We start from the raw sequence: 205,118 nt of genomic DNA, 5'->3' as shown, positions 1-205,118 counted from the left end.
TAATATTTTATGTAAAGAAAACATGCATTTTGTGCATAAACTCCTGACTACAGATCCTGGTACTGGAACTCCGGCTTCTGCCTATGGACTGGCACTAGCACCGGGAACTTTACTCCACCTCAGACCGGGAGTAACATTTCCAGCGCACCCTTCTGCCTGGGCGAAAGGGGTAATTGTTAATGTCTTCATTTGCATGGGATTTCCATGCGTGGGTGCTAAGCAGTGTGCACGGTTCTACGCACACATTTTTTTCTGCACAAAACTCTTTCCTTCACCGGAAGTAAAATAAGTGCACAGGAAATGCAGCAAAACTGTGCCCCTGATTCCATTGGGCCCTTAGACTGGACTCTAAAAATGCTGCAAGCCATCTCGAGCATTATTTGGAAAGGCAGGCTATTTGCTGTGTGCATTTTGTCTGCAGTACAAAGACCTGTTTAATACAGAGGGATCAATGCATGCAATAGGTGTTGCTGGCATCTATGTCCTTACTACAAAGGATATGGATTAGCCATATTTCCCTGCACTTACGGCCATCTCTGGGATGACTAACTGTCACACATCCACGTCAACTAGTCGTGGCTGAGCCAGCCAGATCCAAACAGCAGTGGCCATTGGCTTCCAAGAAGGCACTGGGGTAACTGCATAGAGTGACCATGGTTAAAATTAAAATTTCAATATGCATGGGGAGGCCAGATGTTTTGGACAATGGCTCTGGCTAGTTTTGGCGGCTGTGGGGATTATTAGAAAACTTGGCAATAAAACCTGGAAGGGGAATGTGGTGTTGGATTTAATGTTGACCTTGTCAAAGTCATAGATCACTGCTACCCAGCCCTCTCCTGGCGGCACACCCAACCAGCTGGGTTTTCAGGATTGTCACAATGAATATGCATGAGGTGGATTTGCATATCCTGGGTCTCCAGGGTATGCAAATCTCATGCATGTTCATTATGGATATCCTGAAAACCCGAATGGTTAGGTGTGCCTGCAGGAGAGGGCTGGGAAATGCTGACCTAGAGGAAGAGGTCAAGGCCTGAAACAATCTGCTGGTCGAGGTGGTGGAGGCCATCACTGTGACAGATCCTGGGCACGGAGGTCAGTGATGAGAAAAGGTTGGCGAGGGCAGGTAAGAGACGTGGGGGTGGAGAATGTCACGGGAATTTCTGTGTTCAGCTGCCACTTTGGTCTTTTTCTGCCGCCATCAGCATTTACTGTGTAACTTTTATGCCACCGCAAGCTTGGCCTTTCATTTCTGCTTCAAAGAGTTAAAACCTCTGTCCTAGCTAAGAGGCAGCTTCTACAGGAAAGCAGTGACAATAGTAATGCGGAAGAAAAGCTGGGTGAACTGAACCCCTTGGAGATAAAGTCACCACTAAGACTGAGTGGCAAAACCTGGGCTAAAACTCAAAAGTCCTGAATGGTTATGTGCTCCTCCGGCAGCAAAGATCACAACCAGTACAAACAGTCATTGTCTAGGAAGAAAGCCCAGCAAAGACCTAAAATAACAATTTTCTGGTCTCGGCTCACTCTCATTACAGGGGCCTAAAAATCATTTTAATCAGAGCCAGCATCAGAGGGCCACACTCTCTACAAAGCTACAGCTTACCGTCATTGTGGGTTTGTGGTCTTGCATGGGTGGCACGGAGCCTGCACTGAGGGGTCTCCCAGCACAGCAGCAGCAGTGGGTGGTAGGAGGTGGGACTGGGATGAGGATTCCTGGAGAGCTCAGACCATGGTGGCTGTTTCTGCTGCCCCTGCACTGCTGCTGGTTAGTTGCCCTTCTGCTGGCTGTTTTTGCTTTTGAGGCATTGGAAGGTCCGTGTCCTGGATGTATCAGAGTGGCTAATTTTCTGTTTGCCTCCTCCAGCTCCCTTTTAGCACTGTTTTCTTTGGTTGTGGACTTCTTCTTCAGGCTACAGCTCTCCCACTGGCTGCAGCAGTACCGTGAAGGTAGGTCCAGCATGGTAGGAGAGGTCCTGGGTCGGCTGCTGGGGCTTCTAGGATACTGGAAGTTGCTTCTTAGGTTGGACCTACTACTGCTGCTCTTCTCTCCTGCTCCTTTGCCACTCTCGGAGGAGGAGGAGTACTCATCATCTTCAAAATACCCATCATCCTCAAAGTACCCTTCCTCGTTGCCAATATCAGGCAGCCCCCAGGTGCCCTGGAGATGCCTGTGGCGGAAGTCTGTTACACTGAGGCTCCTGTGTCTCCAAATGGGCAAAGACTGCGGGTGCCTTTGCAGCGGGTCATCGCTTGGACAGTCAGCACCCATGATGAGCCAGGAGGGAGGAGCTGTGGGGAGAACGGCATCTCCAAGACCCTTCCTCCTGTAAAACCCATCCACCCAGTCCAGTACCTTCCGTTCAAATGAGAAATCGTGCTGCAAAATGACAGGCAACAGTGTTTGAAGGCAGATTCTAAATTTTAAGAAAGAAGCATGTAATAATAATAACTTACCAGTAATTATAACAATAATATAGAGAGTACTGTTTAATAAGAAACAAACTGGGCAATAACTACGTGCTTTGTTACACAAACGGATTTGTTATATCGGTATTAAGCCGCTGTAATAAATTCATTAGGTAACAAGACTTCCCCAGCCTTGGGTGAGCCTGAACTACTCAGATCCTGGAAGTTAAGCAGGGCCAGGCCTGCCTAGTCAGGAGCCCACCGAGGACGAGCGAGAGCTATAGGCTGCAGCGTACTGCGCATGGTGGGCCACGATCACCCAAGGCTGCGAAAAGCAGACAAGGCACTTCTCAGCACAATTTGTTATACTCAGGTAAGCAATAAAGGACTAGTATGAAGGTGCAAGGATGAAGACCATCTTGTAGATGTTATCTAAGAATACCAAAACGTGTTCTGTTAATTGAGTGGTGACCCGGCTGGGCTGACCCGAGGTCCACCCTGAGCATTCTGCAGCACAAAGCCAGCGGCGCGGGCTCCTTCCCTGGCTCGTTGGGGAGGGAAACTTTTATTATTATTTATTTCACAGAGGCCTTCACCTAAAGTTCCTATGCTAAAATAAAGTCCTATGCTACCTTAATTGTACCATACTTATTTATTGTTCTCCATGGATAATACTTCAATGTACCACATACTCAATGTATACCCTGTTTGTTGCTTGCTCACAGTTTATTGATTATTATTTTATCATTAATATTATTATTATCATTAATATTACTATTATTATATAATTTATAATTGTATTATTTGTTTAATGTTAATTGTTCCATGTACACCATGCCCATGGTATTTCTAATTCTGGTTATCTGTAAACCGAAGCGATATGTACTTGTACATGATCTTCGGTATATAAAAGCTTTAAATAAATAAATAAATAAATAAATAAATAAATTAGGTGCATGATGTGGGGCATTTTGTGCCAGCGTGCGGAGTCCATCGGTAGGAGTAGATGGGGGCCATCAGGCACAGGGGGGCTCTCAGAAGCTTGTTAGAACTATTTTATGAACCTAACGAGTGCTTCGCTGCTGAAGCACTGGTGCTGCTGGAGCTGGGCAGAGCAGGTGAGAGCCCCTGCTGAAGGACTTGGTATTACCGTCCTGGGAATATGGGTCATAAAGCTCTATTGATATAAAGTGCCAGCACTTTCAAAGGCAGGACTCCTGGCCACTCTCACTCAGACCTGGAGAACTGCCTCCAGTACCAAATTTTCATAGGCACTGGAGGGCCAGTGCTGCTGTGCCATTATCTGGGCCTGTTCCCAACCCCACAACTCCAGCAAAAGTCAGCATGAGGCCTGCGAGCCCTTGCTTCCTGAAAGGTCCCGCGTGGGCCCACGCTTCCTCCACATGGGCTTCTAATTGCCATGGAAACCCTGCAAGGAGTGGGGCCACTGTAGGGTCTGTCAGCATTGCAAAGGAGTTGATGCTGCTGAGGTCAACGCTGCTGTAACTAAAGTGAGACTGGGAGAGGGACGGATCTGGCTGGGGTAGAGGGTGTCCTGGGTCTCTGGGCCCTCTCTTTGCCCATGAGCACTCCGATTTTAAATCCAGCCCTAGTCTTGCTCCTTGGGCGGGCAGATGTACAAAAGCCGTCCTAGTTCCTGGCAAGTGGAGGGCTGCTCCAACAGTGACATCTAGTGGCGAAACATAGAATACGACAGCAGATCTGCTCTGCCCAATTCTCTTCCTGGAGCAGCTCCATGGACCCCGGCTGATTTATGGCTTTCTCTTCACGCTTTCTCAACTAAAGATCCTCTGTGCTTATCCCAAGCTTTCTTGAATTTTGTTACTGTTTCTGTCCCCTCCCCCCACCTCTACTTCCATGCATCCACTAAGAAATATTTTCCAGCGTTACTCCTAAGTTGACCCTCTCTGAGCCTTACATCATGACTTCTTGTTCTAGAACTTCCTTTCCCCTGAAACATGTGCATTATTTATACCTCTGAGGTACTGAATGTCTAACTTATCCCTCATCCCTCTTTCTTTGGACCTCCTCTGTCTATATCCTGTGCTATTACAGCCTCCAGAACTGGACATAGGACTCCAGCGCAGAACTACAAGTACCTTTTACACTACAAGCCACGGCCCTATTTGACTTCTATGCAGGAGATGATACACAAAAATAAAATGCTGCAGGTTGCATAGAATGGATTTCTGATCACCTCTGGGTGGGAAGGCATGAAGCACTGTATGAGCATATGAACAGGAAAATATAATTTAGGGGGGAGATGATGCAAAATCATTGCAATTTTTTATTTTATCACCAAAGTGAATTTTGTGTTTACAGTTTTTGATGGTATCTCCCACAGTGATGGATCTAAGGGTGCTGCTGTGCTGCTCATCACTAGAACACCTGGATATCTCCAGTGAATGCACTGATATTGTCCCAGATTAATTATTATAATTCTATACCAAGGTTTTTCATGTATTTTGATTAAACAACTTCAGGTATTACAATATACTGCAGCACAGCTTATTATAGGGTTAAAGAAATAAGGCCATGTCTGTTTTGCTTCAGAAAAAGTACACTGGCTTCTGATTTTATACAGATTTAAGTTCAAAATTTTATGTCTAGTTTTTAAAATGCTCCAAACCGGTCAACTGCAATATCTTTCTAATTTACTGATCTTTTATTATCCGTCATGGACATTACGGTCCTCCAAAAATGATTTTCTTGTGATACCTTCAAAGTAATAGAGTCTGCCTTTGCATATCAAAGTCAGTTATTGTGGAATGCCTTGCCATATGATATTCAAATTGAGGCCAATAACTCCAAATTTAGGAAAGCTGTTAAAGGTTGGCTCTTTAAGCAGGCATTCAATTAATTTGATCTATTTTATAAAGTGGTAGCGTTGATGACTGGTGATTTTTTTGACATCATACAATTGATGATATATGTTGAATGTTATTATTTATTGTAGGTTTTGTTTATTCTTTACGTTGATTATTGCATCTTCTCATTTTATTGTATTTTATGTACTTAGATTTTACTTATTATTTATTATAATGTGCAGTAGATTTTATTTTGAAGTTAATTTAATTTTATTGCTAACCTCTGTGACTGATATAGAATAGCGGTATATCAAATGAATTAAACAAAGCATGAATCCAGCATACACTGTGACATATTGACCTCAGAAGGGGAGAATTACAACAAACATGCTTCCCTAACAATGTAAAAATACAAGAAATATTACAAATAATTGTTAGGACACCCATGAATAAAGTGCTGAAATCTGCAGACCTGAGGCTTAGGGTGGCCTCTGTGCTCATCCACAGAGATCAAGTGCACTATATTAAGGTAAGGCAATAAAAAGGTCTCGTCTGGAACTTTCCTCTTGCTCTTTATGTCAGCTTATCCTTCCAAAGTAAATACAGTGAAAGCCCTCTGCACACCATCCGTGATCATCGGTGAATTTATTTGGAACACGGTTCATATGGAGTCATGACTTAAGAAAATGAACAATAGTCAGGAGGGAGTGAAATGAACTGCAACAGCATAGCACAGGCACTGCTGTACACCCAGCCAGATGTGCACCTGCCACAAGGATAATTAGGCTTTGCACGTGACCGGGTTAGATCCAGCTTGCACTACCATGAAATAAATAATGTTAGATGTTATGGTCTAAAGCTCAAACTCGAATAATAAACCTCACATGTTTACAGCAACGGTTCCTGCAAGCAGGCCTGAGCTCATTTCAGAGGCTTATAGGGCGCGTAGGCACCGCCAGGCTCTGTGGCTAAGTAGATGGTGTGATAGCTTCGAAGAGAGCAGGGGAAGGGAGGAAAGTCATTATTAAAACCTGAACAGCAGTTGGTAAACTGGGGCACAGAGAATCTAAAGGCAGTCAGAAAACGGATTCCAGATTGTGAGCTCTTAACATTACACCTCCTCCTCAGTGTTTTACACTATGTTTCCAAAGTCAACGTTTTTCTTTTTTTCCTTCAGGAAAATGTTGAATTTATTGTCAGCTAATCATGTAAGATGTAGGAAACATTAGGATGTTTCTAAAGTCTGATGAGAGAACAAATCCCAGCCCTGTTCCTGACTCCTGGTACAACCGCGGGCAATCACCGTACATCCCTGAACCTGAATACATTAAGATTAAGTTGTACACCTCTCTCGCTGCTTACCTCTGTCCTTTTACAATCTGCCAGGGAGTGAATGAGCTTCCACCCCAGATGTGGCTGCTGTTGCAATCACAAAATGTGCATTAAGGCAGAGGTTTCTTATTCTTATTAAGCCCGTGCAGCCCAAACTCACCAGGGTGCGCGCTAGCAGCTCGTTGCAGTCAGGAATGCTGATGCCTGAAGCCCTCTGGGATTTAGGATCCTCTGGGATTTGAGTGAAGAAGCTGTCGGGGATCTTAAAAGGTATCTCGTGCAGGTAACTCATGCTCTCTCTCGGCAGCGTGCACTCTGGGTAGAGGAAGTTATTGGGGCTGGAGGTATAACCCGCAGTACTTTGGCTAAGATCCAGGTGCAAGGTCTGAGCCTCGAGCTGAGGACTAGCCCTGTTTGGTCTTTTGGCTGAAGTTGAGAACTTGTACGATACGAGGGTTAGCGCCCTGCCACCTGAATCCGCTGGGAACGAGCGGACGTAATGAGCATTGCCAAAGCAAAAGGATGAAACCACCTACAAAAAAACAAAAATAAATAAAGGAGCAACCTTAATCTCACCATGCGGACACACAGTACCAATGACACCGGAGGTCAGCTGAGGTCAGCCGACCGTCCAAGTCCCTTTAGTCCATCAGGGACCAGGGCAGGGCCATCCCTAGGGGAAGGCAAATCAAAGCACATTGCAAGCTCCATTGCTGCGGTTTTCCTCCAATGTGGTGCAGTCCTCACGCCCTCCTGCCCCTTAGCTGTGTCTGCCTCCTCCTCTAGTGGCCGCGATGTGAAGTTTGAATGGGTGGTGCCAGCGGGTACCACAAGACCACGGGGCTCTGTGCAGTTCAGACTAAAGCCAGAAGGAGGCAGACGTGAATTAGGATGTGCGCTACTCTCCTCCTGTCAGTGGGAGGGAGGCACAGGGGAAAGGGGCATCGGGGGGCAGGGGTTAGGGGTAAGATCGTACCCAGATGGGTGATGGCAGGGGAGGCTCACAAGCACACATCATAGTGGAGGAAGGAGAGGAAGACCCGAGTATGAGTAGAGCAAGGAACCCATGAGGTGGGAAGGGGAAGCTGGTGAAAGAAGGGGCTCCACACCCTAGGGTCAGCCCTTTTGTGCCGGGAAAGCAGGACGGCACTACCAGAACCAGCCGGGATGAAGATGAGAAAGGAGGAGTGAGGTCAGGAAGCAGACAGGCCGGTGCACGCATGGAACAGAGCGACAAAATCACTATTGCACTTTAAGAAAGGAAACCAAGCAAGAAAGGGACTTCGGGAAGTTTAGGAAATCTCTCTGCGGCCTGTGCTCCCGCAGTGATGGGAGATGTTCTCCAGAGAACGAGGAGCATTGAAATAATGTGGAAAAAAAGTTCCACGCACTACCCCCTGCCAGCAGGAGATGGACAAGAAGCTTCCTTCCTCAGCTAATTCTCCTGCACATCCTGGCAGGCAGGCGGCAGAGATTGGATCATCACATCCCAGCGGGATCTGATTGCTCCGCTCCGTGTGATGCCATCAGCGCTACTGGTGGGAGCTGGGGGGGGCGCCCAGATAGGAGCCCGCTCTCTCCCACCTATTAGAGCTCTCGCCCTCCAGGGAGCTTACCTCTCAGCCTCCTTTCTCTTCGCTTCAAATAGTTCCTTCAACATTTCAGGTGGGAGACGGGCACCTTTCACGATGGCCAAGCCCCCCCGTTTTCACCTTTCCAGGTCATTAGTGGACGGTTACTTTATTTAAACAGCAATCTGTAAGAAAAGGGAAGCAGGAGGGATTTGGTTTCTTCTAACTTCCAACTGAAATAGATTAAAATACTTCCTACCCACGTAGGACTGCAGGAGCAGCCAGGGATGCACAAGGCAGGATGAATAAAACTTCCTTCCACAGATTTGTTCTGTTGCTTTATCTCTCAGACCCGGGCCAGGCTTTATCCCCAGGCTGGAGATTCGCTGGAGCCGACGTTGCTGCTGCAGACGGACTGAGCCCAGCTGCGAGACACAGCCAGAGCTCTTACCGCCTCTCTCGCCTACCTCCGCCGTGCGGGCAGGAGCCCGGAGAAACGCACGCAGGCCTAGGAAAACCCCCGCTGCGCCCACGCTGGGGAACCGCTACCGAAATGGCAGTCGTGCCCTTGATCTGCCCTCTGTGGCTTAGCCCCTATGGGAGTGTACCAAGAAGACAGAGTACCTGGAGGCAGGTGTGCAAGGGGGAGGGGGTGGAGAGGTACAGGGAGGAAGTGAAAAGAGGCGAGGGCAGGAGAGAGTTCCGGGCAGAAATGGGGCAAAGTGGAGACATTACTCCGAGAGGGAGGGGGGGCAAGAAGGACAGAGGACTAGGAGGGAAAGATTGGGGCAAGAGAGAGACGGTAAATGGAGGGAGGGGCTGGAAGTGGAGAGAGGTGGGAATATGAAAGGGAAGAAGAGCAGAAAAATAAACAAAGTAAAAGAAGCAAAATGAAAAAAACTAAAGTAACAAATGGACAAAAAAATACAGAAAACATACAGCAAAATAACTTGCCCTGCAGCACTAACCCTGCCCCAGACACAGGTTCCACAAGCAAGGCATCTGGCACTGCTGCTTACAGTGGGAGGCATCTGGCACTGCTGCTTACAATGGGAGGCATCTGGCACTGCTACAGTGTGAGGCATCTGGCACTGCTGCTTACAGTGGGAGGCATCTGGCACTGCTACAGTGTGAGGCACCTGGCACTGCTGCTTACAGTGGGAGGCATCTGGCACTGCTGCTTACAATGGGAGGCATCTGGCACTGCTACAGTGTGAGGCATCTGGCACTGCTGCTTACAGTGAGAGGCATCTGGCACTGCTACAGTGTGAGGCACCTGGCACTGCTGCTTACAGTGTGAGGCATCTGGCACTGCTGCTTACAGTGTGAGGCAGTCTTATTCCGTGGCAGCCACAAATGCTCGTAAAAATGTCCTTCTATTGAGGAACGGTACCTTCACCTTGCTTGATTTTCTGAATGTGAATGGAGGCTGCCTCAGAAGATGCTGCTTCCTCTCCTTCCAATTCCCACTGTGCGGATTAGAGTTAAATCTGTTCTGCCAAATCCTGTGCTAAAATAAGAGTCCTTACGTCTTAAGCTGAGACTTTTCAGGCTTTAATTTAATTCCTCTAGTCGCCACCTACAGATCACTACTGTAGTCATGCAGCACTGTCAAGTTTTATTTCACGTCCTCCCAAAATTATCCCCGATTCTAAATCGTTCAGGAAAACCCCATTGGGTTCAGCCAGTGCCTTACACAGGTCCCTCTAGCACAAGCTCAGCAGGTGTTCAGTTCCAGAAGAGGACCCAGCGAGACCCAAATGGATCCTATAATTCTAGAGAGAGGGGGTATCCCAAAAGACCCTATTGGGTCCAGGCCATTGTCCAATATTAAGAAGAACCTGTGTGTGAAAGGAGGCTGCGGTGGGTCTAGGCTTCCCTGTTCCTGTGCTTCTCAAGGCATTGCCCCCCCCAGGGGAGACCCCCAGCAGGTCCTACAACTGAAAGGAAGGGGTTATCCATTGCCCTAAATGAAGGAGCTATGTCAAGGAGTGACTCCAGTGGCTTCACACTTCCCTAGTCTTATGCTTCTCGGGTAGGAAAACCCCCAGCCCTTACCCAGGGGTGGCCCCTTCAGTCCTCACCTGCAACCTTTCCTTAGTATCTGGAGTTGCAGGATCTGCTGCCTCCTATTAAAACCACAAGTCACATCCCAAGGGTAGATTGGGTAAAATGTGGGTTTGTTGATAGCCTCGATTCCATAAGGAAGAGGCTTATCAGCCACTCAAATGTGTGCACGTGTGTGTGTGCATATGTGTGTGCGTGCATATGTGTGTGCGTGCATATGTGTGTGCGTGTGCGTGTCCTCCCCTTTCGGTTTCTAGACAGCTACACCGAAGTGAATCCAGCTGTGTATGGGGACAGGTCCTGGAGAAGTAGTGGACTTTTGTGCCATTCAAAACTGGTGAGTGATTTGGGAAGTGCACAAAAGGGCAAAGGGGAGGAGAAGCTTAGTGGTTAGCGGACAGTGAAAGAGTGAGGCCACTGGTGACCTTGTGATGTTCTAAGGCTTTTCTCCCCTTGTGTCTATGGGAAAAATGCTTAGATTGTGAGCCTCTGGGGACAGGCAAATACCTGCAGTACCCGAATGCAATCCACTTTGGCTGATCAGCTAAGGAAGGTGGAATATAAATGAAGTCAATCATTTCTCCAGAGGCAATGCATGGGGCAGGGGCAAATTCAACTCCTCAGATCTTAAGAAGCACTGGGTTCTTTCTAACAAAACGTGGTAGCTGGACCCATGGCACAAGCTGCTCTAGGCAGATGAAATGGATTTTTGGTTGCTCCTTGAAACAGCAAAGTGAAAATCCCTCTCACGCTACTTCCTAGTGGGGGAGAGGGAGAGGACAGCTGGGTTTTGTAAAGCAGTTGGAGGGCAGTAAAATAGGCCATTTCCCTGTGAGAAATGCATTGGCGACTTCCTGAGTCGCTGGCTGACAGTTTAGAGCTGGACACTGGGCACAACAGTGCTTAACTGGGATGACTGGAATGTCGGTAGCGCCTTGGTTTACGACTGTTCACATTGCAACACAAACGACTGCTTATAAAATGGTTCTTCTTATCGTTCCTCGTGCTTCAGGTTGTAATTATCGCCAGCCTAAGCCTGATTAGTACTGAGCATGCACAGGAGAACTCGGGCGCAATGCAAGCGTCCGCCAAAGACTGGAAGTAGGACGGGAATGATCAACTCTGCTGTCTTGCATTCCAGAGTATATTTGGAAATTGCCTGCATGTGAAAAGCTGCGAATACGTCGCGATAGTCAAATCAGTTTTTACATCAGTCGGTTAATGGTGCACACAAATGCTATCGCGGCTATCCAGACGTGACACCTTGTACTGGTTACACAGAGAGAGGGAGCTCCTCGGGTTTAGGTGGCTCCTGAAGGCACATCTGTTTACAAAGGCCTTTCCTTGAATCTCATCCAAGGTGCTAGCTGCAGTCAGAATTTCTGAAATGTAGTTCTTGGGGGAGTGCTCATTATGTCAGTGGTTCTCAACCTTTTTTCTGTCGGGACACACCTGACAGATGGTTCTGACATGCGTGACACACTGACCCATGATTGTCACAGGGCTAGATGTAAAAGTACAGTTTGCATCCACGGGAACCCCCCTGACCCACAATAATGGATGTAAAGCAGAATTATGACATTCCCCATACAACTCACCCTACAAAAAAGATATTCTGGTTCTGGTGTCATCTCAGTAACAGCAACTCAAACTCCTTCTATTTCCAGGCTCAATAGCCCTACTTATGAAAAGACAGCAGTTTACCACCAATGCATGTCCTCTTGAGAAAACACAACAAATAAGACTGATACAAATGCTTACATGCTAGCAAAATATCTCATCTCGGTAACAGACACAGAACCGACCTAACATACTCCCAGGATCTGTAGTAATGCACATAAACTAATCCACACACAGTTACACCTGTATTATGGAATACACTCAAACAGGAGCAACACTATCTATGAAAAGGCAACACTACAAATATTAAATCAGGCCCTAAAACCAATACACCTCTTATTAGGAAAACAGAACTAGCAAGCAGCTATAGATCCCCACACAGAAATAATTGTAAAACTATACTAATAAGCAGAATAAATGTTTCACAACAACTATGAACAGAATAACATCCAACAATTAAAAACTCATAAAAACTATTAAAAATTCTCCAAACACCAATAAAATATTTCAAAAAAAGCAGACACATCACATAATATTAAATAATTAAAATGGCAGTCAATCAAGAAAAATAAACTTAAAAAGCCACCTTTACTTACCCCCTCCAGCAGCTCTCCTACTCTTCTTCCATGCAGGCGGTAGCACACAGCAGAAGCAGCAGAAGAGGCTAAGCTCTATACTCATGGTCCTCTTCCTTAGTGCCCATGTCTCTCACACACACACACCATACCAGTCATGTCCCCATGACCAGTTTCTGTCTCTCACACACTAATCATCTCCCAGTCTTTGACACACACACCAGTCACCTTCCTGAACAGTTTCTCTCACACACACAGGCTTCCCACTCTCATGTTCTCTTTCAGATATACAGGCTTCTCACTCCCATGCTGTGTCTCACACACACACAGGTTTCTCACTCCCATGCTCACTCTTCACATGCACAGGCTTCTCATTCCCATAATCACTTTCTCTCTCTCACACACACACACACACACACACCAGTCACCTGAGCTCTCTCATGCATACACACACACACAGGCTTCCCACTTCCATGTTCTGTCTTACATACACAGGCTTCTCCCTCCCATGCTGTCTCCACACACCCAGGTTTCTCACTCCCATGCTCACTCTCTTCACATGCACAGGCTTCTCATTCCCATAATCACTTTCTCTGTTACACACACACACACCCCTCAGTCTTTCTCTCATTTCCATGCTCGCTCTCCACTGCACAGGCTTCTCATTCCCTGAATCACATTCTCCCTCTCTCACATTCACATACACACCAGTCACACCGTCACCTTACCAACCAGTCTCTCTCTCATGCATGCACACACACACAGGCTTCCCACTCCCATGCTCTCTCTCACATAATCAGGCTTCTCACTCCCATGCTTTCTTTCACACACACCCCCACAACACCAGGCTTCTCACGCCCATGCTTTCTCACATACCCAGATTTCTCACTTCCATGCTTTTTTTCTCTCACACACACACATATCAGTCACCTCCCTGACTAATGTCTCACACTCTCCCACACACATCCGTCATCTCCCTGAGCAGTCACTTTCATTGTCTCTCACATTCACACACACATCAGCTCTCTGACCAGTTTCTCTCACTCACACACAGGCTGTCTGCTTCTCTCTCTTTCTCTCACTCACTTCCTCCCCCCCCCCCGGAGCACAAATGGGAGCTGCTCCTCCTCCTCCTCCAGCCCCCGCAGGCCAAGAAAGAAGCCTCCCATCGGCCGCGGGAGGCTCCTGCTGCTCTCTCCTTTCCGGCTGCTGCAATAGCTCGGGGGCCGACGCTGCAGCCGCCGCTTCTACTTCATCACGCGGCGCGGGCTTTCTCCTTCCCGCGCACCGCGTATCACTTCCTGTTCCGGGTCACGGGGGGCGGGCGCGGGAAGAAGAAAAGTCCCAGCCGCGGGTGCCACTGCTGCCGTTCCCGCTGGGCTTGAACGTGCTGACAGCCCGGCGGCAGCGGCAGCGGGAGGGACCGGGAGCGCGCGACCGCTGCATTATGCGGTGCACCTTCTATTTTATATTTTCAGAGTTCTCAGCAGCTGGATTTGTTTTTATTACTTCCGTTTACTATGTTCAGGCTCTTTTCATTTATTTTATATTTCCTCTGTTTCCGTGGTCGCCTGATTCAGGTCCCTCTTGGAACCTTTGGATCCTAGATTCCGGGAAAAGCAAGGTGATGTGCATTCATTTTACTGCCCCCGATAGTGTTAAGAAGTTTGGTTTTTGCACCCTTGTTGTAGAGTATTTCTGACTTGTTCTTTTTCTGTCCTTGGCTCAAGCATTACGGTTTTAATTGTACTGAATTAGTTTGTATTTTATTGTTGCTCTCTGCTTCTGCCTTTCTGGGACCAATGGGTGGAAGGATCTGTTGCAAAGTCTCTTTTTCCGATCTCTGATATAAAAGTCTTTTTGACACTGTTTTGTTCTTGTTGGAGTAGCAATACTGATTGGTCTGTGTTTTGTCACCTTTTTCATGCTATGCTTAGGACTACTGCATATTTTATTATGTTCGCCCATTATGTATTCTGCTGTTGTACATTACTTTTACTCGGCACCGGCTTCCTGTCCAATCCAGAATTCAATATAAAGTATTAGCTCTAATTTTTATCATCAACAACATTAACCCATGTATTAATAGGAGTGACTCTTCAACCACACACCCTGCAGACAGGCCTAACATCGCAAAACAAAGGACTCCTAAAGGTGCCTACAAGATTGAGCACACACCTACCACAAATAAAAGACCAAATGTTTTCCATAAGAAACATAAGAAATTGCCATACTGGGTCAGTCTAAGGGTTCATCAAGCCCAGCATCCTATTTCCAACAGAGGCCAATCCAAGTCACAAGTACCTGGGACAAGTACCCAAACACCCAAAGCTATGGAACTCTCTTCCAGGGTCTCTATGCCAGATAACAGAAAGAAAGTTTCAAACGAGATTATAAATGCATACGAAGTAACGTAAAACTCCAATATGCTAATAACATAGCTGTTGGAACATTAGACTATGCTAACAAACGGAGCAATCAGTATTGAGTGCTGCATACTGAATATAACATGAAGGATAATGTAATGGAAAACTTAGGTTATAATTCTCCTTCAAAGCACCCCAACTAATGTGGATGTATCGACCCAGAATACCCATGCACCGTTGAGATGAAACAAATTATGTATAAAATCGACCTAGAACATATATGTGCAAGAAAATGTCTATGCAGTTGTATCAACCTTGAATATGAGATTTGAAACAGAATGGGAACGTTGGCTGATATTATAAAGCGCTGTGATCCGATTTTGGAATGACGGGATATAAAACGCCTAGATAAATAAATAAATATATAGCTTCGAGCCTGTGGGATAGGTAATAAACTGAGCTGAAGTACATTGTGTGTGTGCGTTTGTGAATATATTTACAGCAAAGGTGATAAAGAATAATGCAATTCACAAGTGTGTGTGAATAATCAGGGCATATTTGGAGCAAAGGCTTGGTTCTGTCCTGCAGCCTTGCTCACACGCACTTAGCAGAGATGACATTTATTGCTGTGAAATTAGCAAGGAAGCAGGAGCAGGGAATGCTCCCTGGATCAGTGATCACCTGAGGCAATGCAGCCTTGCAATCCCATTTTCTCTCACGCTGCACGGCACTGCCGCTCGGCGAGGGGTCCCTGCATCCTCCTTCAGAAGGGAAAATGTCAGGAGGTGTTGGGACTGAGGGAAAGGCTCTGGCGGACATCTGACCTTTCCACTTCTCAAAGCCGATGGACAACAAAGGTAACAGTTCTGTCAGAAGACGCCCACCCTCCCCCTCCCCCTTAAGACTCTGAAACTGATGGACTTAGCTCTACCGCCTTTGGTGTGGAGGCAGCTCCTGGGGGGACATTTGGGAGGGGGGCGGGGGCTGGGCTGAACTGAGGCTCCCTGCTCGTTGCTAGGCTGGAGCCTAACCCTGGCGATGCAGGGGCCCTCGAGCAGACCCTAATTTAAAGGGAAACGTGTTTAGATCGCCTTGGACCTGCGCCTCAATCCACTGCACTTTCATCCGGGGAGACTTAACTACAGCAGCTTTACCGATGTGCTGACAGAACGTCTTGTACAAAACGGCCACTGCTCTGGCAGTCTTAGGTTTGCTGCTGTTTGATTCCTTGGGGGCTCCTCTTTGTCCAGGCCCACACGTCAGGAGTATTCAATGAGAAATCCTCTCACTACATCCAGGCGATTCTGTGTCTATTTCTACTGAAAGGCTCTTCTTCCCCGTTCCCCTTACTGCCGGCTCCCCTCCTAGACTCCGTCCCAGAAGAGGCAGGAAGGATCTCACCGGATCCATCAGCGGCTGCCAGGGGGCAGGTGCGGCGTGGCCTGAGAGACCCGAGTTTGGGTCACAGCAAAAGCTGGAATTGTTCAATATTCACTGCTAGCTGGGGACAGAACTTCACGGGGTGTCCTGGAAGAAAGACGACCCCCTCCCCCCCCTCACTATCTCAGCATCTACAGCAAATCTGAAGCCTAAACAGGGGCCGGGGCTTTTATTCCATCAGCTCCAGGGCATTCTCCTGACCCAGACAGAAGTGATCGATAGAAAATGCAGAGCAGAGAAACGCGTTACTTAATGACTGCAACTTTATTCTCCTAAACAGTGATAGCAATCATTTATGTTTCAAGAAACAGATATAAAATTACACTTCTACAAACAACCTCATTTTATATTAAAGCTTCTCTGTGTAACACTGCAGCACTAAATAATATACAAACCGAAATACAGCCTGGAAGGTTGCTAACCTCTGCCAGGTGCCGAGGATCCTCCTTCGCGCGCGCTCTCTCTTCAGTGAACCCAGAAAACCCCCCGAGCCATTCGCCTGATGGGGCCAGGAGCACCGACGCTGTGAATGAACACGATCACTGTCCAAAGAACTAACATCCAGGCATTATAAAACCCGTGCAAGCCCAGCTGGGGGGATCCGCTTCATATGACAGCACTAGCCCAGGTGTCGCTGCTGGGGAGGCTCGGAAGGACCCAGCCCTGGGGGATGCAGCTTCCCTCCGGACAGTCTGACGGAACCAGATACTGGTCCCAGGCATGCCTGAAACAGAGAAGGTTCCCATCAGCTCCATCCTCTTCTCATTAACTATCGTGTTAGACAGTCAGAGAGGGGCACACATCAAGAAGCTCTAACTTTAATAGCAATACATTAGATTTCTACAGCAAAGAGGGACCCCAACAGGATTTATCATTTAAATCCGTAGCTCTCAAATTCAGTCCTTGGGAACTTCCAACTATTCTGTTTTTCCCCTGAAATATTCTGCAAATATTCATGAGATACATTTGCTCTGATAAAACAGGTCATTTTATATATATTAGAAAGCATATCAGGTTAGACAAAGATCTAAACATGCACACCCTGGAGGAAAGGTGAGATAGGGGAGATATCAGAGAGACATTCAAAGGTTTCCATGCACAGGGGGTGAGCTCCTTCACTGGAAAGAAGGCTCTAGAACGAGGGGTCATGAGATGAGGGTGCAAGGGGGTAGACTCAGGAGTGATCTTAGGAAATATTTCTTTACAGAGAGGGTGGAGGTGGTGGAGACAAAAACAGAATCTGAATTCCAGAAAGCCTGGGATAGGCACAGGGGATCTCTGAGGGAGTGCTGGGAATTGTAACGCTAATTTAGTTGGGTGGATGGACAGACTAGAGGAGCCATATGATCTTTTTCTGCCGTCCTGTTTCCATGCTTCTTAGCCTGAAAGTTGGATCTGTTGAGGGTTCCCAAGGACTGGAGTTGACAAGCTCAGTCAAACATGCAGCTACCTCTGGGGAAGACAGCCTGACAGCACATGATTGAGAGCTTGCAAAGGGATTAGTGCTCATATTCCTCAGAGTTGCTAAACTGAGGCACAGGGATATAACATGACTTGCCGAGGGTCACAGGGAGGACACGTGCCAGGCATGGCATGAGATTTGAGATACAAGGAAGGGCAGGTAATACATGTTTTTAAATAAATAAACACATTGTTCATGCTGAAAATAGTGAAAGAAGATGATACGCATATGTATCCCATGGGTTTTCACCACTAGACCATAGCTTGTTTGCTCTAACGCCATCAAGGCAAACAGTGTGATGTGTGCGCTGCTAATCCAAGTCCCTATCACTGCCTCGGACCCAGTACAGAATGGGGAGCCGAGCAGCCCACCAACCCGGATCTTCTACACATACTGTGAACCTGCCAGCAAAAAGGAAGTCATTTCAAAGCCAAGAAAATGCCAAAAGTGACATTCCTGGCAAGAAGGGGTGCCTGCAACAAAGTCCTGATTAGGACGGTTATCATCATCACCCTGTTTCCTCTCTCTGGTCAGAGACTGCTCTGTGATCCAAAGTCCATTTCTCTACCATGTGCTGCTCCCTATACCAGGCCTGACCCCTTCCCCCCACTACCCAAACTAAGCTTCAGAGAAATGAGAACAAGGAAAGAGGCAGCAATGACCTGAAAAGCCCAGGCAACCGTGGCTTTGTGCAGGAGTGGAGGAAGCTGCAGAGGGGCCTTACCTGATCTGGAGCAGGGATGGCACCGAATGCTGGGCCTGCAGATAGTACTGTCTGAACGGCAGAAGCGGGTGGTGGAGGGGTAACTCACCTGGCACAAAGAAAAATGAAAACCGGTAAACTCTCGGCAACCAAGCTTGAAGCGCTGGGGAGAGGATGACGCTACCATCCCACGGTTCTGCTTTTCAAATTCGTATTAAGCACAGCACATCAGCCCAGGCCTAGCCCGAAAAGTAATCTGGAGCCAAATGCTTTGGACCTGTCTGTTGCGCTAGCAATGTCAACCCCCCTAGCCCTGGGTCATCTCTTGCTAGGAGGCACCCGCCACCAACTACTCTATTACAGCGCCCAGCAGGGATCAGAGAGAACTCAGCACTAGCTCCAAAATCAGGTTGGGTTTTATTTTACTGATTTTGTTATAGAAATACTCTTTTTCCTACTCCTGGCTGTACAGCGCTACACGACTGCTTTGCTACACTCACTTCCCAGGCCAATTCTCATTTAACAAACGAACATATTTCCGAAATCTTAGATCCGGAAGAAGGCATCTAAGTGCTTCATTTCAAGAGCAGAATTCCTTCACCTCTACAGGTGATGCCACCTTCAGTGGCTCGGACAGAAGAGCAGCGCCAGGGCGCCACTGAGCCCGAAGCAGGGCACTTACCAGGATCCCCAAACAAGATGGCGTTGAGTTCCCGCTGCTGCTGCACTACTTTCTCCCTCTCTTTCTTCAGCTTCTTTTCTTGTTCTCGTTTGCGTTCCTCTTCCTGCTCTCCCTCCAGCATGACCCTCAGGGCCCTCTCCTCTGCATCGTACAGCTCTGTGCGCTTCCGGATCAGCTCTCGCAGCCTCGCCACGTGCTGCTCAAAGGTCTGGTCAGCCGACGGAGGTGGAGAGATACCTGCGGGTAAGAGGAATTTGTCATCCAGACTGGTGAGACACTGCTGCGGCCACCTCTGGGGTGAATATAGTGCTCCTGAGGCCCAGACTGCAGGAAAACGCCCAACGAGAGAGGCAGACTTGTCAGTGGCAGGGCTGGGATTAGAGTTCCTCCTGACACAATGAGCAGGATATGCAAAAGCTCTATGCCTCCAGCTTTAAGAATTAGACACCTAGATCTGCCTTAATAAAAATCCCGCTAGTCCCTGCCTTAAGAGTAGGCAAGGCCAAAGGCAATTGTATTGAGAAGATCTGTTTCCTTCCACTTTCGTTTCCAATTAATCAAAAAAGCATTTAAGAACCTGAAGTCATCTGTAATGGGGCACAGCCAGCAACCTGGAAAGGAGAAAGGTAGCCAGGCAAAGAGAAAACAACTCACTAGGCTCCCCGTGCTGTACTGGGTGGCAGTGCTACCTCGTGGGCTAAAAGAATCAAGTCAAGCTGGTAGATAACATCCATTTCTTTACGATTAGCTGTCCTAAACTAGTATCGCGAAGCACGTGGGGACAGCCGCCAAAAGGCAAAACTCCTGCCGATATCCTAAACAAGGCTTCCACTCTGCTTAAAACGGTTGGGAAAATGTCGCACCATTGCATTTTAACGCAGGCGAATCATCAAAGCAGGCTTCTTCAGCAAGCAAAATCACAGCCCTGGCGCCCTGCTGCTATGATTTACCTTTCTTTCCTGCAGCTTCTTTTCGGAGCTTCCTGAGCTTCTCCAAGGCCCTCAGAACATCCACCATTCTCTTGGTGTCAGCCTGTTTCTTCCTTACTTCAGACAGGACACTGTCTGCCGCAGCTTTCAGCTCACGCTCCTAAAACAGATGAGCAAATAGTAAGCTAGCAACTGCAACCGCTTTCTTTTATCCATGCTTTGTCGGATAACTTGTTCATTATCCACATCTCAGTCACAAAGTGAGACCATTAAAGGTGCACGTCTGCATCAGCAACCCACAGGTTTCTAACGCTAAAGCAGGAGGAAATTACTTTCACCATAACTCTAGGGTTTTCTTGGCTGCCCTCTGCTGAGATGTATCTGGTGGCTTCTGCTGGAGCACAGGCTCCACAGGGCTCTCTAGCACCACATGAACACACAAATGTTCCGGTGGTGAGCACTGATCCTGGATCCTCACAGGCTATGTAGGCAGCTCAATTGCTGGGCTCTCCTTCTGTATCTGATCCCTGTCTCGAGCATCCACAACATGCACGGATTAAAAGCCTTAACACAAATTGTGCTTCTTTCCACTTTGTGCAAAAGAAAATTCTAGAGTGAAATCAGATTAGCAGAAAGAACTTGGCGTTAAGACAAAACCTTCAGGTTTGTTTTTACTGTGGGTCAACCTGGAAGTGCTGGACAGCTGGACTGTGCTGAGACCAAGCATCGTTTAAGATGCCTCAGTCTTGAGTTAGACCCTCATATATAATCATTATTCAGGCCCCTTAAGTTTTCAGCCATGCTACTAGTAAGCATGGACCACTGAATTAATACAGGCAGGTTAAGAGAGTGGGCTTTTATGAGGGCTCTGCTTTTCATAAGAGGTCCAGCAAAGTCTTGTTACATTCCCTGCATGAGTAAGAGAAGGATTTTCACTATCTGGATGTGCCACAAGGCTGCCAGAGAATGGCAGTTTTAGCAGATTTCCGTCCGTGCTCACTGAGGCCTGCACAGTCAGCTGCCGGTATGGGCTCAGGTACCTTTCTATGACACACACCCTGTTTTTTTCTTCCACTTCTTGGATACATTTCGTTCTCCACTTGTCAATCTTGGCTTCCCTTTCTGCTGCTCTAGCTGCAGCTTCTTCTTCTTCAGGGTTTTCCTGCTTTTTCACCTGCAGCCGAAACCTTCTCTTTTTCAGCTTCTCCAGTTTTTTTTTAACCTCATCAATGTAGCCAGGCTCACTGAGAATTTTCATTTTCTCCTCTAAGTCCTTATGAATGCTGGTAGCTTTTTGATAGGTCTCAGACCAAGCTGTCCCATCCTCTGTCATTTCCTCTAATTCCTGACATGCCAAAGTGAGCTCTGAAACCAGTCTAAAGGCCCCATACACGAGCTTGCGGGCTTCACTCACAGAAGGAGAACTCACAGCCTTTGCAATGGGGTGGGCTTTCTGTCTTCTGTTTGCCAAAAAGTTAGAAAGCCATTGCATATCTTGCTCATGCTGTACAGTATTTTCATCTTGCAGAGGACTCTTCTCATTTCTGCCCTCTTTTGAAAGGAAGTTCAGCCTTTCTTCATTAATCCAAGCTTTCTGACTAGTGACAAGCTCAGGATTTTCTTGCCACTGTAAATGAAGTCTGTCTGGGTGAGAGAATGGATGGCCACTTTGCACTGGTAGTCTGTCTGAGGGAGGGAATGGATGAACACTTTGCACTGGTGGTCTGTCCGAGTGAGGGAATGGATGGCCACTCTGCACTGGTGGTCTGTCTGAGGGAGGGAATGGATGAACACTTTGCACAGGTGGTCTGTCTGGGTGAGAGAATGGATGGCCACTTTGCACTGGTGATTTGTCCAAGTGAGGGAATGGATGGCCACTCTGCACTGGTGGTCTGTCTGAGTGAAGAAATGGATGGCCACTTTGCACAGGTGGTCTGTCTGAGTGAGGGAATGGATGACCACTTTGCACTGGTAACTTTTCTGAGTGGGAAAATGGATGATTGGTTTGCACTGGAGGTCTCTCTGGGTGAGAGAATGGATGATCACCTAGCATTGATGACCTGTCTGGTTGGGAAAATGGATGATTGGTTTGCACCGGTGGTCTATCTGGGTGATGAAATGGCAAATCACTTTCTAAACTCCTCTGGAAATCCTGCTGCTTATAGTCATTCATCATTGTTGCAGGAGAAAGTGAAGGTGAAAGACAATCACCACTATCCACTTCAGCATGTCTATATAAGGAGTTGCCTGAACAGTCAGGTCCTCTGAAGCCAGAGATTAATTCAGTTGTTCCCGATATATGCAAAGCCGAGAAAGCTTCATGTCCAGATGGAGGAGGTTGCCCTTGTTGGCCAGAGAAAGAACTGACCCCAGGGGTTGGGAAAAAGGTCTGGCTTTCATTCTGTCCGAGGAACTCTGGAATATGTGATGCAAAAGGTGGCGGCTGGCCATGGTGGCGGGAGTATTCCTGTTCACGATGTAAAGGATTATGCAAAGGCTGTTGCTTAGAAGGTGGAAACTGAAGCTGAGCTGAATGAGGCAGATGCTGAGGGTACATAAGCTGAGGTGGTTGCTGCTGCTGCGGGGGCAGACGCTGAGATTGTTGCTGTTGTGGGTGCAGAAGCTGAGGTTGCAGTTGCATCTGCCCCGGGTACAGCTGCTGCTGCTGTGGATGCAGGTGTTGGAGTCGGTGCTGCTGGTGTGGGTGCAGATGCTGAGGATGTTGCTGCCGTGTTTTCCCTACTCCGGGCGTCGGAAAGAGCGGCTGCCGTTCCATAGCTCCCCCTCTGCACGCAGCTGCAGCGAGACACTGTCCTCGCTCTCTCTCCGGTTAAGGGACGGGGACGGGCCGATACTTCCGCTGACGTCACGGCCTGGGGGACTCCGCCGGAGGAGCTGGGGAGCAAGCGCCCTCTGCAGGCTGGGAGGACACATAGCAGCGTCTCGCCCCCCAAGTCTTAGGATTGTTCAATGTATCCAGCCCCTTCCTAAGGATTTCTTCTTATACTTTCGGTTTTAAGTAGTGTTAGCTGTTTTGGGCTATCGCTTTGCGAGAATGATCTCATATTTACTTGTTTTTGATGGTTTGTCCATTTTTCTTTCTTTGTGAATCACACGGATGATATATCGAATGCAGTCAATAATAGTGCCAGAGCCTGAAAATGAGACCCTGTGGAATAGACTAAGCAGGAAGGATTAGCTCCTGTTTAAAAACACACACACAAGAGTACGGTTAAAATAGTATCAGAAACCAGCACTGATTGAGGGACTTCTGGAACTTTTTCGAAAGGAAGAGGTGGTGGTTGAACAAACCCAACATTATTCAGACAGCACAGGTCAAGCCAAAACTTATCATAATGTGCATTGAAACTGAGCGCCCGTTTTCCTAACAGGCTCACAGGCACATGCCTGGGTGCCCCGATGCAATATGTAAATGCCATGTTGCTGAGGCCATTACCTGGTACCTTCGATGTAAACAATCCTGCGCCCAATGTGCACATTTTAACCTTCAAAACTTAACGCCAGCCCAGAAGGTGGCATTAAGGGTTAAGGTGCCCCAAAACCTGCACAGAAAAACAGAAAAGAATACTGCTTTTCTGTGGTTCCTCTGACTTAATACCATCATGAGATTAAGTTAGAGGAACCACAGAAAGCACCAAAAGGGAGGGGGGGGAGTTGATGGTGCTCAGGTTCAGAAAATGGACGCTCAATTTATGCACACAGCCTCCTTTTTAGCCTGGCAGCTCATTTGCCTATTGCATTCACCAGGAGAGGTGAATGTGCCTGCAGTGAAAAAAAACACACAGGCACCCAGTTTATTGCATCAGCCTCCTAGTTGGGGATAGCAGGCAGAGAGCTAAAGTTCCCATCTTACAGGCCGATACAGTACAGTGCGCTCCGGTGGAGCACTGTTAACCTGCATTTGGATGCGCGTTTTGGACGCACTAGCTTTACCCCTTATTCAGTAAAGGGTAATAGCGAGTCCAAAATGCGTGTTCAATCCCCCGAGACTAATAGCGCCCGCAACATGCAAATGCATGTTGCGGGCGCTATTAGTCATTCCCACACGATACAGAAAGTAAAATGTGCAGCCAAGCCGCACATTTTACTTTCAGAAATTAGCACCTACCCAAAGATAGGCATTAATTTCTCTTGGCACCGGGAAAGTGCTCAGAAAAGCAATAAAAACTGCTTTTCTGTGCACCCTCCGACTTAATATCATGGCGATATTAAGTCGGAAGTCCCGAAAGTTAAAAAAGTTTAAAAAAAAAAACCCCCAAAAAAAAACTGAAATCAGCCCGCGGCTCATGGGTTGAAAACCAAACGCTCAATTTTGCCAGCGTCCGGCTTCCAAACCCGTGGCTGTCAGCGGGCTCGAGAACAGACGCCGGCAAAATTGAGCGTTGGCTGTCAAACCCGCTGACAGCCGCCACTCCTGTCTGAAAAGAGGCGCTAGGAATGCGCTAGTATCCCTAGCACCTCTTTTTACCACCAGCCCTAATTTAAATATTTTAGTTTACTGAATCGCACACACAGGACACTGACCTGTGTGCTCGCCCGTGAACTTTACTGTATCAGCCCGTTACTGCATCAGCCACATAATCTGTAAAGTCATAGGTAGTGGCTTTATACCCGTGTCTGTATTTCTGCAATAGCCTCCTCTAATCCCTTCTGTTACTGAGCTCTTGGACATGGTCTAAACTTATAGGCATCCTTACCCATATCATAACAGTCTCCATAATCACACCACAAAACCTAAACCAGCCTTCTTGCCATACTTGAAATCCTATTTCTTACCTACAGCACTACAGAATAATAGGGTACTAGTAAATCTGCAATAACCCAGGCTGTTGCTAGTACCCGTTTATTAAAATCCTGTTGTACAGTTATCCTCTACACTGCCCAATAAAAGTCAGATAAGGGAGCACACTACAGCCCCTGCTCTGCCTTTACAGCACTGCTTCTGTTGCTTTCCAGTTATTATCAGGACATGGTGGAGGGAGTTGCTACTGTGATTTTATGCTCATCCATGAATTTTTGTGTAACTCCTACCCCACTCTCTCGTCAGCTTCAGAAACTCTTGGAAGTTCAGGGGCCACTTTGCTACCCATGCTCCCAGCATCCTTTCCTGGCAGGAGGAAAGAACATTTATGGCTGCATGGGTAAATGGAGGGAGGCATTTTTCAGCTCTCTGCTTCAGCCACTGCCTGTGCTATATCCCCTGTCTCAGTGGAGTGTGCTGCAGGCAGGTCTGTGTATGTGTTTACGAGGTGGCTTTGAAGGTGCCTTTTTGGCAGAGCTGTGGTCAGACGATTTTGGCCCTTATGGCCACCATTGCAATGTGCACCATCATCTCTATTGTTACAGCCCAACACACTGCCACAGTCTTCAGACTGCCATATCCTGATCAGAGAGGAATCCCACCAGATTCTTCCTGTGGCTCCCAATCCTGCCATCCTTCTTCCATGCCAACTCTTCCTTGATCCTGGATCTCCCCTCCCACTTAGCCCCCTGCTCTCTGATCCTTCCCCCACCAATCACAAAGATCCCTTTTTCCCCCGGCCAGAAAACTAAAGAACTCAATTATTCCACATAAAGGTTGGAAGAGACTTTAGTTTTATAAAGTAAAATATAATTAGGTATTACTGGCATTAGTAGCATGGGCTCTAATTAATATTTTAGGTTCTTGTATCCTGGATTGGCCACTGTTGGAAAAGGAGGGTGGGCTTGAAGGACCCTTGGTCTGAGCCACTCTGGCAACTTTGGTTCTTTGATGTGCAATTTTCTAACTTGAGGCAGAATCTACCCTGAGCTGCCCTAGGAAACACCTGTGCTCCCTTGGGTTAAGTGATTTTTACATATGTAAGGGGGTCTCCACAGACAGCGGAGTGTAGTGGATATTGGTTACCCTGGTGGGGGATGTTCATCTCTGATGCTAGGAAGCTGGTGGGGACTCCACAAGCACAGAGAGATCTCGATTTCCAAGGGCATCCTGAGAGCAAGAGGAGCAGAGGTAAAAGGTGCCAGAAGGAAGTTCAGTCCCATACTTCTCAGCTTTTGCCTGCTGGAGTCATAGTAATATAGAAATGATGGCGGAAAGATCCAAGTGGTCCATCCAGTTAGCCTAGAGTAGTAAGTGCCGCTCCGTGCAGGTTTACCTCCCCTTGCCTATGGTTAAGGGTAGTAAGTGCCGCTCCGTGCAGGTTTACCCCTCCCCCTTGCCTATGGTTAAGGGTAGTAAGTGCCGCTCCGTGCAGGTTTACCCCTCCCCCTTGCCTATGGTTAAGGGTAGTAAGTGCCGCTCCGTGCAGGTTTACCCCTCCCCCTTGCCTATGGTTAAGGGTAGTAAGTGCCATGCATGCCCTAACATGCAGCGAGAAAAGACGACTGAGAAACAGTGACACAGTTTTGTTTCACTTTAATTTGTTTTAAATGAACCCAAGATGTACAAGTCCTTTAGTGTTTTACAAGTCTACCTTCTAAAGGATCAAAATTAACTCAAGCGGATGATAAAAGGGAGTAACTCCCTCCCCACCCTTCTTGAGTCTTAAAATTAAAGACCAAAACACAAGAAGCAGGACAACCATATAACTTAAAACAATGGGCACCTAAAAAAAAAAAAAATAATAATCTGCTGCAAGATAGTGCTAACATTTTGAAAATATCATTAAATTAGGTGTAAAATCTCAAAGCAATTTTAAAATCCTAGGCTTCACTACATTTTTGTTTTATGGAAGGAGTTTGGTTTTTTTTTTATTCACATCCACTTTTTAAACCAAACTCCCCAAAACAAACAGTGTAGTGAATGAAGATCGAGCTCCCATATTCATATTACTCTGCTGTGACAGGTGGAGCTTGGGACTTATTCAATTCAAAACTTTTTTTTTTTCTTTTTAAAGTGAGCCAATCAGAAAATGAAAGGAAAAAAAAAAAAAAAAAGGAAACCATTTCCATAAAAAATACTGAATTGATGATGCAGTTGTCCTCTCTGGTTTCACAATGAAATTTCATCTCTATTTGCAACTGTAACATTATTGTAAAACTGGCAACAACCACATATTTGTAATGAAATTCTAAGAACCTTGTTAAGAAACCAATTTTTTTCTTTTAAAAAAAGCCCCAAAGATAAAGTACATTTCTGTATTTAAACGTTGTATTATTAAAGTTTGCATAATGTCCCATGTATAAATCAACGTCATTACCATAAAATACATGATCGGCTCGATTTGAGTTTGTTCGCCTCAGTTTTTTTGACCAAGCTGGGTTAAGAGAGAGCGCTCCAATGCTTTATTGGCAGACTGCAAAGCCGGGAACAAGCAAAGTTTTACAAAAGGAGAAGAACATCCTCTGTTGGATATTAATGGTTTGCAGCATCTGCTTGACGAGGCCAGCCATCCTCTTCAACTCCCGAGTCGTATTCTTCCTCCGCCACATCTTTAGACGGGGTCCTGAAAATAAACAGCTGCAGTCAGAGACACAACTTTAAAAAAACCAAAAACCTTCCATCTGCGCTCTCCCCACCAGGCAAAGATTTCTCCAAAAGGGGTAGGACCCCCTTGGGGAGGTAAAGTCGAGTAAGCAATGGGATATCCTGGTCCCTCTGCTGGCCTGGGACAGAGGGCATGGGACACACTAAGGGAAGACTTTGTTCTTTCCTGGCACTAGAGTCCATTCAAGACAAAGCCATCCTCGCCTCTTCACAAATCAGTTTTGGCAAGCGTAGTGGGGGGGGGTTGCTGTTTTAACAAATTCAGAGAGTGTGGAGAAAGCAAATAAGGAACTCTCTCAAAATAAGAGGCAGCAGGTTTAACAAGCAGCATGCATTACTTCTCAATACTTACAAACAATAATGAATATGCATGAAACAGATTTGTGCACAACGGAGGCAGTGCATGCAAATCTATCTCATGCATATTCGTTGTGGACATCCTGAAAACCCGCCCTGTTTGAGGCACTTAAGGACAGAGGTGCCCACCCTTGATATAATGGATCTATTTCAGTTGATGTAGATGCTTAACCACAGGTCTAGGAACTTGGCATAGATGCTGTGTGCTGATATACGCAAGACCAAGGTCCAGACGTAACCCTGAGACTATCAAAGGCTGGCTGTAGCAGGCAGAAAATGCCAGGCCAAGAGAAGAAGCTTTGATCATGTGGATGTGACATTCTGCTGCCTGTTCAGTCTGGCAGAGCAGCTCTGCTAGGGCTGTAGAAAGAGCAGACAGGTCAGTGCCATGCACTTAAATGGGAACGCATGAGGTGAAATACAGAATACTAACACGAAGGGTAGCAGAGCAGCGGGTGCTGTTTCCCACTGTGGTCCCATGTACTTGACAATCAGTGCTGTGACTGTACAATATTTCAAATGTAGTGCTAAGCACCTTCTACCAACATATTCATAGGAATAAATTGTTAGTATGCTCCTCTATGCTGTTTTAGTTTGTGCTTCTTATATAAAATTTAGTCCTAAAGTGCACCTGTCTCTTGTGATCCTCATGGCATGTGTTTTACATGGGGTTAATCTTATAAAATGGTGCATGTGTGTGCCAAGCTCAAAACTTCCTCACCTTCCCACAGAGCGTGTCCATCATATACTCTGGACTAGTTAACACTCGCGCAGTGCGACCCTTAGCAAGAACTTACCGCACGTATCTTGGATCCTGCTTGCCCTCCACAACTTCTCTGTTAATCTCCACACACACTATGTCAGAATTGGGAACCTCAAACATTGGTTCCAGCAGCAGAGTTTCCTGGAGAAAAAAAAAGCCAATAAAACACGAAACGGGGGAAGCATGAGAGCCGTTAAGTTTTAATCCGTATATACAACTGAGTTCTCATGATGCCTGCCAGTGCAGTGTTTACTCACCAACAGCAGTGACCATAAGTAGGGCCCTTTGTTTGGGTACTTGCCAGGTTCTTGTGGCCTGGTTTGGCCTCTGTTGGAAACAGGATGCTGGGCTTAATGGACCCTTGGTCTGACCCAGTATGGCAGATATGTTCTTCTGTATTTTATTTTTCCTAGGAATTTCAATGCTAACAAAAATAAATAAATAAGAGGAAAAATAACTTTTCCACCAATTTTCTCCTATTTGTTATAACTGAATTTTCCGATTTATAACTTTATTCCCAGGAAAAATAAAATAAAAACTGAAAATGAAGGTCACTAACAAGAGTAGCAAAACAATGAGGAAAAACTCCCACTGTCCTTCACTGCTACTGTAATGTCTATTAATTTGCTGAAAACAAAGACATACAGTGCATAGATGTACAATAAAACATGAACGTTTTGTTTTTTTTAAAGCCAATTCAAAGAAAAATCTGTTAGTAGTGTTTCCTGGCTGCAGTAAAATGGAGAAATTACTTTACTGATAATTTTGTTTTCCTTAGTGTACACAGATGGACTCAGGACCAATGGGTTATGCTCCCCTGCCAACAGATGGAGACTGAGTCAGATTTCAAAGCAGACATCACCCTAGATACATCCCTGCAGTGACCTCAGCCCTCCAGTATTCTCTTCAAAAGCCATTGTGGACATACTATTGAAAAAACTTGATCTAAAATATGATTAAAAATGGATAACCGTAACTATACTCAACCAATCATAAACACTGAACCTCAGTAATTATACAGATGCCCTGATCTAGGGACTGGATGACAGCTTACCCATAATCACCTGGAATCGATATCCACGCCACGGGCAAATCCTTGGCATCGTTTTTGGGCAGCCGTGGGCGGGTTGCTGAGTCCATCTGTCTACACTAAGGAAAACAAAATTATCAGGTAAATAACTTCTCCATTACCTAGCATGTAGCCAGATGGACACAGGCCCAATGGGATATACAAAAGCTACTCCCGATCGGGGTGGGAGGCTGCCCGCAGTCCAGTTAACACCGCCCTTGCAAAGGCTGAATCCTCTCGGGCCTGTACGTCCAGGCTCAGAATCTGGGGAAGGTCTGCGAGCAGGACCACGTTGCCACTCGGCCGATACTGACGGGAGACAGCAGTCTAGCTTCTGCCCGTGAGACTGCCTGAGCCCTACTGAAAGGTAATGGCTTTCCTGCCTCCACATAAGCTCCTGTGACCACCTCCTTAATCTGAGCGAGCTATGGTAGCCCACGAAGCTGGTTCTCCCCCCTTCCTTCCACCATGAAGGACAAACAGGTGGTCCGTCTTTCGGACCGGTTCTGAAACTTCCAGATACCGCACCAAAAGTCTGACATTCAAATGACGGAGGCGGCGGTATTCTTCTGCATCCTAGTACTTATCTAGGGGTGGCAACAAAATGGACTGATTCAAATGAATCTCCGAGACTACCTTGGGCAAGAAGGATGGAACGGAATGAAGCTGTAACGCTTCTGGAGTCATCCGGAGGAACGGTTCAGAAAGGAGACGTGCTGCCAAAACTTCTAATACTAGATTAAGATTCCACAAGGGAACCGGCCACCATAGGGGTGGTTGGAGGTGCTTCACCCCTGTCAGAAAACGGGCCACGTCCAGATGAGCTGACAGGCGGATTCCATTCACACCTCATCCCAAAACAGGAGAGAGCCGCTACTTGGACCTTCAAGGAGTTAAGGGGCAACTATTTAAGCTGTCCTGCAAAAATTCCAGAATGAGTGGGATTTTGACTGCCCGTGGAGGGACACCTTGTTCCTCGCACCAGGCCTCAAATACCCTCCAAACCCACACTAGGGACATAGAGAACTTCCGCATGCAGAGAAAGGTGACAATTACTGCCGCAGAATATCCCTCGAAGGCCAGACCGTAAGACAGAATAGAGATGGATCCTCGTGAAGGATCGGTCCCTGTTTAGTGGGAGACGCAGGGGGGGGTCTCTACCAGGTCTGCAGACCACAGACGCCTGGGCCAATCTGGAGATACTGGTAGGACTAATCTCCTCCTGTGGTGCTCGATTCTGCAAAGGACCCTGCCCAGCAGGGAGCACAGAGGAAGGGTGGACTGGAATATGTAGGTAGGCCTCGGATAGGTCCAGGGAGGTTAAGAACTCTCCCGATTTCATGGCCATTATCACTGAGTGTGGGGTTTCCATGCGGAAATGATTCACTCGTAGATGTCAGCTGACACTCGAGGTCCAGGATGGGGCAAAAGAAACCTTCCTCCTTTGGTACGATGAAATAGACGGAACACCATCTGTATTTCTCCTGGGGCACAGGTGCTGGGATTATAGCCCTCATCCTGAGGAGCCTTAAAAGTCGTCTCTACTGCCTGCTTCATGTGCTGGGAGTAGCAAGGAATCATGAATCTGTCCCGAGGAGAGCTGTGAAATCCCAGCGTATATCCTTTTCGTATGACCTCCAGTATCCATTTGTCCGAAGTGATCTCAACCCACTTCTGGTAGAAGAGGGACAGTTGACCCCTTATCTCCTCGTTCTGAGGGTGGGTCAGCAAGATTTTTTTTTTTTTTTTTCCAGTTTTCCAAAATACATCAAGAAAAACATTCTTGTGTAGATAGCAGTTTTAAACAATAAACATTACAACTTAACACAATATCCCTTTTTCCGTAAAGAATTCAAGAAAATGCTAAAAACACATTTATTCAATGATGCATACAATATAACTTAACTACAATAATACGATATACTGTTAGACCTTTATTCTGTTTAAATCTATATTGTGTTTGATTATTTTAACTTATGTATGTATATTTGTAAACCGCCTAGACGGACATGTAAATGTCTTATTGTTTGCGGTATATAAAAATTTTTAAATAAATAAAAATAAACAAACATTCTGCTTTAAAGTCCTCGTTTCGGGGAGAGATCCATTACTCTACCTCAGGAATAAACATAATACAATACTGAAATTGCCAAGATCCTATACGGGAGAATTCCTTATTACGGATCCAACTGTGGGTTAATAGTACTTAGCCTTTCATTACAGGAGAGGAAGTTGTTGTCTCTAACGAATACTTTTTTAGGGTCAGCAAAATTTCATTGGAAGGTTCGGGATGAACCTGAAGCAGAGCCTGCCCCTCTCTTGGGCTGTCGACTACAAAAGGACTGAGAACTTCCAAAGAGCTGAGACCGTTACTGCTGCGCTCGGCTTCCTGCACCCATTACCTTTCAGCTGCTTAAGCAGCGAAGACCATACCGGGAAACGGACCAAGGCACACATCTGAGGGATCTCGGAAAAATCGCCTCAGGAATTCTCAACTGGGGGAAGGACCTTTAGGAAGCAGGGCTCAATTTTTTTCTCCAATTTAAAGGTAGAATTTCCTCATAGGGAGAGGTACATCCACCATCTGCTGGAGACTGAGAAATATTGAAGAGCCGAGGTCACTGCAGGGGGTGTAACTAGGGCGACGTCTGCTTTGAAATCTGACTCTGTCTCCATCTGCTGGCAGGGGAACATAACCCATTGGTGCTGAATCCATCTGGCTACATGCTAGGAGATTCACTTTGCACTTATGAGAAGAGAGATTCCTATAGTAAGGGTGAAGATGCGTCAGGGCGGTTTTCCAGGCCAGACTTGTTCAAGCCTCCTGCAACAGGAAGGAAGGGAGAGAAGGCAAGTGGATTTGTGCTGCCTGGGCATGCAGTCTGGGCTGTGTGTGAAGAGACATACAAGTCCAGGAAAAACCCTGGCAAATAAGATTGCGGCTGCCAAGCCCTCTGCCTTTCCATTCTTCTGCCGCCAAAAGCACCGGATCTGTGGCCGGGAGAAGAGCAAGGGGACCAAAATCCCATTGATCATTTTAGTTGTTGTTAAATTTTCTCCTGATGATTTAACTCTTATTAGATAACCTCCTCACGGTTCGTTTGCATTTTCTCCCAAAGAAGCGAGCCCTGCTGCTTACAAGTCAAAATCGAAATACTAGGATTGCACTTATGTGTAAGTACCCTGAAAAGAAATGTTCACACTAACCATGATGGAACGAAGACCTCGTGCACCTGTCTTTCTGTCCAGAGCCAGTCTGGCAATAGCTGTCAGGGCATCCTTCGTGACAGTCAGCTCACACTGCACACAGAGAAACAAGACACGTATGCATCTTTCCAAGATTTTATGTCAAATAACTCGCTTAACCAATCACTCTAGAAACCTTAGCTATTCACAAGCAACCATCATTTGACTTTCCATAGTGAATATGTATAAGCTAAGGTAAAATAAAACTGAACATTTATTTTATTGATTTTTAGATTTAACTCCTCATATAGCCACGGTATACTATAAAAAGCTTCTAACCTCTTCTGAAAAAAAAAAAAAAAAAAAAAAGGCCTGGTGATCTCAGGACTATGCATTTATACTGCCAGAGAGGTCCATGTCTACACTCTAAAGAGATGAACTTCATGAGAAAACTAAGGCAGAGTAGATGGTAGCCTGAGTAACAGTCACTTGTTATTTTTATGTTGTCCACTTATTATTTATGTATGTTAAATTGTGAGCTGCCTAGAGCCTTTGGCAGCATACTTAAGTAGAAATAAATAAATAGATGGTCGGTGTGACTGCTGTACCTTGTCCATGCTGAATAAGGCCTGGTACTGGGGTACAACAGCGTTGCGTGGCTCGGTCAGGATTTGCACCAGTGTTTTCTCATCTAGGCTGTGCAGAGGCACCACTACGGGCAGGCGTCCAACGAACTCCGGAATCATGCCAAACTCGATGAGATCTCGGGCTTCCACGTGTCGCAGCAAGCGATCCTTCTCTTCAAAGTCTTGTGCGGTATTAGAGTCTGAGCTTGTGTTGGCCAGGTCTGCTGCCGCTGCGGCTCTCCGACCTTTCCCCAAGTTAGCTGGTGTCCCGAACCCAAGATACTGCAGACAAAAGGTACGGGGGGAGCAAATTTGATGTTACTTACATTACACTTGCAAAGCTTTAAGAAACATGGTCTGATCTGTATGCAGAAACTCAAACTGGGACCTGACCCAAGACTGTGCTTCAAAAACCTGCATGTATCATGCCATCAGCAGGCTTGAGTCTACGGGGAGGGAGAGAAGACAACCAGAGACCCTGCCAGCCAAAGAGCAGTGCTGGGTGTTTGTTTCAAAAACGGAGACTTCCCTCCAGCCCAGAAAGCATTCCTGTGCTACCTGAGGTGGCAGAATATAGAGCAGAGTGACTTTCAATACATATTACTGGTCAGAAGAGATGTGGCTTTGATATGAAACGAAACGGAGCAACATTGGGGAAGCATACACCAGCATAACAAGTATGAGCCAACAAGAGAGGTTTATTAGGGATTGGTCTCAGACCAGTTAGTTAAACACAACTCTGGCACAAAGATCATCCACCACAGGAAGGAGCGGGTCTGCTATGAAGTTATCAACCTGTCAGATTTGTCTGTCTCAATTATTCTGAAGTAATTGTTATTAAAAGTCTGCAGATGAATGAGGTTGTTGAAGGGTGTCAGCCTCCTCACAGAAGTATGCAGGAGCTCGGCTTTCCTGGGAGAAACCACCACAAATGACTGTTCCCTCTCAATGAGCTCTGACTTTATCATCAACCCCCGAGAACGCAAGCTGATGGAAACGAAGCGTAAAGCTTTTTAAATGTTAGGCCCCAGCAGTATGGAATAAGATTCCAGCTGGACAGAATCCAGTCTGTTTTTAGGAAGACTGCAACTCAGCTTGTTGTGTTGCTTTCTTTTTAAATCTGACATATTTAAGTTGCTGACAATTTTATTAAACTGAAATTCTACTGTAATGTAGTAATATTTGGGTGATATATATTATTGTAAATGCCCATTGCTTATATTTATTGTATTTGTAATAATTTTATTTTGCAATCTGCCATGAGCACCTAATTGGAAAGGGTGGATTATTAAATATGAACAAATAAATCAGTTAAAAGCTTCAGCCCAACTGCTCTTACTAAAATCTGGCCTTGTCTGTTTTACTGTGCACAAGTTGGGCCATGGTAGGGGAACTGCCGCAGGGAACGCTAAGATCCCAAAATAAAGGACTACTGACTGTTCCAACAATACGGAGCACACACCTGACGCATGTAAGATCGTGTGTTTTCCATAGAGGGTCCAAAACTTTGGAATTCCTTACCTGAAATGCTACATATGATAACAGACAGAAAGATTTAAAAGTGAACTAAAGACATGGTTATTTAAAAATGCACACAACCTAATTTAAAACATCAGAATGTAGAAAACTAGAACAAGGCAATGATAAGGGGAATGGAACAACTCCCCTATGAGGAAAGACTAAAGAGGTTAGGACTTTTCAGCTTGGAGAAGAGACGACTGAGGGGGGATATGATAGAGGTGTTTAAAATCATGAGAGGTCTAGAACGGGTAGATGTGAATCGGTTATTTACTCTTTCGGATAACAGAAAGACTAGGGGACACTCCATGAAGTTAGCATGGGGCGCATTTAAAACTAATTGGAGAAAGTTCTTTTTTACTCAACGCACAATTAAACTCTGGAATTTGTTGCCAGAGGATGTGGTTCGTGCAGTTAGTATAGCTGTGTTTAAAAAAGGATTGGATAAGTTCTTGGAGGAGAAGTCCATTACCTGCTATTAAGTTCACTTAGAGAATAGCCACTGCCATTAGCAATGGTTACATGGAATAGACTTAGTTTTTGGGTACTTGCCAGGTTCTTATGGCCTGGATTGGCCACTGTTGGAAACAAGATGCTGGGCTTGATGGACCCTTGGTCTGACCCAGTATGGCATTTTCTTATGTTCTTATGTTCTTATAAGGCAAGAGATATAATTGATACATGATAGTACAATCTCTCGTTAATTTGTTTAAGTACAAAATATGTGAAATTTGTTACTTATTTTATTTTTGTACTTTACTTCTCATGCCTTGATCTTTAATTAATATGTATTTGAGAATTCAGTTGCTAGATGTTACAACTGGTGCTCATGAAACGTATCATTTGCACAGCCCCGAGGAGCTTCACGCAAGCTCGCGAACCTCCCCAAACTTCACGCACCACTAAGTAGTTGTAGAGCTGTAAACTGGCCACCTTCACCCACACCACACACCTTTTCGTTTTTCCTTCGGCTGATGATTCGGTCCAGACCATTGAAAGCACCAGATGCTACAAACAGTATATTCGTCGTATCCACCTGCACAGTCTCCCCACGTAGTTTACGAGAGTTCTTTTCAGGAACATTTACTATGGTACCTTCAAGGAGCTTTAACAAGCCCTAAACAAAAGGAATGGATAACAGCTTTAAAAGAAACCCCCTTAACCCAAGGCCTGCCCCCATAGCTCAGAAACCCTGCAGGCTGTAATAGGGTTACAAGGTAAACCGATACTTCTTGAACCATAGGCGTGAGTTGTGAAGTACCCAATAAAAAAAAGTTACATACAGGTATAAGAAGCCCTTCCCCACAGAGTTTACAAAAGAAAACTGATTCTTACCTGCTAATTTTCATTCTTGTAATACCACAGATCAGTCCAGACCAGTGGGTTTTGCATCCCTACCAGCAGATGGAGGCAGAGAAACAAAACTTTGTTGCGCTGCTACATAACAGAGCGCCACTTGCATTCCCTCAGTATTGACCTGTACCCAAGACAAGATTAAACTAAACACCCCTCGAACGGCAAAATCAAAGGATTGGAAACACCTAACAAGCAAAACTTTGCGCGTCCGCAACGAAAGAAGACAAGAACTGAAAAACACTGCATATCCTGCCCAACAAAAATATTCCTCCTTTTCTTCTTTTTTTTTTGGAACACGGCAGGAAAAAATCCAGTCTATCGGAGTCAAATGGGCGGGCCTCTGGAATTACAGGAACAAATATTAGCAGGTAAGAACCAAAATGTTCCTTTCCTGAACATACCCAGATCAGACCAGACCAGTGGGATGTACCCAAGCACCCCTGAACTGGGCGGGAAACTGAAAGACCTGCGCGCAGAGCACTCTCAAAGGACGCCTCGTCTTGCGCCCTCACATCTAGCAGATAATGCCTGCTGAACGTATGAATCAAGGACCACACCGCAACCCTACAAAAATCTCTTGTGGTGACAGAAGCAGACACTCAGCCAAGGACGCAGCCTGCGCTCTCAAGCCCACAGGGATCTGCCACCTTTACAAATGTACCTCCCTAAGCCAACGAGAGATGGTAGCCTTAGAGGCTTTGTCCCCCTTTTTCACTCCACTGTACAAGACAAAGATGATCATAATGGTGAAAAGCATTCGTGACTTCTAAATAGCGTACAAGGATCCGCCGCACATCCAAAAGATGCAACTCCCTATCCTGAGGGGAATCTCTCGACCACTCCAGAAACCCCAGTAGCTCCACCATCTGACGTGGAAGGACGAGACCACTTTTGGCACAAAGGAAGGCACTGTTTGCAACGACACCCTGTCGCTGTAAATCCGCAAAAACTGGTGTCTGAAGCTCCGAAATCCTTCTAGCAGAGCAAATAGCCATCAAAAACACAGTCTTCAGCGTCAAATCCTTCAGGGTCACTCTCCATAAAGGCTGAAATGGGGATCCGCACAGGACGTGGAGAACCAGGTTTAGACTCCAATCCAGACAAGTTTTACGCACTGGAGAACACAAATGCTTTACCCCCTTAAGGAACCTGATAACATTCAGATGAGCGGCAAGAGTTTGCCCATGACCCTTGCCCTTTAGCGCTCCCAAGGCTGCCACCTGTACACGAAGCGAGTTGTAAGCTAAACCCTTGGACAAACCGGGCTGCAGAAAGTCTAAAATATGCAAGATATCCATCTCCAGGGGATACAGCAGACGCTGAAGACACCACCCCTCAAAAACCTTCCAGACCCTAACATTTGCCATGGACGTAGCCGATCTTCTAGCCTGCAGAAGCATGGAAATGACTTGTTCAGAACAACCCTTCAAATGCAGCCTCCGCCGCGAGACAGAAGTGATCCTCCCATTCCAATAACATGGGCCCCTGCCTGAGTGGACCTTCTTCCGTGAGCTGCACCAGATATGCGAACAACGGTCTATGAGGCCACTCTGGTGCCACCAGCCTCGGAGTGTCGAGGGAGCCAGATCCCCTGGCTATCGGATCTTCCGGTACATTGAGGATGAAGCCCAGTCAGGGGTATCCAACCCCCTCAATCGCCCACGCCTAACACCTCAGGGAGCTTCTGTTGCCTCTATACCTTTAAAAAAAAAAAAAAAAAGGAGAAATGATTCTAACTAACATCTAGACTGCAGGTTTGCACCTCTACCATCTGCTGGTGTCATAGAAATACTGAGGGACTGCAGGTGGCACTCTCTGTTATGTAGCAGTGCATCAAAGTTTTGTTTCTCTGACTCCATCTGCTGGTAGGGATACAAAACCCACTGGTCTGGACCGATCTGGGTATGTTCAGGAACATAGGATTTGCCCTAAGTCAAATGTATCAGTGGGGAAAAAAAAATGATTTAAATCAGTGTTGGAGAAACTATGGCATGTGGGCCAAATCTGAGCTATCAAGACCTTTCTTCTGGTCCACCTATTCCTTGCAAACGCTGCATTATGTGCAGCCCAGTGATGCTCTGACTTGCCTGCCCGTGTCTCAGATGACAAAGAGCCAAGCTGTCGCCCATCAGGCACATCAGCAGGCTGGTCAGAGCATTGGCATAATGGACTTCAGGCAACATATTTCAAACATACAATCATGCTGTCTAACATGCTGGCAGGGTTCACCCCCCCCGCCCGTGCCAGCAAGGAGAGGCCTTGCTGGGTCCAGTGGTAACCAGCTGGCAAGTAGATGACAACATCCTGGGGAGAAGGGGTGAGTAATATGGATTCTAACTAAAAGGAAAGGGGTACGAGCAAGAGACTGAAAGAGGGTGAGAGGTGCGTGAAGCGGAAGAGAGAGAAGGAAGGGAAGGAGCTGAGGGTGGTAAGTGACAAATAGAGGGAGAGGGTGAGTGACAGAGGAGGAAGGCAGTGAGTGGAAAGGGGTGAGAATGAAGAAACAAGAGGGTGAAAAAGAAAAAGGTGAGTGAAAGTGAGGGGGAGAATGACTGAAGGGGAAAATAAGGGATAGCGGGGAGGGGGTGAGTGACAAAGATGAGTAAGGGAAAGGAAGTAGAAAAAGGGTATGAGAAGAAAGGAGGGTGAGTGAGTACAAGAGAGAAGGTGGAAGTTTGTGTGTCCCCCATTAATCCACTACAATCTAAGGGTGAATGGAAATGGAATTTTTTAAAAATCCTTATTAGTTTTAATTACTGGGTGTTGAGATGTTCTAATTGATTTTTGGGAAATGTTTAAATCTTTATCCTTATTCTTCATTTTTAGATATTGTTCTACTTATCTGTTTTGAAATATTCATTTTTATTAGTATGTTTCCGATTATGATTGATGATTTATGAGGCATGGTGATGTCTCTGTTTTTGCACTGTTGTACTGCTTAGGAGTCTGGCTTGCAGTGGTTTCCAGTGCAGTGCTTTGTCTGCACCTTACTATTTGTGCTTTATGGTCTTTATATTCTAATTTGGCGAGGGTCTGTGTGTTCTGCATATGTGACGGAGGTGAGGTCTGCTAGCCGGGAAATCGCTTTGTACCTCTTGCCCTTAAAATGTATCTCTGGGTTGAAGGTTTTGCTGATTTTGGTAGAGGCTGGGATCCATGAACACAGGGGATCCTCAGGTGCTTAAGCCTGTTGGATATTGAAATGCCTGCAGAAAGTGCTGGGGGTTTGACTGCATTGTCAAAAAGCTCCAAGGGGAGATCCCTTCCCCCCCCCCCCCCCCCCCCACTGCCCCCTGGTCTTCTGGCTCACAGCTCACTACTTTAACTACTATGCCACTCCCTCTTCCTTTATGAAACAGGCAGTAAAAGTTTAAAAACTAACCCAAATTGTTAAGATTAATCTTGCTTTTCATCATAACATTGTCCTCTTATAGACGCCCAACAGAGGCCTGAGGCAGTTGTTCTTTAAAGTTATTCCTATGGGCTGGCCCCATGGCTCATGCTGCCATGTGGAGGATCTGGGTTTGATGCTCCAGGCCAGGCCTCTGCTTTCTGGGCTAGCTGAACTAGGAATGCTGGCAGGAGAGGAGAGGAGTGGCCAGATTTAGAGCTCATGATTGCCCTATTCCAGAAAGAACTCTGGTGTGTGAGTCCCAGCCAAGGACTGGACGAGGCAAGTTGGGAAGGGATACACAATAGGGAGCAGGAGGAAACACAATCGTTGCTATACATGGTTTCACTCAGTACAAGAGAAGAAGGATTTCCCCGGGCTTATTCTTACTGACCCAATGTAGTACGGAAAACATTCATGATCAGCAGGCCTAGACATTTGTGATGGGCATTGCAGAATTCCATACACAGTCAAAAGTTAAAAAGCAATAATCAGTTTCCTACTCACCTGCTGAACTCCTTCACCGCCTACATCCCGTAACTGGTGAATGCCTGGAACACTGCCAATCTTATCCACTTCATCCAGAAATACAATCCCTAGAAGCAACCAGGAGTGACAACAGGCTACCTTCTGTATTACAAAATGGACTTTATTCATTAACACCATGCTTTGTACATGTATTCTTCTACATTGTTGTTGTTCAGCCCTTGTTATATGTTATGTCATCCCCATTGTTGTATTTTATTCTCTCATCTATATCTTATATTTGATTTGAAGATACTTGTTATTTGTAACTTTTTCCCCAATTTTGGTTCGATGTAAACCGGCGTGATAAGATTCTTAGTCTTGAACGTCGGTATAGTAAAAAAAAAAAAAAAAAAAAAAAAAAGATGTAAATAAATCTGATCACCTCACTTGTTCCATTTTCCAGATCATTTATGAATATATTAAATAATTCAGGTCCCAGCACAGATCCCTGTGGTACTCCACTGACTTTTCTCCCTTTGGAAAACTGACCACTTAGTCCTATTCTCTGTCTTAACTAGTTACTAATCTACAATAGGATACTGCCTCCAACCCCATGGCTTTTTACTTTTCCTAAGATGTATTTATTTTTAATTTTTATATACCGACATTCTTGCATACAATGCAAATCAGGCCGGTTTACAGTGAAACTGAATAAGCAGGAAATATAATTCCTTAGTCTAATACATTGAACATCTAAAACGAAACAAATGTTAACAAAACAAAAACCTAAACAACTTTAATAAAGGTGTCTTGAAGGATTTTGCCAAATGTCTTCCGAAAAACCAAATACTTCAACCTGACTATCCTCATGTCGTGACCAGCTGTCAGTTTTCTGGAGCATATTTTTGGGTCAGGACTGCAGGCCGCATTACAATACAGAAGCTACTGTGCTGCAGGTAATCACTAATTTTACCATAGAACACGGTGTGCTCGGTTTGAAAACAGCAGCCCTTTATGCTTTTTTATGGTGTGGAAAGTACAGAATTTGTATAAGGTTAACAGCCAGCTTTACTTAAAACTGTGACGTCCATAACCAGGGAAATACATCTGCCAAAGCAGGTCAGTCAGCTGCTATTAAGCGACACTGGACCTTATTCTATAAAGGCTGTTTCCATGGGCACAAAAAAAGAAAAACGTCAAAATCTCTGAAGACAGCTTTCACTTTTGAAGGTGCATGCACAGGATGAACAGAGGTTTGTGGCATATGGGTCACTCACATTTCTTCCAAAAGTACAATGCAACTAGGTATTAATAGTGTTGGGTAAATTGGAATTAAGGCGATAACGTCCCTGGCACAGGCAGCACCAAATCTCAGAAGCCTTTACTTGTTAGCTATGCTTTTATCCCTCCTACCTTTACCAGTTTATTTGTTCAGCTTAGTCCCTCACATACGGCTATTCAGGGATCCGACTGCAGCTATTCTACTCCCCAGAATACAAGCGTTTATTTGAACTGTAAGAGTGTCTGAATATGGCCCTTTGATACTTGGCTGGCTACTGGCATGACTGTCACAGTACAGTTACCCTGCTCACTTCAAGGCTGAGGGGCACCAATACTGGCAGTGCCCATGACACTGCATGAAGGCGGAAGGGCATCTGCCTTAGAACGCACCTTGCTGTGCTTTGTCCACACTGTAATTGGCATCCTGCAGCAATTTGGCAACAACAGATTCAATGTCTTCTCCCACGTAGCCAGCCTGGGTCAGAGTAGTACAGTCACAGATTGCAAAGGGAACATCCAGACATTTAGCTAGAGTCTGAGCCAGCAGAGTTTTGCCTAAAACAAAAAATGTAACTGTTTCAAATGGATGACATCTTCTTTAAACCGCTGCATCAAAATGTCAGTCCATGTCCGATGTACTTATTTTAAAGACTCATACACAGTAGGAACAACGAATCGGGGCCCAGGCATCACAGTACTGCGGGAATAATGATAAATGCTACTAAATACATGATCAGAGGTGGTGCTGCTTGCCAACCAGCTCCCAGCTGTGCATTCTTCTATACCCTTTGGTGATATCACATTCTGAAGAAGACATTACGTCATCATGAGATGGAATGATTAACAAGGAGCCTAGTCTCAGTCCTCGCAATAGTGAGATTGCCCAGAAAATGCATTCAGGCAGTAATTTACAGCCATGTCAGGCTGAGCAGCCACACTCATGGGCCATGGTTCTGAGCAGGCTCCTTTGTTGTTGGCTCTGATCTTAACCCACAGGTACTAGTTTGGACTGGGACATGCATAGAGAGGCTGCTGTGCCAGCAAATCCCCTGTAAGCTGGGCTGGGAAACACCAGTACAGATGAAGTGTTGGAAGAGGGACCTTACAGTGCTTCTCAGAATGGCCACCTGTCTGTGAACATTTCCTGCAGCTGGACTCTTGGCACACAACTCTCAAGTCTGATAGTATAGTTACCCCTCATCAAATTTTTCTGGGCTCAGTTTGATAGCTGGAAAGGTCTCATCTTGATAAAAGATACTCAATTTCAGACCACCATAAATACAAAAAAGTAAACATTATGTTCTCTGAAATCAAAAGATGAAGCCCCACAAACTGCAAATGAGAACAAGATCTCAGAGACTGGAAAGCTTCCTAACACTTTCAACAGATCTCAAAATGCTGTGCAATATCAAAATACTTTCTGAAGCCACCACCAATAGCGACAGCAGCTCTCAGTCATTTACATTTTACTATTTACCTGATCCAGTAGGTCCAAGGAGCAAAATATTGCTTTTTTCAAGTTTTATATCATCATGGGTTGAGTCTAGTACTTCACCTCCTCTTCTTTCCTGAGGTATAGGGTGGTTTGCTTGTTGCTGCATGGATGCGCCTAATGCATTACCATGGGGACTAATTCCAGCAATCTGCAACAACTCTGAAAAACAGAGTAACATGGAAAATGATAAGCCCCAAATGAAGGAAAATTGGTTCTTACCTGCTAATTTTCCTTCCTGTAATACCACAGATCAGTCCAGGCAAGCGGGTTTTATTCAATCCCTACTTGAAAGTCACTAATGCTTTTCGTCATCCTGATCTTTTGTTCATCTTGTTAGGAGGGAGCAAAAAAGGGCGAAAAGGTGTCTAAGGCTTCTTTGTCTCGTTGGTTGAAAGAGACTATTTCTGCAGCTTATGTATCAAAAGGGTTCCAGTGTCTTAGAGCACATTCGACTCGAGCTCAGGCAACGTCCTGGGCTGAGTGTCAGCTGGTGTCTCCCCAAGAGATCTGTACAGCCGCGGTGTGGTCTTCATTGCATAATTTACCACGCATTACCATTTGGATGTGCGGGCCCCGGAGACGGCCCCCGGAGACGGCCCCTTTTGGAGAGAGTGTTCTTCGAGCGGGTCTTTCGGGTTCCCGCCCAGTGTAAGAGGGCTTTGGTACATCCCGCTTGTCTGGACTGATCTGGGTATGTTCAGGAAAGGAAAATTGGTTCTTACCTACTAATATTTTGTTCCTGTAATACCACAGATCAGTCCAGAGGCCCACCCTGAGGAACTCTGCCGAAAGACTCCTTGGTCTACTGCTGTATTTATTTGCAAAGCAGATTTGCCATTTTTTTTGGCTTCAATTTCTAGGTTTAGCGGTTTCTGCATGATTATCTAGTTGTTGGGAGCCTCGTTCGCTCTTTATTTTTTTATTATCTTGGCTTGGCTATCGATTAATACTGAGGGACTGCAGGTGGTGCACTCGTATTTGTGGCAGTGCCCAAAGTTTTGTTCTCTACCTCCATCTGCTGGTAGGGATGAATAAAACCCGTTTGTCTGGACTGATCTGGGTATGTTCAGGAAACTGTCATTTAGGGCCCCCCCCCCCCAAAAAAAGAAAAAACCGCACACTCTACATGGTTTGCTAACTCTTTGTTTCTTGCAATTTTAGATCTATTTTGCAATAATAAATATCAGAACAAAATGCAAGCTGTTCAGCCACATTCTTAGGTATTGGAGAGCATAATGAATGGCCAACTCATTTGGGCAGATCCATTATTTCATTGATCAATAGAAAGGCAGTGAAGAAATGTCTTTATTATGGTATAAAGCATTTACATGGCATTCATATCACAAACATTACAAGAAACTAGACTTATTGAAGTAAAACCCTTCTGAAATTCATCAGAGGGGCTTAACAATGGTTCCTCATACATACACATGCATACACGCTTGGTGCTGGTAGCATCTGTTGGGACCAACAGTGGCAGTCACCATGCACCCAACAGGGCAAGACATGGACTGAAAGGAAGTTGCCAGAACAAAGAGGGAAGTGTCTTGGGCCAAGTAATGCTTAGGACAACACAACTGCGTGGCTGGGAGGTAGCAAGACAAACAGGACGTACAGCTTCACAAAGCACAGCCATGAGGACATCATTGCAAAGCCAGGTGGTAGGAAAAAGGGCTCAGGCTGGTGGAGGGTAAGGAGTCAGGGTCCTGCCACCAGAGGCACGAGTCCTCTGATGAATTCTCAATGGGTGTCAGCTAGTATGTATGCAGTTTTAGCAAGGTGCTTTGGCTATGGTGGGAACCCAATTATGTACCCAATAAGGTGGAGTGCCTGGGTGCTAACCCTCCAGGCTACACAGGTCCTCAGCCTGAGTCACATAAGGCCAAGAAAGGATAGTCTTCAGCTTATGGCTCAGATCTCAATTTAAACCAAAAAGCAGAGATCTAAAAACGAAAAACTAATCTTCAAGGAGCAAAAACCCTCAGTCAGAATGACAACTAGACAAAGGACAGATTGCACTAAACTGCAGAGAGCATGCATGGGTTCTCAAGACCACAGCTCAAGGAAATGAAAGTCAATAGCAAAAACCTCAAAAGTGTAAAATCCCCACCAGTTCCCTGTATACTCATGTATGAATGCTGGGACCAACCCCTAGGCCACACCTCTTCTGCTTAAACTGTCACAATTCGAAAGGATGTGCCAAATTTGCTACTACTTTCTCTGTACTGTTTTACATCACTGCCCCCAACCCTTCAGCTAGTGCTGGCTTTTCCATGACCTCCCCCACTGCTAACATGGAAGGGTAGTTGCTGGAGACCTGGACATGAGTTGAGGGCACTTACTTGTAAATCTGTACTCATCCTCCCGTCTTCTGATTTCTAATTCTATAGAGAGAGGATGGAAACAGTAGTGTCAAGATTACATTGCTTCTGAAATTACAACATACCCTCAGCTCTTGCCCTCTCCCTACAAAAGTTCCTTACTACAATCAGTAGAGTCACATGCAAGCAGCATATGCTGAATACACAAGTTCCTGCATGGCCAGTCTCAATAAAAACATTATTAGGCAAATTAAACATAATGGACCTCTCTCTAGTATTCACAGCTTGCTCTCGCTCTATAAAAATGCACTTTAGCTTCACTTGCTTCAGACTGCAAGAGGAAGGAACCTTACTAGTCTCAAACCTGCTACTTTACTCATGTTAACCTACCAACTGCCTGATTAGATCTTTTAGTCATGTTAACAGTACCAACTCCAGTCCTCAATTACAAAATGCAACACAAATTTTCAATATTAGCAACTAAAAGGCAAGTCTGTGGAAATGGTGGGGCAGAGATGGATAGCAGTATTAGATGGTGCTGTATATCCTTTGCAGAGAAATACTTTGAAAATATTTTCCTCTTAGACCACCTGCTGGATCTTACTGTGAATGATGCCCAACAGAATTACAGAGCTATCAAGGATGAGATGGTGAGCACTACCATGACAGCCAACACATTACAGAAATACATTTCCTGAAAAAAAAATTTTTTTACTTTTATAGGCTGCAAAGTGCTACATAATAGTGCTACACATTTGCAAAACATTTCAATGTAGTTGCCTTTTGCTGTTTTAGATGAGTCACCTATGTTACAGTGCTATGAGTGTGCAGTCGGGGTTCTCTTCATGCACCAATTTAAGATTCTTTATGCAAACCACTCACGTGCCCTTTGGGACATGCTCTTTTACAAATAGCTAACAGAGGGCTCAAAAAACTCAAGGTCAAATGCCAAAAATATGGCTCTTTGTGTCTAAAAGTCAGAAAAGCAAAAAAAAAAAAAAAGAGACAAAGGGAAAAAAAAGAAAAACAAACACAAAACCTAAAAAAGAGCAAAAGAAAAGGTGAAATGACTTACCTGATAATTTCCTTTCTTCTAAGGAAGGCAGGCCAGTCCACCCCAGTGGGTTATGCACTCCTACCAGCAAATGGAGATGGAGAAAACTGACTCGCTTCCATCACTGACCTATAGCCCTGCCCTGACATCAGCCTACCAGTATCTCTAGAAAAGCCAAACTGTGGACGAACTATGATTATTAAAGCCAACAACTCATTACTTCCAGCCAACTCAGAAGTACTAAGCTCAGTAAAAACTTTAACATCTTAGGAGGCTGGCTCTTCACTTACCAGTCCTTCAAATGACTCAGAACAAAGAACATTCTGCATCGCAGAAATTCTAGAGCATAGCAATCTCTTATTACATCCAAGACCCACTGGTCCGTCATGTTTTGAGCCTACCTGTGATCAATGCAAGGTAGACATCTGCCATCTCTGGAAATGGTAGGTGGGCCCCTGCACCTTCATTGCGAAAATAGAGATTCTCCAGTCCCAGAGCTCACGTTCTTATTTGGCTTCTTAGGCCAAATGTACTGGGACCTTCTGATGGCATGCAACGTCTGATTCACCGTACCTCAGAAAAGGACAAAAAACGACATGTGTCCCTGGAACGGTCTCTCACCCAAAAAACAACATGACGCTGCTTTCTTGTCCTCCAGCAACCATGGAATCTTGGATTCATCCATCTATTCGCCATCTTCTCCAACTCACTCCTGAACAAGAACGAACCCTTAAAGTAACCTTATCAAATTCAACTTACAAATTGTATGCACAATCACAGCAGGCATCTTGCTTCTATCACGGAAGCACCCAAGAAACAAATCGGAAGCCGATCAATAATGCTGGAAAGCAGGACAAACTGTAGTGATCGGTATAATCAGGGATTCTTTATTGGTGTTAGCCCGACTCTGGTCGAATTTCGCTCTCGCAGGAGCTGCCTCAGGGGCTACTGTACCAATGGTTGCGTGTATTATCTTATATGAATAATATGAGATCTTCATATCATATCAATTGGAATTATGGTAAGTTGACTCAACATAGAGACAGTAACAGATATATACCGCATTAAGAGTGGTGTTCGTTTTTTCAAAACATCAATTACACTCTGATTTGCAAAGTTACTGTCTCTATGTTGAGTCAACTTACCATAATTCCAATTGATATGATATGAAGTTCTCATATTATTCATATAAGATAATACACGCAACCATTGGTACAGTAGCCCCTGAGGCAGCTCCTGCGAGAGCGAAATTAGACCAGAGTCGGGCTAACACCAATAAAGAATCCCTGATTATACCGATCACTACAGTTTGTCCTGCTCTATCACGGAAGCTACACCTCTAGTTGCTGTACACACCAAGTCACAGCCTGCATCCACTACAAATACAGCTCCTAGCTCCATCATCTGCCCACTATTAGCTTCCACTCCTTGAGCCTCCTTAGAGAGACACAAACTTGCTCGGCCACCAAACTGCAAAATCATAGCCATCGCTTCAAACACCTCGAGGATAGCCTCAATCTTCCTATCTCTGGCATTTTTCAGAGCTGCTCCCACTTCGACTGGGATGGTGGTTCACTCACTGACAGCGCATACCAGGGCATCAGCCTTCAGGAATCACAACTGTTCCCTTGCCTTCAGATCCAAGGGGTAAGGGCCTGCCAAGGAACCACTACCTTTAAAACTCTCTTCTGGAATGTTCCATTCTTCCATAGCATCACCCCTGTCTACTCCCAGCATTTTCAGGGTCCAAGTCAAAAGACCTGGCAAATCTTGTGAGAAAAAAAACAAAACAAAAAACAGAGTCCTGTGTGGCTCCAAGTCATGCAGAATTTCCCCTTTTTCCAGAAGTATGGAATCTGAGTTGCCCCCAGAATCATCGACAGCTCACAATCCTCATCCTCCTCTACCTCACCAGGGACAGCCTCTTTACAGCACTTACCCAACTTGGGCACCAAGCGGAAAGACCTATGATGCATCCCCTCCTTATAGGCCTGCTTAGCCTTCGCTGGATGCCCTTTCAGAAAGGCCTGTAACCCCTGGAAAAACTCCACCCAGTGGGCGGTGGCTGAATCCATACCAGGACCCATAGGACTGAACATGGCACTCTGCAAGCCCTTCCCCGGGGATATCCCTCCTATCACCTCCACAGAGTCCTCCATCGATTGGGAGGGGAGGAAATGCCTCAACAGCGGCAAAATCCTTGGGGAGGCAAATCACCTAGAGCCTCCAGACAGCATTGACAGAGGCAAAGAGAGAGCAATGGTTGGATTGTCCTTGTATGGCAAGCTGTACAAATAGACAGATGCTTAGACTTTCGCTCCCAGTGCCATTATCCTTCACCAAAAGGTCACTCTCCTGCCCATGCGGTTTCCTACATGCGCTCAAAAGTCACAGGCTTGTGCGCATGTATGCATACATATGTACACGCCGACTCTAGGCTGGTGATGCCAGGCTTCTCTGCAACACTGCACTTCTGCTTTTGTGCAGGGTCACTGCTTCTGGGCTTGCCTGAAACGCATTCATAGCACCAGACCGTAGGGACTTTGACTGCTTGGGGGGGAACTCTAAACATGGTATGGATGGCACTAATAAGGTGAACGCTTCCACTAGTGGGGAGTGGAATCTGAAACACACCATGCGCTTTAGCCCATGCTGGCTTCCAGCAGTGGCCTTGAAACGCTGCATCTTTAGCTCTGGAGTAGCTTTTTAATCAGCCTAGATTTAAACAGATTGTCGCCTTTGGAAAAAACTCAGGGAATTTATGGGTGAAAACCAGTTTAAACTGAAAAGGAAGGACCCTTCACAATGTCTGTGGTTAACTGTAAGCATTCAGTTTAAACATTTGCTCCAAACATGTAAATTCTGTATTTAGAATGAATGTGCAACTATAGCCGAAACGTCCCATCAAGTCAGTGCTGCGGAGGGAACATATTACGATTCAGCATCTCTTCAATACAGCTTCGCCTTGGTTCTAACGTGAAGCTTCAGTTCCACTGGGTTTCTCTTTACTACCGAAGATGCCAGAGATTGGTCAGGCTCAAAGAAATTTGGGAAGTTTTTCTCCCCACTGAGAAATATTTTTTCCCCTTGCCACTGCACACCCATAGTGGCAGTTTTCCAAGCCCCTAAACATAACCAAAAGTATTTCTGTACAATGCATATCAACTTCCGGACTGAAAGGCAACAGAAATATGGGCCAGATTTAGGCCTACATGAAAAAAGGAGCTCCAGTCCTACACCGCAGAATTCACCTCAGCAGGGAGTGGAAAGTGAACAAACCTAGTCACCAATCTTCAAGAAACCTGAGAAATGGCGGCTATGTGAGTGATAATAAATTAATTTAAAAGGAATAATTTCAGAAGTTAGAATAGTGAGCGAGGCAGGATCTTTTCTAGTCAACAAAAGGAGTATCACAACATAAAACAGCCATGAGAGGTGACCTGCATTCAGATAAAATAAATATTCCCAGGAACCCAAAGAAGCTGGCCACTGACCTCGTGGAGTTAATGAAGCTTGCTTCTCCACATCTGCTTGTTGCCTCGTGTTTGCCGGGATATTATTGTATATTCTTTTATAATGATTGTACACAGCAACTGAAAGCACTTTCTTAGCAAAAGACTGGCCAACGACATACTTGTCAAGGTAGTTATAGATCTAAAAAAGAATTGCAGCAGGATTACAGATAGTACAGCAAATCTTAAACTTGTAAAACTGAAACCAGATTTGGTTTTTTTAAACTGACTCCCTCTCTAATTTAAATATGGGCACCTCCCCATTAATACTGAAAAAATTGAAGACTTATGAGGATGTGATTCCATTTACTTGTTTTTTTTTTTATTTATATGTGCTTATACTCCACTAACTTCCAATATATACTGATCACAGTGGATTACGTATAAAATGCATACTTAGGTAAGTAGTAGGCATCCTATGGTAGGGATGTGCATTTGTTTCATACGTTTCCCATTACATGTCAATTAGATGTGAGTTTCATACGTTTCATATTACATGCTTGTATAGGAAACATATGAAACGGATGAAACGAATGCACATCCTTGACAAGGATTCCATGGGATAGGGAATAGCCAGAGGACAAAAAAAAAAAAAAAAAATCATGATTCAAAGTGCTTCATGTATTCTCAGTGGGTGGAGTTACACATCAGGAACCTGCTATCCCTCCACCCTTATCCCTGATAGAATCAGGAACATGATCCTCCCCCCACTCCAATTTCCTGGGTCTTACTGTGATCTGAAACAGCTCACTCACTAGCAAATATAGGAAAATTGGTTCTTACTTGCTAATTTTCATTCCAGGAATACCCCAGATCAATCCAGATAAGTGGGTTTTGCATCCCTACCAGCAGATGAAGTCAGAGAACAAGCTTTTCTGAAACTGCTACATAAGCTAGAGTGCCTCCTGCAGTCCCCTCCGTATTGATCTGTGCCCAAGCCAAGATGTAGACAAACTGAAAAGCTAACCTAATTCCCTCCTCTACGTGAGCAGGGGAATAAATGTAGAGCCCTTCAACAAGAGCCTTTATGTCCACAGCAGGGATTGAAACCCCTGAAAGTTAAACAATGACAAGACTTTTCAGTCTTCTGATACACATAGCTGAGATATCGGTCTTTCAATAGGGTGGGGCTCTGAGCTGATCTATGGAATTCCAGGAACGAAAATTAGCAGATAAGAACCAGTTTTCCTTTCCTATTCATACCCCAGAACAGTCCAGACAAGTGGGATGTACCCAAACTCCCCTAAAATGGGCGGGAATCTGGAAGACCAATTTTCAACACACACTCCCCACGGCACCTCAACAGGGCAGCCTAACATCTATTTGGTAATGTCTGGTGAAAGTGTGAAGCAACAATGAAGTCGCCGCACGGCAGATCTCCACCCAGAAAGCTGCCTACGCTCTGGCCCCTTCAGGAAGCGCCCTTCCCTTTCAAATATAATCTGAAATTAGGGCCTATTTCAGCCACCAAGCAATCGTAACTTTCAAACCCCTTCTTTGCTCCACTGAACAGCACAAAAAGGTGATCAGACCTTCAAAATCCATTGGTAACCTTCAGACACCGAAGTAACCACCGACTGACATCCAACAAACTTAACACTCTGGGTCTGCTGCTTTCAGATGCCAGAATGCAGTAAGTTCAACCAGATGACTCAGAACGACAAAAAACGATCTTCATAAAAAATGATGGAACCATCTGCCACAAAATCCCATTCACTGAAATTTGAAGAAAGGGGTCCCTATATGACAAGGCTTGAAGTTCTGAAATTCACCTGGCTGAACAGATAGCCACTACTAGAAACACCACATTCAGAGAAAGATCTTTCAGGGAACATCCCTCATAACAGCTCAAAAGGTGAACTACAAAGAACCTTAAGTAACAAATAGAGGGTTCAAGAGGCGTACACCCAACTAAAAGGAGGTCATAAACACTTAGTGCCCATCAGAAAACCACATCCGGATGGACTGCCAAAGAAACTCCATCCACCTTACCTTGACAAAAAACAGCCTAAGACTACCATCTGAATAGGAAGAGAGAGTTATATGCCAACCCCTTTCTGCAGAAAGGGCCAATTTTGAGGACTGGCACTCACATCGGGTCAAGCCCTTCAACACACCAGACCTCAAACACCTTCCACACCCTGACATAAGCCCAGGAAGTGAACGGTCATCTGGCCTGAAGTAAGGCAGTGATAATTGCTTCCGAGTACCCCTGCAATCGCAGCCACCTCTTGTCAAAGGTCAGGCCACGAGACAAAAAGTAATCTGTTCAATCTGAAAGGACTGGACCCTGCTGGATCATCCCTTGAAGATGACCTAACTTCAGAGGACCGCAGACTGTAAGATTTACCAAGTCTGCAAACCAATGTCAAAGCGGTCCCTCTGGCACCACTAGTATATAACAGAACTCATCTGCCACGGAAGAACCAACAAATTGATGCCTTCCAAGCTGCACTCTTGACTGCTCACCTTGGCATTCTTCTTTGTCACTATGAGATCCCACTGAGGAACTCCCCACCTCACCTGAATTAGCTCCACTGCTTCTGGCAATAATTCCTATTTTCACAAGTTCAACTGCTGCCAGCTGAGATAGCCCACTTGCACATTATCCATCCTGACTACATGGGACGCAGTCAGTGCCACCATGTACGTTTCTACTCAAGCAGTCACTGAGCCCACTGTTGCCCGCATTGTCTGACAAAAACCGAACTGCACGAATGACAAACCATAATGCTTGTATGGATAACCACTGACCCTGAGCTGTTTGTCCTTCTCAGGCTGGCATCGGTGGTCACCACTTCCCTATCCGGGATCCCCAACTCCATTTCCTCATTCTAAATTGGACCAAGAAAGCCAGCATCCCTGAAGCGGTGTCAGGAGCTGAAATTTCTTAGAGGGCGAATTCGGGAGAAACTATGTGCGAATGCCCACAGAACTAAATCAAGCGCAGAAGCCATAGCACCCAGGACTTGCAAATAACCCCACACTTTGGGTACCAAAGTCACAATAGATGATGGACTGAGCCTGCAACTTCGTAACCCTCTTTGCTGTGAGGAACACTCTTCCCAACTTGGGATCAAATTTTTCCTCCCAAATACGCCAGGGATTGGAAGGGAATAAGGCTGCTCTGTGCTAGGTTCACCACCCAGCCCAGAGACTGCAACCTGCGGCACAGAATGTCATCTTGACTTTGCCTCGAGGAGCTATATCAAGAGCCCTTCTCTTCGCAGAGCCGCAGCTACCACCAGGGCTTCACCGCTCTCACCTTGGTGAATGTCCAAGGAGCAGTTGCCAATCCTAACTGTAGAGCTCCTGGAATTAAAAATGCTCACCTAGGGCTAACCGCAGAAGCTTCCAATGTCCTGAGAAGCCTCTGTCAGTCCGATGCCAGAAACTCCCCATTGCAAACCACTGCTCTTACTGATTTCAATGTTTCCATGCAATAACAAGGTAGCCAGAACACCACAATGATCTTCTTCAGATCCAGAATACGCTATAAAGTGTCTTCTTTCTTTGACACTCCGAAATTGAATACCTGCCTTTCTCCCATTCCTCTGGAGATGCAGTCACCATCAGCTCCAGATGCCATAAACACTTCTAGCGTGGTGTGCACCGCGTCTCTTTACTTGCACCATGCAAGGGGAACTCATGAGTCTTCTCGGACCAGATGAGCAAAATCTTAGAAAAAGCCGCCTCTTATCACATCCAGTGCCCATCGGTCCAAAGACCTTGGTCCATTCCTCGTAACAAAAGGGCCAATCTTCCTCCAACCACCCTTTTTTTTTTTTTTGTTTTGAGAAGAGTGGACCCGCCTCCCTTCATTGTGCGGCCTTGCTGCCCCCAGCCCCTTGACCGGAGTTATCCCGGGTGGAATTACACAGACCCCAAAAGGACTGCTGCTGCCCTGATCCTTGCTTCTGAGATGAGAAAGCCTCCCTGTTGGAGAGATACCCTCTCTTCGGCTTATCTTCAAGCAACTTTAGCCCTTTGGACTCCCCCAAAAGATTTAGTAGTTGCTCCAGATCCTAGTGGCACATTAACCTCCCCTTAAAAAGAAGATCACTGAGCTGGGACCTGGACCAGACGTCTGTTGATGAACTGTGTAACCAAAGAAACTTCTAGCCGATACCGCAGACACCATAATCCTAGCTGACGTCCAAAACAGATCATAAGGTGCATCCACCACATAAGCCACGGCTGCCTCCAGATATGCTGCTTGCCTAGTGGAAGCAGAGGCAACCTGTCCTTTTGCCTGCAAGCTCTGCACCCACTACAGCCAGTCCCATATGCCCAAGGTGAGGATTTGGGTTAATTACTGCTTTAAGAAAACTGCCCCATGTTGACTAGTAACTGGAATAAAAAGGCCCGAAGAGAAAAAAATGTAATTGCAGCTCAGAGACAGAACAACTGAGGCTGAGAATGGCATGAGAGTGCAGAGTGAATTCCTGATAAGAAAGGTGCTAAGAAAGCTACAAGAACAAAAGAAGTACTGAGTAAGCATAATATGATGTCAGAGGCACATGAAGGAAAAGTACCAACAAATGTAGGGGAGAAGGGGCAAATTGTGCGAGCCATGTTTAACAGTGTATAAAAGACTAATGCAAATTTAAAACTATGAGCAGATTGGCACTGCCTGGTGAGCAGTTAATTCTGTGATACCTGGCTCCGTTTACTCCCTTAAGGAAACACAACCTTGTTTCCTTTGGCTTCCGCTATCAAGGTTTTTATGCATAAAAAACAAACCTGCTGGTGATTATAGATCTCTAAGCTACTTAATAAATGTTATGTTTTGAAACTGAAAGGCTGTTTCATCACTGGCTTTGTGTCCTCTCTGGGGAGGAAACCAGGCAGGGTAAGTTTCAAGGTTTCAACAAAGGTTGAAACCTCATTTTTAGGTGCATCAGCATCTTCTGATCCCAAGCAACCTTCAGCGTGGCGGAATGCTCCGCCCAGGTGGTTTTCTTCATAACCGTGCAGACCGAAGTATCAGCCTCCAGCAATGGACAGAACTTAGCCATAGCTCTCATTCCCACTTGTGGAGTATCCCATTCCCGGAGAACCAATTTCTTTACTATTCTATGGAATGGAAAGGCTTTGGTGGCCTCTGCAAGCCTTCCCTGATGGGAACCCCCACTTCATGGTTGGACCCCAGCTGAGAAATTTCAACGCCCAACTGTTCTAGCATATGCGAGATCAAAAGCCCCCAAAGGGCTCCCTCCAGGACCATCATCTTGACTGCTGAACCCATCTGAGGGAGCCACGTCATCAGCATCACTGCTCCGATTACCTTGCAGGTCTAGCAGATGGAATAAAGCACTCTACCCTCCCCGAGAGTCTCACCTATCCACCTTAGCCTGTTGCTGGGGTCCCAGTGGAGAAGTTCACTTGCCTGCCTCTCCCCTTTATGCCTTAAGAAGACAAAGTCTGAGGAAATTCCTGTCAAACCACTGGAATCGTCCCTCATCCCAGCCTCATCACCGCTTCTTTGGGTCCACAGGGAAGTTACACTCGACCGGCCATAAAGGGGAGGGGGAATTCCTCCCTCTCCCCGATTCTGCCTGTTGATTGCCACGCAATGACAAAATAGCCACCGTTTTGCGATTGTCAGCTGAGCTCTCTTGCCTGCTGCAGCCAGTCGGGTGACAGGTTTTATCCCACACTGTCTCAGTGGCTGCCCCACAAGTCTCTTTCCTCCTGAGGAACACTTTAGGCACATACACCTGTCTCCACAGGCCTTGCAGCCCTTGCTGCATCCTGCGGCCACCGCCATTATGCGCGCGCTTTGCACTCGTCTGAGCCAGATGTGCCTCACGCTAGACAGGAAGCTGTCTGCCAACAGGCCACACCGAGGCCCTCCCCGACCCGGGTGCCCAGTGAGCCTTGACTGCTCGCTCTCTCTTCTGTCTCATGACCAATGACCAGCTGGTCAGCTTCTGCTCCTGCACTGGCTCTTAAAAAAAAAACAAAAAACAAAAAAAAAAAACAGGCCTGCGAAAATACCCTCCAGAAAAAAAGAAAGGGAATAATTTCCTGATGGTAATTCAGACGCCAGGGGAGCAGTCCAAGGGGAAGGAGGGAGCCAGAACCACTGGCTTTCAGTCCCCTCAATGACTTCAGGCTGAGCTAAACCAGGGATACCAACCGTCTGCTTGCCCTGCTCCATCTGAGGGTTGGCCCTCAAAGCTGCCTTCACCTCAAGGAGCCCACACGAATCCTGTTCTGTCTTCTTTTTTTTTTTTAATCTAACTCTCCAGACTAGGATTTTCACCTCTACCATCTGTTGGAGTCGGAGAAATACTAAGGGATCACAGGTGACACTCTAGCTTATGTAGCAGTTTCAGAAAAGTTTTTGTTCTCAGACTCCATCTGCTGGTAGGGATCTTGTCTGGATTGATCTGGGGTATGAACAGGATTACAGACAGCATTTCTATATAAATAAGTGGAGCTCCTTTCAGAAGACCAAAACTCCACAAGGGCCAATAGGCAGGTGCTTGTCCCTGGCCAGCAATTCCTGCCAAAAGTGAAATCAGAGGGTGCCTGGGTACGGGCAGGAGTTCTGAGCTCCGCACAGTTTGTTGTGCAGAATCCTGACTTGGGATGTAAATCTGGGAGTCCCTCACAGCAGTACAAAGCGTTGCACTAGGCCAGCCTTACACATGAGATTATACTGAAGGCACATTGCCAGTGCTGTTAACTGAAAATAAAGGAGTCCAAGTGCAACATTTAACACAATTTGATAACAATCTGAGCAGCTGAGTAGACACTCCCAGTTACTCAAACTACACATTACAATCATAAATTCCCACCATAATCTAGGTCAGTTGTAAATTTAGACATAAATCCATCCAATTTAACCTCCTCCGTTGCCTATGTGGGTTATTTATGTTGCTCCAAAGGGAAAGTGGAAACCCCGAGACAATGAAGCAGCTTTATTCCAAGGTCTCGTTATGGAGTTTTGCTTTGATTCTCTGTCCAAGCACAGCTCTGATATATTTGCTCCTTGTGATGGTAGAGGAAAGCCCTTCAAGGGGTACCATGCAGTTTATTTAGGGTTTCTAATTTTAGATGTTTAAAAATTATAAATTTAGCTGTTTATTCTGCAGGCAATTAGATGTTTTTGACAGATACTGAAAATTGGTGCGTATCCGTGTTTTCGCATTGCAAAACACTTATAATTCAAAATGCTGCTGACCAGATCCTTACAGGGACCCGAATATGTGATCATATTATTCCAGCTCTCTTCACTTCATTGGCTTCCTGTTTACTTGAGGGTTCATTGTTAAATGTTTCAACTCCTTGCATTAATGCTAGCCTGCGTATCTATAATAATTCGGCACATGCGTGGAGATCTACTCAACAGAACTTACTAGGAAATACCCTCTCTCGGCTGGTTCATTTGGATGAAATTTGGGGACCAGGCTTTAATTGTCACAGGTCCTTTATAAAGAAATTGAATTCCAATACATATCTAGGTTCTATAACCACAGCAATAATTTAAACAGGCCTTACAAACTTGTTTAAACAGGCATTTGAGCTTGAGTAATGGAATTGTTGTGAAAAATTAGTGCAGGAGTGGCCAATTTCGATTCTCAAGAGCCACACACAAGCCTGGTTTTCTTGATATCCATAATGAATATGCATGAAATGTATCTGCACACAATGGAGACAAAGGATGCAAATCTCTCACGCATATCCTGAAAGCCAGGCTCATCTGTGGCTCCTGAGGACCAGAGTTGGCCACCCCTGGACTAGTGACAGGTATCTGACTTTTTGGGTTTATGGCAATGGTGTTGGGATGCATTGCTTTTAGTTGTCACATTGTCTTGTTGATTTAAATTGTAAATATTTTTTTAAACTGTACCCGCTGCAAATGCAATTGAAGGCAAGTGGTTTATACATTTTTTTTTTTAATAAGTGCTTCTCCCCCAGTGGATTCAATTTTTATCCATTTCTTTTTAGAGCTTTTCAAATACTTTATATCAAAATTAATTTCAAAATTTATAAAACATTGCTATAACAAACTTAAAAAAAAAGTCACAATTCATTACACATTAAAAAAAAAAAAGCATACAGAACCTATTAAGGAGCATGGATAGAGCTCTTGTTCTGATTTCCCTTATAGAATCAGCACTACAATCCCATGTATGCACCTGGGCTACGCTAGCAACCCTAAAGGCTAGTATGAAGTACAAAACACACATCCAAAGACATACACAGAATTGAGGGGGACCCCAAACTCCTGGCCTATGCCTGGTGAAGCTGGATTTTTTGTCTGAATCTTTCATCCCTGCTCTTGCAACTTTCCCTAAAAGTTCTACACTTAAGATGAAGGGAGGTCCTTCGATGTGGAAGGCACTGCCTGCTCTGCTGGAGGGCCAAGTCAGACCTGAAACGTTTTTAGAAAGAATTTTAAATTGGTTCTCTTCGTTAAGGTGTTTGGCGGGTGATCGGACTGCAATATGAGCAGATGTCAGGACCAGTTTGTTTAGCAGGCTCTGGAATCTATTATGGTTTCTCTCCAAAGATAAGCAAGTAAGACTTGCAGACATCTATTTTCTCAAGCTTACTGCTGAAATCCAACTTGGCAGCGCTTCTAATTAGCCTACAGACCCATGAAGATAAGTTCCATGGTATCTCTAGTAAGCAGTATCTGTGGCAGTATCGGTAATGTTTGAAGGTTTTATTTGCTTTCTTTTGTCAGTTTGTTGATGACTGTTTTAAACGTTGTTTTATAATTGTGTATGTTAGCAATGTAAACTGCCCAGAGCAAAGGATGGTGTGGCATTGCAATTATTTAAAATAAATAAACAAAAAAGCTTGGTTACAGTGGTTTTAGGTTAAAGTATTTGATTATTTGTTTTGTATGAATGGTTTGCCTAGGATTTCAGCTAGAACGAGTAATAAATATTTAAAGAAAATTAAATCATGTTTTGTTTTAAAGCTGGAGGGCAAGCCATACAGGAAATGTTGCCCTTTTAAAGGGCAAGCAGCAAGCATCCCAGCCTTACTAATGCGTGCCCATTCCTGCCTCGGGCTATGAGCACGGCACTTTTTTCTTTTCTCCCACAGGCGGCACAGTGGACAGAGGCTCCAGTAGAAGGGAAGCTCTTCACTCGGCAGTCAGTTACTGCCGATCCCTCTCCTTCATGCTTGTGCTCACGCCTGCCAACAGCTGCCATGGGGAGGGGTGAACTCCAGTAGCCACCAATGCTCCCCTGAGAGACTCAGACACTCGGGGGTCCTGCTCATCTCTTGCAGGAAGTGCCTAGACAACGTTTTAGCTCCACTTCTTTACAAAAGCAAGAGGAGTCTGTTTCCAGGGCTTTTTGGTTCTAATAAAAAAAAATAAATCAGAAGCCATAACTATGTACCATTGTAGAAAAGTGATTAGCACTGTGTACATCGAGAAGCACTACAAGCAGAAGTATTGGTAATGGGGTCTCAGCGGTCCAAGGGAGACATTGACAGATCAACAGCTACCTTCTTACTATATCATTTTTGGGTGCTACAAGCCCCGTTACTTGCTTACTAACTGTAGTCCTCAGCATGAGTTTAGGAAAGTCTGTACCTTTTTGGGGGGTGGAGGTGGTTTCTGCTGGAATGCCAATTTTACAGCTTCTGCTGCTGTTTCAGGCTCTCTGTTGATGCTTTTCTTTGAGTCAGCTTCGGACAGCACAACAAAGAAATGATGACACTTCTCACATTTCACAAAGCGGGTGGAGGCTATAAAGGAAAACACATTTCAGCAACTAGGTCAAGAAGAGTTTAGACAATGCTCATTTGGCTAAAAGAATTCAAGCTTTAGAAGAACAGAGGAAGAAAGAGACTGAGTGATAGACAGTTTTCCTACTTGTAAAGAGTTCTCCATAAACAGCAGGATGAGTTAACCATAACAAGTGGATGGCGTATTCCAACAGCGCCGGCTCAGACCCAGCTCTCAAACCTCAGTAAAGACTTTACTATGTGCAGGAGTCACTGCCTTGTGAGTCCCGCAGTCTTTTCAAAGCTTATACGTTAGTGAGGCAGCAACTCTCCATGGAGGGGAGCAGATATTAAGCATGGCCACTTCATGCTATTCACAGCTAAGAAAACTTGCTTTCTCCATCAACAAGCAGGCATGAATTAGCCATTGCACCTAGGAAGTCCCAAGCTGAGGATTGCAGTGCAGAGCAACTACTGAAATAAGCAACCTGGACCCACCAGTTGAGAATGAAATAGTGGATGAAGAGTGCTTGTCCAAAGTTCTTGATTCTTCAAGACATGTAATCAAGACCGTAATGGGACATGAAGGTGTAAAGAGACAACCAAGTAACTGAAAGCATCTTGCAAAGCAAAGGAAGCAGCCCTTAGATGAGCCACTGAAGCTGCCAGGGCTCTCACATGATGAGTCTTGAGAGTCTAGTCTGCAAACCAAACCGTGCATAAGTGCACAATACAGTCTGCTAGCCAATTAGGCAGGGTTCTCTTGGCAACTGCCTGTGTCAGTTTGTTGGGATCAAAGGAAAGAAACAGCTGAGAAGCTTAACTATGAGAATGAGTCCTTCTCAAACAATATTCCAGGGCTCTCTTGCAGTTCAAGGAATGAAGAGCCTTTTCTCCCCTGTATGCATACGGTCTTTGAAAGAAAGTGGACAGCAAAATAGTTTGGATGATGTGAAATGCAGACACCACTCTTGGAAAGAACTTAGGGCGAGTGCATAGAAACATCCTGTTGTGGAAAATAAAATGCTGATATGATTGAGTACGACACCCATGCCTGCTATTCACTTCTTCTTCAAGCTGAAGTGACAGCTACAAGGAACACACTTTCCAGATAAGAAATTTCAAGTTCACTGACAAGAGATTCAAAGGAAGCTTCATGAATTGAGCATGGACTATTTTGAGGTCCCAAGGCACTGGAGATTTACTAACCAGAGGCTTGGAATATCATAACCTCTCATGACGTTTGATATGGGTGGAGGGAGATCAAACTTTCTACCTGCTGGGGAAGAGGTGTGTAGATCTGAGGATGAGAGTAGGAATAGATACTGAATCAAGTCCCTCAAGCCACAGGAGAAGATACAGTAGGTTTATCCCACAAAAAGTCAAAAACATCTTCCACATGAAGTTGTAGAAGGCTTTCTAACCTAAATCAGTCCTGAACCTCCTTAGAAAGGAGTAGGGAGATGGCAATTGCAAGCTCAACATTCAAACCATGAAAGGCCTGGACCTTGATGTCGAAAGCTTTCTACTAGGAGTGGATCACGTTTTTCACATTCTATATCAAATGCTACCATCAAATGCAGCATTACTGATCATTTCCTATTAAACTGAAACAGTCTCTATCTACCAATCATTACAATGTTTTACTTCTCGTTAAACTGTTTATCTTTCCTCTAACTCTAATCCCAGTTAGAATGACCCCGTTTTATTGTAACTTTTTTCTTCCATGCACTTGTTTTACTTTTTAATGTATACTCTTATGTTATTAGTTATTTACGTTATAATGTATGTTTAATGTATAATATGTTATTAGTTATTTACGTTATAATGTATTTCTCACCCCTTGTTTTATGTAAACCGACATGATACGAACTCCGTGAATGCCGGTATAGAAAAATACAAATAAATAAATAAAATAAAAAAAATATATCCTCTACAGCTTGGCGAGATTCCGTCTGTTCTGGGTCAGACGATTCCATCAAAAGTATCAGCTTCTGCACACATTCATTCAAATACTGCACCATGTATAGCTGATAAGCCACAATGCTGGTACTATGCATGAATCCCTGGAAGATCATCTTCCCAAATGTATCTAAATTCTTTGGGTCCTTTCCAGGAGGCATGTTAGAGTGATCATGAGTGTACAGCATCATCAATGAATGGTGCCGCAGCTGAACCACCCCAAAACCTGGGGAGGCCTGAACCCTATACTTTGGATATAGATTTCAGGCCACTGGAAGGCGAGATATCTATAGATATTTGAGGAGTCTATGTACCAGAATAGTTGCAGCGTCCACAGAAGGTTGAAGAAACAGAAATAGCCTGAAGACATCCGCTCTCAGGGCTTCCTCCTTTCAGACATTGATGGACAGCATCTTTGACAGCTTACCTAAGAACTAGATCTTCTGGAGGATGTGTGTTGGGGAAAGTCCAGTAAAGGGTTGGAAAGAATTCCCATGGAACCCTCCTCTCCCCAAGGCAGTGCATTGAGCCACAACCCCAGCTGCAGCTGACAATGCTAGTACAGTTACAGATTCTTTCTAATTTAGATTACATGGTGTTTCATCATTGGATTTCAGAGCCCATGCATAAGGCAGAGAATATGCTGGAAACCCTGCATGTGCAGGACAGATTGAGATTACTGCTAATTCAATATCTTTTTCCTTGGTCTGATTTATTGTCTGATATTTGAAATTAAATGCATGCTTAAAACTCGGAGTTTTCCCAACTAGAAACTGAAAGAGTAATTCAGAAGAAGTGTTTAAAAATCTTCAAAATTTTCTTGATGATTTTGAGCAGAGTTCCTTAGGCACAGAAGTGGCATATTACATGACAGAAAAAACCCCCTAATGGTCCATCCAGTCTGCCCAATAAGCTTTTTTTTAGGGTAGTCACTGTCACTGCAGGCTCTTCTGGAACCCAACAGGTGACTCTATGGGGTGGCCAGTAAAATAACCTGGCAGGACCTTGGGGGTGCAAGAAATTGACCAAGACATCACATATAAGGCCAATCCACTAGGAATTATAGATGCAAGCTAAATACTGACCAGGTTGGAAGCTGGATACTTGAAGGGCAAGAAAATGTTCATGCTCTAAAACACTTGCAATGAATGAGGTGACATCATTCGAAATTTTGCTAATGCAAATTTTAGTTGCATCAGTGGGCCTGAATTTATGATCTTCCCTTGTGCCAGCAGCTGCATGACCTTTGCTAAACCTCCCTTTCTGAAGAGGTCCGACTGCTTCACTGTCCTCCTTTGGGACAAAGGAAAATTTGATACCACAAAAGAGCACAACGGTGTCGCAGGCCTGTTCCCAAAATCTCTGCCACAACACACTGCTAACATGACATTACCATAGTTCCTTGTGAAGGTGATACTTTTGCATGTTCAGGCTTGTATGCAGTAATTAACATAGCACAATAAAATGTCCATTTTGAGGGGGTCATTTTATAAAAGAGTATGTCAAAGCAAGATGTGTCATAAGCTACAAGCATGGTAAGCACAACAAACTTCACTGCACTGTAAACTTTCACATCTTTAGCTCATTTGCCTGGTACACAGCAAGGCACCAAAGATGGCTCTTTTCAACATAGTGCATTCATGCATGCAAATGATGCTTGGTCTTTGGGACTATAATTCTGACCAAAGCAAGGCTGGGTCCAAGACAAAACAGGGTGATTTTTGTAGCAAAAGAGTGCTCTTTCAAATGACATTTGAAAGAAAAAGAAACTAACTACATAGAGTATTTGCACCCAAAAATTGGCATAAAAAGGTGACATGTCTTTATGTAACTATATCTTTGCTTCCAGTTGGCTGCAAAGCCTCCCAGTGAAGATCCTAGATATATGTTATGGGCCATGACTACTGATCCAGTTATGGCCTGAATCAATGTGGCGTCAAAGTAAGCCTTACATTTCTTTTATAAAATTTTTCATGTACTTTGCTGTCTCATAAAAAGGATGGCAAACTCATATTAGGTTCCAAACTCTGCACAGGAACTTAGCACCAGAAGTTGTAATAATCCATATAATTTCAGGCCCCTTTGGCGGCAGTGCCCAGACAAAGCGGCCATTTTGTGTTGCGTAGAGCACAGTTCTCTAAGAGTGACCTTTATTCAGCAGACTCTAGCTCTTGAACCAATCCAGACAAAAATATTTGTATAGTTTTGTTTGAGGCCCTAGCGACATTCACATAAGAACATAAGAAAATGCCATACTGGGTCAGACCAAGAGTCCATCAAGCCCAGCATCCTGTTTCCAACAGTGGCCAATCCAGGCCATAAGAACCTGGCAAGTACCCAAAAACTAAGTCTATTCCATGTAACCATTGCTAATGACAGTGGCTATTCTCTAAGTGAACTTAATAGCAGGTAATGGGCTTCTCCTCCAAGAACTTATCCAATCCTTTTTTAAACACAGCTATACTAACTGCACTAACCACATTCTCTGGCAACAAATTCCAGAGTTTAATTGTGCGTTGAGTAAAAAAGAACTTTCTCCGATTAGTTTTAAATGTGCCCCATGCTAACTTCATGGAGTGTCCCCTAGTCCTTCTACTATCCGAAAGAGTAAATAACCGATTCACATCTACCCGTTCTAGACCTCTCATGATTTTAAACACCTCTATCATATCCCCCCTCAGTCGTCTCTTCTCCAAGCTGAAAAGTCCTAACCTCTTTAGTTTTTCCTCATAGGGGAGTTGTTCCATTCCCCTTATCATTTTGGTAGCCCTTCTCTGTACCTTCTCCATCGCAATTATATCTTTTTTGAGATGCAGCGACCAGAATTGTACACAGTATTCAAGGTGCGGTCTCACCATGGAGCGATACAGAGGCATTATGACATTTTCCGTTTTATTCATCATTCCTTTTCTAATAATTCCCAACATTCTGTTTGCTTTTTTGACTGCCGCAGCACACTGAACCGACGATTTCAATGTGTTATCCACTATGACACCTAGATCTCTTTCTTGGGTTGTAGCACCTAATATGGAACCCAACATCGTGTAATTATAGCATGGGTTATTTTTCCCTATATGCATCACCTTGCACTTATCCACATTAAATTTCATCTGCCATTTGGATGCCCAATTTTCCAGTCTCACAAGGTCTTCCTGCAATTTATCACAATCTGCTTGTGATTTAACTACTCTGCACAATTTTGTGTCATCTGCAAATTTGATTATCTCACTCGTCGTATTTCTTTCCAGATCATTTATAAATATATTGAACAGTAAGGGTCCCAATACAGATCCCTGAGGCACTCCACTGTCCACTCCCTTCCACTGAGAAAATTGCCCATTTAATCCTACTCTCTGTTTCCTGTCTTTTACACAACATTTTATTCAGTTTGAAGGAGGGTCGAGCGTGGATGATTTTCTAAATTGGTCCACTTGACATGAAACGTCCCTTCAGGCTTAGAGAAGAATGGCACAAAAAGAGCAGGATGAAAAGAAAGGAGAAGAGTTGCATTACAAACAAACATTCTGTGGTATATTCAAGCATTTTCCTATTTTTTTTGTCAGCACAAAGTCCTCATCACTTAGCCAGAGTCTTGGGGGCTGATGCAATACAGTGCGCTCAGCCAAGCACGCTATTTAACCCGCAGTTGGACACGGCTGTGTAGGCGCGTGCACAGCCCCTTATGCTATAAGAGGATTAGCGCCTCCACAACGTGCATCCAATGGGCTGGGAAACAAATAGCGCTCATCACATGCAAATGCATGTGAATGAGGCTATTATTCACTCCCAAAAAAAAAAAGTGCGTCCAATATGCATATTTTTGCACTCAGAAATTAACACTTGCCTGGAGCAGGTATTAATTCCTGAGCACCCCAAACAGTTGTACAGAAGAACAGAAAATACTGCTTTTCTGTAATTCTGACTTAACATCCCTAACCCATTATTGTGGCCTTAAGTCAGAGGAACAAAAAAGAATTAGGTAAAAAAAAAAAAAAAAGATTTTGTAAAAAATAGTCTGACCACTTGGGCCAAGTGGTCCGTAGCAGATCCGGGGGAGTTCCAGTACCTGAATGGAGGTCCTTAGGAAAGCCCTTTGAAAACTTCAAATCTTCTCTCTGGCGGCCGGAAACCCCTGCTGGAGAACCTCCTCTGGCAGGGCTGTTCCTGATTGGTCCTTTTCACTGACATTTGTTAATGGAAAGGATCAATCCCCTTTCAGGACAGCCTTCTGAAAGGGGATTGGTCCTTTCGCTGACATGTGACAGTGAAGGGACCAATCGGCAATAAGTGTCAGTAAAAGGACCAATCCTTCTAAAAGGTGATTTGTCACACAATTTTCCCTAGTGCGTCCTTTTTAGCGCAGCAGGTCATTTAAATATGACATCGGGTCCCCGGGAGAGGTGGTTGGGAGCGCATTAAGAAAGTGGGCACTAAGCGTTGAGCACCTGCAGGTATTGCATCGGCCCTACGATCTTTTACTTCACAATTACATTTGTCTTTCTATGAAAATCCCATCTCTACTGCATGGCTTCTTTACCCAGGAAGAAATGTTTCTAGTAATGGATACTTACAAACAAACGTCTCCACATGGGTGCACAGATCTCCACATTTTGGACAGCGCAACTGATTTCCTCCTTTACCAGAACTTCCTGAAGTCAATTTCTTCCCACCGCTGCTTCCGTCTCCCAGAGTCTTCTAATGTAACACATGTCCCAAACGTTACTTTAAAATGCATTTACTGTTAGACCTAAAAATTTCAGACCTCACTCATTTTATTCCTGCAGTGACTATTTACAGAGGACTAATAATTCTGTAGCCTACCTGTGGTACCAATGATTTATTTTATTTATTTATTTTAAGTTTTTCTATACCGGCATTCGCAATAGATATCGCATCATGTCGGTTTACAATTAACAAATAGATAGGTAACAAAAAAGGTAAGAAACATTTATCTTAATAATAATAATAATCGTTGTAGTAATAATAATAATAAAACATTAAACAAGAGAAGGTTAAGGTATGCAGTTACAATAAAACAAGGGAGTGATACAACTTGGAGCATAGAAAAGAAGCTGGGGATTAAATAGAACGTAAATGCCAGTCAATGTGCTTAAAGCATTAATGAATTGTCCTTGTGAGGTAGGGATATTAATTATGCGGTAGGGATATTAATTACCATGAATGAGGCAATGTCTGGGCGCCTAGTTAATAATGGGATAGATTCAGTTTAGTTCAGGAAAGGCTTTCATGAATAGCCACGTTTTGAGTCTTTTCCTGAATGTGGGCAGGCAGGGTTCCAGTCGCAAATCTGGTGGGATTGAGTTCCACAGTGTTGGTCCTGCAGTGGAGAAAGCCCTGTCTCTGGTGGTTATGTGCCTCATGGATTTGGAGTGTGGTACTTGTAGTGTTTCTCTATAGGACTCTCTGATTGGTCTGTTGGATGTAAATTTTTTGAGAGGAATTTGAAGGTTGAGTTGAGAGTGTTGATGTATAGCTTTGAAAATAGTGGTTATGGACTTATAAATGATTCTGTAGTGAATTGGCAGCCAGTGCAGGTCTTTCAGGATTGGTGATATGTGGTCTCTTCTCCATGTGTTAGTTAATATTCTCGCAGCCGTGTTTTGAACCATCTGAAGGGGTTTCGTGTGAGATGAAGGGAGACCTAATAGCAAAGAGTTGCAGTAATCTAGTTTAGAAAATACTATTGATTGCAGAATAGTTCTGTAGTCATGAAAGTGGAAGAGAGGTCTTATTCTTTTTAAGACTTGGAGGAGTTTATAGAAGCAGTCCTTAGTAGTTTGATTTATGAATGCTTTTAGGTTTAACCTGTTATCAATGATAGCTCCCAGGTTTTCTTACTTGAGGAGTTTGTAAATTGGGTGGAGGATTTGAGTCGGTGTTACTGTTTTCAGAAGAAATTAGGAGGAGTTCGCTTTTTGAAGAGTTTAGTATTAGATTAAGGATGGAGAGGAGTCCATCAATTTTTTTCAGACAAGTTTCCCAGAATTCTAGGGTTTTGCTGTAGGATTCTTTGACAGGGATGACTATCTGGACGTCATCTGCATAAAGAAAGTGTTTAAGGTTTAAATTAGTTAGCAGTTGGCAAAGAGGGAGCAAGTAGATATTAAAGAGTGTTGGTGCAAGGGAGGAGCCCTGTGGAACTCCCGTAGATGAAGGGTAGTGTTGAGATTCTTTGTTGTGAATTTTGACTTTGTATTTTCTGTTCCCTAAGAACGATTTGAACCACGATAGTGCTGTTCCTGTTATTCCGATGTTTGCTAATTGAGTTAGTAGGGAGGAATGGTTAACCGTATCAAAGGCAGCTGAGAGGTCCAGGAGGCTCAGTAAATAAGTGTGACCTTTATCCAGGCCCATGATGAGGTAGTCGGTCAGGGAAATTAGTAGTGATTCAGTATTTAAAGCTTTTCTGAAGCCATATTGGGATGGGAACAGAATGTTATGTTCCTCGAGGTAGTCTGAGAGTCTGGAGTTGACTAATTTTTCCGTTACCTTAGCTATGAATGGGAGATTGGATATAGATTGGATATTATGGAAAGGGATCTAGGAGGCTCCTAGAAGCAGGTTATGAAATTGTTTTACGAAAACAAAATATGAGTGGAGCGGAGCCGGTAGCCCATCACTGTTTGGCATTTATTTGTCCACCCAGGAAGGATGAAAGTCTGAAGTGAATGATGTGAACCTGAAGCCCAGGTTTACAAAGATGACAGGAATGGATTCTTTAAGGATTTTTCCCCCGAGTGCAGTCTGTTTTACAGTTTAGTTTCATATTACTGTACAAAAATATGAACTGGCAAATCTCAGCCACCCCACCCACACTCTTGAAGGGACAGCACAGTGGCTGAGTGGTAGTTCTGCATACTTCCATGCGAAGACCTGGGTTAGATTCACAGCCCTTGGGGAAGGGACATTCAGACAGCATCACAGAGGCCAGAAATCATGTCCATATTAGCAAGGTTCCAGGGGAGCCTCAGGAACTAGGACTGATCACTGCAATTGCTAAGGGGGACATAAAAATACCCAGGCTCATGCTACCATAGCCCAATAAAGGCCAGACCCACATGACTCAGAAGCCCATAGGAAGAGAAAAGCATTGGGCCAAAAAAACAAACCACCACCCAAAACACATCTCTCTGGCACGTACCACAAATCATTTCTTCCTTTCCCAGTGGCTCCCCAACTCCTTTTGGGCCTGTGCTCTATATGCCAGGAGTCAGCATGGGGTTAATGACTGGTATGAAACTCAGGAAGCATTAAAAAAACAAACAAACAAAAAACACAACCCCACACACACTACAGATGACCCATGGCTGGGCAGATCACGAGTTGACTTTTATCAGCCTATACTGAAAAGCTATTTTAAAAATAAGTTAACGTTCCATTAAATGAACTTCCCACAGAGAAAGATTGATTAGCAATAGGTTATTTAAACTGGGATATACTAGTGTACATAATCTCTATTAAATCTACCTCTTGGCTTCCCTAACACTGAAAAGAAAAAAACAGTGCTGTAATAGAGAATAGAAAGGTCAGGAGGAAGTTCTAAAACGTCCCAGCAGCTTCCATGCCATGCCTCTCTACCAGTGGACTAGGACCCATAAAGACAGCAAACAGAAGATTAACTAACATGAGCCATGTGGCTGACTATCAGCGAGGTTGTATGATTTTATTCTTATACATGTAAGAGACTCCATGAAGTTAACCAAATACATAGCAATGCCGCCTACTTACAAGGAACAGTGAGCTCTGCTGCTAGTAGGAGACTGTGATGGGAAAGGAGAGAAGATGAAGATATAAGGAGTGCCATTCTAGGTTAGAGCAATGGTCCATCAAGCCCAGCATTCTGTCTCGGACAGTGACCAATCCAGATCATGTGGAGGTGACCACAGATCCCAATAAGGAGATTTATTCTCTCTCACTCCCAGAAGCAGGAAGTGATCACCAAATCTACCTGGGTAATAGTTGGACCTGTCCTCCAGAAATACATCCAAAACCTTTTTAAATACAGAATATCATTGTGACCATGGATTGCAGGGATTCCAAAACCACCCACTGTAAAAAGGCCTAATACAGAGCTGGCACAGTCTCTACTGATCAGAGACAGATTTATGGCCAGTGCTCTGCAGTATCACAGGTCAAGCTTGAAAGCTAGCAGATTAGAGCACAGAGCCGTAAGGATCTTGTTAGTACCAGATAAAGTCAGTGAGTTGTGAACAATGATGCTTTTCTGAAAGAGCAGTGGAGAGGATGGTGTACAGACATTTGGGGTCATAAAACAATTCCCTATGCCACGTTTATAAGGTGATTAAATACTCTTATAGGCTGAAAATGTATTCTGGTCTCCCCATCTCAAGAAAAATGTAGCTGAACTAGAAAAAAAGTACAGAGAAGGGGACCAAAAACAATAAAATGAATGGAACAGCTCCCTTATGAAGAGACAGAGGAGATATGATAGAGGTTTATGAAATCATGACTGGGGTAGAACAGGTAAAAAGAGTAAAGACATTTACCTTTTCAAACAGTACTAGGAATAGGGCGACTCCATGAAACCAGCAGGCAGCAGATTAAAAAAAATAAATAAATAAAAATATTGGAGAGAGTATTTTTTTCACTCAGCACAGTTAAGCTGTTGAATTTGTTGCCAGAGGATGTATCAAAGCACCTGGTTTAAAAGGTGTTTGGACAAGCTCCTGGAGGAAACGTCCGTAAACAATTATTAGCCAGGCTGACATGCAAAACCCCAAAAGTTATTCCTGGATGCCAGCACCAAGGAATCACTGATAGATCTACCTGGTGCGGCCACTGTTGAAGACAGGATGCTGGGCTTGATGGACCCTCGGACTGATCCAGCAGGGCATGTCTTACTTTCTTATGAAAGTTGTTTATTTCTGCTGTACAACCTTCATTCACTTCAAAGTGTACTGCAGTGTGGTTAAAATTAGATCACATTATAGGGGTTTAAATTACAGCGGAGTGTGTTGCTGTGATGTATGTTACAGTGAGGCAGAGCAGCATTATAGTGAAGTTACAGCAAGGTAGATTATGTTAAGGTCGGGAGTATTACATTAGAGACGTTAAATGAAGGCAATTACATAGTCTCTTTGCTTCCAAGTTTTTGATTGCAACAGTTTCTTAGCGGTTAGGCATTGTCAATCAGGGGGATATGTTACAGATAGTGTCAATTTGCTGAGTAAACAGACAGGTTTTTAACTGGTCGTAAATCCTTGCAGGTAAAAGAAAAGTAAGGCACCACAAGCCAAGAAATTCTGAAATGATTATGCCTATATCAAAGAGCAGGTTTGCTTACCATAAATGGTGTTTTCCGTAGATAGCAGATGAATTAGCCATGCTATCTGGGTACGTCTTCCGTGCCACTAGGTGGCAGAACTCTAAGTCTAGCAAAGTCTTTCAGTTAGGTGCTCCCTCATATCTTCTCTGATCCACCTCAGGCTCCTCAGTAATAAAGCAAGTGCAGGTGTTGCTGGAACTGTCTGGGGAGGTGGGCGGGTCAGCATGACTAATTCATCTATCTACGGAAAACACCATTTACAGTAAGCAAACCTGCTCTTTTCATGTAGATAAGCAGCTGAATTAGCCATGCTGTCTGGGAGTCCCCAGCTGATGTATTGAGCATGGAAGAGTTAAAGTGTAGCTCAATACCAAGTTCATGGCGGACAGGTCCTATGAAGGCCGTATGTGAGAGGAACGTGTGCTCTTCTGTAGGATAGTCCGGCCCATTATTGCTTCATCCTTTGCCTGTTTATCCAAGCAGTAATGGGATGTGAAAGTGTGTAGCGACAACCATGTTGCCGCTTTACAAATATGTCTATGATGGGAACATCATGTAGATGAGCCATTCAAGCTGTGAGGGCAAGTGCTTGGTGCGCTTTCGGAGTTGAGGTTAGAGTCTGTGAGCGTTGTTGGTAGCAGAAGCGAATGCAATTGGAAATCCAGATGTATAGAGCTCTTTTCATTACTGGACGTCCTTGTGCGCTCGGATTGAAGGAAAGAAAAAGTTGAGATGGTCTGCTTATAGTAGGCAAGCACACGCTTGCAGTCCAAAGTGTGGAGTTTTTTCTCATTATCATTCGCATGAGGTTTTGGTTGAAAAATGGGTAAAGTTATGGTCTGGTTGATATGGAAACTTGAAATCACCTTTGGTAGGAATTTGGGGTGAGTTCGCAAAGTCACCTTGTCATGGTAAAATTGAAGATAAGGGGGGTAGTTGACTAAGTCCTGTAGTTCACTAACCCGTCGTACAGAAGTTAAAGCTACTAGAGAGTACTTTCCATGATAAGTATCGGAGATGACAAGTGTCTAATGGTTCAAAGGGTGGAAGCACTAGCTGTTCAATGACAATATTAATGTCCCATGGTACCGGTGATTTCTGTAAAGGTGGATGTAGGCGTAAGACACCCTTCATGAATCTGGATACTAGTTCATGCCATGAGATGGGGTTTCCGTTGAGAGGTTTGTGGTAAGCTGCTATAGTGCTTAAATGGACTCGAAGTGATGATGTCGCAAGGCCTCGTGTAGAGCAAGTGGAGGTAGGATAGAAGTTGCTCAGGCGAACAAGACAGAGGATCAAGCTTCCGGGTGGAACACCAGGTAGCGTAGCTGTTCCATTTCCTATTGTAATTAAGTCTTGTGGACAGTTTCCTAGAAGACAGCAAGATATCCTCAAGATCAGATGAAATGTCTAGGTGTTGGTATGCGACCCGTTCAATCTCCACACCGTGAGGTGTAGGGATGAGTGAAGTGGGTGAAGAAGAGATTCCTTGTCCTGGATGAGTAGTTGGGGTCTGCTGCCCAGGGGTATGGGGTCACAAGTCGATAGGTGCAATAGGTAGCTGTACCAGGGTTGTCTGGGCCACGCTGGTGCTATTAGAATTAGATCCTCTTGGTCTTCTATGCTTCTCTGGATCGTACGGGATATGAGCGGAATCGGAGGGAACGCATAAAGGAGGCCATGAGACCAATTCACTATAAAGGTGTCTGGAGCGAGTCGATGAGGGCTCGAGTAAACTGAACAAAAGGCCTTGAGTTTCCTGTTGCAAAGAGGTCTATAGAAGGGAGACCCTATACAGAGAAGATTTGTTGAACTACTGTCTGGTCTAGTTCCCATTGGTGGGGATGAAAATTTCTGCTGAGCTTGTCCACTCTGGAGTTTTGGATGCCGGGCAGATAAGTTGCTTGAAGAGAGATCGATCTCTGGTCAGCCCATTCCAGGATCAGGCCAGTTTCTTTGCAAAGGTTCCAAGAACCGAACCCTCCTTCCTTGTTTATGTAGAACATTGTTACTTGGCTGTCTGTGTGAATCATTACTATCTTCCCTTGTAAAGATTCTTCGAAGGCTCGAAGGGCATTTCTCACCACTTTGAGTTCTAGGAGGTTTATGTGCTGTGTCCTTTCGTACGCAGTCCATAGACCCTGGGTCATTAGATGATCCAGATGAGCTCCCCAGCCCTTGGGGGATGCATCTGTGGTAAGGATTATCTGATGACTGAGGGGTCGTAAAGGTGAGCCCATCTGTAGCACTGACTGAGAAAGCCACTATTGGAGGTCATTCCTCATACTGTCTGTCAATGTAATTGGGGTAGACAGTGGATGAAGGAATTGGATCCATTGTAACTTCAGGCCCCACTGCAGACGACGAATGTGTAGGCGTGTGCGAGGGACCACATATATGGTTGCTGCCATGTGTCCTAGAACAGTTAGTATCGGTGAGCTGTAGCGGTTGTGTTGTGTAGTAGATCTGTAGTCAGCGAGGAGAGGGCTAGAGCTCTTGGAGGAGGGAGGAAAGCCTTGTCCTGAAATGTGTCTATGAAGGCACCTATGAATTGCAAAGTCTGAGTAGGCTCTAGGTTCGACTTTTCGTAACTGATGAGAAGACAGAGGTTGTCAAGACAAGAAATTGTGAGGAGGAGATTGGATTGTAGTAGGTCTCGATTGGGTGCTACTAGAAGCCAATCATCCAGATAAGGGAATATCTGCACCCCCTGACGACGAAGGTGCGCCACCACGAGACATTTGGTAAAAACTCTGGGGGCAGAAGAGAGGCCAAAGGGAAGGACTTTGTATTGAAAGTGCTGGTTGTCCACTTGGAAGCATAGGTACTGCCAGGAACTGGGGTGCATCGAAATATGTGCATACGCATCCTTCAGATCAAGTGAGCACATCCAATCCCGACTGAAGATAGGGAAGGATGGATTTGAGTGAAGTCATTTTGAATTTCTCCTTGTAGAGGTGCTTGTTGAGAGATCGTAGATCCAAGATTGGATGCAGACCTCCCAATTTCTTGGGAATTAGGAAATATTGGGAATAGAAACCCTGACGGAATCCTTCGGAAGTTAACTTCTGAATGCAATTTTGTGCAGAAGCATTTGAATTTCTTTCAAAAGAGGTTCTTTGTGAGATGTTAACTGCTTCTGTGGAACCCAATGAGGAAGGGTCGGGAAGGAGGAAAAGTGAAGAGTGTAACCCTGGAGTATAATTGTAAGGACCCATTGATCCGTGGTTATTTGATTCCAGGCTAGTAGATATTTGGTTAATCTGCCTCCCACAGGAGAGGATTGTGACGGTGGCAAAAGTAGGTTCAAAAACTGGATTGAGGCTTTGCAGGTGGAGGATCCGCAGCTCTTGCACGTTGACGTGGTGCTTGAACCTGATAGGGAGGTTGGCGAGGCTGCTGGTAGGTTTGAGGCTTAAAGTATGAAAAGGGCTTAAAAGATTTAAATGGGGCCCTTCTGTAGGTTGTCGAGGACGTATAAGGACGTCTTGATGTAGATGGACTATGAGGAGTGGTCAAGGAAATGACGGATGTCTTTTGTTCCTTGAGCTTAGCTACCGTTTCGGTAAATTTGTCTCCAACCAAATTTTCGGGACGACAGGGTAGATTTGCCAATTTTCCATGGACATCGTCCCGTATGGCGCTGGATCACAATCATGCCAAGCGCCTCTTTGCAAAGGCAGTCGCTGAAGATTTTGAGGAAATATCAAATCCCTCAGATAGATCGTAAGAAGTGACGAAGCCCTTCTTCGATGTTATGATATTGAGGAGGAAGGGTGATATCCGGTGAAGCTTGTTGCATGGACAATTTAAATGCCTGGAGATTCTCAAACAGGTATTGGGTTATGTAGAATTGGTGATTCTGGATGCATGCATTTAACATTGAGGACTGGAAGGATTTCTTTGCAAAAATCGCCCAGCGACTTTTGGTCCCAGTGTGGCGGGGTATTAGCATGGATTCTTGATTTTCTGGCTATTTGCATTGCAGATTCAACTACGACAGAATTATGAGGTAGTTGAACAGATGCATGAAAAGAGAAATCTCATTCGATATTTTAAATCTATTTTCCTTGATGTAGGAGGACTGGTCAGTGGTGTGTCTCAGGATTTTTCCATCAGAGCTGTTAATACCGGTGCTGCGGGAGAGCTACAGGCTCTGTAGGAGAGTCAAAGATCTTCAGTATGCCAAGCATTTCTTGGCGGGGATCAGGAAGACGACGCGTCTCTATGTTCAGTAGTTGACCTACTTTTTCAATAAACTGCGAATACATCAGGTCTTCTGAAGGTGAAGATGGTTCTGAGGGAACCTCTGCCAGGTCAGAGGGGTAACCCGTGGATGAAGTATCCGTATCTGTTAAGTCGTGTGTCGGAGATGGTGTTTGAGTGGAAGGGAACTTTGGTGCTGGTCCTGGAATGACTGGCTCCACTGCAGGTTGTGGTGTGTCCACAGGTACTGATGATGGAAGCTGGGATTGTTCTACTGACTGTAAGAACTGAGTCAGTATGGTTGTGATTTGACTTATGGCCGGCGTAGCCAAGCCTGAAGTGGATAGGTATCTGCGTTGGTTGTGCACCAACGCGCTTCGTCTGCATCAGTGAGTCGAGGGTGCGTTGCAGTGTTGCTCCTGCGTCGATGCGCCGGTATGAGAAAGCTTCAGCACAGAATCCCGTTTGCGTCAGTGCGCCGATGTGTTGGTGCGTCGATCGCTTGACTTCGCTTCGATGGATCGACGCTTCAAAGCAATTTCAACGTGTCTGTCCTCTGTAAGTGGATGCGGTGAGGCATGCAACCGCGATGCCGACGCATCACCAGCTCCAAGCTCAGATCCCAGCCAGGAGAGCAACTGCGGATGTCCTGATGAAGGAGGGTCGACAGAGGAAGCCCTCCTCAATGAGGGGGTGACCCTCTTTCTCTTTGGGCCTGGGGAGGATCGCACCAAGGCCTCAGAAGGGGCATAAGAACCCGTAGCAGTCAGTTGTAGCTCCTGCATTTTTGCAGCCCGTTGACGCTGGGCGCGTGGGGACATGCGACCACAGTCCACATAGTTTAATTGGTCATGGGATGGCCCCAGACAAATATAACAGACCTTGTGGCCATTGGTGGCCGACAATTTTGCCGCAGAAGCAAAATTTAAAGCTAGGACTTGGCATTCTCTGACTGAGAACAGTTTTCTGACCAAACCTTGATGTTTAAATGCTGATTTTCTTTCTTTTCCCAAAGTTAAGAACAAATTGCCATGCTGGATCAGACCAAGGGTCCATCAAGCCCAGCATCCTGTTTCCAACAGAGGCCAAACCAGGCCACAAGAACCTGGCAATTACCCAAACACCAAGAAGATCCCATGCTACTGATGCAATTAATAGCAGTGGCTATTCCCCAAGTTCTCTCACAGGAGAGCAGAGCTCTGTGTGCCAACTGCCGTGCGGAAAAAAACTGACTGAGGAGCCTGAGGAGGATCAGAAAAGATAGAGGGAGCACCTAGCTGAAAGACTTTGCTAGACTAGAGAGCTCCGCCACCTAGTGGCACGGAAGACGTACCCAGACAGCATGGCTAATTCAGCTGCTTATCTACGAGAAAAATCAATATTATACCAATGTAGCAATATTACAGAAAACAGAAGGGCTAATCTGCTAGCTTGTTACCATATAGGAATAGCTTTTGCTATCTCGGCTTTTGTTATACCTGTCAAGTTCTTAATAGTATTAATAAAGAAAACCAGTTAGTCTCCTAGCGATTTCGAAGTAAAAGACCTCAGACAGGTTCACAAATTCACTTGACCACATCTTCTAGCAACAAATTTCAATTTAATTTAACACCTTCTTAAAATTTGTTTTAAATCTGCAACCAGTTAATTTAATTAAATATCCCTTAATCCTAGTACTATTTGAAAAAAATAAATAATTGTCCACATTAACTTACTCCACATCACTTATTTATACAAATCACTTAGGCATAGGGTTTTTTCAAATTATTTTAAAAAAACTTGTATTCTGCTTCATCCAATAAGATTGTTGCATGCGGATTACATATTTCCATCTTTCAGTGATCAGCAGGGCACACATGTGCACCCCACTAAGGTGTGAACCACTATGGCTCTGATGGCCATGAAGATTGATAGGTGGCTCTGGCTTTGGCCTCCAGCCTGAGTGGCCAGAAGATTCTGTATAATCATGAACATAGCCAGAGAATGGTAGGCCACATGGGAGGCAACAGACCTGGCAGCCCAGACAGGAGGAGACTCCTGAAGGCTGGAAGGGGGCCACATGGACGGGTGCACTGGCTGCATTCTGCACTGCCAAGAGGGAAGAGGAAGCATCTACGTGAGTGGCATATGCTCTCTCACTCATTCTGCTTCCATCGGTGGGTGGGGGTATCCCTTTCTCTTGGGCTCCATCGGCAACCTCCCTCTCTCATCAGAGGCATGACAATGGGCCTGCAAGGATTATGCTGATTTCTGGCACTGGTGGGCTGGATAGAATAGGATAAGGTAAACAAACGCATTAGTTTGCCCATCCTGATTTACTGCTGCTCTCCATTTCCTACCTTTAGACCAGTAACTTCTGGAACAATATATAAGAAGCATAAATAAATAACCAATACACAACAGGATCCCGCCTCCCCTGCCATGATTTTGTAATTTCTTGAAGAATATCTCACAGGGGACTTTATCAAATACCTTCTGAAAATCCAGGAATGCTACAACGTGTGTGTGTATTTGCAGCATAAGTTTTGTGCACTATTTCAAAATTACCTTCTTAAGCAGGCAGAACTGTGCAATAAAGCAGTATCAGCTCATTAGATAAAATTTGCATTGAGTAGGGAATTATGTTAAAGATCTGCCCACCTTATTCCCATCACCAGAGCCATCCTTGCCAGCATTATCTTTTGAAGCAAAATAAGTCTGTGTTTCTGAGAAAGTTCTAGTAGGAATTCTTCTTAAAGGCGTTTCAAATGTCCCAGGTCTTCCCAAAACAGAAAGGTGACCACGACTGCATGCGATACCTAGTGGGAGTTTAAAAAAAAAAAATTAGTGACAATTAACCTAGATATCAGGATCGGTAACGTTAATATTTGTATCAAGTGTAAAATAAAACCATATCATTCAGAGATAACGTGCGACTTCAAGCTGTCTTTTCCTTTTTTTTAGCTTTCCCTCCACATTCTTGTTAGTTATACTGTCTGGAAGATTACGTGCTTGTGTATACATGTCCCCACTGAATGCAGGCCCCTCAAACTCACTATCTGTTCCATCTAAAACTGGAGAACTGGTGATGACTGAGGAGGGCGCATGGGGTTGGTGCTGGGTAGCCTAGTTCCTAGGTTCTGCCTCTAACCAGTGAGCTGAAGGCTTAAGCTGCTGATACAGAGCGAGCAGGGGCTGGGTAAATGTACCGCGCACATCTTTTTGGTTGCAGCTATGTTTGCTGTGCCTTGCAGCATATGTCAGTTCTCATTTCTGGACCATTTCAGTTTAGATTTGATTTTGCTACTTTTTAGTAGAAGTCCTTTCAGAGCACAACCCAGAGCAGGGTGGGAAGCATCCAGAACCATTTTGCGTCTGGGTATTAATGAGTTATGCAACAGGATTTGATACAGACAACCCTCCAGTCAAACCATAAATCAGAAAATGCCTTATCCAGTTGTGATTTCTAAGTAAAACTGAGCTAGCAACCATTAAAACTTGCCTAAATTTCCTAAAAAACAGCATATTCAAGCTGAGCAAAAATCAAGTGAAATATGAACAAATAAACTTTTCCCCATAGTAATAATATGTTCAAACTCACCAACTGTTCCTTTTAGGTGAAGCTATATTCCCTGTAATTAAAATGTCACACAGCTTCCATACTAAAAAGGAACACAAAAATCAGGGATCCCATCTACAAAAAAAATTAAAAAAAAAAAAAAACCCACCCAAAAGGTCTCCATAGTTACACTTTCTTGTTTAAGCCAGGTCAGGTTAGGTTATGTACGTCTGGAACCAATGAATGGATGCCAATGAGCTGTTGTATATAGTTCGACAGCAGCACTAAATGACCTGAATCAGTCATGCTACTTTACATCTGTGTGGTAAAGGTGGTTTCCACAAAGCAAAGATTTATGCAGCTGAGCAAAAATCTGCAATGTTGCAACAGCCTTTGTGCACTTCTACAGTAAACTGCACATTTTCTATTTCAATAAACTTCTTATTTTGGGACTATCTTCCAGGCCATACTCTTAAATGACCTTTAATTCCCTGCCAGAGGGATTAAAGAAAGCAGATCATTGATTAGAGATGTCACAACTGAGCAGGGAACAAAGATTTTTCTGGAACACATTAACCAGAAAGTTGCTAAGCAAAGTACCATGTCCAACTACTGTTTTAGAAAGGCCATTCAACCTTTATTCTAAGAAAGATAGCAGTGACCATCCCCAGATCACGCTGTCATCTTTAAAAACCTTCAGCAGAACTACTGATCAAACAAGCAAATCACACTTATACTGACTCTTGCTTCCTTGGATCAGGTGTACAATTAAAGTATTTCTTCCTTCGTTTGGAGTCTGATTTACTAAGCATCGTGCTCATGCACACAGAATGGGAGTAAAGCAGGCCCTGTATGTCTATGGCAGTGATGGCGAACCTATGACAGGCGGGTCAAAGAGGACATGCCAACACCTGACAAAGTTCTAGGACCCCTTGTAATTAGACCAATAATTTGAATTTTTTATATAATACACAGCACCAGACATGATGGGACTTTTTTTTTTTTGGTAAATAAATGAATATGTAAAGAATTGTCTCTGCTTTGTTCGGGGGGGATGATACACACCAGCAGAGTCAAGTTAGGAATTTATGACACACCGAGCCTAAAAGTTTTGCCATCACTGGTCCATGGAAAAATGCTTAGTACATCTGACCCGTGGAGAAGGAAGCAGCCTAACAATCTGGGACATGACCCAGAAAAAGATGAACGGGACTGTCCTATGTACCCTAGCTTCCTGATTCTTAGCAAGTTTTTTTTTTGTTTTTTATCACCTCGCACACTGCAATGGTTTTATATGGGGCCAGGTCTCTAAAGCAGCTTTACCCAATTACACTTATAGATCAGGTAAGTGGAGAAAGTCTAAGAAGAAAAACAACTGTGCTTTTTTTTTCAAACAAAAATACTAAATGAACAATGCCAAAGTCAGTATTAAAAATTTGGGACATAATTCAAAGTAAACGACATAGCAGCAGCAGATTATATGCAGGTAAATCCTTGAGTTGATTAACCTAACAAGCAAAACCGGAGTTTAAATCTATTTTTCTTCAATAAAGCAATATACATAGTCTCATTCTTAAGTTTTAACGGAGCACTATAGCATTCTGAACAGCCATTAATAAATTTAAATGTATATATGACAAAAGCACTCAAAACAGACATTTGTGTTCCAGCCCTATTTTTCAGTCTTTTTATTTTATTTTGGTGGTGGGGAGGGAGAGGGATTTGAGGCTCAGGTACCTCTCTCCTGCTCCTTTAACCCAACTCAGTTGGAACTGGGCTGAGATATGATTCCATGAGCCTTCTTTTGGCCTGCACATGCACACCGTTTGATAATCGCTACATCAGGGACTCCCTGTCAGGACAGTGTAGACCATGGCTCCTCTCCTACCTCCCCTAGCAGGTCTGGAATGCTATTTGCAGCACTCCAGCAGAGTCGAAGGTCCCAGAATTGAACCCCCGGTGCTTTCAGTGGCAGTACACAATGATGCTTCCAAGCCTTTGCGGCAGTTTTCTAAATAGCTCATTTTTAATTTTTGTTTTAGCAAATTTAAAGCTCTTCTAAAACGTGCTTGATAAGTTGTGCCAAATACTTCAATGTTGTACTGACCAACTGTAAACAAAATAAGTTTGTGGGTGAAACTTTCTTTTTTTTTTTACATGGTAAAGACACAAAAATGGTAATATCCTGTATTTCTTTCAGCTTAAAATACCAATTTTGTCACTGGCTTATATAACTGGTGTCGGATAAGAGCAAACCTGTTTCAGAAAATGAATGTCTGGGAGTCCATGTGATATATAGTTATTTTCATTAGATGTTATGAAATATTTTGATTACTCAATTTGCATATGCAACTCACCTACAGCTGTAATGCAAGGATGAGAAATTTTACCATAAAAGAAAATTAACAGATTACAACACATCTGGCAAGTTGCACTCGTCACTTTACTTGAAGCAAAGTTGTGGAAACCAACAAGCAAGCTGCGGGTAGCACCACCTTTTTATGTAGCTCTTAATAAAATGGCCAGAAGAAAGAACTTGCCTCTGCCTAAACATGGAGAGCTTGGAGTGATTATAGTCTGACCCTCCCTAAACATGGCAGACAGCCCAATAGAAAGGTATCGCCTGACATTTTTGTGCTGCTGCTATTTTTTCAGTAAATTTATGAACAGGTGCGACAATTAATGTTCCAGAAAACAAGACGCTATAAACTAACTACAGTTTTGATTGGTCACTTAACTCAAAATAAAAATTAATACAAATCTCCCGACCTCAGTTCACATTAAACAAAACATTATATTACCGAACTAGAGAAGAGGAACATAAGGAGGATCCACCAACCATGAGAGGCTTCTAAGAAAACTAAAAAGTCATGGGATAGGAGGTGGTGTCCTTTCGTGGATTACAAACTGGTTAAAAGACAGGAAACAGAGAGTAGGATTGAATGGACAATTTTCTCAGTGGAAAATGGTAAACAGTGGAGTGCCTCAGGGATCTGTACTTGGACCAGTGCTTTTATATATATATATATATATATATATATATGATCTGGAAAGGAATACGACGAGTGAGGTTATCAAATTTGCGGATGATACAAAATTATGCAGAGTAGTTAAATCTCAAGCGGATTGTGATGAATTGAATTGCGAGGCTGGAAGACTGATTGTCCAAATGGCAGATGAAGTTTAATGTGGACAAGTGCAAGGTGTTGCATATAGGGAAAAATAACCCATGCTGTAGTTACATAATGTTAGATTCCATATTATGAGTTATCACCCAGGAAAAAGATCTAGGCGGCTCGGTGTGCTGCAGCAGTCAAAAAGAGAAAGAATGCTAAGAATTATTAGGAGGGAAATGCCTCAGATTCGCTCCATGGTGAGACCGCACCTTGAGTACTATGTACAATTCTGGTTGCCACATCTCAAAAAAGATACAGTTGCACTGGAGCATGTACAGAGAAAGGTGACCAAAATAATAAAGGGGATGGAATAAAGGCTAAAGATGTTAGGGCTGTTCAGCTTGGAGAAGAGACAGCTGAGGAGAATGCGATAGACGTCTATAAAATCATGAGAGGTCTAGAATGGGTAAATATAAATCGGATAATAGAAGGACTAGGGGGCACTCCATGAAGTTAGCAAGTAGCACGTTTAAAGCAAATCTGAGAAAATTCTGTCACTCAATGCACAATTAAGCTCTAGAATTTATCAGAGGATGTCGTTAGGGCAGTTAGTGTAACTGGGTTTAAAAAAGGTTTGCATAAGTTCTTGGAGAAGCCCATTAACTGCTATTAATCAAGTTAGCCTGGGGAATAGTCACTGATATTACTGGCATAAGTAGCATGGGATCTACTTAATGTTTTGGGTACTTGCCAGGTACTTGAAACCTGGATTGGCCTCTTTTGGAAACAGGATGCTGGGCTTGATGGACCCTTGGTCTGACCCAGTATGGCAACTTCTTATGTTCTTGTGAAAGCTACACAATAAACTTTTTACAAAATGTATGGTTGTATCAGATTTTCCTTTCTGGTCTCATCTCTTTCGTGGATTACAAACTGGTTGACAGATAGAAGACAGCGTGTGATGGTAAATGGAACCTACTCTGAAGAGAGAACAGTATTAAGAGGAGTGCCACAAGGATCGGTGTTGGGACCAATCCTGTTCAATATCTTTGTGAGCGACACTGCGGAAGGGATAGAAGGTAAAGTTTGTCTATTTGCTGATGATACTAAGATCTGCAACATAGTGGACATGCCGGAAGGAGTAGAGACAATGAGAGGTGATTTAAGGAAGCTTGAACACTGCTCGAAGATATGGCAGCTGGGATTCAATGACAAGAAGTGCAGAGTCATGCATCTGGGGTGTGGTAATCTAAAAGAGCTGTATGTGATGAGGGGTGAAGGGCTGTTGTGCAAGGAGCAAGAGAGGGACCTTGGGGTGATCGCTTCTAGCGATATGTGACAAGGTGATAGATAAAGCCAGAAGAATGCTGGGCTGCATAGAGAGAGGAATAACCAGTAAGAAAAGGGAGGTAATAATCTCCTTGTATAGGTCCTTGGTGAGGCCTCACCTGGAGTATTGTGTTCACTTCCTGAGACCATATCTCAAAAGGGACAGAGACAGGATGGAGGCGGTCCAGAGAAGGGCAACAAAAATGGTAGTGGGGTTTCACCATCTAATGACTTATGAGAAGAGGTTGAAGGAGCTAAATATGTACACCCTGGAGGAAAGGAGAAGCAGGTGAGCTATGATACAGACCTTCAGATACCTGAAAGGTTTTAATGATGCACAATCAACAAACCTTCTCTATTGCAAAATCAGTACAAATAGGGGTCACGAAATGAAACTCCAGGGAGGATGACTCAGAACCAACATCAGGAAATATTTCTTCATGGAAAGGGTGGTGGATACCTGGAATGCCCTTCCAGAGGAGGAAGTGAAGATGAAAACAGTGAAAGAATTCAAAGGGGCATAGGATAAACACTGTGGATCCCTAAAGGCTAGAAGTGGAAATGAGGAAAAGAGTGCATGGGGGAAACTTGCTGGTGTGGCAGATACTCTTAATTTGTTTGTGGTTTTGACTATTGTATGTTACCTTATAGTAAAGTGGGAACATTATGCAGATTAGTAATAGTGTATGTAGGGATTATTAGATACAGTGAGTTATTGACAATATGGAATTTTCTCATTGATTAATTTGAAATATCCTTAACCAATAAGCTTTCATACTGTTGATGCCACTTCATTATTGCTCTCTGCTTTAACAGCAAGGGGAAGAGAGGAAAAGGGGAATAGTTTCAGAGAGCAGCCAACAAGGACATTGAATTTTACAGTCTGGGAATACAAATAAGCATGGTAGAAACTTGCTGATGCAACTGTTACTACCCTTAACCAATAAGCCTGATACTTGTGATACAAATCTAACATTGCTCTCTACTTCAATGGCAAGAGGTAACAGGGAATTGGACTCAGACAGCAACCAACAAGGTCCCTGACTTTGACAGTTTGGGAAACTAAGTATGGGGGTGACTTGTATTGCAGGGCAAATACTACCATTATGGGGGGAGACCTGTATGGCACAGCTGATGGTACCATAAGCTTGCTAGGCAGACTGAATGGCCCGTTTGGTTCTTTTCTGCCGTCATTTCTATGTACATATATGTTTGTTTAATTGAATTGTTACTTCCAATGAAAAAATGAACAATATCAGAGAGCAGAGCTGTAAGTTTTTTTTTTTTAATTATTTTTCATATAATGAATTTAAGCTGGTGAGCATAATAGTGACAGCCTTTTAACTGGGTTCAAAACAAGGGTTTTTCCTGCCTGATTTCCCTTTGGATATGGACTCCCTCCTGTGTCAGGATCTGTGTATATGACAGATAAAAACAAATAGCCATGAAAGCACAAATCCAACATAAAGAAGTGCTTGAATTCAATATAATAAGAAATGAGAAAAAAATGAAACCACCACACGTATCCGATATTGGAAAGCAATAAAAGTTACTCCATGGACACGAGCAATGCAGCAAGTATGAACTAGAAATATACACAATAGAAGCGGCATATAAATATTCTGAATTACTTCAGCAAAACCTCTGATTTTTTTTTTGTATACTATTGGGGAAACTAGATCGAAGCGAGGAGGCAAAAAGGCAACTCTGTGGGATTGCTGGAGCTGGTTTCTTTTTATCCAGTTAACCAAAATATGCAATAAATAAATTTTATGTCAACCGTTTTGACAAGCGGCAATAGAGACGTTTGATTCCCCTTAATAAAAGTCAAGTCATAGCTATTGCGTGAGGCATGTACATATTGCATAGATAGAGGCTCACCAGCATGCAAGGCAATGATATGTTAGAATTACCTCTATGAGCACAGTTGAGAGAGGATGTAATGATCCTGGCGGCACAGGAGCAGGAGGAACAGGCCATGGCTGCCCCGGCGGCACTCAGGGTCCTGTGATGCCAAGGCTCGGTAGGCCCAGCCTGGGGACTCTGGTGACAGAAGCGCTCGGAAGGCCCGGCCGTCTCCCCACTGCCCGCTCTCGCCTCTTCGCCGCCCCACAGGCCGAGGTGCAGCCGGCCGAGCACCGTCCGGCTCCGCTCACGGGCAGCGGTGACAATAAGACGGAGACGCGCGACTACCCATTGACACGGCCCAGAGCTGAGCCGTCAGCGGCAGCCTCCGCACCGCTAACGCCTCGTCAGGAGGTCGTGCGTCACAGCGGCGAGGCGTATGTGACGTAACACGCCGCAAACGACACCGGCAAGCGGCACCTACATTAGAACACCGCGAGGAGGCGGGGCCTGCGTGCGTTTCAAGCCTCGAGTCGACTCGCTTCTCAGAGCCGCCGATCAGCACGTGTTTCAAGCCTCGCTTTGGATAACGTCGCCTAGCAACTTAAACCTTTTCTTGCATCTCCCCCCCCCCTCCCAAAAGAGCGTGAATCTCGAGTAAAACACAGAATCGCGCGCGCAGCTTTTCCTTGTCGGTTGACCAAAAATCTGTTATCCTTTCACGCTCCAGCCGCTGTCACGTGATCGCGTGCTCTCCGTCCCTGTGTGTGCAAATTGGGTTTTTTGAGTGCGTGACCTGACGACGCCCCGACGCAACGCTATCCGGAAGTGGAGAGCCCAGGGCTGACGGTTGGCTGGAACTGGGAGTAAACGGTAGTGACAGATTGAGACCTGGTAGTGAGCGCGGAGAAGGGGACGGCCGCCCGTGTCCGGCGGTAAGTGCTTGTTGCCTTATCTTTTGAAATCAAGAATAAATCTACTGATAGCTGAAGAACTAGGGGCGGGCTGCCCAAATATCCCTTGCATAGTACATAAGCATTGCGATACTGGGGCAGACCAAGGGTCCATCAAGCCCAGCATCCTGTGTCCAACAGTGGCCAATCCAAGTCACAAGTGCCCAAACATTAAATAGATCACAAGCTACTTTTGTTTATTAATTAATAGCAATTTATGGATTTTTCCTCTAGGAACTTATCCAAACCTTTTTTAAACCCAGTTACACAAACTTCTGTAACCACATCCTCTGGCAATGAATTCCAGAGCTTAGCTATGCGCTGAGTGAAAAACAATTTACTCCGGTTTCATGCCCCCTAGTCCTTTTATTGTCTGAGAGAGTAAGTAACTGATTTACATTTACCCTTTCAAGCCCTTTCATGATTTTGTAGACATCTAGGCTCTATTATATCCCCCTTTTATAGCCTGTGCTGTTGAAGGGGGGTGGGGTGTCTTTATGTCCTTTGTATTTTATTTTATGTTCTGCTTTTCAACACTGGAAGAAGGGGTTCCTAAACATCTTCTGCGCTTTAGGGAGCGGTGCCTTTAATTTCCTTGTACTGGGGCAGAGGGGAAGTAGTGCTTAAATATTTTCTGCATAGGGCAGGAGATGGATCCTCCCCTTGCACATGACAAGATTTCAAAGCTGTGCACAGATTTTAGGAGGACGACAATGGGAACTAATCCATCTGGTTATCCAGTAACTGGGGTTTTTCATCCTAAAGAAGTCAGAACAAGGGATTATAACTTTACACCTAATGGGCATAAGAAAAAGGTATTTTGGAGTCACAAGTGAAAAACCTGCATAATAATTTTTTCATTCCTAATAAGGATCTAGCTGCCTTAAAACGGACCATGTGAACTCTCTTGCCTGAAGGAATCTTAGTCTTGCAAATTCCTTTCTGCCCTGTGTGCTGTGTTCTGCTGCATCTATCAGCACTTTAGAAATGATAGCAGCTGATCCTCTTTAGGAGGAGCATGGCTTTATGTAAAACAAAAGCAAATATGTTTTTGTTTTGTACTCTAAAAGTTCTGTTAGTGCTATAGCTATATAGAGGTTTCAAAAGTAGTTAGATCTGATAATTATTTTGTGTAAATAAGAAACTGGAGGACATATTATTAGTGATATCTGCAAATGCATTTATGAATGGTAAAGACTTATTTAGGATGTATGTGAGCTATTTGTGTATACCTTTTTAAAAGTTTTTCCTTCTTTTAAATCATGTGCATGTGTATTTGGTATGATGGCATCATTGTAGGGTTTAAGAGCTACATTTGTTGCTGTTCATTTATTTTAATTTCGGTATTCATATTCTGTTTTCTAAAAGATAATGGGCGTTACTACTCAAGCAAATTTAAATGTAGTAGTAGTGTTAGCAAAAGGCAATTTTGATCATCTCAAAAGAGAAATTATATTTAGTCAACATTATTTGTCATTGTCTAGTTGTACTTTACATTTCATTAGTCCTCTGGGATTTTTAGAGTTTTTAAAATGTAAATTTTAAAGTTTTAATGCCACACCCCAATGGCTGCCTTTGTGTACTACTATGGGATAGCAGAAACCAATATGTGGCTATGGAAAATCTACATCCCCTCAACCATTTTTCACATTTTATGTCAGTACATCAGACTTGCACTCATTTTAAATTAGGAGGTTTGGGTTTTTTTCCATTCAACATACTATATTCCACACCTTTCAAGGTCCGAAAATGTTTTATTGTGAGGCAAAATATATATGTATCCAAAAAAACAAAAATGCAATCAATTGGATCAATACTTGGTGGAAGCACCTTTGCTAGCAGTTGTAGCTGTGAGTTTGTTGGGATAGGGCTCTGCTGATTTTTGTGCATCTAGATTTATCAGTATTAGACCACTCTTCTTTATAAAACTGTTCAAGCTCCTTTAGAAGGAATGCTGATGGACAGCAATCCAAGTCATGTCACAAATTTTCAGTTGGATTGAGGTTGAAGCTCTTGATTGGGCCACTCCATTGTACCTTTGGCCTCTTGTCATGCTCCCATTCCAATTTTTTGTACTTTTCTCCATTCATTGTCCCTTCGCTCCTGATAAGTACCCCAGCTCCTGTCAATGAGACACATCCTATTACATGATGGTGTCATTGATACTTATTACATTTAAATTACTCAGTTAGAATTTAAATGTATGTTACAAGTAAAACTGTGAAAATATGACCCAGGGCGAATCTTAAGATCAGATGGAACAGTAAAGTTAGAACTGCTGTCAAGTTTGCTGCAAACACGCAGTAGAGCATTTTCTTTGATTTCTCCTATTTAAAGGATTTTAGAGCTTCTCTGCTCTTGTCTCTTACCACAAAATTTGCTCCTTATGTTATGTTACGTTATACTGATCTACCCCTGTTCGATGTAAACCGACCTGATATGGTATTCAACCTTGAAGGTCGGTATAGAAAAATGTTAAATAAATAAATAAATAAATAAAAATATATATTTATTGCAGGTTTCCCTACCACCGGCTTCGTCTTGGCATCATGGGAGAGATTAAAGTCTCTCCCGATTACAACTGGTTCAGGAGCACAGTTCCTCTGAAAAGGGTAAGTGGGAGCTTGCAAGTGTTCTTAGCTTTCCAAGCCAGTGGATGTTGCAGTATCTCTTTTGGAATCACTTGAGCAGTTTTAGAGGCATATCGAAATATCCTCTTCTTTTAACCTTAGAAACAAATTGTCACTGCAAGCTTCTGAGCTCATTTAAAAATCCTAGTATATAAAAGGGCCATTGCAAATTCGTATGTGGCTATTGGGCTTTGTCTGAGTGATGTGGATATAGCAGAAGAGTCTTGGGGTAGCAAGAGAGTGATTGGATTTTGTTGTGAATTGTTATATTGAAATAGGACTTAAACAATTTATAAGATGTGCATTTAATTTTTTTGGCAGAATTAAAATGTGTCAAGAAAACTGTAGTTATTGCAAAACATTTGAGCTGTATTAAACATTGACAGTATCAATGAATAATTTTTAAATGCAGACATATATGGGGGGGTCGCTGTTTTACCAATGTAATTAGTGAACGAACACACACTGAAAGTTTTTGTATGGGAATAAGTTTTCTCCCATTTCGCCTTTTGGAGAAAAGGACAGCAATCTTCAATTTTTTTTTTTTTTTTAAATTTTTATAGTCCACCTTTTGTGATGCTTCAGAGCTGGTTACATTCAGGTACTGTACGATTTCCCTAGTGGGCCTGATTTATTTCAGGTTTTCTTCCATTTTGGGTCTATGGGGAAAACTGCTTAAAGGTGAATTTTAAGAGATATGCACATCTAGCACATTATTATTTTATTATTTTAATTTTTTATATACCGGCATTCGCGATGGGAGTCGCATCATGTCGGTTTACAATTAACAGGGTGTGACAAGAGGAATCATGTCGCATCATGTCGGTTTACAATTAACAGGGTGTGACGAGTAAAATTGGTCGGACACACATGCGTGTGTCCGACCAATTTTAAACCTGCCATATACGTGCACAAGTGCTGATGCGCAGATATCTCGCATTCTAGGGCAGGGCCTAGAGTTAAGCCTGCATGTAAGACTGCGAATGCAGTGCACGTCCAGTTCATTTCTGTGCAGATTTACTTCTGAATAAAACCTTTTATCCATGTATGAATTACTTGAAAGATCTCTGTAAACTGGGGGAAGTGAAAGCTAAAGAATCACGGGGGGTCTTGATTGCCTAGATATATCGACCGGGCAAACTGGTGGACGAACTGGTTAAACTAGTCATTTCCTTCATGCTTGCATGTTCTAAATTGTCCTCACTTGTATGTGTACATGCTAACTATGCCCAGCTCTTCGTGTCCATGCTTGCAATTAGGCCTAGTTTATAACATATCCACATATTTTATTTAGGTGTTTTTATATACCATCGTTCCAAGGTAAGATCACAATGGTTTATAAAGTCATTGTTTGGTTTCAGGTTCAACATTCCCATTCTAGGTCATCATTCGTATTCTGGGTTAATACAAACAGCTAATACATGGTCTAGGTTATATTCATGCATTATTTGGTTTCTTACAATTATAAATACCTATTCTAGGTCAACACGATAGCATCAAGTATGAGTTAAGGTGCTATTTCGTTCCATTATCCTATGCCATACTCTGAATGTAGTCTTTTTTTTTTTACTTCACATCATTCAGATCTTTTTGCTCAATTTAATACAATTGTCTAAAGCAGTGGTTCTCAACCTTTTTTCTGTCGGGACACACCTGACAGATGGTTCTCACATGCATGACACACTGAACACATGACCATCATAGGGCTAAATGTAAAAGTACAATTTGCATCCACAGGAACCTCCCTGACTCACAATTATGGATGTAAAGCAGAATTATGACATTCCCTGTACAACTCACCTTACAAAAAATATATTCTGGTTCTAGTGTCATCTCGGTAATAGCAATCCAAACTCCAACTACCAGGCTCAATAGCCCTACTTATGAAAAGACAGCAGTTTATCACTAATGCATGTCCTCTGAGAAAACACAACAAATAAGACTGATACAGTAAAATACCTCACCTCTGTCGCATACACAGAACCAACCTAACATACTCCCAGGATCTGTAGTAATGCACATAAACTAATCCGCACACAGTTACACCTGTATTATGGAATGCACTCAAACAGTAACAACCCTACCTATGAAAAGGCAACATTACAAATATTAAATCAGGCCCTAAACACCAATACACCTCCTATTAGAAAAACAGAACTAGCCAAGCAGCTATAGATCCCAACACAGAAATAATTGTATAACTATACTAATAAACAGAATAACAGTTTCACAACAACTGTGAACAGAATAATATCCAACAATTAAAAACTTATAAAAATTATTTAAAATTCTCCAAACACCAATAAAATATTTCAAAACAGCAGACAAATCACATAATATTCAGTAATGAAAATGGCAGTCAATAAAGAAAACTAAACTTTAAAAGCCACCTTTACTAACCCCCTCCAGCAGCTCTCCTACTCCTTTTCCATGCAGGCCAGTAGCACACACCAGAAGCAGTAGTGGCTGAAGCCCTGTACTCATGGTCTTCTTCCTTAGGGCCCACGACCAGTCTCTCTGTCTCTCAGACACACACATTCCAGTTACACCCCCATGACCAATTTCTGTCTTTCTCAAACCAATCCTCTCCCGACCAGTCTTTCTCTTACATACACAGCAGTCAACTTCCTGATCAGTCTCTCTCTTTCATGCACACACATAGGCTTCTCACTCCCATGACATGTCTCACACGCACCCATTTCTCACTCCTATGCTAGCTCTCTTCACGTGCACAGGCTTCTCATTCCCAAAAAAAAAGTATAACCCGCATACATCCAAGGTTCAAAGTGGGCCCATACATAGAAACCCAAACAATAAAATATGATACACAGATAATAAGCTAAAATAACAGCAAGACTTTTTATGCAGGTTATTACAAAATTACTTTCTTAATGGAGAGACTGAAAAGGGGACGGGACAAAGAAACAAGCACAGAGGCATTGCTAGGGCAGGGCACATGGGACCTGGGCCCCAAGTCTCAGCTGCACACCACACAACAGCAGGAGAGGCGTGAACACCAAGCGGAGCGTACGCAGATTTACAGGGCATTTTTTCTTCCTGGTTCCGCACTGTCGCATAGCCAATAGGAAGGCCGAAAGCTACAGGCATGGGCAGTGGGCAATGGGCAGACTCATCTGAGAGCCAGAGGGGGTCGAGAAGCTTTGGGCTAGAGGAAGCAGGAGGCCAGGTTGACCTGCACAGAGCTGGAAGCTGATGAAGGCAGAAGCAGCCACTTTCGGCCTGTGGAGCCTGAAAAGAAAGCACAGCTGTGTAGCTTAGAAGCAGACGACAGCTGTTTCTTGCTGAGTTCTTTTCCTGTGCAGGTCAGAGCAGAGGGAGAAGGGTATCACGTCTCGGTAGGGATGGAAGACCTTTTTCTCTCTCTCTTTCATCACCACTGAGGCTTTACCCCACCCTCAGAAATGAGCTGGGGAGGGAAGAACAAATTGGGAGGCAAGGGGTGCTGTATCTAGGATGAGGAGGTAAATGAGGGATAAGAGTGAATTGAAGGTAGAAACCCATCCAGCCGGCAACCAGCAAGAGAGAAGCCCAGCATTTGTGAGAGAGAGAGAGAGGGAAGCATCTGTGTGTGTGCTGTATGCCTGTGATAGACCAGAGGGAGCGCAGGTTTGTGTGTTTAGTGTATATGTGTGTGTGAGAGAGAGAGAAGTGCATCAGTGAAATACTTTAAATTATTTTAAGCATTTATTGTATAATGTCTAATGTATTTTTACGAGATGGCTCTTAGAGGGGGAGGTAACTGTGATTCTTCAATGTATTTATTGATGTTTTGGTGGGGGAGAGGGAAGGAAGGACCTATGAGCTCATGCCCCAGATCTTTTAAGAACCTAGAAATGCTTCTGAACAAGCACGTTGTGGCTTTATAAGTTTGTGGAACAAGAAGTGCAATACAGGCAAGGTGTCATCTGAGGAATAAATCCCAGCATGCAGTGCAGGGAAGAGGCCCAAGATGGTACTCACGTGTACTTTAGTGCTATCAGTGTACACAGTGCTGTATAAAATATGTCCTTACTCCAAAGAGTATACAGTCTAAATTTTAGTATACAGAGGTAGCTAAACAACTTGGGCAAGAGACTGAAACTGAGGTCTTATCTCCCACAGCTCTGTGCACCAATCGCTGTATTACAGAAAGCTCCATCAGGGACACGGCCAGTTTTGGTTTTCAGTTCTCAGCTGGAGTCTGTTTTATGTGGGCAGGACAGGAAAGATAAATTCCAGATTGGCACTGGATGGGACAACGTCTGCTGGGCAGTTTTCAAGGATAGAAATTGGTTCCTTGTAGTTCATCCCCCAAAGCAAAGGGCCCTCAGTTAACAGCAGTGTTTGGAATCGCCCGTCACTATGGACAAGTTTACAGTGCGTCCTCAGTCAATCAATCCTTTTTCGCCTTTCTATTACTGTGCCCAATGTGAATTACAACAGAATACAAACACATAACAAAGATTTGCCTACAGATGTGTAGGAGCTCAAGCATTCATTTATTTCTGGCTGAAATGTGTGTTAACATGATTAAGAAGCAGGATTGAAAAAGAAAGCTACTATAATGAAGACGTCGCACAGTCAAACTCCTTTAATGGCTTTCCACATAAGTTGCAGAAGGGTACAGGGGATGTAATAGAAATATTCAGATATTTAGCTGCTCTCAGTAAAGGACAAGGGCTGATAAGATGAAGCTGGAGGGAGGGAGGCTCAGAGAAAAGATGAAGCCCTGCTGCTTACTGAGACGTCTGGAATGGCCTCCGGCAGAGTTAGTAGCAACCAGAACTGGGACCTGGGGAAGAGTAGAGACTGCTGAGCAGTAGGGTAAAAGTAGCAGGGAACCTGGAATGATAAAGGGGGGCTGATGTAGCCCTGGTAATTCTCTACAAGAAGGAAAGGTACCCCAGCAGGGCAAGAGGCAAGTTTCCCAATATGGGCCCCGGTGCTTTTCTTGTTAGAACTGAACTCCCAATGTAGCAAGCAGGTTTGCATTTAAGATGTGCGCTCAACTCAGGACCCCCAGTGCTTACATAGGCTTATTTCCTGTTTCTGCACCATTCCTGTATTACAAGCAATAAACCTAATTCATGCGTGCTGTTCATCGTTTTCCCACACGTTAACTTCCGGTGTGCATGCATACTGCATCGGTAGTTCTTTTTTAGTATGAATAAATAGAAAATGTGCTCTGAAATTCATCACACTTCTTTTTTTTTTACTTGCGTCTTATTACGTCTGCACATGGGCAGCAGACTTGGCTAATCTTCCCAGAGGAGGGGATAATCTCTTGTTGTCTCGTAGGCTAATACAGCCAAGATCTGGACGATGTCCTTAGCTAGAGCAAGATAGAGAGGAGGCATAAAACAGCCTGGTCACCATCCTTTCCTTTCCTTTCCCACATGCCTTGTACTTTTTCACATATGGCCGGACCATTCTGTCTGCTTTTACTTAGAAGAGGAAGCAGAAGTTGACTTGCGAAACCTTGCTAAAGTTCTTAATGCTCTGAGAATGTGGCAGAACTCCTGCTGTCTTGTGATTTTTGTGAACCTTCTGCGCAGTGAGTGAGGTTCACACCAGAATAGTAATCACCTATTCCTTTGCTTTCTGCTGCACAGTTCAGAACGATTGGGCTTAGTCCCTCCTCAGTTGATGGAGGCAGAGAACGTTCTTTTTCCTCTTAATCCCGTGACATCACTACTATGTACGTGTGGTGCAGTGATAGTTAAAGCCCGCATTCCCTGTACATACCCGGATCAGTCCAGATTGTGGATTGAGCCTGCTGACCAGCAGGTGGAGACAGACTAAAACTGAAAGGGTATCCTATACGAGGACAGAGCCTACCCTGTAACCCTTCAGTATTTCTCTGTCTCCAGCAGGTGCAGCATGTCTCCCTTCGGGCTCCTGATCTAGGCTAGTCAGCCTTCTTTTTCTTCCTTTCTTCTGGGATCAAGCAAGTACTTATTCCTTAGGGATTTTGCAGTTTTTTTCTTCCTGTTAAAATGAAAAGGATAGTCAGGAAGTTGTAGAATTTTTCTTCAGGAGACGGCTCAGTCTCCTGGCTCTTGCTGGACTCAGGGGGGCTTTGCCCCTTGTGCAGTGCATAGCCTGTGTCTGTTACCGCTTCCAGGTGTGGGGACCGAGTCTGGTAGTCCAGTGCTCGTCTCTTCTCCCCCCCCCCCCCCCCCCCAGCTTCCAAAGGGTCTTAAATTTATGCTGCTGTGCTCAGTCTATTTAAAAAAACAAAAACAAAAAACAGAGGCACAGAAACGGGTGTAAGTTTAAAAGTATTTCCAGTACTTTTATTACTTACCTACAGTAGCAGATGTGTCTTTGTTTCCCACCTGGGCTTGAACCGGCAGCCAGACAGGCAGGAGTCAGCAGGGTTCCCCCCTGCTTCTGTCCGGGCCTCCAGGCTGTCAATAAAACTTTTTTCTCTGCAGCTTTTTTTCTTCAGAGTGGCTCTCTTTGCCGTGGCAGGCAGCCTGCCTCTTCTCTGCCAGCCTCCTTCGTGTTTTTTGCAAGGGGGGCCTCTCCTCTGCCTCCCTGCTGGGTGGGGGAGGTCTCTCCTCAGCAGGGCAGGCAAATTTAGCCCGGGGATCGACTCCCAGAGCTTGGCCAGGCCGTTCCCGGGGCGGGAAAGCCCGGGAACGGTGGCCATTTTGGATTTTTTATTGGCTCCGTTTTCGGAGCTCCCTGGGGCTGGGGGGGGCGATTTATTTTAGCAGCTACCCCCCCCCGATTTCAGCCCCGTGGCCCCCCAGGATGGGTTTTCTGGCACCCCCCACCCGGGACTTCCAGGGCTCGTTTTTTATCTGAATTTGCCCTCCTCCTGCATAGATCTTATTTAGCTAGCCTGCAGGAGGAGGAAGGGCCCCCCCCGGCGAACATTTCCCCGTGCCGTTGACAGTTAGACCGGCTGCGGAATCCCCGGGGCGCGGTGACCTCCAGGTGGATCCAGTACCCCCGGATCCTGCCGCCAATCCGGATGCGGCAGGATCCGGGGGAACCCATCCCACTAGTAAGAATCCTCATCCAGACCCATGTAAAGCATCAGCACAGCCAATCGGAGGCACCACTAGGCAGATGTGTCACTCATAAATCATGGATATAGCACAGGGAGCTAAAGATTTTGGCTCAAAGCAGAATTACTTTTAATGCAGTTGCTTCTAGTAAATGTTACACACTTTTCATTACAGAAATGTGCAAAAATAAGAAACGCAATACAGAATGGAAAAGGAAACTTAGGAATGAGACCAAAAGAGGAAGCAGTATAATAGACACAGGGCTTCCCAAACCTGTCCTAGAGACCTCACAGCAGCTGGATTTCAAGATATACACGAAACACATGTATGAGAGAGATGTTATTATTTATTGGACTTGATATACCGCATGTAAAAACAGATTATCCCAGTGGTATTCATTAAAATAGATTTAACAAACTGCTGAGTATCCAGTGATTAAGAGATGTACACTTTATATTAAAATAAACATATTTAGAGGGAGTTCTCCCCTCCACCAATTCAGTATGGGGTCATTTTAGGTGCCTAACACACAATTGCTGCAATAACCTGTTTGCTGAATTTCAGCACATGTTCTTAACACAGGTTACGTTTTGGTTTTTTTTAACTCCCAATGCAGTAAGCTTCTGCTGTGCTAATGCATTGGGAATTGATGTGTACATACTCAGAGTCAAAATGCGTGATCAGCACAGGCTGAACAGGAGAGAGCGTATAGAAGCGTCTCTTCTCGTGCTCCAATTCAGAAGAACATCTTATGTTGTGCTCCCGACTAAGGAGTGTCTTTTGCTCTTGTGCTCCTAGCTGGCTATGCCGCTGCTGCTTGTCGTTGCTGGTAGTGGGGGAGCCCTGGCAGTGCATACAGAAACTTTACTCCACTTCTAACAAGGAGCAAAGTTTCTAGCGCTAAGAAATTGTCATTCAGCCAGCTCGCGCCTCTGCATTAGGAGGGAATGCTTAATGCCCTCACTTGCATGGACTTTCCATGGAGGTGCAGGTAAAAGTCCTTCCAGGGACAGGATGACATGCTGATTTTTATTTCCAAGGCTGTATCCGAGTAGTATCTGGAGGATTTTCTGTGCTTGTAGTTTACTGAGCCTGATCATCTAACAGTGCCGGCAATCGGTCCCCCGACATGCTGCTAGTCATGTGAATGGGATTCGTGCTTTTTAGGAAGAGATCATATGAAACAAGACCGCAAATGCTATGCTTTCCCCATATGTGTGCAGTTCTGTAAAAGAAATAAAGCTGTCTTTCTACACTTACTATCTGATTAAGCAGTGCATTTGCTTGCAGCAGTTGTGAGTGTGGACTGTTTTTTCTTACCCGTCCTCATGCTGAGGATGGCTTTCAAAGCCATGCATGTGTAAAGAGCAATTCGCATCTGAAAATCTGCCATCCTTCAGTGCAGCTACATCTAAGCATGTTGGGGAACACCACCGGCGCTTTAACCTGCATTTTAGAGGCAGCATTTCCAGGGGAGGAAAAGAACATAAGAACATAAGAAATTGCCATGCTGGGTCAGACCAAGGGTCCATCAAGCCCAGCATCCTGTTTCCAACAGTGGCCAAACCAGGCCGCAAGAACCTGGCAAGTACCCAAACACTAAGAAGATCCCATGCTACTGATGCAATTAATAGCAGTGGCTATTCCCTAAGTAAATTTCATTAATAGCCGTTAATGGACTTCTCCAAGAACTTGCCCTGGTTGTGCACTATGGATCGGGGACAGCTTGTCGGTCTTCCTGGGATTTAAATCTGATGCCTTTCACATCGGAGTTCTATTGAATCTTTGTACTCTTACAATTTGCTAATTTCTTTTGTTTTGGTTACTCTTTAAAATGTTGCATTAAGAAAATATTTTGATTAAAAGGCTACAATGTAAATTGTTTTTTAAAAGTCAAGAAGACTATTGAGTTTTTTGTTCATCACACACACACTTACACAGACCTGATTTGCAAAACACTTGCAGCCTGATGCCGTCTCTGTTCTCCACCTTTCTCACACCACGTCCTCCCAATCCATCACTAATTATTCTGGTGGTTTGGTCCCTAGTTAAGTGGTAAGGAAGCTCTCTGGCTTGACTGTGTGGGATTTGTTGACTCTGCTCTTGTGAGGCCTGTTTGCATTCTTTACTCATCTTCTTGGCTGCTCGTGTTTCCACAAATTTTTCTTGCAGATCATCGTGGACGATGATGACAGTAAGGTGTGGTCCTTGTATGACGCAGGGCCCAAGAGTGTGCGCTGCCCCATCATATTCCTCCCGCCTGTCAGTGGAACTGCAGACGTCTTCTTCCAACAGATCCTGGCGCTGACGGGCTGGGGATACAGAGTCATTGCAGTGAGTAGTGTCAGTCCAAAGACTGAGTTCATGATCTCTTTCTATGCAGTCAACTATTCCTCTGTTAAATATCTTGTCCACTGTGTTTGTGGACAAACCCATGGCAGACAAACTACAGGCTGTCAGATTCTTCCAACAAGAGCAGAGCAGCCATGACTGACCCCTCCCTGACCAGAAAAGAAAACAAAATTGGAAGTGAGAGAGAGAGAGCAGAAGTGGAAATGAGACTGAGAGAAGAGAAGCAGTAGAGACCTGCCGGAGGAGCCATGCAGCCAGTAGTGAAAGCTGCATTCCCGCATGTTTTTCAGTGTAGGAGGACAATTCTGAGTACTGGTTTATAAGTCTTTCGTCTTTCTCCTTTTGTATTTTCTAGTTGCAATATCCGGTTTACTGGGATCACGTTGAGTTTTGTGATGGATTCAGAAAACTGCTGGATGGTTTGCAGCTGGATAAAGTTAGTACCTTGAAGACTGACAAATGACATTTTGTGCATTAATCCTGGGGAATTGGTGGGTGTGAAGACTTTTCTGAACAGCAGTAGGAAGGCCTCTTTTAGAGTTGAGAAAATGGGGCTGAGAATTGATGCAGAATTAGAAAGATATAACTAAAAGCTAATAACCCTGGGCTTTCTTCGATTGGAAAACCTAATAGGTGAATTTTAAAAATTGCCTACAAGCGCATGCATCTCCCAATATGTGAATACCTGGAACGAGCAAAGGCCGTGGTGCAGGCAGGGCCAGGCCAAGTGCCCAGGTCCAGTGTCGCATAACGTTACTTCTGTAAGGTTGAAAACAAAAAGGGATCTGGGGAGCAGAGGGTTTCAAGGCTGGGTGAACTGGTGATGGCGAGGACGTGCGCCTGCTCTAAAATGTCCCCGCTTCCGCGACTCGTAGCCGGATACCTGCACCCAGTTGCAATACGACTATTTTATAACGCATCCTTGGGCTCATTCCAATGTGCTCCTGCGCACCCCTTTGCAAGTTACTGTTGAAGGATTGACGTCGGTAAATGGGCTTTTGAAAATTGCTGCAATGTATGCTACTTATACAGGCATATATCATACATTTATGACTATGCATTGTAAATATTTTTTTTCTCTGTTCAGTTAAATTTTAAATTTTAACTGTGTTTGCCCTGTTTACAATGTATGTTCTTAGTTCTATGTATCGCCTTACAGGCAGTTTTCTTGTTCCTTGTAAACCGGTTTGATTTGTATTTAATGCAGGAAGATCGGTATATAAAAACCATAAATAAATAAATAAATATATCCTTTTGAAAATGACCTCCTAAAAGGTGAATTTTCAAAGAGTTGCACATGTACAACTTACGACATGTGTGCGCAGCTTGCATGTTTCGCATAAGTGCTCTTTTATAAACCTCAAACATACACGCGCAGATAAAGGGGTGTGAATAAATCTGCTCGAATAAAAAGGGGGAGGGCATTCCGGAATGGGACCAGCATTTATGCATATAAGTTGCTATTTTCAATCCTTCGAAAGTGACGTGCATACACCTGTTACCTGCGCATATTTACACTTTGTAATTATCTCGTGTAAGTGAGAATAACCTTCTTTATAGCCCAATGCTGACTAGCTGAGGGGTCAGGGTAAGCTGGAGGCTGTTCAGGCTGAAGTGCCAGGAGGGTCTTGATGACCTAGAGAGAGACTGGGCAAACTGGTGGCCTAATTGGTAAAACTGATAACTTCCTTCACCTGCGCATATTACAAAATGGGATGATTTACACACATTAAAACTGACAAGTGCAAGTTAAATTTCCTCAAATTAGGAACACAAATACACACGTATAGTAAATTTGCACCACTTATCTAGGTAAATTTTGACTTCTCTGGGTAAATTGCGGCTTTGCTGCCACTTAGCCAGATAAGTCTCAAGAACAGCTACATATCCAGCTAATTAAGAGAGCCTGGCACTTATCTGGCTATGTTGAAAATACATGTCGCCTATCTTTTAGATGCGTGAATGTTTGGGTAGATTTAAGTGTATTTTATATAGTGTGCACATTTGCATGCACGCATCCATAGAGCTGCATATATGGGCGTGTGCGCACTGGTTTTAAAGTTGTCCTCTAAGTATTAAATTTCTTTAATTGTGATTAGCAAGGGAAAGTATTTTTAAAAAAGAAATTCCTTTAAAGCAGATGGGACGAGTTACTCTCCCTTCTGAGGTATTTTCTATAAGCAAGTTTGGTTTTTGGGTGCGTCCGCTCAATCAGGAACCAGGGCTGAGATCTTGGAACCATGAACCTTCATTTGCAACCACCTAGACATTTGGTTTTCCTCCCAGCATCGTAGGGACTCCTCACCCATACACCATGCACTCTTCTGGAACGCTGCAATCATAGACCTTGAATCTAGCCAGAAGGTGTGTCGTTCCAAAATGACAAATGCTCCCATCACCCAGAGGCTGTGAATACTGCCATAGCATCCCCAGACCCGACCTGAACCGGGGATCAAACTGGAGACCACCTGTATAGCGGTGCACAGCATTTACCACCTGAGCCTCTGGGCTGGCCAAGTCTCTAGCTTTTAGTATTCCATGAGACCTGTGATAAAAACACTACTAAGCCATACACTTTATCCATCAATGACAAGTTGTCTTCTGGTTTCTTAAAGAATATATATGTATAAGACACTGTTCATAGAGACCGTAATGGAGAAGATGAATGAGATGGCTCTAGGTCCCTTCCTTTAAGATCTTGGTTTATATGTGAGCACAGGGAGGGCGAGTAACATCTGAACCGTCAGGATTTGCAGTGCTCTCCCGCTGGAGCACTGTACATGTTTGGGTGCATGGAAATACCCCCAGTGAAGTGTTTGGCTGACTCGATGTCTGATTACGTCCAGGTTCATCTTTTTGGAGCATCTTTGGGAGGGTTTTTGGCTCAGAAATTTGCAGAATATACGCACAAGTCCCCTCGAGTGCAGTCTCTCATCCTGTGCAACTCATTCAGTGACACCTCCATCTTCAATCAGACCTGGACCGCAAACAGGTAAGAAGTAAAGGCACTACAGAGGAATACTTTTCAATATATGGAAGAGCATATGAAACTTTCATCAGAAACATGTATTTTTTTATTTGATTTATATTCCGCCTTTCAAGCACTTCAAAGCAGACTACATCCAGGTACTGTAGGTATTTCCCAGTCCCCATAGGTTTTACAATCTAAGGGCCAAATTTACTGAGCATTTTTCCCATAGAGACAGAATGGGAGAAAAGCCTTAGGAAATCGGACCCTAAGTTTGTATCTGAGGCAATGGAAGGTAAAGTGAGCTGCCCAAGGTCACAAGGAGTGGCAGTGGGATTTGAGCTCTGCCTTCCCTGATTCACAGTCTGCTGCTGTAATTACTCATGGCTACTCCACTCCTAGTCCTGGGCGACATGGGATATAGTACACTGCAAGCAGAGAGCATATTCACTATCTCGTTGCTCTGGTATTTTATATATTTTACCTTGGAACTTTCAGAAGTGAAAGCTTTTGATCATTGGCCTGTGCTGGTCATAGTGCAAGCAGGTACTGAACAAACTCCCTACACACAGCTCTGGCAGCCCCTCTGCTATCCCTGTACTGATCTGCCAGTGCACCTCACTGCTGCCCTGCAGCATCCCTGACTATTCCAGTACCAAGACCCTTCCTCAAAACACAGCTCTACCCTGTTCGATCCCTGAGACTCACATGTTCCTATCTTGAGTGTCTCAGATCCATGGCTAACATCTGTGAGCTATCTAAGAAATAAAGAAGTGCAATCTCTGCTGATTCCATGAGATCTTCAAGCATTTCAAAATGGTCCAAGTCTGTAAAGGCTGAAATGCTTTAATGTTAGAAAACCTTTATTCCATCTGGAAAAGTAATGTAGTGGGAGACTGCCTTGAAATACTTAAAGGCAGAAATAGTTCTTGTGATAAGTCAGAACAAACACACAGAAAGCTAGGATCCAGCAGCAGATCAAGCCCTCCAGGCCCATTTCTCTGCCCACTGCTATCCCTTTTTGCTTTCCCACCAAACCATTTTTAAAGCAAGTCCTTCTTGCTATGGAGCCCCCTTTTGTTTAGGGAGGATGAGGGGAAGGTGACTGCTTTTCTAAATTTAGTCTTATCTTGCCATTCTCTTCCTGTGTGTCTTCTGACTGCAGATTATAATAAGTGCCCCTTGTTCTCTGATTGTGCAGCCCTGGGAAAAGCTGCAAAATCTCACGGGAGTCCATCTTCCCAGTGGAATTGCTTTAGGAGCCTGATGGGACAGTGCGCTGTGTTTCAAAGCCTGGCACTAGGGCTCTGGGCTGCCCAGGTAGAAGAAGCAGTCCAAGGCACCTCTAACCAGGCCAGGATTGGAGTTGGGGGAGGATAGAATGGGTAAGGAGTGGGGTTTAATGTGGGTGCGAGTGAGAGGATCGGAAGGACTGGGAGTTGGATTGGTTGTGAGTGAGAGGTGCATAGTAAGAGAGAGAGAGAGAAGAGTGTGTGTGTGTCTGTGTGTGTGTGTGAGAGAGAGAGACAGGGGATGTGAAAGGATCCATCTTCCATCCCTCTGTAATATGCAAATGTGCTGCAGAATTTTCTAACTTTTGCTACAGATTTTATCCTTGAACTGCTGCAGGAAACTGGGGGCTGTGATTATAACCAAGCTTGCCAACAGCGGTTGCAGAAGACGTGAAAAACGAAAGTACAAGTTTCTGGAGTTTTCTTTATTTAAAAAAGACTCCTATAGCCACCTCTTCCTTATTTCTTTAAAAGGGAAAAGAGACCTCTAAGCACTAGAACCAATTTTAAGTTTTAGATTTTTTTAAGTTTTGGGGTTTTTTTTAAATAAGTTTTAGATTTAGATCTAGTTTATTCACTAAACTATAACTTTTTTTTCTTTCAGTTTCTGGTTGATGCCTGCATTTATGCTGAAAAAAATCGTTCTGGGTAATTTTGCTTCGGGGCCTGTGGATCCTGTGATGGCGGACGGGATTGATTTCATGGTAGACCGGGTAAGGGTCTTTGTATTTGAGAACATAAAATTTATATAAAACACAACAAGTGCAGGAAATATTTCCTAGTCTGTTCAGTTTCCAAATGTATTTTAATTTGTTATTTACATCCAAGCGGCAACTCCACTGCTTTAATATTTTTGGTTTAATCGGACATGGACCCGTGTTTCGCCGAGGCTGCGTCGGGAGGGACATAGAATTCAGAGCAAATCGTAATGCTTCAAGAACATGTTTGACAGGGAGCGCCATGTGGGGTCAGACCAAAGTCCATCCAGCCCGCATCCTGTCTCTGGCAGTGGCCAGCCTGGATCACAAGTGCCTGACCGATCCCAGAGAACTGATCCATTCCTTGCTGTTCACTCTGAGGGATAAGCGCTGGCTTTCCCAAATCTACCTGGCTAATAAGTGTTTATGGACATTAACTCCAGGAGCTTGTCCAAATCCCTTTTAGACCCAGCTTGATTGTGCGTTGAGTGAGAAAATATATTTTTTTGTAGGAAAATTGAATTTCTCTTCAGTCTCCCCGCTTAAGGATTATCAAGTACTGTATATGCAATCTTTACTCTTTTTTTTTGAGAAAATGTATTTTCATAAACTGATTACATGTGGTACTCGTTACCTGAACAAGATGACAACTTGCTTTATAATTCATATTGAAGGAACAGGAGTGTAATATAATCTTACAGATTTACACCCAAAAGCCTCGGTTCTGTTCCATAGCTTCATGAGTGATATTGTGGAGGATTTAGTGGGAATAGTTTGCAGAGGACTATAAGGGGCTTGTATACTAAACATTTTCCCTAGTGTCTAGTCCTCTAAGATCTGCAGTGCTGAGGTAGAAAGAAGGGTGCATGCTTGACAACTAAATGTCAGTGCAAAAAAGTACAGGGTCATGCATTTGGGGTACAGAAATCCAAGGGATCAATACATAATGAGGGGGATGAGCGAGTTTATTAAACAGCAAAGAGGCCAAAGGGGTATCTTGTCTTTCGAAGTCTTTGCTGCATTACTATGGATCCGCCGCGACTTGAGCCGTTTGATTTTACTGTCATCAAGATATCTTGGCACTGGTCCCCCTGAAGCAGCCTGACGTGAAACACTGCCGTGTCGGGGCTTGTTTGATGATTAATTTTACCCTATAGTTGACTTATTGTGCACAATTGTTGTGTGCACATTGAGCATTAAAATTTTTTTCTAAAACAGTATTGTCCAGCATAATTAATCGCCGCACATTACTTTGTTGCTGCTTATCTAAATGTGTGTGCTCTTTACTCTGCTCTCTCTGTATGATATAATATTGACCTGCTTAATAAATATTAAATTACAAAAAAAAAAAAGAAATCAGTTACTGTGAGATCCATGATCATACGCACCTAGGAGTGCCTCCCACTAAGCCAGCAGAGGTGTTTGAGGCACCCTGTAGACAAACATTGTCTTGGAAATGCAATGTAAATGACAGTACTAAAATAACTTTTTTTTTTTTCTTTCTATTTCTCAAAAGTTGGAAAGTCTGTGCCAAAGCGAGCTTGCTTCCCGGCTTACCTTGAACTGCCAGAACTCTTATGTGGAACCTCACAAGATTAGAGACCTTCCTGTTACCATTATGGATGTAAGTTTGTGTCATAGCTGAACATTCACCTTGGTTCGTTGTGTGTTCTTGGTCTGTAAAACCCTATTTTGCACAGCAAAAATAGCAATAGTTCTTAGTTTATTTTTTTCGGTTTGACTTGTTTACAAATCTGGGTGCCCTTTTTACTAGAGAGATCATCAGTAATCATGTAGCAGAGCTCTTGAGTCACATGATGGAAGCGTTCCTTTCTGTTTGGTAATTTCAGTTCGAGCCAATAAAGGGGGAATTTGCTGCATACAGTGTCCCCGCACAGGGAGGGTAATTTTATAACTGCGTGGGTAGCGAGGGAACGTCTGCCCGTACCTTTTATGCACTTTACCCCAAATTTTCTAAGCCATCTTATGCACATGAGTTCACTGAAAATTTAGGCGTAAATGTCTGAGTACTGGTATAAAATTACACCAGCTCTTCGGCGGGCAGAACTTATGCAGGTTAACTTGCACACATGCGCCTTAAAATCAAAATAAATGCATAAGCTCCAAATCTGCTCTCCCCAAGGTTATACGTATACTTTTACACTCACTGAGCATAGAAATGGCTTTGAAAACCAGGCTCTAAGTGTGTGTTTTCAACACTATACATTTAGTTTATTAAAATGAATCTGACTCTAAAGTGAAACATCTTTTACCATCCACTAGACCTTGGCTTTTTATTTCAATAAAACTGCAGACAACCTCCCCACCCATCGTCCATATAACTTGTGTTGGTCCCATTCCACTTTCGTACATAATACTCCCAAGGTATTTAGTCATTCATTCCTCTAAATCTGCTTCACTTTTTTGAAGAGGTTAATAAAACATGTAGATAAAGGTGAACAGGTAGATGTAGTGTATTTGGATTTTCAGAAGGCATTTGACAATGTTCCTAGTGAGAGGCTTTTAGGAAAGTAAAAAGTCATGGGATGGGTGGCGATGTCCTTTTGTGGATTACAATCTGGTTAAAAGACAAGAAACAGAGTAGGATTAAATGGTCAATTTTCTCAGTGGAAGGGAGTGGACAGTGGAGTGCCTCCAGGGAATCTGTACTGGGACCCGTGCTTTTCAATATATTTATAAATGATCTGGAAAGTAATAAGACGAGTGAGGCAATCAAACTTGCAGATGATACAAAATTATTCAGAGTAGTTAAATCTCAAGCAGATTGTGATAAATTGCAGGAGGACCTTGTGAGACTAGAAAATTGGGCATCCAAATGGTAGATGAAATTTAATGTGGATAAGTGCAAGGTGATGCATTTAGGGAAAAATAACCCATGCTATAGCTACACGATGTTAGGTTCCATATTATGAGCTACCGCCCAGGAAAGAGATCTAGGCATCATAGTGGATAATACTTTGAAAATGTCGTCTCAGTGTGCTGCGGCAGTCAAAAAAGCACAGAGAATGTTAGGAATTATTAGGAAGGGCATGGTGAATAAAATGGAAAATGTCATAATGCCTCTATCACTCCATGGTGACACCACACCTTGAATACTGTGTACAATTCTGGTTGCTGCATCTCAAAAAATATATAGTTGCGATGGAGAAGGTACAGAGAAGGGCAACCAAAATGATAAAGGGGATGGAACAGCTCCCCTATGAGGAAAGACTAAAGAGGTTAGGACTTTTCAGCTTGGAGAAGAGACGACTGAGGGGGGATATGATAGAGGTGTTTAAAATCATGAGAGGTCTAGAACAGGTAAATGTGAATCGGTTATTTACTCTTTCGGATAATAGAAGGACTAGGGGGCACTCCATGAAGTTAGCAAGTAGCACATTTAAAACTAATCGGAGAAAATTCTTTTTCACTCAACTCTGGAATTTGTTGCCAGAGGATGTGGTTAGTGCAGTTAGTGTAGCTGGGTTCAAAAAAGGATTGGATAAGTTCTTGGAGGAGAAGTCCATTACCTGCTATTAATCAAGTTGACTTAGAAATTAGCCACTGCTATTACTAGCAACAGTAGCGTGGCATAGACTTAGTTTTTGGGTACTTGCCAGGTTCTTATGGCCTGGATTGGCCACTGTTGGAAACAGGATGCTGGGCTTGATGGACCCTTGGTCTGACCCAGTATGGCATGTTCTTATATTCTTTTCAGTGCCTATGGAAATCCTCAGTTACTTTGCTTCATCTTTCCAAATCGGGCTTAGCTACTTCATCAGTGAGAGTACACCTCAGCGCCATAGCAGCTTATCATGAAAGACTAAATAGTGTCTCCATAGCCTCACATCCTTTAATATCTCATTTCATAAAAGGACTTTTTAATCTTCATCCTCCGGACTGAAAACCTCCAGTCCCTTAGGATCCCAACCTAGTCTTATCAAGCTTAATGAAACCTCCATTCAAACCACTGCAGTCTTCTCATTTGAAATATCTGGCTTGGAAAGTGTTTTTTCTAGTGGCAATAACTTCAGCCCGAAGAGTAAGTGAACGTCAAGTCCTATTTCATTTCTCTCCTTACCTGCAGTTTTACCATGACAAAGTAGTTCTCCGAACTCATCCTAAATTCCTTCCCAAGGCAATGTCAACTTTTCATATCAATCAAAGCATCACACTTCCAATTTTCTTTCCCAAGCCTCATGCCAACAAGAGAGAATCTATGCTCCATACATTAGATTGCAAAAGAGCATTGGCCTACTATAAACAAAGAACTCAGCCTTACTGCAAGTCTTCCCAACTACTCGTATCATTCAACCCAAACTCACAAGGAGCGGCAGTTTCCAAAAGAACCATATTAAACGGGACCATAGACTGCATTCAGTTCAGTCATCCTTCTTCACAAACTCCCTTATCAGGAGCAGTTTCAGCGCATCAACTACGAGCAAAAGCGTCTTCCATTGCACATCTAAGGGATGTTCCCAAAGAGGACAGTTTTGTAGAGCTGCTACTTGGTCCTTAGTTCACATCTTTACTGCTCACTTCTGCTTAGACCATTTAACAGCTACAGATACCATACTGGGACAAGCAGTTTTATCTTGTGTGCTAGACCAGAAAACCATGTCCACTAAGGAGTCAGAAAAACAGAAGTCAACTAGGGTATGGAATAGTAGGTAAGATAAGCCACAACCTTTACCTATACCCTTGATTTATTTATATGCTCGGGACTCCCAAATAGGGCTAATTCAGCCTGCTTATTGACAGGGGGGAAAAAAGCAAGTTTGCTTATCGTAAATTGTTTTCTGTAGATAGCAGGATGAATTACCCATGCTTCCCACCTCCTCCCTGGACATGTTCTTTCTGCTTCTATACTCTAAGGCTGATGCCTTCTCAGTTTTTTATTAACTGAAGAGTGGCCCTGAGCTGTGCACGGGAAGTGCTGTGCTTGCGCAGCACGAAAGACTTTGAATCTTGAAGAAAAGTGTCTGCTCGACACCTCCAAATAGCAGGGCTAATTCATCCTTGCTTTTTATCAGTCTTACTTTAACTGTCCCTCGAACATCATGTTAGGTCTCTTAAGACACATAACTGGTTTTATCACTGGCTGAGTTGGACCTAATATTGTTTTCAAGGTATTTGATCAGAGCGCACTATCAACTGAAGCTAAAGAAGAAATGTACAAATTATACCCCAGTGCCAGAAGAGCTCACCTTAAAACAGGAGGCAACTTTCCTTACCTGTGCAGAAGTGCTGAAGTTAACTTATACATCCAGGTAAGTCTATTGCAGAAGCTGCAGGGCTTGCACACCTCCTATGAGAACGTGACCCTAAAAGATTTTATGAGGCTGAGTGTTGTCTGATTCTCCCAGGACAAACAGGATGGTAGTCCTCACATGTGAGTGACGTCACTGGACGGAGCCCTATCACGGAAAACTTTTCTGTCAAAGTTTCTAGAACTTTTGACTGGTATACTGAGCATGCCTAGCGTGCCATAATCCCTGTAGCCACAGGGGTCTCCCTTCAGTCTCTTTTTACGTGCTGCAGTTTGCTTCACGGTTAGGAGCTCTGTGAGATTTTCTCACAAAATTTTCCTCATGGAATACTTGAAGTTTACTGCTCCAAAAAACTTCCCTCGCATGGGTCTCCCATCGCGACTTCAATTTTCGTCACTCGGTGAGTGAATTCTCCCGTCTTCGGTCGATTCCTGCCTCCCCCTTTTTTCGATGTCCGCAGGCCATCAATCGTTTTTGGGCCTCCCCTTTTTTCTATCATGGCAACAGGTTTTAAAAAATGCCCAGAGGGTCCCCGTACCATGTCTATTACCGACCCACATGATGTCTGTGTGCTGTGCCTCTGCTCATCACACAACATTTCTCACTGCCCAAGTTGTGCCCAGATGACCCTGAAGGGTAGGCAGGTTCGCCTCGACAAGATGGAGTCCCTTTTTAAAATCAGGTTGACTCCATCAATGTCCACCCAGTCATCACCGGCAGGAGCATCAAAGAAACTTGTCGTCAAACCTCGCCAGGAGCACCAGGGCAGCGGTGACCATCTGCTCCATACAAAGCATCCGCATCGTTTTCCTCGGTGTCGGAGAAAGACCGGACCGAGCACCGAGGGAAGCACCGACGCGAGTCTACTCCCGGTGCCGACACCGCATCGGCCTCGATGGCTATCGAGCCAATTTCGAAGAGGACATGGGTAGAGGAACCTCCAACCTCCTCTTTACCTGAGATACCGAGGCGATCCCCACCAACATCGGTGCCGGGTACTGAGCCCCCACAAATTCCTGTGGAGGTGCCAGTAGCACCTAGCCTGCCTCTCCCTGTTGCTGCGATATCTACAGCAGCTTTCAGGGAGGAACTGGATGGTCTCATCCGCCAGGCAGTGCTCGATGCTCTCCAAGACCTACAGACATCGGAGCCAACAATGTTTACACCGCTGCTAAACCGACTGAATACGCTCATCGGTGCCCTTCCAACACAACCTAGGCCACCGATGCCAAAGCAACCCGAAAAGTCTCTGAAAGCCCTGATACCCATTCCAGGGTCCTCAGAAGACGAAGACACAGACTCCAGTCCTCTTTCAACACCGATTACACCAATGCCGGATCCGATGCCTGGTCCATCAGGGCTCTCGGGACCGAGATGCCCACGTTTCCCTTTGGTGCCACTGAAATCCACATTGGTGCCACCGCATCTTCCATCCAGACCATCGAAGGATCCATCGGTGCCAACACATCCTACAGTACCAACCTTCTTTCCGCCTTCAGGACCTTTTCTGACACATGGGAAGATGTTGACACCGACACATCCACGGAGGACATCTTATCAGAACCATCTCCTCCGGAAGAAAGGAGAAAATCTCCCCCAGAAGACCTCTCCTTTGCAAATTTTGTAAAGGAAATGTCAGAGACAATCCCCTTTGACCTGATTACAGAGGAGGACACACGCCATAAAACATTGGAAGTTCTCCAATTTTTTGATGCTCCAAAGGAAGTTATGGCTATCCCTGTCCACGAGGTGCTTGTGGATCTCCAACATAGTCTCTGGGAGCATCCTTGTACTGTCCAACCAGTGAATAGGAGGACAGATGCAACTTATCTGGTCCAACATATATTCCTGGATTCCAAAAGCCACAACTATCCCATCAGTCAGTGGTAGTTGAATCCGCACAGAAAAAGGCCAGGCGTCTGCGCCCTCACTCTTCAACACCTCCTGGCAAAGACCAAAAATTCTTGGATATTTTGGGTCACAAGATGTTTCAGGGCTCTATGCTAGTGTCAAGCATAGCTGCATATCAACTTTACATGACACAATATCAAAGAAATCTCTGGAAGCAGGTTCAGGGAATATCTGACTCTCTCCCCCAACAAGAAGAAGATAGCCTCAAAGCCATACTACAGAAAGGCCTTGAGACTGGGAAACATGAGGTTTGGGCTGCTTACGACTCCTTTGAAACTGCTTCTCACTTGGCAATGGGAATCAGCACCAGGAGGTGGACTTGGCTGAAAGCATCTGACTTGAGACCTGAAGTACAACTCGCTGATTTGCCATGTACTGGTGACAACCTATTCGGCGACAAGATACAGGATGCAGTGGCTTAACTAAAAGACCATAACGAGACCCTGCGTCAATTGTCTACAGTTACTACCGAGGGCCCTTCCTTTGCGAGAAGGGACCCTAGAAAACCATTTTATCGCCCACGCAGATATTACCCACCTACATCTCGCGTGAGGCCAACAAAGCCGTCTTAGGACATCCTCGACAGCCCAAGCCATCCAGGCCTCAGCCACCACTGCAAACAGGCCAAGCCTCTGGATTTTGAAATCTATCCAGAGAACAGCAGCCACTCCACAAATCCAAAACCAGATTTGCCAGTAGGAGGTAGACTTCACCATTTCATAACCAACTGGCTCAGCATTACCACAGACCAATGGGTTATATCCATCATAACCCAGGGATACCATCTAAACTTCCTCATGGTACCCCCCAGATTCACCATCCAATCCACTGTGGATGCAAAAAGATCACACAATCCTTCTAGAGTCAGAACTCTCCACCTTTCTGGGCACCAGGGCTGTGGAACCCATTCCCCGGGCACAGCAGGGCAGAAGATTCTACTCTCGCTACTTTCTCATTCCAAAGAAATCAGGTGGCCTCTGCCCCATTCTAGACCTCCGCAATCTCAACAAATTTCTATGAAAAGAAAAATTCAGGATGGTGTCCCTCGGCAGCATGCTTCCCCTTCTGCAAAAAGGAGATTGGCTCTGTTCTCTGGATCTTCAGGACACTTATGCTCACATTCCAATATTCCCACATCACCGCAAATACCTGCGTTTCCTAGTGAGACATCAACGTTATCAGTACCGGGTTCTGCCTTTCGGACTTACCTCAGCACCCCATGTATTTACAAAGTGCGTAGCAGTTGCTGCGGCCCATCTATGCAAAAAAACATACACGTCTTTCCTTACCTGGACGACTGGCTGATCAAAAGCCATTCCAAACAAGGAGCTCTCGACACTCTCAAGCTCACTATCAATCTGCTACGCTCGTTGGGATTTCTCATCAGTTACCAAAAATCCCACTTGAAACCATCTCACCTCCTTACTTTCATTGGAGCAGATTTGGACACCACAGTCGCAAAGGCATTCCTGCCCAACGACCGTGGAGACAAACTCTCCAGACTTGCTACATCTCTGCGCACAAAAAAAACAGCCTCAGCCCATCAATTCTTAATATTGCTGGGCCACATGGCTTTCACGGTCCACGTCACTCCTCTATGGCCAGGCTGGCCATGAGAATCACTCAATGGACTTTGAAATCTCAGTGGCTCCAAGCCACTCAACCTCTTTCATCCCGAATTCAAGAAACCCACCAGCTACGTCTATCGCTCCTCTGGTGGACAAACAAAGCCAACTTGCTGACAGGTCTACCCTTCCAGCAACCAATTCTGCAAGTGATGTTAACCATAGACGCATCCAACTTGGGTTGGGGAGCTCTTGTGAACAACCTCCTAACTCAAGTTTCTTGGACACAGCTCGAAGCAATGTTTCAGATCAACTTCCTAGAGCTTCGAGCTATACGTTATGCTCTATATGCATTCAAGGACTGCCTTTCACACAAGACTGTTCTCATACAAACAGACAACACAGTTGCAATGTGGTACTTGAACAAGCAGGGCGGCACAGGCTCTTATCTCCTCTGCCAAGAAGCCGCGCAGATCTGGGCCTGGGCCCTTGCATACTCCATATATCTCCGGGCCACTTATCTGGCAGGCATACAGAACGTAGCAGCAGATTGCCTCAGCCGACAGTTCCATTCCCACGAGTCGTCTCTGGATCCTGTGGTAACTACTAGTATTTTCCATCAACCAACAATAGACCTCTTTGCATCCGAATTGAATCACAAATTGGACAGATTCTGCTCCCTGCACAGGCAATAAAACAAGTTAGCCATGGACGCCTTCGCTCACCCCTGGAACACAGGCCTCCTATACGCGTATCCCCCGATACCACTGATAGCCAAAACTCTCGTGAAGCTACAACAGGACAAAGGGTCAATGATACTTATAGCCCAGACTGGCCTCTACAAGTGTGCTTTCCCATGCTTCTCGACCTCTCGATCAGAGAACCCATTCGCCTGGGCACTCTCATAACTCAGAACCAAGGCATGTTATGCCATCCAAACCTTCAGACCCTATCCCTCACAGCCTGGATGTTGAAAGCTTGATCCTCCAACCACTCAACCTTTCAACTGAAGTCTCTCAAGTGCTTGTAGCTTCACGAAAGCCTTCCACATGAAAATCCTATCGTTCTAAGTGGAATAGATTTACCATATGGTGCATGCAAAAAGGTATCGACCCCTTTTCCTGCCCCACGCCATCTTTATTAGACTATCTCTGGCACCTTTCAGACTCTGGTCTCCAGACTTCTTCAGTGAGGGTACACCTGAGTGCCATCTCAGCATACCACAAAGGAGTTGGAGATGCCCTGGTAACAGTGCAACCCCTTGTGAGTAGGTTGATAAAGGGCCTACTCCAAATTAAGCCTCCTCTAAGGCCACCATTCACTGAATGGGACCTAAATATAATACTTAGAAGGCTCATGCACTCCTTGTTTGAGCCTTCGCACTCCTGCGATGTTAAATTTCTTACATGGAAAGTTCTCTTCCTAGTAGCCATTATATCTGCTTGAAGGGTTAGTGAGTTACATACCCTATACCAGGTTCCTACATGACCCTAAATTCCTTCCCAAGGTGGTTACTGACTTCCACTTGAATCAGTCTATAGTCTTGCCCACCTTTTTCCTAAGGCTTCACTCTCACCAAGGCAAGAGTTTTACACACCTTGGATTGTAAACGTGCACTTGCATTTTACCTAGGCCGCACTGCAGTCCATAGGAAATCCACCCAACTCTTTGTTTCTTTTGACAAAAACAGACTAGGAGTTGCAGTGGGCAAACAAACTCTCTCCAACTGGCTAGCAGACTATCAAATTCTGCTATGAAAAAGCAGGCCTTCCTCTCCAGGGACGAGTGAAGGCGCACTCAGTAAGAGCCATGGCAACCTCAATAGCACACTATTGTTCAGTACCGATTGTTGAGATCTGTAACGCTGCAACATGGAGCTCTCTTCACACATTTGCAGCACATTACTGCCTGGACAAGGAAGGATGTCAAGACTCTGCCTTTGGCCAATCCGTCTTGAAGAACTTATTTCCAGTATAATCCCAACTCCTTCCACATCCACTGCTGTGATTTTCAGGCTGCCTCATTTTTACCATCAGTACACCAGTTGTTGTGCCTGTTGCACAAGTTGTAAGCTATTGGTCCAAAGAAATATGAGTCAGCCTGTAGCTTGCTAATCACCCATATGTGAGGACTACCATCCTGCTTGTCCTGGGAGAAAGCAGAGTTACTTACTTGTAACAGGTGTTCTCCCAGGACAGCAGGATGCAGTCCTCACAAAACCCACCCGCCACCCCACGGAGTTGGGTCCGAAACGTTTTATTTTATTTTTTCACTCGCACTTTTTGCTACAAAAGAGACTGAAGGGAGACCCCTGTGGCTACAGGGATTATGGCATGCTGGGCATGCTCAGTGTGCCAGTCAAAAGTTCTAGAAACTTTGACAGAAAAGTTTTCCGTGAGAGGGCTCCGTCCAGTGACGTCACCACATTTGAGGACTACATCCTGTTACAGGTAAGCAACTCTGCTTTCCATGTTTTCATTAGCACATGTCCAGTCTTGGCTTTGTGTGTCTTTCCAGTGCTGTCATCCTGCAAAGGTCAAAAGACTGTCAGGAAACCATGTGATTGGGCTTCAGAGGAAAACTATTTCCTAACATTGAGAGCCGCCACAGGACAGAAAAGACATGTCTTCCAAGAACTAGGTTTTCAATTTCTGCTTTGAAATAAGCAGGGCTTGGGTGTGCACCTGACTCTGCTCCTTCACTGCTTTGCACTTTTTCTTCTTTGACGGTTTTCCTAGCTTTACCTGGTCATGACGATGACCAAAAGAAGAGGCAAAACGATGTATTTTTCCCATAGTCTTCTATGCTCCTATTTTATTAAGGGATATTTACTGGAGTTTGTCTGGTGCTACCCTGGGACTGGTAGTTGGTGCAGCCTCATCCTATTCTGAACTGGTCCCTGCCCTGATGAGATTCACCCGCAAAAAGGTTCACGCCAACATGTTCGCTATCTCTTTGCAATCTGAATTTGGCCCAGACAGCAATCTGTTATTTTCGACCCTTAATGAAAAACTGGTGACCTAGACGCAGTGTTCCCTTCTTGGGAACCTCTGGTTTGTTTTTGTGGCCTTCCTAGTTCTTGCAACACTAGGGATTGCAACACTTGGTTGAATTTTTCTAATTGTAAGAAGGTTGCTTAGCTTTATTTGGATTACTTTATAAAAAATTAAGTTTAACAGAAAATGAACATTTATTAGTTTACTGTCCCCTTGTCACAGATTCCAGTACAAAAGTAAACTAAGAGCATAACTGCCCAATGTGAGGTCTTGTCCTTTTTTAAAAGGGAATTAGATTTGTTGGTATTGTTTCTAAACTAACATCACACAGCCTAGAACTGTGCTCCTCAGAATCCCTTCTTTCAATCTCCTAGATTCACTTGAGACAGTTCCACGGCACCCGCTATGCTGCCATCGATCCATCTATGGTCAGTGCTGAAGAGCTGGAAGTGGAGAAGGGCAGCGGTGGGGTCACAGAGCTGCAGTAGGTCCTCCCGCTCACAACTAAGTGCATTTACTCTAATTCCACAGCAGTCTTCCTGGACAGGTGCTTGCCTTGCTCTGTCTTGTACCCATTTTCCACATCCTACTTTGTGACTAAAATATTCTCCTTGAAATGGGAGCTGCCAACGTGAGATTCTCTCAGTCCATGGACCTGGTATCTTCAGTTCCTTTTTTTTTTTTTTTTTTTTTTTTGTTAACCTTCAGATAAATGAACTACTCTGGATTGGTCCCAAACATTCTTCCTTTTTAGGAACTGCAACCAGACTCAGATTCCTGCAAATGCCATGTTATTTCCATTTTTAATACTTTCCTGTAACTGTGAATTTTGCACATGCTGATTATGTATTAACTTGCAAGTGTTTTATAATCTTGTAGTGTATAGTTACATACATCAGTTTTTTTTGGGTTTTTTAAGAATATACCATTTCAGTTTTTGATATATTGTGTTATGTAAGGTGACTTTTCCAGCCAGAAACAGCACATTAATGATTTGTCAGTTTTGTTGTGCTGCACCAGTGGCTTTGAATAAATTCTTATTTCACCAAGATTTTCTACAGTTAGTTCATTTGTACCCAAATATAACTGCTGGCCACTGTATAATCTGCGTCCTAGCTTGGCAGTGAGACACAGATGTGACAAGAGAGTTCTCCAGACCCACGTCCCTCCTCCTGTAAGATCACAGGCCTTTGCTTCCCCACTGCCAGGAATCCTGTGTGTAGCCTATGAAACCAGATAAACTGCATGCATTCCCAGTCTCTCTAGTGGGAGGCCATTCTATGCAGTCATCCTGCCTGCAAAGAAATATTTCCTTCATCTAAGGTGATAGCGTGACCTCCATATTCTAGCACTTCCTTTCCAAATGAAAATGGTTTGATCTTATGCTTTCTTTTTACCTTTATAAATGTCTCTAGTATTTATTTATTTAAAGTTTTTTATATTCCGCGGTTCGTTAGCAAACATCACCTCGGTTTACAGAGAACATTAAATTAGCAACAGGCTGTATATCCCCCTCCCCTATAAAGAAAGGGTCTGCACCCTCTGTTTGAGGCTAGGCTTGTGCCCATCTTTAGCCACCATCTAGGCAAGGCTGGTGCCCCATCTCTTCCCAAGAGGTGAACATAAGATCTGCCATACTGGGTCAGACCAAGGATCCATCCAGAATCCGGTTTCCAAAGGTGGCTAATCCAAGGCACAAGTACCTGGCAAGTGCCCAACCATTAGATAGATTTTCTTCGATTTGTTTTAAATGAGCTACTTGCTAACTTCATGGAGTGGCCAGTGGTCCTCCTATTATCTGAGATGGAATTAGGTGGCTCTTTGCCAAATTCACCCCCCAGCTTTGCGCTTGGCAGGGGGGGGGAACCTTTTTCCCCACCATCTACGCTTTGATTCATGGCTCGGTGCTGGTGAGTTTAAGCTGCCTAGGGCTTTGTGCAGCGTGTGTTTCAGGGGAGGAGAAAGATCTTCAGAGCCCCCAGCAGCCATGAAGCGGAGTGCCCACTCCTGCACAATGGCTGAGAGAGAGAGGTTCTGTGGGCACCATGCCTTCGGTCTCTGTCAGTGCAGGTCATTTTGGGTGCTCATATGGCTTTACCCGCACCAATGGGGGGAGAAGGGGATTTTCCCCCGAAGCTTTCTCCAGATGAGGAATGCTGCTTCAAATCTGCCTAATTCTGGGTGTGCTAGGGGTGAGGCCATGTACTTTCCAAAGGTTCCTCGCTCTTTCGCGTCTGATTTTGTCCTGCTGCTTCATGAGGGCGTTTGTCAGCAGCAAGGGACGGACTCTCTTCTCTTCTCTCCCCACAAGACTTCCTCTGCTGCCACCTCAGACTGATCGTGATCCCCCTGTTGGGGCAAAATCCATTGGAGCCCTCTCCCCTCAGGCATTTAAGGCAAAGAATCAGTAGGAAGGCTGCACCACTCCACTAGCAGGCCATGCAGAACGGGCATCATTTAGCTGCAGCATATGGTTCCCCTGCAACACAAAATACTGGCTTGATTCTCTTCCACCAAACTAGCTGTCTGCCTGGGTGCCCAAAGCCGAAGGCTCTTTGCCACTGGAAAAAACTCAGATGTCCCTGCTAATCAGGACAGCCGCATAGTAACACCTATGCTTTTTTTACTTTATTTATACACTGCACTCACATATAGAGGGGCAGAGTGCAAGGCATTCCTACCCCTAACTCATTGATGCCAATGGAGCACTGCCAATGGGAAGGAAAGCCAGTAAACTCCAAAGGCAGGGCTGAGGCCAAGTTTCCTTTACTCCTGGCAACAGGAGAAGGCTCCTTGCCTTCCCTGCTACAACTCCCCTGAATTAGGCACAATCACAGGGGTCAACTGGGTAGGGAGAGACCAGCACCTCAGGATCCCCCTGGGTAGCAGATCCTACTCCTGATATGCCTACATCTACAGGCACGTTTGCATGTTCATCATCTGCGGGAGACGGAGAATGCTGGCTGGCAGCATACTGCTAGATGAGGGTGACAATGAGTCTGTTAATCAGTCTCCCTCTGCTGGTTGGAGTGCATAACTCACTTGTGTGGAGTGGCCTGCCTGCATGAAGAAGAATATGCCTTTCCCTCCTCACAGTAGCACATCACATCCTGCAATAAGACATGTAATTTTCCTGTTCTATTTACAGAAATCTGCAGTTATGTTACCACCAGTATTTTCTATGGAGGCTGTGAATTGTCCTGTACTGCGATTACCAAGCTCTCATCGTTCAGTTTTGGTTCACTTCTCTCTTCAGGGCTATCAAACAGAGATCTAAGGTTCCTCATGGCTGAAGAGGTCATTTTAACTTTGCCAAGTCATTTATCAACAAAAACCTTAAATTCTGTTTACAGGTGCCCACTTCAAAATGGGGCTTTGCAGAACAATTCATATCCCTATAGAATAGAGCTCTGAAAAATGTTTAGGAACTGAAGTAACAGATCAGTCTCAACAGTGGGTTATGTCCCCCTTCCAGCAGATGGAGTCAGAGAAAAACTCGAAGGGCGTCCTCTTATAAGCTGGCGCACCCTCTACTCCCTTTCAGTATTAAGGATATCACAGTGAAGAGAAGATGGATGGATCAAGAAGTCCAAAATTCCAATTTGAAATAACGAACTGTGGTAAACAAACCAAACTTGTAAATTGAACAGTAAGAGAACTGTACTGTAGTTCTAACCCACCAGAGCAGAGAGGCAATCCCAGAAACCTTAGGGAGGGCATCTGGACTGATCTGTGGTACTACAGGAACGAAAATTAGCAGGTAAAGAATTTTCCCTGTACATACGCAGATCAATCCAGACAGTGGGATGTACCAAAGCATCCCTACGTAAGGTGGGCCCCAGATAGCCCTGCTGGAATGACCTGGGTGCCAAAGGAGCCAAATTCCGGTGGCTGTAGATGCAAGCGATAGTGCTGAGCAAAAGTGTGCAGAGATTGCCAGGTAGCTGCACGGCCTATCTCCTGAGGTGACACAGACTGGCTCTCTGCCCAGGAAGCCGCTTGAGCCCGGCGGGAATGTGCCTTGATGCCTGGTGGGAGGACGGCCAGTACCGATGTATGCTGCCGAGATAGCTCGCTGGCAGAAAGAAGCTATCATGGTTTTAGAGGCCTTGATTCCCTTCTTAGGACCGCTCCACAGGACCAAAAGATGGTCCGATAAACAAAAGTCATTAGTCACCTCCAGATCCTGCATTAGGATGCGCTTGACATTGAGTTTGCGTAGATCCCTGGAATCCTCCTCGGAAAAGGATGGCAATTCAACCGTCTGATCCATATGAAATGTGGAGATTACCTTAGGCAGGAAAGAAGGCACAGTCCCGTAATGAAACTCCCGAATCCCCAAAATGGAGGTAGGGTTCTCTGCAGGATAGCGCCTGAGGTTCAGAAATCCTGCAGGCGGATGCAATAGCCACCAAGAAGACTGTCTTGAGGGTGCGATCCTTGAGGGTTGCTGAGTGCAGAGGCTCGAATGGTGGCCCACCCAGAACAAAGAACCAAGTTGAGGTTCCAGGAGGGACACAGGGAGTGTACCAGAGGCTTTACGTACTTCACACCCTTCAGAAAACGAACAATGTCCAGATGAGCCGCGAGAGGAGCTCCCTTCCGGTGATTAAGCAAGGCACCAAGGGCAGCTACCTGCACCCTTAGGGAATTGTAAGCCAATCCCTTGTCCAGACCCCACTGTAAGAAAGAGAGTATTTGGGCTACTGAAGCGCTACGCGGAGAAACAGCCATGGATGTGCACCAGGTGTCAAAAACCTTCCAGATCCGGACATAGGAGATGGATGTAGAAGTCTTTCTAGCCTTGAGGAGGGTCGAAATAACAGCCTCTGGGTAACCTTGTCGCCTCAGGCGGCACCTCTCAAAAGCCAGGCCACAAGACAGAAGCGATCTGCCTGATCGAAAAATACTGTACCCTGGCACAACTGATGTGGCAGATGCCTCAGGCAGAGAGGGCCGTCCACCGAGAGGTTGATTGTCTGCGAACCACGGCCGGCGAGGGCATTCTGGTACCACCAGGATCACCGATCCCTGGTGCAACTCTATTCATCTAATTACTTTTCCCACCAGGAGCCAAGGTGGGAACATGTAGAGCAGGAGGTGCAGAGGCCAAGGCATCCACCCCTTCTGTGTCATGCTCCCATCTGCGACTGAAGAATCATAGAGCCATTGCGTTCCTTAGGGTGGCCATTAGGTCCAGGTGGGGGATTCCCAAGCACCTGAAGAGAAGTGCCACCGCTTCCTCGGATAGCTCCCACTCCCCGGGATCTATGTGTTGACGACCTTAGGAAGTCTGCTTGAACGTTGCCAACCCCTGCGATGTGGGCCGCCACTAGGCAGGAGAGATGGACCTCCGCCCATGCCATCAGCTTGTCCGTCTGAGACATGTCGACTCCTTGTTTCCCCCTTGACAGTCGATGTACGCTACCATAGTTGCGTTGTCTGACAGTACCTGTACCGCTTGACCGGGGGAAGAAACGCTTCAACCCCAGGCGCACTGCTCTGGTTTCCAGGCGATTGATCGACCAGGTTGCTTGCAGCGCTGTCCACTGCCCCTGTGCAGACTTCGTGCGACACACTGCTCCCCATCCAGAGAGGCTGGCATCCGTGGTGACAATCACCCACTGTAGGATCTCCAAGTCCTACCCCCTGTAGTAAGTGGTCCAGGGTGAGCCACCAGGTCAAGCTGGCCTTGATCACATCTGACAGCGGCAGGGTGGGGCGTGAAATTCCCAGGAGACTGGCTTCCAGTGGAAAAGCAAGTTTTCTGCAAAGGATGCATATGCGCAAAAGCCCAGGGAACCAGATCGATAGTGGACGCCATAGTACCCAGAACCTGGAGATAGTCCCAAGCTGTGGGAAGCAGGAGACAAATGAAGCACTGTGCCTGAGATATGAGGGAGTGTGCTCAGTCCTGACGAAAAAATACTTTGCCCACTGCAGTAGTGAAGCGTGTTCCCAAGAAGTCCAGAGACTGAGATGGAGTAAGGCTGCTCTTGGTGAAGTTGATAACCCATCCCAGGGCTTGAAGGCAATGCAAGACCCTGTCGATCACTCGCTGACACTGTACCAAGGATTTTGCCCAAATGAGCCAGTCGTCCAAGTAGGGATGGACCAGGATCCCCTCCCTCCTGAGGGCTGCCTTGGTGAAGGTGTGGGGAGCGGTAGCCAGGCCGAAGGGCAGAGCTTGAAACTGAAAATGGTGCCCCAGGATCTTGAAGTGCTGATGAGCCTTGAGGGTGGGAATGTGAAGGTAAGCCTCTGTCAAATCCAAGGAGGCTAAATATTCTCCGCGATGCACTGCTGCTATTACCGAACGCAAGGTTTCCATCCTGAAGTGTGGAATTTTGAGGGCCTTGTTGACCATTTTGAGATCCAGGATCAGACGGAAGGAGGAGTCCTTCTTGGGAACTATGAAGTAGATGGAATGGCTTAACCCCCCTTCTGCCGGAGGCGCCAGGAGAATCGCCCCCAAGGCCAAGAGTCTGTCGATCGTCTGACGTACTATGCATTGCTTCTGCAGTGGTCCGCAAGGCGAGAAAAGGAACCTGTCCTTGAGAGGGCGAGCAAATTATAATGCGTAACCGTGCTTTAGAATATCTAGGACCCACTGATCGGAAGTGATCTTGACCCACTCCTTGTAGAAAAGGGAGACGTGACCCCCTATCCTGGGGATCAAGGAGTGGACTGGTAGGCCTTCATTGCAGATTTGGGGAGCTGCTCCCTGAGCGAGGTTATCCCTGGCTGGCCTCCTGCCCCAAAAGGAATGAGACCAGGACTGGGAACAAGAGGCAGGCAATTTGTGCGCAAGCGATCTTGATTGACGAAAATGCTGTTGGCCCCTGAATTTTCTGGTAGAACCGAACATCCTGGAAGTCCGTGGATGATCTTCCGGAAGCTTATGGGCCTTATTCTCTCCAAGGGCCTTGGATCTGTTCCAGATCGTCACCGAAGAGCAACTTCCCTTTTAAAGGGTAGAGACCCCACATGCGCTTTGGAGGAGGAATCTGCTGACCAATTTCTGAGCCAGAGGAAGTATCGAGCCGCTATCCTGAAACCATGGGCCTGGCCAGCACCCTGAGAAGATCAGAGGGCATCGGCCCCATAAGCTATTATGCCTTCCAGCCGCTCTGCCTGCTGCGCTTCCTCAGGAGGAAGCTCCTGCGCACTGTGCAGCTGTTGAACCCATCGGCGAGCGGCCTATTGTGTGAGGGAGCTACATTCGGCAGCTCTTACCCCCAAAGCTGAGACCTCAAACACCCTCTTGAGGTACACCTCACGTTTTCTGTCTGTAGATCTCGGAGGGCGACTCCACCACTCATGGGAATAGTCGTCTGTTTATTCACTGCGGTCGCAGACGCATCCATCTTGGGTACTTTGAGAAGATCCAGGAAATCGTCAGGGAGAGGGTATAGCTTATCCATGGCCCTGCCTATCCTCAGGGAGGCTTCCGGGGTATCCCATTCCCTGGATAATAACTGAAGGAGCGTAGGATGAGAAGGAAACGCCCTCGCTGGTAGACGTAGACCAGCCAGGACCAGGTCCCCCTTCTTTGTTGTTGGATTGAGCCCAGGGGAGTCCTGTGGAGCCTCAGTATCCAATTCCTGAAGAACATGTGGAATGAGAGGATCTAACTCATCCTGCTGGAAGAGGTGCAGCACTCTCAGGTCATCACCTTCCAACAAAAAGGAAGGAGAGGGATCATCCAGGTCTGGATTCTGAAGAAACCCCTGCGGAAGGGGATCTGGACCCACATCAGGAGGAACTAAGCGGACCCTGGAAGCTCCAGTAGTAGTTCCTGCCCCTGGGGCTACTCCCTGAGAGACCCCCATAGGACCCTGGGAATCTGACATCCTGCTCACATGGGGCAGAGGGGGCCCTGATGTTAAACCTTGCCGCTGCTCTAATCTCGCTACGTCGACATTATGCATTAAGAGAACGAAGTCTGTAGAAAAAAGGCCTGGGGGAAGTCCTGAAGGAGGCATCTCGGGGGGGCGGTCTCCTGAAGGAGTATCAGGGTCCAAGAGCTGGATGGGAGTTACAATCGGCGGTAGCAGCGAGAATCCAGCCTCAGCATCATTTCCAGGCTGCGCTGGAGGAGCGTGCTTCTCCCCTAAAATGGCCGCTGTTCCCACGCGGGACAGGGCCTGAGCATGGAGACGCGCATGGGAGCGTGAAATTGGCCGTCCTGTCGGTAGTGAGGGTCCCTCCCCACCAGCGAGGCACCTCACGTACACCCCTTCACGGGAGAGCCGCAGTCTGGGCTCTCCACAGGCCGAACAAGTCGAGGAGCACGGCATGAGGGCAGAGCAGGAAGGAAATTAAGCTGGCTTGAAGCTGCGAGGAGTGGGTAAAAAAAAAACTCCGCTTAGAAACCCTATGACTCTCCCCAACTGAAAATGCTCTGCCTATAATTAACCCAGAGGAAGAACACATCTCTGTGAGTGCTGCCCTGAGGGAAACGGCAGTGGGTCGGGTCGCAGCAAGGGGGGAGAGGTTGGACCATCACTGTGCACCCTTAAGAGTCAAACTGAACCTGTAAGTAAAGAAAATACAAAACTTACCCGAGAAAGGCATACAGGCTGAGAGAGAAACTGTGAGACAGTTCTGCTTGCAAGTTAGCAGTTGCCAGGATGTAGGTTTTTTAAACTTTATCAACTTGATCCTTACAAAAAGAAATAAGCTAAGAAATAAGAGGAAAATTCAATAAATCTAGCTTTCCAGAAATTTACTGGGGAACCATAGGTTCAATCACTCACATCTGCTGGAGTCAGGAAAATACTGAAGGGGAGTAGAGGGTGTGCCAGCTTATAAGGGGGCCACCCTTCAAGTTTTTCTCTGACTCCATCTGCTGGAAGGGGGACATAACCCGGATACGTACAGGGAAAGGTCGCTCAAAGTCCAAACACCCAAAGAGTCTCATTTTCAGTAAAGGACAATGGTTGAAAGTTCCTGCATTTACTAACCTGAACATGATACAAAAGTAGACAAGGAGTTTGTTGTACAAACACAATATGGCAAAGCTACATTTGCTCCTGTATCAGATACATCTGAATTCAGTTACAAAGTCAAGAAAATCAAAGATGGTTCCCCAGACCTCCCACCATGGCTATAAAATACATTTTTAAAAATAAGGTATAAATACCAAGACTTAACATCCACAGCTCTATTAAAATCCCTTATTTTCAGCAGCATAAGTCTTTTAATTAAAAAGCACCAGTCCACGGTAGTTGACATTTTTCCTTCTTGTCAAAGGCTTTTTAAAGTGGCTGTAGGATTTCCTCTTGCTCTGCTGAGGTATTCTGCCTTCCTCTCCAGAGATTGCTTCCAGCTCTGGCAGACTCTGCTTTACCATACTGGCTCAGGATGGAGGTTTGCTACATATCGTCTTCTAAGAGAGAGGCAATCAGGCCAGGCATGGCCCTGAGTTGTTCACCCATTATTCTTCCTGGACTACTCAGCCATACTAAGAGCCTGCCTCCCATCTTCTGCCCATGGGGAAAATATTTGAATCATCTGGTCCCAAGCTTGTAGATCTAGTGCTGTGCCAACACCCACGCACCCTTCTCTTCCTCTGGTTGCCATCTACAAGTGAATTGCTACAGGCTTCGACTGGCTCCAGCCAAGAGAAAGGAATGGAGACAGCTGAAAAATATAAGACGCTTACTTTTCTAAATAAAGTTTAACATTCAGCAGGCCCAGTTAAGTGGGCTAAAATGGCAGCCAAACTACTTTATATTTTTATAAAATCAGTTTATTTTTAATGTAAACCAGTGTTGTATAGTAGCACATTATACACCTTATGGAAAACAGCTGGGCATTATAGCCAACCTCAAAAACTCAAACTGTAGAAAAAAGACCATCTGAGTTTCTAATAACCTGATGAAACTTTTTTGTTGTATGGGAGAAGCAAAAGGTCCATTTTAAATGAAAGATAGCCCTTGCAGTAAGTCTTGGCAAGTAGTCAAATTGCTGCAGCATGTCACAGGTTAGCAGAAGGTAAGATTTATTTCGCTTTTCTCTTCCTCAGGAGTTACATCGCTATGCACTTGCTTGGAGAACTGGTGTCTGCATTTGCTTTTTTTCTGATGCTTTCTGTAAAATAAAAAAAATGAATGAGGCTTATTAGTAGTAAAAATCATTTGTCTTACTAATAAAAGCAATGCATTTCGACTGGAAGACTTGAACCTGCAAGCAAACCAGAGCCACTGCCACCAAGCAGCTTCCCCAAGATCTCCTACTGCAGCCTGGATGCTCACTTCTTTTCCCTCGCAGACCTGGCTTTGGTTTAATTCCCTCTGATTCCAAAAGCTGTAGTTTACAGCAGAGCTGGCTAACAAAAGCTAGGACTGTCTCCACATATCTCCACTCAGTAAGCTTGAAGGCTCACATAGGAAGATTGGTTCTTACCTGCTAAAGGTCGTTCCTGTAGTACTAAGGATCAGTGCAGACTGCTGGGTTATGCCTCCCCCTTCCAGCAGATGGAGACAGAGAAAAGCTGAGAAGCACCCCCAGCTAACCTGGTGTGCCACCTGTGATCCTTCAGCAAAATCAAAATCAAAGCAGAATGAAGTAAATGTAAACAACCAATGACTAGATCAAGAGAATTTAGCTGAACAATAACCTGGGAAAACTATGTACAGGACAAGAGTACGGACTGAAATGCTTCCATGGATAAGCTTACTTAAAAATCTTCAGATTCATCTGAAAACTGCAGAGAGAGAAATAAACAAAGCCAACCGAGCAGAACACTAATACCCCTGGGCGGGCATCTGGACTGATCCTTGGTACTACAGGAATGAAAATTACCCAAGCTGCCCTAAATGGGGTGGGAGCCAGAAAGTCCCGCTCGAAGCACATCTGGACGTCCAAACGGTAATGCTTAGCAAATGTGTGCAAATCTCTTGTGGCGAAACACATTGGCTCTCTGCCCAAGATGCCACTTGAGATCTGATCGAATCAGCCGTAAGACCATCTGGCACTTGCCGCCCGTGACATAATATGCCGAAGCAATAGTGTCCTTCAACCATCGGGCAATAGTAGTCTTTGAACCGCTCCATAAGACAAAAAGATGATCTGACAATCTAAAAGCATTAGTCACTTCCAAGTACCACAGACGGATCCTGCGGACGAACAGTCTCCTCTCTACTGCGCATTTGCGGCATGTCTGTCGAGCTTCGTTTATTAGGTTGATTTTTTCTTTTTCAGAGCTACTCAACCAGGGGAATGTATGTCCCTGGGCTTAATATACAATTTGTAGCTCCCACCAGAGGAATTAAGACGTCTCTGGCACTGTATAGGGGTGGGAGGGACCGGCCCACTGGTAAATCCCCCCAACTCACCCGGCTGTGTCAATATTCTCCAGGTATTAAGGCCAAGGGCAGAAGCCCAGCCTTGCCTGCTATTAAAGTGATCTCAGTCTTCCTTTTTTTTTTTTTTTTTACTACTTACTACAAGTTGATCTAATCAAAGGTACTAAGGTTAGGATACCCCCTTCACTTATTAATCAATCAAATAAAGAATTTTGCAAAAGATCAGGACCACAGGTTATGCCATCCTTCATCTGCTGGAGTCAGAGAAATACTGAAGGATCGCAGGTGGTACACCAGATAATCAGAGAAAAGCTGAAAAGCACCCCCAGATTATCCGGTGGGCCACCTACGATCCTTCAGTATTTCTCTGACTCCATCTGCTGGAAGGGAGGCATAACCCAGCGGTCTGGACTGATCCTGGTACATTCAGGGAACCTGTTTTTCAGGGCAGCCACAGGCCCATGCTGAAACCCTTTTTTGTCTCTAAGATGAGAGAAACAGTGGATGCTTTAACCTGCTAAGTCTCTCCTGCCGATGCCCACAAGGCCTTCATAAAGTCCTTTGATTGGATTTTCTCCTGCCATGATCACCCCATGAAGCCATATAAGCAGCATCCTATGTCCGTGGTCCCTGTAACTTTTAGTGCCTGTGAAGATAAACGAGGAAAAAAGCACAATGTTAAAAAAACAAACAGCCTACAATGAAAAGGAAATGACTTGTTCAGATGTCACTGTAGCATCCATTTCAATACTACAGTACCCCGGCATGGAAGTAGGTAGAGAAATTCTTGAGTCTGTGCTGTATGATGGGCAAGAGCGGAGGCTGGCAGAGTGGCAGTCCTGACCTAGAATTCCTGTTTATTTGGAACCAGGAAAATAGTAATCCACGTGAGCAAACATGCTTGCCCTCAAGTAACACCAAAATGGCTCTGGCTTTTCACTGTAAAAACATTCTGAAAAGCTACTTGCAAAGTCTGCTTTTAGCCAATTCCCCTGACACACTTCCTCAGGGAAAGTGAGACTACTAAAGTAACTCTCAGACTTGGCCAGGCACTGAAGCCAAGATTTGCATTTACCCAGGCTCTCACAAAGGCCTGCTGCAAACATATAATGTCTGTTTATGAAAGTTTCACCTGGTGTTTGCCATGCAAATGGGGCCAGTGTACTTCCTGGCTCCTGAGAGAAAAGAGACGGCTCGACCTTTGGGGGATCAGTCTTACCTGTCCATTGTTGCTCAATGGCTCGAATGTGTGCATCTGTGAACTTCCAGTAATGCGCCAACTTCTTCCACTCGTTGGGTTTGAGGTATTTGGTGGCTAATCTCCATATGACTGAGCGAATGTGCTGCGTCTCCAGCCTGTGATCCTGTTTAAAGGTCAAGTTCTGTGCAACCCAGGAGTCAGAATCACTGTTCACGTTGTCCTGAAATATAAAATCAAGAATGCAGGTGCTGGGAAAGAGACTGCGTGATATTAGGAAGATCCCAGTTAACTTGCTTTAGTCTGCAGCAGTCCAACTCCTTTAAGGGAAAAGAGAACGACACTGAGCTAAAGCATTTATGGTAGGAAGGATTAGGGTTCTCAATTCATCTCCCCTCCAAAAATAGGAAAGGTGCACTCTTCCCCATGACTTTACAAATGAAATGAGGAAAAGCTTGAATGCAGAGGTTTTTTGTTTTAACACAATATTGTGTACATTTACCTTTACATTTTCAATGTTCACACTGTGTGTCTATTTTTCATTTACTATTTACCTTGTCTTTAAATTATAATACATTTAATTTTTCAAATGTGTTTATATTTATTATTGGCTCCTATTTCTTTTTAATGTAATGTTAGTGTAGAATAGAGAGTGAGGTATATTAAAACTAGACCCCTTTATAACTGGGTCAGAATTTATAGTCCTAATTAAAATATCTTCCCACACAATTTATTCACATACAGAGTCTGACACATCTTGATGGCACTGGTGGTACCTGGGGCACTTTTCCACTTTTATGTCACAAGGGTCTTAATGGAGCCAGGGTGCAGCTTCCAGTTGTTTCCTTCTTACCCAATTTAAAACAGTTTGAATTTTTGGATGGCTGACTTAGGATGCTGGAGACTGCACCTGTAACACTGTTGGAGCTGCAGTTCAGTGTCTTGGGATTTTGCTTACAGTAATTACATGCAACTTGCTTTTTGTGTTATTTTTCTTGGGATTAACTTTGCTAAACAACTTCCCTTTCTGATTTCCCAGTTTTACTTTACAGTTTCAAGTCTGCAGTTTAAGGTTATTCTTAATATGTTCATTTTATTCTATTCTACATCTCACATAGCAAAGTAGATGGTTTACTGTCTCTTTACATTTCATTTCCTACAACTCCTAGCCCCAGTTTCAGGAGCTTTTTAAAATCTTTTCACCCTCCCCTTTGTTTATAATTTTCAATTCTTTGCATTGTAAATGTATTGATCCTGTTTATTGGCTATCAGGTTATGTACGAATATCATCTTAAAATGGGATAAGATTGGAAAGATTTAGTTTTCAGTTTCCATCACCTCTCACTTTTTTCATTTTTATCTCCCTTATTTGAATATTTAACGTTTACATATTACTTTAAGACACAATTTGGTATCTTTTATATGTTATTTATTTAGTTTATAGACATTTGATAGTCTGCATTTTTCCCCAAAGTTGTTCTCAAGATGGATTACAACAAATTTAAACGAATTGAGGCTTTGAAGAGTTTACAATCAGCGTAATACTGGGATCCGGCACAGGGAACCCATCGGGTGAATTTTAGAAGCCCTACGCACGCCAAGGCCAGGAGATATGCGCGTATATCGGCCCAGCGCGTGCCGCACAGATTTTAAGAGGGCCCAGGTACGCGTGTCTTTTTTTTCCCAAAAAAGGGGCGGGGAAAAGGTAAAAGGGTTAGGTGCAATGTTTGTTTCTGCAACAGCTGCAATAGCAGACTGCACGACTCCACCCAATGGCACTAGGCAAAGAGAATACATTAAATGGCCACCAGCCTCCTCTCAGACTATGGAGTCTGAACTCTAAGAATTGATCATTTTAAGTACATTTTACTATGTTTTTGTTTTATACATGTACATTTTGGGCTGCTTGTGCACAATTTTAAAATAAGATTATCTAGGTTTTACCTCTATGCAATTTGCATCAATTTATTAAGTTATCTATATTAAATCATTTTTTTATTTAAGCAATCTGGCGTATTTGCTCATTTTTTCATTTAAATCATTTTACATTTCTCAGTTTTTGGCCACTGCTTTCAGCATCGCCTGACCTCCTGTATGGTGCCTCGCCTCTTCGAACGTGAAATATGTGCATAAATCCGTTCCCCACCCTGACTCTACCCCCAGAATGCTTCTTGCAAGCTCCCATAAAAATAAGCATGAAATCTGTTTTTGTGCATTTAATTTGCTTAATTGGATGAATATACTTCCACCTGTACGAGCCCCGCTTGATTTTCAAAGCACAGTTTGTGTGCATAACACAAGGTTTAATAGGCGCAACGTGCTTTGTTCCCCGCTTTGGATCCTTTTTAAGCAGGGAAACGGTGTATAAACTCCACCACTAATCCTTTATCAGAAGCCAGAATCAGGTGGGAAATTGTACTTGTCCCACAGGCCCACAAACACTTGGTTACATGTAAGAATTCCACAACAGGCTGAACTAAATCTTTGCTACCAATCTGGATCGATTAGAGCCAATGTGTGAGGTTATCAGTCTGTGGTACAACTGCAAATAAAGGAATAGCAAGGATGGGAACCAAAGGATGGACAATCGAAGGCTAAGACAGTTTGTTTTACACAAAGTGGGCACTGCCCACCTTGGGAATTCTGTACCTTTACCACCAACATGGAGATCAGACAAAAACGGTTTGCTAGAATAACCAGATGTGGCCGCGTTGACATCTCTTTTGCAGATTTGTATCCTTTTTCAATACACTGGCAAGCCCCTCTGTCACCAGTTTTACTGCAAGATCACGCGTGGCTGTCTCCATGAACGGGGGTTAGACTGGAGCTCTCCCCCCACAGATGTACAGTACCCGAGAGCTGCCCCTTGCTAGTGCTTCATCCCTGCTTGCACTATCCAGATGTCTTGGAGCAGCCAGGAACAGGGGATTACTTCTTTCAGAGAAAGATGTTGTAGAGCGGTGCCCCTGCAGGGAATAATTTCGCCCGGCCGATTTTTGGTTGCCTACAATTAAACTGCCTGCCAGCCCAGGGATAAGCAGCACATTACTCCTAATAACATGACATGTATTTAAATCTGCCATACCTTTTCCCATTTGTAGAATCGATCTGCTTTGATGATCATGTCTGCCAGATTGATATGGTTGCCACGTGCTGCGACATCTAATGAGGTCTTTCCTTGCTGCAATGGACAGCAAAAAAAAAAAAAGGCTCACTTCAGGCTGACAGGGACAGGACAGCACTCTCTCTTTCCACTATTGCAGGTCGTCTTTGCAGCAAATTCTTATGATTTATTATTGTTACAGAAAATAGATTAAAATTAGACAAATACAGCTGCTAATAGTTTAAAAAAAGTGATAACACTTTCAAGCAGAATTAAGAGTTGTTTGGAAGGGACGTGGCAGCCTTCCTTGTGTCCGAGACAGTGGAAGGTGCTGAGCATGTTTTGCGCTGCCCGTGGTACCGCACCTTGTCCAGCAGCTTCAAGTTGACGCCAGCAACCAGAATCATTTCTGCGATGTCTTGCCGCCCGTGTTCCGCAGCGACGTGAAGGGGCGTCTGCTGCCTCTGCAGAGGAAGAGCAAATATTAAGGGTGCAGCTGTTGAGAAAGACAGCAATGTTAAAAGGTGGTTTGATTCTGTGTAGCATAGTAATGGTGGCTGAAAAAGATCAACTAGTCGATCCAGTCTGCCCAGCAAGTTTCTGGGGGTAGTAACTGCAGCTCTGTGCAGGATAAGACCCAGGGCAGTAATATTTACCATCAAAATCAAGCACTGTCAGACCCCTAACAAAACTACTGCTAGCAACATTTTTATGGGGCGAGCAGCCTTCTTGATAATTCAGATAATCCTGCTTTGCTTTTGGAGTTGGGCATAGAAGCAGTCCTATGCTTTTTCCCTAATGTCCGCGTATCAGTACCAGGGTGGATCAGCATGTCTCTGTACACGTGAGCATTCACTCCTGGGGTGATTCCCCCCCCCCCCTTTCATCAGTTACCATGTGACTTTAAATAATCTATGTTCAAACTTTGGACTGAAGCTCTCTGGAGAAAAGATCTCGTCACCTCTCTGTACAACGCTTAAGTATTATCCAGGCTGACTTACAAAGGATTTTGCATCCTAACTTTGGGAATTATACTCCTTCATGAGCCCTTTTTGAAAAGTTAATAAGGCTGAGGGGCTACAGGCTGAGAGGTGGAGCGGGGAAAAGCCGTAGGTACTTAAAATGAAGACCCTCGATTTAGGGGCATACATTTTAGATGAATTTTCAAACAAATTTAGGAGCCCAAGTTTGACTGAAAATAGGAACCTAAATTTTAAATACTGATCTCTACATTACCAAACCCCTCCGAGTCTCTTCCATGACTCTCTGTTCAACAGAACGAATCCAGTGAAATCCCAGGTGGATGGGGCAGCAGGTTTTCGCTTTGAAATTCAATCAGTATTTAAATTTCAAATAATGTTAGTTCTAAGTTAGATATTCCAAGATGCCTAAAGCCTGGGTTTTATCACAAGTGAAATTCTGTAGCGTGGATCCCACAATAGAGACTAAGAAACCTTCTGCCAGAGCCTCAGTATCCCAGAAACAGGCATGAATTGCAGTAGCAATGTGCGTTTATAGACAGCTATTCCATCCCAAAGAGGATGGCAAATGCTTTATGGTCTAGCGCTTCAGAAACCTGCATGAAGCCACCTCGGGTGCTGATAATGGAGAAGTTACTTACCTGATAATTTCATTTTCCTTAGTGTAGACAGTTGAACTCAGGACCAATGGGTTTATGCTCCCCTACAGCACATGGATGCGCGTCCATAACCCCCGATCCAATATGGGAATTAGCGTGTCCAAAACGCACGACCAAATCACCGCATAGCTAATAGCGATCATCACCTGTAAATTCATGCAGATGATTGCACAAAAGAAAAATCCTGCTTTCTGCTGTAACTCCTAATAGTATCGTAGAGATACTAAGTAGGAGAAACCAAATAAAGCAGGATTTAGTTTAAAAAAAAAAAAACATTTTTGGAAAAAATAAATTCTGGACATCCAATAGCCACACAAGATACACGGTGCAGGTCATGTATATGCCGGTAGCAGGAGCATAGGGACGCTCGTTGATTGAGCGTCTGTTTTCTCAACCTGCCTGACAGCCACCACTCCTGTGCACCCGATGCCAAGGAGGCGTTAGGGACGTACATTTGTCCCTAGCGCCTCCTTTATAGCACAACCCCTCATTTAAATATTGGATTGCGCCGCCTAGGAGAGGTGGCTGGGTGCGCGTTAGGAAAAGGAGAGCTCCACACTGAGCGCCCGTTTATTGCATCAGCCCCATATTATCCCTTCCTCTGGCTGCCTGTGTCACCTCTGACCACAAGAGAGCGGTCTCATCTGTAAAATGCTTGTACCTGGGGAAGTGGAGGGCTGCCATGTCCTCCAGTAAACTTTAAATGGGCTGCAGCTAGTTTAAAGGAAAAATTAATTTTATCAGTTCGCTGTGAAAGAACACATGCCAGAAATGTAAACATTTCAGAGTAAAGGAGGATGGGAGAGGGTTCAAGGCAATTTTGCTTTTTCCATCTTACACAGTCTGCAATGTCCAGGTCACACTCCGCATCGATGAGAAGTTTAACCATGGAGGGGAAGTTCTGCAGTACTGCAATGTGTATGGAAGATGAATTTTGCTGCAAACAGATGACAGTATACTTTAAAATTGAGAACATTTTATCTATTATCCGAATGTATATTTCTGCCTTTTGGCAGTGACCCCCAAAATGTCTCCACTTCCTATAAAAACAACCACCAACAATATCATATGAATGAGTTACTAGCTCTGTCTCCTAGCTTCCATGGTGGCTAAGAATGCAAAGCAGGAGGTAGAAAAGGAGGCTTTTTCTAAGGCCAACAAAGCAATAGCACTATGCCCCCCGCCCCCATGGAAGAGCTCCACATGTACCAGCACTACGCTCCCCAACGGGGGGGCTCCATCTCCAGTACTCAGGTCCCACCAGCTGTGTACCAACATTGATATATGACTGACTACAAATGAATGCTTCTCAAAATAAATACTAAAATATTTTTTAACAGGAAATAGATTAACTAAATACAAACTGCAAAGGAACCCTATCTGACATGAAATATTAATTTTGTTTGAAGGTTAATTGTTCCTTTAATACATATTGTATTTGTTTGTTTGTTTGTTCAAAAATATATCACATCAGTTTACATGACAAGGTAAATATAAACTAAAACATGCAATAAAACAATACAGAGATCAAAACATCAATATAAGGTAATATAAAATAATAAAACATCATAAAATTCTAGTGCAAACATCTATGCTATGAAACATATGCTATGAAATATCAATCTTCATAGAAGCTCATATCTCTAATATTTCAGCCAGCCCTTGGGGCTATTACATTCCTGCTACTGACAATTTCCAGGACCCCACACAGACAGACATCAAAGGGCAAACTTAACACAGGATCTGATTAAAGGCATCCCTCATAAGCCAGGAACCAGATGTACAGGTCAATAAGATTTTTTTTCAGCATATATTTCCCTTTCCTACATGGGACATACATGCTGGCCCAGCAAATGATCTAGAAAATTAAAAATGGGATGACAGGGGGGGGGGGGGGGAAGGTAAAGAGTTACTTACCCCTCAGTGCTGAGCCTGTCATAAGATAATCTTGAGTGATATGTAGCTCAGAAATAGCAATATATTAACAGATGAGCTAATGGGGGGGGGTAGAAGTGGATGAAGGGGGTTCCACAGGAGCTAAACGCTAACATTTGAAGTATAGTAAGTGCAGTTGTTAGGTTACCTCTGCTCAGTACATGAATAAAGTGAACACAGTGGAGGGTGGAGAGGGGAGAAACTGTTCCACAGTAGAAACAGGATCTTTCTAATACAGAGTCTGAGCCATGTGACACAAAAGCAATCTCACCTTCTACCAACCCATGAGCAAGAGAAGCCTTGAATAGTTCAAACTGCAGAATCAAGGTTTTGGACCGCTTACATAATTGACAGCATCCGTATCGACTCCCGCATTGAGGAGAAGCCTGGCGAGGTCTTCATACCCCTGGAGTGCAGCATAGTGAAGGCAGCTCATGCGCTTCTGAAGGAGAGAGAGCACACAGTCCTGGTCATTCTCTCACACTTGCATCCATGTGCTTTGTTTTTTATTTAAAAAAAAAAATTTAGGACAATTTAAGACTACAATTGTTCTTAAAAAGCAAGGCTAATTCTATTTGCTTCTTATTTTTAATGAACATGCTGGAGTTCAGGTTCCCCTCACTTACTGCCCCAGCACAGGCAGGAGGGCTTCCTCAACATTCACCATTACACGTGGTTTCCATACCCATGCTCCAAGTCCCGACGCCGCTGTAGAGACAGTGAAGCTGCTACTGCCTTGGCGGTTTCAGTGAACAGAAACTGGACTGAACCTTCTTGGGACTGCAAAGGAGGACACCAACAATGCACCTGTGTTTAAGGGACTACTACCATTACCCAGTAACTATTTCCAGTAACTGACAAGAGCTGATCCCAGTTTGAACTGGTGAGGTTCCAGTAAAATAAAAGGTGCCCTAAGCCAGTCAGTCCTCAGGGTGGACCTCTTCCTGTTCTTCTGTTTCATAGCATTTTGAATCATTCTAGAAAAGTTCAAGTTGCCATCCAGAAGGCCTGGAAAGGGCAACCACATGGCCTATTCTTTGTGTGAACACAAAAACCTGAGCAGCCTGTTGCAGAGATGAGGTTTCCTGACAAATCCTAAATGGATTTGAGAATTCGCCCCTAAATCTGTTTCTTCCTAAAGATGCTCACAAGCTTTCCAAGGAGTGCTCCCCCAACAGCCAGGCTTTCACCAACCAACCAGGAAAGTATAATAAATAATCATTAATCAATGTGTGTCAGAAAGAGAGGCTCAGAATCCTGTGCACCGAGATTCTGCAAAAAGCAGTCAGCATCAGGTAAGAGAGAATGTAATCTGAATATCCAGAAATCAGGAATCTCTCTAGCATCGTTTTCTTGCTTAAAAATAAGAAACAAAACACATGGAATATTCTGGATGTCATAATTTCAGAGTCCCCTGTGTGAAAGGTGACTGGATGTGTTAGCTTCAACACAAACTCCTCACTGGTCCGTTCGCGGTATCCTCCTCCTGTTGATGTATACCTATGTTATTTTGTTTGTTTGTTGTGCTTACTGTGAATGTTTTTAGTTTTGTAAAACCACCCCGATTTAAAAATATAGGAAGGACGGTATATACAGAAAATACCTGCAAATAAATACAGAGAATCTATTTTTTGACCTTAGCGTTAAGGCACATTATATGAGCAAAACACTTAACATGAATGTAGCGTTAGAATATTGCGATACTGTGGAATACAAGTCTGCTTAAATAAGACAGATAGATAGGCTTGTGCAGTAGAATTACACCACCACTTGCACTATTGTTAAAGCATTCTCTAGCAAACTCAGCCCTTGCAATAGACCCCAGCCAGAAAGTGCTAATAAAACGGATTATAATGCACAGCACAGTGTGATAGGACAATCAAAGTTTGCAACAGAGGGTGGATTTACTGGGTAAAGCCATTTGGAGAGTATCTGTGGTTCTCATATTACCTCTGTCTGACAGTTTACATCACAGCCAGCTTCTGTCAGGAGCTTAACGCAGTCGTCATATCCTCCTTCAGCAGCAAAGTGCAAAGCTGTTATCCCTTCCTGGAAGTTACAAATAACATTATTTTCTACAATTCTCTCTCGCTGGAGGCTACAGCGACTCCTGAAAGAGCAACTCACTTATTACACCAATACTGACTAGTGCAGGCACCGTACCCATACATATACAAGGGCACACTGAATGCATCCACAGCCGGTGGCACAATATGCGCATGCGTGAAGCCTGGGGGGGAACTGCAGGTAGACCCAGATTTGGGTACAGGCCAATTGCCTAGCGTGCCAAATTTTATAGGCGCAAAGCCAGGCCAAAAAAGAGCCTGTCCAGCTTGCTTTAGAGCTATGCACCGGTGCTGCTTTAAAGGAGCACCTCGGGACCTCCTCCCGTCCCACCACTATCATTTTGTATGTAACATTCTGTAACCTGTACCTCATTCTGCCTTCTCCAGAGGCAGAACAGGTACATTTCTGTAATATTTTAGGAACAGAACCTCAGAGTCAGGGATTTGCAGTACTTATTTTACATGACGGAGTTTGCCCCATCACAGAATCAGGGCCGTTAACTTGCACTTTCTTGCCAAGGGAAATTATTGTGCCTCCTACAACGGCAAAAAGAGAGCCAAAAGCAAAAATGACAGCAACTGAGCAAAATGATTGAAAGTCAAATCAGAATTCTGCACTGCACAACCGACTTCCACTCATTACCTGGAGGTGCAGTGAAGCAACAGTTCCCACCTTGCCTCTTCCAGTCCTGGGTAAGACCCCATCCCCCACCCTTCCCCAGCGGAAAAGACATTGCAGCTCGATCTCAGCACTTCCCCCAGTTACTCAGGGTCATACAGAGATCAGAGGAGACAAGGAGAGGACGCAAGAAATGATGGGGGGAGGGGGAAGGACAATGCGGAGACATTATTACAGTCCGAATAGTGCAGCATTCGGGCAAGGAACTTGGAAAACACTAGGATATTTCTTACATGTGCAAGCAGTCAGCATCAAGCATTGCCTGCAGAAAAGTACAGTCTGGAGCACTGGGAACCTCAAAGATTTCCCCTCCTGTGTGTTTACCTCCTCCTCTGCTAGCTTCAAGCAGAAGTCTGACTCCGTGGTGCTGGCAGGTCCCGCCAGACCACAGGATCCTACCCAGATCAGACAGCGCTGCTCTTCTGCTGCCAGTGCGGAGGGAGGGGAAAAGGGACAGAGCACTGGCCGACTTGATATCAAAGCGCAGGGCTTAGAGCAGTCGCCCCAATTCACCCTTCTCCAGGGACAACCCTGGATTTGGGGCACTGCCAAAACAAGCAGAGAACAAGCCCCGAGTGCCAGGGCCTGGCATCACCCTTGCTCAGTGCATATATATATATATATATATATATATATATATATATATATATATACATACATACATATACACACACACATACACATCCTTGATTTATTTATTTATATACCGACATTCGATCGGAGATATCACATCGGCTTACATTCAGGTACTGTAGGTTGGGTTTGTAATATGCATCAAGTTTGTTTCTGCAAGTTTTCTCCCCTGCTTACCCCATTTCCACCTCACCAAGCCCGGCGCTCTATTTCAAGAGTTTAGAATTGCACTTAGCAGTTTCAGCAGCGACTCCACTCCGTGGCCCTTTAACCTCCCTGCCAGACATTGCTCTGACAGCAGCAGTGCAGAGTCACCCGTCTGCTCCCTTTCATTGCTGTTTGTCTAGTGGGTGGTCTTTCTCTAAAGAAAGACGTTCCTTGAAGCAGGAAGCAGCCATGGTCTGAATGCTTTCACGTGAAATGCAAGCATTCAAACATCTAACACACACACACACGCGGGTCAGAAAAAGCAAGCCAAGGTAAACCACACCAATCTGTGACCTTGATTCACTGTGCTCCTCCTAGATCCTTATTTGTTTTCTGGACCTGACCAGCAGTTCAGTTAAATTGTAATGTCTGGACGTCCAAACATGGCACATTTCAAAAAATGGATGCATACTGCTGATTTTGGAAGTCAAAAAGATTGGAAGTCAACAAGTTGCAGGGGGTACAGTATTTTTGGTAGGCAGTTTCCTCTTGTTGCATGAGCATTCAAGCTTTTATCAGGCTACATTGCCATCAGCCACAGCTGTCAGAGGCTCACAGCTTACACAGACCAGACATTGCAGCACTGAAACTCAACGCAGGGGCCACAGAAGATGACTCCTTCCGAAATGCAGCATCGTGGATTATAATCTGGCCAGTAGTTTTTGTTTTTAAGTGATGGATGGGGCCTCCCATTCCCTCCCCAGCCTGCTCCAGGCATTGAATACAAGTCCTCGGCATAGCACTGCACAACTCTGCCACTGAGCCAGCCAGCCATACCTATTTAGAAGACAAACTGAGCAATTTGTAACTTTTCAAAGCTGTGCTCTGTCCATCAAGTCCGTGGAGAATGAGCTTAAAGCTGATGATATCTAAGCATCCAGGAACCCCGTAGGCTGGCTTGTACCATCAGGAAAAAAGGACTTGAGAGATACTTTACAGGTTTAAACAAACAAACAGATTAACGTGTAGAGGGCAATTTTTAAAGCCACTCTCCTCATATACGTCTAAAAGCAGGCAAAAGTTCCACAATGTGCTTACGTTTCCTTGCAGTGGGCAGGTGTAGGAAAACAGGGTGTGTATGTTCAGGTTTTGGTCCTCCCCTTGCCTTTAGTGCACACCTCACACGCGCTAGTGTTCCAAGAACCACCACCCGGCTTCACTTCTGGGCTTGCACGCGGATGGCGGTGTTGGTGGAGAGTTGAGTTCATGATTTTTTTTTTTTATATGAAGCATGGCAAATAAGCAAACTAATTTCAGCCCAGGTTTGGATCTGTTCTTTGGGATCTACAAGGTTCTTCCTAATGACCTGGATTAGCCACTATCAGAGGAGACAGGATGTCGGGCTCAGTGGACTTTTGGTCTGACCCAGCATGGCGCATCTTTTAGTCATATGACTATGCATGTGTGCACATTATTCTGTATAGGCAGAACCAGGTGTTCCAAGGCAAACGCAGCAACATCTGTTTGCAAAGTCTTTAAACTAAGTGCACTGAGTAAGCTAAGGGCACTGCGCCAAGAAACTGGCCATGCTTCTGTGCCCAATTCTATGCCAGTCTCGCACTCAGTACACAAACCATCTGCTGGTAGTGACTCCGCCCAGCTGGCACAATAACCCACTCAATTTCTCAGGGGCCTCTTCCCACTACACAGTGGTTAGCAGTGGTGGCTCTGCTTCGGCACTTAAAATGTTCATCGGGAACCTATTCAGCCCGTGGCAAAGTGCTGCAATTACAGCAAACAGTGAGAAAGCACCAGCCCTGCCAGGAAAAAAAAGCAGGGTTGAAGTGGCTGCGGGCCAGCCAGGATGGCATTCAGGTTTACAAGAGGAGGAATGACCGTCTCCTGGGACATAGGATAAAAGAGCCAGACGTGTCACAGAAACAGGGAGGGAAAGCAAGAAAGAAAAACATGGAGGAGACACAGAAAAGGAGAGAACAGGCTTCTGTTGTCCAAGGTGCTTACTGCGTTTTTTTCATCAAGGTGCACCCCAATCTCCACCAACTTTTGTAAGACTTCACTGTGCCCATTCTTTGCTGCTAAATGAAGTGCTGTATTATTCTCCTGCAAAGGAAAAAAAAAAAAAGGCAAGCGTTGCTTCAGAGGAAGACAAATGACCAGGTAAACAACTTCACCTTCCTCGGTAAACAGGTAAAGTTTCAAAGGCTCGGTCGGGATTTGAGCGGGGTTACACGAGGAGCACGACAAGCCACCTACATGGACTTTCCCCCAGCTAACTGCACACACACACACACACAGACTCTCACGTCACACAAACTTAGCTGCAGTAAAGGAAAAAAAAAAAAGCCAGTCTGAAGGTGGGAAGGAGACATAGCTGTTGATCTGAGGCCGCGTGGTATCCGCGATGTTCAATTGGCGTGGCATCACTCTCACTACATGTTTCTATGTGATTAGTAGTTCCTTCCAGGTAGCAGATGTAGTGAATCCGGGGGAAAGACACTTAACAGTTATGTATAGTTACATCAAGTAGCTTGCTGACACGATAAAAGGAGCTTCTGTTTAGTGAATCCGGGGGAGAGTCTTCATCTGCTACCTGGAATGAACTACTAACCACACAAACATTTAGTGAGAATGGCACTACATAGTGCCACGGTAACTGAATCTCTCAAACACCAGCAGATACCTCGCGGCTCAGAATCAACAAGGAGCCAAAAGGTATTTTGCGAACATCCGGATTTTTTGGAGAAATGATCCGCCATCTTAAATAAAATGCTCAATGGACTTGACGCTATTAATAGTTAAACAGATGGGTAAAATGATTACTGATCTGCAGGAGCAATCCACCACTCTCCTTGATAGCATCAAGAGAGATTCGCGTTAGATGTTTTTGATACCATGCTCAGCGATTTCCAATGCTCTATGGACACATTTTGCGCTGATCTGAAGGCGGCCAAGATGGGTGATGTGTGATTTAGATTGTTGCTATCCCTTTAATGCAACAAAAAGGGAAGTGATTTTTTTTTTTACTTGCAAAAAGTTAAAAAAAAAAAAAAAGTAAAAAAAAGAACATTGATCCAGGACCAGTGATTAAATATGACCCAACAAAGACATGATTAAACAAGTACCAACTTGGTGCATTTGGGTGTTATGACCCTGTCATATTTGAGCTGGCAAAATTCTGTTCCTTTTTCAAGGGATTATGGCCTTCCTATCTTTCCATACCTTGTCTTTAATATTGTGATGACATCCTGAGCCAATTAGAAACTCCACCACCTCAAGCTTTCCATGCTCAGCAGCTAAATGCAATGCTGTTCTCCCCGCCTGTAAAAAAAGCACAACCTGAGCAAACTAAGAAGTATGTACAACAAGTCATTTCCCTTTCATAGAGTAGGATGCCTTTTATTGAATATACTTATCCAAAGATGAACTTTCAAGAGCATATAGGTGGATCTCTGTGCCTGAAAGGAACCTGCAAGTTCAAGGTATCATTTCTGGATAACGCTTGATAGTCTAAGGAATGTTTCAACCATCTCCCCCGTTTCCCCTCTTCCAAGCCTCTCCCATGTACAGTGTGCGTTACAGACCCTGCACTATTTTGTAGTCCTTCGCTGAAGTGCTGCCACCCTCTCAATGTCCCATGTTGTGTCTATGGAAACAAATCATTCAGAACAAAGCAGATGGTGCCTCGGAAATCCCTTCTGGAAATGGTCTATTAGATTTTTTTTTCTAGGTCTATCTGAAAGCAGAAAACTAAATTTTAAAATCACGCAAGCAGTGTATATGCATGAAACACTGCCATTCATTACTTTCTTAAAAAAAAATATACAAAAATTGGATAGGTAACTTTAGAGGAAGATCTCCACCAAATTTACCAAAACGTGGCTTCACTTTCAGATTTTTGCTGTACAGACACACAAGCTACATACAGTTTTGGTTTTAAACAATTTGAAAATTACAATTTGGTGATGTGTAAGGAGAAGGTGCAACTCAGGACAAATGAAGTTAACCTAGAAGGGCAATGGGTGAATTGAAATATAAGATACTAAAATGTTTTCCTAGCTCTGCTTCTGATGATGTCTCTGGATTATGGGAAATTGTGTGTGTTCAGGAATAATAATCAAACTATTCTTATGTTCAGTATTATGTGAAAACAATAAAAATTAAAGTTAACATAAATAGCCATGCACACATGTCCCTTGCTCAGCTTCAAAAAGTCAAGTGAGAGAAAGAGCCCTATCACTAGTAGGACCCATAATCTGGAACACAATGCCTCCAGAGATCAGGCTACAAAGTGATCTCAAGACATTAAAAAAAAACCTAAAAACATGGCTTTTTAAACAAGCATTTTACAAAGAGACGGGAGAATAGAGAGAAATATTTCAGGAAAAGACAGAAAGGCACCGACACACAGTCCTTAGGACTGTACAGTAGATTAGTCTATGAACTCCACACCACAATAAACCATAACTATAATACTAGGTGTAATAAAACTACCGGTGTAAGTAGCTTGGTACAATTGGTCATGAACTACTTCGCTAAATGACTGTCTAATGATATATTGTAACCGAACCTTTGATGGCACACTTTTACCTACATTAAATATGTGCCTACATGTAAACCGTTGCGATGGTATTTAACTTAGCAACGGTATAGAAAAGTTTTTAAATTAAATTAAAAGTAATTTTTGTGGTTTATCTCCCACCCACGCAAGTATTCCTTAGAAATAATTATTACAGTTCTTGGCAGGCTCTCACACACAAAGCTGTTAATGTTTAAACAACGTACAGGAACGGAGATGGAAACAGAAAGAAGTTAGAGAACAAAAGGAAAGAGGTTAAGAACACAAGATTGATTTAAACCGAGAGAAAGAAAAAGTACTGCAGCTCATAATAGGCGACAGACCCGTCATCACACAAAACTGGTACCCTGTGCTGAGCAGCCATAGCCAGCTGGACAGAAACAGCTTCCCTAAAAATACTGCATATTGATAAAGGGTCAAGGTCGATGCTCACGAAGCTTAAAGAAGTAAAACCTTGCAGGGCGCCAACCAATGAAATGCCTTAGGCCTAAGAACTATTCTGGTAATATTAACCCTTCATCTTTGTAAAAAGGAAGGAAAAAAAATTAAATCAGCAAGAAAATAAAGTTTAATTGCCACCTTGTTAACTTTGTCAAGACGTATATCCTCCAAATCTTCCATGATAAACTCCATGACCTTGATGTGACCTCTCTGGGCCGCACAGTGCAGCAAGTTCAAGCCATTCTGAAAAAGAGCAAGCCCTTCAGATTCACTCTGTGCACACCTGAGCCACATCTAATGTTCACTGCTTCTTCTCTCCTCCTCCTGCTGATGCTTTTCAGCCTAATTTCCAAAGGAAAAGGAAGTTTGAGATTGGGGATAGGGAAGGGCTGCTTCTATGTCCCCATAATAAGTTTTGTATTTGGCACCACATTTTAGAAGCACATGGAGGATTTTTTTGGATCCCAGCATGTGCAGACTTGTGTATTCCAGAAAGTAGGCTCTATGAGCATTTTGTTTCTAATTAATTGCACTCAGCTTTCCAAGGCCCCCCCCCCCCCCCCAAAACTGACCCTGGATGCATCCAGGTGACAATTTTTACTTGGGCTCTGAATGCTCAGTGATGCCACTCTGTATCCACTACTATCCAATGAAACTTTCAACACAGCCAGTTTCCAGGTTTTCTCCTTTTGGAAGCTATCGATTTCTTTTGTTTATTTTAATTTTTTAACTCATTTTTAGATCGTAACTCCCACTGGGCTTGTTTGAAAGAGTGTGAAATTGAGATGAGTTAAAAGAGGTCCAGAGTTGGAGACAGTGACATTACTTAGAAATCAAAGAAACTCAGTGGCTTGAAGACCATTGCTTACATTTCAAGTCATCCAAAACATACTTTTAATTTCATTTTTCTTACTATTACTAATCTGGAAGAAATACCAGCAACCAGGTCACCTGAATATCCAAAATATTACACCTGGTTCCTAAAATTCAGAAAAAGCAAAAATATAAAAATAAAAGCAGCAGCAAAAAAAAACAAAAAAAACAAAACCATAAAAATCAGACAAAGCAAAATAAGATAAAAAGAAACAAAAAGCAACAAGTACAATAGCAAGAAAAGAGCAAAACAGCAAGGAAAATAAAAGCTTCCGTAGCTTCTAAATACGTTTAACTAGTACCCAAGTATTCCAAATAGATTTCCACCCTTGCTACTAACCGTACACCAAAAATGTACATAGCCCTTGTACACCATAAATTACCATGGTTAGAAGGGCCACTCCCAGGTTCTCTTATCTGACCATAACAAAGGGGGTAAGGTGATCTGCCCACGGCTGCTGCATTAGCAACAATGGGATTGGACCCCAGGTCTCCAGCTTCCACACGTCCATCACTGAGCTGCACTGTCACCTATTGTAATTACTCTTCAAAGTCAGATACAGGTTTGCTCTGTCAGTACTGCAGCTGTTTATAAAATAAACTGCAGAACCTGGGGAAGGGTGTGGTTCCTGACATCTCACCTGCATACCAGGAGGTAATATAATGTTACCTATAGGGGGGCAATCACTGCCAGGTACATGCACACTTAACATGTTCTACAAGTCAGCTAAGCTAAAATGCATGAGTGCAAAGTGGCCGCAGGCTTTACAGCTGCTATTTCTACAGAATGTGGGTGTACTGGGAAGGGGGGATAGCGCACACGTATGTTTAGGCAGCCAGCATAAGTTTACACCACTTCTCAAAGCGAACTTATCTGCATAGATCAGCTTTGAAAATGATCCCACCAAAACTACCTGCACACAATTCCACCCACCAGTCTGTATGCAGGAAATTGTCAGGAAACACATATGCATGCTTCTGAAAACCCAGAGCTATGCACGTTAAATGCAAGACCCTTCCCTCTCATCTCCACCCCAGGTAAACTTGCATGCATACAGACCAAGTGCATGGAAATTTTATACTAAGCCATTTCCCCAGGGAAAGCTATGTTTTACCCATAAAATGCCTTTGGAATGCACCCTATGACGACTCCGGATTTAAAATTGCCGTGCAAAGGAAACCTATTTTTCTCCCCATCCAGAAAACTGCAAATGGTCTGCCATCATTTCCAGGAGCACCTGGACATTATCTTTTATAAATGTAAGATAGTGGGTTTATATAGCACCTGCATCCTAATGTGCATTAGAGTACTATACTGGAAAAAAAAATATATATATATATATGCCCACGGCCATCTACGGATGAATGGTCTGGTGACATGGGGCCTGGTTCTGAAATTAAAAGAAATCTATGGAAGGGATCATGGGATCAGTACCCCATGCAGTAAGGTGACCAGAGGCACAGCTGGCATTAGAAGCGAGGAACGGGGGAGAGAGGAGACAGTTTCTGAGGCCTGGTTGATGAAAGGCTGCGCCAGCTTTCACAGCTGAAGTGCTTGTAATTGGACTACAGAGAGGCGATCCCAGAGGGGAGTAAAGCAGCAGGTGGACTTCACGCTTCCTACAGCATGTGCGCTATTTTAACCCCTCTCGGCTGCCCCCTGCACAAATAACACACAGGCACGGTCAGTGCGCACACACTGGCTGCTAATTTTCCCTTTCAAAACTGACTATGTATGTGTGTTATTCAAAATCACCCAAGTCACTGTCAATAGTAGAGGCAATCTGCCCCTGCAAGCCATAGACTTCTGCCTCGCAGCTAAATATTCTCAGTATTTCTCCCACTGACAAAACCCCATGCACTTTACAAAGGTTTCGCAGCACTATTTGTCAGGTCTCACATTTCTTGCAACAATACCACCCAAGCATGCTTTTCACACCTCCAGCACAGGCGGTAGCCTCACCTTGTTCTCGCAGTTGATTTTGGCACCGGCATTCACAAGGATCTGGAGAATATGTGAGTGGCCAAACCAGGCAGCCAGGAGAAGAGCATTCATACCAAACTGATGAAACAATGTCACATGAGCAGAGCAAAATTAAAATCATCACTGGGACGTACAACGTAGGAAACACAGATGTCTGTTCTACTTGTGCCTGAGAACACCATGTGCAGCCAGAACTTATTCAGTTAACATATTTACACTTAATTTCTCTGAGAAATTTCATTACGTACTTGGCAATCTGCCATAGGTGTAGCATAACCAAAAATAAATTTGGGCTGTATATACAAACGGCAATTGGTCCTTAAAGTGATGCAGTATGAGCTGCCATTCAACAGCAGCTGTTACATTGAGACATTTCTGAATAAGAGTTAGCCAATCTGTATATAACTAAAATTAAAGCATGAGCATTGTCAGGTTAAGTGTAAAACATTGATAAGGCAGGATAAGAGAGAATTTGAAATGAAGTTGGCCATAGAGGCAAAAACTCATAATAAAAACTTTTTAAAATATATCCAAAGCAAGAAACCTGTGAGGGAGTCGATTGGACCATTAGATGACCGAGGGGTTAAAGGGGCTCTTAGGGAAGATAAGGCCACAGCAGAAAGACTAAATGAATTCCTTGCTTCTGTGTTTACTAATGAGGATGTTGGAGAGATACTGGTCCCAGAGATGATCTGAACCAAATCACTGTGAACCTGAAAGACGTAGTAGGCCAGATTGACAAGCTAAAGAGTAGCAAATCACCTGGACAGGATGGTATACACCCCAAGGTTCTGAAGGAACTAAAAAATGAACTTTCAGATCTCTTAGTAAAAATGTGTAACCTATCATTAAAATCATCCATTGTACCTGAAGACTGGAGGGTGGCCAATGTAACCCCAATATTTAAAAAGGGCTCCAGGGCAATCTGGAAAACTATAGACCAGTGAGCCTGACTTCAGTGCTAGGAAAAACAGTGGAAACTATTCTAAAGATCAAAATAACAGAGCATACAGAGACATTTCTTTGAAGGGGTTAATAAACATGTGGATAAAGGTGAACCGGTAGATGTAGTGTATTTGGATTTTCAGAAGGTGTTTGACAAAGTCCCTCATGAGAGGCTTCTAAGGAAACTAAAAAGTAACGGGATAGGTGGCGATGTCCTTTCGTGGATTACAAGCTGGTTAAAAGACAGGAAACAGACAGTAGGATTAAATGGTAAATTTTCTCAGTGGAAAAGGGTAAACAGTGGAGTGCCTCAGGGATCTGTACTTGGACCGGTGCTTTTCAATATATTTATAAATGATCTGGAAAGGAATACGATGAATGAGGTTATCAAATCTGCAGATGATACAAAATTATTCAGAGTAGTTAAATCACAAGCGGATTATGATACATTACAGGAGGATCTTGTGAGACTGGAAGATTGGGCATCCAAATGGCAGATGAAATTTAATGTGGACAAGTGCAAGGTGATGCATATAGGGAAAAATAACCCTTGCTGTAGTTACACGATGTTACGTACTATCTTAGGAATTACCACCCAGTAAAGAGATCTAGGCATCATAGTGGATAATACTTTAAAATCGTCGGCTCAGTGTGCTGCAGCAGTCAAAAAAGCAAAACAGAATATTAGGAATTATTAGAAAGGGAATGGTGAATAAAACAGAAAATGACATAATGCCTCTATATCGCTGCATGGTGAGACCACACCTTGAATACTGTGTACAATTCTGGTCGCCGCATCTCAAAAAAGATATAATTGCGATGGAGAAGGTACAGAGAAGGGCAACCAAAATGATAAGGGGAATGGAACAGCTCCCCTATGAGGAAAGGCTAAAGAGGTTAGGACTGTTCAGCTTGGAGAAGAGATGGCTGAGGGGGGATATGATAGAGGTGTTTAAAATCATGAGAGGTCAAGAACGGGTAAATGTGAATCAGTTATTTACTCTTTCGGATAATAGAAGGACTAGGGGGCACTCCATGAAGTTAGCATGGGGCACATTTAAGACTAATCGGAGAAAATTCTTTTTCACTCAACGCACAATAAAGCTCTGGAATTTGTTGCCAGAGGATGTGGTTAGTGCAGTTAGTGGAGCTGGGTTCAAAAAAGGTTTGGATAAGTTCTTGGAGGAGAAGTCCATTAACCGCTATTAATCAAGTTTACTTAGGGAATAGCCACTGCTATTAATTGCATCAGTAGCATGGGATCTTCTTGGTGTTTGGGTGCTTGCCAGGTACTTGTGACTTGGTTTGGCCTCTGTTGGAAACAGGATGCTGGGCCTGATGGACCCTTGGTCTGACACACTGCACACATACATATATATTATATATACACCATGTAACCCAACTTGGGTGGGTGGGTCGGGAAGCCCAACAAATTGTATGGATGGAAGGGGGGCTGTAGTTCTTAAAGTTTGGTCACCTCTGTTTTAAGTTAAGGCTCTCAAAAATCGAGCAATTCTGGCCCATGAATGTAATATGAAAAGAAAGCAGCAGATGCATACACTGTCTTCATCATCCAGAGCGGGGTCGTGTTCCAGCAGCAGCTTGACCGCCTGCTCGTGCCCAGCTCCAGCAGCCCAGTGCAGGGCAGTCCTGTCTGTCTGAAACAGAGACACAGCGGCGTTACTTTCTCTCTCCTACCACCACGTGCTCAGAGGCATGCAGTACATGAGGAAAGGGGACCACTATTACAGGAGGGAGCCAGGGAGGACAGAGGCAGATTTACATTCCACAGCCAGCATCAATGGCACTGCTCGTAAATAGTTAACACCAGGCAAAGCGAACAGCTCAGCTCAGTAAATATGACAGATATGCAAACATGAAGTGACCTCTGTATCATTATTCACAATGTGCACAGTGCACTCACGTCCCATGAAAGGAGACCCACGCTGGGGGGGGGGGTTTCTCCATGACAGAGTCATCCCTTTTTTCTCTGAGGATCTCTGTCCCTACCCGGGGCCCCATCAAGGTGCCTTGCTCTCTGGAGCAGCAATCCAATAGGGTCCAACAAAGGGGGAAGGGCATTTAAAAGGAGCCAAGAGGCCAGCACATGCCCTAATAAGACAAAGGAAAAAAGGTGTGTGTGTGTGGGGAGGGGTATTTTGCTTTTTTATTATGCTGAAATGCAGGGTCATAAAAATGCTTCACTGCTTCTGGTTCGTATATACAAAGCCAAAAATATTACCTACAGCTGGATGACTCCTTTGTCTCCGGCATATTATAGCCTGTCATACTCTAACAGTAACACTACGGAGAACTACATGCTCCAGCTCTGCTTATTCTAATGGGCTCTTAATATCAAATTATCTTATGCCAATACAATGAGGCAAACCATCCCAAACAGGAGCCTGAGACATCAGTACCTAATCAGGAAGCTGTTACGCTGCAGTGCAGGCTAGTGCCTTTCCCACAAGTGGTACCAGCGTGCTTTGAAATGAAGGGTACCGAAAATCACACCCAGGAAACGGATTTGTTTCATGCATTTGTGTGCATCGCCTGAATCACCTCCCAAGTGTCCACAAGACCCAATTCAAGCATTTTTTTTTTTTTTAAAGATGCATTAATAAACGTAGCCACTAGCTTTGGCCCCCTTACTACCATAAAGGGATTTCCCTCATACGAGCAGCAAAATGTTTTAATTTCACTGTGTGCAAACGGCACGGCTCCTGTAAAAAGGATGATATGGCAAAGTCTGGGGTCTGAAACAGTCAAATAATCCAAAGGAGCAGTTAAACCAGTACAAGGTGGGGAAGATGGGTTGGCCTGGCATTTTCTTCCCACTACTCAGCGCTTCCGGGTCAGCTAGAAGTGGCCTTCTTTTGGGGCTACCATGCCCAGGGATTTTTTTTTCCCCCCTGTCTTGCATCTTGCTATATAGCCCAGTCACTGCAGGGACAGTCCTGTCAGTAGCCATGCACCAGGACTCCTGCTTTCCGCGGGCCCTATATCCAGCCGCTGGCTGTCATCATTGGAAATGACCAAGACTCCCTTCCCCAGTAGATGCGAAAGCTGCCTCCACAGCATCCCCCAAACCCTGCTAGATCGGGAATCGGAGTCCAGGCCTCTCTGGATGGCAGCGAGCAGCACCGCCAGGAGCCAATCCCAAGTGTCAGAATTCTGATCAGTAAAATAAATGACATAGAATGGAGACAGTGTGGCTGCCACGTTAGTCCACGTGAATACACAGAAAGAAAGGTTAGCAGACACAAACAATATACAGCTAAGGTGATATCTTTTTATTGGACCAACCATGTATTTCTTGGCTAGCTTTTGAGAATAGTCTCTTCAGGTCAGAATTTTTGAAGGAGACAACATTAGCTCTCAAAAATGAGTCAAGAAGCGTATCTAGTCCATGCAATAAAAAAATATCCCCTTTGTTTTCATTTGCTAACCTTTACTTCTGTATAAAAGAGGGCGAGCTTAGCTCCACTTTCCGTGCGAAGCTCAAAAAGGTATTGGGAAAGAAACCATGAGGAAGGAGAAAGTCATCCTTCACTAAGGAACGTCTCACACAATCATAGGAAGGAGGAAATGTTCCGGGAGCCCCAGCCTCTCCCTGCAACCAACAATTAGTGTCAGGTGGAGGACAAAAGCGCACTATCCAGCCCAGAAGAGAAAGCAGACTTCCGGCTGAAAGCAAAGCCGATTAACGTCCATCAAGCGCAAGTCTCTGGGGATGAAACAGGTCCCTCCCCCTCCTGCTCCATTAACTGCCTGGCACAGCGGGAGCTTGCACAAAGGCGCTCTCTGCTCATTTCTTCTGGAAATAATGAAGGAGCTCTTCTTCAGGGTCCACATCCAGCATTACTGACCCATCTTTTGCATGTTTCGTTTTTACAGCCACTTGACATCATTTGGGATTATTAGTGAATAAGGGCTAAGTTATGACTCACATGAACCATCATTTGCTTTTGGTATTAATGTTTATATTTAGGGAACAGATTTTTTATTTAACTTTTTAAGAGATTTTGATGCTATTTTTCATGCCTGATACGAGTGACCGCATAATTATTTCTCCAGTGCACAGGAAGCGCCATTTCCCATACATACTTGAAGACAATTTACAAAAGGCAATTACCTTGGGAATGCAAAGTTGCTTGGTTGAAAGTTGCCTTCCTAGGGACAGCTAAAGACGCAGGTGACCCAGAACCCTGCACTTGTACTCCTGATGCATCTTGCAACTGCACAGTCAATAAAAGTAAAACTCAAAAGGGGAATATACTTTACCTACATTGTTTTTTGCTCGGATGTCAACCCCTCTCCGGATCAGCTGCAGCATTTTCTCCGTGGCGTTACACCTGGCGGCATCGTGAAGCTCTTTCTCCGAACGCAGCACTGGCACAGAATAAAACGATGCATCATTTACAAAAGGAACCTGGGTCAGTTTCACAGCCAATTCTGCAGGACACACAATCAAGTAATCGCATAAAGCTTCTCTTGCCTTCAAATTCTTCTAACACCAAGAGGGTGGAGGAAAGAGACTTCCAAAAAAAAAAGCCTTTTCATTTAAGCAATTTGCAAGTATTGCAATTTAGTTTTGGGGGATTTTGAGAGAGAAATGGTTGTCTCACCTTTCTCCATGTCTGAGCTTCCAGCCCAGTCTGAACTTGCTGAAACTCCAGCCACTGACATTTATGATGGGGGAAACAGGCACCTTGGGCCTTCACTCACAACTACGAGAAGGTTTTCCTTCATTGGACCCCGCATCATTCCCAGAAGAAATAGCCCTCAGAAGGGAGCTATAGGCAGTGGCTCCCTCAGAACCACCCCATCCACTCCCTCAAGAGCAGTTGGCCCAATTGGGCCCTAGAAATGACTACAGGTCTCCCACACTACAGAGCAGTCAGCAAGACTGGGTTTTTGGCCCAACCCTGTTGTGATTTTAATTACTAAAGAAACATGAGGGTATTTCCTGATTTGGGAAGATGGATATTTTTAGCTGGCCACCCAGATGCACTTTTTTCCCTCCCAAAAAAGAAGAAAAATCAGTTGTTTCTTCAGCAGAGATAGCAGCCAAGGTTGGCCTTGCTGGGAAGTGAACCTGCACTGCACTGCGCCCTGACCCATGCACCTGTACTACAGTGAGCTTCCCAGCAGGGATCATCTACAAATATGGGGGGAGGGGTTTGAAACCCTTCCAAACATTTCCCATTTCAGTTTTCTTCCCTTGTTCTGAAAAGGCATGAGGAAATGGGACTTTCCCAATAATTTTAAAGGTAAAAAATGACAGTTAAAAATCAATATTAATGTGGCTATTGTGAAAAATATCCTCTGCTCACTGTCTTTGAATAAAAAAAACTTCTATTGTGTGATATTTCCAAAGCATGCCTGGGAAATGGTAATGCTCAATGTATTTTAGTGCATAGATGTAAGTGGACCTCTGAAAATTGCTATGATGTGCCACTGAATTGTTAATAGGTTTTATGCGTGCAACTGCACTTTACAAATGTAAAAGGACTTTTGAAAATTGCTACAATATATGCTTGTCCGTGTGTAAATCCTTTTGAAGATTACCCCCACTGTTTCTCAAATGAATGCATGCATACTGATATACCACACTTCCATTCTAATAAAATAATCAGAGCGGTTCACAAAAATAATATGAATTGTGTTCATTACAGACCAGTTGCTTCTCTCTCATTTCTTGCAGTTACTTCACGGTTGTCAGAATGGTTAGAAGAGGGAGGAAATTGGGTAAGTGTTAGAGTGGTTTTCGGAAAGGACACAGCACAGTCTCTGTGTTGGATATTTTTTGTAGATTGGTGGGGTGGTTTTGATTTAGTGGATCATTCTTTGCTACAGCAGAGATGCTTTGATTTGGGAATTAAAGGTAGAATTTTACAGAGGTTGATTTTGTTCCTGAGATGTAAAGTGGATCAAGTGTAGGTAAATGGGCCTCCTGTCTACTGAAATTCAGTTTCCGTGTGGACTTCCACAGGGTCCTCCACTTACCCTGCTTCTATGTAATATATTTTTGCAGCGGCCGGGGTCTCTTGTGCGTTCTCTGGATATTATATATATGGATATTTATATGCAGATGAGATCCAGCTGGTTTCTCTTTTTGAAGGCGACGTGAATAGTTTTTGGGACTATTGTTACTTGGTTACGTCTAACTCTGCTAAGACTGAGATGTTTGGGGTGGATAAGGTGGGGTGAGAACTCCTCTCCACTGATAGTTAAGATGGAATCTGTGCAGAAGGCAAGGAATTTAGGGGTCATGTTGGGATCTAGCATGGCAGGGGAGGCAATGGTTTCTGCAATAGTTCAGAAAGTGTATAGGAAGTTGCAAGTGGTTTGTGAATTCAAACTTTCTTTTGGATGAAAACAGTTTCTAGAAGGTAGTGCAGAGCTTTGATTACTGCATCACTTTTCTGGTAGGTTTACCACCCATAAGACTAATACGGAAACTTCAAATTACACAGAATGTGGTAGCTAGGATGTTGAAGAAAAATGCGTATGGGGTAACCTGCACGGAGCAGCAGCTGCTACCCCTAACAGAAACATGGGGGTAACCTGCACAGAGCAGCAGCTGCTACCCCTAACAGAATCATGGGGGTAACCTGCACAGAGCAGCAGTTACTGCCCCCAACAGAATCATGGGGGTAACCTGCACAAAGCGGCAGCTGCTACCCCTAACAGAAACATGGGGGTAACCTGCACAGAGCGGCAGCTGCTACCCCTAACAGAAACATGGGGGTAACCTGCACAGAGCGGCAGCTGCTACCCCTAACAGAATCATGGGGGTAACCTGCACAGAGCGGCAGCTGCTACCCCTAACAGAAACATGGGGGTATCCTGCACGGAGCGGCAGTTACTGCCCCTAACAGAAACATGGGGGTAACCTGCACGGAGCAGCAGTTGCTACCCCTAACAGAAACATGGGGATTACTACAATTGTCTTTCATGATTTTGATGCAACATCGCTCTCCGCTTCGACAGTGGGGAAGTAAAAAGGGAATTGGATTCAGAGGATAGCCAACGCTGGGCCCCGACTTACAGTCTGGGGTACTGATAGACAGACATTAGGAAACAGCACAGGACTGCTTCCATGGCCAAGTTCAAAAGCAAAGCATATAATTCATACAATGCTGCTGCTTGGTCAGGAAGGCTGCTCAAGTTGTAACAATGTTGCCAGCAGTAATTTTGTTATGAGTTTGACAATTGCTTGCTTTTATTTAATAACATTACTTCCCTGACATTAGGGAACAAATACAAGCCTGCTTCTAAGGCATTTTGTGCTTCAAATTCCTATTCCAACCAGAAAGAGAAAATAAGATGTAGAGAAAAAAAAACGACCGCTTTAGTTATAGCAAAGAAACATGTATTTGATTGGTGCCTCCATCCCCAAACGCCCTGGCGCAGACAGACATCTATTTCCATTCGCATCCTAAGGGACAGCAGCACAGAAAAAACAGCGCTCGGGTGGTATCTGCAGCCTCTCCGGTCAGACACAGATAAGCAGAGAAAAGGAGCCGGTGACTCCTTGCTGGCAGCAAAAGTTCAACTTCATCAGACATCTGCCACCAGGACGAGAAATGTTAGGCACCAGGGGTCAGCACGGTGCCCACAAACTGCGCCAATCCGGACCAATTGGAAGGGCTGGAGAGCTCGTGCAGGTCGGACTGGCTCCGGTCACTATCTGCAGTGTTTGAGGCACGGCGGAGGTGGGGAGCTGCTCCCTAGCCCCTGCAAACCTAGAGAGGGAGGGGGGGACACCTGATCCCCAGACCTCACAAGCCTGGGAGGGGGAGAACCGGTCCCCAGTCCTCACAAGCCTGGGAGGGGGAGAACCGGTTCCCAGACCTCACAAGCCTGGGAGGGGGAGAACCGGTCCCCAGACCTCACAAGCCTGGGAGGGGGAGAACCGGTCCCCAGACCTCACAAGCCTGGGAGGGGGAGAACCGGTCCCCAGACCTCACAAGCCTGGGAGGGGGAGAACCGGTCCCCAGTCCTCACAAGCCTGGGAGGGGGAGAACCGGTCCCCAGTCCTCACAAGCCTGGGAGGGGGAGGGGGGGGGGGAGGGGGGGGGAAGGGGGAGAACCGGTCCCCAGTCCTCACAAGCCTGGGAGGGGGAGAACCAGTCCCCAGTCCTCACAAGCCTGGGAGGGGGAGAACCGGTTCCCAGACCTCACAAGCCTGGGCGGGGGGGGGGGGGGGAAGGGGGAGAACCAGTCCCCAGTCCTCACAAGCCTGGGAGGGGGAGAACCGGCCCCCAGTCCTCACAAGCCGGGGAGGGGGGGGAAGGGGGAGAACCGGTCCCCAGTCCTCACAAGCCTGGGAGGGGGAGAACCGGTTCCCAGACCTCACAAGCCTGGGAGGGGGAGAACCGGTTCCCAGACCTCACAAGCCTGGGAGGGGGAGAACCGGTCCCCAGACCTCACAAGCCTGGGAGGGGGAGGGGGAGGGGGGGGGGAAGGGGGAGAACCGGTCCCCAGTCCTCACAAGCCTGGGAGGGGGAGAACCGGTCCCCAGTCCTCACAAGCCTGGGAGGGGGAGAACCGGTCCCCAGTCCTCACAAGCCTGGGAGGGGGAGAACCGGTCCCCAGTCCTCACAAGCCTGGGAGGGGGAGAACCAGTCCCCAGTCCTCACAAGCCGGGGAGGGGGAGAACCAGTCCCCAGTCCTCACAAGCCGGGGAGGGGGGGGAAGGGGGAGAACCGGTCCCCAGTCCTCACAAGCCTGGGAGGGGGAGAACCGGCCCCTAGTCCTCACAAGCCGGGGAGGGGGGGGAAGGGGGAGAACCGGTCCCCAGTCCTCACAAGCCTGGGAGGGGGAGAACCGGTCCCCAGTCCTCACAAGCCTGGGAGGGGGAGAACCGGTCCCCAGTCCTCACAAGCCTGGGAGGGGGAGAACCGGTCCCCAGTCCTCACAAGCCTGGGAGGGGGAGAACCGGTCCCCAGTCCTCACAAGCCTGGGAGGGGGAGAACCGGTCCCCAGTCCTCACAAGCCTGGGAGGGGGAGAACCGGTCCCCAGTCCTCACAAGCCTGGGAGGGGGAGAACCGGTCCCCAGTCCTCACAAGCCTGGGAGGGGGAGAACCGGTCCCCAGTCCTCACAAGCCTGGGAGGGGGAGAACCGGTCCCCAGTCCTCACAAGCCGGGGAGGGGGAGAACCAGTCCCCAGTCCTCACAAGCCGGGGAGGGGGGGGAAGGGGGAGAACCGGTCCCCAGTCCTCACAAGCCTGGGAGGGGGAGAACCGGCCCCTAGTCCTCACAAGCCGGGGAGGGGGGGGGAAGGGGGAGAACCGGTCCCCAGTCCTCACAAGCCTGGGAGGGGGAGAACCGGTCCCCAGTCCTCACAAGCCTGGGAGGGGGAGAACCGGTCCCCAGTCCTCACAAGCCTGGGAGGGGGAGAACCGGTCCCCAGTCCTCACAAGCCGGGGAGGGGGGGGAAGGGGGAGAACCGGTCCCCAGTCCTCACAAGCCGGGGAAGGGGGAGAACCGGTCCCCAGTCCTCACAAGCCTGGGAGGGGGAGAACCGGTTCCCAGACCTCACAAGCCTGGGAGGGGGAGAACCGGTCCCCAGTCCTCACAAGCCTGGGAGGGGGATGAGCCAAACCCCAGCCCTATCAAGTGGCAGGGAGAGAGAGCTGGTCCCCAACAAAGCAGCAGCTGGGGGGAGAGACCGGAGTCCCGAGCACCTCAGCCCCGCGAGATTTCCGATGAGAAACTCCGAAAAATCCTTTGCTCCCCCGTCCCCACCGCGCCCCCGCCTGCTTCCCTTTCCGTAGCGTCAGAGCACGAAATAAAGGCTTGGGACTGGCAAGGAGCTGCGCGCCAACCGGAGCCACTTACGGATGTCATCCTCGGACACCAAGTCATCCTCCTCCTCCATTCCCGCCGCCGCCGCTGCCCGGCTCCCGCCTCATGCGCGCGGACGAGCGCCGTGTCCCCGGGTGTCTGAGAGCGCGCGGACGACAGGCGCGTCCCCGTGTGTCTGTGAGCGAGAGAGAGGGAGGGGCGTGGCCGTGGGTGCTGCGCGCGCTGTGCAAGCCCCTCCCCTCGGACGCCGCGGTTACCATGGAGCCGGCTGCTGGGACCCCGCCTCCTCATGGGCTGGGCTCTGCCATGGGTGGGACCAGGACTCGCCGAGGCCCTATGTCAAGTTAACGCCAACCTCCAAAGGCATGAATTGCATTCTGTGCTATTCAGTATTCAGCTTTCGCATGATTGTGTTCTCTGATATTTTAAGCCAGTGGTGTAGCTACGGGTGGGCCTGGGTGGGCAGTGGCCCACCCACTTTCCATTCAGGCCCACCCAAATTTCTTTGCAAGACTCTGCAGCCAATAAAAAGCAGGCAGCATCAGCAGACACCCAAGGGAGAAAAAAAAATTAATAAAACCAGCTGATGTGTTGCGCTCCCGGTGTCCCACAGCCCCAGTAATACTTCCCTTTACCTTCTTCCTGCCCCCGCGGGCCAATGGGAAACCTCCTCCCTTCTTCCTGCCCCCGCGGCCAATGGGAAACCTCCTCCCTTCTTCCTGCCCCCGCGGGCCAACGGGAAACCTTCTCCCTTCTTCTTGCCCCCGCAGGCCAATCGGAAGCCTTCTTCCTGCCAGTGGGAGGAGGAAACCTCTGATTGGCCGGTGGGGCAGGAAGAAGGGGGCATCGGCTGGGAAGAGTGGCAGTGTTCAAGCCACGGGCTGGAAGTGCAGGGCAGGGAGGTGACTGGGATGTGTGTGAGAGACAGTCTGGGCAGGGAGGTGTCGGGTGTGTGTGAGAGAGAGTCTGGGCAGGGAGGTGACTGGGGTGTGTGTGAGAGACAGACAGAGTCTGGGCAGGGAAGTGACGGGTGTGTGTGAGAGAGAGACTCTGGGCAGGGAAGTGACTGGGGTGTGTGTGAGAGACAGAGTCTGGGCAGGGAGGTGACTGGGTGTGTGTGAGAGACAGTCTGGGCAGGGAGGTGTCGGGTGTGTGTGAGAGAGAGTCTGGGCAGGGAGGTGACTGGGGTGTGTGTGAGAGACAGTCTGGGCAGGGAGGTGTCGGGCGTGTGTGAGAGAGAGTCTGGGCAGGGAGGTGACTGGGGTGTGTGTGAGAGACAGTCTGGGCAGGGAGGTGACTGGGGTGTGTGTGAGAGACAGACAGAGTCTGGGCAGGGAAGTGACGGGTGTGTGTGAGAGAGAGACTCTGGGCAGGGAGGTGACTGGGGTGTGTGTGAGAGAGAGTCTGGGCAGGGAGGTGACTGGGGTGTGTGGAAGACAGAGACTGATCGTAGGGTTTAATTGGTGTGTGTGTGTGTGTGCGCAGGGCCGGTGCTTCCATTAGGCAAACTAGGCAGTGGCCTAGGGCGCCACAATTTTTTTTGGGGGGGTTGCAAACTCCCACCAGCACAAGACGTCCTGCGACAAATCCAATACCAAAGGAGGGAGTGCTGTGCCGGAGCTGCTGCCAATACGTAATCCAGGGGAGGGGTTGCATTACTGAAGGTTCGCCTAGGGTGCCAAATACTCTTGCACCTGCCCTGTGTGTGTGACTTGTGGGCCCTAAAGAAGAGGACCGTGAGGACAGAGCTTCAGCAGCCGCTGCTGCTCCTGGTCTGTGCTTTCAAGGGAAAGGAGTAGGAGAGTTGCTGGAGAGGGTAAGTAAAAGTGGCATTTTAAGTTTATTTTTCTTGATTGACTGCCATTTTAATTATTGAGTATTATGTGATGTGTCTGCTGTTTTGAAATATTTTATTGATATTTGGACAATGTTTAATAATTTTTATGAGTTTTGTTGGATGTTATTCTGTTCATCAGCTGTTTTGAAACATTTATTAATATAGTTTTAGTTATTTCTGTGTGGGGCTCTATAGCAGCTTGGCTTGTTCTGTTTTCCTAATAGGAGTGTTTAGGACCTGATTTAATATTTGTAGTGTTGCCTTTTCATAGATAGGGTTGTTATATGTTCCATAATGCAGGTGTAACTTTGTGCGGCTTAGTTTGTGTGCATTATTGCAGATCCTGGGACTGTTAGGTGCTATATTTCTCTTTCCATTTCTCCAGGTTTGCACTGCATGCAGAGTGGCTTTTTTTTTGGTTTTCCATTCCAGTTTCTATCTCCATATTTATAATGTGTGGTCCTTCTGTTCTTTGGTGAAGGTCGGTTCTGTGTGTGTGCCCCAGGTGAGGTATTTTACTAGCATGTAGGCATTTGTATCAATCTTATTTGTGGATGCAGAGTGCATGTTTACATGGTGATAGCTTAGTAAATGACAGGGCTGGATAGCCTTTTTCTCCCGTCTACCCAGTTATCCTCTCCACACTGCTAAGGATACATCCCAGCTGTCAGCCAAAGGGTGTGACCACCTTCAAGACATCTCTTTATCCAGAACAGTCTTTTTTTCTGTTCTTCCTTTGTAAAGAAATGGGGATGAATGTCAGGAGCCCCTGGACTCGATTCAGCAAATGTCAGCATCAGAGGAAGACTAAAACTAAATAGTTGAGCCATAGGAAAGGAAAAGAAGTCTTCAAAGATATTTATCTGTTTTATTGATACAGATTAATAAGGCATTTGCTCAATTATGGTAAATATTTTGGTACCAATCACACAAATAACCCACACACACCAACTTGTGTATTCCAGTACACCCCAATGTAAACAAACCAAACAACCAATGTACTGGTCTCTTATTAATATAGCACACTATCACCGAATATACTTCTGTAAGACCCTCTATTCACGAGCAGGCAACTCATTTGTCATAGGGGTCTATATTACTTTAATTATCAATCCTCCGTCTATTTTGTTTTCTTAATTTTTTAGTTTTTTTTTAAAAGTTACCACGAAAATTATAGGGAAAATCCCAACTGAACAAGTCACATGGGTAATATCCACGCTGAAAAGGTCCCAGATAACCCGACATGGCCATGTTTCGGACAGCAGTCCCTGCTTCAGGGGAAAAGCGGAAACCGATTCAACAATCCATCTTCTTGCGGCGATTTTGTCCGTGCAGATCTATATAGATGAGTAGCAAAAAAAAAAAAGTATAAAGATCTATATAGATGAGTAGCAAAAAAAAAAAAACTCATCTATATAGATGAGTAGCAAAAATGATCAAATATAGACCCCTATGACAAACGAGTTGCCTGCTCGTGAATAAGAGGGTCTTACAGAAGTATATTCGGTGATAGTGTGCTATAAATATTTTGGTACAACATTCCAGAGGGTTTTAAAACAGAATACTGTGATGCCTGATGAGATATCTGTCTTTATAGTAGACTAGTATATGGTTCTTTGTAAGTTATGAGATACTGCCACTTGAGATCTCTTTAAGTATAATTGAAATGCTTCCATAACTATATATTAGGTATAGCATTGGTAGCTGCTTGAAGTAATTGAGTTTAAAATATTAAAAGTATAACAACTGTAGCAGATTATTTAGAAATCTATTGTCAGGTGTGTGTGTGTGAAAGTATTTATCAATAAGAATATGAATTCCATGGCTCAGACTTTGTTTAGTGCCCACCCATGTTAACCTTGGGCCCAGCCAAAAATTCATTTCTGGCTACGCCACTGTTTTAAGCTGTATATTCTATTAGATCGTTTCATTTTTTTATGATGTGTCATAGTTGTGCACCGTGTAGAGGCCCGGATGGGTGATAGATATTAGATAAATAGGTAGATAAATGTTTCGTGTTGCTGACACCCAGGGTTATGCGGTGGCTTTCCCTGGTCTTCCTGGCTAATAATGTTCTATGGATTTCTGCTCCAGAACTTGCCCAAACCCCTTTTAAACTGTGTTATTCTAGTTGCCTTGACCACATCCTCCGGCAACGGATTCCACACCTTGATAGTGTGCAGAGTGAAAAAAATATTTTCTGCAATTTGTTTTCAGTCTTCTGATCGTTAGTTTCATGGAGTGTCCCCTCTCAGCTGTCTCTTCTCTAAACGGAAGAGCCCTAATCTGTGCAGCCTCTCATTTTAGGGGAGTCATTTCATCCTTTTTATCATTTTGGTTACCCTTCTCTGCACCTTTTCCGGTTCCGCTCTCTAAATAGGAGCAATCAGAATTGTACGTCAAGGCACGCTTGCAGAGGCAATGTAATATTTTTCATTTTATTCTTTATTCCTTTTCAGTTCATTCCTAACATTCTATTTCCTTTTGACCGCCACTGCACACTGAGTTGACGACCGCTCTGACACTTATCCAATGCATACTACCTCCATTGTATGCAAATCTATCTCGTGCATATTCATGAGCCTGTTTGTGGTTCTTGAGGACTGGAATTGGCCACCCCTGTCACAGGGAAATGTAAATACTCGTGAATACTCTTCTCACTGTGTACAATTCTGGTCGCTGCATCTCAAAAAAGATATAATTGCGATGGAGAAGGTACAGAGAAGGGCAACCAAAATGATAAAGGGAATGGAACAGCTCCCCTATGAGGAAAGGCTAAAGAGGTTAGGACTGTTCAGCTTGGAGAAGAGACGGCTGAGGTGGGATATGATAGAGGTCTTTAAGATCATGAGAGGTCTTGAACGAGTAGATGTGACTCAGTTATTTTCACTTTTGAATAATAGAAGGACTAGGGGGGATTCCATGAAGTTAGCAAGTAGCACATTTAAGACTAATCGGAGAAAATTCATTTTCACTCAATGCACAATAAAGCTCTGGAATTTGTTGCCAGAGGATGTGGTTAGTGCAGTTAGTGTAGCTGGGTTCAAAAAAGGTTTGGATAAGTTCTTGGAGGAGAAGTACATTAACGGCTATTAATCAAGTTTACTTAGGGAATAGCCACTGCTATTAATTGCATCAGTAGCATGGGTTCTTCTTAGTGTTTGGGTAATTGCCAGGTTCTTGTGACCTGGTTTGGCTTCTGTTGGAAACAGGATGCTGGGCTTGATGGACCCTTGGTCTGACCCAGCATGGCAATTCTTATGTTCTTATGCTCCACGAAGGAAGAATTTCTATCACAAGCACACAGTTTGTCTACACGACTAATGAACAGAGGCTATCCTCCAAGGTCTATTAAGAAAGCCTTTCAGCGAGCATTGAATGCTCAATGGATTTGGTTGTTACTGGATAAAGACAATACTACACAACATCCTCCATTAATATGCACGTTGAGATTTTCTACAAAATCATCTCATATCGCTGCCATGATTCACAAATATTGGCACATTTTAAAAATTCATCCAGCGTTTACAGAAAATCCAATTATTGCATATAGCCAAGGAAAAAAATTAAAAGACATTTTGACTCCTTCCTTTTTGTGTCTGGAAGTTCCTCTACCGATCACACAATCGTTAGGCCATTGGCCATGTCAAAATTGCTCTATGTGTGCTCAAACAATTTCTGGTTCATCTTGGACAGATCAAGCAGGCAATATTTATACGGCAAAAACAAATACAACTTGCATTTCTACACATGTCATTTATCTTATAGTGTGCCCATGTAATACATTTTATGTGGGAAGAACAAAAAGATCTATACGCACAAGATTGACGGAACATCATAGTTGCATTACTACAAATAAAATGCAAGCACCTATTGTGGCACATTGTGTAGAAAAATCTCACACCTTTGTGGATCTTTAGTGGTGGGTATTGGGGAGGTGATCCACAAACTTTGTTGAACTTCCATGAACAACGGTGGATTTTTCGTCTGAATTGTGTATACCCGAATGGGTTAAATGCAGTTATTGAGTGGTATACCATCCTGTAGCTACCGTATTCATGTTGATTATCTGACGTCAATATCATTAGGGATGCGAATCGGGCTTCGGACGAATGAAAATATCGTACGATATTTTCAAAATCGTCAGAAATCGGGGGCTCCCCCAAAACGATAGGAAAACCCCCACGATATTGTTCGTGGGGGTTCTCTTATCGTTTTGGGGGAGGGCGGGAAAAACGGCACACAAAAATAACCCCTAAACCCACCCCGACCCTTTAAAACGAATCCCTTAGCATATGTCCTGGGGCTTGAAAAAAGGGGCAGGGAGTGGGCAGGGGGGCGTGGTCTGGGGGTGGGGCGGGACCGAGGCCTCAGGCACAGTGGCCGTGCCGGGGGATCGCGCGCCGGCACTCGGCCAGCGCACGCAACCTATGCCTGCCCAGAGGCAGGCGTAAATACTAAAATAAAGGTAGGGGGAGGATTTAGGTAGGGCTGGGGGGCGGGTTAGATAGGAGAAGGGAGGGGAAGGTGGGGGGGAGCAGAAGGAAAGTTCCCTCTGAGGCCGCTCTGATTTCGGTGCCGCCTCGGAGGGAACGGGGAAAGCCATCGGGGCTCCCCTAGGGCTCGGCGCGTGCGAGGTGCACAAGTGCGCACCCCCTTGTGCGCGCCGACCTTGGATTTTATAACATGTGCATGGCTGCAGAAATGTTTTGCACATTTATTTGTTTGTTTGTTTGTTTTTATATACCGACATTCGATCGTGATACCACATCGGTTTACATGTAACTGAGCAGAAATAAGGCAGAAGCTGCTTATTTTACACTGTAACATTGTAACTTAAATAATAATTTAGGAAGATAAATTTACATATTAACTTTGAAAGGTTAATTTACATAGTAACTTAGAGAAATAACATTAAACATGTGAGTTGGAGAAGATAGAGAGAGGGAAGGGGTAGCATAGAGGATTAAATATGTACAGTTACTTTCCAAGGGGAACCACAGGGGTGATTCCCATTGTAATCTCAGCTAGTTAAAGTTAACCTGTGGTGGGGCAATTTAAATACAAAGTTGACACTCCTTTCCACCGTTTATTCTGTTATTTGACTTAGTTTACATGTTTAATTCTGCCTGCCCTGTCTCCTCTTCCTTTGGGACCGGGGTGTCTCTCTCTTACCTGACTGTCACTTCCTCCCTGTTCAGAAACCTGGCATTTCCTCAAACCAAGCAGGCTGCAATTCCTACCCATGGCCACTGGGTGGTGCCAGAGGTCTTTTGAAAGAATCCATGAATTTGTTTTATATCTTTGGTTCCGGATACTCTGCTGCTGTTTTGGATCCCATTCCCTTTGCCTGGATCTGCACAGTAGTAGCATCCACGATTTGTTTCTTAACAAACACCAAATCATCATGAAATATTCAGGAATGAGCAAACGTCTTTTCCAGAAACATCCAGGATCATTTTCTTTACTGTGAAATATTAATTAATTAGAAAATTACTGCTAAGTCAGACGAGCTGAAATTCCTTAAGCAGCTTCTGCAATTGCCTGAACCTTGGGAGCTTTTTTCTTAGCAAGAGTCCCAGGTTATCTCACACTTACTGCATTGCATGTAACCTACTGAGGGTGCGCTGATAGTCCACTAAATATGTAACATAGTAACATAGTGATGATGGCAGTAAAAGACCAAATGGTACATCAAGTCTTTTAAGCAAGTTTCCTATGGTAGTAGCTGCCGCTCTGTGCAGGTTACCCCCATGTTTCTGTTAAGGGCAGTAACTGCCGCTCTGTGCAGGTTACCCCCATATTTCTGTTAAGGGAAGTAACTGCCGCTCCCTGCAGGTTACCCCCATGCCTTCTGTTAAGGGCAGTAACTGCCGCTCTGTGCAGGTTACCCCCATGTTTCTGTTAAGGACAGTAACTGCCACTCCGTGCAGGTTACCCCCATGTTTCTGTTAAGGACAGTAACTGCCGCTCCGTGCAGGTTACCCCCATGTTTCTGTTAAGGGAAGTAACTGCTGCTCCGTGCAGGTTACCCCCATGTTTCTGTTAAGGGAAGTAACTGCTGCTCCGTGCAGGTTACCCTCATGTTTCTGTTAAGGACAGTAACTGCCGCTCCGTGCAGGTTACCCCCATGTTTCTGTTAAGAGAAGTAACTGCCGCTCTGTGCAGGTTACCCCCATGTTTCTGTTAAGGGCAGTAACTGCCGCTCTGTGCAGGTTACCCCCATGTTTCTGTTAAGGACAGTAACTGCCGCTCCGTGCAGGTTACCCCCATGTTTCTGTTAAGGACAGTAACTGCCGCTCCGTGCAGGTTACCCCCATGTTTCTGTTAAGGACAGTAACTGCCGCTCCGTGCAGGTTACCCCCATGTTTCTGTTAAGGGCAGTAACTGCCGCTCCGTGCAGGTTACCCCCATGTTTCTGTTAAGGGCAGTAACTGCTGCTCTGTGCAGGTTACCCCCATGTTTCTGTTAAGGGAAGTAACTGCTGCTCTGTGCAGGTTACCCCCATGTTTCTGTTAAGGGCAGTAACTGCTGCTCTGGGTAGGTTACCCCCATGCCTCTGTTAAGGGCAATAACTGCCTCTCCGTGCAGGTTACCCCCATGTTTCTGTCAAGGGCAGTAACTGCCGCTCTGTGCAGGTTACCCCCATGCACACTTTTCTCCATTTCCACCTCTAGCCTTTAGGAATCTGCAGTGTTTATCTCATGCCCTTTTGAATTCATTTACTGTTTTTGTCCTCACCACCTCCTCCAGAAGGGCATTCCAGGCATCCACCTCCCTCTCCGTGAAGAAATAAGGGACAGCAATAGTTGAGACCTTTTTACTCTACTAACTTATTTCATGTGTGATGGAGAGGCTTTCAAGCACTCACCTACCTTTAACGGCCAGTGAAGAAGCGGCTAAGCTGCCTCTGTGCAATGCAAATGCAGCCAGTGCAAGTGCTGATGAAGGGAGTGTAATAGAAGGGAAACACCTACAGTCTGAAGGCTTTGCACTGGCTCCTTGTGCCTTTCAGAATCCAGTTTAAGATTTTAGTGCTTGTTTCTAAACTACTGAATGTATTAGGGCCTCAGTATCCAAAAAGATATCTCAAGACTTCCTCTGAGAGATTCCAACCCCAAAAGAGAGAGGATTTATCAAGACCCAAGAATCAGATTTCTCTTATTTGAGACCGATCTCTTGGGGAATTCTGTTCCCAAAAATCCAGGTGTTAGGGGGACTATCTGAGTTTCCATAAATTGAATAAAGCATGGTTTATTTTTCTAGCTTTTAAGTGATAGTAGTGTTGTGGTGTTTAGAAGATTTCTATTTTTATTTTCATAGATTATTTTATTTTTACATGTTTTGTGTTATCTGTTTTGTTTTTTTATTGTATTAACTGTGTGTTAAATGTGTAGTATATAAATGTACATTACAAATACAGTTCCAAAAGCGTGTTGGATTCTTATTTCTGCATCCTATGCAGTGGGTGACCCAAACAGCTCTCAATCCAGGTGATGGCCTGAGGAAGTTCTTTAACTCCATGGAGCAGGATGCGTCAGACGAGATCTCCGGAAACCTGAGCTACATCATTATTATTAGCCCACAGAGTGAAAGCTAATCAGGTCAGACTTGTTCAGAGAACAAGCTTGTGCTGCTTCTCTCAATAAGTTCATTGAACTGAACAGAATCCAGGGCTGATGTGTGGAGAATTTCCTTGGGAGATACAACGGTCTCAGGGCTGGAGCCGAGGCTCTGTTGGCACGGAAGTGCTGTATGCAATCTAAAAAGGGGGCCAGGGGCCAGGCTGGACCCAGTCATGGGGCTGAATTCCTGGGGCTGATGATTCAGAAATGTGCGACCTGTAAGGTAAAAGTTCCCTCAATAGAAATTGCAGATGGCAAATTTTTTAAAAAGTAGGCATCGGAGGAGGACTCTGCCCACGTTTAATTGTGAGAAGGGGTGTGCATGGTCTTTGAAATCTTGCACAGAGGACACACAAAACACCTCTGTTCAGATTGGGCAGTCAGTGAGGTAACAGCGTAAGAAGAAATACTTCCCAATAATGCTCGTGGTAACCTGAAATCCAAAATTACAAATCCAAGCAAATGCGGCATTGGTGAGAAGTTCTTAAAAACTCAAATTCGTAGCAGAGTCCTTATGCCAGGAAAGGGCCCTGCCAAGCATAAAACTAAAACAGTGCTGCCTCATTTTATGTTCAGGTGGCCCGGGCGGGGTGCACGGCCGTGCGGAAAGCGTCCCGTTCGGTTCCCGTTGGGCAGGGGATGCTGTGAAGGCTGCGTTCAGAGCCCCTAGGCTGGGTGAGGGAGTCAGGGTCCTTGCTTAAGGTTGACACCTAAAGGCTCTGATTGCAGATATCAAAAGGAGCCCGGGGGTACGGCCCTCGGCCCTGGATCCTCACTGCAGTGACCAGACTAGGAATACGGGGGAAGGGGCAGGGGAAGGCGAGAGTGAAAATCCCCAGCTAGCCAAGAATGAACTCCCATGGCAGCAGATCCCACGCCCTGGCCCCCACCGAGCTGGAAACTGAAAAGGCACAGGAGGAGAGACCCCCAGGTAAGAGCAGCCTCCCATTTCCAGCAAAGGCCAGGGATGTGAGCGCTCCCTCCGCCGGGTACCTGAGCAATGGCCTCATGGAGGCATCGGCCACTCTGCTGCTTTCCTTTGCTGCAGCGTCCTCTGCGTGTTTCAGAAGAAGGAGATATCTCTGGCTGGAGAAGCGATAGGGTGGGCCCAGTGTGGCAGATTTACTCCCACACTGAAGGTTTTGCTGAATGTCAGCATTTCCAGAGAACGCTGTTTCCATCAATTGATGCTGGATTTTGGGATCTGGAAAGATAAGCGCATGTGACTCTTGTTTCTTGAGAAGTGGCCAGTGCTTTAGATAGAGAAGGGCAAGATTTTGCAGCTCTCAAAATACACAGGAACACAGCGTCAATTGGGCTTTGTGAATACTGTGGACTCCCCTGAAGAAGCTCTGTGCCGTGAAACATGTTGGGAGATATTTGGTTTCATTGAACCTGTTTTATGGTGTGTGAATGTTTGTGGGCATGGTTTTAGTGCTATTGGCTTTTTGTTCATGTGTAGCTTTGTAATAATTTAAGATATTTATATTTTTTGTTGTATTTTGTTTATTGTATGAATAAAGTAATGATTTATATAGAGGTTGTTATATCACTTTCTTCGGTTCAGCTTATGATATATGTGATATATTTGTAATTGCCTTATTGTTAAAGTGTGTACCATTGACAGACATAGGCGGGGGAGGACCTGCACATCCCGTTGCTCCTTAGAACAAAGCAGCAGATCTCCAAAATTATGTTTGGACAGCAGCTGAACACGGTGACCACACCAAGCACTTAAGATGTCCAAGGCTGAGTTGGTTGCCAGCCTGTCGGTCAGCTTTAGATCCGGCCAGGGGACAGCAATGGACCCCGTGCAATTCTCTAGCATTTCAGAGGCGCCAGCTAAACATATGGTGGCGGGTAAAGAGGAAGCCGAGAAGAGAGAGACATTGAAAAGAATTGCTTTGCTTATCCCCCAGCTCCACATTAGCAGCTCCCCCCAGCTAAAGCCCATCCTTCCTCAGCGCTCGCCGTGGACTGCCCCTCTCCTGCAGGGTTTGCTATAGGGCTGGGAGGTGACTTGGCACATTGGTTTATCTGCATCTTGCATGGTCGGCCTCTCACATGTACTCTTTATGAGAGCGTCACAGCAAAACAGTCCCTTTCATAGATATTGTTCACGTCAAAAGAACTGCCTGAAAAAAAAAAAATCCCAGCCTAAGAGTTAAACTGCTGCAGTTGGCCTGGAGCCTATTTTTGAAGGCCTGCAGGAAATGCAAATAAAAAATAGTGCTCTAAAAATAGGAGCCACATCCTGAAGTGCTGCTGCACTGACTGCCCTGGGAGGCTCTAGCATCCGAGGGTCCCATGTCGTCGTCCCCCCCATCTCTCAGCATCCCTTTCTCGCTCTGTCCATTTCTCTTCCGGTTCGCCTCTCTTTCTCTCCCTGATTCTGCCCTCCTGTACCCTTCGCTCTCCACTTTCCCGCTCTCTCTCTCTCTCTCTCCAGCCTCCCTGCCTAGCTCAGCCGGGAGGAGGCAAGTGGAGGGAGCAGACGCCACATTAGGCCGCTTGAGGAGCTATAAAGTGGCCCGGCCCGGTGGCTCCGTGCTCCAGCGGCCACTCCTGAATACAAAGTGGCTTCCCTCTCGGATACTCTTCTTGGAAACCAAACAAAAGCTGCAACTGAAAAGAAATGAATGGTCAGAGGAGGCCGGCTCAGGGAAGCTGCTGTAGCACAGAAGCGTGAAAGACTTTGTTTCTAAAGCTGGGCAACATTGTAGCAACCATGAAAGGGTTCCCCATTCTTAGCTTCCCTCGGCCCAGCAGTTACCAAGCTACGCATTCAGAGAGCGAGGCTGTGCTGGCAGGCACCATCAGGACAGCAGTGCACCCGCACCCCCAAAGGAAGAAACCAGATAGTCCCCTGCCTTCCTGTGAACGGCAGAGCCACACCCTTACCTCCTGTCCCTTGCACCTACCGCTAGGCCAGAGACGAGCACTGGTGGATGCAGGGCCTCTCATGGTCCGTGCTTAACTCAATAATTGTGCACAGGCTTCTCTCTCAGCCGGTACTGGGGCAGGCCAGGCACGGTCTCTTCTGCACCGTACGCGCAGTTTGCATTCTGGGCCTGATCAAGGCAGCCCCACTTCTTAACATAAACATAGAAACGACGGCAGAAGAAGACCAATCGGTCCATCCAGTCTGCCCAGCAAGCCTCACGCTTCTTTTTTCTCATACGTATCTGTTTCTCTTGGCTCTTAGTAACCCTATGTTCCAATTCCCTTTCCTGCTCAGCCGTGAACCGATTTAGGCCAGCAAGGAGGACTGGCTCCAGGGGCCCACGGCAAGGGACTGGCTCGGCTGGGCCCGTGGAGGTGCAGCAGCGGCAGAAGTGCAAAGTGGACTCCCATGGCCGCTTACCCATCTCAGCTGCGAGGCTGTGACAATAGTCCCGGCTCTGGCAGCGGTGCCATCGCTGCAGAAGGGTTGGCACCAGCTCTGGACTGGGCAGGCACGGGGCCTGCAGGACTTGCTTTCCGTGGCAGCTCGAGGTGCAGGGCGTGCTGTGGTTTACCGGCAGCCACCCCGGACAACCTGAGGCAACACGTGCACTGCACTGCCAATTTATCACAGTGATCTGCTGGGCCACGCCACAGTCCTGCCCGGTGTTTCGGTGGGTAGATGTTAATTGCCCCTTACCCCTTCCTGTAAGCAGCAGGAAGCACTGCATTAGGTTTCTCCCATCAGGCCCTGACAGGGCCGTTCATGCTTAAAAGGCAAAAAGCCAGAATCTCTGACCTGCAGCTGACTTGTTCACTTCAGCTGTCTCCGCCCTGGGGATTTCAGGCCAATACGTCGGAAAAAACACATCCCATCCTGCGTCCTCAGCTTTTCTAGTGAGCAGAAACTTCATTTCACGAAGACAGCCTGAGCAGCATCTGCAGGGAGCTTTCTGCCAAGGAGACAGGCAGCACCGGAGCTAATTAAGGAGAATCCTCACAAACTGAGCTCTTTATTAAAAATGCTGCTTGAGTCTCTGCTACAGACGAGGCTCGGGAGAAGCTGCAGCTCATATCTGCTGTTTGTCTGTTTAAACTTCTTTTACTGCACAGAGCACAAAGCTCAGGACGGGTTCTGCTGGAGCCGATGCCATCAGACAATTCACTGACGCTCAGTCACAACGGATCTCCTGCTCTCCGAGCCCGACAGACCCTTAGTGAGGTTTTAGCTCACATACGGGCCGATACAGTAAAAGACGCGGGCGAGCGATTCAGTATCGGCCCACATGCAAATGAGGACCTGCGGTAAAAAGAGGCGCTAGGGACACTAGCGCGTCCCTAGCGGCTCTTTTTTGACCGGAGCGGCGGCTGTCAGCGGGTTTGACAGCCGACGTTCAATTTTGCCGGCGTCTGTTCTCAAACCCGCTGACAGCCACGGGTTCAGAAACCGGACGCCGGCATAATTGAGCGTCCGGTTTTCAACCTGTGAGCGGATTTAAAATTTTTTTTTTTTATTATTTTTAATTATTTTTAACTTTTGGGACCTCCAACTTAATATCGCCATGATATTAAGTTGGAGGGTGCACAGAAAGGCAGTTTTTACTGCTTTTTTGTACAGTTTCCTGGTGCCGGCCGAAATTAACTCCTACCTTTGGGTAGGCGCTAATTTCTGAAAGTAAAATGTGCGGCTTGGCTGCACATTTTACTTTCTGTATCGCACGAGAATAACTAATAGCGCCCGCAACATGCATTTGCATGTTGCGGGCGCTATTAGTTTGGGGGGGGTTGGACGCGCATTTTCAACGCGCTATTACCCCTTACTGAATAAGGGGTAAAGCTAGCGCGTCGAAAACGCATGGTCTGATAAAAAAAGTACAGCACTGTCCTTAGGACAAAAAGCTGACCCCATCCTTACGTTTTTTTCTAAAGTATCATAGCTGGGAACATCGAGCCAGAGGTACCGAGGCGACTCTGCCCTGGGCTTCCAATCCTGACAGAAGCCTGTGCTGGATTTATTCCTCAGTCCTGGGGTCTTCGGGGGCATGGCTGCAGGTGCTCGTCCTCCTCAGCGCTGCGTATGTTTCTGCTCAGGAAAAGGAGGGCTGCTGCGTTATTCCCCGCTCTTCGGCGGATGCTTTAACAGGTGCGCGCTGCCCAGGCTCAGTTACAAAGATAAGTGATGCAGGTCATTACTGGGAACATCCCTAGCCATGCGGGCTCACGGTTACCCCCGCTCTGTATGTAGGCCCCAGAGCCGGGCCCCCTGGGCTCAGTATAGAGCAGGGCCCCTGATGCAGACGGAGGCCTCTCTGCGGCAGATCTGCTTTGCTCTGGAATCAGGGCCCACTCGGCAACTTCTTACTGACTTCACTGTGTTAGTTTTGAAAACCGCTGCCAGGATCCACCCAGGGGAGAACAGCTGGCAGGGCCACGGACACACAGCCGCCCGCACGAGGACGAACGTCACGGAGGCAAAGAGCAAGCACGAGGAACGCGCTTCCGAGGCCCGGAGGAGAGCAAAGCGCGGCTCCCTCCAAACGCCTTGGGGAGACGTTTACAGGCCCCCCCCCCCGCGCTCCTGCATGCTGCCCGGGTGCAAGGGGTACAGAGCCTGGCAGGATGGGGGTCATTGTGCCAAGGCTTCTCGCCAGCTCCTCTCTCTTCCCGTTTTTCTAGGAGCCCCCTTCCCTCCTGGTGGGTGCCCGGGGGCTGCCACCGTTTCTACGGCTGCAGGGACGGCCTCCTCCTCCAGAGCATTGGGGGTCATTCTTGGCATGGAAGCTGCCTTCTCCCTCTCTCCCAAAGCCCTAATAGGTCACATCCATGACCCCCATGCTGCAGGGGGCTTGAACCAGACGCGCTTTAACCAAAAGGGACTTGGTGACCCCTGGACACCACTGGGGCACTTTTGGCATGAGCCCGCCTAGGGCTGTCACCTCTTCCTGGGAGAGCTGGAGCTGCTGCGTCCTCAGAGGAGATCAGCAGCGTGGTGACCTCTCCCTTTTACAGCCAACATTCGCCTGCAGCTGTCAATGCTGAAACAGACCGTGCACAAGTTATCCTGATTTACGAGCAGAACACAGCATAGTGGGTAGGGTCTGGTCCGTATTACATGGAACGTTTATAATGGCCCTGTAAAAGGTTACAGTCTTACAGAGAAACAAAATTGCAGCACATGCTGGATTAATGTTCTTTATACAGTTTTTTTGGTTTTTTTGTTTTTACAGATACTTTAAAAAACGCATAAGAGAATTAGTAAAAAGCCCATCAGTTGCTGCTGCAATGCATATCCGTGCCTGGAGCATTTTTCTTAAGTTTCAATCCTCAGGCATTCAGCGATCAGCACAGCAGTATTGAGACAGATCTGCATGCACTTACCCCATTATCTGTGCAACTGAAAACAACGAGGCAGCTGGAGAGAAAGTCTTGTCTGCCACAGAGGTTGCGGGCTGCAAGGTTACCGTACATTCACAGACCAGCGCCCCTCTTAACATTCACGCACCTTTACAGCTGCCCAAGCTTGGTAAGTTTACAGTAACGGCTGCACAGTGTTTGTTAAAGACATAAAAGAGGTCGTTCAAGGCACTTAAAATGAAGAATTATGTACAGAGTTGGGCTGCTTCAGTCTCCCCCCCTCTCCCATATCTCATAGCAGCCCCAGGTTGAGGGGGTGGAGGTAGCAGAACCAAACCCAATCCCAGCGAGAGAGGGGGATGAACCACAGCGAGGCTGGAGAACGGTTCTGCTCTGGCCACACGTCCAGGACACTGCAAGAAAGCAAGGCCATGCAAAGTCAGACCCAAAGGTCCACCGAGCCCAGCGTCCTGCCTCCAGCCGTGGTCAGTCAGGGTCACAGGTACCTGGCAGATCCCAAAAGCTCAAACTCTGGCTGGTGCAGCTGTGCAAGTCAATCTCAAGACCATAATCCGGTCACTGGGCATCGCGCAGATAACTGGCGATTGTGTCAGGATGCAGAATGCAGGTGCCAAAGTCACGGAGGGACTGCACAAACTTCCTTTCACATTCACAGCCTTGTGGGGCATTGCCCCCAAATCTCTCACGTTAGCTGGAGAAGGTCCTGACTCAGGCAGCTTTAAGTACCCCCCTGATATGGGATAGACATCTACTGTGTACAAGAAAGGCTGCCTTACTTTTGCTACAGCATCTTCTTTTTGGAATTCACTTCCCATTAATTCTAGACTAAGAAAAGCTGTGGCTCTTACAGGGAGGGGGAATGACAGTCTGACTTCTTAAACCTGATAATGCAAGTGCTAGTGTTGTTCTTTGAAGCTGTGTGGCCTTTTTTTTTTTTAAGATATTTTTATGATTTATTAGGTTGTTGGGCCTCATGATGTTCATGTTTGATTGAATATTGGTATTTTATGTTTTCATCCCAGACAGTTTTCTACATCTTCTGGGTCAATAATGCTATAAAGATTCATAATTTTTAAAATTAAAATTATACTTTTGACAACATATGCAATATTCAACCAATTTGTTCTCGTCTGCTGGTTACCATGTGAACGGGTTGTTCTTATTTAATAGGCACAAAGCAATCAGGCATCCTCCTATGTGCTGATGGTGTGGTAGATACAGTCGCACATTGGCATTTCAAGGCAGAAGAAACTGTTTTCTTAGCGATTTTGCAAAATACTTCCATGGTTGTTCTAAGAGCATTATAGTACCAGTGCAGGGACGAGAGGACATCAGCTTGGTCAAGGAGTGACAACTCGAAGGGGCATTTTTTATCTTTGCTTCTCTCAAGTGAGATGATTATTGGCGAAGTGCAGCTGCTGATTTCTCTTAATATGTATAATTTTTCACCAAATACTGGCACAGTGCTGGAGTTTGAAATCTGAACTGTTTCTCAGTAAACATCCTAATCTGAGGTACCCACTATAAGCTGCGAGAGTAACTAGTGCCTCTGCTTCCAGCAAGGTTACCAAAGATCCTCCACAACTTTAAGCCGTAGAATAAATACCTTGATGCTATACAGTTAATTATATACAGTTCATTTACAAAGGGGCTTCTTTGATTTTGTACTGCTGGGAAAAGTCCTTTTGTAAATCGAGCCCTCCATATGCTGGTGTTACCAATCTGTCAGTGCAGGCTACACTATTCATAGTGGCCACAAGGTGTCAGTATCATCTATTAGAATAATAGGATAGTGTCACCTTTTGGCCACTGTGGGTACTGCAGCTGAAAAAAGTGATTCTTTATCCACCCCCATCCCCCAATCACACACAGCATTTGCCTAGATGCCTACCTTTTCTGGGAATAAGTTATTTCGGTTTCTAGATTTTATGGATCTACCTATTAAAGAAATGTGGTTGCTATAGGTTGAATGGTTCACGAGAAGTGTGTACGCCTGCAAAACTGATTTTTCACAATTTTAGGCTAGATCTATAAGCTTTCTGGGAAAACATTGTTCCAGCTTTAATAGAGATCTACCTACCCCATAAAGTTGGTTGCTGTAGGTTGAATGATTCAGGAGATAATGTATACACAGACAGACAACATGAAAACATAAGCAAGTCTTTTAGAAAACAAACAAGGAAAGAATTGCAGAGCAATTCATATGAGGTGCTTTTTTCCTCACAATACTGATTTCTTGGGAGCTCGTTTTCCATCTGCCTGTGCAGTCTGCAATACTCACAGTATCCACAAAATGTCAGTATCATCTTTTAGAAAGAGATACTGCCACCTGTTGGCCACTGCTGTTATTGCCCCTGAAATTAAACATACCCCCAATTTTTCTGCTAGATCCATTCGTTTTCTGGGAAAACACGACACAGGGTGCTAGGTTTTATATAGATCTATAAGTCCTGAAAATTTGGTTGCTGTGAATGATTTGGGAGACAATTTGTACATAGAAAAATATGTTCCCACCCCACCCCACTGTTCAGCAACATCCCTATGCTTTCTGGGACAATGGTATTCTGATTTGTAGCTTTTAGAGATGTCTTTCGATCCTGAAAATTTGATGGCTGTAGGTTGAATGGATTGGGAGTGCGTGTCAGCACAGACAGATCAAAAACAAACAATAAGGAAAAAAGCACCAGAAATAATGGGATACCATAGTGCAAATAAAACCACTTTGAACCTCATAGTGCATGATTGCAGCCCCTCTGATCTTTGTGGGACACATGCAGAGATGAAAATTGGCTAGAAATGTATAGGAACAGGATGGTGCTGGGATCTTTTATACTTGACTGTCCTGGCAGATGGGTCCACAGTATCTCTCACCCCACCTGCACGTTGGCTATGACGACCCAGTGTAGCCGCCTGAAAGTACACAAAGTCCTCCACTGTCCAGGTTCTGTGGGTCAGGTGGTGAGGGCGGCAGATGCCCCGCTGAGCCTATTTGGTTTACATGGGGAGGACCTTTTGGGGGTTTCTAGACTTGGCTGCCACAGAGTCTGAAGGACTGGACAATGCCTCTGTAATCCTCTGTTCAAAGCATTAAGACTGACACCCAAATGGATGTCCAGGGAAGACGCAAGACAATTTATCTTCATGGATCTGTGCGGGTTTTCAAAGACACCTTACCCTAGCATGCAGTTTCCTCAGCTCTCTGTCACTTACATCCATCTTAAATACAAATTAACTTGCAGACCCTTTCAAAAGAGGTTTCTACATATCAGTAGCCAAGTAGAATAACTTTCCATGTTCATATTTTTTTGCAGCAGACAAAAATCATCCTGAACTTTCAAGTCAGTGCAGTACTGGATCGCGATTGTCAACATCCTCCTCAGAAAATCCACCACTGGAAACATAACCGAAGCCTTAGAATAAAACTGCTTTTTTCAATGTAAAAATATCACTGTCTTCAAAGAGGACCCATTTCCAATAAAAAGGATTAAGATTTGGCTTGAGTCAAACTTTCCATCTCCTGCTCCGATACTTCAAGGCACGTTTTTATTTGTGTTGAACAGTACTCGGAGGATGCATCGATAGCTGCAATGCACTCGCCAGCCCCAGAGGACCAGCATTACTATGCTCGAGCTGTTCTAAGGATCTGGTCTTTGGCCTGAGTAAGGGACTATAGCCCTGAAAGCTGCACCTTCAGACATTCTTCTGCCTTATAAAAGGAGCATCTGCACACAACTTGTCTTACAGATGCATATGCTCTGTTGGTTCCTCTTTAAGTAGAATTCAATATGGACAACTTCCAAAACTTGGAGAAATCCTTTAGGAAATGCAAGCCCATAAGGCAGAGAAGCCACTTTCGCTGACTTGTATGGTGAAAACCGCCGACCTCTTATGGCATGCTCCTCCTGTACAGCGTCACTAGCGCCTTCTGCTCCTCCGCTGGCAGTCTGGATCTCTCCTCCCCTATTTCCTGCAGGACCTCTGTGGCTTGCCGGAGCTCCTGCACATCAGCATTTGTATCTGAGCCCTTCCCCTTTTGGTCCTGCACCAGACTTCCAGCTAAGACCTTTTTCTCCTGGCCACTGGCCAGGTGGTGTTTTCTCAGGTGTAGAACCTGCTCCTCCTTTTCTTCCTGCTCTCTGCATTCGGACAGCAGATCCCCCAGAGAGGCACAGCGAGGTTTGGGAAGACCTGAACTCTTGGTTATTGATCCTGAGCGGGTTTCTGTTTGTTTGCTTGCTATGCTTGCTTCCTCTTCCTCTGTAACTGAAGAACGTTCCTGTTGCTCCTTCCTCACCGACTCTAACTCCTCTTCAGTCTCCTTTTCACTGTCTTCCTTGGTTTGTGGTTCTTCCTCAGGAGACATTTTGAGCACATTGGACGGGCTCTCTTTGCTCTGAACTTGGATCTCGTCTTCTGCTGCGCTAATCTGGGTACTCGAGTCCTGCTCTTCAGTCTCTAGGTTGCTCTGGCTGGAGCTTACTCCGTTAGCCCGGATTTTCAGTCTCTCTGATAAAATTTTAGGTGGAGGTATAGGAGGGTTCCTCGCATTTCTGTCAGCACTGTCGACAAGGTTCTCTCTGCTGGCGCTGGTTACAGAGGCTTTTGGATCCCGAAGGCCCTCAGGGACAGGAGATAATGCATCGAGAGTGTCCGCTAAGATCTTTGGGACAGTTCCTGGAGCCTGCTCGCCATTCTCTGAACCTACCTCTGTCAGGTTCTCCTTACTGCTGTGGCAGCTTGGCGTCGTGGACTCCGTGTCTCCTCCTTCCCCGCCATCCTCCTTGGAGCAGAGCTTCCCCTTCCACGCTTTCTCTTTAAGATGTTTCGGTGGAGGAGCTGGCGCTTGAGGGAGGGGCTCAGCCGTGCTACCATTGCTCAAGTGTGATGTCTCGGTAGCAGGAGAAGAGTTCGGCTTTATGGGAGGCATCGGAGGGTTTGCAGCTTCCTTAGCCGAGGAAACGTCTGCAGTTTCGTGGGCAGCAGGGGTGAAGCTCAGAGCAGCAGTGTACGTCATGTCCAGGTCTAATCTCATCATCCCATCCGAGGCAGTGCTGGCCACCTGGGCAGAAAGAAAGAAAAAAAAAAAGTAACATCCGCAGGTAGGAATACATTTTATAGGAAAATTGAGCAAAGTTGGGCATTTCTGTTTCAAGAGAGCATCAAGCACCCAAGCAAAAAAAAAAAAAAAATACTTCCATGTCTCCTGTAGGGAAACTGAGTAATGATGAAATGAGCCTCATGGTCTTTCCTATGGGTCTTATTCAAAAAGGCCTCTCTCAGTTATAGGCACAGTCTTTGTTGAATAAGGCTCACAAATACACTGCTATCTGCAAGTATAAATCATTACGAGGCAAGAGCTGGCTCCAAGGTGCTTTATAAGGGGCACGTGAAGAGCAATCCGAGAGAACACTGTTTCACTAGGGTTATGCTCTAGAAATCCTCTGCTGTCTGTTTACGGAGCTCGTCTTCCCCTCCAGCGACTGCTCTCATGACGACCTTGCTTGGACTCCTGCCTGCAGATGGATTTTTGTCTCTCTGCATCTACATTTTTCCACATTCATCTTTAAAATCTCAAAATGAACACATCCCTGGACACCCAAGCTGGATTTCTGTTATATATAAATCACTGCTGAATCCCACTCCCTCCCCCCCCCCAAAAAAAAGAGGGACCCCCAAACCAATGAGTCAACTCCCGAGAACATCTGCAGCACCTCTGGCGGGCAGCGAGCACCTGGCAGTGGCACGAAGCAGCCCCGATGGGAGATCCTTTCTGCGCGGCTGCCAGATTTCTCAGCTTTTTTTGCTGACCGGCTCAGAAACCTTTGGCACCAGCGAGCTTTCTGTCTGAAACCGAGCGTGTAAGTTTTCTACTGCAGATTTGTGCATTTTTTTCCCCACTCTGCATTCGCTGTTTCAATTTGTCTGTCTGATGTGGGCTTACGGGAAAAGTGAGCGAAGACTCTGCTTCTCTCTCACACCTCCTTTAACTTCATTTTCTCCTCAGCTGCAGACAACTCTGCTTGCCCTTCATCACCTCCACTAGTCCAGCATAAAAAACAATTTGCAGGAAATTAAGTTGTGACTGCCTTTCTGTGTACGAGACGTGATGACAGATAATGACCGTACGGCCCATCCAGTCTGACCAGAAATGGGGCTTAACTGATAAGCACCAATAAAACACCCCTGGTGAGAAAATAAATGAAACCCATATTTATTGGACAAACATGGGGGGAAACCCTCTGCCCATCCCCCTCCCCAGTACCTTCTGCCCCTCCCCCCCTCTTGCTGGGCTGTGCTAAAATGCAGAAATCAAACCTATTGTGGCTTTTCTTTTTTGGGACAGAACAATGGATAAAGATTTTATTTCACAGTAAATTTACAGAAAATGTTACATTACAAGCCGAGTATTTGAATTGCCTGCCACCGCCAAACACTGATTTTAGCAGCCAGAAGAAGCCCTAATTAGCTGGAAAAGAAACACCTACATGTACAAGTTATAAACAGCTACAAACAAAAGCTCTGATTCTCAGTCCCTTCGCTGGCAGTCACCACACAAAGAATGCTCCCTATACAGGACAGTCCCTATAACAGGGGGCAGAGGCCGGAGTTGGCATTTTCTTCTTCAATGTTTTTTTTTCCATGCTTGCGAGTCCCTTTAATGTAACCTGGCTCGCAGGGCACCTTCCAGCTCGTCTTCCACGCTGCAGCCACTTCCTCACTTCCATCAGCCCTGTGCCGGTGTTTCCCGCAGGCCGAACGCTGCTAAAGGCTCAGAGCCGCTGGGGAACTGGGCTGACTGCGCTGCTGAGCTGCCCGGCAGATTGCCAGGTTCTGGGGGGGTGGGTGAAGGCCTGGTACTGCCAGATCCTGAAGATACTTGTGGGAGTCACAGCTCCTGCTTTTCACCGCAAGCCTAACTAACTATAGTAGGGACAGGGTCTGTGCTTCAGGCTTTCTGATGGGGCGGGTAGCTGAGCTGACTGGGAAGTCCTGGAGCAGCTCCTCGGCTATGGAATCGGAAACCACTGCAGCCCATCCTATCACGGGGCCAAGAAGCAGCACTAGAAGCGTCAAGAATCTACTTTCTATTAAAGTCCCGCATCAATATAAGAAATATCTATAGCAAAGTACGGAAGAGTTTGGGGTTTTTTTTGGATGGGGGTGGGGAGGGCAGTGTTAAGCTTTCTGTTTGCTCTCCAGATTCAGAAAAAGCATTAAAGATGGTTCGAGTTCCCCGCCAACCTTCATGAGCCGCGCTCATGGACCTGCATTCGCTCTCTGGCAGACGTTAGTGATGTGTGGTGTCGGGTCTGCCCGATAGATCTGAAAACGTTCAGGCCAATGCAGTATCAGGCGCCGAGCCTAGCGCCCAGGTTAACGAGTGCTTGGACACGCAATGAGGGGATTAGCACGGCCAAACCAGCGGCTCGCTAAGAGCGCTCAGGACGTGTACATTCATGCTATTACTTATTCCCCCCTTCTGTAAAAAATAAATGTGCACGTTTTTAAACCCCTGCCCCGGAGCTGGCATTAAGTGTGGAGGAGCCCCTAAAGTTAGCAGAAAAGCAGAAAATACGATACTCCCCGCTGCTCTCCCAGAGTCAGGAGATGGAAAAAATGGAGCATCCATTTGCCCTCGTTATGAGAAGACCCCACTGCAGCCCTCTACTGATCCGGCAGGTCAGGTAAATGCTCAGGATCCTCAGGTGGCGAAACGCTGGGCCTAAACCGATAATCTCCCATCTGTCCAGAGCAGCAGCAGCACCTGGGGTTTCTTCTCTTCAGTTTACATTGCTCTTCGCAGAGCTCCTACAGCTATCCGGAATAATCCAGTTGTATACTTTAGGAGAAAGATGACCTAGAGGTTACTGAGCAGTGGGACGAGAGCCAGGGAACCCAGGGTTCAAATCCCTCACGGACACTCCTTGGGAAAGTTGCTTTATTTCCCATTGCCCCTTGGGCATTGATTTCAAAGCTACCCGGGCCTGTGCACGTCGATGACCAGGGCTCCGTGCGGCATCATTTTTTAAGTGACGCGCAGAGAGGGTTTCTGTGGGGTGGAGTAGAAATCTGCATGCAGATCATCTGATTTCAGAACGTGCACGCCATGTTCACTTCCGAAGAGGAGGTAAAAATGTGTGCAAATTACCCTGTGCGCATATCGGCCAAGTACCCGAGCATCTAACGTGAACCCTTGAAAATGCCAGGGAAAGTCTGAGTCCAGGTTACAAGCAGACTTCAGCCCTACCTGTGCAGTTCTACAGTTACACTCAGGCTGGAAGCTCTTTGGGGTAGGGACTTGTTGTACCTAAACTCCACAAATGGATGTAAATACATGCAGCCACCTCTGGGACGGAAATACTGGCTACCAATGTTTCATACCCTACTGAAGCTGTCGCAGGACAGAAGGAACAATGTCATAATTATCCCATTCCTGTTAATTAAACAAAGGTGTCCAAAAACTTACGTTTAACTTCTATTCATAAGAAGGCTTCCAGCATCCAAAGAACCTCCACAAATAAGTTTAAAAGCAACCAATTCTAAAAATTGTTCTTTTTTTTTCCCCCTTTAATATTGAGTTATTAGTTGGGTTTTATTTGACTTCCTGAAGCTGACAATACTTGGTCACAGAATGTGACCTTCCAAAAATTTCCCTTTAACTAAAATGGGCAGAAAGAAATAAAAGTCCCTTGGCCAGGGTGACATGGAGAGTCCAAGACAGAGGTGGGATTAGAACTCAGGTACAGGGAGATACAAGTGAGACCTAGATGGGAGGGTAGGCCAGAGCTCTGGGTTTGAGCAGCTGAACAGTGGATCCAGGATTTATGCCGTCGCTTTTAAAGTCAGGGGGGGGAGTACATGCGTGTAACTGAATTTTAGAACACGTGTGAAACGTCTCCCTGTAACGTCAGCACACAAACAGCAGGGCGAGGCACAGGCGCGCTCTTTCACCTGCATAACTTGAGCATTTTCTCTCTCAAAATTAGCTAAAGCACCTCATGAAAATGAGCCCCAAAATGAGTAACCCAGGAGTCAGTGGCAGGGCTGGGATTGGAACTCAGACACGGGGAGTTCAGGTTATAACAAAGATAAACAAATGTTAAAATGCAGTGACGACAGAGATGTTACCCCCCGCCCAGGCTTTATCACCTGCTGCGGAGCTTACCTGGTGCAGCAGGTACTCAGGGGAGTGCTTACCTCCTTCAGGTGAATTCTGGTCGGGGGTCTGCGCCCATGAATGACCTTTGCCCTGTCGCGGGTCACATGTTCCAGAGCGAGATTCTTATCCACGGTGACCTGTGGGAAATTGAAGTGCCTCCCGTTTATTCACAGCTGCCGCTGGCCCCACGCGTCATCCCGATGCAGGGAGTAAGGGGAACGCAGCAGATGAGGACCACTCGGCCCCTCCAGGCTGCCAATAACTACACAACTCTCAGAAGGCAGCCACATAAAACCTGGCTACCAGTAATGCTCTTATCACCAGTCCTAAAATAATGAATTAAACAGTAGGAGCTTACGGGGGTAAAAATTTTGTTTTGTTTTTCATTTCATTTTATGGGGGTAATTCCATTTAATGTTTACCTTGAAAGGGAAGGGGGAACTCCCGAGGCCTCTCGTGCCCACTACCCCCATCCCTCCCACCTGGAAAAATGCTGGTAGCGGTATCCTCCCCGGCCCCCTCTTACCTGGCTCGGGGGGGGGGGGGGGAGGAGGGATCTGCACAAGAGGCCTAGGTCCAGGCCACGATCTTGAATAGGCCTAGCTGCAGGTTGGAAGCCTGATCCCAGGCCAGGGCCCAGCACAGAGATCCGGGGCTGGGTCCCTGGCTTCGGGCATGGGCTTAGAGACCCAGGCATCGGGACCTGGAAGAGGTCCAAACATCAGGACCCTGCATCTGGGCCGGGCCACTGGCATCAGGCCTTGGCCTAGTCATGATGTCAGATCTCCAACGGAGAAGGTAAGTGAAGGGGGGGGGGGGGGGGGGAATTTCAAAAGCTTTCAGGTCTGTGGCCGAGGCTCCGGCATCAGGCCCGGGCCTAGACAGACCCCCCTGGTATCACATTAGGGCATAGGCTGCAGCCTAGGCAAGGACGTCTCCCACCTTTATTATTTACCCTACAAGAATATTGCCCGGTAAAGGTTACACAGTCACATTCATGGTATAAAAACATAAAATAAATCTAAGTTACAGACAACAAAATAAAAATAAAAAACTTAAAACAAGTTGTCCAACTCTTAAACAGTGCATCCTGAATTGTAGCCAAATATTCTCAGCATTAAGGGCAGAATAGATGAGAACAAGAGGATTATTTTCCTGACATCCTGGTTAGTCATTAAAAGCATTTTTAAATAAAAAGAACTTTAAGTTTCTTTTAAAATCATTTGCCATTTGTAGTGACTCGGGACCAGCAATCGGAAAAGCAAGTTGCCTAAGAATGTTTAACTAACCACTTTTAATAGGAGGACATACAAAAGTTTTTGTCTGCAGGCTGCAGTGTCTAGCAGGTTTATATAATCGAAATGAAGTACATAAGCCAAACAGATGAATCACTGTGAAGGAAATTGAAAAATCGTTACTAATATCTTATATTGACTTTGAAATGCTATTGGTAACCAGTGGAGGGAGGAAAGAAATGGGAATTGTGTGTTCGTATTGACAGAATACGAGCAGCTGAGATTTGAATCAGCTGCAATAGTCAAATTACACAAGGGTAGACCTAGATATAGAGAGTTCCAATAATCCAAGTTGTTTAATATCAGGGCCTACAATACTGTACAAAGGTCATTTGAATTGAATAAAGATTTTAGACATTTTAATAGGTGGATTTTGTAAAAAGAAGATTTTACAAACAGTTGATATGCGGGGTTGCATTGATAGTGTAGAGTCTAGTATTACCCCTAAATTAAGGGCCTTATGTATAATAGGAATACAATGTCCATCAATAGTCAAAAGAGTCAGAGGACTATGTGTTGGGTTATTTATAATGGAGAGAAACATGATTTCCATTTTTGCTAAATTGAGCTTCAGTCTATTATGAGTTAAACAAATCTTAACAATTTATGCTAAGGTATTAGTCCAAGAATTGTAGGAGATGAAGAAGTGAATATCATCAGCATAAACTTTAAAATGTATGCCAAGACCAGCAAGATGACATAGTGGGGATAGATAGACATTAACGAGTGAAGCAGATAAAGCAGATCCGTACCAGTCTGAGGAAAGAGAGGCAATCCTTCCTTGTTGGGTACGGTTGAGGAGAGAACTAGTAAACCACTGCAGTACTGTTCCAGAGAGACCTATAGTTTTCAGCTGCACTTGAAGAATATTATGGTCAAGGGCATCGAATGCAGCGGTTATATCTAGTAAAACCAGGTTCTAATTGTTATTGGCGTCTAAACCATGGATAATAGTATCAAGAGCCACTGCTATTACTAGAAACAGTAACATGGAATAGACTTAGTGTTTGGGCACTTGCCAGGTACCTGTGACTTGGATTGGCCACTGTTGGAAACAGGATGCTGGGCTTGATGGACCCTCGGTCTGACCCAGTTCTTATGTTCTTATGAGCTGACAATAATGGTTTGGTACTGTGACCTTGCCTGAAACTGTCTGGTTTGGATTCAGAATGGGGGAATCTGTCAATTGATATAAGATGACAGATGTGATTATTTTTGCAATAAATGCTAATGATGATATCTGTGGATAATTTGTAAAATCTAATGGGCCAACTAAAGTTTTCTTCAGAACAGGTGAAATAATAGCTTGCTTGAGCATATTTGGAAATATATCTGAGGAAAGAGATTAACAAGATTTGCAATAGGTCTAAAATGTTGTCACGAGCTATTTTAAATTGAGATGTTGGACAAGGATTAGGAGGACTGGAGGATGATTTTATTTTTGGCAAAATTAGTATAATTATCATAGAACTTACTGTATGAAAAGGAATCCCAGGATATCATTAGCAATTCATAAGGAAGATTAGCAAATTCAAGAGATATGTTTTTACCTTTCTGGGAAAAAAAAAGGTAGCTATTTTGTTACAGTACTCAGAATTAACATAATTAGGAGGACAGTTTTAACAATATTACAATTTACAATATTGAATAAAACTGCAGAGTTGCCAACAGCAGATTGAATTTTTACACAGCATCTAATTGCTCCGATATTTACATAAATAAGCCATAAAGGCTGCTTTACGAGATGGTAATGGATTCGTGCGCCTTAATGCTTTTTCCGTGTTGGATAAATGAGGATTATACCAAGGAGCACTATGTTTATCATAGATGGTAATGCATCTTTCAGGAGCAGTAGTGTCCCTTACTTTCTAGATAGTATTATTCCACTCTGACATTGCATTTTCAATATTGTCAAGAGCTAAATCAAGTACAAAAGGTATCAGATTTGAAGTAAAGTGATCTGGGTCAATTTGACTTACTTTTCCAAATTTTGGTTTGTGTATCAATCAGAGCTACTTGAACATCTTAATGATATTAAGTGATCAGAGCATGGTATTGAAGTTATTTTTAGACTTCCAGTGGTTGGTTGAAGTACGCAGAGATTACAAATACAAGATCTACATGTGACCCTGCTTAGGAATGGGTGAATTTACCAGTTGTTCCCAACCCAACTAACAGCAGATGACAAAGGTAAAGCATCGAGGTGCAGAGCAAAATCCCCTGGTACTATAGAGTTTGTAAGGTCTACTGGTGGAGCTGACAAAGTTTCCAGTAATGGTGAAAGGTCAGTGTAGACCAGACATAGATTAGCCAGCGCTGTGATAGTAGCGGTGCCTCATATGGACTATTGATATTGTTTGATTTGTTTCCTTGGATTTAATGACGTTTTGATGGGAGCCAGTAGACCGTCACCACAATGGTTTGCTCTGGGTTGGGAGATAGGAGTATAACTATTTGGACATAGTTTGTCCAGTAACACTGTATCGGTTTCTACAAGCCATAATTCAGTACTCATCGGCACACAGTAAACACACAAGTTCAAGTAACAGGGTTTCCCTACCTCGTCAAAGACTTCATTTTTCCCCTTGTTAATTGCTTCATTGAGGGCTTTGATCCAACCTTCCTTTTCTTCAATATTTTTAGCCTGAAATTTTATATCCTGTACCTGCAATGAGAAGTGGGAATTGTGCTTTCAACAGCATGCTCGCCCTTACTATAACTCTAAGAACCGGGTGACAAACACATGTCCTGTACACACTCAAGTGCAGAGAAACAGGCAGACAAGTATCAGCATGCAGCCTTCTGTAGCCAACCAAAGTTATCAGATCATGAGTGGCTGGAGGGATACCAAAAAGCTGAAGAGTTGCTGTAATACAGAGCTCACCCCTCATTTCCAATATCTAACCACAGCAGTAGAGGAAATGGTAATCTGATGAGGTGATGAGACCGGTCCTGCCACGTGAACACACGATGCAATTCCCATCGTGCATTACGCTGGGCAGAGACCTCGGTTTGTGGCTCTGTGCACATGTGGGACACTTTTGACCTGCACTAGACCGGGTTACAACACTAAAACCATTCTCAGCAAATCAGGCACCTGCCACTCGGGTGCATCCGATAACAGATTTCAACTGCACATGAAAACAAGAGGAGGAGGAGCAAGGAGGAATCTTTAAATTACTGTTAGCAAACCAGGATGCTGTCAGGGGAGTGGATTCTGTGCTGCTCCCAGCCAGATCTGTTCCTTCCATCATGGAGGGCTGGGCCAGGAGCTGAGCAGCCTTTCAGTTTATAACTTGATCAGACCCCTGCCCAAACTGTGAGGACTGAACCCACCAGAAAACCAAAAAACCGGAAAAGCCCAGCACTAAGCAGCCACTTCAAAGCCATTTCTGCGGGTAGATATTAGCGGTCGTCTGCCTAACAAGCACACGATGTTTGGCTGCGTTTAGGGGCTGCCCGGCCCTGTGATCTCCTGGGAGGGAGATGACAGGGCCGGGCTGCATTGTAAGCAGGTGCTCAGGCTCATGGTTACTCCGTGCACAAAGCCCGTGGGTACACAGTGAGTCTGAAATTCACCCCCTCGAATTGACAGCTATCAACACATCAAGCAGCAAGATAAAATGCCTAAGCCTTTAGTGAGCTTTGTAAAAAGTGCCCTTTTTGACAGTCTGGAGTTTATAGAGGTTTTGGGTTTTGGTTTTTTTTTTAAGTTTTTGTACCCCTTTGAGACATTTTGAAAGTGCTGAAGTGAAGATTCTCATTTTCAACTTGTGAATCACTTTCTGAAATATCTTCAAAATGAATTGTATCACATTTCCCGACAAACGGTAATGAACAGTGCGGACTTAAAAGCTGTAAATGGCAAGCACAGACTGAGCCTCAGCCGGCCATGCTGGTGAATGGCGGATAACCCTGCAGGAACACGCACGAGATCTGTAATCTGGCCTGATCTTTCCTTCCCTTCCTGGGGCTTCCAGCTCAGTTGGAACCTGCCTCTGCCGGGCTACTCTGCCACCAGCCGTCATTCCCAGCCAGCCAGGGTTATTTCCCCCGGTTTGTACCCTCCCGTCGCAGAGACATGGCTTGGCCAGAGGCCACAGACAGCAGCCAACACTGCCCTTAAGTCTGGCCACCAGGTGTCACCCTTGACCAATGGCTGAGATTCCCTCACCCCAAAGGCTGTGAACGATACCTCCACAGCATCACCAGCCCCAGCCGCACCAGGGAGCAGAATTCTGGCCCAGGAATGAAAGCTGACCCTCCCTGCAGGTTTCCGTGCATCGTACAATCCCCTAACACGCAGGACACAAGGTCTTTTCCTAAAGGCGAAGCTTCCCGTTGATTTGTGATGTCACTGACAAACCATGGGACATTTTAAAGGGAGCATTCCAGGCTGAGAGCAAAGTCCCAGATAGCAGCCTGGCCAGCGCCGTAAAAAGCAGAGCAGAATGAATCCCTTACCTTGCTCCCCGGGGATCGAATTAAAATGAAGCGGTTCCTTCTCTTCAGGAGAGATCGTAAGTCCAGGCAGGCCTCGTAACTCCCTAGTTCTATGATTTCAACGCACTTCTGATCGTCCTACACAAGGGAAAAAGAGACTTGCAACGTGATAGCTCCTGCTCTCCTCGCTTACAACCAAACTATCTAGAACCCCATCTGAAAGTGAAAACTCAGCTCCCCCTCTCAGCCCCTCCCAAGCTGTTTCACCCCCTTCACTCTCACCCTTCCCACTCCTTGTTCTCCTGGCCCCATCCTCTAACCTGCTTCCCCCAACCCCCGCTGGGCGAGGAGCAGGTTTCTTTTTTCCCTTAGGTTGTAGAGGGTCCACACCTCCCGAGTTCCCTGCTTTGTAAAGAGCCAGGTATTATGGTAAAGGTCACTCCAGGGGCTGCAGTACAGTCTGGTTTTTGGGATGCAGCGGTTCAATCCATTCTTTTACTTGGGATTCGCACCTCCACGCAGAGGGGGTTCCTGGATCCGGCCTTCTGCTCCCCAGGTGGGCTTGGGATGCCCTTGGGTCAGCGCTCACAGGGAAGGGGACACCTGGTGCCTGCAGGGCTGCACGGTGCATGCCCTCACCCCCCCCCCCCCCCGGGACAAGGCGTCTCACTGCAATGACTGTAAAATAGGGGGGGTGGATGTCCCCGGGTCACTGCCAATGAAGGCTCACAGCTCCCGATTGAGCTGAAAAACTGCTGGGTCAAAAAAATAATAATAATTCACAACTCCTTCTAGGTAAACTCTGAGTGTTATTCACTCGGTTCTTTCTGCTTGTATTGTTGAACTATGTAGAAGGATCTGCTGGGCTACAACCCCATGCGCCTTCCTCGGTAACTAATTATGTCACCCACCCCCCACCACCACCATCTCATAACGTCTCCCCCAGCCACGGCAGCAAGGCTCCTCAACTGGGGGCAAACCACCTGGAGCTACCTCGGAAACTGCTCAGATTGATTCCTTGTGCTGCCTTTCCAAATCAATCAACTCAACCGGTCACGTGGATCCCGGGTCGGGCCCCCTAAAAGCAGCACCAAGCGAGATCCTCCTCCCAGGGACGGTGAGTGCCACCTCTGCAGCAGGCCGGCCCTCCCACGCCACGTTTGTCCAGAAGTGCCAAGCGCAGGCATCCGATAGACAGGGGAGGGTTTGCTTTTCCCACCAGCTGTGTACACTAAAGATGTCACCAGCAGATGCATGGATTCCCCTGGAGCCAATGGATTTACACGTCCCCTGCTCTCAGCAGCAGACTTCCTCAGGATCATCTCATTTCCCCTCCTCGCCAAGCCAGCAGCAGCGAGAAATTCAAACTAGGACGCAGCAAGACAGGGGGGGGATCTCCGAGCTTGCTGCACACCGCCCAAGCTATGAATCAGTTCCCTTTCACCCTGACTGTGCCCCTCGCCACTTCCTCTGCACACAAGAGGCAAGGAGGAGAGACGGGGGCTGGCAGGCCAAACTACTTCCTGTGCTAGAAATAATTTCTACACGTTATCTGACAAAATATCCATTAAACTTCCACTCAGCCTGTAGTCACTTATAAACATTTTATTATCGCATGCTCAGAAAAGATGAAGAAGATTAAAATGTCTCGTTAGAAGGTTTGACAAGGGACATTAAAAGCTGCATAAAACTATTCCGGTTCCATTCGCTCTGCAGAGGTTCAGGAGGCTGCAGTCCCACCCGTGCAAGCAGCTGGACGTCTGTCACTCATTCAAGGAACAGGTGGGAAGCCAACGTGGGGCTTCCACAATTCATTTTCCAATTAAAACACACACACTAACACTCACACACACACACAGTCACACACACTGACACACACACTAACACTCACACACAGTCACACACACTGACACTAACACTCACACACACTAACACACAGTCACACACTAACACTCACACACACACACAGTCACACACACTGACACTAACACACACACACACACACACACACAGTCACACACACACACACACACTAATACTCACACACACACACACACACACACAGTCACACACAGTCACACACAGTCACACACACACTCACACACACTCACACACACTCACACACACTCACACACACTCACACACTGACACACACTGACACACACACACACTAACTCAGTCACACACACACACACATATACATACACACACACACCCACACTCTAACATCTGTTTGCTTCCTGCGAGCAGAAACAAATCTGGCTGTGTGACTTGGCCTGTTTTTGCTGGCGGCCAGGCCCAGCCCATGAATGCGACTGCTGTGACGCGGCCGAAGCCCGGACATCAGGATCTCAGCTGCCATCGGGATTCTCCCATCGGCGCAACAGCGGGACAGTCGCAGGCTGGGGTCCCATGAGGCCCAGCTGGCACCATGGAAAGCACCGGAAAGCCTTTGGCCCCCAACGCTACAGCCTCACGGGACAAAGGCTGCTGCTCTGGCCCCGTGTCCGAGTCATAAACCAGGAGGGCAGGGGCTCAGAAGAGGTCACGGGACAGGAGCCATGATGTGAGCTCCCTCTGCCATGGCCCCTGGAACTGGACAGAGACCAGCAGCTCACTTCAAGTTCCTACGGGTCGGAACCGCCCCCCATCCCCCCCTCAAGGCTGGCACTGGGCTCACCTCGCTCTCATACACCGACAGCTGCCTTTTACATAACAGGAGATAGCGGTCTTTCCACAATCCCAGGAGGCCCCCTCCGCTCTTCTTAACCCAGCCGGCCTTGTCTGCTCCTTCAGCACTTTTTGGCTTTTTGGGATCCTCCCGTAGACCCTAAAGCAACAGAATGGTAAAATAATATAGAATAAGATATTGTTAAAAAAAACAACAAACAAACCCAAATAAAAGTGATCAAACATGTTTCATAAACTCTGGTCTCCCAAAACCGATTTCACAAAGGTCTGCTGGGTTTGGAACCCCATTCCAGCTGCTCTGAGGCTGGGTCAGTGTAAACCCAAGGGATGAGGTTCAACATCTGCATGAGCTTCCCCCTCCTGTCAGTCCCCACCCCATTGCAATCTCCCCCCCCCCCTCACTGCAGCAAGCCGCAGGGCCAGCCCTTATCAGTTTGGGGATTAAAACCACATCCCCAGCATTTAAAGTAAAACTCAAAAAGCATCCAGACTGTGCATAAGAAAGACTTCTTGCTTTGGATGAGTCACCATTTCTTTGGGAAACGTAATGCTTGAAAATCCAAGCTAAGTGGGGTCATGGGTAGAACCAAACCACTCCTGGCTTATCCCAGAAAGTCAGTGGACCTGTTCTTTTATTTTCCTTTTCCTAAAAAAAAAAAAAAAGTGAATCCTTCACTGCGAGGGGGTAGAACCGGAAGCTGCCTGCCTTGAAAACATGGGGTAAGCTGGTAACTCTGCCCAGGCAGCTGCCTGCCCTCCTGCTCGCTTCCAGAGGTGACCGAAGGAGAAAAGGAAGTGCTGTGAGTGAGTGAGGACACAGCAGCTAAGGCCTGTCCACGTTGCTTATACAGACAGACGGACAGAGTGGCGCAGACCCAAGCCGCAGTCGGCACAGTCACTGGTTCCCACCCGGTCACCCCCCCTAGCCACGAGCGGGACGTTCTCTTCTGCCCAAAACGTCTTTTAGTGGCTTCACTCCAGGCCCCGCAGTGCTTCCAGGCATGGGGGCCGAATGCCGGTGCTCTCTGGCTGTCCACTACTGCGGGCACCGAACGGGTCAAACGTGAGCATGAGGCTCGCCCCGAGCCCCCCCACTGACACCTGCCCCTGGCTGCACCACCCTCCCCAGCTCCGGGTGCGAGCAGCTCCTCTCTCATAATTCTTGTAATTAAAACATTTAGGAAGCAGCTGAAGAGGGGGCGAGGGGTGAGAGGATCCAAATTCTCCTCTTCCATTGTCCCCAGCAGTTTAGAAGGTCTGCCAACGGCTTTCGGGCATCAAAAAGGTTGATCATCCCTGGTAGAGAAAGAAGCTGCAGGATCAGTAGGAGCCTTCGTCTCCAGTTTTTATTTTATTTTTCCTGGGAATTTATCAGTGTTTATAACAAGAGCAAAAAGGGGGGAAAAAAAAAGTCAGTGGAAAATCAGTTTGTCATTTTTCCAGATAAATATAATTTTTACTCTTGTAATGAACACTGATAAATTCCTGAAAAAAAGTAAAATAAAGGTCCCTAAGCATAAGGTAAAGACAGATAGCAGCGCCTTCTCGCCCAGAATGCACTTGGCTGCCACCCAGTGACCAGAGCTAACATTCACTGTAATATAGGACCCTGGTGTAGGTCTTCCTACAGATTTGCAGTGCACAGCATCGTAGCTTTTGGTACAGGTGATCAGCAGGCGTGCTGCCCAATGACGATTTTATGGGTTAAAACAGGTGGAAAAGCATCTACCAGGCTTCTAAAGGAATCGGTGTGGGGCCAGAAAGCACAGGTTCCAATGGGGGTTACAGAGAGGATTTCATATCATATTAATTATATACAAAACATAAAAGCCACCCAACCAACCTGTGTTGTTCTAGGCTCTGAGATTCTATAAATTCAGTCCCAATTTAACGTTTCTACTCCAACAATCTTATTCTTTTCTTGTATTCAATTAAAAAAAAACAAATTCAGGAATAGCATCAAGACATTTTCATTAAGCATTCATTGCTCCATTCGTTTCGATAGTATGCATGTATATGTTGAATGGATAGTATGCACGCCAAAACGAACGGTGTGTGCATGTACGTAGTCAGTGTGTGCACATATATATACATACATATATATATATACACATACACACACACACACACACATATATATATATATACATACATACACACACCGTTCGTTTTGGTGTCAATTCAACACCTACAAACCCTTTTAATTTGTATTGTTAGCTACTAAATAGCATGGCTACACCACACAAAATTCAACAGACATTGGAAATGTCCTCTCCCCACCAAAAGCCAAGTGGTAGTAATGTTGGTATAGTCCTGTCTTCCAGCAGGCTTTTATTTGTAACACAAATCAGTTTTTCTTCTCATTTTATAGAATCTTACTGGAGGGTAATACATACTACATAAGAAAGGATAATAAAACCATTCTTTTTTCATAAATTTCTGGCCCATCCACCCAACTTTGTTCAATTTCAAAGGAGCTTTCTATGCCTCGGGGTGCCAGTATTTGATACAAGCTGCCACCCAGCAGATACAAACTTTCCAGTTCAGGATGTTTCATTCATTAGAACATAAGAGCATGGGTCAGACCAAGAGTCCATCAAGCCCAGCATCCTGTTTCCAACAGAGGCCAAACCAGGCCACAAGAACCTGGCAATTACCCAAACACTAAGAAGATCCCATGCTACTGATGCGGTCAAGTCAACTGGATTAATAGCAGTTAATGGTCTTCTCCTTCAGGAACTTGTCCAAACCTTTTGTTAAACCCAACTAAGCTAACTGCATTGACTGCATCCTGTGGCAACGAGTTCCAGAGCTTAATTGAGCATTGAGTGAAAAAGAATGTTCTTTGATTTGTTTTAAAATGTGCTATTTGCTAACTTCATGGAGTTTCCCCTAGCCCTTCTATTGTCTGAAAGAGTAAATAACCAATTCACATTTACTCATTCTAGTTCTTTCTTGATTTTATAGACCTCCGTCATATTTGGCACCCCTTGAACTGTTTAAACAAAGACTATTTCTGATTTCTTAAATACAAATAAAATAAACCTGGAGACAAGCTCAGCTTGAATTATTTGTACATGCAGTTTGAAATAATCTCCTCCACAGGATAGCAGTTTTATTAACCAGGTCACATCCTAACTTTCTCATTCTTTTACTTTCTTTAGGACAAACTGATGTTTGTTATCTGCCAACGAGAATCTCTTCCTTATGTAATCTTGCCAAGTATTACATATATTTATTAATGCCCTTAAAGTCTTTAGAAAGCAGTTGCCTCAGCAGTATTTTCCCTATAATCTCTGTTTTTATTATAACTGCAATATATTTTGTTCCATAAAAAATAAAAGAAGAGCATATCATAATCTGAAGTGCAGGCCAGCGGCTGTAAACTGTAATCTTCTCCGTTCATGCAGTTTCTGAAAAGACTTAACTAACCACAAAAAGGTTTAGATTTTCATAGACTATAAAAATAATTCATAATCCAACTGGGAAAAATCTGTTTGTTTTAATTATTTAAAATATTTATATGCTGCACCATCTCAAGCCCTAGGAGGCTTACAAGTTAAAAAAAAACAAACCATGCATATTTACAATAAAACCAACTGACAAAATAATACTTTACTGCACTAGACATCTCCTAGCATTAATACTTCTACACTTCTTGGATGAAGGCAATCGCGTGGCAGGCAGCATAAATACTAGACAGGCCGTAACGGTCTTCCTCTGCCATCACAGCCATCATCTGTTTCTAGGGTTCAATTTGGAAACCAACTACTGCAAATTAAATGCAACACAGAAAAGAAGAGTCTTTAGCCATTTTTTTTAAAGTTTAAAACACGTTCCCTGCCACGGATGTTCAGGAAGTAAGTTTCACACAGCACCACCTACTACAGCAAATATTCCGTCTCTATATTATGATTTTATGTATATATTATATATTGTACCCCAACTTTCGAGTGTGCAGGTAAAAAATATTTTAAAAACTAATAGTAAAAGCTCATCCAAGGAGAGGTAAATACCGTGAAGTGTAGTAAGTGTGTAATTGAGATGTGTGGTAGGAGAGAGTGCGTGCTGAGCTTGGGGGCACTATGTGGTAGTAGAGTGGATTGACTATTCCAAAAGAGAAAAGGATGGATCTAGAGAGTACAGCCAGAAAGGGGTGGAGCTAAATTTCCATATGGGTTAGAGAATGGATTGACTATTGGGGGGGGGGGGGGGAGGGCAGAGAGAGTGTGCAGCGAGAGAGCTCAATTTCCATGTATGGTAGTAGAACATAGATTGGACAATACAGAGAGAAAGAGGTGGAGCTGGAGAGTGGCGAAGCTCAATTTGCATACCGGCTATACAGTTGCAGGGCAATTTTCTTCGTTATTATAGTTAGATAAATAAATACATAGATTTTCACAGAAGTGACATTGAGAAGGCATCTGCCAAACAGAGCACAAAGTTGTTGTAGGCCTGTAAACTTTGAGAAAGGAGCTCATGCAAAAAAGTTACATCACTACTAAAAGCCCTTTGTATCAGTTTCAAGATCTTAAATGAGTAGGACAGTGCTGGAGGACAGAGGCAAGTAGGGCGAGTCATGCACTGCCCAGACGCCTTCCGAATTCTCCCCCATCCCAGATGTGAGCTGGCCGATGGTGGCCCCAACTGCCCCCAGCATTAGGGAGGACCATGGGACTTGTTCAGCCAGCTGATAGGATGGGGGCACCAGGCTCTCTGTCAATGGCCCTGCCTCGACCTTCACCCCCCCAGATGGCTGCCTGCTCCTGGGCTTGCTTCGCAGTACTGTTGCATTGGGCTTTCTCCCCTGGATCCAGACTGGATAGTGGGAGGTTAGTGTCAGCTCCAGACGAGTCTTTATGGTTTGAACATGAATATTTTTGGCAAATCGATGTACAATGGTCCATTGGCAGGAGCAAAACCCATTGTCACGTGCACATCTTAAAAGTATTTTTCTGGAGAAGTGGTCCCCCTGATGAAGCCCGTGGAGGGGTGAAACAGGCATCCTTTGTTGGGGCACTATATAAGATATAATCGGCGTGGAATTTGAAATGTGTTCTGCTTTATATCTGTATCAAAGCAAGATCTTATCAAATTAACTGGGATCAGCATATAGAGAAGACCCGATGAATATGATATTTGAAGTCATCAGTAGAGTTTAATCCTCATATGTAATTGAGACTGGTTTCAGATGATATACACCTAATGCCTATACTATATGGTGACACATCGTACATATGCCAGCAGTACCTGTGCTGCTACAGATGACAATGTCTGCTTAACTTCATGGAAGGCACTTTCATGACAGCTTGTCCATTTTCATAGTCTCTTGTGTCCAAACAGCAGTAGAAGCTTGGTTATCATAAGCTTTGTCTTTCAAGAACCCATGACGGAAGCTGTGGAGACCAAATAAAGCTTGTAACTCATATTTGGAGTGAAGTGATGGGGTTTCGTGAGTGGATCAGGCCTTCCAATCCATCATGCAAAGTCCTCACTTGTCAGCGCACTCTCAAAATACACTTTTCCATCTTTAGACATAAGCCAGCCTTCAATAAGGTGCATAACATCTCTTGCAGGCCTCACTTAATTCCTCTTCTGGTCCGGCAACTGTTGCGTCCGTCAGTCTCAGATGGCTTCGACCTCTGTGCCTCACCTTTCTTCCTTCTCTCTCCTCATGCCTTGGGAAGATGGCTGCTGCCGCGTCATCATTTATTTATTTTATTTATTTATTTATTTATTTAACAATTTTATATACCGACCTTCATAGTAGATTACCATATCGGATCGGTTTACAGTTTAACAGAGGGAAAAAACTAGAGTAACAAATTCACGTAAACGAAAGATAACCAAAGCAGGAATAAGTCAAAGTTACAATCAACAGGGGGCGGGAACTTGGAAGCTTGCAACAAGCTGGAAAGAAGAAAAGGCCAGTAAAGTAATTTTACCGTAGAGTACAAGTTACAAACTTAAGAACGGACCACTCTCTCCGGCGTCCCCGGAACGGCTAAGACGATGGTGTTAGCCATGTTTCTCCTGAGGGCCACCTAGGGTGTGTGCACGCATGCCACCCACATCTTTATCCACGTCATGGCAGGAGCCTCAGGGGTGGCCCCTCCGAGTGACGTCACGCCATCTGTGTGTTAAGCCTGCCCTTCAATTGCTAACAAACTGAGTTAGCAAGGATTGGATTTGCCTCCGGTCTAAGCTACTCTGCCGTTTCAAGTTCTCTCTGCCCTCCAGGGCCATTCACCTCTAACCTGGGTACCCGCTCCTCGGGGGCCCTATGCTTTCTTTCAGGTGTCTATCTGGGATACCGGGCACTCGCTCCTTGAGGGCCTGCTCTCCCTGCCTTGGTGCCTGCAAACCAACTACGTCTGCCTGCCAGGATCTTCAACAAATACAGCTATCTATTCAGTGAGTAAACTAACCTTGTCAGCTTGTCTCACCTCCAGCTTCAGCGCTGCGAGTCTACATCCGGGACTTTCTTCTACCCAGTGCAGTCTACCATCATTGGAGTGTGGGGCGGGTCTCCTCTGCCGAGGACCCCTGGAGTACTCTACAGGGTTACATCACTGCTGCCACCCCCTGGGCAGTACCACCAAGCTGCATAATAAATACGAATTCTCTGTGTCTGCGTGTATAGGGTCTAGCCTAGTACTGCGGTTCCTCACGGGGCTCCTCCCTGTGGGAGTGGCCCTCTCTGCAGTACCCAAGAATCCACTCAAACACCTCGAAACCATAACAGCAACAAACAAAATATTATCAAAAACGGGAGAACTATTTAAATTAGTTAGAAATCTGTGCATGAGTTGTTGGAATATTCCTGGTGCAGCTGCCAACCCAACCAGGTGCATACCTTGATGCCTGTTGAGCACATATGTGCATCCAGAGGTTCCTGATTGACTTTTGGCTGTGTAGAGGTATGAAAGAGCATATGTATCCAGGGACCAGTCTGTCTTTACAAGCTGAATGCAAAACCTAGACATACCACTTTTAAAAAGCCAAAAGCAAGGCAGACTGGTGGAGAGCCAGATACTCAAACTGATACGCCCCTCCCTTCTCAGACAAACATCCAAGACAGAGGGAGACGGCAAGGCTGTGGAAGGGAGACCTGGTGGAGTTAGCTGAATCCAGACTCCATGAAATCTCCAAGTAGTAAGTGACAATTATGAAAATTAAAAGGGGCTATTAAGTGGGCCAGTGAGCCCAGAGGAGCCAAGAACTGTGTATGGGGCCAAGGGTCTGGCATGAGCCCGGTGAGTCACGGAAAGAGACAGCTTTACCAGAAAGTGCTCAGAAAGAACTAGGTAGGTTTCGATTTGAACCGTGGACCCGAAGACGGAACAAGCCCTGCCTCTATTCCAGTGACCACGTCCACAGCGGCAACCTCTGCACCAGAATGAAATGAGCCTGTTTACAGACCCGCTGGAGAGTGCCTGGCCCTCCCCAGAAGCAAGGCAGCGGTGAGCGAGCTGGGAGGCCTAATCCACCTGGGAAGGCTTCATGCAGGACACCCGAGGTGCACCCCAAACTCCACATTTAATAGGAAACCAGCGCAGCCCAGATTAAGGTGGCTGGAAGAGCTCCCTTAATATAAGGCATTAGGAGCTATCTGTAAGCTTTTTTTTTTTTTTTGGATGACGACTGAAACCAAAGACTCTTATTTTGCATATGAAACACCCCCCTTTTCAGGGGAAACTTTGTATCTACTTTGCTTCTCAGCCTTTGTCATCTCTCATTTCCGTTTGTTTGTTTTGCATAATATCCTTTGCTCCTGCCAGCCTGATGCATTTCTCAGCTAATTAACAAAATGTCATCACAAGATAGGGATAACAAAAGAGAATCCTTTCTCCCTTCAGGCAAACAGACCTAGTTACCTCTAAACATGACATCCTTGTAACAAATAACACAGAGCACAGGCAAAAAATAAATAAATTCACGGAAAGGTCTCCAGGTCACCAGAGCAAAGAAAGCCAGGGACAGCGCTCAGGCCCCCAGCCAGCATCTTCATGCACAATCGGGAGGAGCTGCCAGGTGCCCAGGAAGACCAGGGCCAAAGGCTGCTGTCCAGATCCATCGGTCACGTGCTTACCCTGTGTCCTGCCTCGAGGGGTTACACACGGCATTTCAGCACAATGTATCGAACTCGTCTATTCAGCAACAAACAGTTAAGAACATAAGAAATTGCCAGGCTGGGTCAGACCAAGGGTCCATCAAACCCAGCATCCTGTTTCCAACAGAGGCCAATCCAGGTCACAAGAACCTGGCAAGTACCCAAACACTAAGAAGATCCCATGCTACTGATGCAATTAATAGCAGTGGCTATTCCCTAAGTAAACTTGATTAATAGCCGTTAATGGACTTCTCCTCCAAGAACTTATCCAAACCTTTTTTGAACCCAGCTACACTAACTGCACTAACCACATCCTCTGGCAACAAATTCCAGAGCTTTATTGTGCATTGAGTGAAAAAGAATTTTCTCCGATTCGTCTTAAATGTGCTACTTGCTAACTTCATGGAATGCCCCTGGTCCTTCTATTATTCGAAAGTGTAAATAACCGATTCACATCTACTCGTTCAAGACCTCTCATGATCTTAAAGACCTCTATCATATCCCCCCCTCAGCCGTCTCTTCTCCAAGCTGAACAGCCCTAACCTCTTCAGTCTTTCCTCATAGGGGAGCTGTTCCATCCCCTTTATCATTTTGGTTGCCCTTCTCTGTACCTTCTCCATCGTAATTATATCTTTTTTCAGATGCGGCGACCAGAATTATACACAGTATTCAAGGTGCGGTCTCACCATGGAGCGATACAGAGGCATTATGACATTTTCCGTTTTATTCACCATTCCCTTCCTAATAATTCCTAACATTCTGTTTGCTTCTTTGACTGCCGCAGCACACTGAGCCGACGATTTTAAAGTATTATCCACTATGATGCTGTTAGGCTCACCCCGCCAGGAGGGTGAGCGCTAACAGTGATCTGGTATCGTTCAGCTCCTCCCGAGGGGAGAGTTGGCAATCTGATACGCTTGGCTTCTGTAGGAGGAGAGGTTAGCAATCTGTTAGTGCTCTGCTCCCCCAGAAGGGAGGAGTAGGCAAAGTGTATGCTTTGTTCCTGTAGAAAGAGGAGCCAGCAACCTGTATGATCCTCACGGGGAGTTAGCTATCTGATATGGTCTGATGTGCGTTGGCTCCCACAGAGTGGCAGATGATGATACCGCTCTATTAGTGTAAGGAGTAACACTTAATAGAAATAGTGAATCCCTGGGCCGATGGCAGATGACAGCACCCTCAAGTGGAGATCCTGAGAGGGACCACCGGCTAGGCTGGAGTATGGAGACAAACACAGATAGTTCTTTATTAGACTGGAAGTAGAACCACCAGAGGTGGCAGTAGTGAGCTGATGTGCCCGGCAGGGCTGAAGTCCCTCAGATACTGGAATTACGATCTCTGAGTTGCTGAGCTGTAAGGAGAATCTATAGGTAGTGAGTAGACAGGGTATGCTGGACATATAACCAGTGGTAGATAATACACTCACACTTGTAGATATCTGTAATGTCTTCTTAAGCAACAGAGAGAGTCTTCAGTATTCAGGAACAGGAGCCGCAGGCGAGTACTGGTTCCTATAGGCAGTCTGAAATAGAACTCACAATAACTGTGTATGGGATGGCTTCTGGAATAGAAGAGAGGCTAGGAGAGATTTAGGAACATAGGCCCTCATGGAGCGAGTGCCGGTTCCTATCTGTAAATCTGTAATAGTAATCCTTAAGATATAGGTATGCGATATCTTCTGAGGAAGAAGAGAGTCTGAGAAAGGTATTAGGAACATAGGTCATCGTGGAGCGAATACCGGTTCCTATCTGCAATCTGCAATGGTAACTCACGATCTCCGTACCTGCGATAACGTCTTAGACTGAAGGGAGTCTTAGAGATTAGGAACATGGGCCCTTGTGGAGCGACTACCAGTTCCTGTCTGTAATAGGACTCACTGTGTTCACGTCTACGATCGCCTCCAAGCAATAGGAGTCTTCTGAGTATTCGGGAACATAGGCCCTTGAGGAGCGAGTACCGGATCCCATCCAACAATCTGAAATCAAGAAGAGAGAGAGAGCGGGGCCCCCGAGGAGCGGGTACCCCTAGTTGAGTCTGTAGAGGCAGAGCAGTGGAGAAAGGATTCCCCAAGAGTTGCAAGGAAGGGGTTCCTACCCTTGTCCTTGCTAACTCAATTTGAATTAGCAATCAAAGACCTTTTATGTTGGAAGCGGATGACGTCACTACGGGGGGACGCCCCCGAGGTTCGTGCCCTTGCTGGTACAAAGTCTGGAGCGTGCACACACCCTTACATCATCAGGAACATAGCGAATCCGCAGCGTCATGCCAGCCCGGGGATTCCAGGAAGAAAATGGGGAGGAGAAGCCGCGGCAGCATCTGTCCGTCAGACCCGAAGTGAGTCGCCACAAGGTAGAGAGGGCGAGAATAGGCACGAACACAACAGATGCCTAGATCTTTTTCCTGGGTGGTAGCTCCTAATATGGAACCTAACATCGTGTAACTACAGCAAGGGTTATTTTTCCCTATATGCAATACCTTGCACTTGTCCACATTAAATTTCATCTGCCATTTGGATGCCCAATCTTCCAGTCTTGCAAGGTTCTCCTGTAATGTATCACAGTCTGCTTCTGATTTAACTACTCTGAATAATTTTTTATCATCCGCAAATTTGAGAACCTCACTCGTTTCCAGATCATTTATATATATATTGAAAAGCACTGGTCCAAGTACAGATCCCTGAGGCACTCCACTGTTTACCCTTTTCCACTGAGAAAATTGACCATTTAATCCTACTCTATTTCCTGTCTTTTAACCAGTTTGTAATCCATGAAAGGACACTACCTCCTTTCCCATGACTTTTTAGTTTTTGTAGAAGCCTCTCATGAGGGACTTTGTCAAACGCCTTCTGAAAATCCAAATACACTACATCTACCGGTTCATCCAGGAACGTACGAGTTTGTAAAAACATCCAGGAACTTTATGCAGCTGTCTCCTGTGCCTACACAGCCATTTTTCTTACAGAAGATAAACTATTTCCAAATAATTCCTTATCACACCATCAACAGCCTATGAAGCAGCAAATATATGTCCAACATATTCACAAAAATATATCAAATGGCAGATTCCACAGTAGTACGGATAATCAAATAGGAAGTGGAATAAATCGGTAACTTAAAGCATTATGTGTAAGGAGCACGATGCTCTACCATCCCCTTAGCAATCGAGGGCCAACTTAGGTGAACAAGAGACTTCTCTAGGTAAGGGCTGACCTGTTGGCAGCGGTGTACGGATGTCCACATCTCTAGAACCAGTCCCAGGTCAAGAGCCCGAATCTCCCCTGAGACCACCAAGCTGTTTATAAACTGGGGGCTGGATCCCAGGCTTCCAGAGATGCAAAGCCACCGCACTACTGTTTGAAGACATTTTACTGCTGCTGAAGACATTTCTCTGGTTAGAATCAGTCCTGGCTCACTGTAAAATGTCAGTATCAGACGAGGTATGTGCTGTTTATTCCCTCTTGAATAATATCTTTAGTTATGCTATGCCTGGTGCAGAAGCCATCAAGAAACGTTGGTAAAGATCAAGATCCCAGCTGCCCAGGAACAGAGTTTCAAGTTTACGTTGCCTACTGAATCTTGCACAGATTTCAGTTTCTAGGATGCTTTTTCCTTTTCTTGCCCCTGCTCTGCTCAATAATAATAATTGGATGATGCGGAATAGGAGGTTTACATAAATAAAATAAAACTAAAAGCGCCCGCCTTGTGAGTGTCCATGGGACCCTGACTGGGTGCAAATGCTGCTTCTTAGATGGGTTTCACACCCCTGAATGGTCCTGCAAGCTGAGGGAACTCTGAAGCAACAGGCGGCCTGCGACTCCGCTTATGGACCCAGATAGGTTTGCAATCTCTCCGGAGCGGGGCCGGGATCTGAAGCTCGCAGGCAGTAAATAAGAGAAGTTCATCTCCGCTAGGCTGTGATCATTGTGCAAGCAGACACTGTGGTCCTGGGGCTGCCAGGACCTCCCCCGTGCAGGCTCCCAAGCTCCCGCAGTCTACTTTACAATTTAACACGTTCCGTGGAGCAGGGACAGAACAATATTTAGACAACTCAGACACCAGCCAAACATTTTCAGGAGCCAGGAAAATGTGTTTCACTTTTCTTTTTTTGTCTTTTCTTCCTCGGTTTCCGCAGTATTTTCCTTGGCTTTCTTTTCCTCTCCCTCCTTCCCGACTCTCTCCCCCAACCCTACCTTGCTCCCACCTTCCTCCCTACCCTCCAGACCTTCCTCTTCTGCAAGATCCAGCAATGCGACCTCCTCTGCTTGGCTCGGGCCCCACCAGCAGCCACCGCCATGCCTGCTCCCTGGGATTTTCCCAGCCCATTACTTTTCTGCTTCAAGTCTTTTGGATACACAACCAGAGTAAAGAGCCCTGGATGACACAGGAGGGAACGGGATAATTCTAAATGTGTGCATTAAACTGAAAAGTGTGCATATGAGGAATGCACTCGTGACAAACTGCTGCTGTCTTGCATCATAGCAAACTTGCTCTGAATTTATCACTGAAGCTATTGCAGATAAGTTTGCTGGGGAAAAAACAGGGAGATAAAAGCAAGGCAACTTGGCTATACCTTCTCCATTAGCATGCAAGGAGCTGTGTGCTCATCTTGCTGCAGGAATTTTGCAAAAATATTCTCTGTTAGGAGCTGGCAGATCCTGGATTCCCTAAATGACCGGAAGAGAGAATTTCCTGATCCAGCACAAGCGATGGACAGAAAAGGAGCTGTCTGTGTGTGGTCACCACCTCCTTAGCTCGGCAGGAGTCTTGGAGAGGCTGAAAAGCTGCAACCTGAAGCAGAAGCAAGTAGCACTCCGCCAGCCTGAAGACAGGAAATGAGTTCTCATCATGGGTGAAGCAGGGGCGGCAGTGCTGTGCTGCAGCCACAGTCTGAACAGCAACTGTGCGCAAGTGACTGACATGACCGACAGACAGACATCTGCTGGGAAATAGATACTGATCAGAAAGAATCCTCAAATCATTCTCTGTACTGCAAATGCTCTGAATAAAATCCCACACTGACTGTACCCTGATAACCAAATTTCACAACAGAAGGCAATTTTACGATTGCGAACACCATGGGACAGATGTTCCTCTCGTGTGCTCGCTGCTCGACAGGGTCTCCTACATTCTGCCGGTAGCAAATTTCTCTGAACAAAGAGCTCTTTGCACAGCCTCTGCAGAAGTTCTAAAGAAATACAAGATGGGAAAGGGGGGTTTAGTTTGGTTTTTTACTGCAATGAACCTTTTCCGTTTGTGGTGCACAACCCAAATTGCAGCAAGGGATCGTCCCATGGGTCTACGCTCCCAGAGTCCTTCAGTCACCCCCGTTGGGCTTCATGTCAAGAAAACGAGGCCCGACCAGACTGCAAACATCCGGAGGCCTTAGTAGCATGGAAAATAAAAATGACTGAAAGTTAGGTTGGTGTTTACATTTCTTTTAAAGTAACCAAAAAAATAATAAAAAGTAGGAAAAAAAAGTTCCCCCTCTCCAAATGAAAAGTCAGGTCCAGCCAGAGTGTAGACCAAATCCTCAGGGGTCTTGTCCTATTTTATGATACAGACACAAAAGCACCGATTCATTAGCTGACTGACCACTGTCTTTAGGAGCTGCAAGCCCTTCTTCGGCCATAGACTGCTGTGCTTTACCCCTTCATGCCTACCCTGAACTAAGGACAGTACTCTGGGGGGATTTACAGGCCTCAGATTCAATGCCCATTTGTTTGATTTTTATTCTGCCTTTCAGATCCTTCAAAGTGGATTGCAAAAAAAAGTGTACACCCCTTGTTTCACGTTGGATTTCTTTTTTTCCCTCCCCCCCCCGACCTCAGTTTTAAGAGTTCAACACACAGTGCAGCAAAGTCACTGTCACCAAATTCAGATCTGGAGCGACAGAAATAAATGATTTGCAAGTCTGCACCTATAAGAAAGGTTGCTTGATGGCTGCCCTTGTGGCAGGGTGGTCCCACCAGGTAAAGAAGAGGTTTGCTGGGTTTTCTTTTGATCCAGAGATCTCAAACACATAGAAAACAAGGTCTGACCGTCTCCAGACACTGAATTGCACAGAGCGCTGCTGAGGCGGTCCCAGATAGCTGAGCCTACACAGGCAATGCTGCATTGCTGGTTGTGTATTTGCCCGCTCCCTGCCTCAGGTTTTCAGGATATCCTCGATGAATATGCATTAGCTAAATTTGCATGCTCCGGAGGCAGTGCATGCAAATTTACCTCATGCATATTCTTTGTGAATATCCTGAAAACATTACGGGCTGGGGTCCTCCAGGACAGGTTTGGGAACCACCGCACTAAAGAAAGGAGTGGGTCCCAGATACCTGAACCTCCCCAGACAGTGCTGCTCGCTGCCTCCTACCCGATGAGCCCTGGCCTCAGATCACCTCCAATCTGTTGAATGTCACAGTCCCAGATGGTTCCTGACGAGAGTCCGGAAAGTCCACCCCCGTTACCTCCCTGGTGCTGTCCTGCACCCCTGCCCCCTCGCGTGCATCCTCCTCGCCTTCCTCCAGCTTTGGATGCAAGGCCCCATCACTTCCCCGTTTTAAGCGCTGTCTTAAGAAACACCACTTCCTACTCTCCCCCAGCTCCTGCGGCTATTCCCTTCCGCGCACAGCGACTCTCCACTCCCCTCCCTTTCTGATCCTTGGCTGTTGTGCACTGTAAGCTCTTCAGGGAAGGGACTCTCAGACGTCTCAGCTGAGCCTCCGGTCTTAGCCTGTCAAGTGTGTTTTGTTTTGTTTTTTAACTCAGGGCACATCTACCAACCCAACCAACTGCAGATGAAGTCCTCACTGCTCTCCCCCCCATCACTTCACCGCCCAGAGCTGTAGAAAGGTTCCCAGTGGAGCTTTTGCACTGCAAGTTCCGGCCGCCCTCTCCCCTCCGTGTACCTCTGCTCTGCATGTACAGGGCTATGTACACTGATGGCATTACACAGAGAAGAGGAGGAAGAGCTAGCAGAGAGCTTCCAGGATATTGTGCGTCTCTAAATCCGCTTTATAAAAGAGTTCGGCGCCCCGGCGGAAGAGGAAGGAGGAGTGGGGCGCCCGCTGTAGAAAGCGGCAGCCCGGGCTCAGAGAAGCATCGCGTCGGGACTCGGAGAAGCTTTACGGAGCCGGATCAGTGCAGATCCGGAGCCCGTCCCGCCACACCCCGGGGCCCCCTACTCACATCTCCCATGGTGAGAGCCGGTTCCGCCCGTCCGCCGGCCCCAGCCGCTGCCAGTCCCCGGCTCCGCCGGACAGCATGACGTGGGGCGGGCGGGGGAGGAGGTGCCTGCAGCCGCCCAGCGCGGCCACAACCCGCGCCCAAGCCCGCAGCGACCGCCAGGAGCAGAGCGAGGCCCCGCCCATAACCAATCCCCGGCCCCCAAGTCCATCCGAGAATCCGCCCACGATCAACCCCACCCAATCCGAGCTCCAAATCCATGCGAGGGTCCGCCCCTAGACCTGCCCCGCCCACGATCAACCCCACCCAATCCGAGCTCCAAATCCATGCGAGGGTCCGCCCCCCGACCTGCCCCGCCCACGATCAAACCCTGCCCCCTTCCCAAATACATCCAAGGTTCCGCCCCCAAACCCACCCCCCTGCCCCGCCCACGACCAGCCGAGACCTAGGAGGCCAGTCGGAAGCAGCCCCAAATCCATCGCCAGCCCCCGACCCCAGGCTCACCCGAGGGACCTCCCCCGCCAAGCCCCCGACCCCAAACCCAGTGGATGGACAGTGCATCCCAT

The 205,118-nt window shown here is 45.4% G+C and overlaps 5 protein-coding genes across 13 annotated transcripts; 1 reads left to right on the top strand and 4 right to left on the bottom strand.

The window, feature by feature from the left end:
* Positions 1–16,450: 16,450 nt before the first annotated feature.
* PDCD7 (programmed cell death 7) lies at positions 16,451–22,838 on the bottom strand. Of its 2 annotated transcripts, XM_029575488.1 has the most exons (6): positions 21,941–22,838; positions 21,039–21,898; positions 20,003–20,141; positions 19,053–19,289; positions 18,392–18,479; positions 16,451–16,929 (listed from the first exon to the last, which is right to left on the bottom strand). In XM_029575488.1, exons 1-6 carry the CDS (start codon positions 22,755–22,757, stop codon positions 16,812–16,814), a joined length of 2,259 nt encoding a protein of 752 aa, XP_029431348.1. In that variant the 5' UTR covers positions 22,758–22,838; the 3' UTR covers positions 16,451–16,811. The 2 variants fall into 2 exon arrangements, with proteins under 2 accessions (XP_029431348.1, XP_029431347.1); XM_029575487.1 differs by having other exon boundaries at positions 21,039–22,836.
* A 3,544-nt stretch (positions 22,839–26,382) lies between these two features.
* On the bottom strand, positions 26,383–85,345 carry CLPX (caseinolytic mitochondrial matrix peptidase chaperone subunit). Of its 3 annotated transcripts, XM_029575512.1 has the most exons (14): positions 84,941–85,343; positions 77,685–77,842; positions 66,103–66,226; positions 59,436–59,590; positions 49,850–50,009; positions 45,323–45,364; positions 42,963–43,139; positions 41,876–42,040; positions 40,244–40,332; positions 35,942–36,106; positions 33,454–33,753; positions 32,867–32,959; positions 28,625–28,731; positions 26,383–27,429 (listed from the first exon to the last, which is right to left on the bottom strand). In XM_029575512.1, the coding sequence occupies exons 1-14, from the start codon at positions 85,005–85,007 to the stop codon at positions 27,339–27,341; spliced, it is 1,893 nt and encodes a 630-aa protein (XP_029431372.1). In that variant the 5' UTR covers positions 85,008–85,343; the 3' UTR covers positions 26,383–27,338. The 3 variants fall into 3 exon arrangements, with proteins under 3 accessions (XP_029431372.1, XP_029431374.1, XP_029431375.1); XM_029575514.1 differs by lacking the exon at positions 45,323–45,364 and having other exon boundaries at positions 84,941–85,345; XM_029575515.1 differs by lacking the exons at positions 59,436–59,590; positions 84,941–85,343 and having other exon boundaries at positions 77,685–77,823.
* Positions 85,346–85,512: 167 nt separating this feature from the next.
* On the top strand, positions 85,513–115,577 carry SPG21 (SPG21 abhydrolase domain containing, maspardin). Its single transcript, XM_029575521.1, has 9 exons — positions 85,513–85,807; positions 88,344–88,437; positions 97,647–97,808; positions 98,182–98,262; positions 100,673–100,818; positions 102,691–102,799; positions 104,301–104,408; positions 107,914–108,054; positions 114,901–115,577. The coding sequence occupies exons 2-9, from the start codon at positions 88,375–88,377 to the stop codon at positions 115,012–115,014; spliced, it is 924 nt and encodes a 307-aa protein (XP_029431381.1). The 5' UTR covers positions 85,513–85,807; positions 88,344–88,374; the 3' UTR covers positions 115,015–115,577.
* A 7,886-nt stretch (positions 115,578–123,463) lies between these two features.
* Positions 123,464–156,094, bottom strand: ANKDD1A (ankyrin repeat and death domain containing 1A). 5 transcript variants are annotated; one of them, XM_029575517.1, is made up of 15 exons: positions 155,929–156,094; positions 150,363–150,470; positions 147,638–147,732; positions 145,113–145,211; positions 142,415–142,519; positions 140,479–140,577; positions 139,261–139,359; positions 135,664–135,762; positions 134,057–134,155; positions 132,617–132,715; positions 130,505–130,603; positions 130,122–130,217; positions 127,058–127,259; positions 126,353–126,484; positions 123,464–124,621 (listed from the first exon to the last, which is right to left on the bottom strand). In XM_029575517.1, the coding sequence occupies exons 1-15, from the start codon at positions 155,966–155,968 to the stop codon at positions 124,560–124,562; spliced, it is 1,533 nt and encodes a 510-aa protein (XP_029431377.1). In that variant the 5' UTR covers positions 155,969–156,094; the 3' UTR covers positions 123,464–124,559. The 5 variants fall into 5 exon arrangements, with proteins under 5 accessions (XP_029431377.1, XP_029431376.1, XP_029431380.1 ...); XM_029575516.1 differs by having other exon boundaries at positions 147,638–147,736; positions 150,367–150,470; positions 155,929–156,093; XM_029575520.1 differs by lacking the exon at positions 155,929–156,094 and having other exon boundaries at positions 142,415–142,618; positions 147,638–147,736.
* A 15,293-nt stretch (positions 156,095–171,387) lies between these two features.
* PLEKHO2 (pleckstrin homology domain containing O2) lies at positions 171,388–204,713 on the bottom strand. Of its 2 annotated transcripts, XM_029574997.1 has the most exons (6): positions 204,556–204,712; positions 189,254–189,403; positions 186,595–186,711; positions 184,691–184,795; positions 180,874–180,972; positions 171,388–176,734 (listed from the first exon to the last, which is right to left on the bottom strand). In XM_029574997.1, the coding sequence occupies exons 1-6, from the start codon at positions 204,562–204,564 to the stop codon at positions 175,562–175,564; spliced, it is 1,653 nt and encodes a 550-aa protein (XP_029430857.1). In that variant the 5' UTR covers positions 204,565–204,712; the 3' UTR covers positions 171,388–175,561. The 2 variants fall into 2 exon arrangements, with proteins under 2 accessions (XP_029430857.1, XP_029430858.1); XM_029574998.1 differs by lacking the exon at positions 186,595–186,711 and having other exon boundaries at positions 204,556–204,713.
* Between the last annotated feature and the right edge of the window lie 405 nt (positions 204,714–205,118).

This window comes from Rhinatrema bivittatum, chromosome 13 (assembly GCF_901001135.1).
Source record: "Rhinatrema bivittatum chromosome 13, aRhiBiv1.1, whole genome shotgun sequence".
NCBI classification, from domain to species: domain Eukaryota; kingdom Metazoa; phylum Chordata; class Amphibia; order Gymnophiona; family Rhinatrematidae; genus Rhinatrema; species Rhinatrema bivittatum.
Note: the sequence above shows the minus strand (reverse complement) of the source record. Positions and strands in the feature narration are given on the sequence as shown.

Coding starts and splice junctions, on each gene's coding strand:
- PLEKHO2 (XM_029574997.1), bottom strand. Junction 184,796..186,594: donor TTCGATCCCCGGGGAGCAAG/GTAAGGGATTCA, acceptor TTCTCATTGCAG/GTACAGGATATAAAATTTCA. Junction 176,735..180,873: donor CCAGAATTCACCTGAAGGAG/GTAAGCACTCCC, acceptor CTTTCTGCCCAG/GTGGCCAGCACTGCCTCGGA.
- SPG21 (XM_029575521.1), top strand. CDS start 88,375: ATGGGAGAGATTAAAGTCTCTCCCGATTACAACTGGTTCAGGAGCACA. Junction 98,263..100,672: donor ATGGTTTGCAGCTGGATAAA/GTTAGTACCTTG, acceptor GATTACGTCCAG/GTTCATCTTTTTGGAGCATC. Junction 100,819..102,690: donor CAGACCTGGACCGCAAACAG/GTAAGAAGTAAA, acceptor TTTTTCTTTCAG/TTTCTGGTTGATGCCTGCAT.
- PDCD7 (XM_029575487.1), bottom strand. CDS start 22,757: ATGGAACGGCAGCCGCTCTTTCCGACGCCCGGAGTAGGGAAAACACGG. Junction 19,290..20,002: donor AGAAGCTGCAGGAAAGAAAG/GTAAATCATAGC, acceptor TCTTACCCGCAG/GTATCTCTCCACCTCCGTCG. Junction 16,930..18,391: donor CCATCCCTGCTCCAGATCAG/GTAAGGCCCCTC, acceptor TCTCTGTTTCAG/GCATGCCTGGGACCAGTATC.
- CLPX (XM_029575512.1), bottom strand. CDS start 85,007: ATGGCCTGTTCCTCCTGCTCCTGTGCCGCCAGGATCATTACATCCTCT. Junction 28,732..32,866: donor GAGGTCTTCGTTCCATCATG/GTTAGTGTGAAC, acceptor TTTTTTCTCCAG/GAAACTCTGCTGCTGGAACC. Junction 27,430..28,624: donor CAGGATCCAAGATACGTGCG/GTAAGTTCTTGC, acceptor GTTTATTTTCAG/GACCCCGTCTAAAGATGTGG.
- ANKDD1A (XM_029575517.1), bottom strand. CDS start 155,968: ATGGAGGAGGAGGATGACTTGGTGTCCGAGGATGACATCC. Junction 147,733..150,362: donor CCGAGCAAAAAACAATGTAG/GTAAAGTATATT, acceptor TGTTTCAGACAG/ACAGGACTGCCCTGCACTGG. Junction 124,622..126,352: donor CGGCAGGAGAGACTTAGCAG/GTTAAAGCATCC, acceptor TTTATTTTACAG/AAAGCATCAGAAAAAAAGCA.